Genomic DNA, 203,084 nt, shown 5'->3' on the forward strand with positions numbered 1-203,084 from the left:
TTATATAATTTAAGTTATAGTATTGCGACTTCACCAAGACAATAGTCTTCATTAACTGATTTACAGATACCCAAGTGATACGGTGAATAACTTTTGGAGTAAAATTCCTATCACTATGGAGAAGGCATTTTCACTTTTCAGCTCTGCTTTGTAGAATCAAAGTCTCACAGCACAGGTGTCTGGTATACTGAACATGTTTTACAGTGTCCCCATTTCATTCCATGCTATATAAAAATAGGATTTTTTTCTAATTCTCTATTCAAGCCTTTTCTTTAGGAAGTAGTTTATTATTCTATTGTATATACTTTTAATAAATATTCTATTGAAAAATGGGTAAGGAAATGTAAAAATGACAAGTCACTGAGATGTTTGGGGACGTTGGTATGGTTAGAGCGGGTTAGTCAGGCCTCATGGCACCTCAGGCAGCTCGGTCGAGGAGCCGATGGATGAAATGTTACTGGTGGCTGGCGGCTTTCTCTTGAAAGCTGCTCTGGAGCTTGCGATGGCAATTAGGGAATCGCCTGCAGTCAGGACACTGGAGTGCTGCCCGCTTTGCTGTGTGAGGTGAGGCAGGACCCCTCCAGATGCCGCTAATCTCTCCACCGAGAGAGGGCTTCCCCCTCCCGGGCGGCTGGGGCGAGGGCCCGGCGGGCCCAGGGCCGCACGGCCTCAGCCCGGCCGGGGCCCCTCAGCCGCGGGACGGCCTCAGAGGGCTCTGCCCGCACCGGCTGCGGGCGGCTCGGCCGCGCTCTCCTCGCGAAACTGGCAGCTTGTTTTCCTTTTTGAGCGTGCCGGGAAACAGTAACGAGGCAAGTGTACTTGCCTGTGAGCATCTGGGGGTTTGTGCAAACTTGTACACTTGTTTAATGTAGCGGTACAAGGGGGAGATCAGCTCTATTCACATCCTGCCGGATTTGTCTGTGCATTTGGTATTTCTCAGAAGTTACTGACTAAATTAAAACAGAGGCTTCCCAGTTCTGAATTTTGCATCAAAGTGCAGGTGAACAAGTGGACCAATGGCCATTTTTCATGAGGAGTGTTGATTTCAGAGCACGAGTGGCTGAACAAGGCACTTGACTGTTAATTGTTTCAGCGATAGCTGTTTTTTACAGGATCAGATTCTGAAGTAGAATTAATGTGAGGTGGTATGAAAGTGAACCTGAGAATAATATTGAAAGCAGACTGGCTAGTCAGGTGGCAGTCTGAGCCATCTGTGCTGTTACAGGCTCTTGTGCTTCTGTAAGCACTTGTCCAGTCCCGTTGGCCTGTGACACGTTTGTCTCGTTGTGTACTACCTCCTTGAACCTGTTTCTTTCAGAAATCTTAATCTCTGACATGTGTCGTGTTTGCAAACTTTCAGCCACAGGCGGCTGTTCACCCTGTGAATAATTTCATCATGTTACACAAAGTTAAGTACCACTGACTATATTTGACAAATAATAAACTTGTTCACTTCAATTCACATAAACTTACGCAATCGGTGAGATCCATGAGCACTTCCCTTCCCTTTGTGTGCCACAGCAATATCCCAGTACAACTTCAGACAGAGAGACTATGCTTCATATAGTGCCTTTTTGCAATGAGAATGAAAACTGGCCAGGAAAGAAGAGAATAATACTGCAGCCTAGCAAGGGTCTTAAGATGGATGATGTGGACTCTGGACACTAAAGGAGGTAAGTTTTTTGGAGTTCTGTATTTCTGAGTTTGGACTGGCAAATAAACTGGAGCTTAATTTTGTGTGGTGGTGAGAAACATAAGATGATGTCTTCTAATCTGTTCTAAAGGAAGATACTTGCAGTCACATGATTTACAGACTTATAAGTACAATTATTTTAAAGCATGATGCTCTACAGTAGGATTAAATTGTAATAGTGGGAGTCTTTTTTAAAGGTGATTTTAAGAGTCACAACTACATAATTTGAGAAAGCTGAAAGTATAATTCTTGCAAATGACATCTCAAGGAGAAGGTTTCTACAAAATGAACAATCTGTTCTCTTGTGGGGTACATTCAGGGGCTGTTTCTTTTAATTTCTTTGTAACTGATCTTATGGCCATTGTCTACAAGGGTCCTAGGTGCAGCCTAGCCCTGGAGAGGGGTACCTGTTTTAACAGTATGCAATGAGAAATGGGTTCCAAATGCAGGAGTAAGGCTCCAGCTGTTTGTGTAACTCCTTGAGGAGCAGCCAAATAATGAGGTAATATAATAGTGTCTTAGAGCAGTCGTTGGAGGGCAGTAGTAGGTTAAGTGTTGCCAAGATGTCTTGCAGTATTATACCTAAGGAGAACTTGGGGTAGGATTTTGAGGTTAGTCGGTGTGTGAATTTTGTGGATATGAATGACTGATTCAAGTGTGCTGGATGGCATGTTAGAAGGGATCTTACTGGAATGTATGGCAATCCAGGGACTAGCACAGTGGGCTGGAGGTGAACACCTCAGTAGAAAGCTGGGCAGGATGGATGGGGTAAGAATAGTGCATTTATTATAGACAGAAATTAACATTTCCAACCTGGCAGCAGAGGGTGGCGCCAGTTGGCGCCCGTGGCCCTGCTGGGCCGGGCCATTCAGCTCCCCCGCTCCCTCCAGGGCTCTGGTTCCTGCGCAGCTACCCTGCTGGGCTGGCCTTCAACGGCTCCAGTCTCCTTTCCCGCACGTCAAAATCATAATAAAATCTAAACATTCTTAAATGTTTAGAAAATGCTTCATTAATATAACCTCATGTGGGAGAAGTGGGAAAGGAGTACATCTTTGATGGTTTAGTGACAGCTTTATCTCTTAAAGAGATAACTGGAACTAATGAGTATTTCAGCATTAAAAATCCAGTAATCTATTTCTCTGTTTTACTGCAAAGTTCAGGAATCTATTTATCTCCTAAAAATGGGGAATGCTAGGGTATGGAACCCAGCATATATTAGGCATTTATTTATTATTTGCATCATAGTTCATTTAATGCTTCTGTAATTGCTGGCAATTTTTTTTCCATTTCCTTAAATGCTTTGTTTATGCAAAAAAAATTTAACGTGAAAACTGAAAATAATTCTGCCTGAGCAATCTTTCACTCTAATTGTGGGTATTTTAACTTAAGCATGTTGTTACATGGATATTTTTTAGTGGCAGTCATTGTGTGTTTAACGGGGCTGCATTTTCTAGCAGTTATTCCACCTGTTGAAGCTGGATGGGAACACCCACATGTTCAAGATAATTTTGTAATTTGTAAAGCCTGTAATCAGACCTACTGGGACAGCTGCTCAAGAGCTGGCTTTGTTTTCCTGTAATGGCTGTCTGGCTAGTACTGCTGGAGGTCTCCCTGCGGGCCTCTGGGGGGCCAGACTCATGTGTTTGGAGCAGTTACTGCTGAGCTTTTCCAAGGCCTCCAGGCACCATTTGGTTAAATTTAAGAACCAGATGCTGCCACCACCTGGATCAGAGTAAATCTAGAGTAATTTAATTTCTATGCCTTGAATTATTGCAGGTTTATTTTTGCATAATTTTGTCTTTAGACAGTTTATACACCTTTACAAACACCAGTTAAAAGCATAAATCAGATGTAGCAATGAAATACAGTTGTTTATTCCAGGGTAGGGAGTCTGTGCTGTGCTGGGGTTCATTGTCACAATAGTTTCCTTACAGCAGTTTCCCTCTCATGCAGAGGACTATTTTGCCTTCCTTGTTTGATGAAGTTTAATAGAACATACTCTAAATTCTGCTGTAGTCCCAAAAATCTGGTAAAATTTTGTACTTTGGGTTTATCAAATTGCTGAAAACATTCTCTTCAGGAATGTTAAAAGCAGATAAAACCTAGTTGAGGATTGGGGGACGGGGGGGTGATAGTGGTAGCAGTAGACAGGTGTTCCTCTGGTTATTTCCATCATGTTTTCAAATAAGACCTTAAAAATTCCATAAAAGCACTAGGATTTGGAAATCTGTACCTGTGTTATTAGAAAGTCTTGTTTTGTCTGTGCTGGAGGATTAAGCAGAGAAATCTGAAAGTTATAATATTTAAAAAGTCAATGTTTATTAGTTTAGTAGCTGAGATAAGAACCTTCAGTTAGGTAACTAAGTGTTTTTTCCAAATTTCAGCAGATACTTTTTATTGGTTATGAAGTGATTGTTCTAAACTGAATATTGATGTTAAATGTCGTCTTGCTTCCTATCTGTCTCCCTGATTTCATTTAACATAAAAGGCTCCATGTAATTGTGGGGAGTGGGTGTTTCTGTGTCTACTGCCATTCAAATTATAAAGCACTTCAACTTTCCTTTAGAGAGAGAGCTGCTCTTTTACAAAGAATCTCTTGGAGGGCAGAACCCCAGTGTTTGAATTTTAACTTAATGTTTGACTGTCTGAAGAGCAACCTTGCTGCTTGGTGGTCAGTGAATCCTTCAGGAAGGTCAGAGAGGGGGTGATGGTTGAGGATGGGTTATGACAGGAAGGGAGAGGGACTTCTAAGTAAACACCCAAGAGAGACGAGGATGTTTCCTCACCTGTGGAGTGTTTCAAAAGGAGGAAGCAGGAAAGAGAGGAAGTTGTGATTTGTGGTTTGTCTGCATGCTGTAGTACAGCAAAAATGATGGAGAGGGGAAAGCTGCAGTTTACCTCGGTCTGGGCCTCCTGGCTCATCTGTATGCCCCTGTGTTTCAGTGGAGCAGACAGCACAGCCACAGGGCACTACTGCTGTTACACCAAAATGCAACACTGCCCTGACCAGGTGGTCTGACCACTGAAGGGAAGAGCAGCTTGAGGAACTAGTTGTAACCACAGATGAATTTCCAAACTTATTTCAATTTTCACCTGGTTTTCACTTCTGAGCACTAGAAACTTTTTAAGTACTAAAATCTCATGGGGAGGAGAACTCCTGTAGGGGCTGAAGAAACATTTTTTACTTGGCTGAAGTGAAAAATTTGCATTATTTTGTCAGCCCTATTTCCACCTCTTCAGCCAGTTCCCTATGGTATCCTAAAGCAGAGTCAATTTCTCTATCTTTCACCCTTCTTCAGCATAGCTAAAATGCCTCTGTGAATTTCACCCAGAAGTCATCAAAATCCCTGGAAATGTAAGTACTACATCAGCCTCGAAGGTTTTATGTGCTTGAATGTAACATTTTAAAGTCTTTTGATGTCATATATAGAAGGTACCTCAGAATAATAATTGCTGTAATAGTATCTTTTGTCTCATAAATTTAATTCTCAGCGTACTCTATTTAATTTGCTATAATTATATACTCAATGTGCTGCTAATAAATACACTCTGTCAACATGTTTCTGTTTGATGTATATATATTTTCAAACATGGGGGAAGCAGTAGAAGTCAAAGATATTACATCTTTAGCATTTTTCACTATGAATGCTTTGTTAAATACCATGTTATGTTACATTTCTTTTCAGGAAACTGACATGAGGATGCTTTGAAATAGAATGCTAAATACCACACTTGTATGTTTCCAGTGCTAAAAATTTAAGGATTGCTCTGAATTAACTGACATGGCATTGGCATAGTATGGAGGTGCTTATCTTGCTTTCTTGGAAAATTGTTGTACTCTGAGAACTTTTGATAGCTTCAGAACAAGTGGAAAGTGGATGGCAGGTAATACTACCCGGTGGACACACTTCCTTTTGGAAAGTTTTGATCTTTTTTTCATGTTTGGTCATTTTCACTGCCCCTCACAATTAATCAGTAACTATTTTCTGCTGAAAATAAGAATGCTGGTAAGGCAAATCCTTCTTAGCTGAACCTGTCTCCTAAGCTAAGAACCATTGATTTTGCTGCCACTGTTGCATGCGATTTCTAAATGCTGCTTCCATTGCTGGGGGTACTTTTAAAAGAAAAAACCCTCCTGTTGTTAACATATGGATGAGGAGTGACTGGTAACGGGTCATAGTTTTAGACAGTGGCAAGTTCAGCAGAGCACAGACATTTAAACACAGTAAGTCCAGAAGTAGTTTCCCACTTGCACAGTGTTAATTCTGCCTGCTTAGGTCACTCCCACAGTGCCCCAGTAACATTGATGTTTTGTCTGAGCACAGCCCACCTCAGGAGCTGCTTCTGTCTGCCCTGTCGTCAGGATCCACCTGCATGTGCTTGTCCTGTAATCCCACCATACGTGTGCCAGGGATTTTACAGCACTTCACACCATGCCAAATCTCACCATGCTTTGCAGCAGACCTGCTGGTCTGCTGGTGCATGTGCCTTTAAATTGCACTACCTGTAGTTAAATATTTAGTTTATAAAAATTAAATACGAATCTCCTACAATTTACAGTTCCTTTGTTCTCACATCTGTCACATCACATGTTTAGCCTTCAGAAAACCTCACAGCCTATGCTGATGTCTGACCTAGCTGTACACAACAGCCTTCTGGGCTCTGTTTCAAGCATGGTCTGTAAATTGAGTGCTGAAATGTGTCACAAAAGTTTCCAGAATAGCTCTTTCTTTGGCTCATCATATGGTTTTATACAAAGGAACAGCTCAAATATTCATTGAATGCCTTTAGAGATGCTATTCACCATGCCACATTCTGCAGAAAATGACATGGCATATAGGAACTAATTAATGAAAATTGTGTCTATATATTACTTCTACACAGGTTGATTTATAAAAAAAATCTTCCACAATTTATGTATTTGGATGTGCAGACCACAGGTTTATCTACTACTCAAAAAACCACATTTCTATTATTGCTACTGGAAGCCACACACTCCTACCTTTCTTTTACTTCCAGATCAATAGAGAAAGCATTGGAAATATATTTAAAAATTACCTAAAAAACCCTTCTTGTTTCTGTGAAGCTTATATTTGAAGTTGAAAGTATCTAGCTCCACTGCTAATACTGTGGACTAACTATCTCTGAAATGTATGTTCTCACTTCTGACTTGAAATGGGTTTCCATTTTCTTTTTATCCTTTTCCTATGCTGTTTTGCAGCCCTTTCTTCATTCTCAGTTGTATAACTTCACTTGAAATAATGTTGGGAGCTATTTCAAGCACCTTTGTGGTGTGGATGTAACCTTTTTACAGCAGAGCTGCAAAGGCACATTTGTGCCTCAGCAGTGCACATGGCACTGTGACTGTGGCTGTAGCACCTGGCATAATGTATTTTCTTGGGTGGCTGTGGAAATTCTCACTCAGTGCTTTGTGAATCACTACAGAGTGGTGAATCACTGCAAAGTGGTCCTTAGACAGCTGACCTTGAGTTGACTCTCCCAAATATTTTCACTTACTAAACCTAATTAAAAGATGCATTGAGGATATTTATATTGCTGTATCTCTATAATTACAGTTGCTCTAAGGATGCTATTCTTTTGTGAAAGGGTGATAAGATGCTAATAAATAGCCTTTCATACTGAGGATAGCATCATACTAAGCTTGAAGGTCTTTATAATAATGGATTATGGTAAATTAATACTTCTCCATAAGGAAGATTATGTATCATAATTGTGTTCAAATGTATCACAAAAAAAGAATGCATTCTGTACGGAATTTATTTAGTAGATGGAACATCAGACTGGAGGAACCCAAGAAAGTCTTCATGAGCAGAAGTCCCCTGACTGTAGTGATCTGATGGCCCTAGGAAGTCAGGGCAGTAGATTCTTATGTAGAGCAAAAATTAAAGGACTAACCATTTAATTTGTGGTACATGTTACACAGTACCTGATAACCCTGGCTCTCTGTCAGTACTGGTCTACCCCGGTTGTGAGGGACTCTGTACAACAGGTCAGCAGCTTCTCTTTGGAACCATTCTCACAAAGAAATCCCACTGAAGACCAGAAGTGGCCTAGACCTGCACTGCATAGGAACATAAAACATTAGATCAGAAATGTCATGGAGCTCAGTTTCTGGTTTTGTCCAAGTTATTCCGTATCTCATGGGTATAACAGGCTTTCACGTTTCATATATTCCATGTATTCCCTGTCTTACACTGTGAGCTTAACATCTAGTGCATCTTGCCCTTCTGGAAGAAAGCTCTGTAGCTCTGACTGTTCCTCCGTGAGAGTCACCCTCCTTCTCCTCCCTGACCTCTGGCTAAATGGAGGAGTGGATTACCAGCAGAGGAATGTAACACTTCCAATTTGCCAGGTAGGCGGTAATTGCTGCGTTCCAAAGAGGTTACCACAGCAACCCCCTCAGAGATACACGTAGTGCACTCTGCTTCCAGAGTTTGTTAAAGTTATAAATCATGTTTAGTGTAGACTTGATATACTTTAACTTAGCTATTTCAACTCCAAGGAAAATCCAAATAAATAGGTATCTGTTTTCTCAGGTGACCAGCTTCTTACATTAGTTTTCCCTGCCAGTCCTAATAGAAAGTAATTATTATGATCTCAGCCATTTCCTTTTCCTCACCTTCCTATTTTCCATTACACAACTATAATTATTATTGATTATACCTAATTAGGATTCATTGTGCTTCAAAGATTTAATACTTGGTCTTTGCCTCTAAAAGGTGTTAATCTTACATTTAGGCTTAACATCATGAGTAATACAAAAGACAAGGGGAAAATCAAATGCAAAGGACAAGAGCGACCATTTCAAAAACACATGAGCTTTTCCTTAGTTAATGAGCTAGTTATCTATAATTTAGTAAAGTGTAAGTTTAAAGCATTTCCATAACTAGTATATGGAAGGGAATAGTACTAATGTGAAGCTTATTTATTTATTTCAGAAAAATGTTGTCTTGAGGGCAGCAGTATTTATCTGTATAGCACACGTGCACTTTACTGGTCATGTAAATTTCTTGGCTTGCTTATACACCAGGGACTCCCTTTTTCCATTGCACAAAAAGATACCCAATGAGTCATGATTCCCTGCAAACAGGCATTTTTAGATGCCCATCCCTCACCTATTTGCAGCTCACTGTTGTTATGTTCTCTTCAGTTAATTTCTGCATTTTCTTCTATGTTCTGGTCTTTGTGTGCACTTCATATCCAAGGTCATATGACACAGAAACAATGACAGGACTTTGTATATTGCATTCCCATTGTCCTCCAAAACAGGTTCTCCTCTTCAAAATACTAGGACTTGTGCGTATTCTCATGTTATTACTTTATCTAGGAAGTCACATCTCATTGTTAGCATTGATAACATTTTGCCTTATCTTGAAAAAGGTAGACTAAAGAACCTGATTCTTGACTATCTGAGGAAAAAAAGAAGATTTCATAGCCTAGTTAAAATTATGGTCTACAGGAATGAAAATTTTCCAGCTTGGTCTATAGGAATGAAAATTTTGGCCTGGTAAATCAAGCCTCAAGATTGAAAGTCTTGCCAGAAGAGTATGAAGGTTTACAAATTGTCTTTGCCAATAGGAATTTGGTACAAGCCACAGATCACACAGGAAGAGTGTTCTGTCTGATGGAAGAGTCAGCGATGTTGTAGGAAATGCATTAGGAATTAATAAATACATAGGTCAAAAAGCCTCTATAGACATGCTTGGTCTTCAGCCTCTAGATCCATTGCCTCTTGTTATGCTAACTATAGTGAGCAGTCTTTGCAGTCTAGAGCTACTTGCACTACTAAAGCACGTATTGCATTAGTTGCTCCAAGTCTTTGTCTGTTACAAATTCTATTACTGTACTTCTATTAATACTATCTATTACCATGCAATAGGAATCCCAAACAGAAGCCAGGTCTTTTGTTTTGATGATGTATTTGTGGGCATTGTGGGGATTGTGTTGGGAAGCATTATTAAACTCTATCCCAGTCAAACAATTGCAGAATGGTGAATAGGGAAGTGCCTGAGAATGTAGATGTTCTAAATATACTGCACTTCTAATTAAGTACTTCAGATATGATTCCAGGAATGTTAACTATTTTGAAATAAAAAGGAGACATTGTTCCAGCTGCTAGGAACTCACTATTTACAGAAAGTGAGTTGTTTTTTTTTCCTTGCAGTAGATTTCAATTTCACCATGAAAAAAATGTTATAAATACTGAACAAAAATTGTTTCCTTGACTATTCCTTACAGTGTTAACTGCTGAAGGAATGGAAATTCAACTCCTTCTGCATTTGAAAGGGAAAACTCTGTGCAACCCAGATGACATGAGAGCACATCCTGTGGTGACTTCTCACTGCTATGAAGAGTGAAAGGAAGGGCTTGGGAAACAGTCAGGGAATACCTCTGGAACTATCTAGACTCTGATTGACTGACAAGTCCTCAGTGCCAAGATGCATGTCCCAGTTCTGGCACAGCTAGAGGAGACCTGTAAATACTTAACAATAAGCATCAACTCCTACTGAGAAAGGCCACAGTTAAATAGTTTCTTTGTGGGCTTGTCTTGGCCTTCCAAGTGTCTATCAGAAAATTAATATATTTGTATTAAGACTTTCTCTGGAAGCCCCAAGAAGGTGTTCTTGTTTGGATTATGAAGCCATAAGCAAACATAACCCTTGTTTCCGTAAGCTTACTAAACCTTCTTGAAAACATTTTTTTATTTATATTTTTTTATTTAAGTGTCTTTTTATTTTGACAAATTTAAAGAGTCAAAGTGATGGAAATGATAATTCATTATCAAGTGAAATAAGTTAGTCAGTCTAGTAGGAATTTAATCCAATAGATACATGCAGCATCTCCGTGTTATCAACTCGCTCTGGCTCACCAGTGGCTGCTGCAAAGGAACACAAGAGAAATCTTTCACTAAGTGTCTTTGACTAAATCTTTGTGTTCAGGTCACAAAAGTAAGGTATTTTAGATTAATGAGTGAAGCAAGTTCCAGACTCTAAAATATTTTAACAGTCATTTGCATTTAGACAAAATGTAAAAATAGATTGCCACCAGGAATTTATTTAACTTACATATAGAGAAGTCCTTCTTGATACCATAGGACAACCATCTCTCAATAGAAGAGTGACAACAGCTAGTGAGAGATGCTGACTTGGCATAATTGAGGACCTGGTGGATCAGGCAGAACTTGGCACAGTATAGTTATTGCCAAGGCTAGATGCACTAGAATGACCTCTGCAAAGTACCTTAAAAAGAAGGGGAATAAGATAGATTTTGTGAAATTCACAAATACAAGTGCTTCAGGAGTGATGTGAAATGTACTCCTGGTCTGAACTATAGCATTTACATCAGTGCAGACCTTGCTTAGAATCAGGAGGGTGCCTGAGACTGAGCTGCCCTAATCAGTCATCTACTCTGGATTTCAGTTTACATTCTCAGATTCCATCTTGGATCATTAAAATCTCCTCACTGAATTTTTGTTAGAAGTATTAGCTGGCAGTGACACGTGTTTAGTTTGTTGGACAAAGTTTTCAAAATATTTTTGCTCAGTCTTTGGTATTTGGACTTTAAATCTACAGTCAAATCTACAAAATTTATTTTCTACATCTAGTCCAAGGTAGGGAGACTAGGCAATAAGGGAGACTTTTTCAATATTTAGGTAATTTCTTCACCTTTAGGAAGTTCTCAGGTAGGAGGGAAAAGGAGTGTCCTTTTATGTGATCGCACTCATGTTTTTCTACTTCAATTATCAATAGCTCTTTACTAAATTCTTATTTAATTAAGCTTTAGTTAAGATACTGATGCTTTGAGGAGTAGAGTAGATACATCTTTACCAATCTCCTTGATGTATAAGGCTAAATATTCTACTGTTTGATTTTTATATTTTTTAACCGACAACAAAGCTAGCATAAGTAGTTTATCAGAAGTAACCAGGTAACAGTGAGAGTATTTTTTCCAAAATCTGTAATGTGGGACCAGACCTTTTCTGGATGCTGTCTTTCAAGAACTAATATGTTGTAATTATTATATGTTTCTATATTTTTTTCTAAAATGTCATTGTTATTGTGGTGAGAATCAAATGGTTCTTTGAGAAAGAAGGCCATAATAAAAGCATTTTCTTCAGTTATTCTTTTCTCTGTGGTTCCAATTTCTGCATCTGTATGACAAGATCTACATTTTGTAGAAAAGATCACTTAAGTGGTCATCTTTTAAAGATGTTAAGTCAGAGTTTTTAGTCTTATACATAGTTTTATAGTTTTATACATTTTATTTTTAATTTTAAACATATCGTTTTAGTTTTATACATAGTTTCAAGTACCAAAACTGGTACCATTGCTATTAGAACTATTACTATTAGAACTATAACTACTATACTATTACTATTAGAAGTAATCCAATAGTAATTACTATAATTTTTAAAAAAAGGTTGTATATTTGAGTTACGTTTGGCTTATTTCTATAAGCAAAACATAACTTGCTTGCTGAAGATGCAGATGGAAATTTTAGTTCCTGAATAACCATTTTATACAACAGTTTTGAAAACATGTCAAGTTAGTGTTAGTATATGATTTATTGCATAATAATCTGTTGGATAGTCTAGAAGTAGCTCACAAGATATAAGGAAATTGTTGACCATCAGCCATAGTAAATTGAGCTGTGCTACACAGTGCTCATGCCTAATATGTGCAAGTAGTTCACATCCAATAAAGGGCTCTTGTTCCAAGTCATTGAGAAATCTTTGTTTATATAAATTAGCTAGTTGAGCCATCTAAGCAAGATTTTTCTTCTGATGCTTGAAAAAAAAAAGATGAATAAATGGAGACAAAACAGTTTTTGTTATTTTCACTTCCCAACCTAACCATGTTCAGATATTGGTATGCATCAGACTTCTCATATGTTAGCATTAAAGAATAGGTCTACCATGAGCAGTGTCACTGATCAGTGCCACCTGCCTCTTCCTGAGCCATTCATGTTCTTCCTTATCATTTTCTGAAAGTACATTTTCTCTCATCCTACTACTATCAAGTGCTTTGGGATTAATCTTCTTTTGGAACTGCAAAAATGGTTTGGATATAAAGTATAAGATGGAGTTCTGATGCAATGCCACCTAATCAGCTCCTGAAATAATTATCACAGGACTGATTTCAGTGCAGTAAGCTATCTGCAGAAATGATAATAGGTGTTGCTCAAGCCTGGCACACCTAACTTGGTGTTTCCCAAGCCATGTAAATAAATAGTCTTCCTTGCATATCCACACCTCTCCTGTCACACCATTTCTGTGCAAAGAAGGGTCCTTCATCTAGATTAGCAAATAGCTTGAAGAATACACCCTCCTATTTTCATAACACTAAGTATAATTTTGATATGCTTGCAAGTGGAGAGTATAATTACCATTATCCTCTGGTACTATAACTGACATTGCTGTTACTGGTTCCCAAGCTTCATTTTTAGGAACCTGTTTTCATCCAATAACACAAAAACTAAAGCTACTTTAAACTTCAGCTCAGATACATTTTCTCTAACATTAAATCCAGCCTTTCATTATTAAATATTTTTATTAATAAACACTTTCATTAGGAAAAATAGAGTAAGAAATACCTGATTCTGTGCTTATTAATTTGCCTCTAGTCTTTCCAATACACTGAACATGCTCTACCAATAGTTTTAGCCTTGTCAATGAAAATTACATTATATGAATATACATTAGCATATACACTAATATAGTATATGCTGTGCTTTTAATTTTCGTTCTTCATTAGCACTTCAGTTTTGTATGAGCCACTGGACTTCTGCATGTCAAGTAAAAAAATTTTGAAAAATTCACTTTTTTCTCATTCTAAACTGCAAAATAATATCAATAAGTCATATTTGATCAAGTAGAAAGAAGATCAGATTACTAAGGTGTGTTACAAACTCCCCAACATTCTGAGTCAAGACTCCTGTGTCATCCAGAACTTTGGAATGCAGCAAATATTTTGCTTTACAGACTGTTGATGAACTTGAAAAGAGTTTATGGCTTAGAATCATCATCAGTTCAGTGTGAGATTCTGCAGCACAAAGCCAGGAAAGAGCAGATATCCTTAGGGTGCTGCAAGATCTGCTCCAAAAATTAATTGTAGGGTAAGTCTAATGAAACTATTGAAAACAGGATGTGATGAAATACGAAGCACTCCTCTGGCTCCCTCACAAAACCCTCCCTCCTCTTTCTATATTCTCTCTCAAAATAAATAGCTGTGGCTGAGTTGATATCAGAGTGCCACTAATGCTACACTTTCCATTTTATTTTCTGAGTTTCTGTGGTTGTTAAATACTGGAGATTGAGCATAAATAGAAGCAACTTTCAGTGAAAAGTTGTTTTGTTTTTCCTTTTATCCTGATTTTGGAGATTATCTCAGTTATGCACCATGTGTGTTTGTTTAGACAGAAATTCAGGGCCTTACTGGACCCCTAGTTCTGTAGACTGGACCCCTAGTTGTGTAGGACAGTGTGGATTAAACCTTCCCCCATGTTGCAGTAATAAACTCATGGTTGCACTGTTCCAAACTTCACCATAGTGAAAAGGGTCTAGTTTAGTAATGCTGCAGCCTGTGTTTCTCAGTCTTGTATTGCAAAAATTAAAGAAAAAATTTCACAAGGTTTCTGATATACAAGAGCTGGTGAAAAGGGACTGACTAAAATGAACACACCTAGAGTTTGTGTCTTGAAGGCATTTGAACATTTCCTGTTCTAGCAATAAGTCAAAACACTGCTCTAATTTATTATTATTCTCATTTTCAGAATACAAGAGCAGTTCTGATAAGTTGTTGTTTAATGATGTGAAATCTCTCTCTCAACAGCTTGCAGGAATTTCAGTTTTTCATTTCCACAAATGGCATTGCAGATCAACAGCAGCAGCTTGGCTGACATCCTAAGCCAAAGCCATAAGAATCATTGGATTTTGGCCCAACTCAAATGTTGGTGGGAGGGAGCTCTACAGCAGCAGTCTCCCCTTTAGCTAGAAAAGCAAAACCACTGAGAATCCAGGATTGCAAATTCAACCATACAAACCTAGGGGAGTGGAAAAATAATAACCCTTGTTCTCAGTACTTAAAATCTTAAAATACTGACAATATTTTCCTTTTTTTTTTTTTGAGGGGGGGGGGGGGGAGCAAAAGCCTATCAGTTGCATGTCTCAAAAGGAATTTGCCCAGAATCTCTGTTAATTTTTTCTTCTCTTTGCATCATCTGCATTCAGCTGCCTCAGCACACTGGGATATGTGTGTGTCCAACTAGGTTGTGTTTCCACAATGAGGGAGTTGGAATCAAGGTTAGCATTAACCAAGAGACCAGAAAAATTTGTGATGTGTCTCCACTAGTGACAATATTAATTCATAATAAATTAAGGGCCATCCTATTTCTCTAATTCTCCAGGTCAGTGTCAGCCGTTGAACTTTGTGTTGAACCCTTCCAACAAAGTGGCCCTCTACCATTAAACATCACTTAAACTTTTACAGAATATAAATTATAAATGTATAACATTTCAGATACCTTGCAGCTAAGCACCTAGACATTACAATTGGAGGTTTATTATATATATGAATAATGGAGAGTGAATTTCTCTACTCTCTACTTACTAACACTGTATATTACAAACAAGAATTATAATGGAAGTTAATTTTTATGCTCTGAAATTATTAACTTCCTGTTGTTGCCCATTAAACATTTAATACTGAGATAGGAAAAAAGGGCAAATTTGTTTCAGAGGCTAGCTAGGCCACTGATCATTTTTTTGGTCATCTCTGCCTTGCCCTTGTAACGCTGCATGGGGACTTATGTGGGGAGAAAATTGAATGCTTATGCCTTTCAAAGACCTCTAATTGCTCTTACAAAAAGCTGATGGGGAAAGAGCTGCAAATGAAGATAATTTCTAATAGTGTTCTCAGTCCCTTAGAGCTACTTTAGGGTCACTCAAACCTGAAGCTTTGCCAATGTTCAGGTGGAAAATGCATATTTTTTGCAACTCTTACTTTGGGAACTCAGTCCAGTCCAGTCAAATATTTGACTTTGCTCTTTTGGCAAAGTCAAATTTGGCCCTTTTCTCCCCTTTTTCTTTTCTCATTTCAATCTTTATATGCTTCTGCCTTCTTAGCAAGGCATGAGAGTTTGTCCAATTTAAGAGTTTTGGAGTCATGGTATGGTAGTTTCTGTAGCTGCATGGTACGGTTTGTCCTTTATAATTTCACACAGTTCAAATTAGATGGAAAGATAATCAGCTGGGGAGTTTGAGAATGAGCTGGCTGGGCTCAATACACAGTATTATATCTTTCTCCACTCATCTAGCCAAACAGATTTCAAGGGCAAGATTCAGGGAAAAAATAAGTAAACTGCAACTTCTTCTTTCAATGTTTTAAATGCCTACCCAATTTTCTTGTATTTTTTAAAATTCCTAATTTGCATGAAATTTACATACATCTTCCTAACTCTTCTTTTGAAGAGTGATTTACTTCTGCTGTTTTTTATATAGCAGCTGTATGGTAGCTTGCCCCTGTACAATCCTTCTGTGAGCATTTCAATAGAAGAAATAGGCCAAATTTTAATACTCTCGACCTTGCCCATTCCAGTTCATCCACTCCCAGCTGTACATCTTCTAATGCCTACCTTAGTCACGTCAAGCTCACATTTTTCTTCACTGAGTGTTAGGTCCTGCTGGCAGACACTACTTCTCAGTTAAAAGTAGGGCTCATTCTCAGCTATAAATCTCTGTGTTGTTCTGAGCAAGCGTAGACCTGTCCAGACCTGTCAGCGAGATCATCTTAGACAAAGTAGTTACTGCATTCCTTTTGCTGAAAGCAAATGTTTGGAACTTAGATGCCCTGATGTAATTTTAAAACTAAAGATTCTAGAATATAAACACATGCTAGAAAAGTCTCAGCTTTAATGGATGATCAGATTTAGGTGCAGGATAGGCCTTGCCCCAGTTCATCTGTTTTTCAGCTATCTGCAAAACAGGTGAATCTTACTGTTTTAAAAATTAGAATGAATTAACCTGAAAGTTTTCAGAGGTTTAATGCTGTCTCCTGTAGCATATCTTCTATCATTTGACCTTCAAGAGTCTGCATTGAGCGCCTTAGTGGAAATATTGAGATTTTTATTTGTTGCAAAGGGTTTATTGAACAGAAACCCTTCTACCCCACAAAACCAGGTGGAAAAGAGTAAGAGAAGTGGAGCAGTCTGTTCAGGTATTCCTGCATCTGATTTCTAATCTTAACATAATAGTTCATAATTTGTCATTGATTAAAGTACTGATACTAACCGCATTAGCATTATTCAGACACTAACAAGCAGAAACATTCACTTTCAATATGTGCTACACATTCCTATTTCAACTCATTTATGATTGAGTTTTTGAAATTTGCTATAGTAGATGGTAATTTTTTTCTTCCTTTAGGGGTATTGATTAATTAGATCATGTGTCTTTCCTAATATACTAGGTGCAGAATGAATATTTTAAGCTGCTTACTCACTGTAAGAGCTCTGGACACATATATATCATAACTGGCCTTCTGTTTTGCTTGTATTGATGTGAATCAACTCACTTGGTGATAGAACTGAAAAGTGCAACTAGCTACAAATCTATTTAAATTACACCTTTTGGCCCAAATCAGAATTACTCACTTTCCAATGATACAGTAGTTCAATAGGCACCAGTGTGAGGTTGTGGAATGTTAAGATATGACACCATGAAATGTGACAGGTATGAGAGGATCCTTATTCAGCTGTGTTGCTATGGACAGATTTCAGCACACCATTGCAAAATGGTGTGCTGAAATCCCAAATGCTGTTTATCTAGCTAATTGTCCTGTGTTTGACTGAATATGTGAACATCACAATTGTTCCAAGATCTCATATTTTTTCTGTGGCTCTCCTGCACACAGATAATGTTTCCTAGAGAAAATTCAGTTAGATTTCTAAGGCATTCTGATTTGAACAGACCAGTGATACAGTTTGTAGAGCCACTATGATCGGACTTTATTTCTGCTGTGATTGTAATACACACCTATAATCCTGTGAATGCTATGCTTTACCTTTGACAATATCTTCTGTAGACAATGATACAAGAATAGCTTTCTCTGTCTCTCACATACTATACTCTCAATTGTATTTGTACAATGCTTCTGCTCTTCCTTGGTATTTAGTAACACGTATTTGGTGAAAGAGTATGCTTCATTAAGTTTCTTTTTCAAGTAAAAATGTGGCTTGTTATTTCCTGTAGTCAAAGATCTTGCTGTGGATATCAGCTATTTACAAACAGTGTATATAAACAGATATATTTCTTTCAGGCAATGTTTTAATTTGAAGAGGGAAACAACACATGGGCACTGACATTTTACCAGCATTAAAACATCACAGAGAATTTAGGTGACCAGCATAAACCCTTGCCACAAATGAAATGAGGATTGCTGTGGTGGAAGCAGAAGCATTAGTTTCAAGTTGTTGCCCAAAAATATGTTAACAATCATTTTGTCAACATGAATTGTTTGAGGTTGTAGGAGGTGGTCATCACAAATTTCACGGCCAAAAGCAATTTAGAAGCATATTTGATATCCCATTATCTTCTCATAAAAAGAATATAAACCTAAAAAAATCCAAATCCCAGCAAATATAGATGAGAAGAAGAGAGATGATGGGACACTGGGGAGAGATAAAGCTATGGGAAATTAGAACTGCTGAGTGTGCGTATCTAACATTAGATACCTACATCCACAGGGGTGCTCCAAAATGGTTATGTGGGGCTTTTTAGAGATCCTAAGCTGCCGTAGTTGCCACTGACAGTATGAATTAGATATTTTTTCACAAATGTGTTCAGACTCCACAGATGCATTCCCATCTAAGAGTATGAATGCCAGACACATTAGTTCAAGTCCCTTTGCTTTCTAGAATATCAGAGGGAAAATCAACAAAGAATCAATAGATGTGCTACTGTCTGTGACATTTGATCTGTCAAATGGTGTGTTGTACTACTCCATAGCAAATTTAAAAGCCCATAGGCATTTTGTAAATCTTTTGTAGTCTGATGTTTGCAATTAGATTATAACAATGGAGAAATAATGTTTTATTTTCTAAAGGCAGTAGACCCACAGACTTACAGATCATTAAAAATTCATCTTGATTTTGGGGTCCAGACAGTATGCACAGATACCACAAACGAAGGAAAACTATGCACAGATACCACAAACAAAGGAAAACACAAATTTCTCACTAAGTGACTCACTTGCTTGGCCAATCTTGTCTGTGTAATGCAGAATTGTGATATTGTTACAAAGTGACTCTCCTATAACCTTCCCAGCAAACATCATCATGCTATTACTGTTTACTCTGACAGCAGCTTCTTTCCATCCAAGAAGCTCAGCAAATTTCACAACCATTAAGCCTCCCAATGAAATGGTTAAATGTCATTATCTCATTTTCTAGATGAGGTGTATAGAAATTAATGACTTGTTAGAGTCATACAGGAAATTTGTGACAGAGCAAGGAAGAGATGGCAACTCCTCCCGTTCTCGTGCCTGTTTTTTCATTTTCAAAATTATTCTTTTTTTTCCTCAAATAAAAGGCACTCCTCGTTTTGGAACAGCACTATAAATGAATGAACTGAAAGGCTCAGTTATTGAAGAAGAAAAGTACCAAGAGCAGCTCTGCTACTTTTTTAGCAATATAATGGAACAACTATGCTATTATTGGCATAGGATTGCTTTTAATTAGAAACACACTAAAATGCAAGAATCCTAGATCCCAATTTGAAAAAGGTGAGAGAGGGGAAGGAGGACCTCAGTGGTTTGATGTAGCCCTAGAAAACGGATATGAACAGCATAGAAGAAATGGTTCTGCTTGATCTGCTATCATGCCTTAAACATGCTGATTCAGCCTTGGGCTTCTTGATTTGGCTGTGACTGAATCTCACTATTTTTGTTTAAACTGAGCAAAAAGCAGTGTTCACTGTATGGATCACACATGAGGTTCATTTAAGTTTCTCACACCTAAAGAAATCCCCATTAAGTCCACTAACTGTTCTAATACACAAACACAAGGAAATAAGATGTGAAATTCATTCCCCTTCTGTTTACACATAAAATGCATCAGAGATTTTGTTTGGAAAGCTACTGTAAAAGTGAAACACTTTAGGATGTGTGTTTTAATTTTTTATTATTCTTGCTATTTTTTACTAGATACTTACATACTCCCATCTATAGTGTAATACTGTCTGTACAGAAGGAATTATGCTATCTGTATGTGTGTGTGTGTATATATATAATTATATATATATATATATCCATATCCATATCCACATTGTATGGCATGAATTTATGAAACTTTGAGCTGATTTATATTGTATAGGAGAGGATGGTGGAAGGTTTAAATGCAGGAGTAGAAATGGGAAAGTTTGTGTCCTGAGAGAAATATGTATGAATCTTTGAAAATAAATACTGCATGTATTTATTGTATGGATATTATCCAGCCCACTTACTTAGGTTTAAATTAGAAGATTCCCTTAGGAGGAATTTCTGGTAGAGGTGAAAATAAAGTACAATCTCATAGATAATCAAGAGCTCTAATCAAAAAGAAAGAAAGCCAGGGATCATGCTCAGCCTGACTCTGACCTGGGCTGATGAATTCTCTTCTTCCAGTCAAGGTTAGGGTGGAAGATGATACTTATGAAATCTTAAAGATGCTGGCCTATGCAGAGAAAGGGGTTGAGTGAACTTTTCAGGGAGTGTCACTGAGTGCTGACAAGGACTGACGCATACCATGAGTGGCAGCAGACTTTCTATATGACCTTGGCCGAGTCACTTAATCCCTCTGTGACTTGGTTTCCTCATCTGCAGAATGGGGTGTAAACAGCAATACTTCCCTGCCTCACAGGGAGCTGTGGGGATTACTTCGTTGCTGTTTGCAAGGCGTGTTCAGAGACAAACAGGAAGAATGCAGTGGAAGTATTACTATTTGTTGCTAGAAACCTGTACAACATCAAATGCCTTGTTGATTGTGTCCTGGAAAATGTCTTATTAACTGGCTATTTCTTGGGAATTGCATATTATTGGAAACCACATGAGCCCATCATACCTTCCCTCTTTGCTCTGCATCCTTTCTGCTCTCCAGTAGTTGTGCACAGGTAGTGGACAACTCTTCCCATAAAAAGTATGCTTCTTTCTAGGGTGACAGCTTTTTGGCTTCTGTAAATGATGAAACTGAGGCCACCCAAATCTACAGTCACATTCTCTTACCTAAGAACAACCTGTATAGATTTGCACAAAGATAAGTAATCTACTTAACCTTTAGTCACACTTTCGAAGGAGTTAAAAGCAATTGTTTAAAGCTGATTTCCTTTTGAATTCCAAAGGAATATTCAGTAGTAAGGACATATCCCTCTTGACCTGAGAGATTGAAAGAAACTCTTAGAAGCTGCAGCTCTATGCTTATTAATAACAGAAACATGCCTTTTTTGATACACATTGGTGCAGGTCTCAGGGGTATCTGTTACAGACATGCGATGATGTGTCCCCCAAATTAGCCAAAATTCAGATAGCCTAAACAGCCAACATTTTTCAACGACTGGACATACACCAGCAAAAGGAGTTTATACAATCCAGTATAAACTCCTATTTGGAGGATTTGTATCCTACATCTATGCTGCTTTTGACCCAGTACTGTTGGATTGGCAGAAGCTCTAAAGCTGAACTTACATGTCTGAATCCCAGCTGCTCACAAACGAGTGGATCATGCAGGCATAGATGTGCATTGCCTTAACCCCACTGTGCAGAATTCTCTAGGCCATAGGGTCTTAGAAATAGCCCGTAGACCTATTACAGTGATACTTGAAGTATTCTGGATCTGTGAACACAAATTACAATCAAAGAGAATTTTTCAGTAATATGAGTAGGTAATGCATGTGAGACCATTTATTTTCTCCATGACTGGGTAAACAGTGAATTTTCATTGTTAATATTAAGGTTCCAGTTTTCTCATGGACTGCATATCTTGGTAGCTGGGTCCCTCTACTATAATTTCTTCCATTCCATTAACAGGTTTAGGTTTACTTAAATCTGAATGTAGAGTCTGGTAAATCACTAACAAATGGTAGTCACTGTGGCTTATATGAAGTATTGCATATGTTTGCAGCCACACCCAGGCACTCACCTTAAAAGCACATAGGGACAATACCACTTGTTAGCTTGCACAATGCATGAGATAACGTGATGCAATGCTCATATGTCATTGCTCTTGTATGTGCTGCTCATGTCAGGTGCTTCTCCTGAGCAGCACGTAAATGCATGGCACCCATCAGCCCCGCACAGTCTTGTTCACCCTCATCTCTACTGGGACACAAAAGGTTTGGTAGAAGTAATCCATCTGATCACTTCTTTTCTACTCTTATGTCAAGTCAAGGCAAACCTGTTTTTTGCGCACTTATTCTCCTGTAAAGCTCCCAGTGACTTCATCTATCTACGACTTTCAGGGTGTGAACCATTTTGTTATTTATAGAATTACTTATTTTTTACACAGATGCCAGGGTTTAAACCAGACAGGAAAAGTGCTAACATGAGTGAAGACAAGAAATTAAAGACAACAAGGAGTAGAAATTTTTTAATATGTAGGAAAGGATAGTTTTCATGCATTTCATTTCCTTAGAAAAATGTGGTTTTCTGAATTATCAGAGATAATTGAATGTTTATCAAGAAGACATTTAACATATTTCCTTGGGAGAGCAAAATATACTATGTAAATTTTAGTTGGTTTTACAATTTTTTAACATAATTTTTTTCTGAAGAATAACAACATATTTACATCGAGAGTTATTTTGAGCAATATGTAATATTACTGTATCATATGTTGGTGCATCTTCAAGATGGGAATCTATTTATGGCGTATAGGAAGCAAAATGTTCCTTTATAAATAAAAAATGGGGCAACACTTTAAGTCCTTGGAAACAGGATGTAAATATTGACATGCTAGTATAAGGCAGGAGACATGCTGGTTCTGAAGGAAGACTAAATAAATGTGTCTTTTCATTTAACCATTATTCATTGAAAATAACTTCTGTTGAGTACTCTGGAGTTATGCAGAGAAGTGTCCAATATATATAATTGTATATATATAAAAGTATACAATATATATAATATGCAAGAAGAGTACAATAATAACATCCTCTTATCACACTAATCCTGTAAACTGAGAAAGCTGCTTTCATTTGGAAATGAAATGTGGAATGTTACAGAAATTTCTCAAATGATCAAAATAGATGTCAGGAGAACAAATTTCATTTCTGTCATTTGTAGGGATTATTCTTGACCTTCTCTGTTTGAGCAAGGAGGAAACAAAGAAAAGGACAGGGAGAGGTTGGGAAGGCACCTGGCACTTAAGAGGAGTCAAGGATGTTCAGAAATATTTGTGCTTTTTTTTCAGAACTATGAAACATACTGCTTGGAAAAAAATTAAGTTTCTTTCCCTCCCTTCCCACTCACTTTTACTGTTCCATAGAGTCAGTTTGGAGTACTTAACAAAAGATATAGATTGTTACAAACCCGGCTCTTCATATATGTAAGAGCACTTGTTATGTGTATTTTCTGTGAATTCATTTTGGACCAGCTACTGTTGCAGCATTCATTGTGTCCAGCACATGTGAGGCATCTGAGCAAAGAGTTTGCCAGTTCTTCTGCCCAGGCCAAGACAGGAGTGTATCTGTTGCCTATGGGAAACATCAAAGCAGTTTGATAAGGATACCAGACCCCCATGAAAACAACATCACCTATTTTACCATGTTATTTATATATGCATGTTGGCTTTAGCTGAAGGTTTTTTAGGCTTTCTATGATTTCCAGTTGCAATGTAAACTGCCAGATTAAAAACAATCTTTGGCTCAGTTGTTGCAGAGAGCAAGCAGAAAGCCATTGAGGGTCATGAAAGTGGTTGGAGGTCCTGATGTCAGTGAGGAAGAAGGAAGTGGGCTGCTTACTCTGATTTGTTTTAAGCAGCTTTTAGTAAAAACAAGGTAGTACTGGAAACTCTGCCAGGGGTTGCAGTAGAAGACAGTCTTTTGCTTATGTGAGTAGCTGGCTTCTCCTGTGTCCATCATGTACCCTTTAAAATTTTCACCCACTGCCCAGTAGGTATCCCCTTCCTTTCAGTGTTCTGGGCTCTGGTTCTCTGCAATGCTCCCTGGCTTCTTCCTAAAATGAATTGGCCCACTGTCAATGGGACAAATCTAAAGTGATTATTTTAAAGAAAGACCAGGTAACTCTATATGGGCTGCATACAATCAGAGATCAAAAAAAGAGGCTAATATTCCCACGGGAATTTGCATTGAAGGCATTCCAAGCACCAGGGAATTCCATGGGCACATAGTGTAGTGTTGTTCTGCACAGGAGTTTCAGTACATAGCAAACTTTGTAATCATGGTTTCACTAGAGTCGGGAGCTTACTACTTGTTCAGCTAGTATTTAAATTATGATCTCAAAATTCTCCTTTCAAGTGTGTAGACCTTAAAAAGACTTTATTTTTTAAACTGGCATTTTAGAGTACAAGTAAATTAATTCTGAATCAGTCGCCTATGTTTGATTCAGTGGGAATACTGTTCCTTTGAAATAAACTGCCAGCCGAGTGTTGTGTAAGAGGGACGCACGTTTACAACTCTCACATTGTAAACTAATGGTCTGAGTCTTTACCAGCTTATTCACAGTAGTATTTTATTAGTGCTACAGCCAACAAAAGCATATTGCTCGTGTTATCTATGCTTCTTTATAACCATATTACCAAGATTAGAGCAATTCATTGCCTGACATTTATCTATCTGACTGTCAAATCAAATATTCATGGAGTGCTCACTGCTGCTCAAAGTAGCCTGGAGAAACAGTTCTGATCCCTCTGGTTACCTCTCAGTATCTTCTAGCAGGTTGTGAGGGAGAGTATGCATCTGCAAGATCCCATCTCTTTGGTTATGTGTTTCTGGTGTGAGCACTTGTCATTCCTTTACTGTGTAATTTATTTGATGGTGTTACTGGTATGCTATTGCATTTGTGGTGTGCAGCATGATTTTGTATTGCTATTTATAACTTTGGTAATAATGGTAAGTTTGGTGGTATAGTAAGACAAGAAAGATTATGATCTCCTTCCCAATGGATACCAGCAGATAGGAAATAATGCATTTCATAATGAACAATATAAATAAAATGCTACTCCTTAATTAAAGGTAATTAACTGTAAGAGAATACAGTTAGTTAAATGCACTAAATCTTAAAAATAGCTAGTTTTCTTAAAATGCTGTGAGCATTTTGAATTTAAATACATTTTAAATGAATGAACATTAGGAATTGAAGAAGACTCTTACAAACAGTCTTTGGTTAAAGGATTTCCATTAACCAAAGACCACAGATTCACAGAATTTCCTGGTTAAATTGGAATGTCTGTCATATTGCCGAGGTCCTTGAAAATGTCCAGAGGACGTCAACAAAGGACTGAAAATAATGTCCTGTTAGGAGCACCAAGGAATTTTGGGCTTGTCTAGTTTGGAGAAAAGGAGGCTGAAGGGTGACCTCATTGACCTCCACAACTTTCTGAGAAGGGGAGGTTGGTCATGCACTGTAACAGATTTCCTAGGGAGATGGTCAAAGCCCCAGGTCTGTCAGTATTTTAGAGGCATTTGGACAGGCATAAATTAGACGTATAATTTTAGATCACATCTAACCGAAAGTATTCTATTTTATGTCATTCAGATTTTGGACTTCACCCAGTCTCCAGTGGAGACCTTGTGAAAATCTTCTGAAGAGTTAAAAAAATGTTAGTTTTGAGTGCAGGTCAGTTGCAATAACTTCCCACAAGGTGCATGAGAAGAAACAGCCTCATTAACTCTTTGCTCTGAGAAAATTCTTGGAAGCATGACAATCATTAGAATTTTCCGAGTCTTTTCCAACTGTGAAAAAGTGAAAATGCAGCAGCAGAATACTCGGTGGTAACAGATTAATAAGACTAATATAGAATATTTTACTGGAATTGTTTATGAAATATTAGTAGGGGGTTTTTGAATAGCATGATTCTTTTGATTTTAGTCGACATACTGGTTTAGGCTACCATGCTTCAGAAGCCCTGCCTGTGCCAGATGCCTCGATAAAGGTCAGAGGGGCGTGACTCACCCGTGAGGAGGGTGTTGTCACCGCCAGCTCTGGGCAGGACAGTCCCACCTGTGGTGTCCCAATTTCCAGGGCAGATGCACAGCCGGCCCTGATTGGCCGCGCTGGCTCCCGCCTCGGCACGGATTGGCCGAGCCTTCCTCCTCCTCTGTCTCATCTTCCTGGGGCACTGGCACTGCCCGGCTGCAGCTCCTCCACACTGACCACAGAGGGACCGGAGGATGCCCACGCATCAGCACTGGGTCGATAAGGTGTGTTGGTGGGGATGTGGTGGACAGGGTGCACGCTACCTGGTGATGCTTATTCTCAAGGGCTAAAGAGTAAGTCTGTGGCTCATCAGGAACATCTAGGAGAAGGAGAAAAATACTCATAAAGAATGGGAATAGAAAGGGGTATACAGGAGCTGGTCTTAAACTGTTGGCAGCATGGCCTTGCAAGGACTGTGTTTTTCAAATTATGGAGAGGTGTTTATCATAGTCATTAAGTGCTCTGTATTTAAAAGCTTTTAAAACAACTTTTGTCTCTATTCAGAAGTTTGCCCAAGGCTTTGGAGGAGCAAACCACCAAAATGCCTCTTCCCGAGTCCAGTAGGCTTTGAACGCAGCAGCGAACTAGCAGGGATTTAATTGTTGGCCTGAAGACATTTAGACTAAATATGAAATAGGATTCTTAAGGTAGCAGCTCAGGTGTTGGAAAGGTGAGGGCCACATAGACTCATAGGGAGAAAGGTTTGAATCTGTGATAAAAAAGTAAATATAATTTTTCTATCAGATGAAGTAACTGAGGATATAGTTAACTTTTCATCATTATATCCAATTAGAAGTCTGCAAATAACATTTATTTGCCAGAATTCTCTATGTTTCTATTTTATAAATATTTAATTTTTGTTTCTTTACATTTTTCATGGAGAAAATGTAAAACATGTGATGCAAGGTAACATGATTGCATGGAGTATGTACTGGAACTGAGAGCCCATGGATATTTTCTGCCTCAAGTCTGGACTTGGAATTTTTTAAAATGCTAATATCTCCCTTTCTCATCTAAAAGCCAGTTCCAAAAGATGACACGATGAGACTCCTAGAATACCTTTTGAACTATTAAATCAGAGAGCTGATGCAAAGAGGCATCTCAGCCATGTTTCAACTTGTTGTACTTGTATTTCTGGCTCTTTTCTAGTAAGAAAAAGAGGAAATATTTCAGACTGGTTTTCTTTCATGGCTGAGTACAGTTCCAGACAATTTTCCAATCCTAGCTGAACTATGGCTTTGCGCTTTGAAATGGAACATCTAATTAGAAACAGACTTTTTTTTTCCATCTCTCCATGAGTCAGACAGAGATTTCAACAACACACGGACTGGTTCATATTAAATCACTGTTTACCCATCTGTTGATATAATAGCACCCACATGCTGTATTTAAAACTTAATTAGAGGTGGGCCACGTCAAAATCGTCACAAGAGATTGGATAACCGCACCCAGCGTGCTGATACCAAAACATGATGCTCACCAGGATCCCATTAGAGTGACACTTTGATGAGGCTTTGGAGAGGTGCAGTCTTCATCTCCTTTTAAGACATGATAACTTGCATCTATCACTTTCCTGGTTGGTGCTCTGAGTAGTTGTGACGCCATGCAAACCTTCATCATCCTACTTGGAAATCTTCCAGTATTTCACAGTCACCTGTTTTATTATTTGTTGACTCTGTGACTCTTTAAAAAGTTGTTGAAGTTCAGAGTTAAGTACATGAATGTTCAGAGTTGTATATTTTTCCCCTGCTTCCAGATGCTTCTGTTACTTATTTCATTAGCACATATGAAACCAAATGATCTTACACAGCTATGCATGAATTAAGATACACAGGTAGATGGTACAAATTGAACATATCTCTTACATTGTGTATGAAATGCTTAAAAAAATCTCAAATAAATATCTCCATTTTTTCTGTGACTGTCTGTTGTGTCACATGAGGCAATCCTGTAGCAGACAGCATGTAAAATAGCATTATTAAATACTTTTGGAGATTGAACAGTTGTGTCAGCAATATTGTAGCTGGAAGAGTGAGTTGTTCATAAGATGAATGGCCTTTTAAGTATGTAGTGCTTATTATTCTGTGCCAGTTGAATATTTAGATTTTGAACATGGGCTGAAAAATCTGATATTAAACACCTGAAAATACTTTTGGGAAATGTTTCCTTTCTTTCTTAGAAACAGTTTGCCATCACTGCTAGTGAACTATAAAGAAAATACATTTTTTCTTTATGGACAGTCCTGGAAAATTTGACTTCAGTCTTGTCTCATAGTTATTTTTTGTGAATTTCTGTACTGGCTAGAGTTTCTTTACTGGTTATAGTTATTCTTTATTAATAGGAAGCATGCAGTAGTAATTTAGTATTTTTAAACTGCTTAGAAGTTCCAGAGGACTTTGCAGAAATCATTTGTTATTTCTTCAGGAAACAAATACTTTGAAAATCTTGAAGAGTACTCCAGGGCATTTAATTAGATTTCTGGACCGTCCTTTGGAAGTGAGAGTAGGGAAAGCAGTCAAAGGAAAGCATGCTAATCATAGTTATATCTACAGTTTGAGGGAGCAAGGATTCCCTCTGAGTTCTTGCATAGCCAAGGAGCTGAGCTAAAACTGCTGGTGCAACAATGAGGAACTTGGCTTTAAGGACTTTTCTAGGTCAAAGGTGTAATGCAGCAGACATGGCTGTTAATGGATTGCTGACATGTAACCTGAAAATTTAAACTTCCATTAATAATTCTGTATTTTTAAATTATAATATTTGTGTCTCTTATTGCACTTTTCTGCCAGTGTATATAAGTATTTTATTTTAATTTTTTTGCTTCAAAATAAATGAATGCAAAGAAAGAGCAGCTTTCTAGGCTTGCTTTGTTTCCTGTCCTGGAGAAAAGCAGATATTTGCCAAACATGGCAACTACTTAAAGAAGTTACTATGACCTGTACTGTCTTTTTATTCCACAGATGAGGAGACACTCCTGCTTTGTTTTTTTGTTCTGTTGGATATTTTTGCCTGGAATCCTTGGTTTTCCACAGACAAATACCTCAATTGATTGTGATTCTCTGTTACCAAACTATGAAGCTGAACCACAGACATCTGCACCACCATATATTATTGCTGTATCTTTTGATAACTTTGAGCCAGGAAATGAAGTCCAAGGTAAACAATCTGAATGACATGGAATCTTTTTCTGTTACTTCCAGAATTATCAATCTTCATAAAAAGTCCCCCATTTCCCTCTCAGTCTAGATAATTTATTTTTTAACTTCAATCTTGTTCATATATACTTGAGATATTATTATTTTTATGTTTTATGTCTGTATGGACATACTTGCATAACTGAAAATGCATTCTTTCTTTTTTCTTTATGTAATTAATATATCTTAACTTTATGCTGTATTTTTTTGTAACAAAATTAAAATTGAGTGGGACAGCTAGCCAAACTGGACTAATAATTAGTTGCTTGTTACCTTTGTATTTGATTATTTGCTGTTGAATCAGGCCTCTGCAATAAAAAGGGATCCTACTCATTAGTTCTTCACATGCTGTCATCCTACAGGAAAACAAAAATTCAGGACGCTCTATGAGACTACTTAAGAGTGATACATTTTGAGTCACCCTTCTAAGAGCTGCATCCCAGATTTTATCATATTGCAGGAGGTGGAGCTGTTGTGGGTTAAACCTCCTTTTTATCTTCCTAATCCCAAATGCTCTCTGGATGGAGCACCTTCACAGCAGGGCCACTGTCCATTTGGTAGAGCAAAATTCCTTTTGAAATTGTCAGTAAATCATTAATTCCATATTACTTTACAGAGAAGCACCTTTCCAAATTTTTTCCTTTACCTTTATTGTCATTCCCCTTATAATTAAGAAAGGTGTTTTAATTTTTTTTTTTTAGACTTGTACAGGGCTTAAAGTAATTTCTGCACTGTGCAGAATTCTGCACAATGCAATCTTGTGCCTTGGAGTGAAGCAAATTGCATGGTAAACATTTAGGCAGTTTTGGTGGTATATGAAATTTACATTTCTCAATATGCCTCTTTTCACAGTAACTCTAGAAGCACTTGGAGATGCTGGGTTTAAAGGATTTAATCTACAAGCTCGAGAAATAGATGGAGATGTTCCTGTTGGTACTTTTAAAATTACAGATCCAAACACTAAAGGCCTGGAATGTCATAACATGACGGTATGTGTGTAGACTTTGGAGTGCTTACTGAAGCTTGGGTTTCTTTTAAATAATAGAAATAGGGATCATTTTTATGCAGCAAAGCTATTTCATCAGCAGAGTTTAAAAGGTTAGATTTTCTCAAGAACTTCATCTATCCTTTATATGTGATACGAACCTAACATAGAAATTATTTGGCTCTTTGTAGCAGGACATCAGTGTTACTTGTTGTAGTAGAGACAGTTTCTGTAATAATGTGCTAAAAGTCACTTCTACATCTTAAATAATTATATGTATTTCTTTTTAATTGCAGAATTCAGCAGTAAGTAATGCCAATTCAGATGTGAAACAGAAGGTTACAACAACATGGATTGCTCCACCTGATGTTAGAGAGCTTCAATTTATGTAAATAGTTGGTTTTTTCTTTTGCCTTGAAATTTTCTTTCTATATTGAGATAGACCTGTGTTGCTCTTTTAGATATTCTTGTCCAACATGGTTTTTTTCATAGTTTGCTATAACTTCACAACATGTTCATTAAAGGATTTCCATTTCAAGATATAGTTGTAAAAGTTAATATCCTAAAGATCTTAATATAAGTAAATAATTCCATTAAGCATAATGTTATTAATGGATCTTTGAGCAGCCATTTTTTACACTTTGAATTCTTTGATTACAACAGCAACAAAATACGAATGTAACTCCTTCCATGAAAAAAATGAAATTCAGACCTATTCAGTTATATCTTTCTTCATTTTGAACAGTGGCAGAATAGTAATTTGAGGTAAATTCTTCTAATATAAATTTAAATATAAGTGTATGACCTATGAACTAACTTCTGAAAACACAGGAATATGTATTTAGCCTACTTTTAATGCTACATATCTTGCAGATGTGAGCCTTGCAAAAACACCACCTACTCTAACAAATGCGTGTTTGAAGTTATATTAGAAAACACCTAAATATTTGATAGCTTGTATTGTTTGAAGTGCAGATTTATGATAGGGTCATCTTTGCCTTGCTTCATTAAATCTTGAGGAATACCAAGAGCAGGCAAGAGAATACAAAACCACAATTGCTTCCACTCATTATTGCCATGAGAATCAGTTCACCATTGTACATGCACATTGTCAGAGCATGTGGGACAATTCTGATGGACATTTTAGCCAATGCTCCTCACTGGTGTCAGTGCTTCTTCAAACAGTGTCTATCCCTCTTCTGCTTGTTCTCAGCATCTGTTTGAGTTATCTTTGAAGTTATGCTGGAGGATAATACAAGCCACTACTAGGAAAAGTGAAACTTGTACTGTATACACTAAAAACCAGAACACAGTGGATATTCTTGGCTGGGGACAAAGGGGGACAAGAGTTAGTTAGAGTTTGTTAGAGTATTTTATAAGAGTTTGTTAGAGTATTTTATAAGAGTTTGTTAGTATTTTATAATTAAATACTCTGATAGAAAATAAATTATTTTGTTTTCTCTCTAGTGCAACTGTTGTTCAAAATCTAGAGAACTTTTGGGTTGGAATTCAAAGCAAAACTCTCACACCTACACATTCTGAGTCAGTTAACGTGACAGGAAAAAGTAAAAGGAAGGTAAGTTTTAGTGTATTTGAATGATAGAAATTAATACAGTAATTAAAGTATCTTTGGCTTGATACAAGATATACACTTGTTGTCATTTATTCATTAACTAAGGCAAAATCATTCGATTTTTTCAATAATTTAAATTTAACTGCCTAATCCTCTTAAAAATGATGAAAAAATAAAGTTAATACTCTTTTTTCCTGAGAGAAATGAGGACAGTAATAATCTATTTATCAAAAAAAATCCATGTCTTAAAGAAAGAAAAAGAAAATAGAATTGGTTATAGAACTGTACTGTACTTCTGATATACAGTGCTGTTCTTGACTGCTGCCTCAGCCTCTGGGAACTGTAACTGTAGCATCTTCTTGAAAGGAGTTGGTAACAATTTTTTGCCAACAATTATGCTTCTATGAAACATATTAAACATTGGCGGCTCAAGTAAAGAAAGTCTCCTTAAAATCTACTGTATTGGACTGCAGCAGCAGTGATTTGTCTTAAATCTTTCACTTCACCAAATGTATTTTGTTTTCTATAATAAGCTGCCCTTTTTTTGTTAGTAAATAATTTGGTAATGCTTCCTCTTTTGTTTTTTCCCCACAGCTTATGATAGAATTAGAATGTAACAAGGTAAGAGCAATTTTTTTTTCAATTTCCCAACATCCACTTAGCTCTGTTTTGGAGTTCTCCTACTGGTGTAGTTGTTTCATGCTTGTAGCATGAAGATTCTATTTTACCATTCAAATTAATTTCCTAGCAAGATGTCATTTATGGTTTCATTTTTTTAAATTCAGTTTTGAATGTATTTCAATTTTGGATTGTTTAGCATCAGTTTCCAGATTAGATTGTTAAAACATGTAATATAGTGTCAGCAATTAAACACTTGATTTCTTCACTCAGACCATCAATGTGAATTCAGTTGATTTCCTGTTTAAAGTAATACCAGTCAATAAACAGTAACTGGAACCTGTATTCTCTTGCAGCGTGGAGGGACCTACTCAACAGGCCGATGCATCATGGTAAATATTCCTTCTCCAAAGACATTGACATGCTGCTAACTGCCCAGGATCTCAAGGCCTAGTCAAAAGTTGCTTCTAGACATGTCTTTATTCCCCTTGTAACTCAATTTAATTTCTTTTTGTTAGTTCATCTTTGTTGATTAAAAATCCAAAACTGTATAAAAGGTTGTCAGCCTTGTTACCGTTTCCTTCTGCAGATTCTCTCTGCTAATCTGTAGTAGCCTATGATAGAAGTTTTCTATTTTCTCTTTTCATTTTTTATTCTTAGTGTTTTCTTGCTGTTCAAGATCACTTATTTTAACAGCTCTGAAACTTTGTCTTCTGGAAATCACGATCTAGATATAAAATGTAGCTATTTGATTTTTTTTTCCTTTGAAGACTTTCACTGGCAGCTCAGTGAAGAAGCCTCTTTTCCTTCTTTGCTTTTTTACAACAAAGATGCTAATGATTACATAGCCATATGAGTAAAAAGCTTTCATCTGCTTTTTAATGATTGTGGTGGTGTAGATCTCCTCCTCAATGATGGACATCAAGTGTGTGAGGTCAAATACAAAAAGATGCAAGCAGCAGAATTATGTTATTTATAACAGCTGGATTGGCACAGTTTTGATTATTTATCTTGAAAGAGCTCTGAAATAATTTTAATAGTATTGGTGGAATAAAGTAATAGAAAGCTACTTTGTGGGTTCTTCCTTTGCCCACCAAGTAGAACTTTCTTTTCTGAAAATCACTTAAAATAATTTTTCAGAGAGATAATAAATACCAGTCTGGTTTCTTTTCAGGTTGGACCTCCCAGTTCCTCTCAGAACAGCTATTCAGGCAGTCAGGTATGAGTCCCAGATTCCAGCATTTGTATGTTTTCCTTCAGTAACCTTGAATGACTAAAATTCTGTAACATGAGGTGATTTAGTGTACTGAAGTATCTTCTCTGCTAGTTAACCCAGAATGGCAGAGGTGTTTATCCAGCAAACAGTGTGTTTGTACCTGGGCTAAGTTCAACTACCTCCACTCTCTTGAACTCAATAGCTTGCTCCAGTTTAATGTCTATTGTTTTTAACACTGGACTATATTTGCAGTTGAAAATTTGGGTCTATCACTGTCTAATTAGCCTTTTAAAACTTCTGGGGTATGCATGTCTGCATTCTCACCACTTTTACTTCATTCATCACAGCAATGTTTACTTGGTTTTTAGTTGATTATCTCCACTACCATTAATATGCCTATTTTCTCTTTAACTCTTAGATTCTTTCTGGTGAGTCTCCAGTTTCTTGAACCGAGGTTATCAAGGACGTATTTCTTACTACTTACTAGTGGTTATATTTATTAGTGAATTATCTGGCAATATTCAATTTCTTCAGTCTTTACTGCTTCTAATGAATTACCAGATACAGAGAAAGACAAATTATTTTGATAAATATGATAAAACCTGGTTTTCTTCCTTGTATTTTTTAATATATAATACATATGCTTTTCTAAGAGTTGAGTTTCTCATCTCATCATATAACTATTTGAAGTTGTTAATTTTTTTATAAAATATGAGCCATTCAGTAACATTTCGAAAGATTTCATGACCAGTTACAAAGCTGATGAAACTTATATGAAATACAAATGACATCTCACACTAAATTAGAATTATTACAGGCAATGCCAGTGAACTGGTAACCTCTTTACTTGCTTATCCCTTGCTTGTACATACACATTGCCAGCTGCACAACTTTTCATGCCATAAATAGCACAGCATTGGGTTTTTTCTCTCTTGCCCATTTGAGTTTTTTATATGGAAATAATTGAGTTCTGTTTTTATTTCAGGGTGGAGTAGTCTACACAATAAGCAAGAGTGGATGTGGCCCTGTAAGCACTATTTTTACATTTTCTTTTTTGTCCCCAGCATAACTATATTTATAGCAACTCCTAGCTTTCAATGGCATTATTTAATAAATGTTCATGTGGGAGTCTCTGTTACAAATAGAAAATACTGATGAGAAATAACTGGTTTATTTTTTGTCTTAGGGAGGTGCTGCTGGTGCATATGGCCTACAAGCCTGCAGAGATGTAAGCTGGAGTATTGTATATGTTTTTACTGACTGTCTCCTACTATGCTTCTTAACTCATCTCATTATTGAAAATAGCTCTGTTCTGTAGAGCTGTTGAAGTATTCCTGAATATATACAGGAAAATACTGTTAGCTTGAGGTATTTATTCTGAAATCAAACCCCAAAATTAAAAGGTGTTTTATTGCCAGTTCAAAGCTTAATAATTTATGTTTTAAGGTCTATATGTACACATAGGTGATACATAATATCCCCTATTAGAAACTCTTCATTTGTCTCCCTACAAAAATGTCAGAATTCTTACTGTGTAATGCTTTTTATCAGGTAAAATCATTTTCTTTGGATATTGCATATTTTGGAATATTATTTGGGGTTCTTTACAATCTTTGCATATTAATTATTTGATTAGTAGAGAAATTTCTATTGTCCATCTCATTTATTTCTTTTTCATGTGAAAACAAATTATAATTAACAAATTATTGTATAAATAAATATCTGATTTATATTTTTATTTCAGAGTGCATCCTTATCCAGCAGTGGTCTTACTTATGGCCAGGTAACTGTATTTTCCAACATGTTTTTAGCTTCCTAAGGTATTCAAAAGCTAAGCAGTTATGCCCAAATTTACCAAACAAGAGTTAAATTTGCGGAAGAGGATAAAGGAAAACTCTCTTCAAACGATTTAGTAATGATCATACCTGGAAATAACTTCATCAGATGAATTACATATTTGGTGTTTGTTGCTGTATCCCTACTTCTGTTTTCCACCAAAAATCAATCATATTTATTCTATAAATGGACACCAGTTACTTTTACTATGCTTTTCCAAAAGTCAGTGCTTTATTTGATGGCAACTAAGAATTTAAAGGTTTTTGGATTTTTGTTTGTTTGGTTTTGGGTTAGTTTTTTAGATGAAGGCAGAAGAGCTTAAGTTTTTTTTCCTACCAACAGGTTTTTTTTCCTACAAACAAACTTCCAATTTGTTGAAACATTTGCAGCTTTTATACAGTATTCTGTAAAATTAGCAAAATAATTGGGCTTTTAAAAAAGAATTTAAACCAGTTGATTTATTGCAGTTGTTCATTTATTAACTGCAAATACATTCATTTTCTTCAGACTCTTACTTTGTTTTGTATTTCACCGGTATCATGTTAGTATAATATTGTTGTGGAGAACAGTGCTATAGTTAGTTTGCCATACATTTACCTAAGCAATGAATTCTGTATTTTTTACAGTCTGTCCCTTCAAGCAGTTCAGATTCCAGTAAGAAGGTAAGCACTTCTGTTCAAAGGGAAAAATTCTTATGGTTATAACTTGGCATGGCTCCTGTTATTTCAGTCAAGACTTTTCAAGGTTTTAACCCAGATTGATTCATATGATATGATTCGTTTGGTTCTTAGTGGCTGGGAGAGCTTCTAATGAGAGAACATTAACACAGCAGAAGATACAATTATTGCATTTGGTTTATTTGTTGTTTTTTTTTTTTTAATGAACTCAATATCAAGTTTTTTTTATTTTTTATCATAATACTGAATAAAGACAAAATAAATTGATGTTCTAGTTTGGGGTGGAAAGTTGAGGATCAAAAAAGGGCACACAGTACAGGCATGTAGATATGGTACAGGACAGGAAATCCTGCTTCTGCTTCTACAGCTGTGTCATTATGTGGCTTGCAGCAAATCTTTAATCTGCTTACACTCTTGTGTAAACTGTGTAAAAATATATATCATTCTTTGCTTGGTTATCTGCATCAATTTTTTTAATAAAAATTCCATTTTATAAAAGGGATCTTCCATAGCATTATTATTAGAGTTTGTAAATTTACAAATTTTAGTATTCTTTATTTTTTTAACATATTTAACAATTTAAATAATCTTTATGGTGAGTAAACATCTCCTTCTGGTTTCTCCATAGGTAGTGGTTGTTGCCAACAGCAACCCTTTTCCACCTGTGGTAAGCTGTTTTTCTCTACAATACACATTTTCTCTGCAAATAACTTTGACCCAAAAAGATTTTAAATATCAATGTTTTTAATTTTTTGGGAACATTCCTGGAGACAATTTTTTGGCAGGCAGGATTTACCCTATGCGTATATTTATCTTTAGGGAAGGGGTGTTATGAGATGGGTACAAACCTCCTGGTTGTGTGATTGCTGTTCATACTTGCAGAGACAATGGATTAGCTGCAGACACCAGGTCTCTCCATGTATGCAGTCTCTGTGCTCCCAAATAGTTTTGGTTTTCTTTTTCTATAGCAATTTTCTTCAGTAAGTTCACTTCTATTTTCATTTTTTAATTATTACATTTCCACTCTGCTTACTTGGAGCTAAAACTAAGTTTAGCCTTCAGGTGCTTGAAGTGGGCTTTTATAATGTAATATTTTACATGTGTTGAATTTCTAATAGAACATGTTGATCTAACTTGAATAAAGATTAATAAATAATCTTTATTATTTATTAAATAATAAAGATGCATTTATTCTATGCCATCCTTTTTTATAATTCTTCCACATTCCACTATGTATTACATCTGAAATATAAGGGCCCTTTTTTCCCTTTCTCTGCTGCAATATTCTGTTGGGGTAAGCCCTTGTGCAAATACTGAAAGTTTTTTCTGTTTCTTTGCAGCGTCACACCTTCCCTCAGGTAAGAATACTTTTTCTTTTGATTCCTATGGGATCATTATAGTTCTTATGGGATCAAACCAGTTGTCTCGGGATGGTGCGTGCTACTCTTTCACGTTTGTCCCTCATGCCTCAGAATTCAGCAAAAAAATGCCTGGATGAGGAAGTGGAATTGAATGTGTTGATGTATGTGCAGGGCAGGTGACAATGAGACAGGTTGGAGGGGTGATGATGTCTCAGCTTCCATCCCCACATTTGGAAAACCCGAGTTGACTGATAGCACAGAGAGGTGGTGGACATAACCTGTGCTCTGCTGCTCTCCACAAAAGTTGTAAGAGTAGAAAACTTACTTAGTAGGGTCAGTCTGCCTCCCCAAACCTGCAGAACTGAGAATAAACTAGCTTAATGCTGAGTGTTTAGAACTGGTACACAGTACATCACACATAAACTCACATAAACTCACATCACACATAAACTCACAAACTAAATACTTCAACTTAGTATTTTCTGTTGAAGTGCATTGCACTAAACAAGTCAATCAAATGTGCTATATTATGTTTCTTTGTTTCTGGATTTTTTCAGAGTCTGGGAAGCTCTGCTACAAGGATCATAGTACAGGTAGACATTTTTTCTCCATTATACTTGATTTTTAAATGAAGAATTGCCTTAGTAAACTGAGTAATAATTCCTCTCTTAGGGAACAAGTAAGTGTGGATAACTTAGAGATATCTTAGATGTCCACAAACTACAGTGGTGGAGTTGGGCATTTCTGTGACTACAGCAAAGGGGATATCTTAGCTGATTTCTGAATAAAGACTATTGCAGCTGTTTTCTGCACTTAAAAATTTGCAAAACCTCTGTATGCAAATTCCATTGTGCTCTCAAAATCGACAAAATCTGACTGTCTCATCTGTTCAAGTAGGATGGAATTCTAGAACTAAAGCTTGAATGTTACTCAGTATCAAATCAAATATAAATTACAACCTGCACAGTTCCATTTTTATTTAAACAGTCCATTTTTTAATGGAAACACCCAGTTCAGAATTACATTTTTTAAATCCTGCTGTTAATGCCTAGGTAAGGGTGAGCTGTTGTATTTGTAATGTTGCTTCTTGATAATGAGGCACTTGGAAAATTGATAGCAGTCTAATCTCATTACGAGCATGATTATAAAGTATTATGAATATCATTCAGATATATTTTTCTGTGTTCTTTTCCATTTTAGCATCCATCCCAGTGTTAATGGCTAGTCAGTCAGGCCAGTCCATCAGACTAAGACAACAAATTGTCACTCATTGAAAGATCAGTAGCAGGTTACTCCAGCTGAAATTTGTCTTTCCAAAACCATTGCTTTCAAAATGTACAGCATTATTTTCTTCCATTACTAGTGATGAATGCTGGCAAAGAAAGGAATAAGATTTCCTTGTTATTTTATTTATGACTTTAAATGTACAGTGTTTTGATTACACAGGCTAACTCTTTCCAATATGTAAATATAAAAAATATTTTATTCCTCTCATAATCCACATATTTTCTGGGAATCAATTTTTTTTTGCAGTGGCTTTTCCTCAGGTTAAATTTTAACTGTGGATTTTTCAATTTTTGCTTTGGGAAAGCCTTTGTCAAAAGTTCGTTATGCTTATTAATGAAAAAAATCATTCATAATGTGAATACAAATAAATATGGGTTTAAGGCAATTTGTGAGATACATTTGAAAGGCAGAATTATTTTTACTCACTTCAAATACCACAGTATGACACAAAGGTGTATTATACAATTAATTATCATTATGAAAATCATATCAAGATATATAAATACTTTTAAAACTTCATTTGTGTAGGATTTTCATATACATTTTGTAGCATGTGGAGATGGCATAAAGGAAGAAAAGGTGCAATGAACTCTTTGTAGCTTTCAAATTGTCTAGTAGACAGAAGGACAGAATTGCTTCTTGAAATGGCTTGGTGCATAAGTAATTCTTCTTAAAAATAAATAACCTATTTTTTTGTTCCTGTGCAGAGTGGACAAAAACAGCAAACCAGCAGCAGTACTTATATTCAGGTAAGTAAACTTAAAAAGTGTTATAAATATTCCTATAGACTTCCCTAAAACAGCGCCAGCACAACTTACGACTAAATTATTTTCTGATTTAAAAATGGATTTCACAGGTGCAGGTATTTCTATTTCCCAGGCTTTTGTTCATGAAAATGCCGTCTGATATTGGTATTCAAATTATTTAGTTTGTGATGCTCACAAATGCATTGCCATGTGTGATGGGCTGGCATGAAATGAGTGTGTTCCACTCAGAGCATTAGGGTCAAGGCCCTGAGAGGAAGCGATTCTAGGCTCATTACCACACCACCAGCCCCATACTGATCAATTCAGAGCCCATGCATATTACACCTCAAATTCCAAAAGTTGTAAAGGGTAGTTGTTGAGCCATATCAAGAATGATGAAAAATCAGAATTGTGGAACTATGTGCAATGACTTCCAGCAGTGCTCAAAGCCATGAAGATAAAGCTACTTGTGTGAAAAAAAAGAGAGAAAAAAAAGTGAGAGAATTTAGAAAATACTCACACAGTGGCACCCTAAATTATTTTTAACTAAAACTTGAGAGTATTCATAGTATGAACTCAAGTATGAAGGCTCTTTGGGTCTTCCTCCTCTTGGGGTCAGGGGGTAGGAAGGATGCAAAAGTCCATCAATATTCTCTGTAGCACTACATGCAACCAGAAAATTGTTTCAAAAGGGTAAGTGTGGGATTTAGGGATCAGGGCCACAGGGAGGCCACAACTCAACATCAAGAGTATTCTATATGCACAACGTTTGCAGTCATGACTTCTGGTAAGAATAGGACAGTCTATTGTGGAGCTGTTAGCATGCTGCTCTGTCTCCTTTGTGTTTTCTGAGAAATCCCCACACAGCTATATTTCTATAAACATCATGCTCTTTAAAAAAGGCTCCCTGTCAAGGTGGTAATTATCTTCTCTTTGTTTAAAGGGCTCCCAAGGCAGCCAGTCCTATGGCCAGGTGAGATGTTTTGCTGAAATGTATTGAGCTTTTTTGTAAGATCCTCTCTTGTTTTTCTACCTTCCTGATGTTTTTTGAGTGGTCTATGAGTTTGGTTTGTACCACTGGAGCACCATGAAGGAAAAAAGAACATAGTACAGAGGAACTTTAAGAGGAAATGGACTTTTCTGTTACTGCTGTACTAAGACAATATAGCTTTGTTTACAAATTATTTCTTACCTTCCTTACAGGGCTACAGACCTCAAGGTGGCAGTTCCTATGGCCAGGTAAGCACCAGTCAGTCACTAGTCAGAGCAGATCACTTGAGAAATGAAGCATCATGACCCTATAAAGGCACTTAGCAAGCCCCCAGAATTTGAACTTTAAAGTTCATTTTCTCTAAAGGTGTCTATTCACACTCAACACCTATGCAAGTGCTACTCGTTGATCGGGAATCCCAGTGTGTGAAATCATCACACTCAGCATCCCCAGCAGAGCCAGGAGATGCCTGGCTCTGCACTCTGCCCCGCATGGCTTTAGGATGTAGTAGCTTGCTGTTGCTAATGCAGACTGGACCCCTTACTGAAAGGGAAGTAACCAAATGGTGTCCTTGTCCTAGGGTGGACCAAGTTTCTCAGGCAGCAGCAGCTCCTATGGCCAGGTAAGTAAACTGGCTGGGCTGTAGAAAGTTCTTCACTGATCCCTCTGTGACTGGCAGGACGGGAAGACTTTTGAGAGAGATGTTTCCCTTGGCAGTCTGTGCCTCAATTTGGGCCACGGCTTCTGCTGAGAATAAGACAATGTGCTGCGCAGGTGCACAGCTGTTAGCACACTGCTCCGTGTCCTCTGGCACAGGGAGAGCCTTTTAGGGAACCCCACATGCAGCTGTTATCTCCATAGATATCATGCTCTGTAAAGAAGCCTCCTTGTCAAGGTGGTAATTATCTTCTCTTTATTTAAAGGGTTCCCAAGGCAGCCAGTCCTATGGCCAGGTGAGACTTTGTTGCTGAAATGTGCTGAGCTTTTCTGTAGGAGCCTGTCCTGTAAATGGGCTTTGGGGCATGGGTGGTTTTTTCCTTCTCACTGTTTCTGAGTGGTCCTTGGTTTGGTTTGTGCCACTGAAAACACCATGATTGGAAAAGTAACACAGTAGAGAGAAAGCTTGAATAGAAATGGGCTTTTCTCTCTGGTATTCTGTGATTCTGCTTTTGCTATGCTGGGACTACACTTACAGAGTTCTTTTTTCAAATGACTCTGTGCCTTTCTTACAGGGTTCTCAGCCTCAAGGTGGCAGCTCCTATGGACAGGTAAACGTTAGTTGGAATAGAACATTTGAGAAAGTGAAGTACCGTTGCCCTGAAAAGTTAACAAATTTTGAAATATTCTTTCTTCAATTCACAGTGAATTCCTTACCAATCTATCTCTGAATCCGTTTTAAATATTTTGTTTTGAACATGACCATAGTGTTTCTCGTAGATATATACAGGAATCGTACAATTCTGCTGCTATCCTATCTTTTCCACAGGTGTGGAATTTTATAAATTTTGGTACAAATAGTCTATTTGATGCTGTTCTCATTGTGATTGATGGGATAATACAAATTTATTGTCAGTTCTTTGCTGCCTGCTTTGCTGTCAGCAGAGAAGTAGCATTGAGAAATTAAAGAACCTTGGGTTAGATTCTTAGTTGAATGAAAAATTCATCTTGGAGCCTGAAACTAATGAATGTCTACCTCCCTGCACAGTTTTTATGCACATTAAAGCAGTCCTAAGATAGCTATGAGTTTTGTTGGGATCTCTATGTCAGATAGCAAAAATAGACAGCATACTTCAAATGGTTTTTGGTAATTTCTGTCTTCATAACCCTGCCAGGCAGCTGTGGCACAGGTCTGCATGTACATGAAACAACTGCACTTTTTTGAGATTATATTAAAACCAGATTGCAACAGCAAATTATAACCACAGTAATTTTATATTAATGAGAAATTTTTTTTAAATACAGTCACCCTTGGTTAGTTCATTTGACCTGCTACTTTTAATTGCATTGTTTTGTTTCCATTTTATGAAGCTATATTTTTTTCTAAGATTGTCTTAATTTTTAAAAATTACTTTTCACCCTAATTTTCTCTCAGATGAAGGGAATTATGCAACTGGGGCCAATGGAAAACATAAATATATTATATCAATATTCACCTAGTATTCAGCATTAGCCATTCAAGTCCAGAGTCTGAAAAAAAGAAGGAAAAGTAAACATAATTAGAAAATGTTGTGTCCCTTCCTGAAAAACTCGCCTAAGATTGGAGTACTGTCTGAGACAGATGTAAAACTACTCTGTGATTGTCATTCAATAAACACAGTGCAATCACCTATTTCTCCTGAATAGGAAATATCAATGAAGTCTAGTTAAGTAATAGAGTCTGTACATTCCCTTATTCTGTTTTCTTACCCCAAAAATAGACATTAGAGAGGTAACTGCTTCACAAATAGAGTAACTGTGAATCAATTATTAATTTCACACAGGGGTACCAGCCTCAAGGTGGCAGTTCCTATGGCCAGGTAAGCACCAGTCAGTCACCAGTCAGAGTAGATCACTTGAGAACTGACACTATAAAGGCAACTAGCAAACCCTCAGAATTTGAACTTTAAGGGACATTTTCTCTAAAGGTGTCTATTCACACTCAACATCTATGCAAGTGCTACTCGTTGATCGGGAATCCCAGTGTGTGAAATCATCACACTCAGCATCCCCAGGAGAGCCAGGAGATGCCTGGCTCTGCACTCTGCCCCGCATGGCTTTAGGATGTAGTAGCTTGCTGTTGCTAATGCAGGCTGGACCCCTTACTGAAAGGGAAGTAACCAAATGGTGTCCTTGTCCTAGGGTGGACCAAGTTTCTCAGGCAGCAGCAGCAGCAGCAGCTCCTATGGCCAGGTAAGTAAACTGGCTGGGCTGTAGAAAGTTCTTCACTGATCCCTCTGTGACTGGCAGGACGGGAAGACTCTTGAGAGAGATGTTTCCCTTGGCAGTCTGTGCCTCAATTTGGGCCATGGATTCTGCTGAGAATAAGACAATGTGCTGTGCAGGTGCACAGCTGTTAGCACACTGCCCTGTGTCCTCTGGCACAGGGAGAGCCTTTTAGGGAACCCCACATGCAGCCTTTATCTCCATAGATATCATGCTCTGTAAAGAAGCCTCCTTGTCAAGGTGGTAATTATCTTCTCTTTATTTAAAGGATTCCCAAGGCAGCCAGTCCTATGGCCAGGTGAGACTTTGTTGCTGAAATGTGCTGAGCTTTTCTGTAGGAGCCTGTCCTGTAAATGGGCTTTGGGGCATGGGTGGTTTTTTCCTTCTCACTGTTTCTGAGTGGTCCTTGGTTTGGTTTGTGCCACTGAAAACACCATGATTGGAAAAGTAACACAGTAGACAGAAACCTCTAATGGAAATGGGCTTTTCTCTCTATGCTGGGACTACACTTACTTCTTTTTACAAATGACTCTGTGCCTTTCTTACAGCCTCAAGGTGGCAGCTCCTATGGACAGGTAAGCATCAGTCAGTCATTAGCCATTATACAGCACCCATATGATGTTCCCATATGTGTATTGATAATCCAGTGGTTTCTAACTTGAAAAAATATAGTAAGTATCCCTTTAGAATTAAGTCCTGTGAACTTTTTTTCAAATGGCTTTGGCAACAATAGGTTCACTGAAGCTGCACTTTCCCCTGTAGAAAGGAGTGTGTTTAGCTCTCAGCTTTCTGATGCACTTTAGTATTCAACATACTCTGTATTTTACCAGATAATTCACAGTTGGATATAGCTGGTCTTCTACCTTTGAAGCAGCATGGCAGCTAAAGCCCTTGAAAATCTTGAAAATTATATCTGTGCTTGAAATGAGAAGAGAGAATGAGAATATTTGAATTATGAGCTGCTCTTTTTCTTTTCCCCAGCAGGGTGGATCTGCAGCTTATTTTGGCAGCAGTGGTTGTGGACAAGTAAGGCTTTTTCTCCAAACTATTTGAAAACTAGACCCAGCTTTCTTTGCAATATTAACATGTTTTTAACACTTTTTATAATTTTCATAGTTTGAAATCTGTTGTTTTCATTGTTACATGAACTTATCTATCACAGAGGTCAAGAAAGGCTGACATTGTTGGGCATTGTAATCAATATAAAGTGGCTGCTACCATTCAGAGTCACACAGAGAAAACAAACAAGTGATTAATCTGTCTAATCATTAAATATATGAAGTCTTTGCTTGGGAATTTTTGGATGTTGCTCCATTTATTTTCTATAGAAAAGTACAGGAATAGAGAATGACTCAAATGGAGCAAGAATTAAATTAGTAGTTTTCATCCTGGTTCCATTCCAACTTGTCTAATGGTGTAAAAACAATGATGAGATCCCAGGGGAAAGGATGGTGGATGAGGTCAATAGTAATACATTTAAATAAATATATTGAGCAAAGCAACCAGAATGAAAGATAATCATAGATACAGTAATTTTAAGCAGCATTTAACAGAAATATTAGGATTAATGTAAGTCAGGCATGAATGGAAATGCCTCCGAAAGCATCATAAGGAGCAGTACAACAAGGACACTGTTACCAGCAATGAAAGTGATAAACACTGAGGAATGTGTTATTTCCACTAAGCTGTGTCACAGGTTGACTTAGCAAGAGAAGACCTGTACTGTAATAATGGGATGGTGACAGCTAGGGTAGAACCCTTTCTGTGTACTGTTCCTACCCTCTTATCACAAAATATACCCAAAACAGGCAAATGAATGGCTCTGAGCAGAAACTTTGCCTAAAATCCATGGTGGTGAATCTAGCAAGAGATTGATGGCCACATTTAGATAGATGATCACCCAACAGAAACAGTTACTTCCAAAATACCCCACCAGCAGTTCATCTTTACTAATCAAGAGGAGATCAAGGGATCACCCCAAGCAAGGGATGATACAGAGAGACATCAATTACCAACCTACTGCTTTCCATGTGGTTCACAAATATTCCTTTGATCATCTGTTTGAAAGTGTCTTGATGCTTGTATGGGGGTATAAGAATGACAGAGGGTAAAGCCACACACTTAAAAGGTTAGGAAAAATTAAACTCACTCTCTGTAAAGTTATCTGTTGAATTTTGTCACACTAATTCTCACGTAGGAAATTTTATGGAAATGAATTACTTTGCAAGAAAAATGGCATTTACTTTTTGTCTGGTTGGTTTTTGACAGGGTGTCTCCTACGATAGCAATCCCTGCCACCAGGTAAATGGGCTTTCTTTTCTTATTTTAAGATGCATCTGAAATTAGTTTTGTCACTAAGTCAATTAGTCCTAAATTAAGATTCATATTGAACAAATCCATGTAACCTTATTCATTCCATCTGTATAAATTAGGTTTTCTACAGGAGAAAAAAAAATATATTCTCTAGAAAGTGTTCAGAATGGAGCTCATCTGTGCACTAGACATTACTGAAATGTTTGAAGTTCCTTGATTTATGTCTCATCTATTTACCATTGCAATACTGGCAATCTGTGCTCTGTGTTATATTAGAAATTATATCCATTTTGCATATCTGCCTCTCCTTCTTACTCTTCCTAAGCAAGTATCATAGCTTTCATCAAAAATATTCCATGGCCAAACAGTGAGTGCCTAAAGACTTTTTGTCTGATTTACAGGGTGGATCACAGGGTGGTCAGGTAGGTAGATCTTTATTATCCATTGGTAAAAATGTTTAAAGCAATTCTCATCCACTGTACAGTTTTCTTACACATGGGGATATAGACCCTTGCAGAGTCTCTCCATGTCCAGGCTGTAACTCATTCTCTGCAAACGTACTTTTTATCAGCCCCGAAATTCCACTTACATAACACATAGAATTTCCATAGAACTCAGCTACCTAGGACAGCTGTATTCACTCAGATAAAATTCAGCTCTCCAGCATTATTACTGCTGCTTTGTTTTCACACGGTGATTCATACTCCTCACAAAACTATGGTGGTAGCCAAGTAAGTATTACCTCCCACCAAGGTTTTATGATGCTTTTAACTTCTATGACAACTGATTAATATCTGATTGGCAATATGGTGATGTAAATTCTAATTATTATGTTGTTGGTTTTTTTTTTAGCAGAGTGGATCATCATCTTCCCAAAATTATGGTGACAACCAGGTAGGCAGGCCTTGAATTTCTCCTGGTAAGAATTTTTATAATGTTTGATAATTTATCCAGGTATCTTGAAAATTGTATTTGTTCAAAGGAATCCTAGGCAATTGTTTATAACAGCTTTATAGCCTCTGAAACAAATCATGGTTTCCTCTGAAGTAGAGCTTTTATTTTTGTTTTATAGGATGGATCCTACTCACAAAACTATGGTGGTGGCCAAGTAAGTAATACTCTATTTCACTACTTGTATATCACTTCATATAAACTTTAGCCTCTGCTCAAAATCAAGTTTTCTATATTGTAGCTTTCTCCAATTTTGATTGGGTTCTTTGTTTGTTTTAAAGGGTGGATCATCCTCAGACACCTATTATGATAATCAGGTAAGTAGTTCTTTCTTTCTCCTAGTTAGATATTATTTGTAGTCCCTACATCAACTCAAAGATCTAATAAAACATAATTATTTCTGTGCTCTTCGTGGTTTGGATTTGTTTTGTTGGTTTTTTTTTCTTTACTGAGGATTGGAACATTCCCTGTCAGCCACTATTGCAGCTATGGATTTGACTCCTTTTTTTCTTATAAAGATCCTAATTTAATTTAACTCAGCTTCTTCTTTGCATGAGCATCTCTTCTGTCTTGTAGCATAAACATGGAAGTTTATTTTTAGCAATTAATTTTTGTGAGGACATAACTGATATCTGATATCCTTCTAGGAGTCACAAGATTCCTCATATGATAATAACCCCAACGCTTGTGATGATGTGAGTATGCTTTCTCTAATATATTTTCATCACAACATTTTTCATGTAGATGAGAAAATATTGCTCTGCTAGATGCAGTTTTTGGAGCAGAATGATCCAGAAAGAATGCTGAGTTTCCACACTAACAGCTGTTTCAGCAACTGCCTCTCCTCTTGCTGAAAGTTGTCATATATATGTTTACAGATACAGTTAATGCTTTTAAATGCATTTAACTGGATGAAATGAAATATAAATAAAAATACTTCAACGGCTTTGCAATAACAGATATTTTCCTCAAAATCTAAGGGTACATTTTACATTAATTTAAAAAAAAAAAAAACCTGCAATAAAATCTTTAAGTACATGCAGTGAATGCAAGAAAAAGGGACAGATAGTCCACTGCTTTTCATGTTACATTTGTACTAATCTAAGGTTGTTATTACAATGTTTTTCAGACTGCAATGGTAGAATTTCAAACTAATTTAGACAAAGCTGTGGAGAATAGGACCGATAAGAGATTTTTGCTATGTCTGAATGCAATATCAGAAACAATTAGTTTTCTTTAAGCTTGCTTTATTTAAATAATTCTTTAAAAAAGGAAATAATGAATTCTTTTCCAGAATGACACTACCTACAGTGCCAATAATCAGGTAAGCACTTTGTTTGTTCTGTAGTGTTCAAATCCTAATGGTTAATGACAAAGTTAGTAACTAAACACTTCTCTATTAGACCTGTGGACCTTCAGTATAGGATTGCTTTATTCTACTCTTCAAAAAGTTAATTATTTCTCTGTACTCAAGGCTGCTGCACAATTACTTCAAATGGCACAATACTTCTAAGAATATATACTGATACATTTTCTTCATAATATGTCCACTTTGACCAGATAATTTGGGAATTGATCACCTGTGTACATGAGGCATGTAACCACATCAAGCTTTTCGCACTCATTCAGATTTAATGTCACTTACGTGCTGCTGTTGTAAAGTAACACTTCTGCCTGGTATTACCCAGTATTACACTCTCTGTCAAGACTTTCATTTGTCCTACAAGCAGAAACAGTGATTGCCATGAATAGATTGTGACCAAATACACTGTGGTGTAAATAATTTATGTGTAAATAAATTACATTTTCTCCACTTGTTTCTGTTCATAGAAAAGCTTTTTTCCATCTGTCACAGCCTCCTTTTGTTTTACTGCCATCTAGAGTAACCTTCTGTCATCACCTACTTGCCTTTTCAGTTCTCAGCCATTCACTATTCTGCTTCATTGTTTTCCCTACTTTTCCTCTGTAGTGCTTAAGTACTGCACCAAATGTAATCTAGAAAGTACAGAGGCCTTCTGAAAACATCTTTTGTTTTGGCTTGTATTTACCTTGAATTCACCTTGTATTTACCTTAAACCTTGCATTAGGTTCAATTTAAAATGTTAAAAAAAATATATCCTCTATCAGCAAGCCCTGATGCAGTCTCCATATTTCCTCCTTTGTACACGAAGTATGTTAGGATTCCCTTGGTATCTCTATCCAGTCTGTATGGCTGGACTGCTTTGTAAAAGAGTTGGCATCCGAAGTCTCTCACAAAGAATGACGGGGAATGCAAAAAAAAAAAAAAAAAAAGGGAGAAAAAGGATCCTTATACAGATATACAGATTGTGTACTAAACTACAGTGATTCAGCTGAGGGAGATTCCCCTAAGCTGGAACATCTGTTGAAAGAGATAAACTGAAAACAAACAAAGAATCTGCTTTTAAAGAATCTTACTGCTAATAAAACAAAATCTCTGGACATCTTCCTTTTCCAAACATCACCCGGACAAGTAGTAGACTTTTGTTAAAGTATTTCATGTAGACAGCTACAGCTATAAAGTACTAACAGGCTTGTGGCTCCTTTGCAGCGTTCTGGTTGTGCAAAGAAGAAAGTTGTTGTTGCCCGAGTAAGTAACACCTTTTTTCTTTTACTTTTTGCCCGCTTCTAGGATTTTAGTCCTAACTATACCTAATCTCTCTTAATTACACCTAACTTTTCCCTAATCATGTTCACACTAGTCAATATCCTCCTACATAAGGGAAAAGTAAAATAAAATTACTTGGGTATTTGTTCTTTGGATGAATCTCTTTAAAGAAAGCATATATATGAAAAAAAAAGACATGAAAATCATGCTTTGAAGTGTAGGGTAGCTCAAATTCCTGTTCTTCATTAAGCACATACAGAGCTGGTCCAAGCTAAAGTTAAAATTAAGTGAGTATCATACAAACAAAGGACAGCTAACTTTTTAGCTGAAGAAAGACAGAATAATAAGTAAGGAATAATAATGTTTCCTCTTTTATTATGCTCATAATAGGAGATACAGATATCTGTACTGTATAGTTGCAAGTCAGACTCAGTAGCAGCCTTATAAAAATTATGTGCAAATAGCCTTTTATTTTATAATAATGTATTCCTACTCAATGTACACAATAACAGGTCTGGTGCTCTTATAAAAAATAATATGGAAAGAAAAAAAGACCTATCACTGATCAGAGAATTTTCATCTCCTCATTGTAAATGTTATTATTTTTTTACAGGACACATCAAATGTTTTAAGCAGAAGAGCCTATGATGTACAGGTAAACCATTCCTGTCCCTTTTTCCGAGCAACTGCTGGTAGTAGTAAGCTTATAGCTCCTTGTGTATTACCTACAAAAAAAGAAGGCTCTAGTGTCCACAAAAAACAACTAATTCTCTTTAGGGTTAGGTATTTCTTCCCAAATAGAACTATGTATTTTATTCTATTACCCTTACAGATATGAGTCTTTTGTTTTTCTTCTTCTTCACAGAATGCCTCTTCTCCTTCAAATAGCAGCCACTCTGACATGCAGGTAATAATATAGTGTCAACTGCATGATATCAAGGGGATTTCTGATAAATTATATATAATTTTGAAAGTTAGATTCCAGTAATTTTTTTTTTTGTTGAAGGATGCTATTTTGATTTGACAGCATTTTCCCAATAATGTTATCATTTTGCACAATTGTAAATAGTGATATTAGGCTCAGAAAATATAGTTTCTTCTGTTCCTTCACCCCACTAAGCAGGTAAGAATTGCAGGTGTTTCTTTACATAACGTTTTGTAAAATTAATTTATAAAACACAAAGTATATATTTTCAGATTCTTATTTTAGAAACATTCTTGCATTCTTCATTGTAATGGTCATATATATAATTGTTTCATACAACAATTTTGCATGTGGTAAGAAGGTACATTTTAGGGATTACGTACTTCTGTTACAAAAGTAGGTCCAACTTTAATATTCTGTGGGATGTAAAGAATATATGCTGCAGCAGTGTTTGTATTCGAGAATTATGTGAAATTTAACTGATCCAGAGTGGTACCTTGTTCTGTTTTTCTTAATATCTTTGACTGGGACCCATCCCAGGGGTCTGAAATGCTGCTACACCCGGCATTATGTAGATTTAACAGTAGCAGAGTCCTCTGTCTTAGAGAGTTTGGAGCTTAATTCAGTATTGCAGACAGATCTCTGAGCTCTGGATAAGAGTTTTCTTAATTAGTTTCCCTAATGCTCATTCCCTGCGAATTGTATCAACTCACTTAATTAGGTTTCATCCTAATTTATATTTTCACAAAAATTCAACATGTTATGTTAATTGGTGCAGGGAAGTAACAGAGTTTGTAATAGTGTTTCACACTATGTAGTTTTGTACATTAGATTCTAATAAAATGTTTTAATAAAATATAATTGTTTTCTTCACAGGGTGGATCATTTATTGCAACCAGTGGATCAAGTAATCAGGTCAGGATTTTCCTTATTTTTAATTAGTCTTGTTCAGATAGCTTCCTATTAATTAAACTAAATAAATTCAGAAATCAGAGTTTAAGTAATTTTACATGGAAGATTAGTGATGTTATCCATTAATTTGTCAAATGAAGTGGCCCCATTCATAGCAAATTTATCAGAAATGGCTCTCTGAAATCACTTTTTAGCACTGTTTCAACATAACATGTGTTTTACTGGTGATAGCATAATGGGATTCTCCTGACTACCCTATATTTCTCTCTTGCTGAGACATCTGTCATTAGGACATCCCACTGAGAGGTGCACTATCAATCTGCCTTCCAAAGCAAATGTTAACAGTACACATCTGTGCTGTCCCCTCATTTGTTCTAGGTACAGCAAAGGTCACACCTTCTCTGTAGTCCCACAGACTTTCTCCTCCTAAACAGTTTTGCATCTGAAATAAGATTTTATTGTAAATTTCCACAAAGCAGTAATTGTTTCTTTCTTTTTTTTTTTTTTTTTTTTAATTTGCAGGGTGGTTGCATTTGTCCTGATGGAAGCAGTGGTTACAGACAGGTAATTATATTTCTGAGTTTATACTTTCTTCTATATGATGGAGTATTTTGAATTCATCTCCTTGTAAATATGGATATTTGGTTAACACTAAACATTAATGGTGATTTCCTTAGTATGGGTAGAACAATATAAAATTAAATGAAAGAATGAGTTCCACTTAACTGCATAATTACCATTTGGCCACTAATTTTCTGTGTCTGTTCTTGGTGATCCACATGCTCTGTCACTTGACTATTATGTGTCAATTATTCATTGTGTTCAAAAACCACTCAATATACCTTGCAGTAACCACAGTACTTAGCTGCATCCAGCTTAGTTTCCTTGTGTTTCTCACTGGTGCAATAAAATACTGTGAATAAAAATATCAAAATTTGATAAATATTTCAAAATATAATCTCTTAAATCAACCTTTAAACTGTTCTTTCCCATAAAGAGAATAATTTCAATGAAATTTCAATGTCAGTTGCACTGGATTAACTTTTCTCTTAGGCAATGCCTCTGAGCCAGGAAAAAGGCCAAGGAATGTGCTTATGTGGACATTATAGACTAGCCCTACCAGGCTCCTGGCTTTTAAAGTCATCTTGGATTTTAAAGTAACCTGTCTTCTATCAGGATACATATTTCTGAATCTTTCATTGAAGCTGTATTTACATAAACCCATTTGAATGGTGTGGTATTTTTTTTAGTTTTCAATTTCAAGAAGCATTTTGTTAATTATTCTTTCTGTAAAAACCCCCTCGCTGTTCAAAAAAAATAATTGTATAAAGAAATTACTGCTTTCTGAACTTCTGTAACTTAAACTATAGCAACAGCAATTTTGGTCAGGTACAATACCACCTCTTTCATCTAATTGATGCTAAGCAGTAATCATGGTATACATGCTTTAAAATATAAACTAGTCCATTAAAATAAATAATACTGAAATTTCCTTGAGGAAAAAAAATCTTTTTATTTGTTGTGTGATTGTACAAAAATCCATCTATAGGAAGGTGGAGATCTTTATGCAAGCTTTTTTCATTCTTACAAACATTTTTCTTTGCATGCTTTAATTGTTGCAAAAAAAAAGTTTTTAACAGAAATCTAGCACAGCTTGGTTGAGGAGAGTGCATTTAATCGCTATCAAGAAGAAATTTTCAACATGAAAATAATAAGACGTCAAAATAGGACAGATTAGAAAACCAGTTCTCAATGCACTTGTGTCAGCTTTGATACACAACAGACTTATTTTCCAGTTTGCAATTGTATCAGCTGATCAAATTAATTTATGATAAATTATGTAGCAGTAGATTTGATCTTTGCTTTCATGGTCTTTATTTTCTCTCCAGGGTCCTCTACATGTGGCAGCTACAGTTCTTACAGTAGCATGTAAACAGATAGGCCATGACAGGTTACATTCTAATAATAGTAAAATGCAGCTCTAGGTAGATGTATAGGTACAAATAAACTACCATTCATAAATCTTACATAAAAGAGTGAGTGATCTACTTCCTAGGGCAGTGGTCACTGCACCAAACCCGACAGAGTTCAAGAAGCAACTGGACAATGCTGTCAGGCACGTGGTGTGACTCTTGGGGCTCATCCTGTGCAGGACCAGAAATTTAACCTGATAATCCTCTTGGGTCTCTTCCAACTTAGTTTATTCTGATTCCTTGAAGATTCTTCAGTAGAAGAGAAAAATTCTTGCAAAAAGCTTTCTTCTAGTTTTAAAAGCTGTGAGTTACACAAAAGTCTCTTCAAACCTGGAGAATACTACAAATTTAAGAGTCGGAGCTATACATATTTAAACCATCTTGTTTCAAAGGAGAAATGAGTTTATGCATGTGGATCCCCAAATTCCTCACACTGCAATTATTCTGCTTTTTCTCCAAGCTTCATTTAAAGACAAGATCTTAGTCTACAAATAGTCTCAGAGGAAGCAGTCTGACCACAGAATAATGCTTCCCCTGTTTTTTATATAAGGGGGAAATGGCAGTTACAGTGAATGTCAGGTACTGGTAAATATTCTCCTTTAAATGATGAGCTGAAAAACATGCTCTCCTAAATACTCTTTACACCTTGAAAGCCCAGTATTTTGGCAGTTTTTAAAAGGCCATCAAGGTCATGATCAGCTATAAAACATGGAGTCTGCAAGGTATGACATAGGATTCTGAGATTAGAAAAGTAAAACTAAATGTTAGTACTACTTTCAAATCTTTTAACCTGAACGGGAAATGACAGAACCTGCTACAGGTTTCCTTATCTCTAAAAAAAAGTAAAAACCAGCATTCTCTCTTAGTGGTTGCTGTGAAGTTTTATTTGAAAGAATAGAAATTCACAGTAGGCTCTCCTATGTAAATATCTGTTTGCAAGCAAATGGCCAGTCTGTGTTTTCATTTCAGGGAGCCCCAGGTTCTTCACACAGCACATATTCTGGTTACCAGGTAAACATTCAGATAAAATGCCCTATTCAGAAACTCCATCTAAAACCTTCCCTGAAGGAATAGCCAGATATAAACCAGTAACCCATTCTGTCTTCTGCACAGGGAGGGCCTTACTTCTATCCTGGAGGATCCTATGGACAGGTAGTAGCTCTTCTTCCCTCACCAGGATAATACAGACTCCCATCCTCCTGGTTCCTTCACTCCCAGTATTGTGGGTGCTGGGACATATTAAATTACAGACCTGACTCTTATCCCTTAGAGTAGAAAAATTAAATCAACCCTGATGTAACCTGGTGGTGTGGAGCTTGACAGAGAACAGTACAGAGAACAGTACAGAAAGGTCGCTGCAGTTTCTTTGCAGAATTCAACTTTCAGCAAGTTTTGCTGCCTGAAGATTTCTTCCACTTTAAAAACAATGGCCTTGAGTTTTGCTTAGGCATATAAAAATTAGTTAAAACTGGGAGAAAGGGCATAGGGAGAACCAGATGTTCAGGTATTTAAACTCTCATCTGCAGGAAAACAGCTGGTCTGTGTTTTTCTTTCAGGGCGGCCCAGGTTCTTCCCACAGTTCTTACTCTGGTAACCAGGTAAATATTCTAGTCACTGTGCCTACTCAGGAGCAGCCTAAAAGTATTATTTGAGAGAACATTCAGCTACAAAGAAGTAAATTTCTATGTTTTCTCTGCAGGGAGGGCCTTCCTACTATCCTGGTGGATCTTACGGACAGGTAGGTGCTCTTTCTTTCTTGTAGAAATAACATAATTCTTTTATCTTCATTCCTGTATTTCCCATGTAGAGGCTGCAGTGAAATATAACACCCAAGAGTTGTGTCTACCACAACACTAGTAATTGTATCAGCTGTCTGTACCTTACAACATGAAATCTGTCAGAGAAAAAGACTAAATTGTGCTTCCAACTTCCATGAAATGATCTTTCATCTAACTAAAAATTAGTGATAAGAAGCCCCTTCTTGCTTAAGAGTATTGGCCTGGATTGAGATTTAGATGAACTGGTATTTACACCATCCGGTTTGCAAGCAAATGGCCAGTCTGTGTTTTCATTTCAGGGAGCCCCAGGTTCTTCACACAGCACATATTCTGGTTACCAGGTAAACATTCAGATAAAATGCCCTATTCAGAAACTCCATCTAAAACCTTCCCTGAAGGAGTAGCCAGATATAAACCAGTAACCCATTCTGTCTTCTGCACAGGGAGGGCCTTACTTCTATCCTGGAGGATCCTATGGACAGGTAGTAGCTCTTCCTCCCTCACCAGGATAATACAGACTCCCATCCTCCTGGTTCCTTCACTCCCAGTATTGTGGGTGCTGGGACATATTAAATTACAGACCTGACTCTTATCCCTTAGAGTAGAAAAATTAAATCAACCCTGATGTAACCTGGTGGTGTGGAGCTTGACAGAGAACAGTACAGAGAACAGTACAGAAAGGTCGCTGCAGTTTCTTTGCAGAATTCAACTTTCAGCAAGTTTTGCTGCCTGAAGATTTCTTCCACTTTAAAAACAATGGCCTTGAGTTTTGCTTAGGCATATAAAAATTAGTTAAAACTGGGAGAAAGGGCATAGGGAGAACCTGATGTTCAGGTATTTAAACTCTCATCTGCAGGAAAACAGCTGGTCTGTGTTTTTCTTTCAGGGCGGCCCAGGTTCTTCCCACAGTTCTTACTCTGGTAACCAGGTAAATAGTCTGGTCACCGTGCCTGCTCAGGAGCAGCCTGAAAGTATTATTTGAGAGAACATTCAGCTACAAAGAAGTAAATTTCTATGTTTTCTCTGCAGGGAGGGCCTTCCTACTATCCTGGTGGATCTTACGGACAGGTAGGTGCACTTTCCTCTTTGTAGAGATAAGACTTCTTTTATTTTCCTCGCATTCTGTCTTGAAAGATGGAAAACACTTTATTGGGAAAATCAAATTAATTAACTTTTTAATTTTCTCTGCAGGGAGGGTCTTCTGCTTATGATGGCGGCAGTGAATCCTATGACCATAGGATTATGGTAAATACTCTATTTCTCCATAGGAAAATACTCTTTTCCTCTTTGTGTAAATGTTGCTGAGGCCAATACCCTTGGTGAAGTAAATATGCAGCTATGGCTGTATTTCAGTTCTCACTATATTCTAATGAAAGTGATCTTTTATTTGAGAAATGAGTAAAATTGTATATTCTTTAAGCTAAGTAGCCTGAAAGTTTATGGGGCATTGAAAGGTGGGGTGCCTCCAGCCTTTAAGAGTTATTCTTCTCAACAATGAGAAGAGTTACCTTTGAGCTTTGAGTTACCTGCAAGATGAAGGTCTCTTCAAAAGTGGAATTGCTATCTGAGTTAAAAAATATATAACATTAGTATTTTACAGGGACATAACTCTGAGTTGCTTAACAGTTATGATAACCAAATAAATAATCATATTTTTTAAATCTGCCAGAAGAAGATCCCTACAGTAAGCAGGGAAAAAAAAAAAGCACCTATTTGCATTATGAAAATTATTTATGTTTTCTGAACAGGGTGGATCTTCTGTATATAGTGGTTCTGAGACTTATGGCCAGGTAAATGTTATTTGTCTCCTACATCAAAAGGTTAAACTTGCTGTGTTGGTTCTTATGTGTATTGGATTCTATGCTTCAGTTATTTTTAAGTGACCATGAACATGAAAATGCCATTTTAACTTTTGTTTCTCTTTACCCTTGGAACAACTCCAAATGTTTCCATAATGTAGAGAACATGATGCACTGTGTATGCTCTTTTCAACTTTGTCTAGCCCAGTGACTATTCAGTGCTTTAAGAACTTTATTGTTCATACGTTAGCTCACTCATAAGGAAAATACTTCATGCATTTACTTTACATACCTTACTTATGCAGAAGCTGTTGAAAGTTTAAATAATGGGATTTTTTAAATATAAAGAATGATAACTTTGCAAATTAACTTCATTGAAAAGTTTTTCCCTATAAAAATGCATGTTCGCAAGGAGGGCTTTTTCCCAGCCTCTTCTGCTTAGGCAACAGGTAAAGTTAACTATTTTTTCTTTTCTTGCACATTCCCTAGTTTAGGTAAAATTTGAGATTCTAAGTACTTACTTAGTTTTATTCTTCTATTTTATATTCCCCACAATTAAGAACATGTAAGAGACATTTTTACATGAAAATAAATGTTTTTTCCATGAATTTACAGGATTCACCTTCCATGGGAGCCAGTGAAACTGAAGATAGTGTAAGCATTTCTTCTCAAAAATATCAATATCTTCATTCACTACTTTTTAAAGTATCTAGGTGCTTACACAGACCTTTACCTTATCTGATGTCACGTGATTGTGCTATACATGATAAGGACTTCTCAAATTAAAATTGCAGTTACAACAGTTCCAACTTCTAACAATCAAACTTTTTTAAAATTTGTTGTTAGAAGTAGCAATTTCAAAGAAAGCTCTTTTTATTTCACAATTTCCATCAAAAATCAATGTTTGTACATGACTACTTCCCTCTTTCCATCCCCAAGTCACACTATATTTTGTTTGTTTTTTCAATGCCAGACATATGATTCACGTTCCTTTAACTGCATATTGCATAGGAATGGTCTGTTTTCATGTAGTGTAGTGAAAACTGCCTGCTTGTCTTGAAAAGATGCCTTTTCTCCTGACTAACGTGTATATTCTACTAAATCTGCTGAAGCCATTTACAAAACTTTACCATTTTTAAGTCTTTTCCAGGGTCCTAGTTAGTGGGAAATTGCTCTCTGCAAATAATTACAAATTCAGCTGTGTACTTTAGTCATAAGTATACTGTGTCAATAGCTTTAGTGCAGTTTCTGAACCAAATTTTTGTATGGATATTCAAGACAGCTAAAATTTGATACTACAGAGGGTCCAAGAAGCCCTCTGAAAGAAACTAAAGTGTAACAACAGATGTGTACCACACCTTGGTTGTGCTGAAAAATCAAGACAGCTTTGCAAATGCCGATGTTTTCCCCTGAAACATTCTGGAGTAAATAAAATAAATTGAGATGTGACCTCATTCCTTTATTTTACTATATCAGGATTCAGCTTTCAAAAGAAAAAAATTCCATTTTCCAGAAATGAGCAGAGAAAGAATTTCTAGACTGCTTATCCTACAGCCTATATCTTCAACCTTCCCACAAGCAGTACCTCCCTTTGCTTCCCACCCTTGCTTAGAAAGAAATAGTAATATTTGTCATGGCAATAACTAGATTCTGATCTTTTTTAGGATTCCTCCTCATTGTCTGGTAGCCGCCAGAGTGAACGGGTAAGCAATCCTTCCTTTATGTAGTGCCAGTGCCAGGGCTTGGCAACTGCAGCACCTAAATTCCATCTCCTGTGGAAGCCTTGAAGCATTTCCAGTGTGGGACAGAAAGCCCTCAAGCACAGCAGGAAGAAGGATATGGTTAAAGAGTTTAAGTACTGCTAGAAATCCCAGCTGATGCTGAGGTGTACCCTTGAATCTCAATTGTGATAGCACAATTTGATTTTTCAGGTCCTTGCACTTTTTAAATCATTGGCTGACTGCAAAGAGCTCCAATACCATGATTTTTCCAGCACTTATTCTAAATGCAGCCCTTTGTTTGTTGTGCTGTATGACTTACTTAAGAAGGCTTCCATTTTCCTATCATTTTTACATGGCACATATTGTATTTATTCTAATGACACAGACTGAGAAATTGTTTTATTGGAGATTTAACTCTTTCAACTTCTGCATCCTAGAGAATATCTTCCACCAAAAGAGCAATTATCAATAGTCATGAAGGGCATGTGCTGTTTTATATAGAAAGACAGTAGATTTTTTTGTTTTTCTTGAACAATCCATGGCAGAAAATTAAGGCATGTGGACATGCAAGGAGGAGTGTTTTTCTTCCACTCTGGTCTTTCCAGTTTTTGGGGTTTGATTTTTCCATGTAATTTCATTTTAAATACATTTTTCCAGGATTTTTATTCCCCAGGAGGCAGCCAGTCAGGTGGACATGTAAGCATCTATTTTATTTATTATTTGCAGTTCTCTTTCAAAATGGCTGTACTATTTAAAAAATACCCCAATGAGTAAATGACACCAAACCATTAATTTCCTAGAATTTCTCAAGACATCTGGCATCATGTCTTGTGAAATCAAGTTGCAAACTGTTTGAATAAAAAACCTAAAAATTTTGTGTGTACAACAGTCTTGTTCTCCAGAAGCCATTTCAAGCAAAAATAAATTGTGTCTTCTTTCTGCAGGGGTCATCTTCTCAAAGTGGTAGCTACTCCAGTGGACAGGTAAATACTAAATCTTAGTATTTTTGACCGGAAGTATCAGTCATACAAAAGTTTGAGGCTCCATATTGTATTACAGCAATTTTTAAGCTGTGAATGAAAAAGATTGGTTCATTCTTCCTTACATAGCCCTATGTAAAATTCCAAATGAAAGCAGAGTAATCAAAATACAATTACTGTATTAACTGATGTTTTAACACCAGGAAAAATGAAAGTAATAAATATTTGGCATTAATCTATAAATTTTAAATATAAAGTAAGTGATTTTTATTTTTTTTCAGGACTCATCCTCATCTGGAAGCAGCCAGTATGGTGGGCAGGTGGGAAATTTTTCTTCTTCATTGTTATTGTGAGGGGTTTTCCCCCCAATGTACATATTTCAAGAAAATGTTACCAGATTGGTAATACCTAAGTTTCCACACAACTCTGTGATTTATTTTATCCTCATTAATCTTTGTATAGATAAAATTGCTTTCTCAACCAAATGGATCTTTCCAAACATAGTTAAAAGAGTAAAAGACAATACTTTGTATTTAAATGCATGTGTCACAGAAAAATCTTTAAACAAGAATGTAATGTTTACAGGGTTCACCTTCCTCAGGAGGCAGCCAGTCTGGCGGACAGGTATGAATTTCTTTCTCCACAGTCTTCAGCTGGGCTAGTGTCAGGCACTGTAATTGACTTCTCTCATCTTTCCTTTACAAGAACTGTTTTCCTTCACCACTGTTCTTCTTGCCCAAAGCCTCAGCAACACCGAGTTTTCTTTTGCTATTTGTCAGTTGGACATCCTGCAAGCCAGAGTAGCCAGCAGTAACTGTTGGGCACGTGTACCTCAGCTTCTGTACCTGCTTTGGCACTAAACAAAGTTCATGAATATTGAAAGTGTAAAGTGAGACACTGAATGGTGAACTCCTGGCCACCTCTCAGTTAGTTTTATCAGAGTAGAAATCACCTGTTTTCTGTATCATCTGTAACATGAAACAGCACTGCAGGTACTCCAGGTGCTCTGGACTGTTTAGAAAAAAAAATTGCTTTCTGTGGTACTACTCAGAATTTTATATTCATCCTTTTGCTGAGTATTATTTTTAAGGTAAAAATTGTAGGTAGGTAATAAAATTTGAAGATAAAAAAATGAGCATTTTGTTGCCCCATCAGAGCAATAAGTGCAGGAACAGTTGCATAGGATGAAACAGAGTCAGTTCTAGAAGCTGGGCAGTTAAAATGTAGCTTTATGGTTTGCTTGCCTTGGATGGTAGAAGTAATATGAGTTGTAATTAAGATTCATTTCAGTTCTATGCTCTTGACATCTTAAACACTTTCTGCATTCTTTACAGGGTGGATGTGATTGTTCTGGGGCAAATTCTGTAAGTGCTACTTGTTCATTATAGATTTTCTTTTACTAAACTATCTAACAGGAAAATTATGTGAGATGCTATTTATTTCCAACTTATTTGAATGTACTCTTAAGTTTACATTCATTGTTCCTTTGGTGACTTAGATGGTTCTGATATGGTGGGAGTTATTTCTTATCAAGATTCAGTCTTACAGAATCATTGAATCATTCAGGTTGGAGAATGCCTCAGGTCCAACCACTATCCCAGCACTGTGAGGTCACCACTTAGCCATGTCTCCAAGTGACAAATGTACTTGTCTTTCCAATACTTCTGGGGCTGGTGACTCAGCCTCTTCCCCAGCAACCTCTCCAGTGCTTGATAATCCTTTCAGGGAAGAAATTGTTTCCTTAAACCCAGTGTTAGCCTGCCCTGGAGCAGCTTGAGGCCATTTCCTCTTTCTTTACTGCTTGTAACTTGAAAGAAGGGACCAGCTCCCCCCTGGCTACAGCCTCCTTTCAGGGACTTGTAGAGGGCAATAAGGCCCCACCTGAGGCTCTGTTTGTCCAGGCTAAACAACCCCAGCACTTTCAGTTGCTCCTCACAAAGCTTGTGCTCCAGACCCTTCCCCAGCCCCTTGGCCATTTTTGGACACAATCCCATACCTCAAGTTCCTTTTTTTACTGAGGGGCCCAAAAGTAAGCAAGGATTCAAGGTGGCAGCTTCATCCGTGCCCAATCAGTGAAGGGGGGCAATCACTTCCCTAGGGCTGCTTGCTGGCCACATTATTTCTGATAAAAGCCAGGAAGCTCCAAAGCTGTCAGTGAGCTGCATTTCTGAGCAGTGATGTCAGTTGCTATATAGTATTTATAGAGATGTGTCTCTCTTCTCAAAAGGCCTAAAAAGATTGCATTTAATAGCAAAATTAATTGACAGAAGACCTATCATGAAAGAAAGCTAAAATAATATTCAGTCTATAAAATTGCCAATCATAAAAATTTGTATCAAAAAACAATGTTTACAAAATTTAAAACATAAACAAAACAAAAAATGGAGCAACTTCTCACTTGTGCTTTTAAGTCTACATGAAATTATATAAACACTATGAAATAGGGTAATCCCTGTTTTCAAAGCAAATCATATGTGGACAATCAACATGTAGCATGTAAAGGACATTCCTGCACTTGGAAATACTCTTATTTCCTAGGCAATTAGTTATAGGTAGATACAATATGATACTTCATGATTTATGGTCTTCTGGGCCAAAAAAGGGCTATTTGGTTATTTTCTCTATTGGCAAATTGATAAAAGTAAGTGAAGTATAAATGTAACTAATTTCAGGCTGTGATATTCTTCCTTTGAAATGCCATGGAACACACATTCTGAGGTTTTGTTTCATTTATAGTTTATGTCCAAAGGCTAATTTTTCTTTTCTTTTTTTCCTTTATAGAGCGGATCCCCTACTTTAGTCAGAAGTGATTCCTCTGCAAATGTAAGTAATGTTCATCAGCTCTTAAGTGTGTCTTCTGTTTGCTTTATCAATATAATGGCTAGAGAGGATAATAAGAGTCAGTGCCTAACAGAAGTCATACACTTGTGAAAATAACCTACTTTGGTTACAATTAAAAATACACTCAGGGCATTCTTTTTAATTGTAACTAAAAAATGCACACAGAACATTCATGCAGCACTCCCAGTTTCCCTTTCCATTTGAAACAGTTTTCATTCAAAGACAAGTCTTACAATGAAAAATATTGTTACAAACACAGGTCGATAACAGTGCAAATATTTACTTTGGGAGTCAATTCCATTGTCTTCCTTGGAATTATATAAAGATATCCCCAAAGGACATGGATTTATGTGATTTTATTGCTCTTAGATAATTTTCTGCAAGAAAGTTTAGTATTAGTATTTATGTACCACTATCTTTCAAGAAGTTTTGCTACAAGAGACTTCTTCTAGAGCAAAATAATCGGTGGTTTTGGTGTTTGCATTTTTCCCCAGGACTCATCTGCTTCTGGAGGCAGCCAGTACAACAGCCAGGTAAGCATTCATTCCAAAAAGAGAGGCAGTTTGCCACTTCTGAAAATGATTGTTTATTCATTCAGGTAAATTCAATTTTTATATAGGAACTAGGTAAAAAGAACAAAAGCCCAGCAAGTGAAATTCATCATTGAGTTAGATATGTCCTAAAAATTATAACAATGGATTTTTTAGCAAATAGAGCCTGGCTTTGTGAAACTTGCAAAATGAAGCTCAAATAAAACCCAAAAAAAACCACGTGTGGAGAAAGAATGAATCAAACTGCATCATTTTGTATTCCTATTTGACCTAATTCCATTACGAAGAAAAAAAAAACAATCTCCCCTCTTTAAAGAGACCTTTTGTTGTATGAGGTTTCAGCACATTTTCTTAGTTTGGTTTTCAGAGTCCTGTTAGGTCACCAATATTTTACTGCTAGCTCTGGCCCAGTATTCAGCTTTCCAAATTAAAAAAGTCATTCTCCAGAAGTGAGCAGAGAAAGAACAGGAAAGAATGTCACTTTAACCTTCCTAACATGTCACACAAGCAAAGCACGATGTCTTTTTCCGCCACCTTGCTAAGGATCGCAGGTATTTTCCCAAATTAGCTTGCTCCACTTAAATCCTAGTTATTAAAGCATTCTGAAAGCCCTACTCACCTGTCTTCCCTCTTACCTTGCTCTCTTGCTCCTGTTGTCCTGACAGAGTCATGTTTTGATTTAAGGAAATCCTACTGCAGGTAATTCACTCATCTGGTATTCTTTACAGGATTCATATTCCTCTGGAGCTAGCCAGTATGGAGGACATGTAAGTTCTTACTTTTAATATTTTATATTATGTTTTTAAATAAATATTTTACCCCTATTAAGGACCTTGGTTTAATATATCCAGAAAATTGACAGTGGTCTATACACTCTAGTAATATTGTGAATTCAAGGAAGACAAAAAAACAGAGTTTCTTTTGGGACAATTACTCACAAACACTCAAATAACAAAATACAGGCATCTTTGCCACTTCTTTCCATTAATTAGATATTCAGAAATAACTAATTACCAATTTTTTTCCAGGAGTCATCTTCTTACGGAGGCAGCCAGTATGGTGGACAAGTAAGCATTAATAGTCCCCATTTTTGTAGTTTATTTACTGTCCACCTGACTGACTCTATCTTAGCTTTAATTCAATCTAAAATCTTTTCAGCAAATCTTTCTCTGTAGTGTTCTGATGCTACTGTGATTAAACAAAACAAGTTCAGATGAAGATCATTATCTAAGACTAAGAAAAAATAGAATGTGAAATACCTGTTTGACTCAATTGACTATTGAAACTTGCCTGACTAGATATCATGTGTCTCTGAAATAAATTAGTACTTTATGAATCTAACCAGAATTTTTAAAGCCTTATGAAATTATTCAATGAGTTTATGAAACAGGTGTAACAAGGTTTCAGTTTGATTTTTTGTTTATTTTTAGGGTTCACCTTCCTCAGGAGGCAGCCAGTATGGTGGACAGGTGAATAATCTTCCCTTGTAGCATTTACTACTTTATCAAAGAGATTTGGCAGTTCTCTGGATAAAAGAACATTTTAAAGAGATTGGGGTTTGGTTTGGGGGGTTCTGTCCATTTTTTATCTAATTTGTGCTAAGTATATAACGGTTATAAATGTATGGGATCCCAAGCCACGGCAGAGTTTTTAAGATGGAATTTCTGATGCATCATTGTAAATGCAGATGAGCCTCAGCCATTTTGGCACAGTCTGGTTCAATCCACTCACAGTTCTGGAGTGAAGGAAACTGGGTACTCCTTCACATGGAGCATGGTTTAAAGGAGTACAATGACATGGACATGGAGATTATTCAATTCTTTTTTGTTCAGGGTTCACCTTCTTCAGGAGGCAGCCAGTATGGAGGACAGGTGAGAACCTCTTCCTGCTCTACACCAAAACTTGCTACTTTTAAATTAACTAAAAAAAAATATTTTCTGAAAACTCTGTTTATCTGATAACAGATAGGTATCTAAAGATATATGCTCTGAAGCAATACAAAAACTATGGAGATCTGCTGCCTCTGTAGTATTAAATGCAGTTCTGGCCTTGTTCTACCCTCCAACCTGCCCTGTTGCTGTCAAGGTTTCTTAGCTCTAACAATAAGGAAGCAGATTCATCCCTCCTCTACCTCATTTCCTTCAGAAAAATGCAGTATCAGAGTTGATATCTGATATGGTTTAAAATAGGAAGAGGGGAGAAGGTGAGGAGTTACTAAGACTCCTCATGCCCCTGTGAAATGAAAGATGACAGAGTTCCTAGTGCTGCCTGGAGGTATAGCCTCTAATATGGAGTGACACATAAAGCAATAAGCTGAGTGTTTATCTTCCTGTCATTTTCATTGTGCAACAGAGGAAAAAAATAGTGTTTCTTTAAAAAGCTCTTAAAGAAGCTTTTTGATTTGAGAAATAATTGGCACCTTTGCTACAGGGTCCATCTTTCTATGGTAGCAGACCTTATGGAGGACAGGTGAGAATTGTTTTTCTGTTTATGGGTTGTTTTCTCCATTGTTGGCTTTTTCTTTCTTGGTGTTTTTGTTCGGGTTTTTTTTGTTGTTGTTGTTGTGGGGTTTTTTGTTTGGTTTTTTTTGTTTGTTTTTTTGTGAAAATCAGAGTATTTTTAAAGGAGTTTCTTACAGCAAAACAGTGTTTAGGCAGAATAGATGAATATCTGACTCTGCTGTGTCAGGCCATATAAGCAAAGTATGGAAGGCTACTGTGAGCACACAGTCCCTGGCAGCAGAACTACTCCCACCTGCCTGAAGCTGACTCTGGTTCAAAGTTCATTGTTCTGTTTAAACAGCAGCCACTGTAAAGGCTTTCAGTGGATTTCAGTATGGTTATAAAGTAAATGTTCATGTCTCTGTGGCACTTAAATCCAAGGAAGACAAAAATGTGTTTTTCTGTGACAGGTCATGAGCTAAAGAAAGTGCAACAAATACAAATGCTTTTTCATTTCTTTAGGGTATAGCTTCTTTGGGAAGCAGCCAGTATAGTGGACAGGTAAAACCTCTACTTTCATGGTACTTGCAGTTTGGGTACACAGCTCATCAGGAAAACAGACTGGTAATTTTTGCAAAAGATGAACATTCTCAGATAGACTAGCTTTAAGCCAGACTGAAGCAGGATTGCTAAATATGAGCCTGTCTGGAATATCAGATCATGTTAAGAGCAAATGATGTAGGGGCCTGTGACATTGCATTGAAATGTTTCTTCAACATATCACGGTTTATGAAGATTATTTTTTGTGTTCTGTTTAAATGGAAGCAATTTGAAATTCTGAGAACCACGGAGAACAAATGAGAATGTTACTCAGTAACACAGAAGTAATTAAGTTGCTAATTTCTTCCAGGGCTTTTCTTCAGGGGTCAGACAGTCCGGTGGACAGGTATGTTTTCTTTCTCTGCACTCTATGGTTCTGCTAGTCTCATATACTCACAAATTGCTTTGTGTAACTTTCCTTCACAAAAAATGTTTCCAGTCACACATTTCATCCAGATCGCATCTGGAAAGTGAGACACTGAATAGTGAACACCTGGCCACCTCTGAGTTTTACCAGAGTAGAAGTTACCTAAGAGGCCTCCACTGGAAGTCATCCAAAGAGCACTGCATGTATCCATAAGATCAGAGAGTATGCTTAGCTGGAAGAATCCATCAGGATCATCCAATCCAACTCCTGGCCCTGTGCAGGACACCCCAGGAATGACACCATGTCCCTGAGAGCATTGTCCAAATGCTTCTTGAATTCTGACAGGCTTGGTGCTATGATCACTTCCCTGGGAAAATTCTAGTTGCTCTGGTATCCTCAAGGGAAAATAAAATAATAGATGTATTGCTATTCAGAATTTTTTACTTATCCTTTTGTGAGTAGGTCTTTATTGTAAATTTTAAATGAGAAGTTAGAAGATTCTATTTAAAAATTTGATCAGTAAATACACAGCTAGCCTAAAAGGGCAGGGGAGAGATAAAAAACCTGCCTTTTAAAATGGAGCTTGATAAGTTGATGAGCAGTGTTTTATAATCCATTTTCTTAGAGTAGCAGAATATGAGTTTGGTTACTAATTCAGAGACCTATTCCAATGATAGACCAGGAAAGTAAGTTTGGTTGTGTTTTGTACAGGGTGGGTGTGTGTGCCCCGGTGGAGGTTCAGTAAGTATTTTTTGTCTTTATATATTTTTCATAGTATGTGCACATACTGGAAAATTCCCAAGGAACTACACTTCTTGAAATAATTCTGTCTGTGAAGTTCTATGCATGATGAAATATTTTTCCACATTATGCTAAAATGAGCAAATTTGAACCTGCTAAAGGCAAAAATAATAAGTGACTTGCAACCATAGTATTGTATTCAAAACTAGCTACTCAGTTTGTAAGAGAGGCCTGGGACTTTTCTAAGAATCTGTTTCACAAATGTCTCATTGTGTACCTGTTGGGTTTGGACTTTGATCTTATGATAGTTATTAATAGTATGATTGAACTGGTGAAATTTAGATTAAAATCTTGGCTCCAAATGCTTTCAGAATGGGGCGGAGAAACACATTTGAAAAAGTTAAAGCTATTTCCATTTTTTCTGTCTAATTAGTATATTTCCTATTTCTTAGCAAATTCCTGAAAAAAATGCCAAAAAAACCCGAAACATACAAAATCCCCCCCTACTGTTTTGCTGAGATCAAGTTAGTTTACATCTGACAGAGGGTTCAGTTGTAGTTTTTCTGTACAGTCAAAAGTTGCTTGGATCACTACTTCTCTTTATTGGTCTGTGTAACCAAGTAAAATGACATGCCCCATATATAACCCATGGTATATATGCCAATTCTGAGAATCAAAAGTGTGGAAAACAACATATAAATTAGAATTTATAAAAATAGAAATTATATCATAATAATACTACTCAGTTATATACTCATTATATATAAACACGTATATATTCCTTGGCATATAAACCAAGATGAATCAGAATAATACTAAGCAGTGTAAATGACTTGGCCATTGCAATAGGTCAGTTTGTTCTCTTGGAATTCTTCTGTGTGACACTGAAGTTAACACAGAGTAAACATTGCCATTTCTGTTGAATGCAGGGCTCTTTCGCAGGAACCAGCTACCATGGTGGACAGGTAGGCAGTTTGTCTCTGACATCTACACAGATTAGTTCCTCAGGAATAAACATGGCTCAGTTGTCATATGTGCCAGCAGCCATTAAATGCTGAGCTCAGTTTAGTCACAGGGATAGGTACAATAATTCCAGAGAGTGTATGGGGCTTTTATTCAATCACTCTTGACATTTCATATATATCCTTCTATATACAAGAGCCAAAGTTTTACTTTGTAGTTATAGAAGCTTTCTTACCTTAAAAAATTACTGAAGAATCATTCACAGGGTTCATCTCACTGCATAAACCAACAATATGATGTGTGCATAATTAGTCATTTGCCACTGCATTAGTAACTGTGTAAAGTTCTTCCAGTTAATCAGTGTCATGAGTATTGTTTATCATACTAGGTCCAGGATCTTTTTTTTTGCCATTTAAAAATTTGTTGCTATTAAAAAAAAATGTTTATAAAAAATTTGCATTCTTTTTATAGGGTTCATATCCTGGAAGTAATCAGTATGGTGGACAGGCAAGCAAATTTTCTTTGTTTCCAAGATCTTACTTCTATTTGCAATTTATCAGCTGAAAAAATATCATGCAGTACATATACTGACAGTTTTTTAGGGTCATTTTACTCCTAATAAATATTTGAAAACTGGGACTGTCAGTAGCTAGAGTCTACTCAAAATGGAGTAGCATGAACAAATTTGCATGCAAAGAAATTCCATAGATCATCATTTTAGTTGTTTTACCTCAGAATGCCTCTTATCTCAAGTGATTATTTTAATATTTACACTAAATACCTGGAAAATTTGGTACAGAATAAACCAATAGATACTACTTTAAAAACATAAATTCCGGTGTGTTGCACACAACACTACTTTTCTCTTCAGATCTCCTCAACTCTTCCTGTTAAGCATGTACCTTATGCAAACTGTTTGCCACTGATTCAGAAATGTTACTAGTGCAAATAGCTGATAGATGAAATGCATGGCTAACTCAAAAGATGGAGCTTATTTTTCATTAGTATTACTGTGTTTGAAATGTCTCACTCTACCATACTAAAAAAATGAATTGCTTTTTACTCCACTGGCAAGCATTGGAGTTCAGTATCACTCTATTAAAAACATAATCTCATGTAGAATGGAAAGGATTCTTAACAGCCACAAATATTTTTTTTCCAAACTACCTATTTGTTAATATTACCAATGTCTTTACAGTAATACACATGGTGCTCTCCAAACATGTCTGACATAGTAGAAAATCACAAATACAGTCAACTGGTTTTCTCCTCTTGAATAGAGCCATATGTAAGACACTTTTGAGCCATTTATTTATAGAACAGAACGGTCTCAGCAGATGTTTTGTGACCACCCAATTTACTACTTTCAGCTGTTGAAGAACTTAGAGGCATTAGATCAGAAGTCTTTCACTGCATCTTTTTAGATTAACATACTTTCCAGACTATGACTGGGATCTCCTGTCAAAAGTCCTGTGATGTTTCATTTCTCACAGAAAAACAAAAGTAACTGCTGTTAAATTTCTGCTTTTTTTTTTTTAATAGGGATCTTATCCCTCAGGAGGCAGCCAATATGGTGGGCAGGTGAGTATTCTCTTTCCATCCCATCACTTCAAATTCTTTCCTAACATAGTTTCTAGATCAGTTACTTGATGCTGACAGATAATTTGGCCATTTTATTAAGTTTAAACCGTGGAGGTAATACAGATTGAAGTTATTTCAGTAAGGTGAATAAAAGATTTGGTTACAATGAGTTACTGCTCTGAGTAAAATATTCCTTTGAACATACTGTAGTTGCCAGGCTGTATTTCATAACACTGTTTTCTTGATTCAAATTGCCATTGTTGTGGTGTGTAGTACAGAGTGTAAATTTTAAGCATCCCATTTACCTTTTTTTGTTCAAAGAACATCCAAATAATCTTGTCCTAAGTACTGCAGAAATTGTCTTGGGACAGTGAGAGATTTTACACTCAATTAATACAAGTTTGATTGACTTCTTACAGGGCTCATATCCATCTGGAGGCAGACAACATGGTAAACCAGTAAGTACAAAACATTCAAATGTACCTTTCTCTTTTCTTATACACCTGCTAAAAAATGATATCAAGTTAGGTATGGACTAGACAGATAATTACTTTAATATGCAAAGAGTGGCACATGACTTACTTATCTGGGATACTCTCAACAAGTACAAACACAATATTTGTTTTCACACAGTTTTGAGACAGCACTTTACTGTGTAGCTGAACTTCTAGTAATCACAGAATGAGGCCACTGGATTTGTGTGTGTGTGTGTGTGTATGTGTGTAAGGAACTTCTGAACAGCTATTTCTGTTTAAATTCATAATAATACACTTTGTTCTCTGAGCTCAGTTTTTCATTGATTTTGTATGCATTTGTCTTAAGTATTTATGTTGTGCTTTGAAGAAAACACTTTCTCTTCTCAAAGGAAATAGTAGTCACCTTTTAATTATGCATCTTTTCAACTTCTACCATTTTAGACTACTCTTTTTGCTATGTAATTTGGACCTCACTCTTGCCACTCAATAGCAGTTGATACAAATGTTTAAGTTTGTCTCTTATAGAGTAGATGCACTCGTTATTAAAAAGTGATCATAAATGTTACATTTTCTAATACATGAATCCTAAAGGTGAGACATTTTCTGTATGTATTTGATGGCATTTCTTAAAGACCTAATGACTATAACATTTCCTGTTGGCAATGCCATTCAAATAAGCAGAGCCACTTCACCAGAAAACTGCATGAGATGCTTTCAGAACATCTAATTTTTCTGTACTTACTTTTATTTTGAACTACCTTTCTTATTAGAGTTTCCTTTAAGTAGGGGCTGTAGAGTAAAGGCCTCTTATAATTTGCATTTTTTTTGTTGGTTCTGTCTTTTTTTCCCCAAATGTAACCATAGACTGATACCAGGAGAATTATGGTTTAATTGGATCTTATTATTTTTTCTAGTCCATATATTAAACACAACCATAAACCAGTTCTTTTTTCGTGAGAATTTTGTATTAAATTGTCCAATACAACATTTGAAAGAACACACATAACAGAAAATGTTAAATATATGTATTTCAGATAAGGTTTTGCCTGGGATTTTTGGATGACTGGATACAAAACAGTGTTCATTATTCTGTGGTCTTTAATTACAGATAGCAAGACTATTTAAGCACAAATAGACTTAGAGTCAAAAACAGGTGTCTTTTTTCAGGGTTCCTCTTCCTCAGGAGGCAGTCTTCAAGGAAAGCCTGTAAGGATATTCTTCTTCCAGTATTCCACTACCAAATTAGAAATGGGGATATTGGGTTTTAAGATATGTAACAACAATAAGGGTGAAATTTTAAGTTATGTTATAATGAAAAATTTATGAGAAAAATTACCAATAAAAACTGGAATATTTTGCTCAATCTTGAACCTTAGGATGAGGCAGCATTTATTCCTCCCATAGGAAAGTTTTGATATACTCTGTTACTTACTCAGAGGAACACACTTGGGTCATTCTAGTAAGAATGATGCATTTAAATATCAGGGTAATTGTTTCAGTTTCCAACTCTGTAGTTCGGACAAGACACATTGCTTTGACCCATTCTCTGAAACTCTTCCTGCAATAAAAAGGACATAGCTGTGCTTATTTAGGCCATTCAATTAAAACGGGGGGGGAAAGTGCAGTGAAAATGGTAAAACCAAAATCACTATCACACCTGCTAATATCCAGGGAATTTTCAAGATTGCTGTGTGCTCTTTGGACACTGTTCACTGCAGCCTTGTATGAGAAAATTAAACGGTTCATAATTATTTCACAGGGAGGCTCTGGCTCAGGAAGCACCTACTCTGGGAAACCGGTAAGAATACTTTCATCACAGCCCTTTAATCTTCTTTTCTCAGTAAACAAAGAACTTGGGTGGTGTGTAGACAAATTTTGGGATGACTTGGTTGGAAGAGAACTGTATTCTGTATTAATATTACTTCAACCTTCCTCTTGAACAACTTAAAACCACGTGTGGGTTAAGCTGTTAAAATCTTGTTGATCACAGGAAAAAACTGTGTCAGAAACCATTGGCTGGGAACACCTCTCTAAATTTGTTTGTTTGTTTGTTTTCAGCAATCTCCTTACTCAGGCGGCAGTCAAGTGGTAAGAACTTTTCCTTTGTACTTTCTACTGGTTACTTCCTATAAATGTCACAGAAAACTGAAAGCTGTCAAAGTTCCTACATCTGAATAAATGTTTGAGAACACATGTGCAACAAAATAAAGGAAATAGTCTTAACAAAAATGAAGTAGGACCACATAGGTGCTTTATACTTTTGACCCTGACTGTCTCTGAAAAATGTGTTGATATAAATGTGGCACATGATCTTTTGACATCAGAAGTGTCTACATAGAAGACAGGGCTAATAGAAAAAGAGTTCTCTGAAAAATTCTATGCTTTTATAATAGCAATAAAGAGAACTATTTAGGAATGGGTTTAACAAATTTCTCTCTTTTTTTTTTATATAGAGCTCTGCTGGGAAACACTCTACTCCCCAACTCCTGATGTTATTCAGTGTTTTGAGTGCCTTTGCTCTCTCTGCGGCTGTATCAAAATGGTCTATATGAACTTCTGAAGTGTTACTTGACATTGTAAACATGGATTATAATCTGTATTATTATATTACCTAATGTAAGAAAAAAAAATACCATTAAGTCAAATTGGCAGATGCTACTTGGCTGTTATGTTGCATGTCTAGCTGGTATGTCATGCCCCTCATTAGTTTACCTCTGGTTTTAGTCATTAGTAGTTATCATTAGTTGTGTCAGTGTTTTAGGCATCATTTTAAGAGAGCATATGGTACCGTACCTATAGGATATATTTCTACTTCCAACAGGGAATACGATGAACACCTACCTAAAATGATTGGTGTGACAAATGAATACTTAGGAAAATATTTGGTTATTAGCCAAAGCAGACAAGGTGAAATAAATTGTTGTATATGCAAAATGAGCACTGTGCCTGGTGATCATGGCATAAGGTAAGGCTAATGTAAACTTCTGATCAGCAGTTCTCCATGGGACAGAAGAAAAGGTACTGAAGTAGTATCACAGTATTGGTTTTAGTCTTTTGTAATCAAATGCAAATTTGATATGGAGATTGCAAAGCAAAAAAAACCCCAAAAACTCCACCGGACTGAATTTTTTTGGGTTACTTAAAGTTTATTCATTAAAAAAATGAAACAGATCAGAGCAAAGACATTATGAACTCCATTCAAACCAGCTGCAAATATCTAGAGTTCTGTAGAGAAGCATATGAGACACATGTACCCTAGGTTAGGCTGATAAACTGAAATCTGCTGAAAAATGAAGCCTTTTTCCCTGGAAGGAATAGGAAAATAATTAAATTCATAAAATGAATACCCTCTTAGCTCCCTTTTTCAAGTATTTAGTTTAACCTGTGATACATCGTGTATCTGAAGGGTTAATTTCGTGAGTGCATCTACAAGCAGGTACATCAGCGTGCTTACTGAAATACCAGGGCCCGTTTTTGAGTTCAGCAGCAATTCCACACCTTGAAGCAAACTCTTCTGGACCTCTCAGAGCCACCTTCTGTTTGGTGTTAACAAAGCGCATTCACCTAAAGCATACTTGTAATGAATGTGTTATTGAACATGTGGCTGCTATTAAAACTACCATTATTAGTAGCGTGCTCTTCTGTCACAGTTTACAATTGTAATTGGTGGGAGAGGTTTCCATTCAAGCGTGAGAGGTTTCCATTCAAGTTCTCCTACCAGCTTCCGCGGGGCCAGGATTTCACCCGGTTTTGATGTGCAGCACTACCCTTTGCCAACCATGGGTAAATCAACCTGCAATTGATGCACGAAGTTATGCCCATATACGATCTTCAAAATTCGGTGAACAATTTGTTTCTTCGGACAACACAGTAATGCTCCGCTTGAGAGGTCCGTACCTTAATTCGAACCTGCCCTACCATTCTCTAATAAATTTGTGATGGGCTTCATACAAAACGCTCGTGTCAGTGGCTGCCGAAGTTCCCCGCTCCCGGTTTGGGCGGCTCACGGCCCGTGCCGCTCCGGGCCGCAGGCACTGCGGGCTCCGGGAGCCGCCCGCGCCCCGCGCCGCTGCCCCTCACACGGCCGCGCTCCCGGCTCTCGCTGCAGCCGCGGCCCTGGGAACGGAGCGGGCGGGGCTCGGCTGCAGCCGGAGCCTTTGCGGGACGGGACCGCGGCTCCCGGAAGCACCGGGAGCCGGAGCGAGCCGAGCTGGGCCGGCGGTGAGCGGCGAGCGGGGCCGCCGGGCGGGCGCGCAGGTGGGAGCGGAGCCCGGCCGGGGCCGCGCCGCGCGGAGCGGTGCGGGGCTGTGCGTGAGGGCCGAGCCTGAGGGAGGCCGGGGGGTGGGGGGGAGACGTTTGGGGTTAGTGGATGGGGCGGGAAGCAGGGCTGTGGGAGTAGGCTGGGGAGGGAAAGGGTGGGATTGAAGAGACACCGAGAGAAATGTCTGAAAATGGAGCGGTTTGGGCGAGGGGGAGGAGAGGGTGGAGTTGAAGTTGCTGTGGGGAAGCGGCTGTGTGTGAAGTTGGGAAGGGGCGCAGATCTGCCCAGAGCTGTGTCAGTGCTGCTGAGGTTGTGACTCCCTTGCTGGTGCTCTGCTGAGGAGATGCTCACTGTGCGTGATGTGGTGCTGCATGTAAAGTTCACAGAAATGCACATTTTACAAGTATTTGCGTGGTTATCATAATTTTATACCAAGTTTTTGAAATAAGAAACGCTCTAGTGGTACAGCACTTATGCATTAAGCAGAAACTCAGAGGATGGAGAGATAACAAATGTAATAATGCATATTATGGAATAAACTGAAGGATAAAAGATAAATATCAGAAGGTACCCGAAGTTGTTTCATTTTATTAAATCCTGTAAACTATGTTTTAAACCAGAGGGAGGAAGGCTTGGATTCCAGGTAAAATATTTTAAGGTATTGATTGGGTGAAGAGGACTGACACAGCTTTGAGCAAAAGAAAGGTGTGTTATTTGGGACATAAAGAACATATGCAACAAACCTTTCTAAAATTGAGTGAGCACCTCAGTGGGAAGTTTTATTTTTCATGGTGGTCTCTACACAGGAGGATTGGGGTCTAAGACAGCCTTTGCTTTTTAAAGACCATATGTGCAGAATGACAAAGTGGGTCTTGGAATTAACATTAGGTGGTGGACTGCTTTTCTTAAAATCTGTGGAGTTGCCTCTCTCCAGAGTCAGTGCTCTTGACTTACCAGTGTGCTCACCGAGTTGAGCTGCAGGCTGCAGGGTGAGTTTGAGAGAGGTGACAGTTGCGGAGAAGGTGATTTACAATAATCTCTCCCTTTGGAAACTAGTTCATTATTCCCTTGTACATTGTTAGGCATTGTGAGAAGAACTTGTGGTTGAAAATCACAGTTCTGGGCAATAAGTATCCATTGGTTTGGGATGCATGATGTTCTGGTTGGTAGAAGTAGTATGTGTAGTAAAAATACTGGTATGGGGAAAGACTGGTTCTAGTAAGTATAAATTTGCTTTCTTTAGAGCAGTGTATTGTTAGGAATAACTCCGCCTCCAACAATCCTACAGGCTGCCTACACAGCCTAATTCCTTATTCAGGTGATGCTATTGTTTGCAACAATGAGAAAAAGGCAAGGATCATCTGTGCCAAGTACCTTGGAATTCAAGTCACATGTCCTCGTAAACCAGTTCTGGATTTGGCAGTGTTAAGGGAGCACAACACATACTTATCTTTGGGACGGGTTTGCTAGACAGTTATTCCTCCCATACTGTTATTGAATTGCTCACTGCCTGGGCTTGTTCTTCACTGATTACTTCAGTTCCCACCATATTCAAGCTGTTTGTATGGGCTACGGGCCTTTGCTGGAGCTCAGGAAACTGCACAGCTGGATCACATCAATAGAAGGTGGCTCTAGAGGGGAGGAGAGATTCTTGACATCTCTACTTCTCAGGATCCAGCATGATAATGTCAGATGGTTAGGAGTTAGGAGTTCAGGATTTTGCCACTGGATTTCTGAACCTCGTCTTACATTTATACCTCTTTAGTGCAGTTCAATTGTCTCGTTTTATTTGTAATTACTAGCATGCTGCAGTGCCTACAGATTGATTTTCCCTGGAGTATCTAGTTTGTGTTATTCTACTCCAAGTAGGTCACCTTGACTGAGGTGTTTGACACACTGTGTTGCCTTGAGCACCCAGACTTGATTTGTAATTCATAAATAGCATAAGTGTAACCTGCAGCTGAACCCCTGCTGGATTCAATGTTCAGTCTTTCAGCACCTTAAATCAAGCTCCTTCATTGGCTTGATCCATCTGCAGGAACTGCATTCCAGCAGTCCCTTGGTTCATGGCATTGCACTCCTGTGTGCTTGAGGAGGGGTGGGCATTTGACCTGACACAGAACTGAATGGCTCCTTGCTTGCAGAGTCTGAACGCGGCTGCTGGGATCTATCTGTACTGTGATCTATATAATGAGCACACTGTATGTACTGTGTGAAAACGCCATGCAGTTCAGGCAGCTTGTATCAAATTTCTGTGCTGGCAGGCAGAGTTTGGCTTAATGACTGTTATGTCAATATAAAACTATTGCACTACTGGGCAGAGTTGAAGTCTTCATCTTACAAGAAATGCTGCTGTTAACATTTAGCTCACTGAGAGCCTGAATTTCCAGAATGCAGAATATTTATACTTAATATGTGATTTGTATAGTATTCATCAACCCAAATTTTCATTGCTCAAAAAAATTTGATCTCTGGATTTTTAGGCTTGGTGTAAAGGACAAGGGTGGTGGGCTTAAAGAGCATTTAGCCACAGATCCCACATTTTAAGATTCTCAATGCTTTACTCTTCCTGCCTGATACATAGATTAGAATGCTATTTTTTTCCCCACAAAAGAAAGAAACAAACGGAAAACCTTTGGGAGCTCATAAAATAACTCACCCATGTTCCCTTTCTGCTCAATTTTCTGTCATGTAAGAAAGCCTTGACTGAGTCCCAAGGCATTTATAGCATTCTCTGAAATGAGGCTTTAGTTAATAGTTAATATGGAATTGCATTCCCTTTGTTAAACTTGGCAGTGATGGAATTTCCTGGTTGAGTGATATATACGGCCAGTGAATTACTGATACAGCTTCCGCTATCTTTGGCAGAAGCCAAGGTTTTGGAGCAAAGTTGAGAAGAAATCTTTGGTTGATCTTTAACAGTTATCATTTAATGTGTAACTGCTCTGAACCCGGGTGCACTTGCCAGTTTTGAAAACCATCTATATGGTTTTAAAATGGCCAAGAGTTGCGGTTTGACCCCAGCTGGCAACTAGGCACCACACAGACACTTGCTCACTCCCCCTGCTGGGGTGGGCAGACAGTCAGAAAGGTAGAAGTGAGAAAACCTGCGAGTTGAGACATAGACAGTTTAGTAGGTAACGCAAAAGCTGCACATGCAAGGAAAGCAAGCCAAAGAATTCTTTTACCACGTTCCATGGGAAGGCAGGTGTTCAGCCATCTCCAGGAAAGCAGGGCTCCAGCGTGCGGAACAGTGACATGAGAAAACACCATATTCTGAACCTCGTCCCTCCTTTCTTCTCCCAGCTTTATGTACTTGAGCATGACTCCATATGGTCTGGGATATATCCCTGTGGTCTCTTGAGGTCAGCTTTCCTGGCTCTGCTCTTCCCAACTTCTTGTTCATTCCCAGCCTCCTCACTGCTGGGGTGGGAGGCAGAAAAGTGTAATTCCTGCTCGACAATAGTGAAAACATCACTGTGTTGTCAGTACTTTTCAGCACAAATCCCAAACACATCTCCCTGCCAGCTACTGTGAAGAAAATGAACTCTACCCCAGCCAAAACCAGCACACGAGATACAGTTGTGCCTAGGGAGCAAATGACATTGCAGGAGCAAGGTCCTGCCGTGATCTACTGTGCTGTACTTGTTCACTTTGTCTTTAAAGTACCATTTTGAATGCAATTATGTTTTTACTTCTTTTGACTAGTAAATACTGCCTGAAGAAATCTTTCATATAAAAAAAAAATCTTTGTTCCTCAGTTTCTGCTCAAAGAGTAAGGAACAGACTTTGCTAGAGGATTTGCTTTTAACCACACTTCTGAAGAATTGTACAAGCTCCAAGAGAAGCACAGTTTTGGTTTTTTTTTTTCATAGTCTACTTAGTGGACTTTATAATGTCTCCAGCAAGAAAAATGAGTAACAAACTGGAAAACAAAAGAAAGAGCAAGGTAAGTTTTAAAACGATGAAGTTATTTGCAGTGATTTAGTTGCAAAGTGCCAGGTATTTGGGGAGGAACAGCTTGCAATTGTAGATAGCTTATGGGAGGGAACAAATAAGAAACCTGTTCACAGTATAAAGAAAATGGAAAACATAGTAGTGACATTTTAAAGTGAGAAATGCAAAATATTTAGGACATGCATTACTACAATTACAGTGACATGACAGATTTCATCTTGTGGTGGTGAGGGGAGAAAGAAATGTATTGTAACATTTTAGCACTTCAAATATGGCAGTTAAATTATTTGTGTATATGTAAAATCTACTTCAGAACGCAGTTCAGCAGCACTTAACTAGATTTGGAGAAGTCTATGCTCCCTCTGTACCATGTGGGATATTTGTCATAAAATCACAGGATGGTTTGGGTTGGAAGGGACCTTAAATATCATCTGTTTCTGACTCCCTGCCCTGTGCAGGCACAGCTTCCGTAGACCAGGTTGCTCAAAGCCCATCCGACCTGGTCTTGAGCACCTACAGTAATGGAGTTTCTCCAGTTCTCTGGGCAGCCTGATACTGAATTAGCCCAGCCCACACCCAGGCCCTTGCACTTGGTCTTGCTGAACTTCATGAGGTTCCTTCCTTCCATTTATTTCTATACTTAAAGTATATGTTGTATTTTATACTACATCTGATAAATACAAAGCTATATTCACTCAAAAAAAAAAAAGTAGCATATTTATGTAATAGAACTTTCTCTGAGGAATGTAGTTGTGTTGCAGAAAATGACATGTTACTTGTGTGTTATCCAGCACAGGGAAGAGGGCAAGGCGTGTAGAAAGTAAGTAAAGCATAGAAAGAATTTTAATCAAGATAGGTTTTTTGGGTTCTGTGAGATATCTCTTTACTCCACCTTCCAGTTGAGCTTTTCCTCTGTTGACAGCTTATTGTATTTGTATAGGTGTGGCGTCAGCAATAGGTTCATATTTCACTGGAGAAATATGAGAACGCCATCCTGTTTCTTTAATCTCTTATCCTGACTTCGAAGCAAGTGCTCAGGAAGTGTGTCCATACATGTACCACTGGAATGACACAGAGGCTGACTCAATCAGTGTTTATTTTCCAGGAGAACCCATATGGAGAATTTTGTGTAGTAGCACAGAAAATTTAAACTTTGCCTTTGGCAGTTTTGGGAGGCTGGTTGTCTACTTCTGTGTGGGGCTTTGCATTTTAACTGATACGCAAATGCCTTTTGTTGGTTGAGCAGTGTTAAACTGATTAGTCTTAAAATGGAATAAGACCCAAGAAAAATAACTCCTGTAACTCAGCTTTTTTACTGTCAGCAGTGAAAAAATATCACAGCTCAGTTGGAAGAAATTTAATTCATGTAATGACATCACTGTGAAGACTTGGAGCATGGTACTAGTTAGTTTATTTTTCCTTTTTTAAATTAAACTTTGGAGGAGTAAAGAAATAATTGTCAGTAGAGGTTATTTTTGTCAAATCTTTTGGTGAATTTAACTTAGTTTTTTGTTATGAGACTTGCTGGAATTTACTGTTAATTTTTTTCTTGTCTTTCATCTACTTCTTCAGATAATTTTGGGTGCTTAGAGTTTTTCCTATAACTTTCTCGGATACTCCCTGTAATTCTGATGTTCAATCCTTCTACAAAGAATATGAGTCCTTCTACAAAGTTAAGAATAGAATCTGTTCATAAACTAGTCCTTAATTTTGCACAGGACTTTTCAACAGTAGATACTTATCAACTGAAAACTTCAGAAGTTTATGCCATCAGATCTTTAAAAGACAAAATCTTAAGGTTAAGAAAAGTCCCATAATCTTATTGCTCTGTAGTAAACACTGATTAGTATCAAGAAGTGCTGTTCATTAAGTCAAATTGATTATGGCCTAATTTCATCTGCAAATATTAGAATTTACCAGTATTTGTGGAGGGAAAGTGTGGGGTTGAAATAAAAATAAAATGTAAAATATAAAGTTTTAGCCTGGGTTGGAGGCATTACAAAGGGAGATGAAAATCTGCAAGTCAGAAATGTATTCTTTTTTAAATTAACATTGTGAGCTGGAAATACATGATTTTTCACTTTAAAAAATCTGCTTCTTTTGAAGAGTTATCTTCAGACTTTGAACAGTATGGTACTTTGAGCTGAAAGTATTACTTCCTGTATGGATTGCTTTGCTTTGGTTTGTGTTCTGAAAAACTTCCCAGGGTCTTTCTCCTTTTTACTTTCAAGGAGAACAGCTCTTCACATAGAATCCAAGTTTTATGCAGCTGTGTGTACTGAATCCAAATGTTACGTGGCTGTAATGCCACCTTGGCTTCCTGTGTACTGGCTCCTGTGTAGGGCTGCCTTCCTTGTGGCTGCAGGGTGTGTCCATGGCACACCAAAGAAATCACGCAGAAGGAACTGATTTTTTTTTTAACATAGACTAACAGAAGAGAAAATAAGAGCCCAGTCCCTGAGATGAGTTATTTAGTGTTATAGTCAGGGAACTGCAGGTCCTTAGCACACCCCAGTGTAAGGTACAGTTCAAAAGACAGAGTTCATGTCACCACTCAACTTCCAGTCTTTGAATGAGCAAACCTAAATCTGAGTTTTCAAACGGATGCATCCTGCAGAGTACGGAGTAGTGCATCCAAAGTGCGATAAGAAACCTGAGTTGTAACTCTCTACAGGAAATGCAGTGGGACCTTCGATATCATTGTTGGTTTAAGACAATCCAGGTGTGGGCTGTTACTGAAGGCAATAGTTCATTTGTTCTGTGACTGCACAGGCTGTTGCTGTGAAGGTAGCAGGAGCTCATGGCTACAAGTGAGCTCTTACACCTCTGAGAGTCACCTGTAAATCTAAAGGTGCTATGAGAAGGGACCAAGAGAGCTGATGAGGTGTTCTGTGTGCTTAGGTGAGAGTGGTTATATTACTGGCATGTGTACGTTTCAGAACTCTACTTCCTGCTCGGTGACCCAGCTTGTAAGTACAGCATGAAACTTCACACGCTTGCTGTCTACAAGCCTGTCTTGTTGACCACTGACAGGACAACTTTTAAAAAATACCCTTATTTCAGCTATCATGCTGGACACTTATGTTCCCTTCTATGTGCGCTTTTGGAACTCTGAAATGCATTAGTGACTTCCTGCTGCTGGTGCCTTTTTGAGATACATTGTTTGGGGAAAGTTTCCTTTTCCATCATGACTTCTGAGAAAGAGGAGACAGAAGTTAAAGATAATGATGTGGTATGGATTCTTTATGGCTTTGCTTATGGGCTTATCAAAGTGTTGTGCTTGTTGGTTTATTTTCATGCTGATTGCTTTGGTACTTGCTCACTAGCATACTACTGATTTAATTTTAAAATTACATTTTAAGCTGCTTCATAAATAGATGGTTGTATTTTACCAAAAAAAATAGTGTGAAAATTATTCTTAATACTATTGCCTGTTTTGAAGGTTACAGAATTGATATCTGATTATTTTTAACTTTTGTAAAACTCTTTGTCATTTCACAGGCTGACAGAATGCAGAAATTTGGGTCCAAGTCAGGAGGGATATGTGTGTTACTATTATCTGTATTTTGTTCAGAAGCATTTTAAAAGCTAAAAACAAACAAACAAACAAAAACAAGTTTATAAACCTACAACTTAATGTAAGGACTTTATTTATCTGTAGGTGTGCTTTCATGAAATTCAGTGTGTTTTGTCTTAACAATGTGTTGCTCTTTATTTCCAGTTTTTCAGGTCTGAATACTAAAAAATAAGGTAGATGGGAACAGTGAAAGAAATTGTTTGTTCAAGTAGGCTCACATAAATGTCAGTTTTCTCTAGTATCACAGACAAGTCCTTTAGTAACATTCAGTTCTGTATCTTCTCTCAGTAGGTTTTTTTTCCTTTACCTTTTTTTCCCTCTGTCTTTGTGTTGCTGGTACTTCTCCAGAAAGCATGGTCTCTGAATGTGCATGTCACTTCTTCATCACTTTGCAGGAACTGTTCTATTTCTTCTACTTGTTCTCAGCTGTAGCAAATTTATTCATCAAAATTGTTGTTCTTCCACTAACAGATCATCTCAGTTTTGTTGTTTAGGATGCATAATTCCACAGTTAACACCCTCATGTAATGGATTGTTCCGCCAGAACTAGTGGAAAACAGCAGATCTTCAGTACTGCCTGCAGCTTTCTTCTCCTTCTTATTTTATATTTCTGTCTGATTCATATTGCTCCAGTGCAGTTGTATCTTTAGTATTTGTTTCTTCAGAAGTTAAATGAGATTATAGTTCATACAAAAGTATCTCCTATTAAGATTCCTTAATGAAACTTGTGTGTTTCTTCCTTAGTTTCGGTATCCTGGCATCTTTTTCTTCCTTATTTGCCAGTATGCTTTTACAAATATTTTTACAAAGGCATGAGTTTTGAGATAAACAATTTTATTGTGTAGGATACAAGTGTGTACTTCATATCTTTGTGTCTGTTGATGATTCACTTCTGTTTGCACTCCTGTTTACTGCAGTGTCTTTTAAGTGTCAGTGTTGTACAGGTAATAATTTGACTTTGAATATTTGACTGGAGAAAATCTATAAATGCTTAGAGACAAGATAAGGACAAGAAATATTTGAAGAGTGTAGCTCTCCAAATGTCTACAAAACCAGCAATGAAATGCATCCCGAGCTAGAGAAATGCAGTTAGCAAGAAACTGCTTCACTTCTAACCACAAATACTTAGAGGTACCAGCACATCCTTGAGCAGTGTGGACAAAGCAGTGTAGGTAATGAGTCAGAAGTTGTGTGCCTGCTGGTGTAAAACACGAGGACAGCTCTGCCATATGCACCCAGCAAGTGAGCTGTGTCTTGACTTCTGAAATGGAGAACCATATGCATTGTCTTGGCTTGTTACCCTTCTTTTGCTTGTAAACATAGTTGTAAACTTCTAGTTATTGATTTGGCATTAAAAATGGTTCTGTTTTTGAATAAGTGGGCAATGAAGGGAGTAGAAGATAATCTTTTCTAGAAAGCATTAGTTTCTGTGTGTGAAAGTTCTTTATGTAGCATAGCATAGCAAAAATTATATGATAGTCTGAGTAGCAGCAAGCTTTTTTTAAATCTCCTTGTCATATATTGTACTTGCAAAATGAAAATTACTGTCTCTATTAGTCTTCTGCAAGAAGTTAATCCTTTTCTTGCAAAGAAAACTGCATCAACGTGGTAGAGATGAGGATGGTACAGCTGTACTAACATTAAGTTTGTGGTAGTCAGTGCAGCCTGAGAAAACAATTGCAGTCACCTAGTCATCTATATTTCATGAATTTTTTTCTGGGCAGGATTATCAGCAGGACAGGTTTAGTGCTGCCTCTCCTAAAGCTTCTCCAACCCATGTCTTCCTTTCCAACTCTGCTTTCCCACAACTCTCCTTTCCCTTCATTGCCAGGCATACCTCTCATTCTCATTTAAAGCAGCCCAACCCTCACCCTTCTTCTGCTGACACGGTGCCACCTGGCAAGGCAGAGACTGCAACCTGACAGCCTTGGGAGAGGTGGAAGAGTGGGCAGATCTCTTCAGTCTGGGAACAGCTCACTGCAGCAGGAGTACTGGGCATTCTGCTGTACCACAGCCAAAAACATCTTCACCTTGAATATACCTTCTGAGCCTTCACCTACATAAAGAAATCAGTGATTCCCAATATCTGCAATATTACCGTTGGGTTTGTTTCTCTTTTTCTGTTTCAGAAAGGAAAAGGTCAAGAAATGTCTGCCAATTTAAAGTACCTTTCCTTGGGCATCCTGGTTTTTCAGACCACAAGTTTAGTGTTGACCATGCGCTATTCTCGGACACTGAAAGAAGAAGGACCTCGTTACTTATCCTCTACTGCAGTAGTTATTGCTGAACTTCTGAAGATTTTGGCCTGTGTTCTATTAGTCTACAAAGACAGCAGTATGTGTCAAATTTTGCACCAAGTAATTTTCCTAATCAATATGCTGTATTGTAGTGGCAACTGCAAAGCAGCCATGTGAGTACAGGCATACAACAAAGCATTTGCCTTCTCTTTGTGTAAGAAATAGTCTTGGAAGGACAAAAATCATACTGCATATTTGCTTAAGAGAATGGATACTGAGGAGGGCAGGAATGAATTTTAATGCTAGCATCTCAAAGTTTGTGTTTGCTCAGGCATTTTAAGAAATATGTATGTAGAATAGGAAAAAATGAAAAGCTTTAAGTCTGTCCAAAGGGTGAATGATCATTTAGAAACAGGTGATAACCAGCAGATGCAGAAGGGAAGAAGCAATTTCGTTGTTACAGGAAGAATCATAGTTTAAAGCTAAAAAAAAAGAAAACTATACTCACATTTACTCTAGTTCTTATTTTGTATATTTAAAACTGAATTTATTTGGTTTCTGTTTGATTTTCAACAGCTAAAAATGTCCTTGTCTATTCATAAATATTGATGACTCTGTAGGATTCTGGATATGCGCTTTTTAGGTGGTACTCTTTGATATATTTTCTTAAATTATTGATACAGTTTCAATAAGTTTAACTCAAAGTATTTTGAATAATGGTTTTCATTCTGATATTCCAGGCTGCAGGAAGACACTTGCAGCCATATTTCCTTATATATGCAAGGCCTGTGAAAGTGAAATAAACATAGGTGGTATTTTCAGGTCTTGGTGTAGTGATAGCTATAAAAAGGGGCAACAGTTTAAGAACAGAACATTGCTGTTTCTTTTTTCCACTCCTTTCCTTTTAGTGAATGTCTATTTCTTTTACTATTTCTTTGGGTAGAATGCAATTTACGGACTCTGAACAGAGTGCTACGTGATGAAATCCTTAACAAACCCATGGAAACCCTTAAACTTGCTATTCCTTCAGGAATTTACACTCTTCAGAACAACTTGCTATATGTAGCATTGTCAAACCTAGATGCAGCCACATACCAGGTATTGCATATTTGGAATTCTCTGTTAAGTTTAAAAAAAAAAAAAATCCCCATGAATTGTGGCACAGTAGTAGTAACTGTTCCTGGTTCTTCTAGGTTACATATCAACTGAAAATTCTCACCACAGCATTGTTTTCTGTGTCCATGTTGAGCAAGAAACTGGGTGTATACCAGTGGCTGTCACTAGTAATATTGATGACAGGAGTGGCATTTGTGCAGGTAAATATTAGCAGGTTATTTGTGGGTTTTAATGTGTTTATTCAAGAAACATGGATTTCTATACTCATTATCCAGCTTTCTGATCCTACCAGCTGCACACGAGCACCAGAGTATAGTCAGGAGCTACGAATCACAGCTGGCCAGGTCTGGAGGACACCAGAAATGGTTCAAAGGCAGAAGATAACATCTCTTTTGCAACCCAGTGCTCTACTATAGAATGTGACAGGGCCTCTGGAGCAACCTGCAAGTAATAATGATAGCAATTTTTATTAGCAAGAAATCTTCAGGCATTAGGAATTCAGAGATCTTCTCTGCCAGTACAGGCTGTGTTCACTTTGTCATATGGATTCAGCATGCCAAATTTACTTCGGACTAATTTCAAAAACCTAAATTAGCCTAAGTTCTCAATAGTGCAGGTATCAGAGTTCATCGTTTTCAGAGGGCAGGATCTTAGGATAAGAGACTATTCTAAGAATTTTTAGCAGATTTTAGTATATCTGGAAATCTTTATTTTAAAATTTAAGGATTTGGAAAAAGATACGGTGATTAAATTCAATAATGAAAAATCAGAACAAAATACTCTGACAGTATTTAACAGACTCCTCAGAAAGTTTTTGTCCATGGCATTGCATTTTATTCAGTTAGCCTTAGACACATTGCAAGATTTAACTGGTCTGCACAATCCCCAGAGAGGGGCACATGAAAAAGACAATTCATCCTACCTTAAAGACAGCTGGTGTCAGTAGTTTTCTAACTGTGCTTATGTTTGTGAGGTAAACAACTGTTGAGTGGCACAAGTTGGTGGCAGAGAATGACCATGATAAGTCACGATGGGATTCAAAAACTTAGAAACTTCTTGCTTATAAAATATAAATCCTGCAGCTGTTTAAATTGATGAGTATTCTCCCAGTTCAGGCACAATTTTACTCCTTACAAATACATAGGAAAGTAATTGTAGCTTTGCAGTCCTTTAAAAGTATTTATGGTGCAAAACACAAAACTTTTCAAGTATGTGATTGTCTTTATTTAGTAACTGTTACTGTTGGTGGAAAACGAATTTGCATTTTGTAGATGCTCATGACTTGATTTCATCAGTGAATTTTGTGTAATTGTTTTTACATCCAGTGGCCTTCAGACTCTCAAGCAACACCTGCTAAGGAGCACTCAGCAGGATCACAGTTTGTAGGCCTGATTGCAGTTCTCATAGCGTGCTTTTCTAGTGGATTTGCTGGAGTTTATTTTGAAAAAATTTTAAAGGAAACTAAGCAATCTGTGTGGATCAGAAACATTCAGCTTGGTGAGTTTAATTTTAATCATCTGTTAGAGATATTGCATTCTGAAGCATTAAGACAGTTGTGCAAAATAAATGTATAAATAAAAAATACCACCAACATTTTAGTATGCTGCATATATGTTATTTTACTACCAAAAGTCAAACCCTGCTAGAGGGAATTATAGCAGTTACTTTCTGATTTCAGTCTAGTTCTTGATTTCTTTTGATAATAGAGTATCTGTACATTTGTGCAGAAACTGTCAAATGATTTTTTTTACTATTTTTTAGAGAATATAGGAATATTAAAACAAAATACATTTCCAATTCAGTATTTTGAGATGTTTTAAAATTAACGTATTTTTTTCTCTTGTGTCTGGGTAGGCAGCTTTTTATATTCAAAGTGCAAGCTATAAAATCTGCTTTGTTTGTGAACAAAGTGGAGGTAATTATTTACTGTTATTTCAATACCAAAGGTCAGTTTCTTTTGTGTGCATAATCACTGAGGAGAGGCATATGCAAAAGACCGTTCATATTAACTGGTAGCTGTACCTACAGTGCACCTATTAGTGTGCATCACATTATATAAACATCACATGTATTAACTGCTCTAGTCTTCACCTGTAGGCTATTTGTGACATATTTGAATGAGTGCATTGAGCAGAATTTGACCTTCCCAGCACCTTAGGATGGACTAGGGATCAAATCCACAGTGTAAAGTGAAGTCATGAGATGATTTAGTGGATCGGAGCTGTGTGGTGAGTCTGGTGGAATGTAGTGCAGTACTACAAGAACAGGAGATGGTGTGGCTTCTTTTGTAACTCGTTAGTTGGTCAATAGACCATCTTTTTTCCTTTCTTTTCCTACTACTGTATTTTAATTATAAAAGGTTTCAGCTAAAAAAGTAGAAGTTAATTTTGAATACATTAAAACATTTTTACATGACCGTAAGTGTTTTGAAACCTGAATATAGTGGAAGGAATCAAAACCTCTCCTTACTATCTGCTTGTATTTATGGAAACAGTGTCCATTCAAACTAAGTTTCCTGAACAGATAGTAGGGAATACATCAGGAAATGTTATATAAGGGAATTTTAAGGACAGAGGAGGTTTGCTAGCTGGGGATTGGTCCAGGATTTAAGGTGACATTTGGTGTTTTGGGTGGAACTGCAATATAAAATCCATTGCCAAGGAAAGCTGATTATCATTCTTGCTCTCAGTTTCCGTGCTAAAAGTGCTTTCATGGGCAACAGATATCTGAAATTATTTCCAGTAAGAATTCATAACTGTTGAAAAATCAATAATGTCTTCTAAAACATTTTCATATTTTTCTACAGCACACAGAAGTATGTACACTTAGTTTCATAGTTGGCCTGGTCATAGATTGCATGTTCCAGTAATTCTTTGTGAAACAAGGCAATCACAACAGGCTGTGTCTGAATGCTGACTCTTCAAGGTTATGAATGACTAGGACAGTGATATATGAAGACATAAATGCCTGATTATAGTGACAATCAGATCACCTGAGTTTTGTATTTACTTTTGTAGTGAGCTTAATATGCCTCAATAGGTAGCTCAGTAGAATGTGTTTATTATTGAGGTTGTTCTCAGTTCAAAAATAATATTGTCATATTTCTTTAAGTTTTTAGAAACTATTTAAATACATAAATACAGTTAAACAATACATATCAAATACATAAAAATAAACACACCTTTTACAGTACAGCTTTCACAAATATGTGAAATGTGAAATCACGTTTTCAAAAATGCATTGGTGTCTTCTTTTTGCAAGTGCAAGGTAGTCGCCCACTTTAGACATTGTATTATTCAGGAGCCAGACATTCATAAGCAAGAGCTCTGAAACAGAGCTTTTCTCAAAACACGAACAAAAAACCTGTATGTCCAACCAGGTTTTCATTTTCATACCCATAGAGAATTATTAAAACTGTAGAAAATAATGGGAATATAAATTAGAATTGTTTTTAAAATCGGGTTTTAATGCACACCAATACCATAATAAGGATGTTATCTTAACAGATCAATTGGAAATTACAAGTAAATGTTTTAATCTGAATGATAACTACATTTTTCATTTTGCCTACAAAAAGAATTATTTCATGTCAAAAAGAAGGTGTTATTTTGTTCAAAACAATTCTGGCTTTTTTAGATGCTGAGAAATGTGATGAAAATCACCTTTTCACAAAGAAGGAATAGAAAAAAGTATTGCCTCTTTTCTGCCCAGGACTAGAGCAGACATCAGTCACAGAGTAGCTGCTTACATGCTTACATGCTTGAGGGATTAGGAAAAGTTTCCCATTTGATAGAAGAACACTGGACTCAGCAAATTAAAAACTCCACAGTCTCACCTCAGATTCAGCTTTTGACATTAAGTCTCTACTAGTAAAAATTCATTGTGTTTGAGACTGGCTCCGGAGAATCCCATTTCAAAGATCCTTGTCTGAATTGGCAAACTGCTAATTGCTGTTCCTGCTGTGCCAGAGACATTCTCTTCCACTGAGTGTTTTCCCTGTTTTTCTCTCCAGGTTATAGGGTGACTTCAGCCTTCAGTCATTACTAGTTTTAGGAAAACTGAAATTGCATTTAAGTGAATTTTGCTATATGCCATAAACAAAAATCTTCATTCCAGTAGAAAGCAATGGAAGATAAGTATATAAGGATATCTTAATGGAAACAATCAAAACTTGTTTCAAATGTGGAGAATAGCTTCTAAAAGAGAACAGCAAACTGATTGCATTTGGATATGATGGTATTGCAAGTGACAGTCAATTTTAAAATCAGAAATACTTGAGCAGCCTTTAGGGACAAGGAACCCATTTGCATGTTTTTCACCTGAAGCTTTTAAACCATTCTTGTACTTTCAGGATTTTTTGGTAGCATATTTGGACTGATGGGTGTTTACATTTATGATGGAGAACAACTGTCAAAGAATGGATTTTTTCAAGGATACAATAAACTTACTTGGGTGGTGGTTGTTCTGCAGGTGAGACCTTGTGTTGCATGTTTCTATGAAGGCATTCAGAGATGTACTTTTATATAAATAACCTGGGTAGCTAATGGGTGTCATTGAAAGTGCTGAGAACTCTACAGTTGAAAGTCTGATCTATCATTATCATACTCTAAATGAAAATCTGGAAAATATATAGCAAGTATGTGATTAAATATTGTGAATATTAAAAGCATGTAAGCATTATTTATTCTGTGATGTTTAAAATTATCTCTCTATATGACCTTCTTCATATGGCTAAAAATGTACAGTACAAGCATTTCCACTCATTTAATTGTGGTAATGTGATCAATGATTTCTTCAATGGGGAAAGAATTACTCCTCCAATATTTATTTTTAAGAGTATGTATTCCTAATAAAATAAAATATTTCTAATTAAATAAATGTATTGCTCCTCAACATAGACAAAAGCTTTTCCTAAAGTAGGTGCATGGTGTGAAAACAAATGTTCTCAGTCAAATTATGAGTTTGTGAATCCAAACCTTGCTATTTTTCCAGGCACTTGGAGGGCTGGTGATTGCTGCTGTTATAAAATATGCCGACAACATTTTAAAGGGATTTGCAACTTCTCTCTCCATTATACTGTCAACATTGATCTCCTATTTCTGGCTGCAGGATTTTGTCCCTACAAGGTAAGAATTATTTTTCACGTATGCTAAAAAAAAATAGTTGAAAAACTTACTGCTTACCAGATATAACTGCGAAAATAAATAAAATACAAATCCTATCCAAGCCACACTTTCGGAATGTCTAGGTGCAGCTCGCACATCAAAGTTTAGCCTCATCCCGTAGCTAACAGCGAGTTTCTCAGGCGGGTGAGGAGCCGCTGGCTCGGGGCCCCGCGGCGGCCGCGCTCCCTGCGGCTGCTGCCGCTGCCCGGGGCCGCTCTTCGGCCCAGGCGCGCCCCCTGCCGCCCCGCGCGGGCACCGCACCCTGGCGCTGCGGGCCCGGACGAGCGGCTGCCGCTGCTCCGCGTCCCGCGCTGCGGGGCGGCGCAGGGACATCGCCTCTGTGCTGCCTTTCATCGCCCGAACCACAGGCTCTAACACAGGTGACTGCAGTCACGCACCCATGGAAGTGACGCTGCAGCTCTCAGTTGCCCAAGGGCACTCAGAAGTCCAAAGGCAGAGCTGTTTCTAAAGGCAATGCCACATTTAGTAGTGAGAACAGCGGAGAAAGAAAAAGAAGTGCTTGCTCCGTTCTTCTAGGCCCTGCACAGTGTCCTGATGCTTTGGGGATCAGACTGTGGTGGCTCTGTGTGCCACAGGTTTTGTACATGGGTAGGCTGAGAACACTGCTTGTCTTGGCAGTGCGTGTTCCTGGTTCTTGGGCAGCAGTAATTTGTTTTGACATAAGCTTTGGACTTCAAAGCAAACCCAGCTCCAACAACATGATGTATGTATGTACATAGTCAGGTGTAAGAATGGGTGGGTAACCACAGAAGCTGCTTTTCTTCAGCTCCTGCTTCCATTTTGCACACATCTTTAGGTAAAAGTTTAAGAAAAAAAGGATTGATCTGATTGCTTTTGGAAATTGTTCCATGAAAGCGTAATTTTAATTTTCAGAATATGATAGTATAATGATACATTAATTTGTAATGATACATTAATTTGTAATTAAGTTTCTTACCTCAACAGCTTTCTGCATCCCTCTAAAATAGATACATACAAATTATTTTGCTCTTTATCAATTGGAAAAATATCATTTATCTTTCTGTTTTCCTCATGGAAAAATGTCCTTTCTTTTGATTGTATTGCATAAATAAATTTGCATCAACTAAAACAAACCTTTTTTTTTCATCCCTATTCTATTCAGTGTCTTTTTCCTCGGAGCCATCCTTGTAATAGCAGCTACTTTTCTATATGGTTACGATCCCAAACCTGCAGGAAATCCTATTAAGGCATAGCAGACTTCCTCATCAACCTGCTTCTCGAGATCATGCACTGGGGGCCTTGCTAGCACTGGCATGTGGGAAGTGTCAGTGTGCGCTGCAAGGGAAGGATGACTGCCCTGAATACATTGAAGAAATGCTGAAGAGTAGTTCTGAACAGCCAGAGGGGTTACAGGTGGAGGGTGATGCTGTCTGCAACTGATGGGGGGGGAAGTGTCAGGGGAATGCCCGGTGCAACTTGCTAATAAAAACTTGAAAGGAACCAAAAGTTTCCAAGAAACTACAATTAGGAATGTTTACAGCTTTGACTGAGATTGCATCAAAAGAATTACTGTATTGACTGCTGCAGAAATATGTCCTATGCACTCTTTGAAAGAGCACACGACAACATTGTCAGATTGTATGTTTTTGCTATTCAATTCTATTTAATCTTAGTAAATATGTTTTTAACTGTTTGTCTATTTACGTGAAATGAGCAGAAAGTCATAGTTCTAAAGTGATGGTTCTAATTAGGTACTCCTTATTAATACTGAAAATTGAAGTGTGATTGAAAGACACTTTCACAATATCAAATATTTTTATATTTTTAGAAGGCTGATTTAATAACAGAAATCTGTTATTAAATGATAATATTTTAATTCTGTTGCTTCTATAAAACTGTTGTAAGAATGTTAATATTCTCAGTGAAGTACAAAGGGAGGAATGCTCCAGCCTTCATCAGCCTGTAGTGTTGGAGCAGATGGAATAACTCTGGGAACACAGGCTGGAGGTTACCGTGCTAAGCTGGGAGCAGCAGAAGAGCTGTGATGGCTGCTTGCTGAAATGTGATGTTCATTCTTTTTTTTTTTTTACTGATTATAAATCAACTTTTTGGTAGAACCTTAAAAGTAGTTTTTGTGCTTTAAATAGCCTCTGAAGATTTTTTTAAACCATGATTTCAAAAAACAAAAGAGCTCATAATAAGCATTTTAAAGGCATTACCATTGTCTGTAACAGCTCCATCTGGAGATATTATGGTATGGCATCTGTATACTGTACTGTACTTTATTACAGAGGTGTTTTTTAAACAAGTGTTGTTTACTCATGAACTCTTCCAGGCTTTTTCTGTATATTTCTATGTAATGGCTTAATTAGAGTTTTGGTGGGGTTTTTTAAATTATTCTTATTTTGTTCTGAGAGTCCTTGAGCCAACAGACCAAAATGGGTTCTCTGGACCTATTTGTTCTAGTAGTGGAATTACTTTAATAGGAAATATAATTAAAAAGCAATTAATTGTGCAATAGGTAAATATAAAAGCATGTTGTTATTCTGTTTAAAACAAAAAAAAACCAACTTCACAAAGGAACCTGGCTGCAATTAGATCGATTAGACTGTTATGAACACTTCACTTGAAGTATTTGCATATAATCAGAAACACTAAAAAAAATCTGGAACTAATAAACAAAAAAAAAAACTGTCTTAAAAGTCATGGGTTTTGAGGTTCACAATGGATGTTCATGTCAGGTGACTTGTGTGACACTTGTGATGGTGCATTTATATAAAAGCATTTTAGGAGTCCCTTACCAGTAGAATGGCAAGTGGTATAAATGTCTTTATTCCTTTGTTCACTGCCACCACCCTCTCCATGCTCTTTCTCACATCTGTCTTGTACTAAAGAAAATGTGTAATAGAAAGATGTTTTAAAATGTTTACTGCAGTACCTCATCTGATTGACAAGGAGATTCTGTAGGAGTGCTCTGAGATTTCTTAGTGAAGTATTGTAAATAGGAAAGGAAGAATTCCACTTATGTCAGTCAAGTAAAAATAGTTTCTTTCTTCTGTTGGCAATTACATGTTTTATCAACATTTTGTTTGTTTGTCTTATCAGAGCAAGACATTAAAGAAATATCAGAGCTCTGCCTAGGGCTTGCTAAGCTTTGTGAACTGTGAATCTGTCCCTGAGTGTCGTAATTGCAGTAGCTTTGCCACTTGGCGATCAAAGTTATCTAAATGGGCATTCTGTGTTAATATTAAATCTTACACGTGTAACGTTCAATGTGGCACAATCTTTGAAAAGTCACATTTAACCATTTCCCCCTGCAGTGCAGCCTGAGGTAGGACGTGTACGTAGAGCAGCAGCTCACGGTGCTGCCAACTACAGAATGGGACCTGCACGCCTCTGAAAGGAGGTGGGACTCTCAACTGCAGTTTGGCCCTACACAGTAATACTTTTGATTTCGTGAATCACAGTAGTGGGAGTGTTCAAGTGATATAATTGGTTACTTTTTCTTAAGAAAAGTCTCCAAAAAACAAAAAGCAGGTTGAGAACACTTTGAAGCCAGTTGTACTGGAAGGGACCAAAAAAGCCAAATAATTACCATGTGGCTGGAATTCTGTGACATGTAGCCTGGTTTTTATATTTCAGGTGCACCTGTCAATATTTGCCAGGATGTTTAAAGGAAAGATCAGGCATATGTGCTCTTTGCTTTGGAATAGGATGCCATGCAGCTTTGGAAAATGCCTGCTGTACTAAGGAACAGTAGCTCCTTTCTGTAAAGGAACAGTAACTCCTGTCTGTAAATCAGTGACTTCCATGCTTTCACTTGACAGTCCAATTCAGTTTTCCAGCAGAAGGATAGATCTCATCACAGACTTGTTGCTGAAAAAGAGAAATGAATTGGCATTTTTGGCTGTTTTTCCTCACAGAGAGGAAAGGCTCTTCTCTGAAGTGTGACTCTGGACAAGGGGAAGCAGCCCGTGTTTTGTGAGAACAGAAGGGATTTGAGGAGGGCTTACTGATTTCCATAACCTTTGCATTGGGGAGCATGTGCACATTTTCTCACTGAGATACTTTTGTATTTGGAGTTTTTATTTTTTTTAAGTAGCTTTAAGTCTATAACTCATTAACTAACCAAAGAGGAATAGCTAGCACAGAGTTTTGGGAAGTAGTGGATAATGTGCTTTCAGTTTGCCCTAAAAGCAAATGCTGTAGGAGTCTAACTTCCCAAAAAGAAACTTGTCTTTCTGAACTATTTTCTGGCTTTTAAACAATTGTTTTGTTAGTTTAGTTGTATATTTAGGAGGTTAACCTATACTTAGCAAAATTTTGTTTAAATATTTATAAAGTTATAGAAGTTATAGCTAGCTATTTATTTGCAATAACTTGAATTATGTGATTTTTCTTTCTAGACTTAAATATTGGGTGTACTGGTATTTATTGAATACTTGGATATTTGGTAGTTTTATTTGAGAATCTCTGGATACATGGTAAAAGGTCAAATAACAATAAACTTAGGACTATCTTCAAAGCAAAATAGATCAGTTCAGTGGTAAAAAAACTTGAGTCTAATAAAGTAAGATCAACTTTTCTTTTAACATTGTATTTCTAAGCAATCCATAAGTGCCCAAAATGTATTTTCTCAAAGAATTCAGATAATTGTATTGGTTTATTCAACTTCATTGTTTTAGACAAGCCTTAAGAAAACCTCCCTTTCTATTTGTTTCAGTAAAGAGTAGTTTAATGTTCTAGATTAAACTTCTATAGTGTAACACCTTTGGTTTTTTACTACAATGTTTTAGTAACTATTGTTTTATTTTTCCTCAAAAAGACAAAACAATCTCATTTTGCTTGTGTTTCATGTGCATACAGGCCTCTCACAGGCTCTTAGTAGTACATAATTCTTTTGTGCGTTTCTAACTTATTTTTGTGGCTGTAATTCAAAATACTGTAATAGATTTTGTTCATTTTTTTAAATTGATAAATGAAACATTGCATTTCTTCTGGTTTTTGTTGTCAGTAACTTTCATATTTGAATGTATTTCCTGATCAGCCCTGAATGTTCTTTTGTATTTAAGCAATTGTAATTTTTCCAAATTTGAATTTGTTGTTCATTTTCCTCCTGGTTACAATGTTTCTTGCTGGATAGTGTGTTGAGGAGGATTATTTTTTCCTTTCATATCTGAAATCTATGTTGGTGAGAATGAGTTACTAAAAAACAGTAAGGGTTTTTTTGTGTATTAGAAAGGTAACAGTTATGTATAACATGGTATTATACCATATATGTGTAATGTGTCATTACCAAAGATGGTGCATTACTGTGAGAAAGTCCAAATAGTGTTTCCTTGCCTTTAATGGTTCTTTTAATTTTTAATGCTGATTATTTTCCACAGGAAGAGAGTCCTGCTCTTTCCAGGTAAGCTCATTGTATGTTTTTAGGTATCTAGAATTAAGACATTATACTAAAGAAAAATTTGGGGCAAAATGCAACAAAATATGTGGAATTGATTAGATCGCATCTTTTGCTTCAGTTCCCTTCCAGAGTTCTGTTCAGTTGAATTCTTAGCTTTTTATAAGTATTTCTCAGCTGAATTTGTAACTCTTTCTAGAAGAAAAAATAGTGTCCTGACTTGCCATTCAGTGCTCGTTCTTGTTCTTGTGTGTCTGCTGCACATTTGCATCCAAGAGTAGACATGGCACATTGACTCGTCTGCAATCTCCCATCATCATTCTGACTGTATTTAGCCATATTCATTTCATTAGTGATTTATAGCTCAGTAAGGATTGCTTATGTTTGTATTTGCTGTCATGAGTATGATTTTATTTAGATTTTTAAAAATTTTGTCCTTGTTGTCAATATATGAGCCCAAATGTATTATTCAAACATTGTAGCAAAATTTTTAAGGTAGTCTTAGTTTTTTGTATGTTGATATTTGTGTGAGTACACTGAATACAGTTCTAATATATGGTGTTTCCCAGCAGTTTGGAAAAGGTTATTTTTCTTTGGTCTAACATTGCTGAACACTGGAATGCATCTTACATGACCTAACACAGTCCTTCTTTTAATCCATGTCTGTATTTTTTTTCTTCTATATGAGTAGATAATGCCACTATAGAAATAAACTGGTTGAAATTAAGCATTGGCTTTATAAGGGATATGATTAAAAACTGTTTGAGAGCTTTGTTAAAAGGAGGGGCTTGCCTTATGCATATTTTTGCAGAAATAAAACAACATTTTAGCTAATGCCTATTATTTCACAATATAATTTTAGTATAATTTTCTGTAAATTCTAGAAGGCTATCGGATATTTTTTAATGGTGTCTTTTAACATACATCTTACTGAATGTTGCCAGCAATTTTATTTTGACTGAGACATGCTTCTTTTTGACCATTGTGTCATGACTTCTTGCAGTGTTCTTGTGATGCTCCTGTGGTCTGAAACCCCCGATGTGCCCTGACCCAGGGGTGGTAGGGAGCACCTGAGTATCAATACCGAGTTACAGTGTGGGGTGTGGCTGTAAAACACTGTAACACCCTAAGAGCTATGAGTAGCTGTAATTTACAATATATCAAAGACCTGACCAGAGTTTACAAGCAATTTCTATAGATGATGGATAACATGTTTCTCTGCCCATTCTGCAGATTCCTATAATAAAACGGAGTCATTTCACCAGCAGTTTTCAGACACTTCATTTCTATCAGTTTCTTTTGTCAATTTTGCTCTGCTCTGAATGGTAACATGCAACATGATTTAAACTGAAAATGTTATGCTATTAGGTAACAAATTAATGATTCCTTATCTAGGGACATTGTTCTTCAAGATTGGTGTAAAGGCACTCCCTGAGGAATCTTACCTGAAACTAGTGAAACCATCATCTGCCTGTGCCTTGGAATACCCCTAGGGAGATAAGTACTCTGTCCTTTTTCATCCCTCTTCCAAAATGATGGTAATGTCTTCTACAGCTAGCAGGTAGTAGTATTTACTTAGTAGAGAGGGTTGAACACTGTGTGTGTTTAAATGATGCAGACAATTCTTGTTTCTCTTCCTCTGGAGTTTGTGCTAAATAATGTTAAATATTAAGGTTAATGTTATGTTAATATGTAAGTTAAATAATGTTAGAGCAGATTATGTTGAGACTTGTGTAGGTGAGTGGAGTTTAATATTTGAAAATATATAGCTGGCTGAATTTCATGACAGCAATAGCAAATTTATTCTACATTCTCATTATTTGAATCATCTGCTCTGTCTACACGAGCAAACTTGATACTTAAATGTATTTTGAGATAATGACATCAATAACAGGTATTGGTCTAATATGAAGGTGTGGATAGAAAACCATCTTGTCAGCCTAGTTACCAAATGACTTTGCTGGCATTGTAGCCGTGTTGACTTTTTATGTGAATGCCTGACATGTCACCTACATGTCTGTGTGTGACTTTCCCACCAAAATCTAACAGCATGCTGAGGAATAGACTTGAAACTATTTTCGGATCCCTCTCCTTTTCATGTAGAAGCGGGACAGAATTGTCAAATACTTAATGTGACACCCTGATACTTGTAACAAATGACTGTTAATAGCAAACATCCCAGACCGGCTAGATGCACTCTGTTTCAGGAGCGGGAGTCGGCTTGTCTTTGTCTAGATCCATTGGTCTGAGTAGGGCTGTGCATCGGCAAGTTCTAAATTCCTTAAAAGGTACGTTATGATGAGATTAGGGGTGCTTGATCTTAAGGCGAAGGGTTTAACCTAAGCCCACACGATCTTAAGTGGTGAGTGTTTGGCACCCGTTTGGTAACGCATTGGGAGCTGCCGTGCCGCTCTGTACCTCAGGGATAAGTTCCACTGTTAGGAAGCTAAAAGCTGTTCCTGTATAGCTGAGGTTTTGGGGGAAACGGGGATGTCACAGGAGCTGGGGCGATGGAAATAAGCAGCAAGAGGGCTGAAAGACGGAGGACTAAGAGCATAGAGAACTGACCGATACATGGATACAGCCATGGAGACTTGTGTCTGTATCTTGTAGATGTAATGGTATAGCATGGATAGTTGTTGCTCCTTAGTGATGCCGGACATCAGCAGCAGATGAATTTATAAGCCACAGAAAACCTAATCATGCCAGCAATATGTTTCTAAAAGATTTTCTCCATTAATTGGCATGCTGCTATGGGGAAGCTGATCCCTGTTATCTTGTTACTTGCAGGCGCTGTGATAAATCAGAACCTGGAATGACCTGCCCCTTTGAAGGTGTTAGAGCTTTCATAAGCTAAGCTTAAAGCTTGATAGTAAGAAAGAAGAGTAGCTGTCTCCAAGCTGGATCATCAGGGTGGATTATAGCTGTTTGTGTACTCTGGCCCTAGAAATGTCAGGTGTATCCCGTACTAACTGCCTTCCTTTGGTCCACTTTCCCGGGCGCCTCAGCAGCTCCGGGTGTTTCGATTCGGAAGGGACGAGTGATGCCTGCGGGGACGAGAACCTGAGGCTCCCGCGGGGCCGCGCTCGGTGCGTTATCCCGTGGCGTTGTTCTGTCCCGGCGCGGCCGCACTTCCCGGCGCGGCGCGGGCGGGGCGGCGCCTCGCACACGTGAGCGGCGCGCGGCCAATGGCGCGATCGCGTGATGCGCAGCGCCGGCTGCGCGCGCGGTGGGGTGCGCAAGATGGCGGCGGGCGCGTGAGGGGTGGCGGCGGCCGCGCCGGAGGGACGGAGGGAGCCGAGGCCCGCAGGGAGCCGGGAGGGGCCGCTGGTGCCGCCCCCGGGGTGCGATGGTAAAATGACCCAGGCGGGGAAGAAGAAGAAGCGCGCCGTGAACCGCAGCATCATGCTGGCCAAGAAGATCATCATTAAGGACGGCGGGACGGTGAGGCCGGGGGCGCGGGCGGCTGGCGGCGGGCTCCGTGGCGGTACGGTGGCCGGCCCCGGGAGGGTAGGGCCCGGTCCGGCGGGGGTCGGTGGGCCCGCGGGCCTCGGGCGGCCGCGCCTATGTCGATCGCGGTGCCCTCACGGCCGCCGCAGCCCCGATGGCCGCGCTCGGCAGCCCGGGCCGGTGCCCGCGGGGCGGCTGCCCGAGAACACCTGCGAGCGTGTCGGGCTGCTTTGCTCCGCCCGTAAGCGCCGTTCGTTCCTCGTGTGGGCCGGGTTTTGGGTCGCGGGAGCGAGTGCGGCCTCAGGCGCCGGGCCTGGAGCATGGCGGGTCGTTACGGCCGCCCGAGGTGAGCGGGGCATGTCCGAGCCCACCCTCGCCGAGCGCGGCTCCCGGGAGCGGCGGCTGCGGGGGCAGCGCAGGCCGGCGCGGGTGCGGGGCTGCCGGCGGGACACGGAGCGCTGTCCCCGCGGTGCCCGTGGCAGACAGAACGGGCCCGAGAGGGGCACAGACGCCAGCGCCTGAGCAGTTCCCCAAAGGGTGCCTGGGAGAAAGGTTTTGCGGTTCTTCCCCCTCTGTTTTGCTTCTTCGTAAATACATAAATTCGAAAAAGAAAGGAAGTTGTCAAGTGTTTTGGCTGCTGGAGCTTGGAGTTAGTTTGGGTGTGGTTTTTGGTTGTTTGGGTTTTTGGGGGTTTTGTTTGTTTTGGTTTTTTGTTTGTTTGTTTGTTTTTTGTATTGATGGGTGCCGTTACTTCCAATGTATCATTGCCCCTGGATTTTTTCCGCTTCGATGTGCCCTGTTCTAAATACAGCGCCTTTATTTTAAATAAAGGGACATCTTGACAGACTAAATTGCTGATGGCCCATCAGTTTGTCTTTTTGGAACAATAATGGAGAAGAGACAGGTGTGAGAGTCACTATACTTGTTCATCGAAGTGGCCAACTGGCTGGATTACTGAAGTGTTAGGAAGCAGAATGAATTCTGATGTTGGTTGTTGGTGTTTTTTCCAGGATGTGTCTCTGCTGTTTTTAAGGATAGAAATGTATGAGATTACCTTGTACAGATGCAAATGCAAATATTTTATATTGAGCAGTACAAGCAGTGCTGTTACTCGGGGGACATGGTGCTTCATAATTTCTCTCTGGAGTATCATTGATTAAGATACAGTGTTTTTCCAAGCGTCCCTAACCTCTCAACTTTAACTTCCTTTGCCAAGAGAGGAGAAAGTATGTTACAATTAACTGCATTCCGTGATACCTTTAGTACATTATTCAGTGCCACCAGTTTCAAAAGCTGAGTGCCAACTCCTCTGAGTTCTGTATTAATCTAATTTTTGGAAATCACGTAAAAATGAGCCATAAACATTAGATGAAGGTATTAGAAGGTAGATTATTGTCAGGCAACAAAAACTTCTACTTGTGGAACTTTCTGCCTTCAAATAAATGATTGGGAAATTACTTGTTTTTAAGACATCTTTTTAAGTTATGAAGTTTGATATAAGAGTGTTCTTTATAGCAACAGCAGAAACTTCGTGTATGGAATTTTTAAATATTTGCTGGAATGTCAAGTTGGCCTTCAGTGCTCGGTGTCCTCGGCTGCTTCATTCATTACCCAGTGTGGTGTGTGACACTGTGGGAAACAGGTACCTGGAAATGGCCCCCGTGTCTTCAGTGTTTCCCACTGGCAAACCAGTAATTAATCAAGAATCTTTGTGCAAACATTCCAGCCTGATTGGTTTATTTTGGAACTGCTTGAAATGAGAAAAAATTGTGTGAGCCAGAATGAATGTACAGATGGTTAATGAGGCAGTGGCACAGGCAGAAGGAGTTTCTGATTGGAAAAAAACAAAAACAAAAACCCCCAAACAAACAAAAAGGAAAACCCACCCATTGTTTCTGCAAAGCCTCTCTTCCCACTGCAGTTTCTGCTGGGTCTCCTTGACAAGGCAGTGGGTGGTGCAGGAGCTTGGGTTGGTGCTTGGTGGTATTTTTGTATTTTTCTATTTGCAGCTTTAGTAGCTGTATCACAGAAAGAATGTGTAACGGTGCGTTGTACTCAAGTGTGTGTTGTCAGATTTCACCAAAAGAGAGGCAGTAACACCAGTGATGTGGTTTCACAGAGTCACAAATGGTTTGGGTTGGAAAGGACTTTAAAGATCATCTATTTCCAACGCCCCTCCCACAGGCAAGGACACCTCCCATGGACCAAGTTGCTCAAAATCCCATCTAGCCTGCCGCTGAGCACTTCCAGGGGTGGGGCAGCCACAACTTCTGTTTCAACACTTCTTTTTCCCCAACAATTTTAAATCTTCCTTCCTTTATGTATCTGTCTTATGTATGATGATGCATTTTTGAAGCAGTCATGAAATGAACTAGAGATTAGAACTTCATTTGGTGCTTTTCCCTTTCCAGCAGAGGAGCAGCAGCTGTGCTCTTACACACGATACCTTTGTTGCTTTGATGGTTATTGTGTTGTTATCAGATGTGTGTTCTTAGGCTTGCCTGGCATGTACACTTTTTATCACTGGCATGACTGACAGTACAAAGTGTTTGATTAAAGGCATGGTCTCTGTAACCAGAGGACAAGGCACTCTTGGAGGCCCGTTTGTGCAGCGGGTTTAGCCAGGCACAGATGCGCTCTGCTCTGGCTGCTGGTGCCAGAGGAGGGTTGCTGTTGCTCTGATGGAACATCAGTTCCAGCTTGTTCACATGAGGGCTCTGTATCTTTTCTTTGCAGGTCTGGGGCCTTCTGCTTCAGTCGCACTCGTGCCATTGCATTACGCTGCGTTAGCCCGTTAGGAAAGCACAGGGGACGGGTTTGTAGGGTACAGCAGGGCTGGACCCCCAGCACCCGCACTGCACCTGTGGGCTCTGAGAGTGCGTCAGGCTGGCACTGAAACCTTGTGCACTGAATGCTTATAATGCATCTTAATACACTGCAGTGTAACTGCTTATCCTCCCCTTGCGCTCTCAGCTCAGAAGCACCCTTGCTACTTGATAATTGCCACCACCTTTAAAAATCACTGTAGAGGTGATGCTCTAAATGTGACTAAATTACTTCTTTTTTATAGAAAAGAACAAATAATACCTGTGATAGGTGAGCACTAGCAACAGCAAAGCAGGGAAGTGCACCGTAGCGATCTAAACGTCGCTTCAGCTTGTTTTTGTCAGTGTGTTGGAAAGCTCTGTCGGCGTTGCTTACAGCTGGGTGACATGGCAGAGGGCAGCAGTGACGCACCTGAGGCCTCTGAAGTCAGCAGCAGTTCCCCTGTGCAGAGCAGCTGCCGCTGTCGTGCTGCCGTTTCGCTTTGCGCGCGTGGTCTCGGAGCTGCCCGGAGCTGGGCGAAGGAAGCACGGGCACAGATGGCCTTGGAGGCACCGGTGTTTGCTGTGAATGGAGGTGCTCTTGACCCCCGTGCTGGGAGGGGTGGGATGCTGTGTGACACCTCCCTCGCTGTCTGTCAGGCCTCGGGGGGTCACGAGCCAGCAACATGACAGGAATCTGGGGGCTATCAGAGTGAGCCTGATTTCATGAGAGCGAGTCAGACGGATAACATTGATACTTGCAGGTTGTGCAGAGCTGGATGAATTTTTAACCCAAAGCTAAAATAAGGATTGTGGGTGGGAAGGGAAAGGAATTGTGGGAAGAGAGGATAATTATAGCCACTCTCTGTACCTACAATGACTCTTAATTTACATCCTTGGGAGAATGGGCAGAAAAAATAGCAGAAATATTGGTATGGTATGTCTGTATTTACTGAAGAGGGCTCGGGAAAGAAAAATAGCACAGTGCTGAGGTACTTTGTATTTCACCTTTTACAGACTGTTATGGTTACTTTTGAAAATTATGATCTTATTTAGCAATAGGACTGAGTAGGCAGTGAGGTTTTCTGTATTTATTTCCTAAATTTGTTCAGTAAGATTTTTTTTTCTACGTCGGAAATGTTGGAACCTGGAAAAAAAAGCTAGGTATGGCTTGCATAAATCTGCTAATAAAAGAACGACGCCAGTATTACCTAACTGCAACTTAAAATTGTGTAGTGTTTGAGGCTGGAAGGCACCTCCAACATCCCTAATCCACCTACCCCAGTCTCTTACCCCAGACAGGGTCAGCTGGAGCAGTTTGCTCAGGGCTCTGTCTAGTGGGGTTTGGAGCTTGGCAACTCCACACTTCACTGAGCAGCCTTTTTCAGGAAGGGTTGCTTTTCTGAGGTTTAAGTATAATTTCTTGTATTTCAGTATGTGCCTCCAGTCCTGTCTCTGACACCTCTGAGAAGAGTCTGGCTCTTGTATTTACTCCTCCATCAGCTACTTACACACACTGATAAAATCCCAGTGAGCCTTCCTGGGAAGCAGCTGAGGTCCTTAGCTCAGTGTAAAAGCCAGGTCTGATCACATCAGAGCCACTCTGTTAGTAACTCACCTTCGCACAAAACCAGTAAAGTAGGTGTTAAGGCAGCGCTTCTAAGTTGAAAGAACACATTTCTGAGGAGTTATTCATACTGCTTTCATATGAGAATAATTAGTGAACCCTATCCTTAATTTGCAAATGTTGAACTGTGGCATGTTGTTTGACAGCATTTACAGAGTCTGCGAGATGAGCAGGTTTTCCCACCCATTCTCTTTTTGTTCTCTTCAAAAGCTGCTTCTGATGCTGCCAAATCACTGAGAATTTCAAGTTCTTTTTGTCAAATCTTTTATCTGCATCTCTTCCTGCATTTGAAGCACACTGCTTTATAGGCCTGCACTCAGTATTTAGGAAGTGATTAGTGCTGTTCCTGAGATTTGCTTCTGGTGTTCATATTTTAGTTTCTTCTCTGGTTTAGAGCCATGTTTTGTATGGAGCAGTGGTGCCTTTTAGTAACAGAAGAGCTGTTTTGTAGGCTGGGTAGTGAGACTTGGGGATAGCTGAGTGCGAGCACTGCATGGAAACTTGATTCCATGTGGCTTTGTGTCCATGTGTACACTTAAACACTTTTCTCAAGGAAATCTAACTAGTTATCTGAAGAAGAGTATCTTTTCCCTGTAACATCCTTGTTTCCCAGACTGGCAGTGTAAGTGGTTTATATTTTAGAGATGGCAGTGAAGGATCGTGCAGAGTAAGAGTAGGACACTTTAGGGCATTAGCATCAAAGGGTTAAAAAAAGGAGGTTCGTTCCATACCAGTTAGTTGGGTAACTATTCCCAAGTTTTGAATCCTGTTTCATTATTAATTGTTCTGTTTATAGTGTTCAGATGAATTTCTCATGACTCTATAGATGATCAGATGTTTTAATCACTTGTCTTTTCTCCTATTTCAGCCTCAAGGAATAGGTTCACCCAGTGTCTACCATGCTGTTATCGTGATCTTCTTGGAGTTTTTTGCTTGGGGACTCCTGACAGCTCCCACTTTAGTGGTAGGTGATCCTCAGGAGCTTTTTCTCACTGTATGGGAGGTGGGACAATTACTGCAAAGGCACTGAGCATCTTCTAAATTTCATGAAATGAAAATTACATATCACTGAGCTGCTCTGTTGTGCAAGTGGAAAGTTCTATATTTTTAGATGGTATCAGAAATTTCATTTATTTCAATATAGCAGTGTAATGGTGCAGCACAGCTGTTTACATGCAAATCTGCTCAAGCTTACATGTAAATAGTTTCTGATTGAAACCAGTAAGGTGGTAATGAAATTATCTTTTCTTTCAAGATGCCATAAAACATTGGCATATTACAAATGTAAGGACAAAAATATACTTGAAATGTGGTAACCAGTTACACCAGTCAAAGCATCCCCATGATTAGTGAAACAGTCACACCAGTGTGTTTGTATCAAGGTACTTTCTCATGTAGTTGGTTGCTTTTAATTTGGATTTAATTTGTGAGTGATACATGATGACAAATTGAAAGGAGTGAAGGCTTAAAAATATCCCAAGCCAACTCCACTTTAAAAGCAGTCTTGGTGCTGCCCTGAAAGCTGATGTTACCCATCAACAGTGTCTTGGGTGTGAACTGCACAACTTCACTGAATGGAATCCCTCTCATCTAGACACAAATCAAACTGAGACAGCTGTGTTTCTGGATTCTGCTCACCAAACTGAGAGCCACTTCAGGATGGTGACATCTCTCCTCTGTCTCTCCCCAGTCCCCAACAGATGACAAATTGGATTTGGAGAATCTGGCCAGAGATAATTTTCTAGATTCTCTGTGGTTTGTTTATATTTCAAGCACTGAAATCTCAAAATGCCTTCCATGCAAATTAAAGACCAGTCACATTATTTGTGGTTTGCCTTTTTTTCTTCTGATTTTCTCTCCGAACTCTATGAAAAATAAAAAAACTGCTGTGCATCATAAAGTCAGATGTATCATGAGCAATATTTGTAGTTCATAATGTGTAAATGACTGTGTAAAATTCATATTTCCTCTCCAGGTTTTGCATGAAACCTTCCCAAAACATACATTTCTAATGAATGGTCTAATTCAAGGAGTAAAGGTAAGTTGACAGAAGTTAGTCACAAGTACAATTTAAAGTGAATGGTGGGAGAATTGTAGAAATAACTGCCAACCGAGAGAAACAGTCAAGAGGTTTTTCAAGATGGCTTTCACAGTATGAATAAAATGGGAATAAATTACTACTGAAAGTGCAAATGTGCATCCTTTTACTTTTAGTAAGGTATTGCTTGGTCTGTATCTACTGTTTGGGTTCAGCAAATGAAAAGGTAGTTCCTTAATCCCAAATGATGCCTGTGGTGCTGAAAGTGGATAATTTTTCACTTGGAGTTTGTTGGTCCAGTAGACTGTAAAGCACAGTTCATGAAACTGTTTGTATGACTGGATTATCTGCATTTTGAATTTTGTGTAGCTCTGAGATAACAGATCTCAAGTTTTATGTAGTCAGAGCTGGGATAGATCAGTGATGCTTGGCCACGTTGCCTTTGGTGCATCGCGCTGTCGCCGTTGGCTTGAATGGAGCCAGAGCCCGGGCTGCTCTCAGACTGCGCTGTGGTCAGCTACCACGGGTCTGAGCTCTTAGTTCTAACTTCTCATGTTTTGTTTCATTAGGGCTTACTGTCATTCCTCAGTGCCCCACTCATAGGTGCCCTGTCTGATGTGTGGGGACGAAAGTCCTTCTTGCTGCTAACAGTATTTTTCACCTGTGCACCGATACCACTAATGAAGATCAGCCCATGGTTAGTAAATTGTTTCATGCCAGAGTGGCTGTTGTTTTTCAAGGTTGCTATCTAATGCTTGTGTGTGTCATTGTGATAAAATGTTCTTTTGTGCTTCATGGAAGGTTGAGGCTTTTGTATTATTTCTGTGCAAAGCTGTGGGTACAGTCAACCTGAAGCAGCTCCCATAAGGCCAAAGGCCTTGGTCAGAATTTCAGTAGCTGCAGATTTTGATCTGTGTGCTGTATGCCCTACATCCAGCGCATCTGCCAAAGCTGGAGAACACTGTCCAGTGAACTGTGTAGGTCTGGATTGTGGCCACAGTTCTCACTCAGCTGCCAGCCAGTGACTCTGAAATCAAAACCTTACCTAATGTGGGTGCATGAGGCAACCATTTGTAAGGTACAATGTTGCAGCACTTACACACTTTTGTTTCTCAAATTCTAAAATCGACCGGCTTTCATGCTGTGTGCACCCCACTGACCTGTTAACTGGCTGGAATGCTGCCCAGGTAGGGCAGGAGTCAGAGCTTGCTCCTCACCCATGCTGTTCCTGAGGGTGGAGCAGCAGTGGCCCAGCCTGCACTGACACAGGCCAGGCCAGCTGCTCAGGCAGCTCCATCAGCATTTCCCAGTTCCCCTGTGGTCACACAGCCTGCTCATCCCTCTTCAGAAGGAGCTTCTTTTCTAAGTGTACAGTAAGGTTTCAAATGCCAAGTGCTAGTGTCTATAGCATACAGATATGGCTAACGTGGAGGCCTTTCAATGGCCAAGTTCTCAAAATACTGAGGTTCCTAATTTGCTTTGGGTCATAGACCAGGTGAGTTTATTAGCTGAGCTCCTTGTTTCTCAGTAGTACTTAATCACAGCAGCTTTTTGTAGATGTTACAAAATCGTGCTGCTTGTACTTGGTGCACATATGTGTTACACAATTCTATCAAGACACAGTGACATTGGCTTTCTCTCAGTAAATTGTCAAGATAGGTTGGACAAGGTGATTTACTGTTTAACTGCACTTGGATTGAATGGACTTTTTGTTTCTGTTTAGTTGTTCTAATCTTTTTCATCGTGTTCTTAGGTGGTACTTCGCTGTAATCTCGGTGTCTGGAGTTTTTGCAGTGACATTTTCTGTAGTTTTTGCGTATGTAGCAGACATAACCCAAGAACACGAGAGGAGCATGGCCTATGGTTTGGTATGTATTGTTTGGGCTCTTTTCCTGTGCTATTCAGTACTAAGCCCTTCAGTTTGTAATGCTTTTCAAAGCTGTGCGTTTGTTTCTTCTGTGGCAAGTTGATTTTAATTTGGAGTAGTTTTTTTCTGTTTAATTGTTCCTGTCATCAAGTCTTGTATCTCTTGAATATTCTGCTTCTGAATGAAACAAAACATGGCCTTGTTAAAAGCTGTCATGCCTGTCTTACGGGCTGTTATCAGTCTTAATGGTGTAATTTGAGGAGCTTCAGTTATTCCTGTACTATTGCCCACACTGGTACTACTCTGTCATTATTTCAGAAATCTCACCTTTTGTTCTGGAACTGCCACTGTGTGATACTTGACTGCCCCTGCCTGTGTCTCCAGTCACTCTCCTGAGCTGCAGTTCAGAACAAACATAGCTGAGTTACTTGTCTGTTTGAAGTTCTTACAACTCAGTTTCTCTGCTATCTCCTGATAACCTGCCGGGTCCCAGGAGCTTTGACAGCCTCATGTTACTATGGATTAGCAAAATCATTTGTTGTGTTTAAGTTACAGAATCCATTGCCATTCAGCAGGAAGAGCTGAAAGCAAAGGATATAGAACTAAATAGTTTCTTTGTGCCTGTACACATCAGAGATATGTTGAGAAAGTTCTTTCAGTTTTTAAGTTAGTATCTTTCACAAGGCCAGCTGATTAACTGACAGCTACTGAGTTGGACTGACCAGCATATTACATTTAGTATACCCTTTATGCATGTGCGCTTTTTTTAACAGACATGTGTATTTCACTGGTATGAAGATTAAATACAGCTCATTGCTTCCCAGAGGTATCAGCAGAATCCACAGTTAATTAAACCTAATTAGGTCAGTACATGCGAGAGTGCTGTGAGCCTCACATTGCTGTCCAGTTATCAGAAAACCTTTCTTAACAAATTGTGGTTGTCTAAAATACACAGCTGCTACCACATAGGCATAGGAAAAAGGTTACTTTTAATCACTGTGTGATTATAATGTTAGGCCTCTGAAAAGGAGGAATGTGGGTAATAACACTACTGACTTGTCTCACTGAAAATCTTACCAGCTGTTACTTGTTTCAGGTTTCAGCAACTTTTGCAGCAAGTTTAGTCACCAGCCCTGCTATCGGTGCCTACCTTGGCCGAGCGTACGGCGACAGCCTGGTGGTGGTGCTGGCTACAGCAATCGCCTTGTTGGACATTTGTTTCATCCTTGTTGCTGTACCGGAATCGCTGCCAGAGAAGATGAGGCCAGCGTCCTGGGGAGCACCCATTTCATGGGAACAGGCTGACCCCTTTGCAGTAAGCTCCTTAAACTGGGAATATTTTGCTATTTGTAGATACTGAGCTTTGGACACAGGGGAGAGTCTGAATTTACAGTAGTTCAGGCTTGCAAAAGAAAGCCTCCAATTTCTTCAAGCTTCACCTTGCTTCACTGGTGATCCTTTTGGTGACAATCTTACAAAACATACAGAGAATTCTTTGGTGGTGCTGCATAACAACTTCATTAATTGTCAGGCTTTTCAGAGCCCAGCTAGGGATGCTTTTTGGAAATGAAGGTGGAATGTTTTGTAATTCTTTTTTCTTGCCGTAGTCCCTGAAGAAAGTCGGCCAGGACTCCATTGTGCTGCTAATCTGCATAACAGTCTTTCTTTCCTACCTCCCAGAGGCAGGCCAATATTCCAGCTTCTTCCTATACCTCAGACAGGTAATGTAACATTTTGATATGAATTTGAACAAAAGTAAATTTACAGGACTTCAGATAGTTTTCAGTATTACTGAACTATTATGGAAAATACAGATAACTCATGTAATTTAGAAGCTCCCAGCAACTGATGTAAGTTCCCTTGTTGTTCTGTTTTTCTCTTTTAGACAGGCAAAAAGAGAGGAAACTGATGAATGAGTTATAAAACAATTTCTTGTATTTTGTAATTATTTGTGTTATTCTTAGACTATGAGGTTCAATATGAACTGATGTTATTTTTTGAGGGAACAATTTAATTGGTTTTATTTATGCCCCATTATTTTCATTTATTTGTTTGATGTAATGGAAGAAAAACAAGGAACTGAATAATACTGGTGTTCTACATTGTGTGTTCCCTCACTGGGGTTTGTGACATCATGACACATGGTTTATGGTTAATAGTAAAATTGCTTTTTTTTTAATATAGATAATGGGATTTTCATCTGAAAGTGTTGCAGCATTTATAGCAGTTCTTGGGATTCTTTCCATTATTGCACAGGTGAGTTATTGCTCTGTGTGTCATTGGTTTGGCAAGCTGAAAAGAAAGGAGCACTGTGGAGAATGGAGAACACTGTGGTTCCATAAACATAACTCAGCTTTTCTGTGTTTTTTTCTAGATCTCTAGAAATTGGTTAAGACTCTTAACTTAGATGAAAACACTTGACAACGAGTGTTTGGTTCATTAAGGGAAAACCAACTCCTTTGTGCATTGAAGAAGGGATGATGGTTTAATCATAGAACTTGCGAAATGCTGCCTTTTTTTTTTTTTTTTTTGGTAGAGGCAAATACTGCTTTTGAAGAACACTACTTTAAAATAATATTTCTGCATGTATTTGACTTTGAGAATGTTTTCAGGTGTTTTTTTTTTTTAATTCATTAACTCATCAGCTTACTTGCGTTTAACCTCTAAGAACGTTATTTTTCTGACATTTTACTTTTGCCCTCTCTGTTAGACAATAGTGTTGAGTTTACTGATGCGATCCATTGGGAATAAGAACACCATCCTGCTGGGCCTGGGGTTCCAAATCCTGCAGCTGGCCTGGTACGGCTTTGGGTCAGAGCCATGGTATGCACGTTTCACTTTGCTTTGACTGATGCGGGGTTGGTGTGCCTTGCATCCCGTGCATCCCCATCCCTGTGCGAGCGCAGGAGAGCCGGCCCGGCGTCCCCGCGCTGCCAGGGCAGAGCTGCGGCCGCGGGCAGTCACCGCAGGTGTGTTTTGCAGGATGATGTGGGCGGCCGGCGCTGTGGCTGCCATGTCCAGCATCACTTTCCCAGCCGTCAGCGCCCTGGTCTCACGAACCGCCGATGCCGACCAGCAGGGTAGGTCTGCTCCTGGTTCTTGGAATTCTAGTTGAGGAATACTGTGCACACAGACAGACTGGGGTCTGGGCTTAGTGCTCGTCAGCCAGGGCAGCCCAGATACCTGAGCTTGGGGCACCACATTAAATCCAGGCTGCTTGGAAGCTGCACTGTGTGTGTACCATGTACTTCTGCTGCAGAGGGAAAACTCAACAAGGCCTTACAGTCGCAGAACATTCAGCAAACTCAGTGCACCGTTCCTCACTGTTGCACGCAGTGCTTTCTCTCCTGTGTGAGACAGTGTGCGTTTCCCGGCCTCTGAACTAGCTAAGCATGGGAGGCACTGCCACTTAATTACATAATGACAGGCTCTTCCTTGTTTACTGCTACCCATAGTGCAACACAGTGCAACATAGTGCATTTAGAGCTTTCCTGCTTGCAATAGTTTCAAGTCAATTAAGGCATTGGAAATAGTTAATTATATATGTATAACTACAGCTAGAGAAGAACACATATTTTACTTTTCCCAGGTGTTGTTCAAGGGATGATTACAGGAATTCGAGGACTGTGTAATGGTTTGGGACCAGCGCTATATGGTTTTATATTCTATATATTTCACGTTGAATTGAATGAACTGCCCATGCCCGAATCATCGTCAGGAGGTAGCGTGGTTGCGCAATACCATTTACAACAGGTACGTTTCTGTTGTGCTTACTGCTTCCAAAAGAAGAAGGTAGAAAGGGCTCCTGTGCTCATCAGTTCTCCACTTTGATGCTGTGGTACATTTTGTTACGCTGACTGTAAATGGAGGGTGTAGAAAGAGCTTTCTAAGTCCCTCTAGGGGAGGATTGTTTAACTGATCTGTTTAATTGCATGCACTAGTTTAGTTTAATTTTCAAATAGCTGCAGCTGACAGTCATAGACAACTGTGACCCTTGTGAGGAGGATACCTTGAGGGAAGGATGGACAGATAGCAGTGATGAATATTTTTGTTTTGTTGTCCTTCTGCCATTTTTTTTTTTGAGTTTCTGGGGAAACTCAGCAGGAAGAACTTGCACTAGAAAAAAAAGTTGGCAAGCATTAATAAGAATCATGTGCTCCCTTGTCCTAAATCTGAGGATGTAGTGTTCTTTCACATTTCTTCTCAAAGCCTGCACTGTATTCACTAGTGTGTCAGGCAGGAGCTCTTGAAAGTGAGCAATTAGCAATCGTAGGCTGTTAAGGTGTGTTGAAAGGCTTGTTAACACTTTGTTGTTGTTTTCAGAACTCCATAATTCCTGGACCCCCATTCTTATTTGGAGCGTGCTCTGTGCTGTTGGCACTACTTGTTGCCTTGTTTATTCCTGAACATACGAACCTAAACGTAAGATCCAGCAACTGGAAGAAACACTGTGGCAGCCACAGCCATCCCCACAGCCCACAAGCTCCTGGTGAAGCTAAAGAACCATTACTGCAAGATACAAATGTATGACAAATATCCAGGAAGACCGTTTGGACTCTTCTTTCATCAGCAGTGTGGGATACACATTCCAACTCCATCAAAATGTAATTTCTTAAGGTAATCTTAAGAAGCATCTCTCTGCATGAAATCTGTAGGAATTGAAACAGGAGCTTTCTCCAAAGATGTTGCCATTGAACTAAAAAACTTGCTTTTATAAACAAACTGTTACATACTTGTCTCTTGCCATGAATACTGTTACTGCTAAACTTTCCATTCTTAGTTCAGAGACAAACAATAGAGTCAAGGCATGAGCATGTGTCCTTCTGTTTCCTTACGGTGGTGAGCTTTAATTCTAGTCACGCTATGTCTCAATGAGACAGACTGGCATCCATGTGGACCCATTCGTTTTAATGTTGTAAAATCTTGGGTCAGCTGATTCGAAGCCTTAATGTAAATGTACTTAAGTAGGGAGGTGAATTGGTATCATTTCTTTTAAAAGTCACATGGCAGGTTTTTTTTAAGTTTGTACTAATATAAAAATCACACGAGCACGCTTGCTGAACAGTAAAAGTTATTTTTATGTAAGTGCATTTACTCTTTCTATTTTTGAAGAAACGGTCGTATCAAACACTTGTTGAAATACAAAGTGGGTGTTTTGGGCCTACAGATTTTAATACTGGCTCTAAACCTCTGCTTTCCTCCGTACCGTTTATTAAACCACTCTATTTCTGATGTTCGCGTAATCATCAAGGACCTCAAAACTTGAATACACAGACTGAACTCTATAAGCTGATAGCCTTGAATCTGTCGTGTGCTATATAGTGGCCTTTGAGGACTGTCACGAGAACCCTTTTGCATTACAGAGCTAAAGTTTTAGTCCTAAATTTTCAGGACCCTTAGTACAGAAGAGAGCTTTATACAATTACTGATGTGAATTTCTCTAAAAGTGTATATTTTTGTGTCCAGTTGTATTATTTAAGTGTTCCTTTGTATAAATTTGTGTATAAAGTATTGTATAGGTTTAAAATGTTTTCATCTTGTGGTTATTGCTTAATGCTTTTTTACCTTTGAACATTCACCATGGTTGACCAAGAGCAGGAAAAAAAATGTAAATATACTGTTAATAAAGTTGAATATTTTAATGAATTTTTAAATAAGTGTGAATGTCTCTTCAAACCTTAAGTGAAGTTCAGTAGTTGCATGTGTATTATACTTCAGCAGGTGGAAAAAGTCATCTGGAGTAGCCTGGAGCTTTATGTATTAGCTACAGCAGCCCTGAGCACAGTGGAAGGGTCCCTGCTGAGTAACAGCACAGGCTGCCTGCAGCTGCTCCTTGGTTCCTGGGGACCCAGTGGAACAGGACGACCACAGATCCAGGCTCCAAGGAACGAGGCAGTTACACACAGCCAGCCTGGCCAGGGCTGCCCAGGCCCACGGCACCTGTGGCTCACTGGGGATTGCAGTGGCCCGGGAGGTGCTGCCACACTCCTGTGACAGCAGCTCCTCTGCACGGCGAGATGAATGCAGGCACAGGCACCTAAGGACAGCAGGAGAGAGGAGCGCTGCGGGGCTGGGCCTGGGCAACAGTGAGCCACACAGAAAACTGCAGAAAAGGTAAATAAAATCGAGCTGTTCTAGTGCTTACCTCAGCTGGGAATTCCAGTACGGTGGAGATGTTGGTTAGTACTACTCTGAAACAGTTACTAATCAGAGCTTTTGATAAAAACCATTTAATATTTCCATTAAAATGTACACATGACAAAACCAGACACTATACATTAACATGGTGCTCATGTATAAACAAATGTACACATTTCACACAGCAAAACAAACCACTGGAACGTACAATCCTCTGGGTGCGCTTGAGTAACTAAGGTAAAAGGAATGAAATACCTTTACCAAAAGTAAGGTGTAGTCATTGCAAGGGTACTTGGCCTGGCGTAAGTCCCAAGAGTTGTCCTAGCATTTGAACCCAGACACTAGAACAAGCTACATCGATGTAAGAGTAGCTAAAATTTCTGTATAGTGTTACAAGTTGTGAAGTATGATTTATAAAAAATTAAGTAACTTTAGAATGTTGACACTTGTCAACAGTTAACTATTCAGCTACTTCACCTTTTAATGTTTGGTGCATGGTGGCCTGTGGAATGTAATACTGAGAGATTACAGAAAAGTTACGGGAACCAAGACTGAGAATTTTAAGTTTTAATTTTCTACCTTCAGTGACATAATTTACCGTTTTTTGTATGAGATTATTTGTAAGTCTCTATGCAATTCAAATAAGCTGGTTCCAAAATGAAGCAAGTTTTTAAAACTAAACTGTAAGGGAGGGTGAGGCAGTCATGTCTCCATATGAGCTTGACCATTACTAAAATGGACAGCAGAGCACAGTTCTCCTGTGCTTTCTCTTTGCCTCATCCATTCTCTGAAAGGAGTCAAGAAATAGAAATTCAGGTAATTGTTCTCACTCAGGGAATGTACATTTCACCTGTTTTTTATAAAAAAGTCAGAGCACTTTGAGTTTTTAGGAGGATTTACAGGGTCAACAATATACACAGAAAATTCTGCACAGCCCTGGTGATGTCAGTGTTGTTCCCACTAAGGCTCCTTAAGGCTTTATCTTCTTCTCCTTAGGCTCAAGCACCCTGAAGCATCATCCAAGTCAGTCAAGATCCCTTCCTCAAAGAAAACTGGCTCATACAGTTATGTCAGTTCACACCGATACTTTACCAACACACTATTGCAGGACATTTAAACATCCCCCAATGGTTAAAAGAGGACTCTTACTGTAAGAACCCTGTCTATGATCCAGGAAAATAGGCTGAGGCTGGTGTCGCAGCAGCTTTTGGCGATGGCTGTGCTTTGGCTGGCAAGTACGGTCTCAGGTACTCTGCAGAACAGCACAGGACGCTGCATTGAAGCATGGCTGTCCCCGCCCTTCAGGTACATTTCAAAGAACACCTTCTGTTCCGTACTTACCCGAGTTAAGTGTGTTTTGACTGAGCCCTCGTAAAGGAATGCTGTCATCTTTCTTCTTGAAATACTTGGATTCCAGCCCCAGCTGATCACCACTAAAAATAGAAAGGCAAATTAAAATTTAAAGCAAATGCAGTTTGGCGTCAGTGCATTATAACCAGGGCAGCTACAGGCTTGGTCAGGAAAACCTTCACTAGAAGTGCAACTACTGCCTTTCATGACTTTTACCACGTAAAGTTAAGCCATCACTGAGTAGGTCAAGAACAGCCTAGAACTAATTTTTTTCAGTGAGCCAGCAGCCGATGGCTTAGATCTGTCAGCAGGAGCAACACCGAGCTGCTGTTCCTTGGGGCCCGCTCCTACCAGCACAGCTCGTCCTTTGGTTTCAGCAAACGAGCACAGAATTGGTTAACACGGTAATGAGGAAAGGCAGATCACAGGACCAGGCTGATACCAGAACCTTCGGTCAGTTCCCAACACACCAAGCTGACCAAGGGCTTCACAAACTGAAATAACGCAAGTACTCAATTGCCGTAGCTGACACTCACTTCTCCTTGTTTGCTGCGTGACCGGCTGCAGGCACTGTGGGAGCACCCGAACACCGACTGGGTTTCAAAAGCTGTGAGTTCAACTGAACCTGCAGAGACACAGAGCTGCAGGTCAAGAGTTACTCCAGACCTGAGGGTCCCCTCCCCCGAGGGCATTCACAGAGCCAAATTCCCAGAGATTGTTCCTGCACCTCACTGGCCCTGCTGTGCAGCAAAGCCTGTGAGAAACAGCCTAAAGACAAGCATTAGCTATGAATAACAGTCACAATGCTCAAGGCTGAGAGCCTAAGAGCAAATACAGTAAATACGCACTTTGAGAAATATTCAGAATGTTGTGCTTTGATATTTTTTACAATTTAAATAAAACTTTATACAATAAATAAATACAATTTTATACATTCTTCAGCAAACAAAAAAGTTAAAGTGCCTGCCTTTGATACTGGACATTGGGAATTTCCATTTTTGCTGTGCATAGGTTCCAGAAAGTTCTGGAAGGCATAGAGAGGCGAAATGGGATGACTGATTCCTGAGCTATGAAAGGATGGTCGGTCAGGCTGTAAAACAAATAGAAACTCATCCATAAATGAGAAACATAATTTTACAAGTAACCGTAGAGATTAAAAATTCCAAAATAAAAAACTAACTGCCATTACAAAGCCAACACTTATGTGAGTCTTCCTGATGGGAAGAAAACATCATTTTTACAAGATTCGCACACTTAAAGAAAACATAACTTTTTTAAAGTTAGATGAGGTGAGCACTCTCAGCTAGTAATAAGCTACACACCCTGTCACTGATTAAAGCAATTAATGTATCCAGCTACAAATCCAGAGTCCTCTTTGTATGACCAGCCCTTCCACTGTGAACAAGCAGCCCATCAATCCCTGCTGTCACTGTGACAGCAGAGCCCTGTACAGCACAGGGTGAGAAGCAGCAGGTCATGCTGTTCAACAATGACTGCAGGCAGCATTTCTTAGCCCCTGACTTTGCTGTTTCTAAAAATCATTAGAGTATTGAAACAGTACACTTTGGGTTTTAACCTTTACCAAGAGAATTAGTAAGTGAACCTCTCAACACAAAAAGCCTTTTTTTTTTGCCTTCGCTCTGCACTTCATCTTTTCCAAACCAATTCTGTTATTGCTTTGTGTATTTTATGTCAACAAGAGCTTAGAACATTGTCACCTACAAGGCCCAGGGCATCAAGAAGCACCCAACAGAGTTTTATATTGTTGAAAAACAAACAAACAAAAAAGCCAAACCACACCCACCCAAACCTGTAAGACCAGAAGAAGACGAAAGCACTTTATTTTTTCTCTTTGAAGGCCCTGCATTTTAGCAACTGATGCCCACCTCACCAGCCTGTTATGTACAGCTCTACCTTACCATGCTGAGAGGTGAAACAGCAGCTCTCCCAGCAGCAGGGGCACTGGCAGGACTGTCCAGCTTCTTTGCCATCTGAACTTCACTCAGCTGTCTGTTCAGCCACGTGATAACTGCAAAGAGGAAGAAAAAGCTCGAGTCCATTTGCTCCCTCCTACAAGCTGTTGGAAATGGCCAGTAGGCCCTCCTCATCAAAAGGGACAGCTCACTGGGTGTTTTTCCTCCCGAGTACCAAGCAAAGCCATTTGTTGAAGCTTCCTCTCCCCTCTGAGCACACACCCCACAGCCCCAGGCACCAGCCCCAAGGGAAGGCTTCCCTATGTGCAGCTCTTGGCTGTTGCATGCCCACAAAGCCAGAGGCTCATTTTCCACACATGACAATAATGGCAGCTCTTCACAAAAACCCCAAAAACTGCTTCTATCAATTCTAATAGTAGTGAGATCACTGGGTCATTTTTGCAGAGGGAGAAATCAAGCTGTATAGACCTACCATTTTCATTGGTTTTCAGTAACTGCTTACTTTCTTCGAGTTTTTGTATTGTACTTTCTAGCTGCTCTTGTAGCTTGCAAACCTGTAATTTCCATAATAATTTTAACACTATCAGGAGTGTTATACCACTAGCTACAAACAACAACAAAAAAAGCATTATGAAATTATTCTAAAATTAAAGAAGTTTGAACTCAGTTTGTCACAAAAGCAACACAGTAATTCTTTTAAAGGAAGCCCTACTTTCAGCTAGGATTTTGACAAGGTGACAGCCAGAATCCTTTTTGACCTTTATTTTTCCATTATTAAATAGTGCAAGGACTCTCAACAGGGGCATGTCCTGTTTAATGGAATGGAAGGAAAAGGTTCACTCTGCTCTTGTTCTTATTCCCTTCACCAACTTCCATGTGCATGTGCCTTCTAAAGGGTGCTGATTCATCCACTACATTGCTTTGTTCTCTTCAAACAATTTTTGTTGCCTTCCATATAAACGGATGGCTTTTACGAATCAGGTTAACATTAAAAAATCTGGAAGTTGATGACACATTTAAATAAATATGTTAAATAAGGAAAAGAGTATACTCTACTGCATGGAAATATTTAAGACCTTATTTCTGTAACTAAGTTAAACCCCACAAAAGCCATCCAAGTCCATACAACAGCATTTCCAGCACACAAGGTTATCCCATCAGTACCTCCTGCTCTTTCATGCGAAGGGATTGTCCCATCTCCTGCGACTCCCTCTGCTCTTTTTGAAGTTTCTCTTCTTTTTCTGCCAATAGTTTTTCTTGCTGAATTGTTACTGTATTTTTCAATTTTAATTTACTCATTAGAGTTTTCAAATCTCCTTGTAACTTCTTGATAATTTCATTAGCCTATAAAAAAAACCCAAGCCATGTATTACAAAAATAAACACCTAAGGAAAAGGGAGATGTGCAAGGGAAGTGCCATGTTCAAACAAACCTTAAGGAGTTCAGCTGACAGTGACTTAATTGTTGTCTCTAGTTTTTCAATATGCCTTTGTTTTTCCTCTGTACTCTCTTCCAGTATCACCTTGAAAAGAATGTTAGGAAATATAATAAGTGATATACATTGTTTATGATTTCAAGTAGAATGTTCATAATTCTCTGAGTACTATCCTTACAAGGAACCAGCCAGTGCTTTTCAGTCAAATTTTATAGGATCTGGATTACCAAAAATACCATAAACTATTACTCCAGTCCCACAGGATTAAATCTGAACCCAGTATACTTTCGATGCCATAATTTAGAATCTTAACTACATTTGAAAGCTGACTAGCTGTATTCATGAGAACTGGTCAAGCAGCTACTCTATGGAAACCACAATTAGGAAGGTTAAAAAAATTAATGAAGAAACCTTTTGCTCCTGTGTTGCATCTAAGACTTCTTTTGTTCTGGTGACGAGCTGATCTTTGTCTTTGATCTCTTGTTCCAGGACAGCAACTCGTGTCTGCAGCTGATTAATGAGTTTCTCTTTTTCATGGCATTCAGCATCCAGAGTTGTGTTTTCCCGGCGCAGGGACAGCACCTCCTGCTTTGCTCTTTGACATTCCTAAATGTTGGGAAGGAATTGAATTTTATTCTTCAAGAAAACCTGTAACAGTAATTTAAACAGACGTATTTAAATAGTAAGCATAATATGGAATAAAGAGGAAATAAATGAACTTAATATGCCGTGTTTCCTATGACGTGCCCAGGCAGGCACTGTTAATGCTCTGGCAGTAGTAAGCTTAGTTTTGGATACTGGGAAGTCGTACATCTTCTAATCCAGAAAGCTTTGCTTTCAGTTCTCTGACTGTGGAGTCTCCTTTGTATCTCCTCTCTGTTAGGTCTTTATTGATGACCTCGAGTTCTGAGAGTCTGTTCTGCAACTGCTGAATACTTTTCTGATGCAAATTTTCCAATTCCTTTTTCTGTTGTTCGTGCTGTTGTTGGTACTGAGTTTGTGCCTGTGGGAAGCAAAGAAATGAAGCAGTTATTCGATGACTCTGACTACTCCTATTCCCATACAAGAATCTTGTTCATTCTTTCCAACTGTTGTACCTGCAGAGCTCTTTCCTTCTCACTTGTCAGCTCCTGTGAGTGTTTGTTGCTCAGAGCTGTAGTGTAGGATGTCCATTCATTTTTCAGTTTGTCAAGCTCCCGGCTCTTCTCTGACAAGCTCTGTTTAAGTTTGACAAAGCACATAGAGTTTAAAAATGTAAGCATTTCAGCCAATACTGACTCTTTACTGATACTTACTAAAAGGACATGGAATTATCAAAAAAAGTCTAAATTTCAGCACCAGACGCTGAAATATGTTAATTTTGTAAACAGGAAAAGTAAGGCACTGAGAAGCTGAAGAGCACCGTTCTAATGCTGTAGATAAAATAATCCTAACCTCCAAATGCATTTTTTTCCAACCACTATTCAAGAGTGAAAAAAAGAAATAAAGTTCTTCAGTGGGATCTTTTCCTTTTTTTGATTTGTAATTCTGCATTCCAATTCAGCAAACACATTGCAGTAACTCCAACTGAAGCTGCAGACGTGAAGCAAATACTCCACTCAAAAAAAAATTTTAACACTTTTAATGGAATTGTTCTGTTTCATTATGGTCAAAAAAGTCACCTTGATAATTGCAGAATCTGACCCAAATCATTCTCTTGAAATACAGAATTACTATGCTGACTGCAAAAACCAAAATGGAGTAATTAAGCCCAAGACTTCCAATTTATTTACCACAGTTCCTTAATTTTTCCAAATAAAATAAATTTCCAATGATTCATGGAATATATGAAGTACATTTATCATTTATCTTCACATGACCATATAGTTAGTATTCAATTTCTGTGTGCACACACAGACCTCTGCACAAAATAAAGTAAAATTCTGCTTGAGTGCTGCAAGAGCTCAATTTAATTCTTCAGCTGCTGGCTTTGTTCACTCTCTAGAAAGGCTACGCTAGACTATTCTCTTCACTCAATCTCAAGGCAGTTATCTTGGCTAGGTAGTGGCTAACCAACCAGCCTACAAAAAGAAACATTTTCCATAAATCACAAAAACTGCACCACACAAAAGTTTAAAATGTATGTTACCTGTTGAGTATAGCTCAGTTGCCTGGTAAGATCCTCTTCAGTTTTTTTAAGCTTTTCTTCCAACATCATTTTATCCTCCTAGATACAAATTGACATCAAGCCAAATCCTTAGCTCCCAAAATACATGTAGCATTTAGCTCCCATTGAATCAGCACAGCCTGCCTAAGCACCCATAGACTCACTGCGTTTGTGAAAAGATCACCTTGTTAAATAAGTGTCACACTGAATTAAGATATAATTAGTAATTTCAAAAGAAAAGGTATTAGCCCACAATGTAAAAACCCCAAATTAAATTCTTACCAAATTTCTACAAGGAAATAGTATCTTATTTACAAGACATGTTTACAAAGGAGTTACTTAAACAAGAGATCAACTGAAATACCCTAAAACTGTGTTATTAAAATGGCTTATTAGGCGCCTGGAAACATGACAGCACAATAGGAGAGACAAATCCCAGGCTATGAAACTGACACAGACAACAATCAAACTATGAGACCTTTAATTTCTCACAAAATCAAACCTAGCATGCTACCAAACTGCATCACGTTCTGATATGAATTGGCTTTTTATAGCTGTAAGTCCTTTGATGCCCACCAAGCCTCACAATTACCAGCAGCCTGTGCTCTCCTACAGCCAAGTGCAGAACAGAGCTGAAGGTTCCAGAAAGTGCTGCAGCTGCCCTGGCCATCAGCACAGGCTGTGAGCAGGGCAGTGCAGCAGCCAGAGCCCGCAGCAGCTGCACACCACGTGCACTGCGTGTGAAACACCGCCCTTCCTGCCGCTTCAAACGGCACTGCCCGCGTGAATATACAGAATGCATTCCCACTGCCAGGGGGATGGCAACAATTCAGATTTTACAGCATGCACCCACGTAGCTGCATGCAATTACATATTTGGGCTAAAAGGAAAAAGAAACCAGAGCACACGACTTGGTACATACTTTGGAATTACTCGGAATGGAAAAAAATGCTTAAGTACATACAGCATTGAGGCTTAGCTGCAGTTACAATAAACTTTGATTTTACCTTAAGGCATTTCAAACAGTTGGCTAAAAACTTCTTTATTTCTGCATCAGTTCCTGGCAGGAATTTTAGAGAGAGATGGGTAAGGTGTTTGAAAGGGTTGGTCTCCACTACATTTAAAGAGACAGGTGTGTGATCTAGAGCAGGTGCTGAAGAAACTAACTGCAGCAAAAACCTAGGGAAAAACCAAGATAATCAAATGTTTAGCATTTTTTTTTCCTGAAGCTACCTGTAGACCCTAATCTATTTCCCAGTAAAATGTATTTTTATATGTGCAGTAAAAGGCTGTCCAGTTTTTGCTCAAGAAAGAATTCTCTTCCAAAGAGTCAGGTTTTGCCACATCCACCGACATATTCAGGTCAGGACAGGTCAGATTATCCTTTTCTACTGACTCTTGTCAGTCTGAGTGACTGACAAGCATTTCAAGAGCTCAGCAGGTAAACACAGAGTAATATGGCACAAACTTGTGACCTACCTTGGGATATCTTTGTTCTGCTCCTGAATGCATTGCTGAAGCAGATCTATAAACTTTTGCGGGAAAGCAGAGAAGTCTACCAAGAGACCTTGCTGGGATTTCAAACTATACAAACAGACAGGAAAAGAAATGTTAATGATATAGAGAACTATAATTTACTTCCCATAAAATATTTTGTTTACAACATCAGAAAGAACCAGTTCTGATCATTAAAGTTTACTAGCATGCTTTTTGCAATCAGAAGCGTGTCCACACATCACAAAATCACAGAAGTGGTCAGTCTGGAAGGGATCACAGTGGGTCAGCTGGTCCAACCTCCCTGCTGGAGCAGGGTCATCCTGGAGCACACCTTGGATAATAATCCCCAGAGGATACTTCTGATCACAAGAGTTCTTGCAAATGGGCTGCACTAATTAAAAACCAGAAGTTGCTGTGGTGAACAAATGCGTTCCTTTGAGTAGGCATCACCCTGACAGCACAGCACAGAGCAGTGATGGACAGGCACAGGACACAAGCGCGGGAGCCTCAGGCATTACCTCGATCCCCCACTCACCCATCTCTGCCCCCCCTTCTCCACAGACACAGCAAACTCAGACAGAAACATCCCGCAGTGCACACACAAAGCTGTGCCCCCGTGCAGCAAAACACCCCTGCACATCTCTCCTGCAAACACTACTTTGCCTTTTGATCCACACACTGATCACACCTCCCTTTCTGAAAACAACACCAAAGCCACCCACACCCCCACCAAAACCCCAAACAAACAAAAAAAAACCACACCAAAACAACCATAACAAAACAAAGCAAAAATAAATAAATACCCAAAGAAAGCAGAAAACTGAACTGTTCATCTGTTCATGCCTGGAATCCAAATTTGTTGATTTGCTCAAATTCTGAGCAAGTAAATGAGACCCAACAGTACAATTATGCAAGAAGCCCCTAAGATACAGGCACAGGTCTGTAAAACCATGTCCGTGCAAACAGACTTTCTTCTCATAACCATTTCCTGAACTAGTTCACACCCACACACACACAATAGTCTGTAAGAAGCAGTTAGGATAAACAGAAGATACCAGCAGTATTCCTCTGTGTAACCTGAGCTGGTCACCCTCCTGAGCCTGCCTGTTCACCAACTGCTCAGAGCACAATACTGACAAAACACTGACAAAACCCCAAGTGAAAACTGAACTCTAACAAAGCCTGAACTCTAACACAGACCACTCTAAGCTAAAAACATTCCCTTTTTCTTTTTTGCCATTTAGAAATGTTTCACAGAAAAAATACTGTGATTTCACTTACCTTTGAAAATCTTCCTCTGATATGACAAGGTTATAAAGGAAAAAAGGATCAGTATCATCAGTCAATCGAACAGCTAAGTCCTGAAAAGATGTACATTTAAATAAGATTAAAATAGTATAAATATTTTAAACCAGCAAACAGTATTGAATGCTTTCATTGTTTAGTCAAAAATACAACAGAATTGTGGCAAGTGATTCAGAACATGTAAAACATTACCATTTAACACAACTTCAAATATTACAGCAAGAAAACAAGGAAAACTCTTTCACAAAAACAAGCCAAGTCAAAACCTTAAACTTTGAGCAAGCAAAGGTTTTGAAATTCAGTGTGCATCCCTAATTTTTCAGAGAAAAAGCTATTTGCTCCTGTTTTTCCCCTCATGAAACAAGTGCAGCACTAGCAGTCCACTGCCATGGTTTACTAATACATCACTCCCATAACTGGAAGCCTTTGTGAGCACACTGCTCCTGAAGGGAATGAAACCACCAGCTGCTTTTATACACTGGAATGCAGAGCTCTGCAGACTGGATACAGCTGAATCCAGGAATCCCGGATGGCAAACTGCAGGATTATGCCGCTCAGCTTTGAAACAGACATTCATTTGTTCACTGGAGGTCTACACAGTGTTTTGGGAAACCTGCCCTCTCCATAAGCACTAAGCCTCGAATTCCAGGGATGGGTTATGCAGTACATCAGGCTCAGGCAGCTGCTCCCTGGAACAAGGCTCACCCCTGTGGCAAGGATATTTCGTAGCAGGGGTACAACAGTAAAGTACAAACGTGTCAGCTGCTCCAACATAACGAAGCGTGACACAGCACTGTACATACATAACTGAAAGGTTTTTCAGTAATTCAGGTGCCAGTAACGCCAACAAAACTCTCAGCTGAAGATAAACAAATAAACAAATTCAGGGATTTACACACAGAGAGTTACAATTAACGCTACCCCCAGCCAGCTGGGGTGGAGTGATGGGTAGGATAAAATGCCTGCTTGGTTTGATGTCCCATTAGCTGATGAGGCATTGGAAGTTCTCCTTTAGACCGATCACTCCCTGATGGACTCAAGTGCATTTCCAGTTTCCAGGCTCCTCCTGGCACAGGCTGCAGCTCAGCACACTCTTCTGACTGAACTGCTTCTGCTCAGAGGGAAGCACCACTATCACTGCCACCGGCAGCAGAATCCGACCAAAAACTGCTGTACTCCTAAACAAACACATCTTTACCCAACAACACCATAACCAACATTAACGTCATGCTGGGGGGATGAACACTTCAGTGACAAACCAGACACACAACACAAGAGATGACAAAGTCTCCAGAAGTGGTCTCATTGTGAGTTCCCCTGAGAAAGATTTTTTTTTCTCACAATTTAGAACCTTGAACCAAAGGTACTCCTAAGCTCTAACTCATGTTCCCTGAGCATCTTCAAATACTTTTAATATGCAAGCTTGCTAAGAACCATCAACAGCCAAACTAAAACAGAGGGCTAAAAAAGGCTGGAGGGATGGGGGGAAAGGGTGGAAAAACACAATACCAAACCAACTAAGTTACTCAAAAAAATTGTATAAAAAATAAAGAAAATAAAGTAAGGTCAAGCAGCGAACACTAAAATTCCACTTTGATTTTCCCTTTTCTACTTTCATGAAATGAAATTCAGATAATACCTAATGAATGACAGAAATATGATGAATTTACAAACCTTTTTATGAACAGGATTAGAAATTGACAGTAGTTCAATATTCACTCGAACATTTAATCTCCTGTGTACAAAAAGATGAAACTCAGTAATAAATCAAGAAAGCATTCTCCAAATAACATGTGTTCACAGCTGCATTAAAGGAATCAATGACATCTCAAAAATAAAAATTTAGGCAGAAACGTTAAGAAAGTTCCCACTGATGACTACACTTAAAATACAGGAGTTTCAGTCACTGCAGCTCCTCAGTCAAAGTTGGTTCTTTTGCTGCTTGCTTGTTATCCACCAGACTTTAAATAGCAAGGCAGAAGTTTCGAAACTCTGTCCAGAAACTAGAACGTTTGTAAAAGCCTGTTGAAATTCATTAACGCTCAAGCGTTAAGTAAATTGCTCAAGCTCCTGATAATCATTTCTACAGGGCTACCTTGTCTTCAATGATTTCTTATCGAGTACTAAGTCACTTATATTACAACGCACACCACAGATATCAGCCTTTCAGCGCCTTCTCACACTGTCCAACCCAGACAGGACCCATAGTGCCGAAATTGATCCTATTTTGAAGAGACGCTTGGCATACGAAAAGCCTGGGCTTTCCCCAGCAGCACCCTCGCACAGGCGGCTCAAACCCGCGAGTCCCTGCCCGCGGGGCGCTGAGGAGGAGCCTCAGGCTGAGGGCGCCTCAGGAGGCCGCGGTGCGGCGGGGGAGAGGCGGGAGGAGCCGCGGCAACGCTGAGGCCCGGGAGACGCCAAACACCGCGCGGCCCGGCAGCCGCCCGGCCCCCGGCTCGCCTCAGCCCCGGGCACGACGGCGCTGCCGCCGAGCCACGGCGAGTTCGCTCCGCTGCCGGCGCCCCGCCGGGTTCACTCCCCTGGCGAGGCACCCACGGCGACTGCCCGGGCCTCGCCGGCTGCCCCCGGCCTCGCCCGACCGGTCCCTCCCTCACCCGGACGGTGCCCGCAGCAACCCCAAAGCGCAGCACCGCGGAGCGCTGCCCAGCGGCGCTGAGAGCAGGCAGCGGGAAAGCGCCCGTGGCTCGCAGCCCCTCTGAGGAGCGCAGAGAGGCTCCCGCGGAGCCGGGCCGCACTCACCGCTCCTCGCAGCCGCAGCCCCGCACTCGCACCGACAGCGCCCGGTCGAAGATCCGCTCCGCCGCCATCTTGCTCCCGCCCGCGGGGAGGGGCCGCAACATGGCGGCGCGGGGGCCGCCGGGAGCGGCGGCGGCGATGGCGGCGCCGGAGCCGGGGCGCTGCGCTCATTTCGTGCTGAGGAAGAAGCGCTTCTGCAGGATGATCCCGGCGCCCGGCAAGCGCTTCTGCGGGGAGCACGGGCACGAGGAGGTGCAGGGACCCTTCTCGGGCCGGGAGGGCGGGCGGGCGGGCTCGGGGTGGCCCCGCTCTCGTGGCACGCGTGGGAGAGGCAGCGCCTGTGCCTTCCCTGGAGCCTGTACGCGCCGGGTGCTCGCTGCAGCCCAGCAGCAGCCCTGGCCTTGCGTTAGGGGAGTATCCTTGTAGGGTCCAGTCAGTATTAAGCTCTCGTCTCCGTTTCTCCGTTCCGGTTAACTCACTTATCCTGAATAGATGTTTTATGAAGCTGATGCCCCTCAACAGCAGCTTCTTTAAAACACAACACTGAATGCATGCTGAAGTGTTTTCTAAAACTTTCCTAACTAGGAACAAAATGACAGAAAAAGAATTCCGTGCCCTCTTGATCCAAAACAGTGAGTATATGTAAATGCTTTTCCCGTTTTTTGTCAGTATTCACATGATACTTACTTCTCTCTCCTTTTGGCTTTTAGCACTGTATATGAAGACCAACTAGAAAAGCACTTAAAAAAATGCAACTCAAGAGAGAAGCCAAAGCCTGTAAGTGCAGTGTAATTTCAGCACTTCCTCTCAGATTTAAGACCTTAAACATTACAGTCCTGCAGAGAATTTTCTGTGCTGACAGCAGCTGTGAGCTGCAGGGCAGCCGGTTTAGCAAAGCACTTCTGTAAGGTAGGATAGAAGCTCTGTAAGTACTCGCTGAAATGCAGCTCACATTCCAGTCCCCTCATATTCTCTGTCCCTTCTCACTGAATTTGGTACACTTTTTCAGTTCTTGGTTACAAATAAAAATATTGAATTCATTTTTCTCAGAAACACGCGCAGGGAAGAGGTTCTCACAATGCCATTCATTTCAGAGGCTGGGTGAAAAGTTGTGCTGGGAAAGCAAAACCTGCAGAGAAGCTCTGGGTACCCCAGGCAGCTGCCCACTCCAGCAAGGCTGGCAGTGAGCCACGGAAAGCTTGGCTGACAGCTCCTGAGGGAAGCAACGGGACGTGTTTAAACAGCTCTTTCAAGAAAGCAGAGGATGGCTTATTGCCTGCCTTTCTGCCTTATTAGAACTGCACCTTTAGTATTCCCTGGGAAACTTGAAAATGGTCTCTGGAATTTGTCTAGTAAACCCTGACTGCTTAACTCTTATGAATGTGTTCAATCTTGAAAAACTGTGTCAGAAGAGTCATTTCTGGCTGGAATTCAGGATCAGACTATAGGAGGGAAAATAAGTTGGAAAATCTTACTTTGCAGTGGATTCCTATTGCTTAGGAATACCTTACCATAAGAACACCAAAGAATTTAGCTATTTGCTTCCTGGTAATTGACTGAATCAAATTTATTTAATTTTTTTTTTTTTAAGGTCTACTTTGTTCAAGATATTAATGCTGGTTTAAAAGAGGTAGCAGAAATACCAGAAAAACAAGTGAGTACATTATTTGGTTTTAGGTTCAGTCCTCACATTACATGTTGCAATTTATGACTGCAAAGATACAGAAAAATTCAAAGGTCTCATATTTATTGGTGTCACTTTTTTCCTTAAAAAGGTTCCTCTATCTTCTCTATCTATCGAAGAGCTGCAGAGTTTAATTACCAGGTTGAAAAAAGCAAGTAATGGTGAGCTTAATTCTAAATACTAAAAATAAGATGTTTTAAATTGAATTGATTAAACATTTCATTGTTATTTTTGTTGTTAGATACCTGTAGCCACATGAGATAGGTGCCATAAAACACATCTGAAATAATTATCAGGCAGACCTCCAATAGCTAAATTTTACTCCAAAAAGTAAACTAGGTTGGAAGAATAATAACACTCCAATCCTGTGTTCCCTTCCTTTTGTCTTTTTTTCCCTCACTCAGATATCACTACAGAAAACAATACAGCTCTGTTATAAACATATGATGATAGCTTTACACTCCCAGCAGACTGTTTTGTTAGTGCTACAAACTGAGCTCATGTCACAATTGTAATGTGTGTTACAAACTAGGAACCCTTGGAAACTCAAAAGCTATACCTAAAAGTTTTGCATTTGCCTCCAGGCCTGGAACTTCATCTTAAGGAACAAATACTGTCCCACCAGGCTTTACAAGAAGCCTTAAGTGATCCAAAGAATGGGGAATCTGCTTTCAAACACTTGAAACAACAGGTTTGGTCTGATTTGCTAATAACTATAGAGGAGTTGGGACATGGAATTGTGGAATTGTACTACTGTAAATCTAAATGACTGGGTGCATAATTCCAGTTGCTTCCTGCAGAGGAAACCTGATATGGTAAAACAGAAGATGTAATCCCTTTCCTCTGTACACACATCATCTTTTCCCTAATCCCTCACTGAAAGCAAGGCTTAAAAAAGTCTTCTGCAGTTTGGTGAAGGAATAATTTTTCTATAAGGCATTACAAAACACAGGACATATATTTTCTTGGTTCACAAGTAATCTTTTGATGTTTGTAGGCTTCTATTTTAGGTACCATGGAAAAATTGCATTTACTTGGTCCAGGAAGGTGTTTTGTTGAGTTTGGAGCTGGGCGAGGAAAGCTGTCTCATTGGGTTGATATTGCCTTAGAGAATGTTGAAAGTGTTCAGTTTTTGCTTGTGGAAAGGGCAACCACAAGATTCAAGGTAAGAGGATATTGTTACATTAGTAAAGTATAATTTTTAAACCATTGCCATTGAACCTGTTATTATTTATTTTTTATCCTCAAAACATTTAAATTTTACAAGTTATACATTCCATACTTCACCAATAGCAAATTTATTAGAAAAAAATCCTGATATTTAATGTTGGAAATTCACAGATGTCGACTTGACAAGAAAAAAGTCTGGCATTAATACCTGGAGCAAAATTATAGTTATTAATGGCCAGCCCTATGCAATCTCTTGTTCTGTTTAAACAGGTGGATGGAAAACACAAAAGGAGAGATTCTATATTTGAGAGGCTTCAAGTAGACATTCAGCACTTATGTTTAAGTAAGTTCTTTTTGGCCTGTGTCATTCTGAAATAGAGGCTTATTTTAAAATTTTGAATTGGGGTTCCAGTCAGTTTGTGTGTAACATGCTTAAATGTACTTGGTTCTGAAGATTATTCTCAGTGGTTGCTTGGACATGTTGATGCTGTATGTGTACACATATATACACACAGGCATGTGTGAATATACACAGATACACATATACATATATTTTAAATGGAGTTTTAAAGTTTTCTACTTTTTATACACTCATGGGACATCATTATAGGTGAGAAAGTACCAAAACAAATACATTTTGAAGGTTTTTTAGCACTTGCAGAATTAAACATGTTTGCATTGTTTGTTTTATGTGTAGAGTTAAGCGAGTGATGCACCATCAATGACACAGAATTTGTGGGAGCAGCTGTCAGCAGGAGATGCATTAGTGTCATATTTATCTTTCATAGGCAGTATAGAAAAGGCTGAAATGGTTAAATGTGCTTCCCAGCCACTGCATCCTATTCTTTTAATTTGTCTTAACAAAATGTGCCAATCAATGTATTTTTAGTAGTGGCAAACATTTATTTCTAAGTGTGCTGAAATTATAGTATTCAGAAAAAACAGAGGTGCTGGGGTAGTTGTAGATTGGATGGGGGCTTGTTGGTTGTTTTTATTTTTTTCCCTCCAGATAAGGTACCTGTTTTGGAGAAGAAAAAACTACCAGTGGTAGGAATTGGGAAGCATTTGTGTGGTGCTGCGACAGGTATGAATTACAGATGTGTGAACTGCAGAAAGTCAGGAAATAAGCCTTACACGCTGAATACACTGATCTTCCAAATTGTCCTTTTAGGCTGTTCTTGCCCTCTAACCATTTTTTGGTGAGCACAGTAATTATATTCTAAGTGTCTCTTGACTCCAGTGGAATAGTAAAAGGATAATAGATGTCAGGATACTTTAGGCAGAAGTGAAGCCCTTCTTGGCTTTACTAGATTAGAACAGAGAACAGTGTGTGGTGGTATGGGTCATGTATTTGAGGGTACTTTTTTTAGCACAGTTGCTTCTTCTTTGAAACAATTTTCTTTCTCAAATTTTATTGGCGGTCTGAATATGTATCCCAAACACAAATAAGATTGTGTTTCTGTCCTGATAACTTTAAACTAATAGAGTTTTTCTAATGTTATATGGCTACTCTGTAGAGAAAGACATCTCAAATATGACACCTTTATAGGTAGTGTGACAAAGATGACACAGTTAAGCATTTAAGAAGTACATGTGCATATTTAATAGATTGTGTCCCAGATATTAAACTTCTAGAGCAAATGCTCATGTGTTTTACAGGGAGGAGATTCTCCTACAATATGCCAATTTTTTAACCAAACTATTTTAAATTCACTTTTTCAGAACAAATATTTCAGAGGATAAGCTCTTTGAAGCTCAAGAGAAACCACATGTAGGATTTTCATGTTTTCAAAGGATGTTTGTAATTTTTAGTTATCATTGAACATGCTTTTTGGCTTAGTTTGTGATATGTAATGTTATTTTTCTTTGTGGGAAGCACATTCCCAACCATGATACAGCCTTATGAATAATGGCATGGTGTTTATAGATATTTTTTGGTGGGGGGGATGTATTTGTTCATTCCCAGATCTTGCTTTGAGATGCTTGGTTGAAAGTTACACCACTTGCTGTGATGGAAAAGATGAAGAGCCTGCACCAAAACGCTGCAGGGCTGCTCAGACAGAAGTGGCTCCTCATAAATCTGCTGGTAATGAAAGCACCACAGAAGACCATAAGCCTGTAGCTGGAATTGTTATTGCTTTGTGTTGCCATCACAAGTGTGACTGGACACATTATGTAGGCAAAGAGTTCTTTAAATCAGTAGGACTGGGACCAGTAGAATTCCATTATTTTCAGAGAATGAGTAGTTGGGCCACTTGTGGCATGCAAGAAACCACAAGCAAAGCTTCTACAAGTGAAGACAGTGAAGATCAAACTAATGACACAGAAGAACATGAGCACACGCTCAGCAGGACAGCAAGTGGTTCTGATACTTTACAAGGGTATGTACATTTTTTTTCCTAGCAAATGGACTCCAGCAGAAAAGCTATGTATAGAGGCACATTAAATTGTTTTGGGTCCTCAAAAGGACTAATTTTGTAGAAACATTTAATTACTAAACTTATAGACATATTTTACTTTAAAAATATTATTTTCATGGACGTACATTTCAAAATATTTCAACAGTCATGCTTACCTGACTGAAATGAACTTACAATGATTTCAGTAGTTTTTTCTAAGCTTAACTATTAATGTTAATTACCAAAACTATTTTCTGACAGCTGTTCATTCCTTCCTTCCATTCTCTGGAACCAGGATCATGAGCGTTGAGGAGCGGAAGGAGATCGGTTGCCTCTGCAAACGGCTGATTGATCACGGGCGGATTGAGTATTTGCAGCAGCAAGGATACAAGGCTGCACTGCAGTATTATACAGAGCCTGCTGTGTCTTTGGAGAATGTCCTGTTGACAGCTGTCCCAAATCCTTCTTTGATACCAGAGCCAACTATATGACAGGAGATAGATTTGGAATTGGTAGGGAAAAAAACCAAACCCTATAAAAGTCGGCTGGGTTTGTTTTTTTTAAACTAATCCATTTCTTACAAAAAAAAATAAAACCTTTTATCATCTTTCCTGTACCCAAGAAAAGGTCTTATATTTTCCAGTTTCACTGGGAATTACAAATATGCAAACCAGTTCTCATCAGTGGAAAAATAAAATCCCTAAGAATATTTGAAACCTGTTGTAGCCTCTTTGCTGTGAAGATGTGTATTTGATATTTTCTTCCATTCACAGTTACCTTCTTTATTCATTAGGATTCATGAGAGGAGGAGAACCAGAAGTACAACTTTCCACATTTCCTGAAAGACAACAGGTTAAAATAAGTTGACATACTTTATTCCCACTTTGAAGTTCAGAATAGCTTTGTATTTCCTCTTAAAATATTTAAATAGGCCTAAGTACTTTGATCAGCCTGTTCTGCTAGAGAATCTATTCAGAAAGAAAACTTACGGCTTAAGTGTCATCTTGGTATATTTTTGCTAATTTGATAATTCATTCATTAAATATTGATAAGAAAAAATCTGGCTTAGTGTTCTGAAACAAGAGTATTACATTTATTTTTGAAGCCTTCACAAAACACAGAATGAAGATCAGAGAGATCATTTTATATCTGCAGTGAAGTGCTCGCTGCAAGTAACAGCTGCCAACTGAATATCTGTTCCAAAGTGCTTATTTGGGTCTCTTACTGCAACATTAAAGCTGTTACCCCAGAGACAATGAACAACAAATTTTTGTCATGTTTTAGAAATGGGACAAAACTGGGGATGTTTTGTTTAAGTGACTATGTTTTGTGTCAGGGAAAGCAAGTTGTGAGAAACATCTGTTTATCAGGTGTTGACAGTTCATTGCCAAAAGATATATCTTGGGAACATAGACATTTCTCCCTTAATCTTCCTCTGGAAGTGCCATCTGGTCAACATCCAAAAATAGGAAAAGTTGAGCTTCATGAATTAAAGGATGCTAGAAGACCTTCACTATGTAAACTGATTAAATTGCAAATAGGAAAGACACTCATCAGCTCCTCTTTATCCATGGTGTAGGCAACTCCGGCACATTTATTACAGTGCTCCATGGCTCCAGGATGTTCCTAGCAGAATCTGTGCTGTTTGTTGGAGACCTACTGTGCCAACTCCTGCTAAAAGTGCCCCTGTCCTCAGTAAAAGCCTGTTTACAGATTGTTTTGGAAAATGTTACTCATTTATTGAGAAGGTTATTCATGTTTCATTTTTATGTGTATCCTAGATTTTATTCATCCAGTTTATCCCTCTCTTCCTCACTGCATTGTGGACAGATCAGAATTAATAAAAAAGCCATACCTGCTTTCTTGAGTGATTCCTGGATATACATGTGCATGAAGTCAATGCCAAACATTTCCTGTTGCTCCTCCTCATCTGTGTCATCACACGGAGGGAGTGTTACCTCTAGCTCCAGTGGGTTCCCTCTGAAGTTTACAAATCTAGGAATTCACCAGAAAAGGTTAGTCTTGCAGTAAGTTTTGTCCAGAGAAAATAATTCTTTTAAAACTGAATTAAGATTTCTCAAACACTATTTTAAGCAAAAAGAAATTAAGTTCTTGTTATACTAAACTCACCACTCTATCAGTAGTATTAAGCAAGCTAAGAAGATGCTTTATAACAGTAACTGACTGTGGTGGGAAAAAACATTGTGGTCCTCATCATTTTTGTCTTCAGTTTCTGACCCCACTATCAGATGTATTGAGCTTTTACAAACAGGTGAGTAATTGAGTGCAAGTGGCTCCTCCCAGCTTTGCAAGGCAGGAGCCAGTGCTGTCTCTATTCTTGTTCCACCTTTGGGTCTATGCTTGTATATATTTAGTTAAGAAGGTTCTTACAAAAGAGCTGAGAACAGCTTCCTGGGTTAGGCATGGTTTATGCAGACCAGCATTCTTTCTCTAAAACAGCCAGCATCGAATAATTCAAATGAAAATGCTAAGAACAGGAAAGTTTCTCTCACAGTATATGAAGGAGTAGTTCAAATTCTACCAATTAAGAATTTACATTATTTTTTATTTTTCATGTAAAGTACATGACAGTTTCATCCATGCCCTTAAACCTAAAAAAAATTGTTTAATGCTGAATGCTTGAATTCTCAATGGCAAAGTTCTACTTTTTGTCATTTTAATGCCTGCCACATTTTTCTGTAAGCTCGTGCCTTTAGAGAGTGATATCAAAGGGCAATTATAGTGGAAGGGCTATGAAATGAGAAAATGTATTACAGTCTACTTTTCATGTGAGACTGTAACTATCATAATTTACTTCTTTAACTAAGTTTCATTACACAAAGCTTACTTCACCACATCCTTAATTGTTGTGAATCTGTATAATTATGCTGATTTATTGTATCCATTTGTACAACTGTGGTAATGCCTTTTCTTCACCCTTAGTATGATCTACATGATCTACAACTCAAGGGGGACTTCAAAAAGTATTTTCTAGTTATTTTCATTTATATTACTGGTGCTTTTTCTTACCTCAGATTTGTCATGCCCTTCATACAAGCTGGTATATCCTTAAGTTTGTTGTTGCTAAGAACAAGAGTACTAAGATTTTTCATATTACAAATGGTTTCTGGCAAAGAGTTTATTTCATTCCTTTGGAGCCATAAAGTGTGGAGGTTTTCCATTCTGAAAAATAGGTATTTGTGCAATAAATCAAGATTCATAGAATTAATCCTCTCAGTCATTACTATAAAATTAATTTTTTCAGCCACATAAAGGACTCATAGTGCAACAAGTCTCAAAGGAAACCCCATATCCAAGATAATCACCTCTGTTCAAAAATGATTGACAATAAATATTTAACCTTATAATTTATACTGAATTTATTGTTAATTGAATGGATTATCCAAACATCACATTAGTGCTGATAAAATCCTGACTTTGGAGTGAGGTTAACATAAAAATTATCTTTTGAAGTAGTGTTTATTAATTAGAATTTCAATGCAGTGGAATTGAGACTAAGATGAGCTTTGAGCTGTATTTACCTGTCAATTGCATCAGGAAGCTCCTGGAGTTTGTTTCCCCCCATATCTAGCCATTCTAGATTTGGCATGTTGAGGAGAGCTGAAGGGAAGGCAGTAAACTGATTCATGCACAAATCTATGTGTGACAGCTTCTTTAAATCACTGAGCTGAAAAGAAGGGGAAATTTAATGCAACTTTTTGTATCTGCTGCAGCAGTACAGCAGTAATCTAGTAGTGTTAAGAAACATTACAACACATTTTGGAGCCAGTAAACACAGAATGGTTTTGAGTTCCAACAGCTGATAGTACCTGACAATAACAGTTCTGCCTGGAAGGTAGATAGGTTGGGAACTAATAAGGCAGCAGAACTTTACCTCCCACCCAGCAGTGAGGGCCATAACTGCTGATTACAATGCAGATATGCCCCAAGCCTCAAGAAAAAAGAATGTTAAAGGCAGCATTGTCCTTAGAATTTCATACTCCATGCAATATGCCATTTCTTGTTAGTCAAATATTTAGATTTTTATGTATCAAATTGCATGGACCGTATTTTAGAGTGAACCATGACACCTTCCATGCTGTGAAGTCTACTGCCCTGGCAAGACATTCTAAAAATGCATTGAAGGACCTAAGTCCTTCAATGAATGATGCCTTCAGGTGCTTTTGCAATGTTCAAGTGGTACAAAGATGTTTTATAGCAGACCTGGTGCAATTGCTTCAACACTGAATGCCACTCAAGTGTACATAACCAAAGCTTCCCTGTGCTCACATCGCTGCAGTCTCTATCAGACAGAACTATGGATTTCCTGCGTTACACCCTGCAACCTGTATCCCCATGGATTCTGTAAATTCTGGATTTTGGTTAATAGTGTATATTTCCATTTGAAGATTCTATGCTATTGCTAGTTGGACTCACTCAATTTTGCAAGGTGCTGATTGCTGTCAACTATTGCCATGACTTGTTTTTTTAAAATAAATTAAAACAAGTAAATATGGTTACATACTTGTCATCTCTGTCTAAGAGACTGATAGTTACAGATGCAGGTCTCTCACATTTTGGTCTGTTCAAATTAAAGTCCAGTAGTAGGTGAGTAGTTGTTTTCATTCTTTCATAGCTATTTTCAGCATTTGAGTACAATTGTTTACCTCTGCACGGGCAGTTGTATAAATCACACAACTCCTTTTCAGATATAGCTGTTCTAGTTAAGATGCTTACAGCTGTCTTTTGGCATATGGTATGAATTTGTACTCTCAACCATAAAAGAGAACTTTTCTGTGCTAAGGCATCAGATTCTTAGTGGGGTAAATCAGTGATGATATCCAGCCTAAACAAATTGATATGGAGTGTGTCACTGCCCTCTATGCACTGCCAAGTCATTTATTTATCTGGCCAAAATAAAGACTGGCTCCTTCAGCTACTCAGGTGTGTGTATGTGCTTCTCATGTGGCTTCAGTTTGACCAGTCATGGAAAGGTTGTTCACATCAGTGTGGAGTACTGTGAAATCACAGCATCACAGCAAATCTGAAAACAGAAATGCAAATGCATAATGACAATTGGCTTTGGATAAATTCAAAATATGCATTAAACAAAACTAAACAGTCTGTCAAAACCTGAGTGGGAAGATCACAGATACTTCTGTTGACAGCCAGTTCCAGTCTTTCCAGACTGATGCAGTTACTTATTTCCTTAGGAACAGATTTTATTCTGTTGTAACTGAGAAGCAGCTCTTGGAGGCTGGTCAGCTGGCCTGCAGAGAGCACAAATGAGAAATGTTCATGTTTATTCTATTTGAAGCACAATATCATTTGTTTTGCCTTATCCTTTTACTGTTATAAAAATGCTCTCTTTTCCCACGAAACAAAACAAACAAACTAACAAACAAAATCACCAAACTGCAAATAGCAGCACCTCAGGACTCTTCAGTACAGGACTGCAATCTAGTTGAGTGCTGCAAGGAAAAACCCAAAACCAAAAAAAATGTGACTAGGCTACTCCTGCCATGGACTCAGAGCATGAAGTTAGTTTTTCAGTATCACTTTGCTAGCTGCATTCTGATGCTGTCCCTGCTGTGCAAATAGGTCCTTTTTTTGTCATGGGCAGCTTTCATAGTGATATGTCTTTTCCATCCAGCCCCATTTTTAGTTTATAGGGAATTAAGGGTTTGGAGATCTCTATCTCACTGTCAGGTTTAAATAATCTGTTTTCTTACTACCCAATAGAATTATTAGACAAGCAAAGGGCACAAAAACGGTACATTTGTGTGAGACCAATTTTCTTAGAAAAGCAGGTTAAAATAAAAAAGCACAGCTCACCAATTTCCTTAGGTACACTTTCAATTGAGTTGCGGGATAGATCCAGAACAACAAGGCTGTGAAATCTTCCAATAAACTGAGGAATTTTCTGCAAACTAGTTCTGTGAAGCTGCCATTCCTGGAGATGGATTAGTTTCAATAAGCACGAAGGTAATGTCTAAAACAAGAAATACAAACCAGAAAAAAATCAGCTAAGAATACGGGCTGAGGCAGAAGTTTTATTTGAAACACTGACAGTCTGTCCTTTTTCTAAAGCTATACTGTAACATGTAGGTTACAAAATGAATCCTGATAACTAAAATATGCTCGAAATACCAAGCATAACCGATACAATTTTAATATCATACGTATTAGGAAAAGGTTTACATTTTATAAAGTTTTACATCAATATATTAGGAAAGGGTTCTTCCCCCAGGGGGTGGTTAGGCACTAGAACAGGCTCTCCAGGGCAGAGAGCACCAAGCCAGAGTTCAAGAAGTGTTTGGACAATGCTCTCAGGCACATGGTGTGACTCTTGGAGATGGTGCTCTGCAAAGCCAGGAGTTCAATTCAATGGACTCAGCATATCCCTGATTCCATGATCCTGAAGTGAACACCAGTGTGGGTTGTCATTCTGATCACAGATGGAACCTGCCCTCTTTTGGCTCCCAGGATTTAGATACCTGCACTGTCATTGATAAGTTTCAGGCTTGTTTTTGTTTATTTATTTCTTATTTAAAAAAAAATCAATATAGTTGAAGATAAAACCGCTCTAAATAAATTTTTGCACAGAAGGGGAGATCTAAATTCTATTTCCTATTCTGTCAATAGAAATAGTGAGCAGCTGAGAGCAGAAGAGGTGAGGGATAAAAAAAACTACAATGTCTGTATGCAAAGAGCTCTGAACAAGGACCACTGGCCTGCAGACCACCAGAGTATGGCTGGGTCTGGCTGTCATGTTCTCACTGGCCTCAACACAAACTAATTCTCATCACCTTGTAGGAGCTGGTCAGTGCATTTCTGCATGGCTCAGAGCACTGATGGCCTTCACTCTTCAGCATTAACAGCACATTAGCTCTGCACATGAGAAATGACAGTAGTAATGTTCTGGGAATCTACTGGCTCTTTTTCACTCTTAGAAAGATAAAATAAACAATAAGAAATATCTTCATGCACCCAAATACAGAGGGTTTTCATCTTGGTACATTACAGTAGTTCTGGTGTGTGAATGTTAAATGAGAATTTATGTAATGAAAATCATACTCTGCAGTGAAAATAATTTCTAATGCAGAAAAGTCTTTTGGGCTTTGTTTTTGCAGAGTAATGCTTAATATTCTGGACTAAAAAACTTGCTTTTACACTCACAACAGCGTGTTCCAATTCACTGTTAGCAAAGCACAGTGAGCAGTTAATAGAACACCAACAGTACCACTGTAAGTGGAAAGTTGTAAATAGTAGTTTTCTAATGCACCAGTCATTCAACACAAGCAGCATTCATTCCTATTAACCCTACCTTCCATTCTTCTTCCTCTATCCTTAAAATTGCTCTTCCACCTTCATTAATAACTTTTTCTTTAAGCTTTGCTAAAGCAGCTCTCTCCTCCCAGACAAGAAGTAGCCTACAAGGGAAATTGGTAGTGCCACAATGAATACAGCCAATAATTACTATATTCTATCTATTTTCTGGAAAAAGACACAAACAGTTTATTGTTAAATAACATTAATCTTATCTGGATGTTAATATACTATCAGTTGGAGAGAAGAAAAGACCTTAATGTTTGACTGAGGTAATTCACAGGAATTCTATTTTACAGTTCTTTACATTTGCATTCAGAAGGAGGACGCAATTCACTTTCAACATGCTGCAGCAGGGCCACAGAATAGAAAGTCATGTGGAATTGAGTTCTAAAGCACATTTTGAAGCAGACTCCTAAAATGAAAGCCTTCCAGTCCACCACATATAAGTGCAAGAAAATAGGTCAATCAGCTTCTTTTAGCTTGATTTCCAAAGGGTACCTAAACAAGAGTTATGACAAGGTCATTCTCTGTCTTTCTGCTTGTGTTCTCCATTATTAACTTTTGAATTTGTTGTTCCACTTCAAACACATCGGATAAATTAGGAGTACCAAAAATAGTATCCTAAATCTCTTAAAATTTCATAAAATTGCTGGCCAGACAGAAGACCAAGCAATCCTGTTAATACCTCAGTGGAGAAGAAAGCATAACAAATCTTCACTTAGAATATTTAGAACACTTAGAATATTTACAGAGCAGATGATTTTAGTATCTGAGTTCAGGGGATTTAATCTGTAGAGTAGTATTTTTATCACAGACATTAGATAAATTCTAATCACTGGGAATCCTGCTGGAGTAACAACTAAGGAATTAGAGTCTGCATGAGTTTGAAGAAAATTACATTCTTCTAAAATTCAATTACAGTCTTCTAAGATGTAACATATGGTCTAGCTTTCCACATACTTAAGAGTTGCAATTTACCTACCTTCCTGCAGACCTCTGCCTGAATTCCTTTTCTCTCTGTAATTCTTCATTTATCTTGTGTATTCTCACTTCCCAGAGTGTCTTCACAGCAGAGAATGTTCCCAGGCAAACTGCAGTTTCAGCCATGATCCTTTACATGTTCAGATTTGCTTGCAGAATCTGACTGAATTTCAGGCTCAGTGCACCACTTCAGGTATGGGTTACCAGATGGAGACAGAGATGAGAAAAATGAAATACTGCAATACCCACTCATTATGTTGTCAAATGAGTTAATATAACCAACTGACAATATTTTATCAACTGCTTTCTCTGTATAAAAATAGATAATTGCATCTAGTTAAATTTTATTGTAATAAGGAATGGTATTTTTGCAATCTCTGCATTCTTATTCAGTGAACAACTGCTTCTCTCAGTTCCTTCAATGGAAGGCTAAGTTTTGACCATAATTATTAAATGCAGATTTGAGCATTCCTTCCCATCCCAGGAAGACATTAAACTGTTACCTGTAATCTAAGTCAGTTCAATTCTGATACCTACCTGACATAGATACTTGTCACTAAAGGAGTTTTGCACTTTACAGAAATGGAACTGTTCCTGGAAATTAATTAGTACACTTTATTTGCATTCATTTTCATCATAGCTTAACTCATTACAGTGCATTTTATAGTTAGTAATGCATTACCTTTAGGAAAATGCATTTAAACCCTTCTGATTTCTCTCTGAATGTTTGTGTATCCTTACTGAGTGTAAGAATTCACATTTAAAATGAAACTCAGTCTAAAGTTTTGAAATTATGTATCCTTTAGTGAGATAATTAATACCTATTGTCCTGAAGAGCTGGACAGGATACTCACTCATCCTAATCACTGCATCCCTCTAAAAACCATTCTTATTGCCATTACTGGACCCAAGATACTGATACTCAGATAAGCTTGCAGGGCTAAACTTCATGCCTGCAGCAGTGTGCTCTGAACACTGATGATCTGAATGCTCGCTTTCTAACTTTTTACTGATACTTGGAGTGGCAAGCAAGAAAAATGTCCTTTATATGCTTTAAACTAAAAAAGTAAGAATAACTTTCTTCCAAACAAGCAGGTAGGTAACAACAAAAAAGGAATTTAATGTCTTTTCATACATATATTTCCCTACAATAATTGCTGCAGGTCTGTGTTTTAGAACCAATCTTTTCTTTCATATTTGTTTCTGTTATAATTTTGTGTGGCCTGCATAAACCACAACTGCTTAGTGACCATTTTTGTGCTCATACTGGCAATCATTCTATTTTATGTTTACATGTTCTTTGTTAACATACTTATTTGTAGAGTCTGAAATTAAGTTAAAATGTGTAGGCAAATAAAATGTAAAATGTCAGGATTGCTTCCTGTTGTAAAGACAGCAAAAAATCAAATTATAAAGCTTGAATAAAGAAGAATCTGGTCTAATACACTAATATTTATGATTCTTATGTGTTCTCTGTTTGTTAAGGTAAAATGGCAGGATTTGACAAGTGACACAAATGGCAACCCCAGCGTGGCAGTGCAGTGTGGCCTTTGGGTTCCTACAGAGGGATTGGATTTTTTCCTGTAAAGAGAGGACTGTACATTTTTTCACTTCCCCACAAAAATGTTGTCAAATTTACTAGTTTGAAGGATTAGCTTCTCTTTCAGTGGTCAGAGCAACTACCCTTCCCAGTTCCTATCTCAACATGCAACAGAAATGCTACGTATGCATGAGGTTTTCTGCTCCAGTCAGTGGTTACAATTCAAATTGCCTGTTTTTTGGCAAGATTACTTTTTTATTGAGATCAAGTGATTAACTAATCTATCATTTCTTGTTGTTTAGATACATTTTTTGACCTACAAGCCCTTTTAGGTAGAAAACTAGAAATCTTTTTATATAATTGTGCAGAAAAGAGACATTTGTTAATAGTTGTACTACCAAACCCAGTATCATACTATCATACTATACAGTCAAACCAATACTTATTTCTACTAAAGCTTAACCAGGGCAATCCTCTTTTGCATATCATTCAACAAATACTGCCTTAGAACCATGAAATATCAAAGGACCTGAGTATATGACTATTTTCAGGATAATTTCATCATATAACAGGATTCCATCAAAAAGGTCTTGTTCTTAGATCTTGTTATTCATCAAGAAAATAAAAACCATAATAATCTTGCCATCAAAATAAAAACCATAATAATCTTGCCATCACAGCCAGCAATTCAGAAGTGAATTCCCAAGCGTGGCTGTAAAACAACAGCAATTTCACTCCCAAGTAATCAGATCTTCCAACAACTTCACCTCCAAGCATCAGAAAGAGTTTAACAACAACTCACCTTAATTATTTGGTGTTTTCAAGGATTTTCTGTGACTCATTGCTTTCTGGACAAGAGCAGAGATAAGTTATGAGTCTTGTCTGCATTACCAAAGCCATTTAAAACTCTCACTCAGACTCCAATGCAATGTCAGTCTAGTTCTAATTTTAACCCATGCTGAGAATAGAAGGCATCACATGAGGCACTTTTGCAATCCCCCCAAGCATTTACCACTGTTGAAGTCTTCCCAGTTTGCTGAGCATGATTGGGCTCCCCTAAACTGGACTCCCATTAACAGAAATTGTGAACAAAGAAGAACAAAGGAATGTTGTTATGCTACACACAATAAGTTTGTTTTGAATTAAAAATGACAATTAGAAATAAAAAAGGCCAGTATTAAATTAAAAATGACTGCTTTCTTTAATAATGTTTCTCTGCAAGGTAACTGAGCTTCAAAGTACTAATAAACAGCAGCATTGACTAAACAGATGAGAAAAGGCATGACATCACTAAGTATTTTACTCATTACTTTTGTCAATGCTGAAGAATTCTCTTGCTGAAGAATTTTACTGCAAATTTTCAAAGTCCAGACAGAAAAGTAATCTTAACCAGGATGTGCAGAGGGGTTATTACTCACCCCTTTGCATGGTTCCAATCATGAAAAATATTTAACATTCTATTTCTTCAAATAGCCCTTGGAGAAGATGAAAGGAGAACAAGTCTGTCAGAATATTTTACTTCAATCAAATGGGAAGAGAGACAACAATAACTACAAGGGCACTATTTGAGACGGAAGCCATAAAACTGGATAGTTCTAACAAATTGAGGTGGAGTATAAAATGTGAAGATGAACTTTTAAAAGTATAATTAATTTGGTTATAACTCTATCACACAGAACTTTATAACAAAAAAAAAAAACCCCAACCCTCTCCAGTCCACAAACAACTAAATACATGAATACCATTACCCACTTAAAAAGACACTAAGTACTTTAGCCTTCAATCTTCTCCTTATGTAAGTAAAATTATTCTATCTTAAGTATTCCAAAGTAACTTTATTGCTTTCTTTCATACACTTCTATTTTCTCAATGATCATCAGATTAAAAAATATCCTAAGCCTTTAGACTAAGCCCTTACTACAACAATATACTTGTAGAAAAGTAGACATTAGGCTGTGTTCTTCTGGTAGCCTTGAGTACAGTATGTTCTTTAATGCAAGAAGAGTTTGAGTCACCCATACAGGATTGCCTGCATAAAATTCACAAATAAAACCAGTATTTTGTGGCTTTACATTTTTTATTAGGAATAAATAAATCTTGATAAAAATGAAATGGGTGATAAGCATGATATAACAGTCAAACTTTGCAAGAAATGACCTTTATATAAAAGACCCTTATACCACAATAGAAATATTAATAGCACCTTACATGGATGCGCCACACTCCATACATTACCAGCTTTTCTCTTATTCAGTCTCAGCATCATGGATAGCAGGGATTCTACCTCTGGTAGCCTGTCTCACATCTTCACAACTAAATGCAATAGACAACTTTGGTCTACAATTTTGAAGAATGCTCCTGTTTTTGATATATCTAAAAGAAAGGAGAAAATGTCCATTTTGTGTGTTACAAATTCATTTTTAAGGCTATGTAACTGTCTTTTCTCATGTCTGTGTGAAACTTATGTGTTTAAAAGGTATTTATATCCAACAGTTTTCTTCATATCTCCTACTAAATCAGCAGTGCAATCCTCATGGTCTGTTTATTTTACCTTAAAGCCACATAAGTTTTCTGCTCTAAAGCCATTAACTTGAACCTATTCATTATGTGCCTCGTTCTGAGTTTAAGAAGTCCTTATCTCACAGTATTTTTTAATATCCATTATTTGTTGAATCTGATTAATCTATCAGATTCTAGTATCTGAATATCAATAACAGAATGCAAGATCATGATCAGCTTACTGTCAGGCTTACCTAATGACAGAATAATAAAGCAAGATCCTTCTTTTCTTATTTGTTTTCTCTTTCTTTCTCATTTCATTTTAACAGACAGATGCTTTCTATAAGAATCAAAAATAACTGGAAAGCATTAAGGGCTGAAACTACTTTCAGCCTTTAAAAATATAGGATATTCTAGAAAGTATTAAGGCCTTGATAGTTATCAATCAGTGTTGTCAGTAAGCATTTGAATAAATATGGCCTCTTAATTTATAGTTTGATAAAGAGTACCTGTGCAAGTAATTTCCAGAAAAAGTGGACTAGCAAAAGACTTAAGAGGTTAACTCAATTCAACAACAAAAAGCTCTCTGGACATCTTACAGCAGAAGCATTAAAGGCATTTTATTTGCATATGATTTTTGCATAATCCCTTTTAGAAATTCAAATATTATTTGTTAAAATAAATTTATGTGTCCAAAATAGAAGAACTATGAGTATTCCCCTCCAAAATTTCCCTTCAGATTATAAATACTCCAGGAGTAGAGCAGTGACACTCAGTCACACCAGCCTGACAATCATTGTTATTATTAAAGGCAAAATAAAGACATTCCACCACCACATTCAGAAGCTGTGACCTACTCAGTCTGACACTCTGCTGTAGATGAAATTACAGCAATACAAAATGAAAGAAGCAACAACTAATTGAGACTGATATCAGCTGTTGAGAACTTTCAACCACATATCATTATATAATGCACGTAGCAAAGGGCACATGTTAGCAGAGACAGCTTGTGTAACTATTCAGTCTAATCCACAGAGTTTAAAGGCATATTCTAGCCATGGCTTCCTTTATTTAAGGTCCAGCAGCATTGAAGCAGGGTTCTCCAAGTAAGATTTCCACAAGTTAGAAAACCGGGCCATGGTAGCTCCATCAATGATGCGGTGATCAGCTGACCAACTCACATTCATTATTTGTGCTTTAAATACTTCACCTTTGCTATTAAACCGAGGAAGAACCTAAAAATCAGAGGAGGGACAAAACCAGAATTATTAAATTAAGTACTTTCATTAGCAAATCTGCTTTTTTTTGTTCTTGCTAATTTGTTGATCTAAATTAAAACATTTTGCTGAATTAGACAGACAGCAGCAGCCCCATGTTAAAAACCAAGACCTTTCCATTATTCTTTGTGCTGGGGATTAGAATATATTGAAAGCCTGCATAATAAACAGTCATAGCCTTTTTCCCCATCATTGAAATACTGAAGTAGTGAAAGCTTTTCCTGACTCCAAAGTTTCTTCCTGAATAGTTTATTGCACTGTTAGTTCTCAAAGTGGCAGTTTCCTTAAAGCACCTCTAAAAAAATGCTCAGAGGAAGAAGATAGAAGTAATTTCAGTTAATACTAATTTCATTTCCAGCAGTGAGCTCAAATGTCTATATGAAAGAATTAAAGCCTGAGATTCAGAAAATATAAAATTGCCTTCACATCCAAAATTCTGTATGGATTCAGCTACCTGGCTTATGAAACTGAACTTCATTTTCAGAATAATTCTCAAGTTTTCTTCCTGCTGATAGCAAAATTGCTGTTGCAAAACTTGCAAAACTGTATTTATATTGTTTCTTACTAACCCGAAGGCTAAACATAGATGTGAGAGAAATATAACAGGATTCTGGAAAATAAATATGAACCTTTGGTGTAAGAGACTTCTAATTAAACATTTGGTGTGCACACAGTCATTTAAAAACACCACAAACTTTTCAGTCATGATCTATAGATTTTCTCTGCAACAAAGACAGACTCCATGTTCCACTTTCATTAAGATGACCTTAGCTAACACTCTCATCACGGAGATAAAGTTAATATACCTGTATCTTTCCAAGTGCTCCAATAGCTACTTCAGGAGGTAGTATCACTGGTTTGGCGTAAGTGCCACCAATCTTGAAAATAAAAAGATGGGGATGTAATTTAACAATTTTTTCAAAAAGATTGCCTCTTGAATTAATTGCTACAGATTTTTTTCTTGGCATATTTAACTTCAGTAAAGCTGCATTTCAGAATCAACTCTCATTTTCCCTGTACTTACTGTGCCAATATTTGAAAGGGTGAATGTTCCCCCAGTGAGGTCGCTTGTTCCCAGCTGACCTGCAGAGCCCAAGGACTGGAGGCGATTTAACTCCACAGCAATGTCAAACACACTGCAGACTTGAACATTTTTCACATTTGGGACAATTAAACCTTGCTCTGTGTCCATTGCAACTCCAATGTTGTGTGAAGCCTGCAGCAAGTGCCATTAACCAAACATTAATATAAGCTGTCAACATAAAATGTATTTTAGGTAAAAAGCCACTTCAATCACATTTTCCTTATTTATCTTTTTAACCTGGAAAAGTGCTGTATTTAGTAAGCAACTCCTGCATACAACTTTGAAGGGAGAAAAGGATATAATTTTTTTTTAATTAGCCTCACATCTGCAAACTGTATGTTGACAATTCCACCTTCAGAGAATACAAAGTCCTGGAATCAACTTCACACTGAAAACATTGCACTTTAGGATGATCATATGTGTAGCAAAACATAAGTAGCATATTTTAAAGAGAATACTAAAATTAAAAAGAAGAAAAAAAAGAAATTTGGTGTGTGCATACTCATCTAAAAACACCACAAACTTTTCAATCATGAGCTATGCAGTTTCTCTGCAACAAAGGGAGACTCCATGTTCCATTTCCATTACAGATGACCTTAGCTAACTCTCACATCACTGAGATCACTTGCTTTTCATTTTTTGGAAGGAATATAAGGATGCTGAGAGATGTTTATAAAACAGCACAAAAAAGTTTGTACTGCAAGGTGCAAGTACACATCACTTAAGAAAATAGATACTTGCTTCCCAGAAGTATCAATCCAGCAGCTTGTATAAAACTATATAACCTTTATCAAGACTATACTTTAATATATAAGGGTTGAGTGTTGGAACAGTAGAACTACTGCGCACAAAAAAACCCCTCAAAATTGTTGTATTATATTTGAAATGTTCTCATTTTAAAAGCTTGGCCATATTCAGGTGAAAAATAGGAAATTAATATATTAATATGCATTTTTGAGGCAAGTCTGAATAACAAAATTACTCTTAGCTAACAAACGAGTGAAATAAGGCCAACAATAAATCAAATCTAGAGAATCTGAATACACAAATTATTTTCCTGCACAACACCATAATTTTGGTTCTTATAATTAGCTCAGACATTCTGAAAGGCCCCTGTCAGACATTACTTTTCACCTTCTGCTCACAACATTTATCCATAGTTCACAAACCTTGTATGTGACATTTTGACAGTTCTCATCCAAAGAAGCATTAAGAATGGGATACTGCAGCAATCCCAGAGAGGCTGCCTGTTAAATGTAACAAAAGAAAACAAAATAGATTTTTACATTTTATAAGCAGAGAGCTCCATGGAAAAGAAGTAATGGTAGGAGAAAATTTAGATTAACAACAATATGGAGTGAGTGTTTTGGTAGCACTCTGAGTGCAATAGCATTACCAGACTAATCTGTACATGCACTGCATGTGAGTGCAACTGCCTGCTTTTCTGAACAAAAGGGACAACAGTCAGTGACCTAAGAGATTCATTAGCAATACAAAGATTATAATAATAACACCCACAAAAACAATGATGCATTTCATATGAGCTCAAAAATACTGACAATTTCAAAAACTTGTTTTGTGTGATTCAACCACCTGGTGATGCTTACATCCATATTAAATTATGCTGAAGGCATTCTATCCTTTCCCATTTGTATTTCAAAAAATTTCAATGATACTACATAACTCTAGCTGCAATTCCAACTGTAAATTGATAAGTGACTCAATAGACAAAAAAACAGTTTTCCTGTTATCTGCCATAACTCAGATGATAGAGATAAATCTACAACAATCATTGAACGGATTTTGGCAAAACCTGTGTATAAGTACTCCCTACAGGGCTCTGCTGCAGGCCTCACCTTTATGAAGAAAGGCATAAAGGAAAGCCTAACTCCACGGATTTCAGCTAGAGGTTTCAGCTCTTCTCGCAGCTGAACAAGCTGAGTCAAATCAATCTCATCAGAATAACCAAAGTGGGGGATCTTCAGGGCTGCACTCATAGTCTTTACCATGGCCTTCTGAAAACCTGGAAAATATTCATTGTCTTCTTAAACAAAAAAAAAAATGAGCTTCTGTGAAGTTATGGTGAAATTTCATCTGTTTCCATTAACCAAATTACACATCTTCCAAAAACCAAACCAAAGCCAAAGCATAACCAAAGAAGAACAGCATAAAGAGCACTTACTGAGTTATTCAGTTCATGGAACTCAATTTTGATGACTGTAACACTTCAGATTATATTAGTGCATCTCTCTCCTATGTATGTATAAATTTGAAAACATAATATGATAATCTGCATTACGGTTTCCAGCCTCTCCAAATAAACACTGCTTGAAAGTCAAGCAAAAAATTTTAATTTTCCCCTTTTAATGTGATTTTTTTGTTACCTTAGTGTCTTTTATGGCACTGTTCTCCAGAACAGGTGTGAATGCTGCTCACATAATAGTGCAGTATGCTTTTACTAAACACTGATAATCACTTAAATTCACTGCACTTTGCCACTAATTGCATGATGATTCCTACCATGACAAATCCATGTTTAGAATTCCTGTTTCTACATACACTTGAAGAACGAGCAAGTAAAATTTGCAGCTTAACTCCATCCAACCAAAACATGAACAAATATTTACTAAAATAATTTCAGCAGAGATGCTTCTTACAGAGAATGTTTTCCTAAATGCTCACTTGCATAACAACCACACGAAACACACTGCCATCAAAAGGAATCAGCTACTCACAGAGCTGGTACAGGTAGTTTACTGTGACCATGGTCTCAAGACTGTATTTCATGATTTACCTGTTACAGGTTCAGTTTTATCTTTTCCTGCAAATGCAATGGGTCTGGAAACAGGTACAGGGATTTTGCGTGCTTTGTCCTTTGGAGCAGCTGGCACAGCCTCTGCTTTCCGCTGAGGTGGGACAATTTCACCCTTTGGAGATGGAGGCAAAATAGCTCCTGTTTGTTTGGCCAAGTAGTTGAGTATATCTTCTTTAAGGATTCTGTTATCCTTTCCTGTCCCAACAACTTCACTCAATTTAATCTGAAAAGTACATAACAAGCAGTGACACTTTATTTTTACAGCAACATAAAAATATCTTATATTGTGAGCTATGGTTAAAAACTACTCCCAATTTCTGATCCAACATATTTGCAGTTTTCTCTTCCTTTCTGTAGTTTATTAGGTATTCAACATAGTTCAAATCATCCAAAAGTCCCACCAGTCCCACTAGGCATTTGACTGCATACTTCAAGCACAATCCTCTTCATTTCTACAACAGTTTTACACATCTAAAATGTATTTGAAAACAAGTGTTTCCTCTAGATAAGTGCTCTTTTAGTCAGTCAAACTGCCATAGAAAAGCTGGGTAAAATGCAGCAGGACCTCATTCATCAAACCTACATTGTTCTCCATGGCCAGGCGACGAACTGCAGGGGTTGCTAATGTTTTGTGACCTTTTATCTCTTGGTGAGTGTGTTCTTCATGAGACATAGGAGGTGTTTCAACCACATCTTCTTCTGAGGCAACACCTGCAAACAAAAAGAAAAAAATTAACTTTACTACATTATAAGCATTTTTAAAATTCCAACCTCAACCATTCTGTGACAACTGAAGCTTTTACGATTTACTTTGAGTTAATGTGGATGGGAACACAGCTTGCTAAAGGCTGCTGCTTAACCTAAATATTCAAGAGGAAATGTCTAGGAGATTTTAAACTTTCATAAATATCACAACTTTCTCTACTCAAATTTCTTGACTATAAAGTCAAAGGGAAAAAAAATCCTTGAAGATTTTCAGGAGGAAAAAGTAAGCTTCTCTGCCACTGATTGTTTTATGACATACAAATATATGTTTTATGACAACAAATATAAAATATGCATGAGGAAAAAAAAAGGCTTACGATACCTTTTGAAGCATCAATTTCAATGTCCACTAGTGGTTTTCCAACAAAAGCAATATCATCTATGCTGTAATGGAGTTTTCTGATGATGCCATCATAACGACTGGTGATAGTAACAGAGGCTTTATCACTCTGCACCTCACAGATGCTGTCAAACTGAGACACACTGTCACCTTCCTTTATGTACCTGGGAGGAAAGACAGGCTACTGGGAAACACAGTCAGTGTGAAAACCTGTTCTGTGTATCCCTTTGGTAAGTTCAGTAATATACATCCCACAACATGGAAGTGCATTCCAGATGAGAAAACATATTCTACACACTGGATATGTTTGCTACATGCATCTTGTCTGACTGTCACAGAACTCTTTGTTGGGTAAAATGACAAAATTATTATTATATCATTACACACATATTACATTTACTTTAGCAAAGCAGAGTTTTCCTGTCATATTATAAAGCATCTAAGAATAAGAATGAGCCCAGCTTTATCTGCATGCAAGGAAGTTGGTTTCAACTTCTCAATATACAATCAGTTTCAGAAAGGAAATGCATAGTAGGGAACACTGTCTTCCACGCAGAGAGAGGTATTTGTACAAAGAACAAGGCCTTTCAACACTGCCTTCCTTCACCGTACACTTTGATTTTGTTTAATCCATTCATCACTGGCTTTTTACAAACAATTTAGAAGTTCAAATCTTTTACTAAAAGCAATAGAGGAGGGGTACAGGATAAAATTATGTGCATTCTTTAGACTAGGCATTTGTTTCTAAAGCTAAGTAAAGTTTCTGAAGCTAAGTAAGTCGGAGTAGACATAACAAAAGACAGGCCTCCTGAACACAAAAAACATCAATCACTGAAGGAAAACCCTATATACAGGGGCATCCCATTCCTTCCAATTCTTCCACTCACAAATATATAAGACTGCAAACAAACAAAATGAAAAGCTCAGCATGTACAAGGTTTTAAAATGTGCAAAATGAAACCCAAAAAACTTCGCTAGTAACCCAGAAAATATTCTCAGATAACTCATTGATCATACAGCTAAAGTTGCTAAACTACCTGCTGATATCTTAGTGTATTTCTAGGAAAGCAGAGCTTACCATTCTTTTACAGTCACCTCGGTAATTCCTTCTCCAATGTCAGAAAGCTTAAACTGGACAATTTGGCCACATGAAACTTGAAACAGAGAATAAGAAAATACAGCACGTTTAGTATTAAATACAAGCTACCAGACAGAAAAATCTGAATGCATCAGAAATAAACTACATACCAGCCATATGCAAACCTCTAACATAACACTCATAAAATAGCAAAATAAAAGAAATTATTTTATTATGAAAAAGATTACCAGCAGATGTTCTGAATAATCGCTGTTGATGACTAAACTTGAGGGCAGATTTGTCAAACACGCACACATATTTTGATTTTATAAAGCGAATGCTGCTGCACGATCTAACGCGATGAATGCAAACCTGGGGAGAAAACCTCAAGGGTTAATACAATGGAGGTAGAGCTCATTTCATATTCCCCATCTAACAGTCCTACTAAAATAGTTTTATTCTAGTCTATAGAAGAGAAGTTCTTATGGAACACAATTACACTGAATACATTCTTGAGCATACAGGAACCTTTACATTAGCAAAAGCTTTGCCGGGTTTTAGCTTCTTTCACTAACACAACACATGGGGAGATCAAAGCCACAGTGACATAACCAATTAACAAAAATCATGACAGGATTTGGTGAGTAATTCATTGCTATTGTTTCTCTCAGGAATTAGCTTAATCAGGACAGGCACACAAAAAGCACACACACTATCAACCACATCAGACATCTGAAATACTCCTATCCAGGATGAATGCTGGAAGCTTTCCCTAGACTGCACAGAAAACTAACATATTTGTTTCATTGGAGGTTGATTAGAAGTACTAATCAGAAAGGAAATTCACACCAGAGGGCCAGAGAGTGGCCCTTTCATTTTTGTTCTTATACAGGAGGGAATCATCTTCAAGTAAATATCACCTTAAATCAGCTTCAATGATATTTTGTAAGAACTGGCCATGACATGGTTTTCTTTTACGGTTACAATTATATTTACCCAGAAATCAACTTTAAAGGGTCTACAGAATTTTCTGAAAGATTCTTCAGACAAAACTTTATGCTTTAAAGCCTCTTGTAATCAGTCATGATTGTGATCATAAGCAAAGTTGGTAGTGCTTGCATTGACATAAACAGGTATTTTATTAATCTCAACACAAGTTAGTTCAGACACGTTCTTATCTAATAAAATATATTAAATTCCACGTAATTTTGATGTTATGTTGTCTTAAGAGTGCTGTAAAATTTATAAAAATAACAATTTCTCTGTAGACACTTTCTCTAACTAATTTAGAGATATGAAAAAAATTCAGGTGCTACAATGTACCTCAAGTAGCTCAAAACTGTAAAATTTAGAAATTATCTTCTTAGAGGAGCCAGAAAACAGCATACCTGCATGGGAAAGTTAATTTTAACTTCTTGTTTAAAAAATCCTTTCAGTAATTACAGAGCATATGAAACTTCTTGTTTCCCTCCCCACACCCCAAACTGTTCAACTATTTGCTATCCTTTTCACTGTTTAAAAAGTACATTATTCAGCAGGCCATACAATTCTGAACTGACAATGTACTCATTTTCTGTATTATTTAACCCAACACTGCAAGTTATATTTAATATCCCCTTTCTTTAAGGAACAAACATTTATAGAACACAGTCTATCATGATGGACACAACAAAGTTATATCATTTGAGTTACCTTTCAGTTGCCTGCCACTAAGATGGTACCTACTGATCTAGAATGAGTATTTTTCTAATTCCTATAACAAGCAAACAGAAAATCTTTTCATTAGTCCTCCAAACAACCTTCCATATTCAACAATCAGGTAACATGGCAATTTCAAACTATGAAAAATCGTACTTTAGGAATACATTTAAAGTTCACATTAAATTACAAAAATGGTATACAATGTACATCTTCACAATCCTATTTTTCTGCTATCTTTAATTCTGGGTTTCTTCCCACTTGAAGGTTACAGGTTTACATAAAAATGTTACTGAAAAAATTGTTCAACTAGATCTTTCGGTCACAAACTTGCAAAAACTCTTTTTTTCTCTTTACAATGCCCTAAATGAAAAACATTCAGTATTTACCTGTGAAGATGATCACAAGGAGCACATCAAATCTCTGAACTATTTCTAAATGTGAAGTTTCACAATGATTTCCATGTGATTTTTAACCTTTGGTTACCAATGCAGGTAGTGAATTAGTAATGTCACTGCCAAAAAAAGAGACTGGTGTTGTTATTGAAGAGTTACCATGCTGTTTCATGTTATAACTGCAGGAATAATTCAAAACTACTGCATTTTAAAAAACAAAATCTTTCTGGTTTTCAGGTTTGCACATTCTCTACCAAAAATTGCTGTGCTAGTATGTTAAAGGAATAACACAGGACACAATCTCTTCACAGAGCAGTGTTCCTCAATAACAAGGAAAAAATTAAAATCCATTAAACAAAGAGACTGTGCTTACAATTTCAGCATATAATCACCATAATACTGGTGCAATGCCAAACAAGAAATAAAAATGTCACATAAAAGACAAAATTAGCTCTAATATCCACAGCATACCCATCTACATATTTTGATGTCTGAAATAATCTACCAGTTAACCCCAAAGATAACTGCTAGTACTAAGCTTGTTAATGTGGCTACTATTACACTACACAGCAACTTAAAGGCAATACTGCCACAGCACGGTAACACCTTCCCTGTGCAAGTCTGGGATGTGCAGAGTGACTCTGGCAAAAAGGAGCTGAGGGCCCACTCGAGTCCCTCGCTGGGACTGAGGGCACACCAGCCTGGCTGACAGCCGTGGGCTGACCCCAGCCAAGGGAGGAGCTGAGTGCACCCAGGGGAACTGCCCTACCTCTCAGGTTCAGCTTTGGTTGTTTCCTTAAAAACAAGCCAACTCCGGTTTTCTAAACTACCACTGATCCTGAAAATGTATGCTGGCCTCAGACCAAAATATTTTTAAGCAGCCTGCAGGGAACTGATTACCTGATGGAGTAACACTAAATTTCCAAGTCAAATTGAACAGATCATGCTCACAGGCAATGACTTTGCATTAAAGGATATTGCCCTGCTGAACTCTCTCGACTTCTGTCCCACTGAGTCATTTTAATGAACATTTCCTCACGTTTGATGTGTTTTGCATACATAATATATATTTCCAAGTATATAGTTACCTATAGACTAAAGCAACATCCCTGGTAATGTGTTTTAATCAGATGTCATCCCTCATCTAAATACCTGGCACATGTCCCAGTGTCCAGGTAACTGCCATTTCCCTACCACTTCACACAAAGGCCCCCTGGCTGAGATTCAAAATGTGCTTGCAGGAAACACACACTGTAAACCAGCCAATTCTATAGTTCAGCATGCACGAAGATAAGATGAGCATTTTCATCTTATCAGAATCTCCCTCTGGATTTAAGAGTAGAAGGTTAGAAATACAACTTAAAAGAAAGGGCTATTTTCAATGCTCTTAATTAGTAAAATTATTTATAAATACTTATAAGTTATTGGCTGAAAACTGGATTACAAAAGTATTTAAAAATTCCTCATCATTATGCTTTAAAATTACAATATGAATTATTAAGACAAAAAACATACTAGAAACTGGAACTGATCCTTTATTTTGTTTCTAAATTTCAAAAATTATTTCTTCTCTGACATCCCACAAAACAGGGAGGACATAATAGGAAACCAACGCTCTTCACAATAGCAAGAGGACTATGATACAAGAAGACAGAAGAAAGCATGATCTAAGTCTATGCTCACGAAATTCTAAGTATCTCAAAAAAGCAACCAAGTAGATTCACTTCTTATGGTAAGGTATCTCAACTACTTTTCAAGTATCAAGGCTCCTGGGATTCAAAGAAATACGTTTCCCTTTTTTGTACGTGTATCCACACCGTCTCCGTGCAGATGCGGTATGCAAAGAGAGCTGATGCGTGGGCGGAGAAGCGGTGATGGCAGAGCAAGGCATAGGCAAAGCAATAATGGGATGACTTAGAAATAACAGAAGAGGAGGATGTCACTGTCTTATTACAGAAAGGCACACGTTTCTTTCACGGGGAGCATGGGCAAGGGCAGCGCGGGGGGAAAGGGTGCCAGTTCTGGGGGTCCCCGTGCAGCGGGGACGGTCCCAGGCACGGCCGGGGGCTCGGTCACCTGCGCGGGGCAGGGGGAGCGCACAGCGGGGAGGGAGCTGAGGCGCTGCCCAGCCCCGGACACCGCCGAGGCGACAGCTCCGCGAGCGTGTCGTGTTTGCAGAGGCGCGGTGCGCGCTGTGCGCCCGCCGGACGGCAGGAACAGGGCTCCGGGATGCCACGAGTTAGCTCTCCCCCGCGGCCGGCCGGGAGCGCCGCCGCCCGCGGGGTCCCCGCTCCCCTTACCAGGCGCCCCGCGGCTCGGCAGCTGCTCCTCAGCGCGGTCACGGCCGCCATCTTACCCCGGGCAGAACGGCCCCGCACACACCCCCGGCACAGCCAACCGGCGGCGGCCGCGCCGCCACAGCCAACCAGCAGCGGGCGGGGGCCGCGGGCCGGGCGGGGCGGCGGCGCTCGGGGCCCGCTCGGGGTCCGCACACGCCCACGGGAGGGACCGCGAGAGCGTTCCCGGCGGCGGCTCCCGGGCCAGAGCCGCGGGTGGCGGTGCACGGCAGGCGGCTTCCCCGGGCCGCAGTAGCGGGCAGGGCAGCGCGAAGGGCCCGGCCATTCCCCATACACGTGTAATAAAGTCCCGAGGGCTCCCTCCAGAGCAACACGCCCGTGTCTGTGGTTATGCGTGAAGGATGATTGTAACCAGGTGGGGGTCGACTTCTTCTCCCGGGTGACAAGCGACAGGGCACAGTCTTAAGACGCGCCAGGGGAGGTTTACGTTGAACATTAGGAAAAATCTGTTCACAGAAAGGGTGATTAGATATTGGAACAGGCTACCCAGGAAGGTGGTGGAGATACCAGCCCTAGAGGTGTTTAAGGAAAAGATTGGACGTGGTACTTAGTGCCATAGTCTGGTTGACTTGGTGGTATTCGCGCATAGGCTGGACTCGATAATCTCAGAGGTCTTTTGCAACCTAATTCATTCTGTGATTCTGAGGAAAAGTAGCTTATAACGTGGAGGGCAGCAGTCCGGCCGCTTTCCTCCGGCGGCAGCGCTGTCCCCATGGCTCCGATCTCCCAGGAGCCGCGGTTGTTACCGCTCCGGCCCTCAGGACAGGGGAAAGGCATTGCCTCCTGCGGAACACGGTCAGTACCGCGGGGACAATGGAGTTACTCCTGCCACTTTCTTGAGCGCCGGGCCCGCCGGCTGCTCCTCCCCGCGGCGGAGCCGCCCCGACCAACCCCCAGCGGGCGGGAAGGGAGGCGCCTCCGCTCTGCGCCTGCCCGGCACCGCCGCCCGCCCCAGCGCCGGTACCGCAGCATCCCGGGCGCAACGCCGCCGTCAAGCACTCCTAGCCCGGGGCTGATTCGCCGAGGACTTTCCGTATTTAGGGCCCCGCTGGGATCCCATCGGCGCGGCCTCTGCGAGAGACATCGCTCATCGCCAGCCATGGACGGGGACAGGGTGGAGATAGACGGCGGGATCATGGAGGGGGTGAGCGCCAGCGGGCCGCGGCTTACCTGGCGCCGGGCAGCGGTACGGGTCGGGCGGGAGTGCGGAAAGTGCCGTAGCGCCTGACGAGCGCTGTTTCTCCGTGCAGGGCGGGCAGATCCTGCGGGTGTCCACGGCGCTGAGCTGCCTGCTGGGGCTGCCGCTGCGGGTGCGCCGGATCCGCGCCGGGCGGAGCCAGCCCGGCCTCAGGTGAGACCCTCCCCGGCCGGCCCCGCGGCGCTCAGCCGATCACCTACGGCCCTCCGTGCGGCCCTCCCGGGCTGGGGCACGGCCACGCAAGGCCTCGGCTGCTCTCGTCTGAAACGTTTGCGTTTCCATTGCTTTTAAAGAGCCTTTTTGCTAGAAAATCCCGTCTGTGGCTCACAAGGAGCGAGGGGGGACGCTGCGGCATGAGGCGGGCTCGGGTCTCTTGCCGTGCCCTCAGCGCGGGTCCCGCCCCGGGCCGCAGGCGGGGCAGGTGAGGGCGCGGCCCGGCCGCTGCCTCGGAAATGGTTCCACAGGGGCTGAGCGGAACACGGTTTGAAACAGGGAGCAAGCACACTGATGTAATGCCTGAGCAAAACATAGCTTACCGAGCGCACAGTGCTAAGAACAGTTAGTGCATATCCTAGTGTTGCTACACCTAGCATATTCCCAGTGTTAAGAACAGTTGGTGTATTTCCTATTTAGATTACCCTAACAAATAGAAACAAGCACCAGGCAAGTATATAGCAAACCTGTTAACTCTCTTGTAGCACTGCAACCACTTCTGGCTCAGCATCATTATCACACTGCATTTCTGTCCGAGCATTTATCACATTAGGACAAGTGGCTGCTGTTGCATGTCACCTATCTATCTTGGGCCTATTCTAGTAGAAAATATACCAGAATCCTGCATATCCCAGTATGGCCTAAATGCTACTTCTCTGGCTCCTGTGAACTCAGAACTACTGTAGCAACCAGAGTCAATTTCTGATCCTTGTCTGATCCAAAATTTGCAGTTGTAGTTTTTTAGTTGGTGTTTAGTGGCTGTTTTAATGTACCATAAGCACGTAATCTATTTGTGTGTGTCTTAAACTGTGTATTGTCACTCTAAGACCTCAGCATCTGTCTGGATTGGAAATGATTCGAGATTTGTGTGATGGGAAGCTGAATGGTGGAGAAATTGGCTCAACAGAAATAACCTTCACTCCTGGGAAGATCAAAGGTGGAACCCACATAGCAGATACAAAAACAGCAGGGTATGTCTTTGTACACCAGCTTCTGACAACTTTAAAATTATCACAATGGCAGGAGGGGAAAGAACATTTATGCTTTGGTAATGACCCTTTGGTAATGTGCTGCCTGAGCCAGATTTATATGGCCAAAGAACATGTAGTATAGGCAGGATATGCATGAAGTACATGTGAAGTTTAAAAGTGTGATTGATATAAAAGCTGAATGCTTGGTTCATGTTATGAAAAAAGCAGCTGCCCATGTCTTTAAAACTTCAGGTGTAATTTCCTCACATTAGTGTGTTACATACCAGACCAAATGCATTAAAATAGATAAGTATCTCACATCCGTCCATGTATTACAATGTTACTGCTGCCTAAGCCTTTTCTGCTACCTAAACCCACAGGTTTCATGGTCCCATCACTATACTAAGGAAGATACATAACTTTATTTCAAACAGAACTGTTAAAGATGCAATTATTGTGAAATGAAAACTTTCATATTTAGGCTTGCTAAGGACATGAAGTTTTAAAGTAGTATCTTTTAAGACTAATAAGCTTATAGATAATTTTAAAAATAAAGTACAAAAGTAAATGTTCTAGAAAGTAATTTGCCTTTGATATATAATGATTCTATGGAATTCTATGGATTATTATGGAGTGTATGACATTTGAGCATCTTATAATTGCTTTTAGGAGCGTGTGCCTACTGATGCAGGTAGCAATGCCCTGCGTGCTGTTTGCTGCTTCCCCATCAGAGCTTCATTTAAAAGGTGGGACTAATGCGGAGATGGCTCCTCAGATAGACTACACAGTCATGGTAGGGAGAAATTCCTTTGCCTTGGTGCATCTTCCCTGAATATGTATGCCATGTGACTGCTGTTCCTCTGCTGCTCTTACTGCAAGTCTATTTGTGATTATGGAATTAGGCATGGAACAGAACACTATTAGTATACTGGCTGTAGAGAGCAGCCAGTGTTTCATGGAATTTCCTGAAATGGCAAATAGTCTCTTTGGTTTCAATTAATACAGAAAATTTCACTTAAAATGTATTATTTTTTTCTAGAAATGCTGTGAATTACTCTTCTTTTTTCCATAAGAAAATCCTTTTACACAAAGTGACATTGAGAATGAAGTATGAGAATATCAAATAAGCTATATGGATGAGACTGGCTATCTTTTTTTTTTTTTAATAATGTACCGGAAATTTTCATGTTGAGCTTTTTAAAATTTCTTTTAATATTGCATAACGTAGTGGGAAATTATCAATGCAAAATAAATTCATTCTCTGTTTTTATATGTTTATTTTTCAGGTTTTCAAGCCAATAGTCGAAAAGTTCAATTTCACATTTAATTGTGACATAAAAAGGAGGTGAGTTGTGGAGCCGTGCAGCAGAGCTGGGCCTTACTGAACCCATGGATGAGCAGAGGCACACACAAGGGGCTCTCAATCAAACTGAGGGGTGAATTTATAATACATGAACTAATCTGCATTAGCTGCCCCTGTGTGTACTGTCACCACATGATGAATGGGATAGGGTTCTTGGCTGTCTTTTCTTTTCATTGCTGAGTCTACAGCTGCTGTGTAATGTTTCCTGTTGGCTCCCCTGAGGGGAGCACATGCTGAACAGGCAGTGCATTACTGAGCTTTTTCCAAGGAGCCAGTTAGGTTGGTGTTAGGAAGTTAATAAGATGTGCATTACAGAGGATTACTGTTGGAGAGCATAATTCCATTATAAGGGTTTCTAAGGCACACATCAAGAAAATTTGTATGTACAGTAACAGGGAACATAAAAATGTATAGTGAAATACGTGAAGAGCCTCCTGGCCCTTTTCTTGGTTTCCTTGTGATCGTTGCATTTAATTATGTCCAATTGCTATTTCTAAATAGAGGCTACTATCCTCAAGGAGGTGGTGAAGTTGTAGTCCAGATGTCTCCAGTCAAAGAGCTGAGCCCAATAAACTTAACAGAACGTGGCACAGTGACAAAGATTTATGGAAGGGCATTTGTTGCTGGAGCACTGCCTATCAAAGTAAGTGCTTATCATGGCTCTGGTAGCATCCACCTTTATATGGCTGTATAAAATTGCATGCAATCTGCTCAACATTACTCTCCTGTCTTTTGCAGTCTTTCACAAGCTAAGCAACCTTAGTAAATGGTTTCAGTTATTCAGGCTGTAGAATATTATATTGGACATACCTAAAATTCATTCATTGCACAGCAGTGTAAAGCTAAAACAGGAAATGAGAACAGTATCCTCTTCCTTCATAGGACTATTCAAAAGTCTTTAGCATATATTGAGGAATATCTTATATGTGATTTATGTATTCTTCATATTCGTGTGCATTATTTTAAATCTGAAATTAGGGCCCTTGTTCATAAATTTATGAGCACTGTAATAGGTGGAGACCAGTCTACAACAAGTTTTTCAATCATTGCCAAGGGTATTAGAACAAGTTAAGGGTAGGTTTAGCCAAAAATAAAAGGAGAGAAATTTGCTCCTTTATATCTCCTCCTTTCTATTCTTCCTGTCCTGAGTGCTGGGATCTCCTTGATTCCTCTAGTAATTCCTCCCTAGGAATTAGTAGAGGAAGGAAGAGGAGAAGCTGAGTTACTTTTTGAAAAGCTATGGACTGGTGGTTTTGGTCTTAAAATCTCCAAATCTATGAATATAGCTGTGATTAGATCACAGGAATGGGATAAGCTTTGTATGTCCCCATTTGTTTGTAATAAAATTGTTATTTTATGTATTCTGTCTTACAGAATATATTCTGTAATAATAATTGTGGGGTGGGGTTTTTGCACTTGGTTTTTGGGGGAGTTATTTCTAAAATGTAAATTTTTGCAAGAAGACTAAAATTTTTTTTTCTCTATGAATGAAGAAAAGTTCTTAAATTTCTATTGATATTGAAGTTTCTACACGCTTTTCTATAACTGTCATTTGTACAGGATTTAATGTTACCTTAATTTTGTAAAAAAACTTTCAGAAAAAATCACATTCAGTTCTTGCTTTATAGGATTTTATAACAATCCTTTGTTTTTCTAGTTAATAAAGTAGCCCCTTTATTCAGGGATTAACTGTAATAATTGAATTTATGAGGAATTTTATTAATAATTTATTACTGGGTTTATGTCTTGTCTTGTTAGCTGGCAAAAGACATGTCAGCAGCAGCAGTGAGATGCATCAGAAGAGAAATCAGAGACCTTTACATTAACATTCAGCCTGTCAGAGAACCTGATGATCAAGCTGTTGGGACTGGAAGTGGAATAATGTGAGTCCAAGCTTTCTATTGTTACCTCTAATCTTGTTGGTTAATTAGCTAGAACCTGATTACATATCTGATAAATAAACTGTAATATGAGTGATTTTAATTATTTTTGTTTTTCTGCTTAGTATTGTTGCAGAGACCTCAACGGGTTGTTTGTTAGCTGGGTCATCACTTGGCAAGAGAGGTAAGAATTCAATGAATTCTTTGAGACTTAATAAACCAATAATAGGAATCTGAAGTATCATCTGTTTAAAGATCTGATGCTCTGAATGGTTCATTTTTAAATACATGCTTTTAGAAATAAAGGACAACAGAAATTAGTAGATTTAAAGCATAGTAAATGGAAATTTACAAAGATTACAGAACTGTTAAATTTACCTTGTATCAGAATGGAGAATCATATTTCTGAACTTTAGGAGCACAGACTTTGTGTTTTACATTTGAAATTTTTGCTCAAGAGTAAATCTAGATTAAAATTAATGGAAGTGATCTTGGTTTTAAATTATCTGAATCAAATGTTTTTCTGACTAAATGAAGCTACTTTCTTTCCACTGCTTGGGAAGTATGAACTATATATGAGCATAAGATGGGAAAAGTTTTTTTTAAGCAGACATTTGAGGCAAGAGCATTAGGTTTAAAGAAAATAAGATCTAAAAAGTTGACAATTTCTTGGGTTGTTTTCTGGGTGTTTTTTTGTTTGTTGGTTTTTTTTTTTACTTTTAAAACTTTATATAGTAATTTTCAGCTTTCTGATTTCTCTCTTAGGAAAGAATGCTGACAAGGTTGGCATTGAAGCAGCTGAGATGCTGCTTCAGAATCTTAAACATGGTGGAACTGTGGATGATTCTCTGCAAGACCAAGTAAGGTTCCTACATGTGTTTCCATGAAGTTGAAGTAGCAAGAACATGCACGCACTTCTTGTGAACAATATAGATCTGAATAGGGAAGGAGCAAGATGTCAGTAGTCTCAGAGATGTGTAGTCACAACAACACTAGAATTAACAAATTAGATACAGTTTTTAAGAACCACAAATGCTTTTAGCATTGCACCAACACCCTCAAATTTTGCCTTTCTGTAAGCCTCAGTAAGGATGGAAGAAGGAGGCAGGAATTTGCTTCAGTTTGGCATTCCATGTAGTGCAGTGATAATAGCTCCCTCGTTACATATATAGAACATACTAGAGATATGTAGGACATGCTCCCAATTATCTTGCTCCCCTAATTTCATTTGTGAATGAAGGCCTTCCACTGCCTTATCCTAGCCTTATAAGAATCTTGGGCTGGTTTAGCTAGGATGATGCTAGCTCTTGGCTGTAAACACCTGGGCACACATTAATATTATGTAGTATAAGTATTGGGGTCTTGTACTCAGCCTACTTTTTTCAAAGCATGCAAGTACCATTGATGGGAACAAGCCACAGCCAGAGTCGCTGTGTATGGGAACTGCACAGAGTTAATCACACCTTGCAGTATTCTTGTTATGGTGATGGTTTTAAGTCAAATGAAAGGTTTTTAGATGTCTGTCTGGTGAATATGTGATCAGGAAGTGTTAGAATTAAAGTACTTCTTCCTGAGTTTCTCTCTATATAGGTAAACTACTAATCTGGAGTCTGACGTGACCTGGGGGAATTTTGAGGCAATACAGTGGGGGAGAGCAAAGTTAAATGTAGTAACAGAAATTCAGTAATGGGAATTCAGAGGCAAATTCAGGGGCTACTGTGGAAAAGTAGCCCTTCTATAATAGGCATTACAGTAGCAATCTCCGAACTTTTGGAGTCGTGGATCACTCTTCAAGCTCAGCTCCATGAACTTTTATAAAACTTGGAAGACAGCATTTTTATATTTTCAGACATTTTGCATGTTCTGGTTGGGGTTTTTTAAATCAATAAATTCCTAGAATCTGAAGAATGACTTAATAATTACCTTTCCCTCTCTTTCAGCTGATCATTTTTATGGCATTAGCAAAGGGAGTGTCTAGAGTGAAAAGTGGACCAATTACACTTCATACTCAAACAGCTATACACTTTGCAGAGCAGCTAACAAAGGTGAGTCCAAACATTCAGGAAGTTTTACCTTTCAGTTTTCTTCCAGTAACTTGGCAACATACAGTTTGTCAGGCAGTATGAGCTGAACTTGATCATGGAGGACAAGCATTGATAAAACAATTGCTATAGTATTTACCTGGGAGTTTTCCCGTAGAAAGAGAGCATGCTCTAGAGTTAAAGGCTTTTAGAATGGTTAGATACTTTTACCACATTTATTTAAATGGCTTTTTGAATTAAATCTGTCAAAGCTGTAATATGCATAAACATGTGACAATACAATTATTGGACATCAGATACTCAATATTTAAACCACTGTATGTGATAACCTAATTAGTGATGTATTTGTAATCCTGTTCTAGGCCAAATTTACTGTGACAAAATCAGAAGAGGAAGACCCTGGTAATGATACTTACATCATTGAGTGCCAAGGAATGGGGATGATAAACTCAAACATACAGTGTTAAAAAAAAAAAGAGAAAAGGCAGCAAGATGCCAAAAGCAACATTCAACATACCTCAGTGATGTATTGCACTACACTTCATTGGATGTATGATCTGCCTGAAGAGGAGGAGCCTTCTGTCGCATCAGAGTGATTTAACTTGAAGGTTGATGTCAAGCTTTTCTTGGTATGATGAAAATCTGTCATGTGAAAAATGGAAACTTTACTTTGATTTTTTTTTTTTTTTTTACTATTAGCAGCAAAATGAGTAGCAACAGGACAGCAAATAGCATATATTGTATGTATGCAAGAGCTTCAGTTGGAGGCTTTGAACTTTACCTAAGTAGAAAATAACTATTTTAGTTCAGTATTTCTTTCACTTTTAAAAATTGTAAGTTTTGTTCTCCAGAAACCTTTTTGTCATGAGGTACTATCAAATCTGTATTGCTGTTCTTCCTTAGCCGTTTGCTAAATAATAAAGCAGTATCACACTATAACAGGCTGGTATTTACATTTGCTGTTATCGCAGCAGCTTGTGCTTGGGAAAGGTGGATACAAAATAACTTTTCAGCAGCATAGTTTCTTTTCCTCCCTACAGAAAGAAGACTCAGTGCATAAGATAATCTTTTAAATCTTTTTTCATCTATTTTATAGTAGATGCTCAGGCAAGCTAAATCAATGTACCACATTACAGCCCAGACACCGAGTATAAACTCCATGATATGATTTTATTTTCTAGCTACACCTGTCCTTGTCACTTAGCGTACTAACTGAGGCTACATTTTCACTGAGGTGGTGTTCTTTTTGAAGGGAGTACTTAATTTCAGCTGATTAGGGTGCTGTTGAACGCACACATATACACAGTACCTATGTGTACGGACATGGATCACTGTAAATACACACAATTTGTGTAGGCATGTAAAATCCAGGTGTGTTATCCCCTATCTGGGCATTAAGTAAAGAAGAGCTTCTACAAGGCTGGTGTTGATCATGCTACAAAAACTTTCTCTAAAGTAGAGGGATGGTAAAAGGAGAAATAGGGCACAATTGGTTTTGCATATGAAGACTCCAACCACGGAGTTGGAATCACTTAACCAAAACTGTATAAATGCACTCTGGAAGCTTGATTTGATTTCTGAGTTTCCCAGTCCATCCTGCAGCCATTGTTCTAAGATTTTTTCCCTCAGTTGTGACTGTTGAATCTAACTGCTAAAGATGCAACTTGAGGTATTGTTTGCTGTACTAATTAAGATAATTACTTACCTAATGCATTACTGTACATTTCTAATACCAAGAAAAACCATTGCTAATATCCAAAAATGTTCACCAGCTATCTACTTAACAGTATCTTTCTTCTTAGTGTTTTCCCTGTAGTACAAAGGAATGCTATGAATTTCCAACTAATTTTTTTCTCTAGTACTGGAAGTAGTCTGAAGGGGGCAATAGTCACCCGCTGAAGTAGTTTTGGGACACAGACTTGACATCCTTTGAAGAACACCTCTCTGAGTTACTCAGAAATGCTGCTAATGATTATCTCTGTTTCCTTTTTTTAAGAATTCTGAATGTATTTAAAAAAAAAGCTTGAAAGAAAATCCCAAAGAAGTGCTGTCTGTGCTTAAGAAAACAAGATCTTAAAACCACATTTGAATGGATCTTTACCCATTTTCAGTATTCAAAAGATCAATATACTTGACTTGGTTTTTGAATGTACAGACTTTGTTACCAAGGAAAGTTTTAGAAAATAGTTTTTAAAAATCCCTAAATAAAACAAAATTCAGTTGAACAAAAACATCCCATTGAAAAATTGAAGTGCAATTTTTGTCTTCCAGACAGAAAAACATGTAAATGCTCAGCCAACACATTTAACAAAGATTAACAAACCCAGGTTACCAGTGATGTCTTGAGAGGATACCTAGAACAGAGGCTAGACAGAGCTAGAGAAATAAAGTAGGTGTTTTGAAAAAGGCCTTCAAAGGGTACATCTTGGGCAGTACAAGAGCCTGGCTGTTGCTCCACCCAAAATGCATGCCAGGTCACAAGTTTTTACACTTTTATAAGTTTTGGTCCATTTACATATTGGGGTCAATTGTCCAATTACAGCTTCAGGTTATGAAGTCCCATCCTCCCAGATGGCTCTCCTCAATTCGCCGTGGTTTGCACTTTTTGGGCCTGAAGCTCCAACACTGTCCTTGGTTGTCAGGCTGGAAAAGGATTCTTTTGTCTACCTAAACTGTGAAGAGAACTTGCTGACACTTTATATGAAGTTCAGAGTTACAAACTAATGCAGTACAGAATCTGGAGAGTATGAAAGCTAAATAGGGAAGTCTGTTCCAAAGAGCAGCAGTCATTACTAACTGGCAGTCCTTGCTGGTTTCCTGGCAGGCCTGGCCAAGCACCCAGCCCTTGCTCGTTGTGACCCGACCTCAGGGCCACCAGTGGGCAGGGGAGAGGCTGCAGAGCTCCCCCTTCCTTGCTTGCTTTGTCATTGTGAGGGCTGTCCCCTAATGCCATCCCTGCTGGGCGTCCTGCACTGGAGGAAGCTGGAGCTGATTTGACAAGGATTTACATGCAACCTTTTTCTCCTCGGGATTAGAAAAGCTTTAGATTGAAGTCAGCCACAACAGGTTTTACTCCTCAATGGGATTAAATTCCTCAAATAATTGTTATCCCCTGCTACACACACACACAAACACACAGACATAGACACAGAATTTTGTTACCCAGGCCCAATTCATATCCTGTCACCTCGTGGTAACCTCTTACCAGGAAATGTTTATTGTAATTCCTCTTCTTTTTCTACATATCATAATTACTCTTCATTACATACATACTTCAACAAATTTTAACTGAGATGATAAAAAACATAAAATGAATTTGGGATTACTGCTATCATTCATATTCTACCAGGTTCCTACCTTCCCTTTTCAATGGGGTTCTGCACCATAAAACTTAAATCCTCCAGGCTTACATTTACTTTCAATTCACTTGATTTGAAATCTACAAGTCAAAACATGAGCTGCAGACCTTGTTACTTCACACTCCTACATTGCACATGCTGTATGTATTTAAGCTTAAATTTTACAGCATAAATAATTTTTAAAATTATTGCAGTGTGTGCAAATTAGTTGTTGGTAGTTAGTGGTGTAACTTTTCCCTTTTTTTAAACATCCTGTGCTTTTTGAATATTAACTAATATTTACAGGGCATTACTTGAAGGTTTTTAACTTTCATTTTTATCCATTTACAATCACAAATTTTTTAACTATAAGGTTGGATTAAGTCACTTGTGAGAATGTATTAACCTTTTGTTCAGGAAGAGATGAGACATTGCTTGCACCTGCTCCACAAATATGCACTGGGTTTTCTTATGTTAATCAGGCACATTTGAATCTTATATAAAAACTTCAGTGTGGGTGTACAGATACAACTAAGATGCTTACATTTAGTACTGCTCAAACAAGTAGTGGCAATGACTCAGAAGTTCTATGTACCAAGGAAATGGGATAAATCCTCTCCAACTGTGTGTCTCTGGTGTACTTGCATGAAAGAGAATTGTGTTTGGATGAATGCAATGATCAGAGGCACTGCACTCAGGTATGTGGGGACTGGAGTTGCAAGACAAATAAGGCAGGCATTATACGCAGCCAATTTCAGAACTTTCTCCAGGAAATACTGCACTCTGGTTCTGTTTGAACTCTGTTCCTCTCAAAAAGGATCTTTTTGAACCTTTTCTCCTTTCATGCCCCTAGATCGTCTGGTGACTCTTCCTCTTCTGAGCCCGGGTGTTTCGTTCTGGTCACTGAAATGTTAGTGACACATTCACTATTTTCTAGCCCATGTTGAGACCATTGCATCCAGTTTTGGGCCCCTCCATCCAAGGAGAACACCAGTGGTGAAGTTGGTCTGGGGCTGGAGCTCTGTGAGGAGGGGCTGAGGGAAGGGGACTGGGAAGGGAATGGCCTCGGACTCTACCAGCAAAGGGCCAGTGTCTGCAAAGGAGTGAGGGAGGAGATGGAGTCAGGCCCATGGCGTGTGGCAGAGGGTAAGAAACAGAAATCAGAAATGCTCAGGCTGGCCAGAGCCCTGACTGACCCAGTGTGAGCTCAGGGTTCACCCTGCATTGTGCAGCAGTTTTGACCAGAGCCCACCTGTGATCCCTTCCCACCTCATCCTATGATCCTGAAATCCCTATCCAGCAAGGCATGATTATCCAAACATAGTGCAGAAGAATTCTCTAAAATATTCCAGCACAGATTATCTGTAAGTGACAATGCTGAAATCAACCAGAGGTTAAACAAAACACTACACTAAACAAACATGCATATCAGAAAAAATTGCCAGTACAAATTCTTTAGACTGGAACAGTGAAGAAATTTTGGAATTAGGGCTACATCTTTAATTCAAAAGGAGTGACTGCAAACACAGACATAAATCTGTGGGTGATTGGAGAGAATAGGAATTAATATCAATATCTAACAATCAAGTAAAATAGGTCAGCTGAAAAGTGCTTCCCTAATATTTGACTGCAGAAAGGTCAGTAAAGGCAGGTAAAACAAGTGAGAACGCAGTCCTGTGTAAACTTGGGCAGAACCAGATTTTTTTCTTTTAATCCCAGATTTTCTATTGCCTTGAAGACCAAAGTTCAAGGCTTAGGAAGCCTAGTGATAAGTGCACTTAAAAGCTAAAAGCTCTTTTGGAGTGTGCATATGGAGAACGTCCCAGTGCAAGCTGTGACTTTGAATTTTTGTCCCACCCAACTGTCTCTCCTCTGCCCAGGAGGCTTTCTGTGCAATGCTTTCCAAATCCAAAGTATTTGGGATCTTATAATGATAGGACATCTGCTAGAACAAGGAACTCTTATTTGAAAACCACACTTTCAAGTAACAATTGAATCTTTTTCTTCACATAAAACTTTTTTAGGATTAAATTTTAGACATTTTATGTCACACCATACAAGTTTTCAAAGATCCATTAAAAGAACAAATATTAGCTCAGAAAACATCTTATGTTATTTTTCTTTCTCTCCTTCCAGAGATATTTTTCTAGCTACTTTAGACTTTCATTACCTGATAAATGATTCCTATATAGAAAGACAATTTCTGAGAGGGTTTAATGATTTTTTTTTTCATATGGAAACCACTCTGTAAACAGAATTTTACATGCTTTGCACTATTCTAGTTTATACAACGCCAACTAATTTGAAGATTATCCAACTCTTGTAATCCAGAAATGCCCTAGTAGATCATATGTTTTCTCAGCTATTAATGTTTGTAGCAACAGAACAAAGTCAGGCTTCTGTTACTTCTTTCTTACATTGGTATTGCATTCCATTAAAAAAACTGATGAATAAAACATTCACTTTTTAACAGAATGGGTCTTACAGAAAATGTCTGTGCAGACTAAGACAAATTCCACTATACTGTGTATTAGAAACAACAGTCAAGGCTTCATTGTAATATAATAGAAAATATTTGCTTTTAATATGATGAAACCATGACTGGGAATTTACATTTTTCAGACTGAAGATGGAACTTGGGCTATAGACATAAATTTAAATGGTTATTAGATTATATTGTTTGGAAAGAAAGGAAGGGAGAGTAAGCAGTGAGTCTAAACATCATTTCCATAGACAACTATGATTTTGAATTCTACTTTGCTGAAATGGTTTGCTAAGAAACACTTTAGAGCAAATGTTTAATGCTCACTCAATATACCTATCAGCCATGAAAATTTACCAATTATATTGCTTTTTACAAAAGCTAGTCCTTTTTTTCCCCTGCTCTGTTTCTCAAGATTCCTTCGATTTTTTTTTCTCCCTGATCAAAGATAGGTTAAAAGTTAGGTTCTCTATCAGCACCTCTCTATTCTAAGCTGCAAGCACAAAGAAAGAGTCTCAATTCCCAGCAATTAAATTCACAGAATATGCAAGTAAGTCAAAGTTGTTGCTCTGAAGCAGCACTGGTGAGCACTGACCCTGACTGAACAGAGAATATCAACAAGTGCTGACAAATCTTAGATAGCTACAGAGGACTCGTCATCAGAAATGAGGATAAGCACATGGCCCCCTTATGTTAAAGTGATTTGGTGGTGCTGTATAAATATCTCTTATCAGAACAGGATTGCTAGCATTCTCTCCTATGTGGGAGAGGTCATTTTCATAATCAAATTATCAGATGCAAAACTATAAAGAAAGATTCTGTAAGCTTAACTGAACTGTATGAACTGAAAATAGGTCTTAAAAATTGATTACATTTCGTAAAGACTGGCAAATCTTGGGCCTTCTATCTGTTCAAACCTTTCATCTTTTTATCCCTACATATTCCCCACATCATAGCTCTGGGCTTTGAACTTCAGCTCCTCAGTTTTACCAGTGATCTTGCTACACACTGTTAAGTTTTTGGCTGAAATATTCTTAATGTTATCTCTGCTGGGCTTTTTTTCCTCTTTCCATTCCAAAATGTAGAAATCTCTGCTCTCAAAAGCATTTGAAAATACCTCTTAATTATGGGGGTTATTTCTTTGTCTTTTTTCCAATTCTATAATGGAATTATTTCAAAAAATAACAACCAAAAAAAATCCGTGTAAGCTGTTGATTTTGTGGAAGGGAAAGGAAAATATCTATGCAGCCATCTCATGGAAACATTTAAATGTGCTGATTTCTTTCACCTTATTAATTACAACTGGAAAAATATTTTCAAACTTGATGGACTTCTGGAGAAAAACAGTTAAGTGGTTTAGAAGTTTATCTCTTTCAATAGGACAGAGCCTGCTGCCAGGCAAAGCTGAGGATATTTACATACCTGTATGAAGTCTTGATTGCAGAAGTAGCTCTTTGTATTCCCACTGAAGTTTACAATTGTTGCGGTGTGCTCAGCTCCTCTGAAATTGAGGACACATTTAAGTTTTCTTGCCTTCTTTCTTTTTTTTCTTTAAATCAGTTGTTAAACCTGCACAGATAAAGACAGTTTTAATTAGTAAAAATGAAATTGACTCTTTACAGTGGGTTAAGATAGTACAACTGCCATAAACTAAACTAAAATATTTTCTATATTAACCCTTAGTGCTTGCCGTGAGAAATTAATGAACAGAATCAGTAACAGAACCAATGATAGCCACCTTCACAGAGGAAAAGGTCAATGTGATGGTGAACCAACTTCCTTTTAACATAGCTTGGTCAGTCAGCAAAAAAAAAGTTTTTAAACTGTGCTTTTAGATAGATTTGTTTGCTTCCGTCTCATAGGATGGTGACCTCCAGGACAAGATTTACGTCCTCTGACTGCAAGCCAGATTCCTGTATCCTGTTTATTATTTAATATGTGCTCTGTAAAATAAGCACAATTCAAATGCCTTGCCATTCAGTCAAGAGTCAAGCCCAAGCCCATTTTTAGACAGAAAGGAAGTGTTTTATGCAATGACTATTTAATGATCCTGAGACAGAACCAATGAAACTTTCTCTCATATGAACACCACAGTCATCCTGTCATCATGCATGGCAAAAGGAGAGGCTCTGTCCCACAGCAAATTGGACAGCTAGTGATTGTTGCAGTCTGGAAGGAAAGGTAGTTAAATCCATTCTGGCAGAGGAAAAAGTTAACACATGGGTCTTTTACTTCCTGGGAGATGCTTTAATGCATATATTGTGAAAAGAAGGAAACCCTACCACCTCTTGTTCTGATTGTTAATTACTACAGTGGCGTTCTGCTCAAAAGACTGTTGGTGCCCCACAACAGAAGATCACAAATGAAAGGAATGACATTCCTGCAGGGTGAACTGAGGTTTGAGCTTGCCCACATACCACTTGGGCTCAGTAGCAACCGCCAAGGGTTTGGATGGCTCCCTGCTCCACTACTCATGGGCTGCACAGCGAGCCTGGGAGCACAAACCGAGGCTCCCACTGTCCAGGAATTTGTGTCAGAGCCAGCCACCACAATCTAACAATTTTTACTTAAAGCTTTTTCTCCCACATGTGAGTGCATGAAATTCAAGTTGCCAGTAGATCATAAGCAAGCTATTTCCAAGATCCACTACTTCTGTGCATGTGTAGTATGGGTAAGAGAAATAAGGACAAAATTCAGCAGGAGAAAGCAAGAAACCTTAGCAAAAAGTGCACAATTTTCCATAGGATTTCATGACATATTACAAAATTTCTGACACCTAGCAGGTTTAAATTACCCTATTTATCCAAGTTTCTCTTTCTTTCTTTCATTCATCTGTTGTAGCATGGGAGCCTGTGAAGAAGTGAGCAATGTCCATTTCCTGCACTCCAGACTATCAGTGTCTCCATCTTGCAGACTCAGTTGCAGCTGAGCCAAGTACTTATGACAAGTAGAATCACGGGTTTTTTTTAATTGTCTTTTTTGCTTCTTTTTTTTTAATTTCCCTTTCTGCTTCTATTTTTATTTTCTGTGTTCTGCTTTCAAGTTCATTTCTTTCCTGTTTCATGTGAATTTCTCACCTTCTCTCCAGCTTTCCAGTTCCTTCATTTCCCTTTTCCCCCTTCCTCTCACATTCACATCTACTTAGAGAAATTTTACAATATTAAAGTATTGTTAAACTACAGAATTAGAAGCACAGTCTGGCTCCAGCTAGCCTTGTCTTTGTAAAACCACTTTACTTCCTGAGAACCACAATTGGAGATGCAGAAAACATTCAAGGACATCTGTGGAAGCCTCTCCTACAGTGTGAACGGGCAGAGGCTCAGTTCCTGTAAATGCAGCACCAGCCTCTGCCTGCAGAGACGGCTGCAGAAATGGCAGTTCATGACATCTTATGAAATAGAAGGAATACTGGATCATGGGATTCACGTTTTTTCTGTATAAATAGAAGAGAGACACATCCTCCTACAGAGCCGGGTTGGGGTTTTCTGCATCAAACAATTTGTTATTTAAACCACATGAAACTGAGGCAAATTAAGCTTGTGCATATAGTGCTGTAGCTGGTCAAGTTCCTGGAGCCAGCTGCACCCACAGAGACTAGAGGGATAGACTTTCATGGGAGCCAGGCTATCCCCATGTCTGAGTCACTCCTCCTGGCAAGTTCTTGGCTCACCCAGCTTAGACAAAGTGAGATTTAATGTGTAGGCAGCATGAATTATCTGGGAGTTCTGGCTCAAGAAGCTAAAAAGTAAAGTCAGTCAAATACCATTCTAGCAAAAATGGATCCTCATTATATACATGGACATTTGTGAGGGTTTGCAATTACCTTTCAGTCCTTAGCAAAATATGTTAACGGCCCATAGACAACAGACATCTTTAAAAGAAGGGTGGTTTTCTTTTAGTGCTCCTTGTTTAAGTGGCAGAATATTCTTCAGAGTATGACTAAGACTGCATCTAAACTGCTGGGAAGCTGGGATGGAAATTTCACAAAATTTCTTGCATGAGATTCCTGAGGTTTCCCAGCTTCATCCAGGAAAAGAACAAGACTAATTTTTCTCACATAAATGCAAGACTGACCTTCAGTTAAACCAAGATACGCAATATCCACAAAAAGCCCAGAAATAAGAGATTAAAGAAAATGTGTTCAAATTTCAGAATAGTCTCTTTCCCAGCATTTTACTTCTATGTATGACTTATCCAGCCTGCACTAAAATTACCACCATATGAGGAAGAGCACTCTTCTGCCTCAGCAGAAGTAATAAACAGAGCAAAACCTACTCTGGCACAGCTTTACAACTGCATGCAGATAGAGACATTACTTCCCCCTTTAATCTTAGAAGCAAATAGAAGTAGTGTTCATGGTGGTGACAAACACCCAAATTTAGGTCAAGGGATGAAATAGCTGCAAGGATCACACTGTAGTTATGCTCCTCTAAAAAGGCACTGATGCTGGTTAACATGAGTTTTGGTGTTACACAGATATGTGTGTAAAGCAGCTCACTTTAGACTATCATGGAAAGTTATTTCCTAAGCAAGTTCTTTATGACAAGAGAGTAGAAAGACAAAAAGTAACTATTTGCAGATTTATGTACTCAACTCATGTATTTTGACATAAAGTTTTGGGGGTTTTGGTATTTTTTGTTGTTGAGCAAGTGAGTGATAATACAAGAGAACAGGAACAAAATGTGTTCTTAACCAACTTGCTGTTCCAAAACAATGCTGGGAAGATGCTGACCTACCAATATCTACCACTTGTACAGCAAAACTGCTGAAAGCAGCTCAGAGTGCCCATTCATCTACAGCACTGTATCTCTGCTCCCTGGGTTCCTTAGCAAGAGCCCCTGGCTCCACATTGCAGCTTTCTCCAGGGGCAGTGGACTCTGAACCACCTTGAAAGGTAGTTCACAAGCCCTGGGATTGTGCTGGTGTCCTGTTGTTTTCCCCAGCTGGGCTCTTGGTTAATGCAGTTGATGAGGTGGAAGCCACTGAAGAGGTGTTACACCAATAACAGAGGGAAGCACTGGAGTTCATGGGATGTGGCTGAAATGGTCACACAACGGCGATCCAGAGCAGATGCACAAGTGAGAATTTTCAAACAGGAAAGGAGCAGAAAAGGTATTTTCTGTAACTAATACTGAACAAGAAGTGAAAACTTCTCTTTTACTCAATGCTTATTTATTAAAACCAGAACATTCTGACCTTGCCTTGCAGCAAAGCTTCTTAGAACTTTTCATGGTGAGCAAATCTATGATTTCATGAGCTTTTGATGATATTGGTGATTTATGGATGGCTGATCCTAAATTGCCATTTGCAACAAGCTGGAAAAGGATATGGCTGCAAAGCACTGCAGGGCAATTGTAAGACAGATATAGTCCATCGTCACATCTTCCTTTGCAGGGGCTGAATTCTGTATCCTGTGTGATCTCTGAGGGTCTCATCAATCTTTAGTACAGGTCTTTGCACTTAAAAGAATGTTAAGGCAATCTTAAACTCTTTCTGGGGATACAGATTAACTTGCATATGCTTTTCAATCAGGGATACTCTAAAGGAAGTCCTAAATGTGGTTATCAAATACACTGAAACGCCTCTGGGAAATGGAAAATATTTTTCAGTCAACTTACTTGGAAAATCCAGGTCAGGCTTTATAAATACCAAAGACTTCTAGAGAGCAACCAACTGCTTTCCACAGGAAATTTTTGCTGACATGTTGAACAATGACCATTTAGATGAAGTTATTAATAAGTAGGCAATTAAAAATCACTGTTCTAGATGCAGTAAAAGTCTCTGCTGACTGTGCTTCTATGGTTAAAAAGTCAGCTAGCAGGAGTAACTGGTCACAGACACTTTCAACTGATGCAAGAGCAGAAGAGATGGCTCTGTTTTCATTCTGATGGTCACCACTTCTGCCTAGGCTGAACCAGCCTAAATAAACACAAGATCATATAGCAATTTCAATTCAGGATCTGATCCAATCAAAACTGACCCAAAAGAAAAGAAAAAAAGGGAGGGCTGGATGAGAAATTAATTTTCTGTAAGGAGTAGACCCTCTTTTTGGCTTACTATGGGTGATTGGGAGTGGAAACTATGGATATCAGCCATACCATGTCAGCTTAAGGCAACAATATTCCAAAAATACTGCAATGCGAGGAATGAGATGCAGAATAATCCAAGAAACATAATAGCTCCTTTAAGGTAAACAAATGAGGAAGCTTCCTTTGGAATAGAAAGTATCACATTGACATGTGCCTATGAAAGGTGACACTGCACTAGAGGTTTTAGAGAGGGTGACAGAGTATTCCGAAACAAGAGGACAAAAAGGAGAAGTATTTTAAACCTATCAAAGGAAATACCCTTCACAAAGTGTCTTATTAAACTGTGCAACTGTTTTCCACAGGAAGTAATTGGGAGAGCACTTAAAAAGGAGTCATGAAATGACTGGACTTTTAGACTTATGACTAAGCCATGATTTGGAAGATAGACTGAGTCTTATGCCTGCATTTAGGCAATATATCAGGTGAAAAAGCACCCTACCTTAATACTATACAAGCAGCTGGCCCTAAATCTGTCTTCAGGGATGTTTCTTACATCCTCCTGTGAAAATGTGGTTGCTGCTTATTGCCAAAGATCAGTGCCTGTTTGAATATCTTTCATCTGATCTTGTATAGGAGTTACATTGCTCCTTATTAAAAAAAAACCCACAAAACAATGCTATCTCATGGGAGCCTCTGTCATGCATAGTTACAGAAAAATTTAGGCAGGGATGATCACAGGACATCATCAAGTCCAGTGTTTCACTGAAAGCAGGGCAAACTTTACAGTTAGATTAGACTGATCATGGTCTTTTCCAGCTGAATTGCAAAAACCCCCAAGGGCAGAGGTCCCACAGTGCTGAGGTCCTGTTTTGGCTGCTGAACCACCCTCACCATGTATTTGTTGCTCACATACAACCGGAACTTCCCTTGTCACATGTTCTGGCCATATCCCCTTGTCTTTTTTACTGTTCATCTCTGAGAAGGGACTGGCTCTATGTTCTCTCTAATCTCTGATGACTGGAGGGATATTGAATGGCTTCAATCAGTCCAGAAACACACTTCTCCCTTCTAAGATGCATTTTTTCTACCTAGCATCAGTACTTAGACATATCTGCATCTTCAAAACTTCAAATTGCAAAACAAATTAAATGGCACGGAAAAGTAGGACTGCATTTGCCACAAAAGTTCTCATACTTCACCTTTTAAACCTGCCATCAGTGTATTTTTGAAAAAGTAATGCTTTATCTCAGTCTGTTTGTGACCTCTTGAATGTTTGGAAATCAAATTATCAAGAATTAGGTTGGCCAAGCATATGAAATGAAATTTAAAACACTTCTTTGCACAATTTGTGTTTGGACCATAATCTCAGGGTGACCTAGAAGGTGCACTGCACTACATTCCTTTAGACTGCAGACTTCTGTCTCTTTCCATCCCCAGGATGGCTCTTTTAAGACACTCAAAAAACATGCTTTCAAGATGTCTGTTCTTGACAGTTCAACTGCAGGAAAGATAACTGAAAAGAGGTATTCATCTTTTAAGTACAGGCAAGGATGTTAATCTGATGGTTCAGAACTGACAGTTTTTCTTTTCAAGTGTCATAGACTTGAGCTCTGATTACACACTCTTCAGAGGCTCCAACAAAAGAATCTCTTGTTTCATCTGTGCTTCATGCTATTGGCCTATTGTTTTGCATATTCATTTTGATAAATTGTACAAAATGCTACCTTGAAATTAAATTTTTGTCATTAACAGTGGAAACAATACCTATGTAAACAAGCTTTTACAAAACTCTAGAAGTTTTTAAAAATGTTCTACCAATTCAGTAAGATTCCAAATATTTCTCTCTTACCTGTTTTACAGTCTTTACCATGTTTTATTATTACTCTTATTAAAATAAGAGTGGGACATTTAACAATGCATCAGCAATTCATTAATACTCTCTCGTCCAAATTTCTACATATCAAAAACATTAGCCTCTCCTATAATCCCAGTAACCCACCTCAAAATCTTTCCCAGGGTTTTTGTGGAAAGGATTGGAAAGGCTTTCATTTTGTTTGCAAAGAACAAGAGCCGGTGTGGTGGCTGGTCTTGCTCCTGCTAGTCCTGAACATAACTGCCACAGTCATCCCCTGCTTCATTGTATTTGAACATTAAATATCTAAGTGAGAGTACTTCAAATATGAAAGTAATTGATTACTCATCTGTATCGTGTTAAATACAGTAATTGGCACTATAAATTTTATGCAGAATTACCTCTTAATAGGTCTTGAACATTCAGCTCTCCGGCTAGGTTGTGGGATCACTGCCAAATCCCTCTCCTGCTGTTGACAGCTTGTGGCAATGCTGTGCAGAGTTCTTCACACTACATTCTCTTGCGTCCCAGACATTATCTAGAAATCTAGATAGCTCAGTGTTGAAAGATGGCTCAAACCTCTCCCACTTTCTTCCATTTTGAAAAGAACACAAATCAACACAGTGTAAGGCAGAAATTTCAAAAACTCCCAAACATACCACCATAACATCTCAAACTCGGCAAAGCAGTGCTTCTTCTCTTGAAAACAAGGATATTGTGCATGCCATGGATTTACATACTTTCAAGTGACAAAATGAACAGAAAACAACCCCCTTGCAAGTTACTAAATGCAGTGAAGAAAACTCTGACTCAGGAAACTCCTGAGCTTCAAAGGAGCTGGAGGCTGGGAGTGCATTTAGAGAGCATATTACCATGCTTGTTGATTTTACTGCATTTTTAGGCATTCAGTTCTACCTGCTGCTGGTTAAAAACCTCAGCTTGACATAGCATGGTCATTCTCATGCTCTACATCATAATGAACATAATTTCCCTTTCACTGAGTCTTTCTACAATTATCTTGTTACCTTCTCACCTTGGTCTCATTCAAAAATTATGCATATGCATCCACAAAAGACTGCAGAAACCTTGTGAGTGATTCAGCAGTAATGTCACACAGAATTTATCTGCTCTTCCCTATTAAATCAAGCCCAAGGCTGAACAGGTGCCTGGATCATAACTCACATCTACTCACCTGTCTCTCATTTTTCCAGCAAGAGGACTTAGCTAATTAAAAAGCACGACAGCTTTTATAAAGTAGATGTTCATGTTTGAAGAAGAGAATATTGGAGGTTTATAGCTTCTCATTTTATTGAATTAACAGTGAGCTAGACACAGGGAGGAAAACAGGAATAAACATATACAGTCTACAGGTAGAGTGTGATCTTCAAATGCTTGCTACCACAAACACTACTAAATAGAAAACAAGAGAGGGAAGAATTAAGTTCTGACAACAAGTTTATACATACAATAAAATAAATGGGATATTTCAGTACATTTGTGTTTTGAACACAGAATTTTAGCCTAGGAAATTACCTTTAGATGTGGAAATACATTCTCCTGCATTCTTTTAATTTCGTTATCTGCTTCTACAGATATACCACTCTTTTGGCTGTTGGACAAAGCAAGCAGAGCCTGATTCTGCCATGTTCTTGCTTTTTACTTCCCCTCAGGCAATTTGGGAAAAGTGACTTAAGCCCACATTGTTACAATTTCTCAAAATAAGTGATCTTTAATCAATACAAACAAAATCTTGCTATCTGCTCCATCCCTGCTCTGTTATCAGCACCAAGACCATTGTGACTATGAACTAGAACAAAAGCTTCAACAACAATGTGGTGCTGGAACTTCATTTTGTTTGTAAGAAGGAAATTTTCTTTCCTTTTTCCCAGAGCTTATCTACAAAGTCTAAATTAGCTCACTAAAATATTTATTTCTGCATGGTTTTGAGATATGAGTGCCTAAATGATTATTCAACAGTGAAGAATCATGCTGTCTTACCTCACTCAACTGTTTTGATGCTAGGATATAAATGAAGGGACAAAACAATTCAGTTGACCAGGAAATCAACAGCAAGAAGAAAGTAGATATATTTTCAATGTCATTTTAAAAACTGAATGCAGTTGTGCTTTAACTCTATTTTTTATGTATTCCTGATATTGAAACAAGGAAATGAATGCACCATTTGAGGTAATATTTTGTTTTTGGAGCACATTAGTTGAAAGTCAAGTAAATATCACAGCCCTATGCTCTGAAGTTCTTTATTCAGCTGCGTGTTAGCAGTGGTGCCAAAGGGTCAAGTGCTGTTTTCTGCCCTGTACACCAAGTGCCTGGGAATGTAAAAAGCTAGTTTAATCTAGATTTGACTAGCAAAAAGCTAGTTTAACCAGATTTGACTAGCAAAGAGGCTCTGTGGCTCAACTGGTAATGGTGTCTCAAAGTTACATCACTGTAAAACTGATAGTCTCCATCATTGGAAATCTCCAATAAATACGAAAGAACAACATGAAGTATAACAGTTGGAAACACGTGGGAGTGTTCAAGACATGACATCTGTGTTGGAACATCATATGCCACCATTTCTTTCAGCTGCTGAGAGCAGATGTCCCATATCTGCCTCTCATTCAAAAAGAAAGGAAAAATATTTAAGAGAAAAAACCAGCAGCATTAGTACAGAACATTTTAGTTTTTACAATCACACACAGCAAAGAGGATTACAGTAAAATGATCTTACTTTCTTACTTTCCTCATATGCTCCTGTCTCTTTTAACACGTGGATATAGCATTTATTACTGCAATTAAAAAAAAAAAGTAATTGTCAAGTGGTTGTCCTCCTTCAAGTCACATAAGCACCAAATCCCAGACCCCCCTATCACATCTATTTATAAAAGATAATTTTTTATTTTGAAAAAATAAATCCTCAGATTTAAATGTCCCAATTTCTTTGCATTGCAAAAAGTAATAGGTGCCCTCAAAGGGTAAATTTTCAACCTGTCAAAAAACTTTGTTTCTCTTGTTTCATTTGCAATGAACCTTAAACATAGCAGAACCACTGAGAGGAACCAAGGACCCCATGAACAAGGGGAACTTCCCAGCCCTGTATCTCACAGTCACATATTTGGCCATTCTGTGTACTTCAGCAGCACCAACCAGAAGGACTCCTCAGGTGAAAAGGACAGAGGGACAGGCAGGAGATCCCCTGCTTTTGTACCTGGCAGGTATCCAAGTACTTGGAACAAAACACTACTGAAATGCCTGGCAGCTAACAGCACAGCACATTACTCTTTTCACAAGAATTTCCATATTTCTGGTAACATAACTTGCACCGCTTCGGTGGCAGGATATGCAGCGTGTGCATCCCAAAAGATTGTGAGGCTTAAAGACTGTTGAGCTTCCCAACAGACAATGGAACAAGAGAGAGAGAGTTTCCCTGATATAACCACTCCTCTCACTTCTTTCTTAAATGTCAAGTGGCCTTCAAACTGAGTATAATGTCAAAAATTCTGTCAGGTTTTGATTGCTAAGCTGCATGGTCCAGGTAAAATTTAGACTGCTTGGTTTGACAAAGTTTTTTGCCTCATGTTAAAAGGTATGTGTAGTGCTGGAAGGGATTCAGAAGAAACCACAAGGATTACTTGCTGTAGAAAAGACCTGATAAAGGTAGGCTTCCAACAGCCCTATGTCTTTATTTAATCAAAGAAATAAGAGATGAGTTGATTACAGCATGCAATTATCATTTGGGGAGAATGGTGCAAAAGGACAGAAAAATTGGATTAGGAAGTAGGCCATGGATGTATCACAGTTAGGGCACCACTGATAACCAAGGACATTTGCAAAATCTCTGTGAGGAATTTCCCGATCAGATCCCTTACAGGGGAACACATCTGTTCAAAGAAGTTATGTGGTCCAGCACAGCAGCAAGTCCATGAAGCTGAATGGCCTGCCCTGTTCAGAGACACCAGATCATCATTTGGCCTTAAATATCCTGATCAGGCCCTGCTAGTCCCTGAAAACAGGAGGAGCCTGCCCCTTCAAATGCAAGGCCACAGTGTAATCTCCAGCAGATAGCAGCACCCCTCTCATGGGATATATTAACTGTCCTCTTCAGTATACTTAAAAAATTATTCTTGGAGACATTTAAAATATGCATCTTTTCCTGTTTGAGCTTTTCATGAAAGAATACATCCTGAACTGACTTCAGAGAGTGAGAATTTGCAATCACCCTTTAAAATCTAGACTCATATGAGCATTGCCCAGTGGTATTTATGGGCTAAACTCCTGAAGAGGAAAAGACAAAGCTTTGCTTGAGCAAAGATCAGACAGAGGAAAATGCAAATCTATAACTTGTGAAATGACTTTATAGAAAAAATCTGAGAGGTCCTGTCAGCTCTTTGCTTTATAGACCACTTTCTTGATCATTAAGACAGGCTCTGTGGCACAGATTCTTACCTAGACCTCCAGGCAGCTCTGAAACCACTTGCTGGGCTGGAGCTGCTGGTCATGACTTTTTGCCAGGGCAGAGGCTCTGCAAGTTGCTTGATGAGAAACTGTGAAAGGAGAAGCAATATTCCTTCTGTAGTTTTAAATAAAAAGAGAAGTTCTTTGACTGTGAACTTTAAACCTTCATAGGACAAGCTTGTACTGATATTAAGTTCCCTGGAAAATACCGAGACAGTGGGGCAGGAAATCCCCTGGCAAGACCTTCTTTGTGATTTCACTGCTGGGAAGCTCACTGCCAACACAAGAGCAAGCTCTCCTAAAATGAACACTAGAAATTCTTTCTATTCACTTAACATTTCTGGGGGGAAAGCTGGCCCTGTTGACATCAAGGGGCAATTCCTATTGAGTTAAGTCACTTAATACCTTAATGGAGGTCCTGAGAGGACAGACAAGCCACGAGGACATTAACATCTGTATTAGAAATACTGACAACACCAACAGCTGAAAGAATACTGGAAACTCATGGAAGAATTTCCAGTAAAGATTACTCAAGCACCAAAACGCTGTTGAAAGATGGCTCCTATTTCTCTCCTATTTCATCTTTTCAGTCCACAGGAGGAGGGAAAAACAGCACAGGAATTTCTATGCCCTTGTGCAAGGTCTGGCCCAGTGCTGCTCAGAGGAGGAGAAAGAAGGCAAGGCATACCTTAGTGGGTCTCACCAGAAACCCACCAACCCCAGGATCTCTACAGCAGTTAAAGACACTATTTCAGGATGTCATACACTGGCCACTTTCTCTGGTATGTATCCTGAGGATTGCTCAGCATCAATGGCCATGGAATAAGGGATGTTGTACAGTACGTTTCTGTCTACTCCCTTTTGGTTTTTTTATGGACCTTTAGCCCATTATTTTTTCCATTCTGCCTTTGAACCAATTGATACTGTTCTCCCCCTGACCCTTCTGCAGCAGCTTCCAGTAGATTAACATTCACCCTGTGAAAAAGTACTGTTCTATTATTTTTGTTAAAGCACTTTCTCCTTAGTTTGCATGTCCTGTAGTTCCGGAATTGCATGATTTAGCAAACAGTTTTGCATCTGTTGTTTGCTATCAACTGCTTTCACAATTCGGAAAACATCAATCAGAACCCCTCCTCCTGCAGCATTCTCTCTCTGAACTGGAAAGTCCCAAGCATTTTCATTTGCCCTGTTTTCCAGTCCTCCTTCTCTGTCTCTTTCCTAGCTATCCTTCCTGCAACACAGACACCAGAACCTCACTGACAAGGCAAAATGTGTGTGCACCAAAGTTTTGCACAGGGGAAAAAATCATGCTTTCTGGTTTATTCACAAGACAGCACTGAGACAGGCCTGACATTATTCTGAATAAATATGCCTGGCACCACCTCCAAGAAATTTATGTCATGGGCCTGTCAAAGCTCTCCTCCTCCTCTGTCTTCAGTCTTTTCTTCACCCTCCTACTGCATGCTCACATTCCTCCAAGCCAAGTCCACACTGCTCTTCCATTTTTCTGCTACACCCCCACTTTCCAAGCCTCCCTTTCCAATCTAGATAGACATCCTGCATGAACTGATTTACTGTGCACAAAACACTGCTGAACACACTAGGAAAAAATATGGGAGATGTGCACAACTGCCTCATCCCAGAGCTAGCCTCATGCCACAGCTAGTGCCTGCATTTGCATTGCTGTTGGCAGCAGTTGTCACCATGTGTACAACGTAAAGAAATATTCTTTTCACATATCTCTGCTTGAGCTTCTCATGTGCAAGTTTGGAGGGGCCAGGCCCCCAAACCTTCCTTGCCTAGCACAGTGGGTCTGGCCACAGTGCATCAGGATGCATTTCAACATCTCAGCCACAGAGCCTCCACATCCCACAACTTTGCCTTTGGTGCTGAACATCAGCACCCAGATCAGTCAAAGCACCACTGCTGGTCAGAAGAAGGGAGGTAAGGAGGAATAGTAACAAATTCCACCTCTCCTTCCCTCCGTCTTTGCTTCTGCACCGGAAGTTCACTATTTTCACAGCCATTTTGCCAGCTCTGGAAAGTGTGTGGTGAAAGAGGTGCCAACCAGAGTGAAGCACGCAGACAGTTCTCTGGTAAAAGGAAAATTGTCAAGCACGTGGTTTAGATTTTCACAGTGAGGAGCTTGGGAAAGGGCATTTCTTCAGGCAACAACTCACCCACCATCACCGAGGTGCACAGATTTTGCCTGTGCCCCCTGCCTTGAGGCTGCCGGCCTTGTTTGTGTTGTTCCCATGACACCCACAACTGCTGCTGCCAAGGACAATTTCCTTCCACAGGAATGTGTATTCTGGCATAATCTTAAACAAACATCACTAGGGGGATTTAGTCAAAGAAATCTACTGGTAGTTTTATTTTGCAGTGGAAATCTGTAAAGCATATTTACAATGCCCTTATATTTTACAAGAAACGTCTGATTTGGCTCATCACAAAACAACGGAATTCTGACATTGATCTGAGAATGACTGAAGCCAGCAAGATTACCTTAGCAGTGCTAGAACTTACAGGATTATAACCCCAGACATTTTTTGAATAATATTTAAAATAAAATGTTTTTCAAATGAGCCTCAAAGGCTTAAATTAGTTTAAATTTGTTAGAAATGCATAGCCCAGTGATTGTGTAACTTCATTGAAGGTATAGAGTTTATAGCAATATCAGTGAAAAGCAAGTATTTTCCAAACATTACCACAACCACACAAATTATATTAAAAAACATTTATGCTGCAGAGTAATACAAAATAAAAATAATCTGATCAGCTCGAGCAATATTGATTTATATCTTTGAATTAACAAAATTTCTCTGTACAGTTGCAATAAGACTTCAGTTTTACAAACTGATATTTAGTTGAACATATTTATAACACAAATTATACACTATATACAAACCTAGTTCTTCACAGAACTCTTTCTTCAGAATGCTTCAACACAGAAATTATTTACCAATTTCTAGGTCAGGATTCTAGCTCTTCCTTTAATTTAAATACTAAAACACTTATCAGAACATGAAAATAAGCCCATTTGCTATCACATGGTGCTGTTCTTAAGTCACTTGTTTGTTACCGTATGTTACAGAAGAGTAGAACCAGTACCAGCAATAAATAAATGTGCTTATTATCAACTAAAGACTTATATTCACATGATCAAACTTTCAACCTGAGAGCTTTTACAAGACTGTAGGATCCATTGATCTTTGCTTGTCTTGACACGTAGATCAAAATTGCAACTGCAGGTACTGCTACTGCTGCTACAGATGAGAATGCAATAATCAATGGTATCATCTGATCTGGTTCTTCCAATCTTGCTGAAAATGGAGACAAAAGGAGAAGAAAAAGTGTAAACATTGTTTGAAACAGATATATGTGCATCACTGTAAAAGCAGTGTTATTAATGACCTTCATTTGGAACATATTTCTGTTTTCATGCACAAAGCATATTTTTTGAGTTTTCCTTACATTGTTTTCTTTAGAACTTCATATTACATACTTTAATTCCTAGTCACTGTCTTGGTCTTGAATTTATTATGCAAGTTCAAACCTATCTGATATCATCTATAATGAAGAATACCTTGAAATTCACAAAGAATACAAGAGGAATTCCACATATTATACCCAGGAAACATTTGGGTACATTTCAACCTCCTGAAAGTCATCCTTCAAGGGGAAGACCATGGTTTAAAAGCTCAATATTTAGATTTTCTGTGAAACACAACCTTCTGTGGATTAGTCTCATTGTCCAAGCATGTGTACAGAAATGCAGCTGGGAATCACCTTTTTGTGGCCCCATCCTTAAGGCTACCACACCAACTCAGCTAAGAGAGGCAATGACAGCCACACTGGAAGTAGGTTAAAATACAGCTTATTCTGACCAGGTTGTTTGGTTTGATTTTGGGTGAGGGTTTTTTTTTCAGGTTAGCCACAGTACTGCCACACAAGGATCAGCTATGAAGTAGTTGTGCTCACCTTGACTAAAACGTACCAAAAAAATAGGTTTAAGGTAATAGAGCCACCTATCTACAACAGCTATCTCAATCTCTGTAATGCTGTTCCAACCTTACTGAAAATATGAAGGACGTACATGCTTGTATAATTTTTGGTGACACTGCAGAGTATAAAGTTTCCATTCACTGATGGCAAAATAATTTCTCCTGATGGGCTTTTTTTTCAGGACCATCTCTGAGGATGTATGTGCTACATGTAACAGTGATATTTTCTACTTCTTTAACATTTTCTGATGGCTATACTAACACAGTAATATTTTGGAGAGGAACTGAAAAGAAATTCATGGTAGGCTTTAGCAACAAACAGAAGCAAAACTCATGAGGAATCAGCAGCTTTTACATGCAGAATATGAATCCAGTTAAGTGGCCCACTGTAGTAGTTGAGCCTGCAGCTTTAGACACTGCTCTGTCACCAGCTATCCTTCACCACTGAAGCCAACAGCAGCTGGCAAAAAGAACATTTTATCAACTGATAGAGTATGTTGCATAACTTTTACATTATATGGAGCCTTCTTATTTCAAATTCATGGTTTATGTGTTTAAGTTCATGAAAGGGCATGGACCAACAAACCCAGAGGCTGATATCCTCTCTCAACAGAAGAGAAACAGAAAAGGCAAAGGAAGGAGTCCTCGAACTGTATTTTTTTTTCACAAGGTTCTGCAATTTTATATCCTGTTTTCAAAAGATGAAGTGGAAATACGAAAATAATTTGAAACAGAAATTATTTTATGCATCTGCTATTTTGGACAGAAGTTTTCATTAGCATTAAGACCCTATCACTTAGGACAAGAACCTCTGCAACTCATGTTGGATTTTTTAAAGACAATTAATTCTTAATGAAATTGAAGAAGTCACTCTGTGTAAAACAAATCCTAGCATGAACTCTGCACAGCAGTTATATTAATTAACCTTTGACATAAGTACTATGTGCTGAGACTGCTCCCCCAGTTCATTAACAGTATGCATGTGTATTTTCCTGCATCCCTTAGCCAAGCCCTGTCTGTGGTATATTTGCTATCTACTGTTTCAAGGGTTGTGAACCCATCACCAACTTTCTTTTATAGACTAGTCCTAAGAGATGTAACATCTGCAGATATGCAAGGAATAGTAACACTTTGTCCTTGTTTCACTTTGCTTGAAGGGGAAATCAAAAGTGTACTTTTTAGTGCAGCTATAAAAATAGTAAAGAACAGGGAAGAGAGCTGAATTGGTGGCAGAAGTGATCCCTAAGCAAGACACTGTTGCTATGCAATAGGCAGAAGCAGCAGAGCTAAAGCAGAGAAGTCTGATTACTACTGAAAATGAAACTTCGCTTTCATTCCAGCTAAGTTGAGGAATCAGCATTTCTTGTAGCTTAAATGCAGCTTGTAAGAGCAGGAAATAGAGCTGAAGCTTAGGCAAGAAGCAAGGAGCTGTAATACAGTGCTTCCAAAGAGCAGCTTCAGCATGTACTGTCTCCCTGAATCTTTCCTATACAGATATCCACTGGTAGGCCTGCCTGGAAGGATATGTCCTTCCAGGCACTGCATATCCTCTTTACCTCATGCATACACTTGGCAGTTGGAAGGAGTGATGTAAGCCCCAGAAACTTAAGAACTTTTCATAATCTATCTGTATTAAGGCAGACTTCACGCTTCATTGTTTAAAGCTTCCTAAGGCACTTAGTGACATTAGGGCCACCTTTTAACTCCACTGAATCAAAGACACAATTACCTCATTCTTTAAGAAGAAGATTCGGACCTAAAATACATAAACCAAAAAACTTTTTTTCTGTCTTGTTCTACAAACCTTGAACATATAATTTCACAGCTTTTTCTTCCTTGCCAAATTGATTAGAAGCTTCACATTCATAAAGCCCCAGATCTTGACTTTTCAAGTTCTGTATAGTTATAGTTGCATTTTTAGAAATTTTCTCAGACTCCCCGGTGGCCTTCTTTTTCTTCCAGGAGATCACAGGAGCTGGATTACCGGAACTAGTACATTTCATTGTCACAGTTTCTCCTTCTTTAAGAGCAGCAGTAGGGAAAACAGTGATCATTGTATTCTTTGGTCCATCTGAAAGGAAGAGTCCTATAGTTAATCATCACTGGATTTTTTAGAGACGGATCCAACACGTCCTATTGGATACCAGATTGTTAGCCTCCCAAAGCTAATTTCTTTTTCATTCTCAAAACAAAAGTAAAGCACACAATATCAAAGTTTCTGTACAAACCCTCCATAGCCTAGACATTCTGACCAAATACTTCTAACCATGTAGATCAGCTTCTCACTCATTCAGATCTCTACTAAAGACTGTCATCACATTAAAAATTTTGTGACTTTGTTTTGTTCATCAGCACTGCTCCTTTCTTAGGGAAAAACAGAGGACTACGATGATTCTTTGTTCTCACAGGGTTTCATTTAATTTGATGGTTATATTTATCACTGAAGAACTAATTAATTATTTTTAAATTACTGGGAAAACTTTACACATACTTACATTTCACATTAAGAGTGATTTCACTTTTACTGTTCCCATACTTATTTTCTGCTACACATTCATAGTCTCCTCCATTTTGGAACATCACAGATGGAAGAAGAATACTCCTGGCACTGTAAGTCCCTCTGTCTGCAGTGTCAGATTTTCTCCTTAAAATAATCTTGGGAGGAGGGTTACTTTCAGCAGAACATTGTATGGAAACATTTTCTCCTTCCTGAACTGTTGTAGAAGGTTCAATGGAGAGTTTTGTAATGACTGGAGCACCTGCATGAGAAAAGAAAAGGCTGTTAGAGTAATGCAAAGGTACTACAGATGGAGAAGGTTTTAAGATAGCAGGAATTGCTTGCTAAAGGATCTGTTTATTTTGCTTTTGATCCCAGTCTCAATCTAAGACTTTTGGCTCTGTCAAAACAGTAGCAGTCAATCAATCAATCAATCAATCAATCAAAAATATTACAACAACAATAATATCATTATGTCCAAAACAGTTTTACCATTAAATGCCTATTAAATATAATGCTAATGACTAAAACTACTAGTTCAAAGAAGGGGACTGTGATGTCCCTGTGAAACTGGTACACACATTACATTTCACAGAAATAACAGTGTGTGTCCCCCCCACTTTCTCAGACTCTTTTGTGACTTTTAGTGTTGCATTGTGGGAAATATATTGAAATGTGCACGTACAACAGCAGTACTGAGAGAATTAGCTGAAAATTAAATATAGAAAGAAAAACTACAGCATATGAGGAACAGCCTTAAATTGAAGCTGAATCCTGAATATGTAACAAGGAAAGCCCCGTGTTTTCCTAATTTTCAGTGTTTCAGCATCCTCCAGCCTAACAGAGGTCAGCCAGTTAGGTACTGGATAATACAAGTGAAACTCAAACAGACTTTTACCTTGTATAATAATGTCCACAGTTGCTTTCTCTGTTTTATTAGTTACCAGATTAATTACTTCACAGATGTACCGTCCTGAATCATTGAAGTGGACACGGGGAATAGAAAGAACATTGTTTTTTATCAGATGCTGAATGCTTTCTTCAGCCAAATATTTACTCCAAACTATTTGTGCTGGCGGGTTACTCCAAGTCACACAAGTGAGGTTCAGAGAGTCTCCTTCCATTGATGAGTTGCCTGGAGATGCAATAATGACAGTATTTTGTGGACCAACTGTAAGAAAACAAAAGGAAGACAAGATCAGTATGTAAATGAAGAATGACATGCACATCTCTAACTCTAGCTTTTCTAGAGGTACATGTCACAGAATATCAGGAAAAAAAAGAAAAATATGTATCCCAGTAGCACAGTGGGACCATTTTTCCAGAATTAGTAAGATGTTTTGCTTGCAGCTTTGAAAGCTGAACTAGCCAAAGCCCTTGTACAAAAATACTTACAATTTGCATTAAGTTTCTGAGAAGATGTTCTCTCTTTGGGTTCAAAATCCATATCAGCAATCGGTAACCTGGCCACACAGGTAATCTCTTTCCCATTATCTTCAGCCTTGGGATGAAATGTGTATGTCACAGTTTTGGTCTCTGTATTTGTGCTGTCATCTTCCAAAAAATATTTCTCATGAAGAATATGTTCATCTTTCTTTAGGAGAACTTCCAGGTGATCAGAAGGATACACATCAGGAATTTTACAGGTGACAGTGGCTGGTTTTCCAGCAACTACGGGGGAGCTGATCTCAATGATAGGATCACTGGGGAAAGCTAAAAGAATAAAATCAATTTCTTTAGACTAGCAGAGAAGAACAGTAGGGTCAACATAAGAGCAAGATCCAGACACCAAATATCTTGAGTTTAGAGGTGCTCAGAACATGACGTTCTATCAACATTATTACAAGACACGTGTTGATCTGAAGACCCACAGGTCCTTTATCAGCAGTACATATACTAACAGGAAGTTTATTTGCACAAGTGTTGAAACATGATCACAAAAGATTAGTAAGATTCAGCATGGCACCCAGGCAGTGATAGAGCTGCTTAACTATAGGCATTCAGAGCAATCCATACACTAGTGCTATCCTGTTTTCTGTGCTGGGAGGTTTAGTAATCTGAATTATTCTCCTGCAGACTACAAAGGCTTTGATTTTTATTTCCCCAGCTCTAGGAATGCATTCAGGCAGTGCATGATTTGGCTTTTAAGAATTACCAAAAACAAGAATAAATAATACTAGTACATACAATCTTCAATGCAGATAGTAGAAAAGGGCTAAGAAAGTATCCTGAACAGACACATAAAGGAATCTCAGAAGGAAGTATATGTTGAGCTATAACACTCATTATCCTAGAATTAAAAGTTAACTGGTTACCACAATATCTAAAACAATTATTGAGTTTTCTGTCAACATGTACTATTTAAAGAGAATTTTACAGTTTTACTTACAGTAAAGTTCAACTTTGACACTCTTCTCCTTTTTCCCTCTCCCATCACATATGACAGTACAAAGGTAAGAATGAGCATTCACAATGCTAATTGGATCCATAGTTAATGTAGAGTATGTCCTGTGGTTGTTGACTTTTCCTCCAAGGGGGCTGTCCATCTGTGTTCTCCAGGAAAAACTTGGTGATGCACAGCCAGTAGTATTGCATGTGAGTATGAGTGTGCCTCCAATCTGTGCCACAATTCTCTCAGCAGGTATAATTTCCATTTCAAAAGCTTTAACTACAAAAGGGAAAACACACATCAATTCAGCAGCTTTCTCAACTTTTATTTTCCTGTTTCTTCTCTTGTTCTACTGTGACATGAGGTCTTTATGCTTCATTTCATTACTTTATGGTTGTGTGGAAGTTAAACTAATAAAGCTCATGCAGTGGTTTTATATATTCAAAACACCCCATAAACATTGCTATTTTTGTCAAAGACAATACAGACTCAGATGACTGGCAGTTTTCATGTATAAAATAGCATCAACCAAATTTAAATAAATGCATTGGCGCAATATAACCTTTTTTTTGTCAGGTGGATCTGATTCTAAAACTTTGTAATATTTGAGGGGAGAGGTAGCAGGTAGATAGCAAAGATAACAGCAGAAACACTTTCAACAGGACATTTAGTACCAAACTTGCTTGTTACTGTCAGGAATGACAGTAAAAAATCAAGCATCCAGTGATATACTGCAGTTATCTCCTAGACTGTCTTTTAGCAAACTCAATAGGAAAATGACTGAGTCATTGCAGAGCACAGAAAAGCTCAAAGTAAATGTCAAAAAAAGCTTCCTGACATTTTGACAGGACTACTTAATTGACAGTTGTATTCACTGAAATGAAAAGTTAACTGAAGAAAAGAGAAATAAAGATCAAGCAATAAATTTTAGGTCAGTTTACACTTAACAAAGTTTAAAAAAATAAAACCAGTGCCACCAACTCCCCCCTTCCCCAACTTACCAGTCCTTAACACATACAAAATTACTAGCACAGCCTGGCTTGCTCTTCCCATCTCTTTAAACATTTGTGATAGCTGCTACTGGATAAAGAAAGTAAATTCAGAAGTTTACTTTCTATTTTCTGTGAAGAAGCACTGTGAGATCTTGCTGCTCTGCAACAGTTTATTTTACAAGAGCTCCAGCTTGCTCTTTATAAAGGCTCTCCTTGGTGCAGAGTGGGAAATCCCTGGACGGGAAAATCCAGAGCAGGGAGGAAGAGCCACGTATCAGACGGTGTTCGTTGGCTCAGCGCCCTCTGCTGCTTTTCCGACAGCCCGGGAAAATAAATAGTAACGCTTTTGTAATTGCAGTGCCTACTACATTTGAAAAAATCTGTTTCAGAGCTGATCCTGTAAATGGCTGATAAAATTAAAGAACGTGCATAAGTCCAAGTAATTGAATGCAACTATATGTCAGATAAAAAGTTATTCAAATTTGTTTTTAACGAAAATATTTTTGTGGGATTGAGTCTTCAGAACAGTTCTAACAATGCTCAGCTCTGTAAATAACATTACATGACTCAGTATTTCCTTTGAAAACTGTGCTACCAGTTTCAGAGGTGTTGTTACTCATGTTCCTAAGTATTTCTGATCTTTAAAAATGAAGAAATACATCAGATAACAGAAGTCTGGAAATCTGACTTAATCAGCTTGAATCAGGCTCATGCTCTTCAAATTAATGGAATTAGTTAATATACCCAATGCCACTTTGCAGTGGATATACAAATCCAGTTTGGAATATTTCTGAGGACAATTCTTGCTGGCCAATATGGCAGCGATGTTAGGAAAAAGATAAAATAACACTTTCAGTGTTTAATTTTCAGTTGGAAAATGCTGTGAATGCAAAGAATGGATAAAGGTTTCTAAATCTCAGTTGTTTATTTATCCAACTACTTAAGTAATTCAGGTACTACAGAGGGATCTGGACAGGCTGGATAAATTTGCTGAGGCCAATTGGATGAGGTTCAATACAGCGAAGAGCAAGGTCCTGCTCTTACCTTACAACAACCCCATACAGCGTGACAGGCTTGGGGTAGAGAGGCTGGAAAGCTGCCCAGGGCAAAAGCTCCTGGGGATGCTGGTTGACAGCAGCTGAACGCCCAGGTGGCCAAGAAGGGCAGTGGCATCCTGGCCTGCATCAGGAATAGCGTGGCCAGCAGGAGCAGGGCAGTGATTGTGCCGCTGTACTCGGCACTGGTGAGGCCACACCTGGAGAGCTGTGCCCAGCTGTGGGCCCGTCACCTCAGGGGAGACACTGAGGGGCTGGGGTGAGTCCGGAGAAGGGCAGCAGAGCTGGGGAAGGGGCTGGAGCACAGGTCTGAGGAGGGGCAGCTGAGGGAGCTGGGGTTAATACTAATACTAATACTAACAACAACAACAAATGAAAAACCCTTCCCAAGACAATCCAAGAATTATCCAGAAGGCAATAAAACAAGGAAATCTGAAGCCTAACCAAAAGTCACTAAAACTAAAATTCAATATAATTGCTACAGTGGATTCTATCATAATATTTTATTTTTATTACCATCATCATTTTTTTTTTTTTTTGTTAGAGGAGGAGGAAAAGGAGGAGAAAGCAGAGAAGGAGGTGGAGAAGGACGAGGAGGAGGAAGAATAAAACACTCTTAAGCGTCACAAAATGCAAGCAGAGTTCTGTTCTGGAAGTACTACTATCAAATCCAAAAATCCAAGAGCTATCCAGGATAGGAAATAACACTTCTACACAATATGATTTTATTGCAGAGAAAGTGATCTTGTTGAAGGAGAGTGTACTCTCTCAGTTAAGTTGCAAAGAATTACTTTTAAATTATAGTCAGAGAAAAACAAGAAATGAAACTGTTCTTCTTGGACTGCTTAAATAATCATCAGAAGCGAAGCTGGAAGAGAAAGGGCAATATTTCCTTGTTTCTGGGAAATCAGTTTCTAGACGGAAAAAAAATTAAACATAGGAGGCCGTATCTGCATTCTGGAAAAGTTTTAATCAAGTCCTTCATCAGATAACATGAAATAGGAAATAACTCTGATCCTCGTCTCAGTAAATTAAACGGTACAGCTGCCATGAACTTTACTGGAGCTGGATCCTTTCCAGAGGGAGTACTATACTGAGTGATCAGACAAATTCAACTCAGACAGTTTAGGTAAGAGCAGAGTTAGCCAACAAATATTACTAAAGGAAGCACAAATCTGCCAAAAATTTAAAAAGTTTTAAAAAGTTTTTTCTCTTTACACAATTTCAAATGTAAGCCTTCTATGGATTTAAAATAGAATATGTACATTACTGTTGCTCCTACTACCCCCAGCATCAAGCTCAAAATAGGAAGATGGGCACCAAGTAGGGTTATTTTCAGAACTGTCTGTAAATAAACAGAGATCAGCTGACAAGTTTTAGCACTTGACCTTGAGAGTTCAAATAATCTAGTTTTTTATTCAAACAGCACAGAAGAGGATGTTGGGGGTAAAATAGAGGATGCATCTACATCCACGGTGAGATAAGTATTCTAGTACCAACTGGAAGAAATCTTGACACAGGCAGAGTGTAATGAGGACTGGAATGAAACAAGTGTAACAAGAATATTACAAGGCAAAAAAGATTTTAAAAATTAAGCACTGGGATGTAACTACATGTTTTTCAATACATCTAGTAATCAAAAGAGACTTCTAGGGCTTAGATGGACAAACAAAGATAAAACAATTATGTGTTGCAAAACAGAGTTTGGAAATACTGAACACAATTTTTGACCTGGCATAAGAAAACAAGTGGTCCCTCAGGAAACTAAAATTTACATCAGATTTATCTGGAATTTAAGAAAATGAACCATTTCAGAACTGTGCTAATAATTTGCTTTAACTCCTACTTCTGCAATCCTATTAAATACCTATATGATGCATTTATTAGCTTCCTCTAAGAAAAAGAGATAACAAGTTCTTGAAATCTTAATGAATTATTTGAACAAAATGCATGTTATCTAACACATTAGTTATCCAATGTTTATACACCTTTTCCTGCATTTTTCCTCCTGTCTCATGGAGGTTATTAGGGGAAAACTGAAAAGCTAACCTTTTGCAGAATCTGGACTCTTTAAAACCTTCACCACTGGTTTTGTGATTCATGGCCAAGGACCTATGGTGAAGAGAGAGAAATTTCCTCTGTCCTTTTGACAGAGGAAATTTAAGAAAAAAGAAGGTAGAAGGAAACTCATCTGATCTGACATTCCGGTGATAGGATGTAGCAAAGTCTGACTCAACAGTTCTTTAGCCTCATATCAAAGAAGTGTTACAGCAAGTCCATACTTAGGTCCCCCATTCAAACTGCGGCCCTCACACATCTCAGGAAAGATATTCTTGGGATGTGCACTGAGGGTCTGAGTAAAGAAAGCCTCAGAGGTTCAGATGCTTTACAGAAGCAGCTGGGATGAAAAGCTTCCACCCCACGCAAAGAGTGTCTGATACCTCTGCAGGATGATCGTGCCTTAAGAAAAAGAGCCAGAGGACTGTGCTGTAACTCAAATGAGAACTAACCTCACAGACAAAGCTCACATCAGCAAAGAAGGAATGCCCTGCAGTCACCACCTGCAAAGCTGTACCTTTAATATGGTCATATCTTGATAAAGTAACTGAAAAAACATGAAGCTGGAGGACATGTATGAAGACTGTTGATTACATGGCTAATACAGCAGGAAATGATCTGCCAGCCTCAACATTTTCAGTTCAGTAACTTCAATAGCCTGCTCTATGGGTTATATACTATCTCCTTCTTCAGAGCAACTGGATTTTTGGTTCCCAAAGCTGCCCCAAACTTTGCTTCTCCTGACTCCCTCCACCTGCTTTCTCACCACCTGACAATAATACAACCTCTGTATAGCCCCAAGAGGGGGAGGAGAGCATCACTGACTCCCTATAATTTTCATCTCCGGATGGGAAGGATGAGATCTACATGCATATCTATTTAAAGGGTTGCGTCTGTTTCAGGAATTGTAACTTTGTACCTAACTACAAAAAGAACACCAACGCATTACCCTGTAACCCACATCACACCTCAAATTGTACTCCACATCTAACTTGTCATCTATTGCAAGAAGAAAAAGAAAAAGAAAAATCTTAAGAAACTTTTATCATCTGCTTCTTTTCCTTTTCTGGAATTTCTTAAATACCATATTTAAGAATAAATGCATCTACTTCCTCCATTATCTTTCTCAGGCACCAGCTTCTCAGTTAGGACACTTCCTGTCTGGTTAGTCTAAAGGCAACCAGAATCCACAAAGGTGCCAGATAAAATAATACAGAAGTATGATAACTTAAGTAGACCACAGAACAGCTAATTTCTTATTTTCTTCTATTAAGAGGCATTGTCCACTTCACAGAAAGAACAAAAAATTTCATCTAATAATAAATAAAAGCCACTAGAGAAGAAAGTCCCTATTTTTTATCTTAGTCTTTTGTTACTGGAAAAAAAACATGCTGTGGAAATTCCGAACTTTATTTCTAAAGAAATGAAAGTATGATTTTAGTGGTGCTGGATCTAAAAATGAAACTGTTGGATAGTGTTGAAATCCACATACTTTAAGTGCCAAATGCTGTATTCCTAGCCAAACTTTATTTGTTTGGATAGCTGTGCTCCTGTTGTCTTCATAGTGACATAGGTAAAAATAAGTTACCCTCCTGAAATATTATCTAGGGTATAACAAGAGTCAAATTCAAATATGAGCCTTGGATTATTCAAAATCTCTTTGGGAATTCTGAAATAAGACTCCAGATTCACTTTTATTTTGATCTGAATATACGAAGGCATATCAAAATAATTTGTTCTCCATGGAGAAAACAACAACAAAAAAAAACTCCAACAAAACTCATTCAAAACGGACAGAGTGAAAAAATAGAGTGAGCTTTGGGTCAACATGCAGATGATATCTAGAACTCAGGATATGGCAAGGTAAGGTCAGATGAAAACACTTAAGAAGGAATATGAGCAAGTTACTTAATTCCCCCAACATTCCACAGGAAATTCCAATACCATTAAATCTTGTTGTGTACTTTATTAAGGCCAGTATTTCATATGGTCAGAAGAAGTTCATCAAGACAGTGGTGGTGAAGTTTTTGACCAAGCTTTCTTATTACTCACCAGCAGCAGCCCTGCAATACCCTTGTTCATCAGTCACTTCCCGGTTTGCCACATCCTTCCTGCTCTTCAGTGATGAGGTACATGGATGTCCCTCTGGACTAAGAAAGAAAAAGGGGAATGATGAAAGCAACATCTATAACAGACCATTCCACCTGCAAGAAATGCAGAACTTGGATTCACCAACACAGGCTACTGAAAACTGCACAGCTACTAATGGATTATCCTTCAACTTATATTCCAGAATAGATTCTTTTTTATTCTCTTACAATGGTTCATATTCTGAAATACTGTGCTTGGCTGGGTATTTTTGCTGCCTCGTGTTATAGAAATGTTATCTTTGTTGTCCCACAGTGGACTGGTTCACTAACACATAGAAATATTACACAGATGTCAGAAAGTAATTAAATGATTAAACTTTGCAGGATTCAAGATTCATAATTTTTGAATCTTCCATATAGGTAAGAATTACAGAGATTGCTCAGTTTATTTAATTTATTTTTTTTTTAAGATAAACACAAATGAAATCTCTCTTTTACTTAGATTTTGTTACCTTCCCCTCTCTGGAAGTGGGCTGGAAGTCCTGAAGAAACTGACCTTCCAAACAGAAGCAACTAGGAATGAACCAATTTTTACTTCCACCAAGCCAAAATGACAAGTATTCAAGAGAAAGCATTTTGCAGTAGCAAAATATGTATGTTTGTGTGTCTGTACACATACTGATAAACCAAGTAATGCTTGAGAATAGTTGCAACTCTATTAAAGGACTGGCACCCTGCTTTTGTCTCTGGAATGTCCTCTACCCTAATAAAAAACATGCTGTTTTGTCACTTCGCCTATTTCTCTCCCTCCTTTCTTTCCCCCAGTTAGGCATCATCTTAACTGCTTTGTTTGTTAACACTTCCACAAAAAGAATATAGCAAAGTAGGAGTGGCTAAGTGATAAAAACCATCACTGGTTTTTCTTGACAGGCAAGGGTAAGAAAGATGAGAGTTACTGGAATTTACTTCCCCTTCCCAGACAATTACTTGGCTATGCATCAAAGCCCCAGCCCTTGTAGTCTGATATAGACAATGGAGCAAGAATGACTTTCATAGTTGTGTCACCTTTTATCACAGACCATGTTACACTCTAGTGATAAGAGAGGCAACTTGAGAAATGTGTCACATGTTTGAAATTGCTCTCAGGCAGGATGAAAGTCTGTACTGAATTAGTACGAGAAATACCTGACTTCCAACATTCTGATACTTCTTAGCCAAGGCTCTCTCCTGAAATTTCCCAAGAACTGTATGTGAATATCAAATATTAAGTAACAGATGGCCTAATGACCCTCTTGGTTGGAAAAAATTTGCATTATTTGACTTAATTTCTTACTATAGTTAGGTCCACACCATGAGGAACGGATATTGGCAGACCTCTTTCAACAGCTCAGCTCCACGCAAACCCACATAGTTCACTTGCAGCTGCATGAAATAACCATTGACTAAGTGAGATGGCCATGCACCTACTGCCAGGGCTTTCACTTGGAAGCTGGGACATCCTAATGGGAAAGGGAACGATTCGGTGACACCCACAGTTTTCAACAGATAAAGAAGACATAAGTGTTTCATAAGCAGTGTTGGTTGCTTTTGTGGATCAAGGATCAACCAGTTAAGTTCTCATAGGCTCATGAGCTCGAGATGAATCTTACCTCTGTAGGACCTTTCAGTACTCAGGATATCAGCAGCACGGTCACTTGGATCTGCAAGACCATCAGGCTCCAGGCACAGGAACTTCCCGAGGTGTATGAGGGTGAATTCATTAAGATTTAAAGCAAATCATCTTACACCGAGTCTCCTAGATTATTTGAGTGAATGTAATACAAACATCTCACACTGAAAAGAAATGCACTCTAGGAATTCTCTATTATTGATTTAAAGTGTTTGATATAAATCCATCAGCCTATAGGTGATTTATTATTACATTATATTATACTGATTCACCTGCTATCACACCAAGATCCAGCTGCTGATTTTGCTTTTCTTGCACTCTCAGGTGTCTTGTGCCATGACTATTGAATTTCTGTGGCACGAAGAGATTTTCATTCTATCTCCAAGGTCAGCATATGGATCCTGCTGTAGCTCATGGTTTCACAAAATGTGCTGTTACATAGCAAATCTAGTCTATCAAAAATTTAGGATCTCAGACAATTTAAGAAAAATTGTTTCACTTTATCCCGCATATTGTATTTATTATTGGGAATATTTATTTTAAATTTATTTTTGAATTAATTAATTGGAAAATTAATAAATAAAAATTATATTTAAAGATTACTACAAGATTTGCACATTTAACTTAAAGGAGGTCAATTTTTCAGGTCAAGTCTTTAGTAAAGAATGCTTACAAGAATGAAGAGAAATTTATCACAAGATTGAAAAGTAAGCAGTGCCTAAGTTCAAAACTCCGTAACTACCCAGGAAGGAAGCAATTACTAAATTAATCTGCACTCTTTACTAGTTCCTACTAGCTCACCATATTTCTTTTTTAATAGAAGAAACAACTGCATTCTAAGTTTTTTAAGGGATTGTTGATAAATTCTACTAATTTAGACTAAAGCTGCCGATGGTTATAAAGATGAATAAATGAAGAGACGACAATCCTGCACAACATTCCTGGTGAAGTTAGTTTTGGTTTTGTGAATCACCTGTAAACTTACTTTGATCTTTTATTTTCTTACTCTTCCTAACAAAATCTAACGTTTCAATGAATGCATTTCATATCATGGCACTAAGCCATTTTCATAAGGATTTCTATAATGTGCCATTTAAGATTCAGTTTGTCCTTCTAAGGCTGTTTTAGATAGAAAATGAAAGAAAAAACTCAGACAACCACATTAGTGTTTTGACTGGCAAACACAGTCACCTATGGGACTTGAGTGCAAATAGCACTTTTCTGGCACATAGCTGTAAAACAAACCATTGTGAATAACTGGAAATCCTGTCAGGATCTAATTAGAAGAAATAGGGCCTAAAACCAAGTGAGGAGTCGTCTGTGACTTCTTGGTAATCTCATGATTATGGAGCGACATCAGTTGCAACAATTTCATAGTAACTCCTTAAATTCACTGAGCATTAATCACAGTGCAAGACTAATTTGATATGTGATTGGAACTTCAGTTTCACCTCGGCTGTAATTGCTGGCTGTGTCTCAAAAGCAAGGCCTCTACATTATTCAGAGAGCTCTCTGGAGCTCATGGAATGTCAAGAGCCTGCAGGGAAAGCGAGTGTGGACTGGATTGTCACATCGGGGTTTACAACACACAGAAGTGTTCAGTAACAGTGAGAGCAGCTTGATGCTTCCCATATGAATATGCAGGAACTACCCAGGAGCCCACGGCAGCTTTAAAATCTTGCTGTTAAAGAGAAATGAAATCTGCCATTCCTGCCAGTGTAACAGTGCTTTACACAGAGATAAATTTCACAGGTTCTTCTCTGAGAAACTTGCTAGTCAAGGTATGCATGAATGTCAGACTCTGCCACAAATTCCTTTGTAAAATTTCCAGAGCCCACATATTAGGGAGGCTATTTGAAAGAGCGTTAAAACAACTCCTTTTAAATGTCAAAAGTTCCTTCTATGCTAAAACTTAAAATCTTTCTTGAAAAACCAGGAATCACTTACAATTGCTCCACAAAACACAATAAATAATGCAAATAAATAAAAGAATAAAAACCAGAAAAAAAGGTAAACGGGAAGTAAGTATTGAGGAAAATTCTGAAAACATTACTGAATAGTCTTGCTTCAGTATCTCATGTATTTCAGGAACATTTTTTTTCTTATGAAGTAGCTCAAATGAATAGACAAATGGTGCTAGCACATAGAGTTAAGATAAAAAATATTATAGACAATATTCCTATTCTCTTATTATTATCTCCACATATTACAAAACGCATTACATGTTTTGCATTGGAGGCTATACTTTTAAACTTCTTTTGCCAAAAGGAAACTTTTTCATAATTAGGTGCTGCTGCTGTTTCTCCCTTACATTTAGAACTATTTGTTTATTATCTGTTCCAGTGTATATTGAAAAAACCACAACTGTACAACAAGGCATTTGACAGAAAGGTCTGCTTTTGCAGGAGAAAAAATGTTTTTCTAGTTAATGCAGTATTGCTCTAAGCCTTGGTAATAATCATGGAAAGTAGTCTAGAAGCTGGCTAGTACCTGAGATCTAACTCCTATTCCCCCATCTCCAATCTTTTGCGACTGAAATCCTGTTTGGATATGCTCATGAGTGTAGTTGTCACAAGGAGCTGGAGATGGACAGAATATACCTACAGTGGATGAGTCAGAATTTTTTCAAGCCAGAATCCCATTCCTGACACAGGCCAAAAGCAGATTAAAAGATAAAATCTTGAGAATGGTGGAAGCACTAAGTGATACAGCTGCTTACACATGGACTCGGAGAGAAATGGTCTCTGCATTGAGCCTTTGTTTTGAGCATAATTCAATACAAGAAAAATTGTATGAGCAAATGAAATTTGAGAAATATGTAAGAGATTTGGAAATACAAGTTTACAAATGTGTTTCTAAAGCTTGTAGCCTTTTCAAACTTATCCTAAAGAGCAGAGAAAAATAGAAGTTAATAGTATTAACTAACACTATTGCAATTAGAACTAGGAATTACCTGCTCTGTTCTGTCACTCTAAAACCAGCTCTGCTGCTTTACTCTCCTCTTGCACTACTACTGCAAAACCTTTTTCTCTTGCAACTTCAAAATAATCTCTGTCATTTCTGAATCTAGAATGCCACTGAACTTTATCAACTGGGCTCTTCTGAACATCCCAGCATTGCGCAGAGGCTCTGTCCAAGTTTTGAGCTGTCCCACAGCTGTTGCTGCCTGCCAGCGCACTGCTCCCAGGCCATCTCAGTCCTGTTACCACAGTTTGGCTGTGTCACCATCTGCTGACTTTGCACTACAAGTGTCACAGAGCTGCCTGCTGGCACCCACCTGTAAACATAAGATTTTCCCAAATTAATCATATCACCTTCTTACTTAGGTTTGCATTCTGGCCTAGTCTAAAGCCCAAGGGACTCAAACAGAGAATCTTCAAGATACACTATTAGACTTTGCATTGTCCTCGTCAGCTGTGTAATGGGTTACTAAACGATTTTTTTAACCCTGAAAGCACCACATACTAACACTGCCAACTGGAATGACTGAAAGGCTAGGGAGCTGCTTTGCTCGCTTCTTTGCAAGCACAGATTGGTGTAACTGAAGTCACAAGGAACATGATAATTTATAGAACTCCTGCTATGATGGGCTGCTCAGCCCAGGGCTCAAGGGCAAACCATGGATGCAGTTCGGAAGGTTGTCTTTGCCACAGCACAAAAGTTTGCAAATTTTATCACAAGAATACATATCTTTACTTGAAGAGTGGAAGTTGGCTTTGTAAAACAGCTTGAAAATCATGTCAAAACTGATCTCAAAATGCAAAGTTGTTTCAAATGAAATATATTAAATAGTAAATCTCTAATACATATAATCAAAATCACTTTTCTTTCTGTGGTGTTTCTTCCCATTCTCCTCTTGGGAGGAATTTGGCATTTTTCATTATAGTAGCATCTATTATCTCTCTTGAAACATTTCCCAATTTTAGCAGAGAAGACTCCACCTTCTCCCAATACACAACAAACGAAACCTTTCTAAGGCTTCAGCACTTTTCAAAATCCCAAAGTTACACATGGGATAAAGAAAGATACAGGATGTTAAAGTAAATTACACAAAAATAGGAAGAAGGTTGTTTATGAAATGGGAGCCAGAGTCCTGACATATACAATTTTCTCACTGTTTTTTCCTTTGCCATAAGTTTTCTGACCCTTCTGGTTTTTTTTGTTTTGTTTTGTTTTGTTTTTCTGGCTGATTTATTCATCAGCTTTTTCTACCACTATGGCAAAGGCAAATATCCTCTGGAAGGAAGACATTTTCCCTCCTCCACACTTCCCCTGGAACAGAGAAGAAGGAACATTGATTCATTATCCCGCCAAAGCTGGCCACCTGGACAGACACCCATCATTCTCTGAACAGAAATGAAAGACTAGCGTGTGCTCTGGCAAAATCTGCCTGAGGAAAAGATCATTTCCCACACTTGCCTTTACTGTAGGTCCAATGTCTAACTTACAGCAATAGTCAACAGCAGTGGCTTCAGCAGAAGATGAAGACTGCTCATAATTGGCAAAGTTCACTGCACAGTTCTTTAAATAATGTCCTTATTTGCTGAGATTATGTCTCCTTATTTGAGGTATGACTTCCTTCTTTAGCTTGTCTTACTTTACTGCAATTATTCCTTCAACACTAAAAAACCACAAAATTGTTTTAAAAGTCAAAACTCGTTCAGAATGAACAATGCATACAAACACTGGTAAATACTGGTGCGTATAAATTTGTCTAATTTGAACATTTTATCTCTGAAGACAGGAAGAAACTTCCCAAAAGTTTCCCACCTACAAATTATCGTATAATCAGATCGTATCAGTTTCAGGAATCACAACATACTTAAATTGAGGAAATACAAAACATTAACTGGAAATGAGAAGAATTCTCACTTATTAAATCACAGCTGATGCTAAACTTCAGATTAAAAAGTAATCTTCCTCATTTCATCCATGCTGTGATATTTATAACATTCGAACTGCCTATATTTAGTCTGTGACCTTTACATTTGACCTTTGATTGAAATAAGTTATAGAAAGGCAGATAAAAAGACTTTTTCTAAAAAAAGGAATTTAAGGTCTATTTAGCGATTTATGTATATACTGCAGATTACTCTTGCAAATGTCTTCTGTATGCTACCTTTATTAAAGGTACATAAACACAAATTTGTTTTCTGGTGCCACAAAAATGCTGTATCTGCATCTATTTTGTCAGGATTAAGACTCATTTTT

At 38.5% G+C, this 203,084-nt stretch overlaps 9 protein-coding genes across 16 annotated transcripts; 5 read left to right on the forward strand and 4 right to left on the reverse strand.

Annotated features, from left to right (window-relative positions):
- Positions 1 to 26,061: 26,061 nt before the first annotated feature.
- On the forward strand, positions 26,062 to 73,905 carry LOC119703989 (hornerin-like). The gene is made up of 66 exons (XM_038144551.1): positions 26,062 to 26,117; positions 28,851 to 29,046; positions 29,937 to 30,073; positions 30,366 to 30,457; positions 31,537 to 31,645; positions 32,237 to 32,263; positions 32,617 to 32,652; positions 33,435 to 33,479; positions 34,462 to 34,503; positions 34,663 to 34,704; positions 35,221 to 35,259; positions 35,939 to 35,974; positions 36,618 to 36,656; positions 37,330 to 37,347; positions 37,908 to 37,943; positions 39,345 to 39,386; positions 40,587 to 40,622; positions 41,607 to 41,642; positions 43,213 to 43,263; positions 43,845 to 43,871; positions 45,565 to 45,597; positions 46,011 to 46,031; positions 46,462 to 46,503; positions 46,682 to 46,717; positions 46,842 to 46,877; positions 47,208 to 47,255; positions 47,855 to 47,884; positions 49,130 to 49,168; positions 49,800 to 49,841; positions 50,052 to 50,093; positions 50,988 to 51,026; positions 51,546 to 51,587; positions 53,966 to 54,007; positions 54,110 to 54,148; positions 54,553 to 54,594; positions 54,696 to 54,734; positions 55,074 to 55,115; positions 55,218 to 55,256; positions 55,661 to 55,702; positions 55,804 to 55,842; positions 55,966 to 56,019; positions 56,523 to 56,564; positions 57,189 to 57,227; positions 58,238 to 58,276; positions 58,952 to 58,990; positions 59,239 to 59,277; positions 59,556 to 59,594; positions 59,860 to 59,898; positions 60,609 to 60,638; positions 62,056 to 62,097; positions 62,610 to 62,648; positions 63,395 to 63,433; positions 63,695 to 63,733; positions 64,097 to 64,135; positions 64,499 to 64,537; positions 65,097 to 65,135; positions 66,018 to 66,053; positions 66,786 to 66,815; positions 67,745 to 67,780; positions 68,250 to 68,285; positions 69,321 to 69,359; positions 69,779 to 69,817; positions 71,003 to 71,041; positions 71,595 to 71,633; positions 71,894 to 71,923; positions 72,289 to 73,905. The coding sequence occupies exons 1-66, from the start codon at positions 26,088 to 26,090 to the stop codon at positions 72,385 to 72,387; spliced, it is 2,949 nt and encodes a 982-aa protein (XP_038000479.1). The 5' UTR covers positions 26,062 to 26,087; the 3' UTR covers positions 72,388 to 73,905.
- A 49-nt stretch (positions 73,906 to 73,954) lies between these two features.
- Positions 73,955 to 96,021, forward strand: SLC35A3 (solute carrier family 35 member A3). 3 transcript variants are annotated; one of them, XM_038144860.1, is made up of 8 exons: positions 73,955 to 74,092; positions 83,760 to 83,964; positions 84,811 to 84,965; positions 85,061 to 85,183; positions 86,309 to 86,480; positions 89,335 to 89,453; positions 89,976 to 90,109; positions 91,293 to 96,021. In XM_038144860.1, exons 2-8 carry the CDS (start codon positions 83,778 to 83,780, stop codon positions 91,381 to 91,383), a joined length of 981 nt encoding a protein of 326 aa, XP_038000788.1. In that variant the 5' UTR covers positions 73,955 to 74,092; positions 83,760 to 83,777; the 3' UTR covers positions 91,384 to 96,021. The 3 variants fall into 3 exon arrangements, with proteins under 3 accessions (XP_038000788.1, XP_038000787.1, XP_038000786.1); XM_038144859.1 differs by having other exon boundaries at positions 74,035 to 74,056; XM_038144858.1 differs by lacking the exon at positions 73,955 to 74,092 and adding an exon at positions 74,313 to 78,045.
- A 988-nt stretch (positions 96,022 to 97,009) lies between these two features.
- Positions 97,010 to 112,974, forward strand: MFSD14A (major facilitator superfamily domain containing 14A). The gene is made up of 12 exons (XM_038144855.1): positions 97,010 to 98,978; positions 104,284 to 104,379; positions 105,391 to 105,453; positions 106,023 to 106,150; positions 107,207 to 107,321; positions 108,417 to 108,635; positions 108,928 to 109,041; positions 109,505 to 109,576; positions 110,031 to 110,143; positions 110,303 to 110,400; positions 110,910 to 111,073; positions 111,644 to 112,974. The coding sequence occupies exons 1-12, from the start codon at positions 98,892 to 98,894 to the stop codon at positions 111,848 to 111,850; spliced, it is 1,476 nt and encodes a 491-aa protein (XP_038000783.1). The 5' UTR covers positions 97,010 to 98,891; the 3' UTR covers positions 111,851 to 112,974.
- Positions 112,975 to 113,125: 151 nt separating this feature from the next.
- Positions 113,126 to 126,011, reverse strand: SASS6 (SAS-6 centriolar assembly protein). 2 transcript variants are annotated; one of them, XM_038144848.1, is made up of 18 exons: positions 125,886 to 126,011; positions 124,800 to 124,860; positions 123,102 to 123,181; positions 121,803 to 121,907; positions 121,331 to 121,502; positions 120,306 to 120,383; positions 119,275 to 119,394; positions 118,989 to 119,180; positions 118,589 to 118,783; positions 118,175 to 118,264; positions 117,907 to 118,086; positions 117,215 to 117,296; positions 116,728 to 116,837; positions 115,776 to 115,898; positions 115,345 to 115,433; positions 114,800 to 114,891; positions 114,608 to 114,710; positions 113,126 to 113,423 (listed from the first exon to the last, which is right to left on the reverse strand). In XM_038144848.1, the coding sequence occupies exons 1-17, from the start codon at positions 125,984 to 125,986 to the stop codon at positions 114,622 to 114,624; spliced, it is 1,959 nt and encodes a 652-aa protein (XP_038000776.1). In that variant the 5' UTR covers positions 125,987 to 126,011; the 3' UTR covers positions 113,126 to 113,423; positions 114,608 to 114,621. The 2 variants fall into 2 exon arrangements, with proteins under 2 accessions (XP_038000776.1, XP_038000775.1); XM_038144847.1 differs by lacking the exon at positions 113,126 to 113,423 and having other exon boundaries at positions 113,535 to 114,710.
- TRMT13 (tRNA methyltransferase 13 homolog) lies at positions 125,959 to 131,851 on the forward strand. 2 transcript variants are annotated; one of them, XM_038144856.1, is made up of 11 exons: positions 125,959 to 126,134; positions 126,468 to 126,514; positions 126,593 to 126,659; positions 127,474 to 127,536; positions 127,658 to 127,727; positions 128,151 to 128,257; positions 128,564 to 128,731; positions 129,007 to 129,079; positions 129,746 to 129,820; positions 130,703 to 131,117; positions 131,431 to 131,851. In XM_038144856.1, the coding sequence occupies exons 1-11, from the start codon at positions 125,985 to 125,987 to the stop codon at positions 131,624 to 131,626; spliced, it is 1,431 nt and encodes a 476-aa protein (XP_038000784.1). In that variant the 5' UTR covers positions 125,959 to 125,984; the 3' UTR covers positions 131,627 to 131,851. The 2 variants fall into 2 exon arrangements, with proteins under 2 accessions (XP_038000784.1, XP_038000785.1); XM_038144857.1 differs by lacking the exon at positions 129,746 to 129,820 and having other exon boundaries at positions 131,431 to 131,844.
- On the reverse strand, positions 131,140 to 142,898 carry LRRC39 (leucine rich repeat containing 39). Of its 2 annotated transcripts, XM_038144861.1 has the most exons (10): positions 141,791 to 142,898; positions 139,450 to 139,635; positions 138,463 to 138,568; positions 136,971 to 137,127; positions 136,269 to 136,405; positions 134,678 to 134,823; positions 134,166 to 134,318; positions 132,991 to 133,130; positions 131,913 to 131,973; positions 131,140 to 131,618 (listed from the first exon to the last, which is right to left on the reverse strand). In XM_038144861.1, exons 2-9 carry the CDS (start codon positions 139,572 to 139,574, stop codon positions 131,918 to 131,920), a joined length of 1,020 nt encoding a protein of 339 aa, XP_038000789.1. In that variant the 5' UTR covers positions 139,575 to 139,635; positions 141,791 to 142,898; the 3' UTR covers positions 131,140 to 131,618; positions 131,913 to 131,917. The 2 variants fall into 2 exon arrangements, with proteins under 2 accessions (XP_038000789.1, XP_038000790.1); XM_038144862.1 differs by lacking the exon at positions 131,140 to 131,618 and having other exon boundaries at positions 131,690 to 131,973.
- A 1,184-nt stretch (positions 142,899 to 144,082) lies between these two features.
- On the reverse strand, positions 144,083 to 155,384 carry DBT (dihydrolipoamide branched chain transacylase E2). 3 transcript variants are annotated; one of them, XM_038144850.1, is made up of 13 exons: positions 155,240 to 155,302; positions 152,934 to 153,058; positions 152,170 to 152,234; positions 151,095 to 151,218; positions 150,847 to 150,922; positions 149,751 to 149,932; positions 149,247 to 149,374; positions 148,643 to 148,886; positions 147,705 to 147,871; positions 147,018 to 147,095; positions 145,789 to 145,980; positions 145,571 to 145,642; positions 144,083 to 144,722 (listed from the first exon to the last, which is right to left on the reverse strand). In XM_038144850.1, exons 3-13 carry the CDS (start codon positions 152,230 to 152,232, stop codon positions 144,555 to 144,557), a joined length of 1,494 nt encoding a protein of 497 aa, XP_038000778.1. In that variant the 5' UTR covers positions 152,233 to 152,234; positions 152,934 to 153,058; positions 155,240 to 155,302; the 3' UTR covers positions 144,083 to 144,554. The 3 variants fall into 3 exon arrangements, with proteins under 3 accessions (XP_038000778.1, XP_038000779.1, XP_038000780.1); XM_038144851.1 differs by lacking the exon at positions 152,934 to 153,058 and having other exon boundaries at positions 155,240 to 155,314; XM_038144852.1 differs by lacking the exons at positions 152,170 to 152,234; positions 152,934 to 153,058 and having other exon boundaries at positions 155,240 to 155,384.
- A 124-nt stretch (positions 155,385 to 155,508) lies between these two features.
- On the forward strand, positions 155,509 to 163,902 carry RTCA (RNA 3'-terminal phosphate cyclase). Its single transcript, XM_038144853.1, has 11 exons — positions 155,509 to 156,440; positions 156,547 to 156,647; positions 157,535 to 157,678; positions 158,348 to 158,471; positions 158,965 to 159,023; positions 159,543 to 159,684; positions 160,800 to 160,924; positions 161,047 to 161,105; positions 161,687 to 161,781; positions 162,862 to 162,966; positions 163,326 to 163,902. The coding sequence occupies exons 1-11, from the start codon at positions 156,009 to 156,011 to the stop codon at positions 163,428 to 163,430; spliced, it is 1,491 nt and encodes a 496-aa protein (XP_038000781.1). The 5' UTR covers positions 155,509 to 156,008; the 3' UTR covers positions 163,431 to 163,902.
- A 19,562-nt stretch (positions 163,903 to 183,464) lies between these two features.
- Positions 183,465 to 191,239, reverse strand: VCAM1 (vascular cell adhesion molecule 1). Its single transcript, XM_038144849.1, has 7 exons — positions 191,011 to 191,239; positions 190,010 to 190,288; positions 189,016 to 189,333; positions 188,519 to 188,791; positions 187,619 to 187,882; positions 186,928 to 187,194; positions 183,465 to 184,442 (listed from the first exon to the last, which is right to left on the reverse strand). The coding sequence occupies exons 1-7, from the start codon at positions 191,072 to 191,074 to the stop codon at positions 184,282 to 184,284; spliced, it is 1,626 nt and encodes a 541-aa protein (XP_038000777.1). The 5' UTR covers positions 191,075 to 191,239; the 3' UTR covers positions 183,465 to 184,281.
- Between the last annotated feature and the right edge of the window lie 11,845 nt (positions 191,240 to 203,084).

This window comes from Motacilla alba, chromosome 8 (genome assembly GCF_015832195.1).
Source record: "Motacilla alba alba isolate MOTALB_02 chromosome 8, Motacilla_alba_V1.0_pri, whole genome shotgun sequence".
In the NCBI taxonomy this organism is placed as follows: Eukaryota; Metazoa; Chordata; class Aves; order Passeriformes; family Motacillidae; genus Motacilla; species Motacilla alba.

What these genes read in the sequence shown, in the direction of transcription:
- LOC119703989 (XM_038144551.1), top strand. Translation starts at nt 26,088, where the DNA reads ATGCCCACGCATCAGCACTGGGTCGATAAG. An exon ending in ATAGCAATCCCTGCCACCAG is followed by an intron (nt 45,598 to 46,010) that starts GTAAATGGGCTT and finishes TCTGATTTACAG; the next exon opens with GGTGGATCACAGGGTGGTCA. An exon ending in TGTGCCCCGGTGGAGGTTCA is followed by an intron (nt 66,816 to 67,744) that starts GTAAGTATTTTT and finishes TGTTGAATGCAG; the next exon opens with GGCTCTTTCGCAGGAACCAG.
- SLC35A3 (XM_038144858.1), top strand. Translation starts at nt 77,992, where the DNA reads ATGTCTCCAGCAAGAAAAATGAGTAACAAACTGGAAAACAAAAGAAAG. An exon ending in TAGATGCAGCCACATACCAG is followed by an intron (nt 84,966 to 85,060) that starts GTATTGCATATT and finishes TGGTTCTTCTAG; the next exon opens with GTTACATATCAACTGAAAAT. An exon ending in GATCAGAAACATTCAGCTTG is followed by an intron (nt 86,481 to 89,334) that starts GTGAGTTTAATT and finishes TTGTACTTTCAG; the next exon opens with GATTTTTTGGTAGCATATTT.
- MFSD14A (XM_038144855.1), top strand. Translation starts at nt 98,892, where the DNA reads ATGACCCAGGCGGGGAAGAAGAAGAAGCGCGCCGTGAACCGCAGCATC. An exon ending in AACAGGCTGACCCCTTTGCA is followed by an intron (nt 108,636 to 108,927) that starts GTAAGCTCCTTA and finishes TTCTTGCCGTAG; the next exon opens with TCCCTGAAGAAAGTCGGCCA. An exon ending in GGCTTTGGGTCAGAGCCATG is followed by an intron (nt 110,144 to 110,302) that starts GTATGCACGTTT and finishes TGTGTTTTGCAG; the next exon opens with GATGATGTGGGCGGCCGGCG.
- TRMT13 (XM_038144856.1), top strand. Translation starts at nt 125,985, where the DNA reads ATGGCGGCGCGGGGGCCGCCGGGAGCGGCGGCGGCGATGGCGGCGCCG. An exon ending in TGCCCTCTTGATCCAAAACA is followed by an intron (nt 126,515 to 126,592) that starts GTGAGTATATGT and finishes TTTGGCTTTTAG; the next exon opens with CACTGTATATGAAGACCAAC. An exon ending in CAGAAATACCAGAAAAACAA is followed by an intron (nt 127,537 to 127,657) that starts GTGAGTACATTA and finishes TTCCTTAAAAAG; the next exon opens with GTTCCTCTATCTTCTCTATC.
- SASS6 (XM_038144848.1), bottom strand. Translation starts at nt 125,986, where the DNA reads ATGTTGCGGCCCCTCCCCGCGGGCGGGAGCAAGATGGCGGCGGAGCGG. An exon ending in TCAGAGGAAGATTTTCAAAG is followed by an intron (nt 121,908 to 123,101) that starts GTAAGTGAAATC and finishes CTGTTTGTATAG; the next exon opens with TTTGAAATCCCAGCAAGGTC. An exon ending in AACTGAGCTATACTCAACAG is followed by an intron (nt 119,395 to 120,305) that starts GTAACATACATT and finishes AAACTTAAACAG; the next exon opens with AGCTTGTCAGAGAAGAGCCG.
- LRRC39 (XM_038144861.1), bottom strand. Translation starts at nt 139,574, where the DNA reads ATGGCTGAAACTGCAGTTTGCCTGGGAACATTCTCTGCTGTGAAGACA. An exon ending in AAGGGCATGACAAATCTGAG is followed by an intron (nt 133,131 to 134,165) that starts GTAAGAAAAAGC and finishes GTGAATTCCTAG; the next exon opens with ATTTGTAAACTTCAGAGGGA. An exon ending in GGAATCACTCAAGAAAGCAG is followed by an intron (nt 131,974 to 132,990) that starts GTATGGCTTTTT and finishes GTTGTCTTTCAG; the next exon opens with GAAATGTGGAAAGTTGTACT.
- DBT (XM_038144851.1), bottom strand. Translation starts at nt 152,232, where the DNA reads ATGCTGTTTTCTGGCTCCTCTAAGAAGATAATTTCTAAATTTTACAGT. An exon ending in ATTATTCAGAACATCTGCTG is followed by an intron (nt 150,923 to 151,094) that starts GTAATCTTTTTC and finishes CTCTGTTTCAAG; the next exon opens with TTTCATGTGGCCAAATTGTC. An exon ending in TGAAATTGATGCTTCAAAAG is followed by an intron (nt 149,375 to 149,750) that starts GTATCGTAAGCC and finishes TTTTGTTTGCAG; the next exon opens with GTGTTGCCTCAGAAGAAGAT.
- RTCA (XM_038144853.1), top strand. Translation starts at nt 156,009, where the DNA reads ATGGCTCCGATCTCCCAGGAGCCGCGGTTGTTACCGCTCCGGCCCTCA. An exon ending in AATTGTGACATAAAAAGGAG is followed by an intron (nt 159,024 to 159,542) that starts GTGAGTTGTGGA and finishes ATTTCTAAATAG; the next exon opens with AGGCTACTATCCTCAAGGAG. An exon ending in TTGCAGAGCAGCTAACAAAG is followed by an intron (nt 162,967 to 163,325) that starts GTGAGTCCAAAC and finishes ATCCTGTTCTAG; the next exon opens with GCCAAATTTACTGTGACAAA.
- VCAM1 (XM_038144849.1), bottom strand. Translation starts at nt 191,074, where the DNA reads ATGTTTAAAGAGATGGGAAGAGCAAGCCAGGCTGTGCTAGTAATTTTG. An exon ending in TCAGAAACTTAATGCAAATT is followed by an intron (nt 188,792 to 189,015) that starts GTAAGTATTTTT and finishes GTTTTCTTACAG; the next exon opens with TTGGTCCACAAAATACTGTC. An exon ending in TGTGGACATTATTATACAAG is followed by an intron (nt 187,883 to 188,518) that starts GTAAAAGTCTGT and finishes TTTCTCATGCAG; the next exon opens with GTGCTCCAGTCATTACAAAA.